At 42.8% G+C, this 288358-nt stretch overlaps 3 protein-coding genes and 2 long non-coding RNA genes across 10 annotated transcripts; 2 read left to right on the top strand and 3 right to left on the bottom strand.

Annotated features, from left to right (window-relative positions):
• Positions 1-31262: 31262 nt before the first annotated feature.
• On the bottom strand, positions 31263-54250 carry LOC138752386 (uncharacterized). 2 transcript variants are annotated; one of them, XR_011350589.1, is made up of 4 exons: positions 54216-54250; positions 49977-50018; positions 48836-48934; positions 31263-31599 (listed from the first exon to the last, which is right to left on the bottom strand). It is a non-coding gene; the product is annotated as an uncharacterized lncRNA (long non-coding RNA). The 2 variants fall into 2 exon arrangements; XR_011350588.1 differs by having other exon boundaries at positions 48836-48914.
• ccdc177 (coiled-coil domain containing 177) lies at positions 50584-52580 on the bottom strand. The gene has a single exon (XM_069915194.1). It carries the CDS (start codon positions 52578-52580, stop codon positions 50709-50711), a length of 1872 nt encoding a protein of 623 aa, XP_069771295.1. The 3' UTR covers positions 50584-50708.
• Positions 54251-95840: 41590 nt separating the features above from the next.
• Positions 95841-158648, top strand: LOC138753758 (sushi domain-containing protein 6-like). 2 transcript variants are annotated; one of them, XM_069917129.1, is made up of 6 exons: positions 95841-96073; positions 109912-110055; positions 140710-140907; positions 148203-148341; positions 150824-151239; positions 155766-158648. In XM_069917129.1, the coding sequence occupies exons 2-6, from the start codon at positions 109956-109958 to the stop codon at positions 155789-155791; spliced, it is 879 nt and encodes a 292-aa protein (XP_069773230.1). In that variant the 5' UTR covers positions 95841-96073; positions 109912-109955; the 3' UTR covers positions 155792-158648. The 2 variants fall into 2 exon arrangements, with proteins under 2 accessions (XP_069773230.1, XP_069773231.1); XM_069917130.1 differs by lacking the exon at positions 95841-96073 and adding an exon at positions 96675-96774.
• Positions 158649-161899: 3251 nt separating this feature from the next.
• Positions 161900-251366, bottom strand: bub1bb (BUB1 mitotic checkpoint serine/threonine kinase Bb). 4 transcript variants are annotated; one of them, XM_069917127.1, is made up of 24 exons: positions 251293-251366; positions 242153-242317; positions 239138-239197; positions 237353-237497; positions 235917-236113; positions 231538-231710; positions 230628-230812; positions 227447-227553; positions 225469-225692; positions 222916-223034; positions 221655-221881; positions 221157-221209; positions 219328-219465; positions 217491-217605; positions 216158-216257; positions 210944-211212; positions 208920-209083; positions 186806-186937; positions 181123-181223; positions 176836-176997; positions 175108-175250; positions 167108-167282; positions 163429-163535; positions 161900-162186 (listed from the first exon to the last, which is right to left on the bottom strand). In XM_069917127.1, the coding sequence occupies exons 2-24, from the start codon at positions 242284-242286 to the stop codon at positions 162003-162005; spliced, it is 3414 nt and encodes a 1137-aa protein (XP_069773228.1). In that variant the 5' UTR covers positions 242287-242317; positions 251293-251366; the 3' UTR covers positions 161900-162002. The 4 variants fall into 4 exon arrangements, with proteins under 4 accessions (XP_069773228.1, XP_069773229.1, XP_069773226.1 ...); XM_069917128.1 differs by lacking the exon at positions 251293-251366 and adding an exon at positions 247739-247760; XM_069917125.1 differs by lacking the exon at positions 251293-251366 and adding an exon at positions 247706-247733.
• Positions 251367-277032: 25666 nt separating this feature from the next.
• Positions 277033-278301, top strand: LOC138753756 (uncharacterized). The gene is made up of 2 exons (XR_011351407.1): positions 277033-277137; positions 278007-278301. It is a non-coding gene; the product is annotated as an uncharacterized lncRNA (long non-coding RNA).
• Positions 278302-288358: the final 10057 nt, after the last annotated feature.

Here is a 288358-nt window from a genome sequence, read left to right as displayed (position 1 = left end):
TCCACACAGGGAGCACCAGAGGTCAGGATTGAACCCTGGTCACTGAAGTTGCAAGGCAGCAGCAATACTAATCATGGCTGGGATCTAAAAGATGGGCTCCAGCCCCTAAGTCGATGCGTTAATGGTGGTGAAGGACCTAAATGATTATCAACTGGTGGCTCTGACATCCACCATCATGAAGTGATTTGAGAGGGTGGTCATAGCTCACATTAACTTCAGCTTCCAAGGCAGCATCGACCTACTCCAATTTGTATATCTCCGCAACAGCTCCCTGGCCTTGCACTCAATCTTGGAACAAGTGGACAACAAGGACTATTGCTCCACCTTCAACACAACAGTATCAAACAAATACCCCCCAGGCTCCATGACTTTGGCCTCAACACCCCCTCTGCAACTAAATCCACAACTTCCCATCCATCAGACTGCACTCAGTGAGGATTGGTGACCATCCTCAGCACGAGGGCTTCGTCAGACCGTGTACCAAGTCCTTGGCTAAAAGCACCATATCAGTGTGGCCAAATACTGTTCCTGGATGACATCACTGATGTAGGCAGGATCTCTTACGATGACAGATCAGAATATAGAAAGGAGATAGAGGGGCTATGTCTTGGCGCTAGGACAATATCTTCTCCCAAAATGTCAGCTAGATCAAGGGGGGTCATCATCAATTTCCAGGAGAGGGGAGGAGCTCACTCCCTGATCTTCATCAATGGTGTGGCATTGGAGATAGTGGACAGCTTTAACTTCCTAGAAATAAATATATCCAGTGACTAGCCCCAGTCCACACATCAATGCAATGGCCAAGAAAGTGCACCAGTCTCTCTTCATTTTAAGACTCTTTGGCACGTCACCTGCATCTCGCAATAACTTCTCCAGCATTGAAAGTGTCCTCTCAGGTGCATCACTGCATGTTAATGGCACTGTTCCATCCAAGACTTCATGAGGATTATGACTGTGGCTCAATCCCTTTAATTGGCAGCCAGCATATTAAAAGATTCATCCCACCCCACCTACACTCTCTTCATATACCCCCACCCCCCCCCCCCAACCCAACCCTGTTTGGGTAGGTTTATGACTGTGAGATCACACACCACCACATTCAAGGACAGTCTATTCCTACTGTTATCGGGCTTATGAATGAATCTCAGCTCATAAAATTGTTGCCTTTGCTCTGTACCAACCCATCTCTCACTGTAACTCTGGACTGTGTCTTACTCGCTGCACTGTTTGCAAAGTAAACTTTATCACTGCATCTTGGTATATGTGACAATAACCTTGAATTCAAATTATTCTTTAATTGATATAAAGGTAGGTCTCTTCCTTTGAAAAGGCACCAACAGATGAGCTACAAATGTCTAATTTGTCAGAAACCTCTAACTATGCATTTTAATTCCATTCACACGCATCAAGGCTGCTGAGTTTTGAAATCCTACCAGGTGCACTGTTCTCCCAGACGAATACAAAGCATACCTTTCTAGCTATTGAGATTAATTATGAAAGAAACTGCATTCAGCATTTTCTGTATGTATTCCCAGTAGCCAATGTTCACTGCCAGAGTTTGAAGTTAGAAAACTCCCACACATTGATCGTTTAATCATTGAAATTTGGGTCTATTGCACAGTCAGAAATTGAAAGTGTTGGATCCAAGTGGCCACATGAGTAATTCAAGATCAGGTACAAACCATAGAAGGTGATTTTGCATCTGGCTGTTGAGATTTTAAGAGGGCTCATGTTGAAAGGATGACTTGTTCTTCATCCAACCTGGCACAACAACATTTGGTTGACAGTGCAGGGAAACAATATATTTAAAAAAAGCATCTATCACACATCATCCAACCCCAGGACAAAGTAACCTCTGAGAGGCACCCCATCAACTATCTCATTCATTCCCTGTACCACCACCCACAGTGGCTGCAGGGTTCACCATCCACAAAATGCACTGCAGTCACTTGCCTAGCCTCCTCCCAAAACCTCTACCAAGAAGGGTGAGGGCAGCAAGTTCCCCTCCAAGTCGCACATAATGTCCACCTGGGGATCCCTCGGTGGCTGGATCAAAATCCTGACAACCCCTCCCCCATAGCACTGAAGGAGAAGCTTCACCAGGACTGTAGTGGTTCAAGAATGTGACTCATCTTCACCCTGTTAAGGATAGCAAAGGATGGGTGATAAATGCTGGCCTTGCCAGATTCTGAAAATGAATTAAATAAAGAACTACAACTTCCCATTAACCCTACAGTAGTAAGTTCCATCCTCTTGTTCTACCATATATACTTGTGCCATCGGCGATTCAATGTAATTTTTTTTGGCCCAAAAATTGAGTGTTTTTGTATGACCCGTGTAAAAGTCAACCCCACTACTTTTACCCTGACCACCCTCCCATCTGAGCTCCCAACGCACTGATAGCACACCCTCACCTTTGCCACCCACCCACTAGAGCTCCTGACTCCCCGGCTGCCCAAACACCTGACACCCCAGCCACAGATTTACCACTTGGACCCAGCCATCCGAGCTCCCGACACTTTAAGCAATGCAGGTATTTACGAGATCAAAAGTTTGACCCACATAAAAGTGGACCCCACCCACAATCTTTGGCCCAAAAAAATGGTCCAAAAATATTTGATGATTACACATAATTGTGAAACCCTGAACCGAGAGAATGCTTATCAACCCAGAGGCTCCAATAAGTGACAATAAAATGGAATGCCATTCCATTCTCAATGCTTCAACTTTACAAAGACAACGGTCCGTAAAAACAAATTAAATATTTAACAATATTTGGATAGATTTCCTTTCTAAAGCTATAAATTCTATTCTGAATTGATTTATTATCTAGGGCCATCGCCAATAATGGTGATTGTCCTCAAAATGTATGATGTAGATTATCTCAGGTCAATTGTCAATTAAAACAATCGTCTTTAATTCAAATTACAAGGGTAATTTTCTGGCTCAGTAATGTGGTCTGTTTCAGTTACTGAGTAACTCAAGCCTTATCTACAATTCAAGTCTCTCTACAATTTCAATCCAGGGTACACTTAGCTGCCTGCTGTTTATATATTAAGTGAATGTGAATGAGGCTGTGTACTTGAGCGCAGTCAATGTTCTGCATTGAATATTTCTTCCTTCTCTTGTTTATAGGTCTGAGCTCTCAGATAGGGAGGTGAAGTAGAGGTTCAGTGGTAAGGTGTTGGGAGACCATTGTATAGTTAGCAGAGGGTGCGCTTTTAAATATAAAAAAATTTATTCAGATGCTGGAGACAAAGAAAATGGCAAATCTCTCTGAAGTGAACCAGAGCAATAATTTTAGGGAATGATGAATTCAAGAGAGAAACACAAGAACTGAAGATGCTGAAATCTTGAGAGATTCAGCGGGTTGGGTGCATCCGTGGAGAGAAATAGACAGTTAAAGTGCTGCCTGATCCACTGAATCCCTCCAATTTTTCATTGTTTGCTACAGCTTTAAGAAATCCTGTTTCATAAAATAATCCAGCAGGGAAACAGGCCATTCAGCCCACAGTCAGTGCCAACCACCTGCCACACATTTTCATTAACCCCATTTTATTTTCCTCATTCCCCCCCCAGGATCTACCCCTCACCTACACACAAGGGGAAACTTACAGTGGCCCGTATGTCTTGAGAATGAGGGAAGGAAGCCACGTGGTCACTGTGAGAAAATGCAAACTCTGCACAGACAGTACCTGAGATCTGGATTGACCCTGGCCCTCTGGAGCTGAGAGGCAGTGGCTCTACCAGCTGCAATGGCCTGCAATGTCTTTGTCACCAGTTTCACCAGTTTCCAAAGCAAAATAGTACAAGATCATTGAAATACTCAATAAGGAAGTGGCAATGTAGATTGGATACCAGTAGTTAATTCCAATCTTGTTTAATGAAACAAAATCAACACAACTTGCTATTTAGAGGAAAGCTCATAGACCAGTTGCATGGGCCTCTTACAAATTAAATTTTCCTTCCTCTCCATGTCATTGTTGGGAGCCACATATTTTAATTTAATTTTTAATTTAGACATATGGCTTGATAATCAGCCCTTTTGGCCCTCAAGTCCATGCCACCTAATTATACCCAATTAACCTACAACCCCTCTGCATTCTGAACGGTGGGAGGAAACCGGAGCACCCGGAGGAAACCCACATGGGGAGTATGTACAAGCTCCTTACAGGCACCGCGGGGTTCATACCCCGGTCACTAGCGCTGTAACAGCAATGCGCTAACTGTGCCATTGAGAGAATAAACTTTAGAATTCCCTCCCTAACTTTCCTGCCATTCTACTGCTCCTGTATCCGTTTTTTTTAACATGTCTTTCGGCAAGTTTTTGGTCACCTTTCCTTCCATATTATTGAAGGTAATATAAATCCAAGTAAACATTTGTGATTAGTGTAGCTGTTGGAAAGAAACTGTTCTTGAGCTTAGAGGTGCCGATTGTCAGGCTTCTGTATCTTCTGCCAGATAGTAGCTGTGGGAAGAGTTTGTGACCAAGGTGATGGGGATCCTTATGGATGTTGGCTGCCTTCTTGAGGTATTCAAAGAATGGATCGTAAATGGCTACATTTATTGGCAGCAAAGTCTCTGAAAATAAATTAATGAAAATAGTGATGGATTCCTAAATCTTCCACAGAGTGAGCCACTTAAACTTCCTCCACAGCAAATAATAACCCTCTCCTGAGGACCCTCTACCTTAACGTTGCCCAAACAAACCTAGTGTATTGAAGGAAGAGAGTGCTATCTTTACTTTAGATCTTTGTGTTGGAGAATAAATAATTCACAGGTCTGGTGTTCCAACAGCTGGGATTTCCAACTCCTAAAGCTACTGCCTTGCCTGGGGTTTCCATTTCTGATTGCACCTTCCAGCAAGTTACATCACATGAAACTTTATCATTAATCAGTTTATTATCATACATATTATACAATGTACACCTGCCTGAAATTCTTGCTTGCCTCAGCTGAGCATGTACTTATGAAGAAAATCTATAATAGTAAACTAATTGAATTAAATTTAAAAAGACAATAAATACATAAGGTAAATATTCACAGTAATCCTCATGCTAAAAAACGTAACTTGCTCTAATGCAGACAGCCCATTTGTGCTGTCAGCAGATAGTGTAGCAGTTTGCACAATGCTATTACAGCACTAGTGGCCCGGGTTTGAATTGGCCACTTTCTGTCAGGAGCTTGCACATTCTCCCTGTAATCACATGGGTTTCCTCCTATGTTCCAAAGATGGACGAGGTTAGTACTCTAATTGTCACCTGGATATATTTGGATGGTGCAGGCTCGTGGGCCAGAAGGCCCTGTTATTGTACTCTATCCCTAAATTTAAAATTGTTAAAATCAAAATTAAATTTAAATTTATTATCTCCCTGCCCACCATTGATCTTCGGGCTGTGAGCTTTCTCTCATACCTGCCAGGATGAAACTCGAATGCCAATGACGACATTTATGGCTTTCAACCTCACCAAACTATTAATCAAATATGCAAAGGTGTTAGAGAAAAAAATAATCACTGAATTTTCTCGCAATCCCACGGATTTTTTTCTCTACATCACTCGTAAGATGTTCCATTGATCTTTTATTCTTGGTGGCACCAGGATGTTGCCATGGTGCCACAATTGGGTGGCTAGTGGCATTGCTTCCTCACTGCACCAACCAACCAGGGTTGATCCTAATCTCCAATGTCATCCATATAGAGCATTGCTTGCTCTCTCTGCCACCACATGAATTGCCCACAGGTAACTCCAGTTTGCACGCTCCCCTCCGTCCATCTTATCGCGCAGCATGGTTAGTGCAGTGGTGAGCACAGCACCAGTGACGTGCGTTCAAATCTGATGCTGTCTTTAAAGAGGTTATATGTTCTCCTCTTTCCCCTGGGTGCTCCCACCCTCCAGAAACAAACAGCATTGGTAGGTTAACTGGGCTGCATGGGTCTCAATGGCCATTATCGGCTTCCACCGTGTTGTGAATAAATTATTTTTTAAAATAAATGTAGTTTTTTTCTTGATTGACACGTTAAGTGGATACCTTAAATTACCTGGAGTGTAAATGAGCAATGGAAGTGGAAATGGGAAAGGCCAAAGGTCTCCAAAGTGCAGCAGAAAGAAGAATGGTCAAATGCAATATTTCTTAATATTCACAAACTACTTGTGCAATCAGATAAAGATTCACAGGAGAGAAGGTAATAGCTCAATAATTAGTGGCTTCAGTCAACTAATTGATTTTAAAATGGATTGTATGGCTGATTACCTTTTAGCAGGAGCTGACTCAAGAAAATTATATAAAAATTTATTCAAGGCTCAAATTAATGACTCAACTTTGGTCTGATGAAGGCAACCTGCTTCAAGCTGGAATTGTCCAGTCTTGGCTGGCGAGCAATTGTTGCTAGGAGACAAGCCGATAATGGATTTGAATAGGGTCAAGTGTTGTATGTAGGCCTCAAGTACTTTTTGCTCATTTATACATTCTGCTAGTCTGTTTGGGAATAGGACTGAATGTTTGGCGTATAAAAGCAGTGTGATTAGGAGGTATTTGAGTACATAAATAACTCATCTTCTCCTATATGTCAGGACCAAATCCACCATCCTATTACTTCTCCTTCTCAGCATACCTCCCCAGGTGCGTGGTCCTCATGTCCATCTCCATCCACATGCACTGCCTTTCCCACAACATCTTCCCATGTAAATGCAGGAGATTCACCACCTGCCTATTTTACTTCCCCCCCACCCCCACTCATTCCTTCTGTCCAGGGATCCAAGCCCTGCTACCAAGTGAAGAAGAGAATGATGACTTCCAATTCCACGGTCCTGCATTTACCACTCACAATATGGCCTCTTCCACACTGATTATCAGACAGTACTAATGTCGAGCTCCAGTTTCCTTTAAACTCCTCCCCTGAGTCTCTCGCCTTCCCTATCCCTGTTTTCTTGCCTTCTCTTTCCCTTTTCCCTTCCCTCTCCCTGTTTTCTTGCCTTCTCTTTCCCTTTTCCCTTCCCTCTCCATTCAGAGAGCTACCATCCTCCATCACTTCTCAGCTATTTTTCTCTTCTACCCTCCCACATGCATTAACATATTATATCTCACCTCTTAGCCTGTGCTCGCCCTGCTGACCCTTCCTTCCTCGTCTCCTCCCCCACCCCTCACCTTTTTATTTAGGCACCTGCCTACTTTTTACTCATACCTTGGTGAAGGGCTTTACCTTCCATAGACACTGCGTGACCTAATTTTCTCCAGCACGTTTGTGCAATGCACTACAGTTACAATGTCTGGAGACTTTCCTGTTTAACAGAGATTGGGTGACCACTTCATGCCTTTGGTCCACAACCAGACCACAAGTCTCAAGCCCATCCCGGTCCCATCTTTACATTTACCTATTCCCTGCATGAATAAATACAATATGTACAGGATTCTTTGATAACCCAGCATGTAAAATGTTCAGCAAAGGTAGGGTCAATGGGGAACAAATCAGAGGAGATAAAATATGCAAGGTTTTAAAACTTTATAACGAGACAGAGGTATTGCAGTCTCACCAAGAGACGAGATGGATCATGCTTTAACACTTCATCTGTCCATGGCACAACCACTCCCTCAACACAGAACAAAATGAAAGAAAGGGTTGCATTTAAATAGAATGAAAATACACAAATGCACAGGCCAGGCAGCATCTAGTCGAAGCAGTGAGTCAACATTTCAGGTCGGGACCCTTCGTCAAGATTGGTGAAAGAAAGGCATGTTCAGAGGTTTGATAAAGGGGGGGAGGGGGAGAGTAGTGATTGTCTACAGCAGAGGTTCCCAACCTTTTACTTTCCACTCGCATATCACTTTAAGGATTCCCAGTGTTCTGTGATTAGTAAGTGATTGCTTAAGGTGGTATGTGAGTGTGAAGGGAAGGTTGAGAATCACTGCTCTAAACCCAATTGTTAATAAAATATTTTGCTTGAGAAAAATTGTCATTGGCCCATTTCCTTTGGAGTTATGAAACTGTGCACATAACGAGTCAATTTGGAATGATTAAAACAGTGGTTTTCAAACTTTTTCTTTCCACCCACATCCCACCTTAAGCAATCCCTTATCAATCACAGAACACATGGCATAGGGAATACTTAAAGTGCTATGTGAGTGGAAAGTAAAAGGTTGGGAACCACTGGTCTACATCAATGGTTCTCAATCTTTTTCTTTCCACTCACATTACCATTTGAAGTAATCCCTTATGCCATCAGTGCTCTGTGATGAGAAAGGGATTACTTCAGGTGGGATGTGAGTGGGAAGAGAAGGTTGAGAATCACTGCTCTAGACCCAATTGTTTCTGAAATATTTTGCTTGAGAAAAATTGTCATTGGCTCATTTCCTTTGGAGTTATGAAACCATGCACATAATGAGTCAATGAGGTACGATTAAAACAGTGGTTTTCAAACTTTTTCTTTCCACCCGCATCCCACCTTAAGCAATCCCTGACTAATCACAGAGCCCCTATGGCATAGAGATTACTTAAAGTGGTGTGTGAGTGGAAAGAAAAAGGTTAAGAACCACTGGGCTGGATGGAGAGAATTGGGGGTGGGGGGGTGGAATCTGTGGTAGGCTAAAGGGAGAGAAGTATAATAGGAAGGAATGTATGGAGGGGAGGGGAGGAGGTAAGGAGAAATTGTGAGGGGAAAAGGAGAGGGGGAGGATGTGGTAAGATTTAAATAGTGCCTTTTATGGACATCCTTTGCAGGCAATGAATAGCTTTAAGGTACAATTTAAAAAATCAACAAATAATTTGAGCATAACACATGCACCAATGCAATATCAGCCAGTTCACCTATTTCTGAATTGTAAATTGAGGAGATCATTTGGGAGGGCTACTCGAGATTGTTCCCCTACTCTTCCCCTCTTGAGATGAGGTGAGACTCATGACTTAGAACCATAATAGTTTAAAACAAATTGGGGCATCTGATGTTTGGGAAATAAAAGGAGGTGGCAAAGGTGAGTTGGTTGTTGGGGATAATTAGGTCAAGTGAAACAGAAATGAGAGCATAGGGTAAGTAAAGTGAGGATGGACATTGACTGTAAGGAGCAGATAGATTTACAGAACAGGTGTCTAAAAAGAGGAAATTCTATAGAAAGGGGAGAGGGGAAAGTTGTCCAGATAGCCTTGTACACCATCTGAAATGACACATAAAGCTGTTCTACAAAGGACAGTGTTCAACTGTGTGTTGGGAGGAACCACTCATGCAAGGGATGGCTAAGACATGGCTTCAGAAAAAAAAAACCAGGGGTGGGAGTTTTGTATTGCACGGTTTACATGTTTAGTAAAGATAGTCACAGGAGGTTGGAGAAAACAGGAAGTGAGACAACATAATTGTATTGGTAAAATGGAACACAGCAAGAAGGATTAAAAAATGTACCCAGAAGGATCAAGATAATAAAGGATCATCACGCCAAGTGGTATAATCTGTAGGAAGAAGATGAAGAAAGGAGTATCCTGATAAATTAGATTTTTTTTTAAAAACCTACAAAAGGACAACCTTCTGTGATTTAAACACCCTCAATATTTATTGGACAGAAGAGACAGGGACAGAGAGAAGAAAAAAGTGGTTCCTCCAAAGTGCACAGGATCCTTCTGCAAACCAAGCTGTAAAGCATTCAACAAAGGAAGCTCCATTGTTGGATCTAGTCTCTGGGAATGGTTCAGAGGAGATAAGAAATGCAGATACAGGGGATGATTGAGCCAATAATAACTTTATATTGTTATTCAACAGTGGTTTAATGTGGTTGGAGAAGGTTGATAGTTGTAAGGAGGCTGGAAATAGACCTTGGGAAGATAATATGGTAAAGATATAACAATCAATAATGCAGACCAATAATGGGAAACTAAAATGACCTTTAGTGGAAAGCAGGAACAAACATTAAATGGAAAGGAATAAATTGCAGACAAGGAAAGAAAATAATTAACTACAATAACTAAATAAACAAAGAGTAGGGGAGATCATAATGAGAAAATACCAAAAGATCAGAGAGAAGTTAAGAAAACAAACCATTTATAAGGTTTTGGAGAACTGTGAAATCAAATTCTCCACAAAAACAAAGCAGTGAAACATTTTACAAATATGTGTGTTAAAATGAAGATTTAGATGGAAATAAGGACCATTTTTAAAAAAAACAAAAGGCAAGAATTCAAGTAACAATAGGAAGAAGACGGAAATATTCAGGGATATAAAACAGAAATGGATCGCTGAGACAAGAACAATACGTGCGTTAAGCTACTTTTCGAATACAGCTCAGCATTCAACACCACCATACCCTCAGTACTGGTCAACCAGCTTCAAAACTTGGGCCTCTGCAACTGGATCCATGACTCCCAATTCAGAAGACTTAAGTCAGCACAAATCGGAAACAAAGTCTCCTCTTCACTGACAATTAACATGGGTGAACCTCAAGGATGCGTACTTAGCCCGCAGCTCTATGTCCATGACTGTGTGGCCAGGCACAATTCAAATGCCATCTATAAATTTGCTGATGGCACCATAATCATCGGTAGAATCACAGACGGCAATGAGAAAGCAGACAGGTGTGAGACAGATCAGCTGGTTGAGTGGTGTCACAACAATCCTTACATTCAATGTTAGCAAAACTAAAGAACTGATTGTGGACTTCAAGAAGGGGAAATCTGGCGAACACCAACCAGGCCCCTTTGAGAGGCCTGCAGTGGAAAGAACTTCAAATTCCTGAGTGTCAATGTCTCTTAAATCTATACTGGGGCCTCCATGATGATGTAACCATGAAGAAGGCTCACCAGCACCTATACTTCATGAGGAGTATGAGGAGATTTGGTGTGTCACCAAAGACTCTTGCAAATTTCTACAGGTGTACAGTAGAGAGCCTTTGGACTGGTTGCATCACAGTGTGGTATGGACATCTCAATGCACAGGGTAGGAAAAGACTACAGGGAGTTGTAAACTTGGCTAGTAACACCATGGGCATCAGTCTTCACTCCATCCAGGACACCTAGAAGAGGCAGTGTCTCAAGAAATCAGCCTCAAGGACCTTCACCACCAAGGCTGTGCCTGCTTCACACAGCTGTCATCAGGAAGGAGGTACAGGAGCCTGAAGACGAACATAAAGCAGTTTTTTTTCCCTCTGCCATCAGATTTCTGAACAGACAATGAACCACAGAACACTCCCACACTTTCTCTTTTTGCACTAATTTATTAACTTTTTTTTAAAAAGTAATTTATCATAATATTTGTGCCTGTCACGCTGCCATAAAACAACAAATGTTGTGACATGTTCATGACAATAAATTCTGATGGATACAACCTTGGATAATATGGTTGAATTTCAAATGGGGGAAAAGGATATATCAATAAACTAATCAAGCGCGGGCAGGATGAACCATACCCAAACCTGATGAGATTGATTACGTCCATATATTTTGAAAGGATGGTGGAGAGGTTCAGAAAAAAATAATTGATCAGAAAAGGGAGCTGTGTCTCCTAACATAAGAACGAGAACTTAAGAAACAGAAGCTGGATTTGGCATTCAGTTCTCCCTACACCTGCTTTACTATTCAATAGGTTTAAAGCTGAACCTTCATCTCAACCACCCTCCCCCCACCCTTCTCCTTCACTATCTAAAAATGTTTCACTTAGCAATTGACACTCCACTACCCTCTCAAGTAGAAACCCCCCCTAAAGATTCACATCTCCTCTCTCACTGTATTTCTCTCACCCATTTCTGGGTGAAGAAATGTCCTTTCATCTTTATCCCAAGTAGACAGCCCTTCATTGTCAAGTCATATCAAGTCAAGTTATTTATTGTTCATACCATGCTCGCACAGTAAAATGAGATATTGTTTCTCCAAGACCATGGTACATATTTATATAAATGCAAGTTAGAATAGAAGTTAAACACTTTGAAACATTAAAATATTAAGACATACAATCAAAGTCCACGGTACACTATCCACATAAGTTCTGGGAATTCAAGAGCCTGATGGCTTGGGGGGAAATAAATGCTGCCCAATCTGGATATAAGGGCCCAAGTGCTGCAGTCCCTCCAACCAGATGGCAAAAGAGAGAACAGTTTACTTGAGGGGTGTATGGAGTTCTTCACAATGTTTATTGCCTTTCGCCTGCATCGAGTGTTGTAGACGTCCTTCATTGTAGGAAGAGAGCTCCCAATGATCTTTTCTGCTGACTTCACTGTCCACTGCAGGGTCTTGAGGCCCGAGGAGGTGCACAGTTGCACAGGATGCTCTCAATACATCCTCTGTAGAATGTAATGAGGATAGAGGGTGGGAGATGAACTTTCCTCAGCCTTCTCAGGAAGTAGAGACGCTGCTGGGCTTTCTTGACTATGAAACTGGTATTGAGGGAACCAGGTGAGATTCTCTACCAAGAGCACACCAGGGAACTTGATACTCTTGTCAACCTCAACCACATTTTGAGATTCTGACTACTGGTTCTAAGACCCCTGAGCCAACTCTATACTGCACCGAATGGGTGGTGTCTCTATTTAGGAATGGGGATAAAATATAGAAGCACAAAAACTGCAGTGGCTGGAAACTCGAGCTGACAAAGGAAAGCTGAGGGACTCGGCAGATCACAAAGCATCCATGGATAGAAATGGTCAGTCAGTGTTTCAAGCTGGGACTCTTTCCTGACCCTTGGTGTATTTTAGACCACAAGAGCAGAATTAGGCTGTTCAACTCAACGAGTTAGACTGCCATTCTGTCACGGCTGATTTACTCTCCTTCCTGTCACTGTCGATTCCCTTCCCAATCAAGAGTGTAGTGGAGGAGAGGTGCTTCTGCCCCAAGACTGAAACACAGGAATCAGTGCTAGGAACTTGGTTGTTTGTAAGAAACACCAATGATTTGGATGAGAAGGTAGGTGGTGGCTGATCTGCAAGTTTGCAGACAGCATGAAAATTGGTGATGGCAGAGAGGGTTGCCCAAGGAATCAGCAGGACACAGATCAGCCAAAATGTTGGACAGATGGAATTTAATTCAGACAAGTGTGAGGTAATACAATTTGGAATGTCAAACTCTGGTTTCACACAGAGAGTAAATGGCAGGGATAGCAAGAGCACTGATGTACAGGGGGACAATGGGAGCAGGTCAACAGCTCCCTGAAGGTGGTAACGTAGGTGTATAAGGGAAGTGAAAAGTGTTTGATATGCTTGCTGGAATGTCATGTTGCAGCTGCGTAAGGCAGTGCTTGGAGTATTGGGTACAGTTCTGGTCACTACAATACAGGAAGAATGTGGTAACAGTACAGAGCTTTACCAGGATGGTGCCTGGAACATGTATGTATCGGGAGAGATTGGATACACTGGTTTTATTCTCACTGGAAAGTGGGAGGCTGAGACGAGACCTTATAATATTATCGAGGCGTAGATAATCAGATACCTTCTTCCCAGGGCAGGGGAATCTAGAACAAGAAGGAACAGAATTACGGTGAGAGAGGAGATGTGTCAGAGAGATAGGCAGGACAGGTTTTACACAGAAGAGTCGTGAGTGAGCTTCCAGAAGGGTTGGTAGAGGCAGGTACGACTTTGTTTACTTAGATTTCCAGAAGGCGTTCACTAAGGTTCCGCATAAAAGATTTGCACAGTAAAATCCCCATTATCTGGCATCCAATCAACTGTAAACTCAAATTAACAGCAAAAAAAAATTAAGGAAATAAATAGATTGAAATAAATAAGAATAAATAAAGTTTTAAATAAAAGTTTATATAAATGCTTAAAATTATAAAAGTAAAAGTTCTCCATAGCAACATGCAATTCAGCCAGCGGAGCGCCCCGGTCGTGCCCCACCTGCAGCAACTGTTTGAATCAAGTTTCAATAAAGTTGTGTTTGAACAAAATGGAGGCACCCAGGATGACTCTCCAGAAGTTCTCCCTATCCCTGCCTCGTAAGTACTTGGGGGAGGGGAGTTTAATTACGATGTTGGCACGGATAGTGCAGCAGTTAGCACAACGCTATTACAGCGCTTGCGAATGAGGTTCCAATTTAAAGGCAGGTACGCTGAGGCCCTGTTTCATGGAGGTTCATCGGGTTGCACCCAGGGTCTGACTGGGTTCCTTGTGCGGAGGTGAGTTGGGTTGTCAGTGCGGGGAAGGTATGCCGAGGGCCTGACCAGGACACTTGTGTGAAAGTGAGTCAGGTTGTGCAAAGCCATGTCAGGATGCTAGCATGGAGTTGAGTCAGGCCTGATGGAATACTAGTGTGGAGATGAGTCAGATTGCACTGAGGGCCTGATTTGGACACCAGGATGAAGAGCTAGTTGATGCTGCTCACTGTGGGGCGAATCTCCCAAAGTGTCTCCCTATCCCTGCCCAGTAAGAGTCTACATCTTTATTAGTATTAGGTTTATTAGTTGGGCTTTATCTGTAAACCTGGAGGAGGGGAGGTTAATCATGATGGCGGCATGTTTAGCGTAACCACTAGTGCAACACTATTACAGTCTTTGAATTTAAATTTTGTAAGTTACTGGAATTACTTTGACCAGAAAATATATTTAAGACAAAGTTGGATATATTTTTACAAAATAGGAGAATTAAGGGATATGGGGGAAAAACAGGTAGGTGGAGACGAACCTACCATCAGGTCAGCAATTATTTCATTGAATGGAGGAGCAGGCTCGATATAGCCTACTCCTGCTCTCATTTCTTGTGTTCTCTTGTTCAATACTTAAATGATACTTAGGTGAATGCTTATATAGGAAAGATGAAGAGGGATATGAGCCTAATGTGGGCAAACAGCATGAGCAGATAAGCATTACAGATGGTATGAACGAGGTGGGATGAAAGACCTTCTGTGATGATTCTATGTACATGGTTCGACCTAAAAGGGGAGGTAGGCCTCTTCAGCCCGGTAAAGCAACCTGCATAGGAGAAGGTCACTCCGATATAAGACCTCGCTGCCACGTCCCAGCTTGCTTGGCCACGGCACGCGAACCATGGGTGTAAAGGATGGGGCCAGTACTGCGCATACTGCACTCCACCTAAAAGCTCCTTTGCGCAGGCCCGAGGACACGTCCACGTCCTCCCCCTCAAAAAACCCAACACCCAACCCCAACCAACCAATTTTCCCTTGCAACCGCTACAACCATGCCTACCTGTCCCGCATCGGACTTGTCAGTCACCAACGAGCCTGCAGCAGATGTGGACATACCCCTCCATAAATCTTCGTCCGCGAAGCCATGCCAAAGAAAAGAAAATGTACAAGTATGAAAAAATCATTCTTCTCTACTTCGCCGGATGTAGCAGGGCTTGAAACCAGAGCCATCAAAGGTGTAAGTGCCAGGAAATTAAACCAGTATGAGGCCAGATTATACTGAATCAATGACGTCATTTATGCAATGCCCACTTAAGATAGGAACCCACTTCTGCAGATTGTAATCCATATCTCATCCTATGAATTGGAAATTGAGAATTAACTAGACATCAAGATCATTGAATACACTCCAGCAGCTTTAAGAGTGGGAGAAGCCAGTGCGGAAAATCTTGTGGGCAGGATCATCGCTTAATGGTCTGTTGCCATCTCAATTAGTTTGGGGAAGAGACATGCCAGATCACACCCGTAATATCAGCTACAAAGATTATTTTATATCTGCACAGCAAGCACACAATATATCCAAAGCAATGAGGCTGATCCGCTGGGACAGCACTGATTGATGTTGGAAATAATGTCTACTGCCAGACAGATCCCACTCGCTCCTAATATTAAATGACGTTTGAAAAGTGCATTGATTAAACTTCCCAAGCAGAGCAATAATAAGCTTTGAAAAATAGCTCTGAGCATTATTGGGAATACAAGCTGCACTGTTTGGCCTGAAAGAGGGACACAAAAGCATTGACCAAGAGGACAATTACAAAGCTGAACATGGTGATGGGGAAGGGACAAGAATTCAAGATTAGGGAAAAGCACATTGCCACCCAGTGGAAAGTAACAATGAATTCACTCGTAAGCCTGAATGTTAGCTGTATGACCTGGACTGTGGTCTGCCATAGTAATGGGTTGGTGTGAGATAAAGACCGCTGAGAGAATACGATGCAGAGTCTCCAATGGGGCAGAGAATTCCAGAGATTCACTCTTCCCTCCCCCCCCCCCCACCTTTGACCCAACTGGTCCATGCCGACCACAGACTAACAAGTCCTAGTCCCATTTTCCTGCACTTAACCTACATAATCAGGAAGCCCGAGGATGTGGTAGAAGCAGATACAGTTACAACATTTAGACAGGTTCCTCTTTAGAGAGATATTTTTTTTCATATTGTAGGCCCTTGGAACGAGCTACCAGAGGGAGAAGCGGACACAAATGTAATGTTTAAAAGGCATTTAGGCATTTTCATGGATAAGAAAGCATTATATAGATTAAGTGCAGGAAAATGGGACTAGCACAGTTAGTCTGTGGTCAGCATGGACCAGTTGGGCCAAAGGACCTGTTTCTGCACTGTATTTATAGAGAAAGAGGAGCGGAGGTGGTGGTGAATATAGTCTGAAAGCTGCTTCAGAGGGGTGACATAGGCTCAATAGGTAGACTGGTATGCAGTGCTATGTTAGCAAGGGAAAGGAATCAGTCCCTTCACCATAGCACTGTAGCTAAGTTTCTCTCCTTTGGATGAGGCATCATATCTGTGACATTTTCAAGCTGTTTATAATTGAAAGCATAAATTGGAATACCTCAATCGAATGAGCTGTTGATGGATTGGCAGAATACAAGTCCATTCCTGTGGAATTATTTAGGTTCCTTGTGAAATGATGAATCACAATCTCTCCTGAGATTTTAACTACACACCAGCTCGTGAACCAAAGGGACATTTTGACAAACGTCAGTGTGATCTCCTGCCTCGACGTGTGCCGGTTGCAAATGTTCCATCTTAAAATTTTTAAAAAGCTTGACATCACAATTGCTTTTGCAATAAATTTTCTTTTAAGGCTGGCAACAGCTTCACCGATGCGGAAGCAAGCTGTAAACATCACACTGAGATGTTATCTAAGACAAAGGACATCGGGAAGGTTAGGAAGAGGTAGTGGAAGGAGACAAAAACCAATCACGTGGTCCAATGGAATTATGGCCTTTATATCAGGGTAAGCTGCAATAAACAAGCAAATATGATGCTTCTAATGTACAAATCTTCATCTGGAATACTGCGTTCACATTCAGCAATTTCAGGACACCCAATTCAGGAAGAATATATGGAACTCGGAGAAGTGTAGTTCAACATTTCTCCAAGATCCATATTTCCTTCCTGAGTTAGGTGTTGGAACTGGGATTCAACAGGTCTCTGAGGTCAAGAATGAATCCCGAAGGACCCTGGGCACTGAAGGCTTCTTCATCACGTCAGAGGTTTGGACCTGGGCTCAGGTTGCTGATGGTTTGAGCTGAACTGGAGTCTTGTGCGGCTGCAGGAGCACTGGAGGTGAATCCCATGGGCACTCATTGACTTAGATTTCAGATTTATTGCCAGGGTTTCCAATGTCAAGCTCCTGTGGAAGTAGAGGCACTGACATGTTTTCTTCGCGATGTCATTTGTGTGTTGGGTTCAGGAAAGATCCTCTGAGATGGTGACTCCCAAGAACTTAAATTTGCTCACCCTCTCCACCTCTGATCCCCCAAAGATCACTGGATCGTACACCTCTGGTTTTCCCTTCCTGAAGTCGATAATCATCTCCTTGGTTTTGGTGACATTGAGTGCGAGGTTGTTGCTGGAGTACCATCCAGCCAAGCTTTCAATCTGTCTCATTGCCCCTTTTTATACAACCCACTATGTGTCATCATCAGCGACTGAGGGAACTCACTTTTGCTTCTGTTTCTCTAATTGTAAGAGGCGCCGGACAAAGCTAATGGTGAATATTTGCCTGCCTTATGGCAGACTAAAGGCAATTTCATGTAATATTACATTTCTCTTTTATTACATGACAATAAATAGTATCTGATCTGAAATTTATTCTCAAGTGTTCCGAGGTACAGTGAGAAACTGTTTTGTGTTAAATCCAGCTAGCCAACTCATACAAAGTATAGCCATAAAATCAGTGCAGAGTCACAGAGAGATCGGTTAGCACAGAACAAGAGCAATATTATTGATCTTGTAGGCCTGGCACAGTTATTGGTCGATGGGAATAAGCAAGTTCTCAGGACTTAAATTGTTGGGATAACATCAATTATCAGGTTGCAGAAGCTTTCCCTCTATTTGCCCAAGTAATAAAGATTGAGGGGACAACATTAGCTCATCAGGGGGGTAGTACTTGTATCATTGTTATAGGTACCCACAGATGTGACGCTGACATTGAGAATGAGATGTTGTTGCCTGTGACAATAATCAATCCAGCAAGATGAAATTGGATACAGGCTACAAGGTCGCAGGAGGTGGGGAGGGTGGAGACTAATGGTGTGATTTAGAAGTGTTTGACAAACAAAATACAAAGATATTATTAGGTTGTGGTTAGAGCTGGAAGTAGAATCGGGAAACACTTTAACACATTGACCCAGTGGCAATCCGGAAATCTCAGAACAATTGGAACTTTGGAGACTCAGGGCAATACATTTTTGTTTGAGAATGTCCAAAGGGCTGTTGATACACGGTCCAGTGCCCCATCCTTGTGTGTGAAAACTTCTTGTGCCTGCAAATTGGCATCTGTTTTCCATAGAGTGGCAACACTTTAAAAAGTACTTTGTGGCAATGGGACCCTCTCAGGTTTGGAAAGTCCTTTTAAAAAGGGTAGCCTTTGCTTTTCTGAGTTCCTCTGCAGACACCCAACAGCAGTCACAGTTGGATGGGTAGAAAATGTTGAAATTACTTGGTTTAGCATTAAATATTAAATTGTATGCCATAAACATTTATCAACGAGTTTGCTTCCTGGTCGGTATAATTGCCTTTCAAAAAAAAATTAGATTTTTGAATATTATAGGATTTTTTGGAGTTATTCCTCACCAGCCCTCAGTGTGAATGATAGATCATCTCTAATAAATCTTTCTTACCTCCGTTTCACTGATTGCACAGAGATTTTCTTCCTGTGGCAGTTCACTCCACTCTGTCATCATTTGGACTTGCCAGGAAATAGATTCATATTACTCAAATCGCTCTGCTTTCTACACATGGAGTGGGAATTGTTCCACTCATAATGTAGAAACTGAATTCAGCGCCGATACTCTGTAAAGGAAGTGCAGCACTATCGATTAACCACATTAGACTGAGGGCCGTGATTAATAGGCTTTAATCACCTTAAGACATCAACACATCTCACGTGTTGCTGGCCTGGTTCCAAGGCAGGTACTGAGGGAGGTGTTTGGGCGTAACAGCCTTTGTAGGGATTTCTGAGGGGAGGAGTCACTGGTGCAGGGGGCAGGCCAGCCCATACAATACATTCATAGAAGCAATGTTAATAGCTAATTACTTCCACCACATGATGTTTCCTTGCTGTTGAGAACTGTTAAAATCCGCGCCGATCAATTAGCTCTGTGAGGCCACACACATTGCAATCTGAAGGGCTACGCGGACAATCCCCACATCGATGACTAAAAGCTAAAGGCCACATGTGCCGCATCCTACTGCGTGGACCCGTGTAAGTACAGTACTGGCGCTTAATACGATGCCTCTTCACTCCGACTCAGAAGGTTATGAATCCAGGAGCCACTCCAACATTCAAGCATAGAATTTGGGATGTCTCTCCTTAGATGGAAGGTTGAACAGCAAGGGGGGATAGTCTTCGGCTAAAACATTGTGCCATCCGATTTTCCCTTAGCCTCCTGACCAATATCGTTCCTTTAATTCGTTTCTCAGAAAATAGAGAGTTGACGTTTGCCACGCACAAAATTGGCTCAGACCTTCTGCAAGAATTGCCATACCTCAAAATTATCCCATGTATCTAATGTACTTTGGAATTTCTTTTGGTTGTGAAAGGAACTGAATAGAACTTTCTGTGTCACTGGAAGCTTTTTGAACTATGGATTATCATCAAATGACATTCAGTTTCATTGTTATTCATTTCAGGTAATGCATCTTGGCTCAATTTTGAGGTTTCATTTTTCTCACAAGGTAATAAAAACTAGCTGCGATTGATATCTAATCTTTCTCAGTATTTACATTTGGCCATGCATTCTTCTCATATCCTGCAGCGTCAGACACAGTGTAGAACTCCCAAGTGCTGATTGAAGCCCTTGCTGAAGCCATGATAGTGTAACACCTCCATCTAGTGGAAATTCAATGAAGTGAGGGTGTGAGAAGGATATGAGGGGGGCACCTGGAGAGAGTATTTGTTCACAATTTTTTTTAAGGATGTGTTTTTCTCAAAGACAGTACAACAATGATTCACTACACTGGTCCCAAGTGGGTTAGTAATAGATAAGTTGACATTGAGTAGACTAGACCTATATTCTCTCAAGTTTAGGCCGATGAAAGAAAGAAGCATTTCGGCCAGTCAAATTCTTAGGGAGCTCCATGAGAGAGGTACTGGGAAGATGCTTCCTCTGGCTGAGAAATGGCTTTGTTGCAGAATAAGGGGTAGGATGCTTAGGGCATCAATGATAAGAAATACACTTACGTAAAGGAGTATCTTTGGAATTATTTGCCCCCGAGATCTGTGAAGATTTGGCCGTCAGAGGTCGGTAAGTGTCAGTGTTAGTGAGAGTTGTGAGAATGGGAAGATAGTGCCTGGTATTTTACAATTTTAATTAATTTCTAGCAGCTTAAGTGTCCTATCTTTTTAATCATTTAATAATTTTTACCTTCTTTAATTAAACCCACTTGAAATGATTTGAAATGCCTCTGACAATCTAGGACATGTAAAAAGTTAATAAGGCTTTTAACAGCTGTGAATAGGCCATTGTGGCAACCTACAGGTAGGGCCTCAAGATCCTGATGCCTTGTCCCCACAATCACCTTGGAGGGATGGCCACTGTGTCAAGTCCTCCAGGTCATCGATCAAATGGGGCTACCAGAGGTAAGTATAGGTGCAGCATAAAGCTTGAGCTGTGTGTTTATAATGCATGTGCCCTGTCTGGCTGCATCATTGACTGTGTGGTAGCTGCAAAGTATTGAGTTGGAGGTCAATTTACAGAGGATCATTAAAATGGCCAAGAAGATCATTGGGGCTTTCATTTCCTCTATGACATTCACTGGGAGCATTGCTTAAATTTCAAGTTTAGACATACAACATGGTAACAGGCTATTTCGGCCCACAAGTCCATGCTACCTGATTTACACCCAATTAACCTGCAACCCTGACACATTTTGAATGGTGGAAGGAAACCGGAATCACCCCGGGGAAATCCCACGCAGACACGGGAAGAATGCACCAACTCCTTACAGACAACGCAGGGTTCGAACCCTGGCCCCTATCCCTGGTGCGGTAAAGGTGTTGCGTTAGTTGGTGAGGGGTTTAAAGAATTAGTGGGGATCTTTTCCATCCAGCACTATCTTTGAAGGTACAGCAGCATCCAAATCTGGATGGCAGGGCTTGGAAATAGCTTCTTACCGTGGGCTATGAGATTGATGAACAGTATCCTGTAGCCGAGTAAATAATTCCAAAATATTTATATGTGTTTATTTTCAATTATATCTTTATACATATTTATTTTAAGTTATATCTTTGTGTATATATGTCAATATTATGTACTGTGTATTATGTGTATATGCATGTGCACTGTGGCCTGGTTGTAGATGTACAGACAGATGATAATTAACTGGAACAACAGCAAAGGCAGAGCAAATGCTGTTTATGGCACTGTCATTGCATTCTTATTAATATATAATTTGTCTATGTATTTTGTGTCTTCCCACTTTGTAAACATATATGTGAACACACTTCATGCACCCATAAACACAAAAACTTGCATATGTAGACTAATACATGAGGATACACGAGCTTGAAAACACAAACCTTCAGATTCTAGGACACTTTTTTCCTGCAGTTATTAGACTCTTGAAGGGACCTCTCGAAACATTGGTAAAAGATGATGCCCTTGGGCCATTTTAACTGTTACTCCTCTCTATCCTGCTCTTACTTTGTAGCATTATTCTCTGCACTTTTTGACTTACGGTAACGCTAGCCCCCTGCATTTTTGTTTTATTATTGCACTACCTGCTGTACTTGAGAATAAGTTGACTTACCTGGATAGCACACTTCACTGCATTTTGATGGATAATTTAATACTCGCACGCATGCTTGAACACACATGCACTGGTGTGCGCACGGAGAGCCTTCAGAGGTTCACTCCGTGAACAGGACTCCCGAGTCAGATCAATCTCCTAGTTTATATCTGGCTCTGAGATTGTAGTAGGTCCATGGATTGGAAAACTTGCAATGTTTTGGCTTAACTGACCTGCTGTTCTGTAGCTTCTCACCAGTAATTGTTTGTAGGTTAACATCAAGAATTAATTAGGCACCACAATCTTTTTCTTTGTTTCAATCAGTTGATTGACATCGACGCTGGTGATATCACTTCCAGTTTATATCAAATGATCCCTTGGATTATGAACCTGGACAAATTTATTGTTGTCTCATTCTTGCTTTGTGACTATGACTCGATTAACTTTGCCTGAGGAGCCTTTTGTTTTTGCATACGCTTCAGTGGCTCTCATTACTCTCCTCTCTGCAAAACTGTAGGCAGACCAATTACTTTTGGCTCTTCCTACCCACTATCGACAGCTTTGCTGTTGACAGCTCCTGCTCTGCAACTTAAGATATTGCAGGCAAACCTTCTGTCAGCTCCTTGTAATATCACAGTAAACCAATAGAAATTCGATGCTCAAATTGTACTTACAAAGATCAAATGTTTTCTGTTGCCTATCAATCCAGTTCCACTTCTCATTCTTCTTAAGTTGGAGCAGCAGGGTAACCATGACCATCAGAATCTGGAGTAAAATAAAAAAATATTTAACTATTGCACATTTTGGTTTCTTGGTTCTTATTGCACCAAAAATCTTGTCTTTCAGTCAATTAAGTGTTCATGTTTCGCTTGAGATACCTCAACTCTGGCTGTGTGAAGCCATACTTGGACCATCTCAATGTCACATTGTGATTTGGTTTAATTTAATTTAGAGATACTGCTCAATGATAGGCCCTTCCAGTCCATGAGCCTGTGTTGCCCAAGTAGACCCAAGTGACCAGTGTCCCCTCTAAGCTATGCAAGCATGCACACACACAAACAGTCAGTGAGCGCACACACAAAGGAAATCATGGAGGGCATATTGGTGCACGTGTGTGCACGTGCAGTCTGTTTCGTGCAGGTGTGTGTGTGTGCACACGAAACATTGGTGCGTGCGTGCAGAGCCGAGAGGGAACACTGCATGTAACTAATTAACCGACCAACCATGTACATCTTTGGAATGTGGGAGGAAACTGGAGCCACATACAAGGCGGGGGGGGGGGGGGGGGGGCGAATCATACAAACTCCTTATAAACGGTGCCATATTTGAACCCAGTGTTGCACTAACTGCTATGCTCACCATGCCACCCCATGTTGGTGGAGATGTTTCTGTTCTTCCTTGAAGATATGGAGGTAATTCTCTGCACTGGACTGGAGATTGGAGCTTGGCCTCCAAACAGCCTGGTTTGAAAACTCAAGTGCCCAGTAACGCAAAAAGCTGCAGAAAGTGGGAGAGATAGCCAAGACTGTCATAGGCACCGAGCTCTCATCCATTGAAGGAATCATTGTGAGGCCTGTTGAGGGAGCCAACGGTGGTTTTAGTTGAAATCCTGCAACCGTGGGTCTGCGCCCAAGATGGTGGCACCTATTATTCGGCAGCAGCCATGAGGGGCTGTAGATTCCGGGGAAGTGAAGAACTGGAGCAGGGCACCAGAGGACAGTAAGATCATGCACCGTCTGAGAGGGAGAAGCAGAGGAGACGGCCCGTGGAGATGGTGACCCCCAGAGGCAAACCAATGAGAGGGCTCTGCAGCTGAGAGACCAGTGCATGAGGCGGGCTGCTGGAGACTGCTGTTAGAAAACTCATGCCGGGGCTGCAGACTGCTGGAGACTGGATCGAACTGGGCGGAGGGGTACCAGGTATCAGAACCAGGATGCAAGGTGGGGTCGAGGGCGCTGAAGGGTTCCTGACTATCGGAGGCTCAGATCTGAGGCTCAGTTGCCAATATTTTGGACTGGACTGTGGCTGCTGAAGCACTGGAGGTGAAGCCACAGACATTCGGTGACTCAGGGTTGGGGAGGAAGGTGGGGAGACTTCTTTTGCTTCTCTCTATCTGACTGTAAGAGGAGCTTAGACAATTCCTGCTGGTGGTGAATCTGTCCGTCTTGCAGCAGGCAAAAATAAATTTCATGTAAGATGACACTGTTTTATTACTATGACAATGGATTGAATCTTGAACATCATAAAAGACTCCCAGCACCCTGGTCACAACCTTTTATCACTGCTCCTATCAGGCAGTCAATACAGAAGGCTGAGGTCCAGCAACTCCAGGTTCAAGGACATTTGTTTTTTTTACCAGTTGCTATCAGGCTCTTGAACCTCCATGAAATATCCTAACTATAATGTGAATCCAAGACCACCAAAGATTTGTCTACAATATTAAAACAACATAGTTCTTGCACAACAGCAAGATATATAACCATAACCATCTAACCACTTACAGCACAGAACAGGCCCTACTTGTCCATGCCGTAGCAAATCCCCACCCTCCTAGTCCCACTGACCAGCACCCAGTCCATACCCCTCTAGTCCCCTCCTATCCATGTAACGATCCAGTCTTTCCTTAAATGTAACCAATGATCCTGCCTCGACCACATCTGCCGGAAGCTCATTCCACATCCCCACCACCCTCTGCGTAAAGAAATTTCCCCTCATGTTCCCCTTATAATTTTCCCCTTCAATCTTAAACCATGTCCTCTAGTTTGAATCTCCCCCTTTCTTAATTGAAAAAGCCTATCCACATTTACTCTGTCTGTCCCTTTTAAAATCTTAAACACCTCTATCAAGTCCCCTCTCAATCTTCTACGCTCCAGAGAAAAAAGCCCCAGTCTGCACAACCTTTCCCTGTAACTCAGACCCTGAAATCCTGTCAACATTCTCGTGAACCTTCTCTGCACTCTCTCTATGATTTTATGATTTTATCAGGGCAGAGATTTTGTTATGATTTTGTTCTCTCGTGCTAATTTATCTTTAACATTTGTTTTGAATTTAATGTACTTGTGCAGCTTTACAATGAATCTGTACATTACACTGATGTCTATGACAATAAACACTCATTATTATTACAAGCCTTATCTGCGCACTACAGCATGACTGCTAAGGTTCAGTTGATCTTGCTTACCCATGTCCGATTCTCCCTCTCACCTCTAACCAGCCTTTTATTCTGCTCCTGCACTTGACTTATAAAAAACCTGTAATTTCCTCCTTTTTTTTCCCATGCCTTCCTGAGTGACTCATTATCTTCAGTATCTTCACCACAGCCAAGTCATACTCTTGCATTGAAGATCAAGTTTCCATGGTCTCCCATTGGTGGTTTGGAGGTGTGCTCAATGTACGTGCAGTCTGAGCAGTGAATCTGGCTTATTGAAACGTTCCAACCTTAATGTTCAGCACCCTTGGCCTCGTCTTTAAAGCATTCTGTTATTTTGTTATGTCAACATTGGCCTGAGATCCACACACTAAGGTCTCACTACAGGTTTTTAATTGGTGCTCAGTGTCATTACCGGTTGGGTAGAGTTTGTGAATAGGACATGGATGAACTCATGTGCCTTCGATTTGCAATCAATTGAGTAGGGTTTGTCCTGCCTGGAAGGTTCGACATATAGATTAGGACAGTCAGAATTTTTCCGGTTTTCATCACAGACGAATATGTCTCACTTGCTGTTCCCTGACAGCCCAGACCAGTGTGTTGTGAACAATAGGGAACTGAGACCGCCAGCTCTCCAGCCCCGTTGCTTCGAGCCCAATGGTCAAGTATTCAGACAGGGTCGCAGGCTCCAGCACAGCCTCCTCTGAAGGTGCCTGATTCACTGCCACCACCAACCCCCACTGCCCCTTCCTCTGCCTTGTGGGGAGCATGAAATCAATAACCAAGGCAGAAGGGTTTGTGTAGAACAGGTGAAAGGAAAGTGTTGGTTGATGGTAAGAATGGGGAAAGGCGTTGCGCAGCTGGGCGATAAGGGGAGAGAGTGGATGGGAGTAGAGAGGAAACGTGCATCTGCAAGTGTGTGGAGGGTAGGAGGGACGAGGATCATAGAGCCACAGAAAGAGCCCCTTCGGCCCAACTCATCCATGCTGGCCAAATTGACTAAAGTAGGTAAAAAGACAATGCTGGAGAAACTCAGCAGGTCAAACAGTGTACTTTATATAGCAAAGATACAAAATCAATGATTTAGGCTTGAGCCCTTCATCAAGGTATGAGTGAAATGTAGGCAGGCAGTCAAGCCCGAAATGTTGGTTATGAATCTTTATGCCATTTGACTGCTGAATTTCTCCAGCATTGTCTGCAGGCTTTTGGTTTTACTCCTAAGGTAGACAGCATCTAAAGTTGGCTGACGTGGGTACAGCACAGTAACAGGCTCTTTCCAGCCCAGCACTGCCCAAATACACCCATGTGACCAATTAACCTACAAGCCCTAAATGTCTTTGGAATGTGGGAGGAAGCCGAGGCACCTGGAGGAAACCCACGCAATCATGGGTAGAACATACAAACTCCTTAAGGACTCCAACCCAGTACACTCGCGCTGTGACAGCATTGTGCTAACCACTCTACTATCCACGCCACCCACACTAACCATACTATCTAGATTTAGTCTCGATTTTATGGGGGGGGGCAGGTGGAGCAATACATTAGCAACCATGTGTAGCAATTTATGCTGCTGCCTCGCTGCTCTAGGATCACTCCTGAAGCCAGGTGTTGTCCCATGGAATGTCCCTGTGACCACCTAGGTATCCCCAGCCCCTCCAGTTGCCTCCCACCTCCCAAGAATGAGCTGGAAGGTTAACTGGCTGCAGGACATTTTCCATCGTGTGAAGTAAGTGGCCCAAAACATTACAAAACGGGAGTGTATAAGCATGAGTAATGGATTATACTATCCAGGGTCAAGGAAGGATTGGGAATGGGACTGAGCGAACAATGCTGCTGAGAATCAGTGTAGACTGATGGGAAGAATGGCCTCATAGATCATGGTAAAGAAGGAAGCAGGTGAATGTGACACTGTCATTACACTACTTGTGGCCCTGAATCCAGGAGGCAGTGCAGCCACCAGAACATTGGGCCAGGAAAACTGTGCCTCCAGTTTCACTCAGCCCGTCACCCATCAAATCCAATTACATCATCAAGAAAAGCAGGGAGCCGAGCAAGGGTACACCAGTCAACTGACCGTCAGGATCTGACCTCTTAGGGCATAGAGGCAGGAGGTTATAATTGACTGGATTTATTGTGGTTGCAGGAAATAATTTTGAGACCAGCACATCTGCCACGAAACAGTGGAGCAAGCGCTGCCAGAAGAATCGCTGCCTCAGAGCTCCAGCAAAACCGGTTCAATCCTGATCTCAGGTGCTCTGCATGTCCTCCCTCTGACTCCACCTGTTTCCTCCTCTTGTCCCAAGGACACCAGGATCTATAGATAACCGACCTATGCAAATTCTCCCCAGACCATAGGTGAGAGGGATAAACTGCTGCTGGAGGGGGGTGGTGGAGGAAGATTTGGCAGGGATGTGGGAAGAATAGGTTACAGTGCAATTCAGTGGGGAAAATGGGATTGCCCTGTGAGCTGGCATAGACCCAAAGGCCCTAATGATCTCCTTCTTTGTTGAAATAATAATAAAATAGTAACTAATTTTTGAACCACAGATGTCCATCTCTCTCTCCGCAGTCTCTGCCCTGATGCTCAAGATGGGTTTGGTACCCTGTTGTTGAGTTCTATGGCTCAGTAACTCCCTGGGATATCAGTCAAACTTGAGTTTTCCAGCAAAGCTCACTCTCTTCTATCACCCACAGTAAACTGTCTCCAAAACTGGGCTTAAAACATACTACTTAAGGCGCAGGAGTGATCTTCACCACTAAACGTTATTAAGCACCAGCGACCCAGGTTCAAATCCACTGCTGTCTGTCAGAATTTGTACGTTGATCCGGTGTCCATGTGGGTTTCCTCCGGGTGCTCCGATTTCCTTACACGCTCCAAAGGCATACTGGATTAGTTGGTTGATTGATCACGTGAGTGTATTTGGGTGGGACAGGCTCATGGGCCAAAAGGGCCCACAATTGTGCTGCATCTCTAAATTAATATAAACAGTAAACATGAAGGATACTAAAGATACAGGAGTGATCTTCGTACATCGACATTAAATGTGAAGGTTGCTACTGGACACCATCACATCCTCACCAATCACTCCAAAAGTGTGCACCATCTCTCCCTATCATCAGCTTCCAGCCTGATCTATCCCCTTCTATCTCAATCTCCCAAACAATTCCTGTCTTGTTTCGCTTTTGGCTGCCACACTCCCTCTCGACCAGTGGTTTCCAAACTGTCCCCCTAAACTCACACACCATCTTAAGTTATCCCTATAACATCGGTGCTCTGTGATTAGTAAGGGATTGCTTAAGGTGGTATGTGGGTGGAAAGAAAAAGTTTGAAAACCACTCTTTTAATCGTCCCCCATTGACTCGTTATGTGCATGGTTTCATAACTCCAAAGGAAATGGGCCAATGACAATTTTTCTCAAGCAAAGTATTTCAGTAACAATTGGGTCTAGAGCAGTGACTCTCAATCTTCCCTTCCCACTCACATACCACCTTGAGCAATCCCTTACTAATCAGAGCACCGATGGCAATAGGGAATACTTAAGATGGAATGTGAGTTTAGGGGGGGCAGTTTGAAAACCACTGATCTGGACCAACCATTCTCAACAAGGGGAAAAAGACCCCCCCCCAACCACCACCATCTCTGGGGGCCACAGTATATTTAAAGGTAGCCACAGATTGAAATCATTTTTAAAAAATTATGTAGTCTGTTGGACAGAGGCACGAAGGAAACCAACTAAACGTGACTGCTTCACAGGGAAAGGGCCCTATAATTTGAGCAGATCTTAAGGAGGCCATAACCAAAGGAAAGGTTGCAAATGGTTGATGTAGACCACTTCCCCTTGTTCTGAACTCTTCCTGTGTAATTCCCATCTCCTCAAACTCCAATTTTCCTGTCTACCTGCAATTTATTCGTTGGCCACATGAGGAGAAAACTCTTCACCCGATGGGTGGTGAACCTATCGAATTCTTTAATATGGCTCCCCCTCTACCTCAGTCAACTCAGCCCTCTCTCACATATCCTCCATTATCCACTCATCTGCACTGCCAAAACATGCAGCAAGACAGGCTTCCCTTGTCCTCACCTATCACCCCACCAGCCTCTGCATCCAATACATCATCCCCCGCCATTTCTGCTACCTACTACATGATCTCACCACCAGACACATCTTCCCTTCTTCTCCCCTCTCTGCCTTCTGGATGGACCGCTCTCTTCATGACTCCCTTGTCCACTCCACCTTTCCCCCCCAACCACCCTCTTGTCACCAGAGGAGGAGCTACATTTGCACCCACACCTCCTCCCTCACCACCATTCAGGGTCAAAACAGTCCTTCCAAGTGAAGCAACACTTCACTTGTGGATCTGCTGGGGTCATCTCTGCATTTGGTGCTTCTGTTGTGGTCTCTTGCAATGCCGGACTGAGACCACCTACAAATTGGACGAACAACACTTCACATTCCATCTGGGTTCTTCCAACCATTAACATTGACTCCTCCAGTTTCTATTAGCCTGCACCCCTCCCCCCCTCCCCCATCTTCCCCTATCCCCATTTCTCCTTTCCTCCTGATGTTTTTCCTTCCCTCTGTCTCCTTCCCTCCAGCTCTGAATTCACAGAGCCTACCCCTCCCCTGATCAACTCTTGCGATTCCTCTCCTGTCTTCCTATCCATGCCCAATTAACCCTGTTTGGCTATTGCTCAGTACTCCTCCTCCTCCTGCCCTTTCTTCCCTTCTTCCCAGCCATTTAATTCAGGCACCTGCCTGTTTTTTATTCATTCCTTGAAGAAGGGCTCAGGCCCAAAACCAACATCGATTTATATTTGACCTCCTATGGACATTGTGAGACCTATCGAGTTCCTCCAGCATTTCTGTGCTTTTACTACAATCACAGCATCTGCAGATGTTCATGTTTCACTGCCTGTAGAATTCTTTATCACAAAAGGTGGTGGTGGCCAGTCAGCACTTTTTGTTGATTCTTGTTTGGGAAAAATGAGAGGTGACCAGAAGTACATAAGAACAAGTGCAGTAGGAATCCGATTCACCAAGCTCTTGTCAATCTTCTCTTGACCTGATGCTCGACTTGACCTGAAGCTGGCTGCGAATTGTCTAATAACCAAATTTTATAAAATTATAGATTAGAGGTAGTAAGTTGTTTCCATTGATGGGAGAGACTAGAACTAGGGAGCATAGCTTCAAGATTCAGGGTAGTAGATTTAGGATGGAGATGAGGAAGAATTGCTTTTCCCTGAGTGGTAAATCTATGGAATTTTCTGCACATGGAAGCGATGGAGGCGACCTCAGTACACATATTTAATACAAGATTGGATAGATTTGTGCATAGTAGGGGAATTAAGGGATATGGGGAAAAGGCGAGCCTATCATCAGATCAGCCATGATCTCATTGAATGGTGGAGCAGGATTGACTGGCTGGATAGTCTACACCTGCTCATATATCTGAGGTTATGTCTCTTCATTGTGCGGGGTCAAGGGAGAGAACTCTCACCAGACTGTTTGTGCCAGCCTACGTGTCACAGTGAGGTTAGGGATTTGAGCCTTGCTCCAAAGATGTTACACTGAATATATCCTTTCCCAACTAACGCTAATGTACAATTACAGGATCCATGGAATTCTCTGGGGTGTTCTGGCCAGGATGCATCCTTCAACCAGCAGCTTTATCTGGACTTTGTCACACTTATTGTTTGTGGGATCTTCCTGTGCAGCCTTTACAACAGTGACTGTTTTGGAAAGTAAAAAAAAGTTAAATATTTTGGGTCATCCAGCACTTGTCAAAGGCATAAGAAAATAGGAGAGGGAGAAGACCACCTAGTCAATCAGGATTGGCTGCCCTACAGTACAATAATGATTATCACCTCCCAGGCCCCATCTTCTCTTCTGTGCCAGCAGCCCTCAATTTCCTTGAATTTTCAATAGTGTATCTACTGTACTTCCTCTCTGAACTCCCCCAACAATCCTGCCTCCACATCTTTTCGGGGAGGAGAATTCCAGAGATTTGGGGAAGAAGAAATGACTAACACTGAATTTTTATTTAAAAAGAGAAACAAATTTAATCCAGTCTCAAAATGGCATTTTGTCACTAAGTCAGTCCATCACATGGTAACTTCCACAACAAAAGCCTCAGTTGGCACTGAGGTTAACACACGTTGAAAGCCTAAAGGCACTGAAGAACCAAAAAAAAATGCAATAGGATTCTCCCAAATTGAAATTTGGCCAAATTCAGCACCTCCTGAAGAAAGCCTGTTCGATCACTAGCTCAGATACTGAAAACAAATCTTTCAACTTGGAAGAGCATCTTTCAACTAGCAGCTTCATCACATTACTGGTTGTGGACCTTGCCGTGCAGCCTTTACAACAGTGACTGCAAAGGAAAGTACAAAAAAAATTTGTTAAATATTTTGGGACTTCCAGATCGTGTTAAAGAAGAGGGCGCAGATCCTGTGGCACAGATACAATCTCAGCACAACCTCGGCCAAGGATTTGGCTGCAGTTTACCCCGAGGCCATCTATTCCAGACTTCTCCCACCCAGCTGCCCATTGACAATCAGCTTGTCTCCCTGCTCCATTACTTTTCTCATTTCAAGGAAGCTTAAGTCAAATGAGTGGCTGTAAAGATGTTCAGAACACAGAACCGTGAGTTAAATTAGTACTGGGCTTTCTGCAAGGTCTTGAAGGAACGTATTCTAATACATGCAATGTACAGTCTCTTGTGCAGCGACCCTACGGGACGTCCTGAAAGCCTCCCTGAAAAAGTGTAATATCACCACTGATCTTGGGGGTGGGTTCCCTGGCCGGTAACCACTCTGGACTCACTGCAATTCACTAACATCACAATCGCTTCACAGCAGATGCAATATCTGAATCACCTCAAACTGCAATTCATATATGCTCTTCATTGACTACAGCTCGGCCTTCAATACCATTATTCCCTCACTGCTGGTCAAGAAGCTACAAACTCTAGGCCTCTGTTCCCTACACTGCAACTGGACCCTTGACTTCCTCATTGGAAGACCACAGTCAGTATGAGTTGGAAACAACATCTCCTCCTCACTGATCATTAACACAGGCGCACCCCAAGGATGCGTGCTTAGCCCACTGTTTTACTTGTTATAAACCCATGACTGTGTGGCCAGGAACAATTCCAATGCCATCTACAGGTTTGTTGATGACACCACAGTTGTTGGCAGAATCACAAAAAGCAATGAGGAAGCGTACAGGAGGGAGACAGATCAGCTTGTTGAATAGTGTAACAACAACAACCTTGTACTCAACATCAGCAAAACCAAGGAGATGATTGTGGACTTCAGAAGGGAGCCAGGTGAACATGACCCAGTCCTCATCGAGGGCTCAGTAGTAGAGAGGGACAACAAGAACTTCAAATTCCTGCATGCCAACATCTCCGAGGATCTGTCCTGAAGCCTCCATGTTGATGCAGTCACAAAGGTTCGCCAGTGGCTATACTTTGTGAGATGTCTGAGACAGCTCGGTATGTCACTGAAGATTCTTGTAAAATTCTACAGGTGTACCGTGGAAAGCATTTTTTTAAATTTTATTTATTGGATCACGATGCATCTGTTAAAACATACAATTAATGACTAAAACTTTTTAAAAATACACAAAATGCATACATGATATTTTAAAACTAATCCCCTACAACGCCCCACCCCCTTTCCCTAACCCACCCTCCCCAACCCACCCTCCTCTAACCTACCCCAAAATTAAAAAAAGGAAAAAGAGGAGATCACATGACATCAAAATTCATCAGTTAATTACCATGGTTTGGAGCAACACCACTACTGTGCAGTGAGGGGATTTAATAATTCAACCCCATATAATCCAAATACAGGGACCAAGTTTTACAATTAAAAAAAATTATCATGTAAATTATATGTTATCTTTTCCAATGGAATACAAGACCTCAACTCCATATGCCATCTCTGGATACTCAAATCAGTCTCATTTTTCCAAGTAATTGCCGAACATTTTCTCGCCACAGCTAATGCCAATCTCAAAAATGCGATTTGAAATCTATTTAGTTTTAATTCTAAACCAATCCTCTTAATATTGCCCAACAAAAATACCAAAGCATCTAATGAAAATTTCACTTTCAAAATAACTTCTAAAAATTACTTAATTTTATTCCAAAAGGTTTTCACTGTTTCACATAACCAAGTAGAATGTAAAAAAGAGCCTACATCCTAATGACACGTAAAACATAAATCCGAAGAAATAAAATTATATTTCCTTAATTTTTCTGGAGTTAAATATAATTGATGAATAAAATTATAATGAACTAATCGATACCTTACATTTACAATTTTAGTCATACTATCCCTACATAAATTCATCCAATCATCCTGAGAAATAAGTATACCTAAATCTTTCTCCCATTTCAATCTAGATTTATGTATATCCGGCTTAAGCATTTTATTCTGTAGTAAAGCATACATCTCGGATACAAATCCCTCTTACCACCTCAGTAAGTAAAATTTCAAACTTAAACTATATAGAATGCCCACAATTATTCAGCTTTAATTTGATAAGAAAACAAGTGTATTTGAAGATGTACCATATTTCTCTTTTATTCTTTGAAAAGAAATAAAATATCCTGCTTTATTACTATCTTGCACCAATTTAATACCCTTTTGATCCCATAACCTCAAAAGTTGATTATTTAGTGTAAAGGGGAAAAGCTTATTTTGGTACAATGAAGTTTTACCTGAAATCTTACCTTGAGTACCTATGGCTTCATTTTTTACATACCATAAATCCATTAAGTGTTTCAAAACAGGTAAATTATAATTACTCAATAACAAAATTCCATCTATAAATAAACTGATCCATCTTCTTTTCACCAATTAAAGATAGTTCACTATTAGCCCACGTCAAAGGTTTATCTATTTCAAGCATCCTGTTAATAAATTTCAATTGTGCTGCATCATAATAATTTTGAAAATTAGTAAGTTGAAAAGCTTCTAATTTATATTTCCAAGTCAATTTCTGTAATGATACCCTTATCATTTTATCCTTCCATAAAAAAAATTCCTCACCAAGGCAATTAAATCCTTTTAAAAATTTTGAGGAATCTTACAAGGAATAGACCAAAAAATACTGAAGTCGAGGAAGAATATTCATTTTAATACATTTCAGCTAAAGGCATAATCTCACTCTTTCCCCAATTAATTTTATAACCTCATATCTCACCATACTGTTCCAATCTATCATATAAACTCCTCAAATAATTCTGAGGTTCTGTTAAATATATCAAAACATCATCTGCAAACAAATTAATTTTAAATTCATCAGATTTCACCTTAATACTTTAATTTTACTATCTTGTCTAATCACCTGAGCCAAAGGTTCAATAACTAATGCAAATAGAGCTGGTGACGAAGAACAGCCTTGTCTAGTCAATCTAGTCAACATAAAAGGTAAAGATAACTGTCCATTTGTCACAACTCTAGCAGTAGGACTTCTATATAAAGCCTTAATCCAACCAATAAAAAAGGGGCCAAATTTAAATTTCTCAAAAACTTTAAATAGAAAAACTCCACTCTACTCTATCAAAGGCCTTTTCTGCATCCAACAAAGTAGCCATTGGTAGGATGGATCCCTCCCGAGAAACACTAATTAAAGAAATCAACTTCACAATATTATCTGTTGAATTACAATTTTTAATAAAACCCGCCTGATTTGAATGAATTAAATCTGGTAAACATTTAGCCAACTTATTAGCTAGAACCTTCACCACAATTTTATAATCAACATTTAATAATGAAATTGGTCCTGCTTTCAATGGATCCCTATCTTTCTTAAGAATAACTGTAATAATTCCAAAAAAGAATCCAGAAAAGAATTAACCTCCGTCACCAGTTTCAATACTTACATCAATAAAGGAATTAATAAATCGTGAAATTCTTTATAAAATTCAGAAGTAAAGCCATCAACCACTGGAGACTTCCCTTTTGGGATAGATCAAAGTGCATCTATTACTTCTTTAGCAGTAAAAGAAGTATCCAAATCTTTAATATCCTTATCACTCAAAAAGGGTTTTAAAAATTATCAATTTATCCTCATCCCCACTACTTCAGAAATTTACAATTTTTCATAAAATTTACAGAACACATCATTAATATCATGAGGTTTATATGTAATCATTGATTCATGTCTGATGTTCTATTGTTCTAGAAGCTTGTTCTGTTTTTAACTGCCAAGCAAATACTTTGAGCTCTTTCCCCTAATTCATAATACCTTTGTCTAGTTCTCTGTAATAACTTCTCAAATTTACAAGTTTGTAATGAGTTATAATGCAACTTCATATTAGTTAAACATATTTTCTTAATTTCTGTTGAATTTTGCTGTAAATCCTTTTTTAAAATCTTCTCCAATTAACTTACATCAGCTACATGTTGTTTCTTAATTTTAGCAGTAAAACTAAAAATTTTCCCCCTCAAATATGCTTTTAAAGCATCCATAAAACAAATTTACTATTAACTGAATCCATATTTAATTTTTTTAAGAGCTGTATTTGATCTCTTATAAAATTACAAAATTCAACATTTTTCAACAACAAATTAAATCTCCATTAATATATGTTATCAATTCTCTCCAAACCAATGCATGTTTTTAATAACAAAGAATGATCAGATAAAATCCTACTCTTATATTCAGCCTTCAATGCCCGGCCTTGTAATTGTGCTGATACCAAAAATAAATCTATTCTAGAATAAGAATCATGTCGAAATGAATAAAACGAACAAATCTCCATATATCTACCAAATTTATATCTTTCATTAACAGCATCAATTGTCTAGCCATTCTAGTCCTAACTACTCATTATAGAGATTTATCAAATAATGGATCCAAACAACAATTAAAATCACCTCCTACCATAATTTTTTTCATATGCTTCATTTAAATTAACATAAATTTCTCATCTATATTAGAAGCATATACATTCATTAAAGTCCAAGACTCAGAATTTTTTTTACAATTAACAATCAAAAGTCTACCAACTGACTCAATAACTGATTTCAATTTAAAAGATAACTTTTTATTAATCAAAATAGCTACTCCTCTTACATTTGAATTAAACGAAGTCGGTATAACTTGTCCAACCAACCCAATCTCTTTTCATTTTCTGATGTTCCTTCTCAGTCAAATGTGTCTCTTGCAAAAAAGCAACTTCAACTTTCAATTTTTTAATATACACCAAATACACTTTTTCTCTTAATTGGATTATTAAGCCCATTAACATTAAAAGTAGAAAATTTAAATTAGCCATTGTTACAATTCACTTCAAAAACCACCTTACCACACAAGATGAAACTCCTCCCCATGCCAACCACACAAAAAGGACTAAATGATCTCCTCAAAAGAAAAAGAAAAGAAAACCCCATATTTCCATATAAAAAAAAGTACTGTGCTACAGTATTATCCACCTCAATTATACGGAAGTGACCAATGCCACAAAGTAGCCAATGACTTTGGAAGGATCAGTAGCCAAACCACCCTCCCCCCCACCCCCAAACAGACAAAAAAATAATATTCAACAAATCATTTCAGGTATATGTTTGCACCAGATCTCTATTAACTTGATCATCATCAATGTCAATATCAATCAACTGCTGAGATTCCTTCTTTCACCTTCCATTCATCCCATTCTGAACTGGAACAGACTGATGGAAAAAACTTTCTTGTCTTTTCATCTGTTTATTATCCAGTAGAGAATTAGCAAATGTAAGAGTTTCAGCGTCCTCACTAAAGAACTGAGATTGAAAGTCTCCATAAAAAACTTTAGGTATAGCATGATATTGAAAAGCAAATTTATATCCTTTCTTCCATAAAACAGCTTTAGCAGAATTAAATTCTTTACGACGTTGGCTCAAATCAGCATAAAAGAAAACTCTTATTATTCTTAACTACCAAAGAGTCTTGATTACTTCTCACATTTTGAACTGCAACTCTTAAAATCAATTCTCTATCTTGAGAGTGTAGACATCTAATCAGGATAGAACGTGGAGCTTGGCCAGGAAGAGGTCTCCTTCTTATCACTCTATGAGTTCTATCCAATTCCAAACCATTCGGAAAATATTCTTTCCCCAAAACTTCAGGGATCCACTTCTAAAAAAATTGAACCAGACCTTCAAAATCTTCTGGAAGACCAACAATTTTAACATTATTCCTTCAACTTTGATTCTCCAATGCATCAATTTTCTTCAATAAATCATTTCTCTGAATTTCCCAACCAGTAAATGAATCCTCCAACTGACCCATCTTTTCTTAACATTGTTCCACATCATTCTTACAGTCATGAAAATCCTCTTAAAGCTTCTTAACTTTATCTTGCACCTTATCCACCATTTTCACACACTTTGCCACATCCAACTTAATAGATGAAATCTCCCCCTTCATATCAGCAAGTTGTTCCTTCATAGATGAAAGACCTTGACCCATCTGAGTTTCCAAATTTTCTATCTGTTTAGATATATCAACTTGTGATGGTGGATCTGAATAATGAGGGTTAGATTTCAACTTTGTTGAAATCTGTTTAGATATGGGCCTACCCTTGTATATAACAGTCTCTTCCTCCTCCACACCTGGGTAAATTTCTTCATCTTTCAGACCCCCTCGAATGTCATCTTCTTCCTTCTCCATCGATGGTGATGGCATTTCAGCCCGACTGCGGGTTCAGATCCCTCCTCCCGTCAGCCCAGCATCACTGGGCCAAGAGAAATCGGGTCACCCACAGCCTGGGCTGCACATGACATAACTTCTTGCATTAACAGTTGCTCCTCCTGATCTGGAGGACATCGATGGGTGCTGGCGCTATCTTCCGCAGCGCTGTGTGAAGTCGGCACCAGAGTCGAATGGATCTTACCGAGGGACTACCGTTGCAGTCTTAGGTGAGGAAGAATCGACTCCAGAGGCTCCATTTCAACGGTAGGCCCAAACTCTTCTGTACTTGATAGCAGTTTAGAAGTTTTTTTTTTAACTGCTTGTGCTTTTGTTTTCCTCATATATATTCAATATTTTCTCAAAAAATGTAAAAACTTTAAAATCGGGTTTTTAATAGTTCTGCCAGGGGGAGGTGTTTCCCCACGTCTTCTCCCTACGCCATCAAACTACGACATCAAACTATGACCCCTCCCCACCCTGCCATGGAGAACACTCTGGCTGGTTGCATCACTGCCTGGTATGGAGGCACCAACTCTCAGAACAAGAATAAACTCCAGAGGGTTGTTAACTCGTCCTGCAACATCACAGGTACCAGACTTCACTCCATCAAGGGCATCTACATGAGGCGGTGTCTTAAAAAAAACAGTCTCTATCCTCAAATACCCCACCACCACCCAGGCCATGCCCTCTTCACTCTGCTACCATCGAGGAAAAGGTACAGGAGCCTAAATTCGAGCACTCAGTGGCACAAGGACAGCTTCTTCCCCGCTGCCATCAGATTCCTGAATAATCAATGAACCAGACACTGCCTTACTTTTTGTGCATTATAATTTTTTATAGTAATGTCATAAGATGGTCATAATATGAATGTTTGCACTAGGATGGTGCCGCAAAACCCCGAATTTCATGACTTGTAGCTGACAATAAATCCTGATCCTGATTCTGGAGATGGAGATGGGGATGGCACTGAGAACTGCAGGATTGATCATTGGAAGTGCATGGGAACCCTGCACGACAGGCAGAAAGAGCATGCCACCTCACCAACTATCACCTGCCCCATAAGGCACCTTCTGCCTTATTTGTGGTTTCCACACATACCTTGTCAAGACTCACAATCACCAGGCTCTGGCAAATAAACAGAAACACACATCCAACCCGCTGTGGGCCTGACCATCTTGGCTCTGGAAGTAATGGGCTGCTTGAATGCAGATGAACCTTTAGGTGGTCAATAGGGGGTGGGTTACAGATCCCTGGCCAGAATTTCTTTAAAATACCTTTATTGTTGTGTACTAATACACAAATTAGACAAAAAAGAAACGGCACTAGTATAGTCCGACTGCCCCAGTAGTAAGAGAAGTGAAAGAGCTCCATCAGAAACACCGTGTCTGTGGATTCACCTCCAGCCCTCTCACAGCCTCTGAATATAATCAGGAGCCCCTCTCACCAGTGGCCCAATAACTGGTTTTGATGAGCCAATCTCCAGCAGCCTGCTGTCTGGTGTGATTTGTTTAGTCACCAGTGTCTCTCAGCCTTTTCAAGTCCCTCAGTATCCAGCAGCCTTGATGGCTTCTTCAGTTCCCAGTCGCCAGCAGCCCACAGTCAGTATGGGCCCTCCAAGAAGTATGCTTCTGACATTATGCTGGAGGATCAGTTGCACCTCCACTGTTAAGACTCCTCACAGCAGTGGCTGCAGAAGGAGCTGGTCCCTTAATTAAACCCTGTCCCTCTTCCCAGTAAGTCTGCCCCTGCAGAGAAGGCCAATCCCACTCACTACAATATTTCTACAAGCTCTGTTATGGATACATTGAGGTCGCAATCCCTTTTTTTTTGTCAGAATATTGGATTAAGTCTCATCACACACTGCATACAATTGTATTAGAGGACAATACAATTTCTGTGCCCAGCCTGTTACTGCTTTCCTGAGATGCTTACAAAAGGGTCCTGAAGATCAATCTTCACGGAAATTCCTGGGTAAGCTGTAAAGGTTGGCCACGCTCCCTGTCCACAGGACAGATCCTAAGTAATGTCAGTAAAAGTTCTTGTATAGATGGTCCCTGACACACATCTGAGTTCCGTACTGACCAAATGTTGGATCTCAAGATGGTCAGCAAGTCAGACTCATGTTTCTCTGGGCTGACATGTGCTTAAACTGGAGCCCCGGCACTTCATCCACATCCCAGTCCACCTGGCACTGGAAAGATCCGTTGTCCACCACCACCGGCACATAGCCTGAACTCACCTCCCCCACCTTGAACACCGGGTCCGCCACCGCCTTTGTGTCACAAAACCAGAACACATTCGATGGCAGCGGAATCTCGGTGCCCTCCTGGCCTGTGGCCGTCGCCATCTTGGTCCATCAAAATAAACACCCCCTGGATCCCTGGGACCTGATGAACAATTTTTATATTTACATATATTTTTAGAAAAATTTATACATCGGTCGTATGTAAGGATACTTTGCTGATATGGACAAGGATGATTATTCTTCCTGAACATTTTTGGGTGTTTTTTATGGATTTTAGGCTGCAGATCACAAAAGTCACCTTAACATTTTCCTATCCCAAACTGTTTTTTTCAGATATAACCTATTTTTGTGATTCCCTGTCATATTTTAAGTCTACTTCAAGCAGAAAAAACCATGAAGTGCCACATTATCATTGAAAATTCATTTTCTGCATATGCAATTGGACTTCTTCCCTGCTGATCTTGGAGCAGTCAGTGACGAACATGGTGAAACCTGGACATTGCGACCATGGAAAAGCGGGGTTATCAGGGCAACTGGAATCCATCAATACTGGCCGACTATTGTTGGACACTGACACGAGAGGCATCAGATGCTGAGTACAAATGAAAATCAGTGGGAAAAGATTCTTAGGTCAGTTGAACTAAAGCAATGTTTCAGCATCATGCAAAAGTCAATAAAAATAATTTAATGTTTATCCAACTTCTTTCGTGATATGGCAAATTTGAAATTATCTTTGTGTTCAGCTTGGAGTTGTCAATCGTAATCCCCAATTTTTTTTCAGGAAGCAAATCTTTTGAAAAAAAATTGTTTTGGAAGTCACAGAATCCCAAGCATCCTAGAATGGACAGTATTGTAAGCATTTTTTTTTCAAATCGCTCACCTCTTTAGTCAGCCATAGTCAAAACCAATGTTTTAGTTGTGCTTTCTATTTCCCACCAGAAAAGATATTGCAAATATTTATTTTTAAATGCCTCCCATTGCTCCTCCATCTTCACCCCTTAGAACTCATGACAATGTACTGTGACCTTTCGACACATTGCTCCATCGTCAGATTCAGGTGAGTTAAAAACCCGAGGGCTCCTCTGTCATCTCTGCACCCACCTCCACCACTAACTGCTCCATTCCCACACCTTTTCCCTGACCCTGATGGAAGCCAGTCACTCTGTAGAACCAACTCAGCCAACTGAGTTAGAAAACCAACTGGAAATTGTCATAGAATACAACCAAGACCACGGCAACAAATCATTCAAGTGCACAGATGTTTACCTGATTTTCAAGTGTGGCCTTAGCCCTCCATGGATCTATGTCAAGGGACATCTCAAAGACTGTAAATCAGGAAGAGGAGGGAGTGCAGAGCATCCAGTGCCTAGGCATGGAAGAAAACTAGATCTTTCACTACAGGAGTCATCCAGCCTTACAGCACAGGACTATTGCCCCACCAACACACCCATTTACACTAATCCTTTTTTTTTAAATTAGGGACTCTGTGGACCAGGCAGCATCCATGGATAAAGGATCAATAAGGGGGTCCCAAGCCAAATCATTGGTTGACCTCTTCTCTGCATGGATACTGCCTCACCCACTGAGTTCCTCTAGACTTTCATCGCTTGCTCCAAAATATATCTATCACTTTCTTGAACATTTCAATGGACCACAGCCCACTGGGGAATAAAATGGCACATGCCCAACAAGCCCCTCTTTGTTCTTCCATTTTATTTCAGTGCTGTTTGTTAGACCTTGTTTTACATACATTTTCTGCCACATTTGCTTCATTACATTTTAGAACCATAGAACACAGTGGCCTATCTAGTCCATGCTGAACTATTATTCTGCCTAATCCCAATGATCTGGACCAAAGTCCTCACACCCCTCCCATCTATGTATCTATCCAAATGTTTCTTCAATGTCATAATTGAGCCAGCAGTCACTTCAGCTGCAGTTAATTCCACTCTCACCACTTTGCACAAAGAAGTTCCCCCTAATGTCTCCTTTCCCCCCTGCTAAACATCTCCCCTTTCACCCTTCATCCATGTCCTCTAGTTCTTATCTCAGTGGAAAAAGCCTGTTTGCATTTATTCTATCTATACCCTTCATAATTTTGTACACTATCTAACCTCCCCTCATTCTCTGATGCTCCAGGGAATAAAGTCTTCTGTAACTCAGTTCAAGTCCTGGCAACATCTTTGTAAATCTTCTCTGCACTCTTTCAATCTTATTTATATCTCTCCTGTAGATAGGTGACCAAAATTGTCTATAATACTCCAAATTTGGTCATACCAATATCTTCTTCATTGGTGACTAACTTCACCATAACATCCTAACTCCTGTACTCTGATTTATGATGAGAGCTGAGAGCTCTCTTTATGAGCTTTTAACATTTGTCTTTTGGGATCTGATCATTGCTGGCAGGATAGGTATTTAATGTCCATCCTCAATTGCCCGGAGAAGGTGATGAAGAGATTCCTTCTTGAACCACTGCAGCCTTTCTAATGACAGGTACACCATATAAAATATGACAGGGACACCATGCTGTCAACCAGGGAATTCCAGGATTTAGACCCTCTGATCATGAATAACCAATGAGACGCTTCCTGGTCAAGGTGGTGGGTGAACTGGAGGAGACCCTGCAGGCTGGAGTGCTCCCCTGTGCCACCCACCCGTCCTTCTCAACGGGAGATGTTTGCGGGTTTGTGTTGGGCCATCAGAAAAATAACTGCGGAGCACTTTGTAGACAAAATGCACTGCAGCCATGGTGTGCCAGTGGTTGAGAGAATGATATTTAGGATGGTGGATAGGCAACCAATCAAATGGCTGCTTTGACTTCTGGAAGGTGTCAAGATTGTTGGATACAAACCCTATCCAAGGAAGCCAGGTATTTAGGCACAAAGTACTTCAGGTCACGATCTCATGAAAATCAAATTTTCAAAAAGGAGACCAAAGGCTTCCCTGTGAAATCACAGCATGACTGTGATTGTCCAGATACAGAATGTTTCAGGTATATTGTAATGCATTGTGAACTGATTCTCTTCTATGTACCTGCAGGTTCCAAACACCTCTCATCACTACAATGCCTGCACCCCCAACCTTAGTGTGAGCCTGGGTTGTGCCTTGCTCAAAGATCGCTCCAAGGAGTTCAGACAGTGAAATTTGTCAGACAACCAGCAGACTATCTCTAATGTGCACGGGCTGTCAAGACTCTTCCTACCATCTGCTGGCAGTGATCCAGTTACAACTTGTGCATCACTCCTGCCTTGCAGGACAGGGAGAGCTGTGAGTCTGCAGAGACTTACTGCATCACCAAGCAAATGTGGGGCACAGCCTGCGATTTGGATGATCTGACCCTTCCACTGTGCTCACCTGGTCTTTCAAAACCCTTTTAGTATTGCGAAAACATCCATTATGTCATCTTCAACCTGCTGTTTACCAGAGAACAGTGCCTGAGCCATTTCAAACAGCTATTCCCTCACAATATTCTTCCCAATGTTTCATTGTCTTTACCATTGCCACTAAACCCTTTTTATGAGATCAAACTTGGGCACAATATATGGCCTATCCAAGCTCAACAGATTTGCTGCTTAATCACTCTGAACGCAGAACTGACACATTCAGAATAAACCAGATTCCCTGTTCTCTGATTGCGATGTCCTTGACCTGACTCCAGTCCAGAAATGGAAGTGGGTTTTTCATATCTCTTCATTGTTTGGGGATCTCTCAACAGTTTTGAAATAGCAGGCTCAGTAATTGTATTCTTAGCTCTATGGTTAAGGGGATGGGACTCACTTCAATAATTTGACTGTAGTCTCTCAAATGCCGTAATATAGGTAGTCCCTGACTTAGAACTGTTATGGGGACTGAAGGATCGGGTTTGGTCATAAGTCGGGGAATGGGGATACAAAATATGTACTCATACAGTAGTTTTAGTGCTTTTTTAAATTTTGAAGGTATGTACGGGGGGAACATAACTCATGTTGGATAGAAGTCGAGGACTACCTGTATTATGAAGCAAAGCCGTCTTTTGGAGGCTCTATCGATTAGTGAGACTACATACTACTACACCATAATTCCTTACAATATAAAGAAGTCCATTAATTCTATGTTGGCTAATAGAGCCATTCCACTTCCCACTAATTTTCCAAATAACCTATTCTTCCCACATTCCCATCAATACCTCCTAACTTTTAGCATTTTACCATTCTCCGACAATACCAGGGACACATTACTGTGGCTGATTATCTTAACATCCAGAGGAAACCTACACACTTACAGTGAAAACATGCAGATTCCACACAAAGGTCAGGATTAAGCCTGAATTATTGAAACTATACGAGAGCAGCTCCTTTACCAGCATAGTGAGCTAACCATTACTGTTAAAAGTTTAAGGCAAAACTTCTCCTCCCTTCTCTGATGTATGTAAGGGACCCTATATAATTCCAAAATGCAAGATGACCCCACTTGCATGTAGTTTTCCTTCAAAACCTCTGAGACTGATTTCCTTCCCATTATCTCATTGAAGTTTGTGAATGGCAGAGAATTTTTTTAATGTTAAATTTAGACATACAGCACGGTAACAGACCCTTTCGGCCCACAAACCCGATTGACCTACAACCCTGCTATGTTTTGAACAGTGGGAAGAAACCAGAGAAACCGGAGAAACCCAAGAAGACACAGGTGAACATACAAACTCCAGCGCCAGATTCAAACCCCAGTTGCTGGCGCTGTAACAGCGTTGCACAAACCGTTAAGCTAACTGTGCCACCAAGAAGATTTGTACAAATCTACATATGGTCTGAGGCTGGTACTGTTTGAAAATGACCCAGGTTGCTTCAGGCTCGGAAAACATGGGCTTGCTTTAGCTATGAAGAAGGGTGATGGAAAAGAGTGCAAGTTGCATTAAGATTGGTGCATTAGATGGCTAACAGAAATTACAGATTGGATTGAATGGAATTGATTTGGGTGCAAGACAGTTTGATGAGCTGGGAGTTAAAGATGGTCATCATGAAATAATGTGGTTAATGTCAATGAAGTTTAACTGAAAGTGAACAAAGCTGAAAAATGCACAAGGAAAGCATGTGTTGAGAAAATGGAAGTGAGGTCAATTGGAAGAGAAAAGCAAGCAGGATACATAGAGGTCAAATGCACATAGCTAAAGCAGAGGAGTTCAGGCATCTGGGGAGACTAGTAAAACTGATGAACAAAGAGAGTGAGAAATAAAGGTCAAATGGAAAAAGGGCAGATGTTACCAATCCTGCAGCATCAACCAATGCCTGAACCTGACATAAGGCTCACTGCATGAGCAGTGTCAGACCTGGAGCTTAGCACAACACCAGAGGTAAAGGCACTGTGATGGCTGACAAGTGAACATCATCAGACAATGATAAGAAATCTGGCCTTACAAGGGCAATAAATGATCCAAATAAACCTGCCATGGCATCCAAGGAGAATGAGAATGTCCTTCCATGGAGAGCAATGGAAATAGGGATGTAAGGCAGAAGATGCAACACACAAATGTGCTGGAGAAGCTCAGCCGTTCAGCCAATGCTCTCCCCTTGCTAGTACCTTTCCTGTAATTCCATGGGCTCTCATCTTGTTATGTGGCAAAGACCTTTTCAAAATCCAAATATACAGCATCCACTGCATCACCTTTGTCTGGTCTGCTCGTGGTTTCCTCAAAAAAAATTGCAGTAGGTTTGTCAGGCAAGATTTTCTCTGAAGGAAACCATGTTGACCTTGGCCTATCTTGTCATGCATCTCCAGGTACGCTGTAACTTTCTCCTCGAAAATCATCTCCAACAACTTCCCAACCAGCAAAGTTTGGTCTATCATTTCCTGCCTCCCTCCCTTTTTAAATAGTGGAGTGACCTTTGTAATTTTCCAGTCCTTTGGAACCATGCCAGAATCTATTGATTATTGGAAAATCATTACTAATGCCTCCACAATCTCTACAGCTATTACTTTCAAAACTTGAGGGTGCATTCTATTTGGTCCGGGAGAGGAACGAAGGGGGTGGGAAGCTGGAGAAAAGGAGACGGAGGGATAGGGAAAGAGAAAGACTCAGAAGAGGGGTTTAATGGATCTGTGCCCAAGCAGATTATAAAGTACTGTTCCTCATATTTGTGCGTAGCCTCAGTTTAGCAGGGCATGAGGCCATGGACAGAATTGTGGGTGTGGCAATAGTATGTGGAATTGAAATGGTTGCCCACTGGGAGGTCCTTGCTGTTGCTACGGACAGAGTGAATATGCTCAATGAAATGCTCTCTCAGTCTGCGTCCAATCTCACCAAAGTAGAGGAGGCCATATTGGGTGCAATAGATGCAGCAGATGACCCCTGCAGGTTCACAATTGTTGCTACACTTGGAAGAACTATTTAGGGCTCTGAATGATGGTGAAGGAGGTGTAGGCACAAGTGTAGAATGGGTTGGTACCAAGAGGGCGATTCATGAGGAGGGATGAGTGGATGAGGATCCCAACAGAAAATGGAAAGGGATGGGAATTGTTTGGTGGTAGGATCCCATTGTGGGTGGCGTAAATTATGAAGGACAATATATTGCATGCAGAGGGTGGTGGGGTGATAGGTGAGGACAAGCATCTTGGGGCAGAAGGGACCAGGGCAGATCTGTGGAAAATAGAGATGTAGGTAAGGGGTAAGTTGATAGAAGTAGAGGGGAAACGTTTTTTGATGAAGGACATCTTGGATGTTCTGGAATGGAAGACTTCATCCTGGGAGCAGAAGCAATGGAGATGGAGGAATTGCGAGAAATACTCCTGTCTATTTTTGCTGAGACCCTGATAAATAGCCCAGGCCAAAACATTGGTTCCCCTTTAGTTCCATGGATGCGACATGACCTTCTGAGTTTCTCCAGCATGTCTGTATATTGCACTTGACCCCAACATCTGTAAAATATCTAATTTAACTTGAAGGGTTTAAGTTGTCAAGACAAACTCAAAGAGATAATAAAGCTCCAATCTTCCAATAAGCAACTGCAAAAAATCAAGGAAAATAAAAAGAACATCCCCTTAATACAGTTAAGTAAAAAGGGAGGGAGAAAACAAAAATATTAACAATGTTATCCTGACCGTAACAACACATAACTTTGGCATAAATGGTTAACGAGCAACATGGAAGGTGAGGAATTTCACTTTCTCCAATGAAAGTTCCAATGATCTGGACCAACACAGTAATTTTAAAACTAAATTGATTTATAGAAGTAAAGTCTGGAACAAGCTGAGAGTTTATTGTAAATAATTGAAGAGCATTTTGGAGATGGTAGATAATTCAGCATTCAGTGCAGATTATGGAGGAAGTAATGAATGTTTTGAGTGGTTGATGGGTTTCCAATCAAGTGGGTGTCAAGGAATATCAGACAAGAGCAAAAGCAGCAAAGGTTAGGAAAAGGAATTCCGGAGATTAGCACTTAATCACCCGATGGCACATAGGTAATAGGCCAAAGGAATTCAGGATCAAAGCCAAATAGATAGAATTCCTGGAGATGAAGAGACAGGAGGTAAGAGAGAGGGTCAGGGGTGAAGCTATAGCCCCTTTACCACTGGCATTCCCAGTTAATTGGCCAGGCAGTGTCCTGAGAAAGGAAGTCCATTGTGCGTTTGCATTGGGCCACCCTTAACTGGGACACAAATTGTTTTTCCACTGAACACATTCATCCCCGGGGATTGGAGTGTTCTACCTTCAACTGGAAACAGGTGACTTTCTGCTGTCCCTTTTTCACTGGTTTTATCAGTCCGCTGGCATCAGCAAATGCTGAGGATATGAATAGGGATCAAGGTGGTTAATCCCCTGCGATAAATGATGTCATTTGACACCGGCATTCATGTAATGTTCCTTTTCCACTGGAATCTGTCCCAGTGAATTCCTGGGACAGGGTGCCAGTGGAAAAGGGCTATTGAAAGGAATTGAACTGGGTGAGCAAGCAACTATAGCCTGTGGATAATACATCAATGACATCTGTGAACTAAATGGTTCTTTAATGGTCAGGGCCCAATCAAGGACTTTGCTAGGAAAATGAAAGAAAAAATGTTTAAATTTTAGAAGAAAAAGAATAATTTTTGAATGAACAGAAGTGTACAAGAACCAAGATTTGTGAAGAAGACTATATAACCATTTTTGGATGCTTATACAATCTCAGCTGATAGGTACAAGCGTGGTCAACAAAACTTCAGTTGCACTCCAGTGCAAACCATCACATGGGCCACATGAAAATAAACATTCAAGGTCCACTTTCCTCAGATCCAAAGGCTGGATCCAAAGGGATCATCTAAAAATTAAAATGTCCTTCTCTATTTTTGACTTAGAACACTAAAAGCATAGAACAGGGCCTTCTTCAGCCCACTATGTTGTGCCAACACATATGCCTGCCAAAAAAACAAATTAAACCTTCCCTCGCTCATAACCTATTGTTCCAGTCGCACCACCACCCCTAGTAATTCATTCCAGGCACCCACAAATCTCTGTGTAAAAAAAACTTGCCCTGATATCTCCCCTAAACTTTCCTCCCTTCCCTTTGTACGGATGTTCTCTGGTGTTTGCTACTCCCACCCTGGGAAAAAGATGCTGGCTGTCTACCTTATCTATGCTTCTCATAATCTTGTCGGCCTCTATTCAATCACATCTCATCCTTCTTCACTCTAAAGAGAAAAGCTTTAGTTCTGCTAATCTTACCTCCTAAGATATATTTGCCAATCGAAGCAACTTCCTGGCCAATCTCCTCTTCACCCTCTCCATAGCTTTGACATTCTTCCTGTAACGAGGTGACTAGAACTGAACACAAAATTCCAAGTGTGGTCTCATCAGAGATTTATAGGACTGTAATATGGCCTCATGACTCCTGAACTCAATCCATTCCCCGACCCCCCCCCCCCCCCCCGCCCCCACTAATGAAGCCCAGCATACCATAGATTTCATGTGTACAAGTAGGATCGTAACCTGAAATATTTGGCTGGATAAGGGATGCAGGCTCATTGCTTTAGTTGGCCATGGTTCAGTCTGCTCTTGATTGTCTACACATCACCTTGCTCAACCTAGTTCAGAGGGAAATTATGATTTAACTGAGGCAAGGTTTTCTGGAGGATTTTAATAACAATCCAACAACTCCAGGCTCACATTTGTCTTAAACTGAGGGCAAGTATTGAATTTCAAAATTTTAAAACCATTTCCAAATTTGGGTATAAATCCCTAAGCTTGACTTTTGGAATGCTGCCCCAGCTACTACACTAACATTGGATGTCTTGCAAGAGAAATCTGAATAAATCAATGCCCACTTCTTAAGGTGTAAGAATGGGTAGTCAGCTCCACATATATTTATTCATGGTACACATAGTTGTGTGCTAATGTGATACCACAGTATTACAAAACTGTCCCATTTGCCTTTTCTTAATGCATATCATCACTCCAATAATATATCAGAGCGTAAATTCTTAATGAGAACGCTATCCTCATGTCATCAGCTCCACACGGTGGGGGGGGGGGGGGGGGAGAATATTAGAGGTTAGAACCTAGGTATGTGGGGAGAATTCACTCCCCAAAAGTACCAGGCATGTGTAATTTCTGTGAAGCAACCATATCTGCAATCCTGACTGGACAAAGGCCACCATTTTCATTACAAATAAAGAGACTTACCCTGAGGAAAACCCAAATCTTTCTTTCAGTATCTGACTCGGATATCCATTCCTGAGATAAGTTGGAACTCCCCCCTTCCCTGTACCTGAGTTTAGTTCGCTGTCCACTTGTGATCTAAACCAACCATTCAATGGATCTAACTGTATTACTTAGTACAGGATTACACCACTTTACAAATACTCACTTTATGCAATCTGGCTTTCACAAAGAAACCTGTGTTCGCTATCTGAAAGAAATTTGAAAGGATTTTTACTTTTACGAAAATAGCCATCAATAATAGTGAATGGGTCTTCACTTTACACCATTTCGGCTTACGAAAGGTTTCACCGGAATGCTTTACTTTCGTAAAGCAGGGTATACCTGTACATCCTTTCACCCTAAACATGAATCATCAAAATTTGTTTGCTCATTTTGCTTGATCAAAATCGAGGTAAACCAATCTGTTAAAGGCTCATCCACATCTCTGCAGTATGAATGAACCAGATTATGCCAAAGATATGACAATCCAGTGTTTAAATGGTAGTTATAAAGCTGAAAAAAGATTTACAGCAACTACGCTGTATAGGTTGGTCCTATTAGAAAGGAAATTGTTCATATGATGTACAATGGCAAATATTCCTTCCGTGCTCGAATTACACTTAATGCCCATTGAAAAAAATACAAGTTTGTGTACATTTGCCAAAGTTACAATGAAAATAAATTGACTGCCTTGTGACCTGTTCAAGGCAAGCATAAATGAAAACAACCATTTAATCAATTGCTCAAACTCTGTTGTGCTCTGTACACCCTTAAACAGCAAGCATTATTCACAAGGTATGCCACATGGACTACTGAATCTCCTAGAATATAAACAGGTTTTAAAAAAGGCATTGTTTGGATTAGTTCTCAAGAAATCCACAAAGGGGTCTTGCCTAGTCTACTTCCTGTCCAGGTGGGCATGTAGTTCTGCTTCAAGCACCATCTTGTCAAAAGTTCTTGTGTTTATTTCCACTCGCACTTTATCTCGGATTTGGAAAGAGGCTCTGGCCAGCGAACGCGAGTTCTCCAGTGCAATCTGTCTCTCTTTGAAGATCCTTTCACTCTTCTCCACCTTCTTTGCGATTGAGTGCTGTATCTCTCTCCGCTTGCACTCCTCATCTTCCTCCAGCTTGATCTTGTTGAGTCTGTGGATCCTTTCCTTCTCCGTCCTGCTCTCAACGGCCTTGCGAGATATCTGATTGATCTTCTCCTGGGCGACCTGTGCAGCGTGCTGAAGTTTCTTCTCGGCGGCTCGTGCCAGGCTCTCCAAATGCTCCTGATGCTCCTTCTCATGTTGCTCCGCCGCTATCCTCGCTCTTTGTATCTGCAGTTCTTCCCGAATGGCCCTCTCCTTCAGCTCCTGGTTCCTCTTCACCATCAGCTGCTCATAGGTTTCCTGAGACTTGGCCAGCTTCTTCTCCAGGGACTTCCTCAGCATCTTCCTCTCCATCGCCATCTCCTTGGCGATCTCCTTCAAGGCTGCTTCGTGCTTCAACCTTTCCACCATGTTGGTGATCTTTCTCTCCTGCAGTTGTCTTTCCTCCCTCGCCGCCTTCTTCTGCTTGGCCAGAGACAGTTTCTGATTCAGCAATTGGTCTTTGAGCTCGAGGCCCATCTTCACCTCCACTTCCTTGGCCCTCAGCTGCTCTTCCTGGTGCATCTTCCTCTCCTGAGCTTCCAGCTTAGCGTTCTCCAGTCTGCCCCGGCGCTGCTGATCCTGGCTGTCTGCCAGCAGTCTCCACTTCTCCTCCTGAAGCGCAGACTGCTGCAGCTTGTGGCTGACTGCCTCCTTCTGTTCCTGGCTCATTCTAGCACGCCGGGCCTCCAACCTGGATTCCCACATCCTCTGGCACTGCAGCAGCGCCGCCTGCCTCTCCCGCTCCTCCGCCTCCCTCCGCACTGCCTCCCTCCTTCGGCGCATCTCCCACTCCACGTGCGCCTGGTGGCTCTGGTGGCTCCTCAGGGCCTCCTCCTGGTGCTTGGCCAGCATGAGAGCGGCAATCTTCCGGTCCCTCTCGGACACCTCGCCGTGCCCCCCTCTCTTCACCTCCTTCGCCAGCCTGGCCACCTTCTTGGCGGTCTGCGGCGAGTGAGAGAGGTCCCCAAGGCTGAGGCTCTTCCCGATGACACAGGGTACGGTGGTCAGGTCCCTGCCTCTGGGGTTCACCTTCAGCCAAGCATTCTTGCCTTTGCAAGTGTCACCACTGAAGGAGGAGGATGCCCCCGAGTCGGACGAGGTGGCATTGGAGCTGGCATCCTTCTTTTTCTGCAAGGATTCCATGGAGTAGCTCCTGGACTTATTGAGATGCACGGCCCTTGTCTTTTTCGTGCCGGGGGCCGGGGAGGATGGCAGGCTGACCCTGAGCGGACCACAATTCCTCCTCCTCTCCAGCCGGATAATCCTTTCCCGTTCCTCCTTGCAATCCCGCAGCTTCCTCCTCCTCTCCTTCTCGTACACTTCATAGAGGCCGGTGGCCACCCTCATGGACCTGGCCGGGGCTTCCTTGGCGAACTCGTTGATGGACTTGTGCAGGAGTTCGACCGGCTTCACCCCGCACCTGGCACAAGCCTCCAGCGACCTGGGGCTGGTCAGCACGTAGCGGCTACCTTCGGCTTCGGCGCTGTTGAAGTTGTCCAGGTCCAGGCGCAGCAGCGGCGACTCCTGCCTCAGCGCCGCCGCGTCCAGCCCGCCTTTCCCCGCCGCCTCGCCGCCTCCCACCGCTCCGTCCGCCGCCGCCTCTCCGGCCCCGTTCCCTGCGGGCTCCACCATCCTCGCCCAGCCGTGCCGTGGAGCGGGATGGCCTCTTACATGGGACGAGCCTGCGGGTGGACCATCGCACGCGTCTCCTCCCTGATAATGTATTCATCGATTATATAACGTTCGCATCATGCGTAATGCAAAGAAGCGATTGCAACCTCGAAATGCACACAACTGCATTGCACTTCAGCGAATTCAACCATTCTCTCCGAGATGTCCGGACACCTACTGCATCTCTTGGCTCGCACCGCGCCCCGGCGGCTGATCAAATGGTGCAGGATCCTCCCCGATCGTTGCAATGCAACTCCACAAACCGGATAAATAAATCCTCGGGGCCGCAGGATGAGCTGAGGTGGGGTGGGGGGTGGGGATGCAATCGCTACCGGCATGGGAGACTGCGGCACAGAATCAGCCCCAGCTGGCTGCTTTTGTTCGTGGATGCTGGGTCGCGCTCCCAGTACCAGTCCCTGAGCTCTCGTCCGCCTCGTTAACCCTTCGCCTGCGGGTACCCCCTCCCCTTTCCGACGCTGATTGAGCTGGGGTGGGGGGGGTCCACCGGCTGCACTCCCGCCCCATCTCCCAACCATCCGTCTTCTCAAAACGTTCTTTCAGAGGGTGGTCCGGGGGAAGATTGATGAGCTGAGACGAGAGGTTGCAGTTACTGCATCTGGATTGGGGGGGGGTTGTGGTGGTGTAGTTGAAGGAAAGTTCTGATAGAAGGTTAAAATATTTTACAAGATAATCCGATAATCTCCATCTTTCTGGAGAGTTGGGGGCTCTTTCCATTGTTTAAGAGGGTCAGTGGTTAAAAACCCCACGAGCTATAAAGACAAAAGGCACTTTCAAGTGGTCAATTGTCCCGCTTGTAAAGCCTCATATTTTGGCAATTTGCGGCTGTCGGGAGGCCACGTGAATGTGCAGGAGGCGCCTCCAAGGCGAACTTTGTAACCCTCCTCCGAGAGGATAATCGCCGCAACACAGTGGCCTCCCCAACCATCTGAATGCAGCCGCCTAAAAGCGGCTACATTCGGGATGACAGTCAGCTGGCGAGAGCCTGACACCTCCTCTCCCATCTGCCCCTTCCCCCGGCGCAGGACGTCAGGGTAGGGGCAGCTGGCTGGGCTGTCAGCGCGGGGACTGAGCGGCCGGCGGGGGAGAACGGAGGCTGGCCGAAACAATGACGGTACCCGACTCGAGCGCCGTACTCACTCGCCGGCCGCCCCAGCCTCCTTCTCCCCCGCCGGCCGCCCCAGTCCCCTTCTCCCCCGCCGGCCGCCCCAGCCTCCTTCTCCCCCGCCGGCCGCCTCAGCCCCCTTCTCCCCCGCCGGGAGGGGGAGGGGGGCAGAGCGATGAGTGTGGGGGCATTCCACGGGGGATGTCCCCGCGCTGATAGCCTGCGCTGGCTGCCCCAGCTGACAGCCAGCCATCCTAATTTGACAGCCCAAGGGACAGGAACCGGAATGCACTCAGATGCGCATCCCGGTGCAGCTGTCCCTTCAGGTGGCCAGCGCTGCACTTTTAGCTCTGCCACCTGAACGGCAAATCAAAGGGCCGCTTTCTTAACGGAGACTCCACCTGAAGAAGCCTAAAGTGAAATAGGAACAATAGAAGGGAAATAAACTTCTCTGGATGGCAAATGGTTGAAACCTTTAGATGCAGTAGCGGCGGGGTTCTCTGTAGCCTTCATGGGGTGGGGGGGGGGGGGGGGGGGTAGTGGTGGTGGATAGATATGTCATAGAGGAGAATTTCCCTGACAACAAAGAAAAGGGCTGTGTGTTAAACTAGAGATTTTCTCAAGCAGGGAGCTGGCTTACTCATGATGGGCCAAACAGCCTCCTGTGCTGAGTGCCATTGTATGAAAGCCCTCTTCACTTTTCTACCCCCCCCCCCCATTCACTCTGCTTCACATTCACTCCTCCACCTCACCAGTGCTCAACACCTCATCTTAACCACTCCCTAAACCCTGGCCTTCACACCCCAGCTCATAACTTATCAGTCCCCCCGGCACCTAAATAGATCTGAAACCATCCCAGACATTCACCTCCCTGTTCCTCATACTCCCTCCCTTCAAATCCTTCCTTTTCCCTTCCGCTGTCTTCATTTCCCTCCATGAGTAGAACAGGGTCTCATATGTGTAGTCCCTTAAAGCTTGAAGGGAAGATAGAGGAGGACTGGTATTCCATTTTACAGTAAGACCCACTGATGCTGGTGAAGCAATGAGAGAGAAAACCCGGTACTGGAGTGATGCATAACCCAGTGGCCCGACCTAAAGGAAAGGTAAGGATGCCACAAAAAGTCTGCTGAACGCACTGTCCCTAAATGGTGCAAATGATGCACGGTTCATCAAGTCACATAACCTGGAAACAGGCCGTTCAACCAAGTGCATCCACACCAACCAGTGTGCACTCGTCTGTATTGATCCCCTCTCTCAGCACTTGACCTATGCCCTTCTGTGCCTAGGCAATTCAAGGGCTCATCTTGACACTCAAATGCTGTCAGAGTCTCAATACTCTGATGTGACGACTACTGGGGTAGGTCTCACAGCAAGGACAGTGAGTGCGGCCACAGAGGCTACTCCCACCGCGACTGTGATGGGAGGTGCCTGATTCCCAAACAGCTGCCAAGGATGGAGCAGCTCCTGGAATGGTGGGAAGTCTCAGTGAATATTTGTTCCTTTGCTTTCTGTGAATTTTTAAATACAAAAGCACATCAAAGATCTATCTGCCCGACTAACCCAACACATTTTTCCAATAAACCATGAATATTATGTATTCATTATTTTTCTTATATGCTTATTATCTTTTTTTCCTCTTTGTGGCATTTTAATTATGCTTGATGTTGCTAGTTTGTTTTATGTAACTGGCAAATTGCAGCAAGTCAGGATTTCCTTGCGTCTGTACATGACAATAAACTCATTCCTTCATAATAATGTGCCAAATTCTTACAGTGGTATTATTGAATTCTTATACAGATAGGAGTGACATGCAAATAACTGTTCCAATCTCCAGCGCAGAACCATATCCCCTCACCTTCCCCAATATCCACAAGTGACCCTCCCTTACTGTAATGAAAGATAAAGTTACCTCCAATAGTCTATTGATGGTCTGGCCTTCAGTGCACAGCTCAATATGATGAGACTGGTCTTTTCAGATCAGTCAGGAAAAATTCAAGATCTCATCAAAATTTATGCCAAGCATCAGCGTTGTGAACAACAATATTTTTTCAAAAGATTTACTTCCTGAAAAAAAATGGGGATTACAAATGACAACTTCAAGCTGAACACATTTCAGATTTGCTGTATCACATAAGAAGTTGGAGAAACATTAAATTCTTTTTTTATTGAATTTAGCAGGTTTAATCACATAATGATGCTGACACGTTATGCTTGTTCAACCAATCTAAAAATGATTTGCCGCTGATTTTTGTTTGTACTCAGCATCTGATGCCTCTCATGTCAGTGTCCAACAACAGTCAGCCAGCATTGATGGATTCCAGTTGCCCTGATACCGCTTTTCCACAGTCGCAATGTCCTGGTGAAACCTTTCACCCTGTTCATCACTGACTGCACCAAGATCAGCAGGGAAGAAGTCCGAGTGCGAATGCAGAAAGTGACTTTTCAATGACATGTTGGACTTCATGGTTTCATGAGCTTGAAGTAGACTTAAAACATGACAGGAAATCACAAAGGTAAGTTAAATTTAAAAAGCAGTACATGATAGGAAATTTAAAGATGATTTTTGTGATCAGCAGCCCAAAGTCTATAAAACACATCTAAAAGTGTTCAAGGAGCCAAATCTTCATTGTCCAATGCAATATACATCTTGAGACTCTCTATCACTCTTCCAAAACTGAAATATAAAATTTTGAACAGTATCAACTAGGCTCTGTAAATTACCCTTTGATGTGGGTGGATGATATGAGAAATCAATATAGCATTGAAGGCATGTTGCAGGGAAATTAGAAGGGGAATGGGACAAAGGGATTGCTCCCTTGGGAGTTGGCATGGATGCAGTGGGCCAAATTACCTCTTTTTCTGTGGTTAGAAGTGTAAGAAAATTATGTGAGGTCTAGAGTGGTTGAACAGAGTGGTCTGTAACTGGGGAATGTAGTTTTGAGTTAATTAGTAGGACAGAGGGCAGATGAGGAAATGAAAATGAGAAATGAGCAGTGGAGGAGTGGACATCTCTGAAACAGAAGTGGAGGTAGAATTGCTCATACATTTAAAAAGCTGTGACCTGCAGGATATAGGCCTAGAGTTGAGTAGTGGGATTAACTGAAAGTGCATGCTTGGCTGATTTGTAGGCCATAGGCTGAGTGGGAGAGAGAGAGAGAGAGAGAGAGAGGTGTGCTTCCAGGGATTGACAGATAGGTAAAGTTGAGAGTCCTTCCATTACCAGGCATTGAGGAGCTGAGACTTGAACCCCTTCAAGTAGCTGAGTGGCTATTCCTTAAGGTCGAGGATGATGGCCTTCATTCTGTTGATCCACAGAGCAAAGACACCGGTGAGAGTATTTGTTTAACGTGTATTTGATGTTTCACTTCAAGAAGCATACAATCCAAGATAAAAAAGGAAACATGGGAGAAATTATGTTCTGGAACGATGAGAAATACAACAAATACGAGGCTACGTATGATACAATATAATTGGTTACACAGACTATACATTACACCGCAAAAGTTAAATAAATGGGACCCAACAGTATCTGATAGATGTTTTCGGTGTAAAAAAGAAATGGGAACAACAATTCATGCAATCTGGACATATGAGAGAGTAGAAAAATTTTGGGATGATCTCAATCAGATATTAAATAAAATAACAGAAAACAATATACCAAAGAATCCAGAGATCTTTCTCCTAAGTAACATAAAAAACAAAGAATTTGGAATTGATTTGGAGGATGCACAAAAAAGATTTGTTAAGATAGCCCTAGCCGTAGCAAAAAAATGTATTATGTCAACCTGGAAATTGGAAGATAATTTGAGAATACAACAATGGTATATAGAAATGAATAAATGTATTCCATTAGAAAAAATAACATATAGTTTAAGAAATAATATTGAAATATTCGAACAAGTATGGGAGCCTTACATTAAATACAATAGCGAAAACCTACCGGGAACAAACATTACCTAAGTTGATGGAAGGAGAAGAAAAGAAAAGAATGGACTCAGTAGAATTTCTGGTGTATTTTTGTTGAATGACAACATTGACTGACTGGCTTAATGCAACCTAGATTGTATACCTAAAATGGATGAGAGGGGGGGGGTGGGGGGGTGGCATGGGAGGAGGGAGGGGGGGGGATAAAAAGTCACTGTATATGTGTGAAAAAGAAAAAGTGTATATCATGGCTAACGTGATTTATGGTGTGAAAAATAAAAAATTTAAAAAAAAAGAAGCATACAATCCTTCACAAATCAACCAACTAATTCCAATGGCATGGGAAACCAAGGCTATGGGAGCTGATGGATTTGTCACAGCCTTCGCCCGTCTTCACAGCCGTTGAGTTCGAAGTAACTTTATCCGCCTGTTCCACCGCTGAGGATTTGGTTGAATGGAAATGTATGGGTACGAATGGGAAGAGACTGAATGATTTTTTTTTGCCATACAGCATAGTAACAGGCCCTATCGGCCAACAAGCCTATGCCACCCAATTATACCCAATTCACCTAAACCGACAGTACATTTTTGAATGGGCGGAAATCTGAATACTCGGTGGAAACCCACGCAGATACGGTGAGAGTGTGCAAACTCCTTACAGATAGCACCAGATTCAAATCCAGTAGTAGTGGTGTGCCAAGCACGCCACCCTCTTGTATTCCTTTTGAAAATAATTTATGGTGAATAAAGTCTATTTTGGTAACAGCCTGCACACTTGAGACAATGCCACTGGATTCTTTTCCATCTTTCTGAGAGGACAGCAGGGACCCCACTTTAACAGAGCTTTCCCGCTGTGACCCGCCAAGTGTTGGCCTGGATTGCCTGCTCAGATCCCTGGAGGAGGACCTGAGTCCAAACCTTCAGAGATTAGAGTAATGAGCATCCCTTCACTGAGCATCATTCAGTTACCAAGGAGGATTTTGCACAGATGCGATCTTATTGATCGCTTATTGATATACAGACTTGGGAAGGGAGCATGGTGAAGGCCTCGTCAATATATATAATGTAAGCAGAGTTTTAACATGAGCAACATTCAGACCAGGTGTCCTTTACCTGACATTCATCTATTTCCAGCTGAAGGTAATTGTATCCTGGGGAAATAATGCTGCCCTCATTGATGTGGTGCTACTTTGAGTGAGTGCAGAATCAGGTTAACAGGTTCTTTGCCAGTGGAAGCAAAGCATTTACACCATTGCCTTGCCGTGCCCATCTCCATCTGGTTTATTCTGCACAATATCTAAAAAAGGAAAATGCATTTATATAATGTTTTGACTGTGGGAGGAACTGACATTGGTCCCAACCATCCCATGCTGTTTAATCAGAAAACAAATAACTTGTGGGAGCTTGGAGCTTAAGAGAACACTACAATTTGAGATGAGATGTAGCACGGAAACAAGCTGGAGGCATAGGTTTCGAACCAAAACCTAGAATAGGTTTTATTTGCTCCAGAGAGAGACTACTTGACCTGACCAATCCTCGTTAGCATATCTGGTCCACTTGAGCCCCATCTAAATTTATCAGCATGACCCTCTGATCTCTTCCTCATATTCTTGTTCAGCCTCCCCATCAGTGTATCCATATTACCTGCTTCAACCACTCTCAGTGGGTTCTGCATTCCTCCCGTTCCTTGGCATTGCTGATTGGATTTCTTTGGTGTTATTAATGGCATCTTTGTGTCTATTGGTGGCCAACTAATTTTGTTCTTCCCTCGTGCAGAAACATTCTCTTTGGCTCCATCATCTCAAAACATTACATTCAATCACCTCTCAGTTTCCTTTTCTCAAGACACCTCAGGGCACCTCAAAGCACTTCACAATCAGTGAAATTCCTCAACCAATTTTTGTACAAACCGTGATAATAGTTAGATGAACTGTTTCAAGGATAATGACGAGTTTATTGTCTCACACATGTTGCAGACAAACTGGTTCTTTTGTTTAAAAAAATGTCAATAGTATCCTTTAACTTCCTCCAGTACAGGAAGAGATAATAAATACAAAGGTTAAGCACAGCTGTAGCCACTCCCCGACAGAAAGACTTAGAGATCTACCAATAGATGGATTAATAAAAGTAATTCTATAAGGGGGTGGCTCCACAGCCTCTATGAACACTTACTGGAGGCGCTGACACCACATCCAGCCTCTCGCTCTCTTTTTTCTCCCTTTTCATTTTCTCTGTCTTTTCCTTTTTTGGGGGAGGGCTGGAAATGGGACAAACACCACATGTATGTAGATTGCTGGGAGATGCTGATATATTCGGCAACAGTCAGTGATGTCATCTCCTTGTTTATTGATGGAAAATGTTCAAAAAAAAGATGAGATAGATAATAAATATTTGCAATAGTATTTGGCGCAAAAAAAAGTGACGTTTCAGTAATGCAAAAAGGTCCTTTGGTGGTTCCAGGCAAGGCTGTGGTTGTGGTTCAAGTAATACGAGCCTGATAACTGGTCTTCAACCTCGGGGTGCACTTCAGGTTTCGCTACCTTCTGCCTGAAGGGAGCAGTGAGAAGTGCTTGTGACCAGGGTGATGGGGGAGATGACTCTATGAATATAAAGAAAGGTGTCTGTGTTTCCTGCTTATATGCTTGTGAATAAAGTTTATTTCTGAATTTTAAAATAACTGATACCAGTAGAATGAGTGTGTATGCATCAGGAGTGGACGAACAGACTGGGTTTCTTCCTACTTGCGACAAGAAGGTTGATAGAGGGATTTTTTTATTGAAATAAATGCAGAGAGAATATTTGCAGCTGCGGAGAACAGCTTGTCTAAAAGCCTTCAATATCAAACAGGTCACCAAGTGATTCAATGAAGTGGTCAGAAAAAAATATTAATTACCCAAAGATGGGTTAGAATTTGGTCGAAAAAAACCCCCACAGCAATGCTGGAGGAACTCAGAAGGCCTTGCAGCGTCCACAGGAGGTGAAGCTATCTAACCGACGTTTTGGGCCTGAACCTTTCCTCAAGGTGTCATCAAAAAGCAGGCAGGGAGCTTATATTAAAAAGCTGGTGAAAAGGGAGGAATGGGAGAGGAGTATAGATCAATAGGTAGTGTTAATTGTTAAGAGGACAGGAGAGAGGGGAAGGTGAGAATTGATAAGGGGAGGCCCGAAACTTTGGTAATATCTCTTTACCGAAATGTGCAAGACCTGCTGACTTCCTCCAGCATTTCTGTGCTTTATTACAAACACAGCATCGGCCAACTTTTGTTGATGCATATGGTATGGATATATGCTGGAAATCTCTGTTCCCAAGACCATCAGGCAGTGGTCAGCACAGAACCTCCTGCAGAGATGTTTGATGGATACTGTTGGGTGGTTCCCTGAGCAGGCTCTGCAGGTATTGTGGCGGGTTGCCTCATTGCCAGTGCTCACTAACGACATGGCACAAGGTGAGAGGAGCCTTCCTGTGTGGCAGAACTATCACCCACAATGCACATTGACCCTGAGGTGAGTGTGGTGGAGTGGGAAGAGTCGCCGGCTCTTTGCAGAATGCAGATTTGCCGAAGGTGTGTGGAGAAGGATGAATGGTTTATCCCCAGCAACAGCGTGATATATGGGCTCTTCCTGGGGATGCACGCAGAGACAGACATCCAGGTCTGCTGGAAGATCATAAACTCAAGACGCCCTTTGGTGTGACCAAAACTTGTTGGTCTTTCAGCACACCGAGATGTTGGGGAGGGAATGCTGCCGAGGCACATTTCAGGCTGCAGGAGTACATACTGAGAGAAACACTGAGGCTTGATGTAGCCAACACAAAGGTGCTGTGGGGAAGGAACCCAGTCTAGAGTCCTTACATTACTGGGCTCTGAAGGGCTGAGGCCTTGAGGAGGTGGGTGGGGGTGTGGGGTAACGATAAGGTGCCACAGTGCTGTAAATAGAGAATGAATGTAATTACGTACATTGATGGAAATGTATGTTTGTAACTCTAAGGATATGAAAAGACTTTGAATGGTCTGTTTTTGTAATCAGTTTATTGTGAATAAAGTTAATTTTTGGATAAAATATGTTTAAAGTCATTGGCAATGACAGGTTTTAACGTTCAGCTGCCTGCTCCACCCTACTCTCAAGTACAAGCCTTGAGTCCCATCCAAAGGGGGGAGGGGGAATGCCCAAAATATGTCCAGCAAAAATAATCCATTCTAGTTGTCTGACCCCAAAGCCTGCATCACAGAGGATAAAAATTAGAGTGGGAGTAGTCATGTTCTACAATGAGTTTTGTAGCCAAAGTGAAGCTGTGGGACATTCTCGATGTGTGGCTGAGAAAGCCAGCAAGGAATAATGGGACAGAAAAATAGTACACAGGAGCAATCAAATAGGATAAATGTTAATGGTCTACTCTATAATGTTTAGGGTGTTTGAGATTGATATTGCATATTGACAAAGGTAACGCCGCATTGTGGAGGGAGATGAAGTTAGGAAAAGTCATTAAAGCAATGAGTATGGTTAGACCAGACTGGAGAACTGAAGGAGGGATGGTGTCCAGTTCTAGTCTCAGTAGATGGGCTGTGTTGGGAGGTGCTGAAAGGTAGCAGCCTGATGGAAAGCATTGCTCGATTGAGCCATGTAACAAGGTTGGAAGGTAATGTGAGCGCAGTAAGCTTAAGCCTAGGGGCCCAGAAGGGAGGGGGGCCCTGAGAGCAAAAAAATGGTTTCATTGAGTGCACTCGTGAGTATTTTGGATGATATTTCAGTATTTTTGCTTTTTTTCATATCTGGAATATTACAAATATTATTTTGTTTTCTAAATTAGGCTCCAAACACACAAACATTTAGAATTAATGCTTTTAGGACTTCATACTGCAGTCGAGAGATTGTGTTTTCCATGACGACGTTATTACATCAAGAGTTGGCGTTAACATGCGCGAATACTGGTTAAAGACAGAATGCAAAGCCTGTGGAAGATAAATCCCAGTATCGTGAAATCTATAAAATATGATGGTAAACAGAAACGTTACTTTAATAAGTCCATGTTTTACCGCTCCCTTACAGATGGTCAGAAAATCAGGAGAAATTGGTTGTGCTGTTCTCCATGCACAGGTATGGCTTTCTGTTTTAACTGCAAAGTGTTTCCAATTGAAGTCCACACTTGATTACTCGACAATACCAGTCAGAAAGTGAATATATGAAAGCACTTCTGGAAAGGGTTGTTGCTACAATTAAATTTCTTGCTTATACATATAGTGCATTGTACAACAATATAAGTTACTTAATGTCACTTTATTCTATTTAATGAAGGGTGGGGCGGGGGTGGGCAAAGTCAGCGGGAGTCTTCCTAAAGGTCAGCCTAGGAGTCCGGGAGTGAGTGGCTCTTCATCTGACAGGAATGACCTGAAGTTCCTCCACCTTTGCAATATAATGGAGCACAGGGCATGATTGAGATAAAGATGTCTGGAACTCCAGACAGTAATTCCATGCTCAAACCTTTCTATGAGGTCATCCTGAGAAAAAGGGGAGTACTGAGTCATCACTTTGCATAAGTGGTACCAATACAGGGTCGGAAGTAAATCATGAAAATCTGTAGACACCCAGTTGAAATAAAAACATAAAATGTTGGAGAAACTCAGCTGGTCAAACAGTGTTCTTTATGTAGCAAAGGTAAAAGTATATTAATGTAGTATTATGTGACAAGAATGGAACCTTTAGCTTTAAAGGACTCTGTTAGACCAGCTGAGTTTCTCCAGCATTTTATGTTTTTACCAGTACAGGGTCTAACTTTTGTTTCATGGAACTTTTTATTCTCCCAGCCCAAACTGTGAGATCTGGGATGTGTCAGGTTTTCATGACACACTAAATGTTGTGGTAGCAGAGGGATTATAAGAGCAATTATGAAGCATGATTCAGTTGTGATATTTCATCCTGACTTGAGATAACAAGCAAATTAAGGAGGAGATCCCACTGGTAGGAGGAATGACTCATCCTGGTGGGATACTAGCAAGAGTATTGAAACGCGTCTTTGGATGAGAGCCCTGTCCTACGCTCTGGCTGTGACACAACTGCTCATTATAGTGGGTTGTTAATTGAAGACTGTGTCTGATCATGAAAACAGGGATGGGAGAGCTTGGCAGGATCTGCTAAAGAAGGTTAATAATATGGAAAACTTGGGTTAAATTGGGATGGTCAACAAACATAAATCTTTAATTTGTTTCATGACACTTCTCATCAGAGGAGACCTGACATATTGTGAACTGCAGCTGGAAAGTCTCTTAGCAATGACAATAATCTGAGAAACTCTATCGCATAGCTGACCCTCCTTTTGTAAGCTTCCCCACAAGCAAACAAAATAGATATTGATATATAGGATCAATTGTTTAATTTAACCTGGAGAATGCGAGAGCACATTAGGATATGATATTGAGCAGGTCAGGCTGCATTTGTCGACAGAAAAAGAGTTAATTGTAACCTGGAGCATGGGGCTATGATTGTCAGCAGATAGGCTGGTCTTGCAGATCTGAAGCACTCATTAGAGTCCGGATATTGAAAATGAGTTTATAGTGGAATGTACATAGGCACTAAGATTCTAACTTGCTACAGGTGATCAGGTGCTCTGTAAACATACTCACCGAAATTTAGAAACAAATGAAAGAGGGTCTGATAAAGGCATGAAATCATGAAAAGGCAGGTGAAACTAGAACTAGGGGATATACTCTCAAGACTTAGGATGGAGAGGAGGTGCAGTCGCTTTTCAGAGAGGGTAATAAATCTGTGAAATTCTCTGCCTCGGAAAGCAGTAGAGGCTGCCTCATTAAATACACATAAGCCACAGTTAGATAGAGTTTTGCAGAGTAGGGGAAATAAGGGTTATGGAAAAAAGGCAGGTAGGTGAGCCGAGTCCATGGCCAGATCAGCCACGATCGTATTAAATGGTGGAGCAGACTCGGGCCAGATGGCCGACTCCTGCCCCCATTTCATATGTTCTTAAGTAAACCCTAAATATACATACACAAGCTTAAGTAGAATCTCAGGCACGTGACAATCATATTAAATGTGCAAGTAATTTCATTGCTGATAAGAGGGCTCCAAGGTGGCTGGTTCTGTCTGTGGTTGCTATTTGCAAGTCTGCAGTGGATGGGGCGCAGGGGGTCAAAACTTGTTAACAGCATTTAGAATGCTGCTCTACTCACTTTTTCCTCCCTAAAAGCATTTTGTTGTGGAATCAGTTAGATGTAAACCATTCCTTTATCAGACAGTTCATGGCAAACAATTAAAGGAAAATGGCTTGTCTGCAGTCCTGGGTATGATGGGTGCAAAGAAAGGCCTGTGTGGTTCCATTAACATTTTTTTCCAATAAATCCATTATTTACAAAACAAAAACCATTCAAAGTCTCTTCCCACCCATAGTTTTGTATTCATCCATTTCTATGCAGTGTGCTTGCAATGCATCCAATACATCGTATCATTTACACCATTACCATCTACGTGGCATCTTATCATTTCTTCCCCCCTTTGTTGTTTGAGGGACTTCCCCTCTGTCTCAGCCCCCTCAATGCCCAGTAACAGAAGGACTTTGGTCCATGATTCATCCCCACAGTGGCTTGGCACTGGCTGTGTTGTCCTTCAGCATGTAGTCCTGCAGTCTGGAATGTGCCAGTCAGCAGTGTTTTCTCACTGACATCTTCATTTGCTGAAAGACAGACCAAAGGGTGTCTTCATTGAATTGATGATATCCCAGCAGTTCTTTATGTCTGGCTCTGTATGTGTCGTTGGGGGCAGTCCATAAATCAGAGAGCTGGTTCACAATAGACAACAAAATCCTTCTGAGTGTCTGGAGTTTGGCGCGAGCACCAGCTGAGGGAAGAGCTCACCCCTTATAGTGAGTGAAAGTAAAAATGTTATCGTAGCTCCCTTGAAGTGAGAAGGATCTGCATCACGCCATGAAACCCTCAGAGGAAAGCAAGGAGATGCATTGGATGCATTGCAAGCACACTGCATAGAAGCAAAACAGTTGACCATTCTTTGGAGCCCGAAGCAGGATGAGTCGTATGACACTTTCTCAAAGGCTCTGCAGTTGTAAGCAGCTCATAAGTCTCACAAATCTGAAGGACTCACTCACCCAAGACCAAATTAGTTGTGAAATCGAAATGTCCAGCCTGACCAGCTCCTATATAGGGCATAGTTGTAGCAGTTGTTCCCTCATGGTAGAGAACAGGCCAATTGGCACATCTAATCAATGTTCTACCTGAGCTACCTCCTGTATTGGAGAGAGTGGAGTGAAGAGCACTCCGAAGGGGGAGAGACTAGAATAAATGGGGGGGGGAGGGGTGTGAAGCCTAGACAGTTGATGTCTCGGTTGCAGTTAAAAATATAAATGTTCAGAGCAGGGAGAAGGCTGGAGGTGTCCAGGAGGAAGAAGAAGGTTTAAGGCAGAAGAAAGGGTTTGTAGTGGTGGGGGGGTGGGGGGTGGTTGAGAATCCTGGTTATATAAGTAGATATGAAGACAGAGCTGTCCCCTTTTACGATCTTTCTGTCTGCACCTCGGGAAAGAAACTCTCAACAGACAACTTCTGCAAACCAACCAACTCCCACAGCTACTTTGATGACACCTCTTCGTGCCCCGTACCCGGAAGGTTTCCATTCCTTTCTCTCAATTCCTCCGTCTCCATTGCATCTGCTCCCAGGATGAGGTCTTCCATGCCTGATCATCAGAGATGTCCTCCTTCTTTAAATAATGTAGCTTCCCCTCTACCATCATCAACTCAGCCCTCATCTGCATGTCTTTCTAGCCCTAACCCTAACCCGTACATCTTCCCTGGCCCCCTCTGACCCCACATGGAACACGGACAGGATTCCTCTTGTCCTTACCTACTATCCTACCAGCTTCTGCATCTCACACATCATCCTCCACTATTTCTGTCACGGTTCCAACACCAGACACATCTTCCTTTCTCCTCCCCTCTCCATCTTCAACAGGAATTGCTTCCTCCGTGACTCCCTCAACCACTCCTCCCTTCCCACCAATCCCCCTCTTGGTACCTACCCCTATGGGAAGTGTGGACTGCATTTCTGCCACACCTCCTCCCTCACCACCATTCAGGGCCCAAACTGTCCTTCCAAGTGAAGCAACTCTTCCCTTGTGGATCTGCAGAGGTCATCTACTACATCCACTGTTCCTGTTGGAGGGATTGGACGCAGACTGGGAGATCACTTTGTTGAGCACCTCAGCTCTGTCTGCCACAAAAGCGGGGATCTCCCACTGGCCATCCATTTCAATTCCCCGCCCCATTCCCTTGCTGACATGTCTGTCCATGGTCTCATGCATTGCCAGCCTGAGACCACCCATAAATTGGAAAAATAACACCTCATATTCCGTCTGGATACCCTCCACCCATTTGGCATTAATGTCGACTTCTCTGATTTCCATTAGGGCTCTCCAGACCTCCAATTTCCTTCTGTCTCTTTTCCTCCAGCTCTGTCTCCCCAGTTTTCCCCAGTTCTGCAGCCATCCCACCCTCCCACAATCATTTCTCACCTTCCCTCTCTCCTGGACTCCTCTCCATATCCAATTAACACCGTTTGCCTGCTGCTCTGTACTCCTCACCCATCCTTTCTTTCTGCCTGCCTGCATTTTACTCATACTATGATGAAGGGCTCAAGCCCAAAACATCTTTCCTCTTATGGACTCTACAAAACCTGTTAAGTTCCTTCAGCTTTTCTGTGTTTTTATTACAATCAGTGTCTTCAGACCTTTGTGTTTCCCTCCAGTGGAAGAAGAGTTTGCCATCATGGCATGTGCGGGATGAGTGAAGGAGAACAGAGGTGAGGCCTCTAGTGAGGACAGAATGCTCAGTCTCTGAGAGTGGAAAGTGAAAGGGGATAGTAAAAACCAGGCAGGAGTCAGAGTGGGGGTCAATGAGGCGGAGGATGTTGGGGAGGCGGATGTTGGGGAGGAGGATGGGGTGGATCAGGAGGTAAAGAGTTGAAAGGATCCAGAGGGGGGAGGAAGGGGGTGAGAGGGGCCAGGGTGACGGTTCAAGACAAGAGGGCGCTGGGGTCAGGGTGGGAGTTCGCGTCGGAGTCTTGGTCCTGTGGGCCGATGAGGCAAGGGTGGGAGTTCGTAATGGATGCTCTGTCCTGTAGGCCACTGGGGCTGATGTGCAGACCCACATTGGAGGTTGAGAATGTTGCAGTCATCAGGGAGGTGAGCTTTAGGTCCTTGATGGAGATGAGTATAGAGCTGGTGAATGAACGCATGGATCTGGCGGAGATGAAGTGCAGGAGAAGTTCGTGGTCTGGAAGAGGATGAGGTGTAGGACAAAGTGTAAGGAGACAGTAGCTTCCAAGCTTCTTCACATTGTAATCCCTGATCCATGATTACACTGGGTTACTAGACCTGTATGAGAACAGCAGGGAAATGAGGTATCGTGGATATAGGTGGAAAAGGACCAGATCAAGGCGGACAAAACAGAGTCGAGGTAAGAGCATACCAGTTTCGAAGGGGCAGGAGCAAGGGCCCAGACCCAAAACGTTGGTTATAAATCTTTACCTCCTGTGGATGCTGTGAGACCTGCTGAGTTCCTTCGGCATTTGTTTTAACAACAAGACTTGTTTGTCTGTAAGTTAATTATCACTGCAAATTGCCAAGATGGAAATATTGTTGCACTTTGTGAGATCCAATTTAAGAGTATCTTCTTAGGAGCGCAGATGTACAGAGGGTCCATGGGCGGAGACCTTATCTTCCAGAAACTAGGAGCAAATGTAGATGAGGTGGGAAGGAAGTAAACACACAAAAAAGCTGGAGGATCCCTGCAGCCCAGCAGGTTTGTGTTTTTTCTTCAACCAGAGCATCTGCAGACTTTCGTATTTCACTCTTAAGGTGGTAAAGAAGACATTTAACATACCTGCCTTCTTCGTCAGATGGGGCTACAACTATAAAAGTTGGGAAGTCACATTGCAGCTGTATAAAACTTCAGCTGGGACACATTTGGAATATTGTGCATAGTTCTAGTCACTGCATTTCATAGACTTATTGTGAGGGGGGATTATTTAGAGGAGATGTACAAGTTTGATTTTACAAAGATGCCTGGAATGGAAGGTGGAGAGGGTAAGCAAATTTAAATTCCTGAGAGGACCTTTCCTGGACCCAACGGACTAATGTCATCATGAAGAAGGCATGTCACCACTTCTACTTCCCCAGGAGTATGCTGAGGTTTGGTATGACATCAGTAAACTTTGTCAAACTTCTACAGATACAGTGGAAGTTGTGCTGACCGGCTGCATCACGGCCTGGTATATGGGAGCAGCAGCAATCCTCGAGGATCCACACCACCAAGGTCTGTTCATGCTGCTGCCATCAGGAAAGAGATATAGGTCCCACAAGACTCAGGAACAGCTGCTCCCCCTCCACCATCAGACTCCTCAACAACAAACTCAATCAGGAACTCATTTAAGGGACTCTTACTGTACACATTATTTATTACTGAATATTTATTATTTTTTCTGTGTTGCAAAGTTAGTTTGTTTACACTTATCTCTTTTGTATATGTATCTTTTCTTGAACTGAGTGAAACACAAAAGTCTGCAGACATTGTGATTGTAGTAAAAACACACTGAAATGCTGGAGGTATTCAATCGGTCTTTCAGCGTCCATAGGAGACAAAGATATATGGCCGACCTTTTGAGCCTGGACCCTTCATCAAGGAATAAGCAGAATGAGCCAAAAGCAGGAAATCTCAGAATTCAGACAGTTGCTGGCTGGAGGGAGGAATCCAGACCAACAAAAGGTATTCATTGGATATGATAAGGGGGAGGTGAGAATTTATTACTCTGCCTGGCACGCAGGAAAAATTAATCCCAGGGTTGTATGTGATGTCAAGTGTGCACTCTGACAATAAATTTGAACTTTGAACTGCCTGGAGAACTGGTCGAAGCAGATATGATAGCGGTTAAACAGACACATGAACAGGAAGGCAAATGGGGGGATGTAGAGTGGCAGATTAACTATTAGGCTGACTAGGCTGAAGCCTAGTAGCCCGGAAGGTAAGGCGGCCCATGCCCCAAGGCTTCAGTGCCTACTCAGTAAAAGGTAGGTACCTGGTCTCTACTTACTGCGCCTGTGCGGGTAAAGCTGGCGGTTACTGTGGGCCAGAGTTGTTGCCGTGCTGTTACTGGGGTGATGAGCATGGTGGTTTCTGGGAGTTGGCGGCATGAAGATTTACGGTGTCACCAGCATGTGTGCGAGATCCTCCACCTTCCCTCCAAACTATTAGATTTTTAACGTCCATTTCGGTCGGAGAGATGATTGGAAGTGGGGGTTGAAAGCAGCTCACCTTGCCCAGAGTGCCTGGAGGCAGACAGTTAAGTAATTAATGGCACTCTGGTGGGCGCTGCTGTGACTGGCTGAGAGGCCACTCACTTGGAGGATAAGTAGTTCAGTGCCTGCTGCCTGGTCGTGTCATGCTCGTTAGGATTCGTGGGGGCTCCTAAACTCTTCCTCATTATTCCAACACACTGGGCCCCAACAAGGCACTTGCTTTCCATACCAAGGGAATACCAATGGACAAAGGTCTGAAGGGTGGCCATTTCCAAATGTCCAAAATGGATAACATGAGGGCAGTGGTCCCTCTCTGTGCGCATGTGTGAAATCCTGCACGCACATGCAGACATGCACACAGCTCAAAGGGACCACTGCTTGCAGGGTCGGCATCAGAAAACTCAACGGGGTGGGCAGGGGGTAAAATGCTTACCTACCATGAACCTTGTGCATCGCCCTCATCTTAGACTGCTTTGATTAATATTGCTTTGCAATAACTGTAATAATGTTTACGTGGTTGCATCTGAAAATGCAGTTAACTTCTCTGTAAACCACCTCTGCGAATGCCTGACTAAATGGCTGCAACTTGCGCATGTGCCAGCAGGCACCCACGCATGCACACAAGAAGAAACATGGCCAACACACACCACATTTAGCAGGTAAGTGCCCTTTCTGCCCCTTTAATGTATCCTCCATTTGGGTGTAGGGCCCCAAAAGGAGATCAAATTAACGTTCAGCTCAAGATGGCGCCGTAGGGAGGACAGGGGGCTCAAAAACCAGACTGTCTAGCCTAAAACCAGATGTCTGACCACCCTATGTTATGTTCTCACTCTACAAGTGATCAACTCTCTTTGCAGTTCCCTATTCATTACCTTTAAATATCACCTACATTTTAACTCTGATGTTCTTCCACAGTTAATGTGGAACATTTTAAATATTCCACGCTATTCAGCATTTAGACAGTTCTGCCTACAACTTCTTGTAGGTTCCCCCCGCCCCCCCCCCCCCACCAAAATAATCCAAAAGTCACATTCCATTGGCTATTTGACTAGCGCAAGCTCTCCTTTAATTTATACCTCCTTGGCCCCTTGGGTTGCAGCAGGATGATGAACTGTTTGGGGTAGACGTTCAATGTCTAATCATCAGGACAGCCAAGTTTTGCAAAGGAAAAGATGAGTTGATTAGCATTCAAAAACTTGTAAACATGTATTTCTTGCCTGACAATGGATCAAACCCAGGTCTCTGGGGCTGTGTGGTAGCAATTCTACAAGCTGCGTCACTGTGTGTGTCACCCATTTTCCTGCTGTGTCTTGTGTATAAATACAAATACCTCAGGGTTTCCTTTCCAGTTTGTTTTATCTAAAATGTTCAACAATAACCCTTACCTGCGCTACCATAGAGTAGGAAACTTAGTATACCATAAATTACACATTCTTGCTGAAGGCATGATTACAGCCCTAAAGAACATTGCAAACGAAAACCAGATGGTCAGCTGAGACATTTCTTAAATTGGTCCTGACCAATATTGCAGGCAGTATGAATGTTCTGTGTCCTGAATGCCAGATAGCTGCAGCAAGCATACGCAACTGATTGCAAAGCAAAAAAAAATGACAAAATATTGGCTGAAATTCCTCTCCCATGATGATGTGTGGTCCCAGCACCTGTGCTAAACTTTTCAAACAGACTGAAAACTGGAAAGGATATCTTACAGCATTCATTTATTTAAAATACAATTTTTTCATTGGGACCCAGTCCGTGTCACCAAAGTAACAAGTGACTGCACAAATAACAAGATGACTAACTCTGTCCTCGACGAATATTTGCAGAATGACTATTCGTAGAAACATACATCAACAAGTTTTTTAAACTCAAGACCAAAGTTTCTCCATCAAAGCACCTCTGTTCTGTTGATGGTTAGCCATCGATCAACTCTATCAGACAAATTCGATGGAAGACATGCAATTGAAAAGGAAGATTGTTTTTATCACAGGTGTGATTCCCATGTTCCTTTTGTGTGTGTGTGTGTGTGTGTGTGTGTGTGTGTGTGTGTGTGTGTGTGTGTGTGTGTGTGTGTGTGTGTGTGTGTGTGTGTGTGTGTGTGTGTGTGTGTGTGAAAGAGAGAGTGGGTGTAAGGAAAAAAAGAAGCAGCCAGCTGCAATTAAGGATAAAAGTGTTGAAAGGAACATCTTGGCAAAATAATCTGAGTGGCTGATACACTGGTTTGTCCTGTCTAAAGTCATCTCAAGTTAGGGAATAATTTATGTTTAGAGTTAAAAGGGTAGCTCGGAGTGAAACTGCATGGCTGAATTTAAAGGGTTAATCCATCCAAGAATCACCATTCAAAAGTACAAGTAGAGTGCAATAATTTACAAAACCATATACTTTTGGTAATCTCATATAACACCAGATGTTATAGAATTTTGTGGTGATATATTTACCATTTATTTATGGTATTTGGTCGGCTTTTAATAAACCCTTTTAAAAGAGTTCTGAGTTGCACTGCTCTTGTGAGCCTTATCTGATTATTCCCAAATGGACAGGTTCAGACTAACTTCATGAAAAGAAACAGCTGTAGGATAAATCATCAACAAGGAAGTTTGCCTAGTTAGTCTGGATTCAATTCATGTTGACAAGGTCTCATCAGTGGCAAGATTAGATGACAACTGCTCCATCCCCAGCAGAGCTGTGTAAGCAAGCCGCCCATCAAAATGGTTAGGGTAGCAAATGCAACGCTGTTACAACGCTGCTGATCGGGACCGGGGTTTGAATCCCGCGTTATCCCTAAGGAGTTTGTGCATTCTCCCCATGTCTGCATGGATTTCCTCCGGGGACTCCGGTTTCCTTCCACCGTTCAAAACATACCGGGGGTTGAGAAGCATGGCCACATGGGCAGAAATGATATGTTACCATGCTGTATTTCTAAATTTAAATTTAAAATGTTCAACCTTCAACTCACCCAACCATTTCCACTGGCACCACACTATCAACGAAACACTGCTAGAGAGCAACCACCACACTGGGACTCTGCACCATCCAACATACAAGATGCAAAAGCAGCTTGGCACCTTTCAATCCACCTGGCAAGAGGGAGAACAGCAACAAATCTCTGAAAATCTGTTCTTCAACTGTTCAGAATTCCTTGTGGTTCTGCATTGGGCTTACCTGGACCCTGTTTCCAATGCACCCTTTAAACTCACTGGGGTCTTCTCCCATAAACCCTTTAATTTCAACTGAACCACACTCCCTTTAAATTCACCACTCCCATTCAAGCTCCTCGGAGCCCTGTTCCTACATTAAACTCATATAATTCCTGTCTCACACAATTCTTTTAAACTCAGCAGGTCCCTGTTTTCAATTGACCCTCAGGAGGTCATGGGGGCTCTGTTCCTTAAAATACACCACAGCCCTGTTTCCCATGCACTGTTTAAGCTTGTTGTCATTCCCTTTTCTCTACTCCAGTGGTCCTCAACCTTTTTCTTTCCACTCACATACCACTTAAGTAATTCCTATGCCATAGGTGCTCTGTGATTAGCAAGGGATTGCTTCCGGTGGTATGTAGGTGGAAAGAAAAAGTTTAATCGTACCTAATTGACTCATTATGTGCACGGTTTCATAACTCCAAAGGAAATAGACCAATGACCTTTTTTCTCAAGCAAAATATTTCAGTAACAATTCGATCCCACGCACATCCCACCTTAGGCAATCCCTTACTAATCACAGAGCACCGATGGCATAGGGATTACTCAAGGTGATATGTGCGTGGAAAGAAAAAGGCTGAGAACCATTGTTCTACTCCATTTGAAACACACCAGGGTCCCATTCCACACTCCCTTTAAACCTACAGAGGGCCCTGTTCCCCATGCTACTTTTAAATTTACTAGGTTTTATTTCAATCCTCCACTGAAAAATTTATATTACTGCTTTGTAATATCTTAAAAAGACTGAACTAAATGTGTGTTGGTGTCACATCCAAAAGTCCTGAGAGTGCTGGATTTCAGTCTTCTACCAGCAGCTCCATTACTCTGCCACAGGTCTTTTTGTTTATGTTCACATCCTACATTGGGATCATTTACTTCTGTGACTTGCCTATGCAAGTATCTCTCTAAATACTCTTTACATGCAGTGATCGATTCTTATTCCATCATTTCTGAGAGTATTGTGTCCCAGACATGAACCATTCTCTGAGTAAAAACCTACTCCTCAGCTCCTTTCCTCTCACCTTAAACCTACAGCCTTGTCTTTTATGACATTCCTGCCATTGGGAAAATATTTGGACTATCCACCCTATCTTCGGCTCTCATAATCTCTGATCGCCCCTCAGCCTCCTCACTTCAGTGAAACCAAGCCCAGCCTATCTGATTTCTCCCTGTAATTAGATCCCTGCTTCCATTGTGTTTACCGCATCAGCATCAAATTTCCTGCATGACCATGATAATCCTTGTCATTTGTGGACACAAGATCTTCAGAAGTGATTCCCTAGCTGTCTTGTTTTCCTTTTGACAATTCAATAGGTTTAACTTTCATATTCCTTCTGGCTGAGTCCACAAGATGGAAAACAAACAGTGTGTATGCAAGGATTTGGGGGGGGGGGGGGGAGGTGGGGGGGGCAGCGAGGAGTGGTTGTGACTGATTAACTTCCTTGTTTTCTACAGATGAGGTAAACCTATTGGTGGGAAGGTCACTTAGCCAGATTACATGTGAGACATCTTGCACTAAAATTAGAATGTGTGATTATCCAAGCAACATCCTAGAGAATCTTCTCTGCACTCTCTCCAGCATAATCACAAGTTTAAAACACTTCAGCCATGAGATCTGATGTTCTAGGGAATACAAGCCTTGTCCAAGCAATCACACCTTGTAACTTAACCCTTTTTATTTCAGTCTCTGATGAATCTGCAATATATCCATTGACAATGTGGTCTATCTTGAAGTGCAGTGCCCAGAAATAAACACAGCACACCAGATAGGGTCTAACCAGAGCTTTATATAATTATAGCATAAAATCCACTCAATTCTATTCCAAAATAACATAATCACTAAAGGTAACATGAAGGTAGATTTCCTTGCAAGCATTAAGTGCATGACATTTTCAAATATCCTATATTTATTTTATATTTTAATTAAAGCTACTTTCAACCCCCACTGTGAAACCTTCATTTTTTGGTTTTTTTAAAAATCCCTCCCGTTGTTCATTTGATGAGTTATCAAAACATGCCCTTTCCTTCAGAGGACTGAGAGAGGGCTGGTCATTGTGGTTCTGTCCTGTGGTGTCTCTGTGTGCACCAGAACACAACAGATGGGCAATGCAGTCTGCCATATGGTGGGAGGATGCCTGAGGGCATTCTCTGAAGCAAGCTGACCCTCAGCAAAATGGGTTCATCGGGCTTGCCACATCTTCACCCCTCCCCCTTCGATCTGCCCCCACCCTGGGAAGATGAGATGACCTGGGAAATGTTTATAGAGAATATGCTGTAAGGAGCCACGTTGAGAATGTGCTTACAGTTAACCAGGCAGATTTCCAAAAATAAAAGCAGCCTTTCTGCTGTTCACCCTGCCAACTACAGAGCAATCTTCATCAGAGCCTATAGTTCCCTCGTTATAACACTTTTCTACCTTTTCCTTGTCGAATCTTTATTTGCCGACTTTGCGATCCACATTTTATCTGCATGTGCATTCCTCACTATATTCCTACTCATTTAGATATCTGTCTGAGTTTTTAACACCACCCACTTCAAAATTGTATCTGTGGCTTTGCTATTAAATTGATTTGAATGAATCTCAGTACCCTGGTTTATTCTGTGCTTCCATGGTGATGAAGCGCATCAATATCCTGCATTGCCTTTAAGATTCAAAATTCCTTTATTGTCATGCAATAGTACAGAAAATATAATATAACACAACATTTCCTTCTGTATGCTGTAAGACAGATAATGTATCGCCATTAGTTTTGCCTGGCACCCCGACAGAAAGAGAGAAAGAGTAGCAAAAGAAAGTTCCCTTCAAAGACACGTTGGCTTGAGACGCACATGTATTCTTTTAAAACAATGAACCACCACGCGCACCACGTCATGACATAATGATGTCCCATGACGGTTCACTAGGCTTCTGGGAGTTGTAGTCTATCTATAGTACTGCTACATGACTCCCCCCCCCCCCCCACCAGAACCGGCACTATCACCTGGTCATTTGTTTTGGAGGTCGACCCCTGTGTCGGACTGCTGGCTGTTGAATAGTGGCAGTTTTGTCAACAGGGGCAGGTTTGAGTCTGTCAATTGTGAATGACAGAGGCTGCCCAGCAATGTCCAAGATACAGGTTGACCTTGTTCATCTTATCACCCTGTATGGCCCCTCAATATCCACGTGGACATGGTCAAAGTGGCGAGTTGTAGTGGTGCATTTGTATGCCAATGGATCTGCGTGAAGTCTTTCTTCAGTCCGTGCCAAACAAATCGGACTGAAATCAGATGAACGTTCATTCTGATGGATGGATGAGAAAGACCATGGACAGAATAAAAAATGCAACGTCTCCATGAAGCTTGAACCACTGGGAGGAGTCACATGATGGAGTAGTGGCCGGACGGTGAACTCCAGCCCTCTCCAGAAAAGTCAGAAAAAACAAAGCAAAACACAAAGGCACAGAAATAAAAATCAAAGTAAAGTGAATATAAAGGTGGGAAGAAGGTGGCAACGAAAAAAGAAAAGTCGAAACCAACGGTATGAAGAGAGGAAGAGAAGACAACGGAAGATGAAGGAAAAGGCCTTACCTGTTCGAAGAGGCCCGCGGTGGAGAGAGAAACCCGCTCCCTCAGGTCGGTAGAATATGGACTACAAAAATGGCTCGCTGAGCCAAGTAAAAGTGCGCAACCGCACATGAGCGACTCCTCGCGCATGCGCGATGCGCATGAAAAAAAAAACACCGACGGGAGGGGTGACCAGCTGGGGAGTCGATCTCCACAGCCGGCAACGACAGCTGCAGAACACCTGCAGCAAGAGGAGAACATAGAAGACAATGAAAACAAGAAAGAAGAGAAGAAAAGGGCAACAAAGAAACAACAGATGGCCAACCCAGAGGAAGAAGAAGAGGAAGAAGAAGAATACAGTGAAATAGAAGAAGAAGGGAAAGGCAAGATAAAGGATATACTTTCTCTTATTAAAGAATACATGGAGTCATTTAAAGAATGGCAAGCGCAAGAATTTAATGATTTAAGAAGAAGAATAAACAATACAGAAGAGAAAATGAATAAAATAGATATGACCTTATCAGAAATGGGAAAAAGAATGGACAAGGTGCAAGAACGAGAAGCAGCAGTAGAAATGGAAGTAGAGGACTTAAAAAAGAAATTAGAGGAATCTAATAAAAAAGTTAAAGAGACACAAGAACTGTTAGCTCAGAAAATAGATATAATGGAAAATTATAACAGAAGAAATAACATAAAGATAGTGGGCCTTAAGGAAGATGAAGAAGGCAAGAATATGAGAGAGTTTATAAAAGATTGGATCCCTAGGATCCTAGGATGTCCAGAACTACAGCAAGAAATGGAAATAGAAAGGGCACATAGAGCATTGGCCTTTAAACCACAATCACAACAAAAGCCAAGATCTGTTTTAGTAAAATTCCTAAGATATACTACAAGAGAAAAGGTACTGGAGAAAACAATGGAAAAAGTAAGAGAGGACAATAAGCCACTGGAGTACAAAGGGCAAAAAATCTTCATTTATCCAGATATAAGTTTTGAACTCCTGAAGAAGAGAAAGGAGTTCAATACAGCAAAGGCGATTTTATGGAAGAAAGGGTATAAATTTATACTAAAGCATCCAGCGGTATTGAAAATATTTATTCCAGGACAACAAAACAGACTATTCTCAGATCCAGAGGAAGCACGAAAATTTGCAGAACAATTACAAAATAGACTGAGAGATGAAGACGTGTAACGAGAGTACAAAAGACTGCAAACTAAAAAGACATAAGTTTTGAACTCCTGAAGAGGAGGAAGGAGTTCAAAACATCGTAAACGATCTTATGGAAAAAAAAACTATTCTTGGATCCAGAGGAAGCAAGGAAATTTGCAGAACAACTACAAAACAAACAGAGAGATGAAGACATGTAATAAGAGTAAAAATGACCACGATTTATATGTATGTGGGTAAAGAGGTATATGTGTGTATATGTATAATGTGCCTACATGAATGTATCCGTATTTAGAGGAAAATATAGATAGTATAGACAAGAATTAATAAGGGAAGGAACAGGAATAGAGGGAATAAGGAGGGAATTAAAAGAGTGACCTTTGTCACATATGAAAAGTGAAATCTTTTCTGGGGGGGGCTGGATGGGGGGGTGTTACGGTCACTGCAAAATCAGCTGACGCTTGCGAGTGAATTCGCAAATCCAAATGGAGAGGGGAGATGTGGTTGTCCGACAAGGGATAAAGGACAACTCAGGAGGGGAAGGGGGGATTGGGGCTAAAGAAGTTTTAAATAGAAGAATAAGGAAAATGTTTGATGCTTTAGGAATGTTGTCTTATAAAGGATTCAAAACAAGAAAACAGAAATGGATAAGAAGGAAAAGTAATGATGGAGAAACGGAAAGGGAAGATAAACAAAGTATAAAATGGCTACGTTGAACTATATGACTTTAAATATTAATGGAATACATAACCAAATTAAAAGGAAGAAACTGCTAAATTTACTGAAAAAAGAAAAAATTGATATAGCATTTGTGCAAGAAACACATTTAACTGAATTGGAGCATAAGAAATTAAAGAGAGATTGGGTAGGACACGTAACAGCAGCATCGTATAATTCAAAAGCAAGAGGAGTAGCTATATTAATTAGTAAAAATGTGCCATTTAAAATAGAAGAGGAAATAATAGATCCAGCAGGGAGATATGTAATGATAAAATGTCAGATATATTCGGAGTTTTGGAATCTACTCAATGTATATTCACCTAACGAAGAAGATCAAAAGTTTATGCAAGATATCTTTTTGAAGATAGCAGATACGCAAGGGAACATATTAATAGGAGGGGATTTCAACCTGAATTTGGATTCAAATATGGACAAAACTGGGAAAAAAATTAACAGAAAGAACAAAGTAACCAAATTTATAATTAAATCGATGGAAGAAATGCAACTTTTGGATATATGGAGGAAACAACACCCAAAGGAAAAGGAATATTCATATTACTCGGCTAGACATAAAACATACTCAAGAATAGACCTATTTTTGTTATCAGCTAGTTTGCAAGATAGAGTAAGAAAAACAGAATATAAAGCTAGAATACTATCGGACCATTCACCCTTAATATTGACAGTAAAGTTAGAGGACATCCTAAATATAGATGGAGATTAAACCCCATGTTACTTAAAAGGCAGGATTTTAGAGAATTTATTGAAAAACAAATTAAAATGTATTTTGAAATAAATACGGAATCAGTGGAAGATAAGTTTATACTATGGGATGCAATGAAAGCATTCATTAGAGGGCAAATAATAAGTTATGTAACCAAGATGAAGAAGGACTATAATCAGGAAACAGAGCAGTTAGAAAGGGAAATAGTAAATATAGAAAAAGAATTAGTAATGAAGGAAGATATTACTAAAAGAAGAGAATTGGCGGATAAAAAAATAAAATATGAAACACTACAAACATATAAGGTGGAGAAAAATATAATGAAGACAAAACAGAAATATTATGAACTAGGTGAAAAAACGCACAAAATCCTAGCATGGCAGCTTAAGACAGAACAAGCTAAGAAAATGGTATTGGCATCAAGGAAAAAAGACAAACAAATTACATATAATCCAAAAGAAATTAAGGAAAACTTTAGAGAATTCTATGAACAATTATACCGAACTGAAATCGAAGGGAAAGAAGGGAAAATAGATGAATTTCTGACTAAAATTGAACTACCAAAACTACAAATAGAGGAACAAAATAAATTAACAGAACCATTTGGAATAGTAGAAATACAAGAGATAATAAAAAAATTACCAAATAATAAGACACCAGGAGAGGATGGATTCCCAATAGAATTCTACAAAACATTTAAAGACTTATTAATTCCGCCCCTCCTTGAAGTAATCAACCAGATTGATGAAACACAAAGCTTACCAGATTCATGTAAAACAGCAATAATTACAGTAATACTAAAGAAAGGGAAAGATCCTCTCTCACCAGCGTCATATAGACCAATATCTTTACTTAACACAGATTATAAGATAATAGCTAAACTATTAGCAAACAGATTAGCAGAGCATGTACCGAAAATGGTAAATTTAGACCAAACTGGATTTATCAGAAAAAGACGCACAACAGACAATATTTGTAAATTTATTAACTTAATTCATGCAGTAGAAGGAAATAAAGCACCTACAGTAGCAGTTGCTTTAGACGCAGAGAAGGCCTTTGACAGAGTAGAATGGAATTATTTGTTCAAAGTATTGCAAAAATTCAGTTTACCGGAGAAGTATATTAATTGGATTAAAGCATTATATAAGGGACCGTTAGCGAAAGTGACAGTAAATGGACATGTATCAAAGCAATTTAACTTAAGCAGGTCAACACGGCAGTGATGCCCACTATCACCTTTATTGTTTGCGTTAGCTATAGAACCACTAGCAGAACTGATAAGAATAGATAATAATATAAAAGGAATAAAAATAAAAGACAAGGAATATAAAATCAGTTTATTTGCGGATGATGTTATAGTGTACTTAACAGAACCAGAACTATCAATAAAAGAATTATATAAGAAATTGAAGGAATATGGAGAAGTGTCGGGTTACAAGATAAACGTAAATAAAAGTGAAGCAATGCCTATGAATAATGCGGATTTCTCAAAATTTAAGAAGGAATCACCATTTAGATGGCAAATGCAAGCAATAAGATACCTAGGTGTACAAATAAACAAAAATCTCGGCCAACTATATAAACTATTATCCACTAATGAAAAAATTACAGGACGATTTAGAGCATTGGAAAGAGCTACCACTAACACTGATAGGAAGGATAAACTGTATTAAAATGAACATTTTTCCAAGGATATTATACTTATTTCAGGCATTGCCAATACAACTGACAGAGAAATTCTTCAAGGAGTTAAAGAAAATAATAAGGAAATTTTTATGGAGAGGGGGGAAACCGAGGATAGCACTAGATAAATTAACAGAATGGTATAAACAAGGAGGCTTACAACTGCCAAACTTTAAAAATTATTATAGAGCCACACAATTAAGGTACCTATCAGATTTTTATCAAACAAGGGAAAAGCCAGATTGGACGAGATTAGAATTAGATAAAATAGGGGAAAAGATACCTGAACACATATTATATAAATGGGATGAAAAATTGATACAACATAGAAATTCTCCAGTATTACGTCATCTCCTCAATATTTGGAAGAAGATTCATGTAGAAAGAAATAAAACAAATTATCAATTACAAAAACTAATATTGACGCAAAACAAGTTACTCCCTTTTACAATAGATAATCTTTCCTTTAGAGAATGGGAAAAAAAGGGATCAAAAGAATAGAAAATTGTTTTTCAGGAAATAGATTCTTATCCTTTGAACAAATGAAAGATAAGTACAATATAACTCAAGATACAGCGCTGGCATATTACCAATTGAGATCCTACTTGAAGGATAAATTAGGAAGCAGTTTGAGTTTGCCAGAGGCAAGTAACCTTGAATATGTGATTACAGATACAATGATAATCAAAAGATTTATAACAAATATGTATATTAAACTGCAAGAAAAGGAGAATGAGGAAACAAATGGTAAAACTAAACAAAAATGGGAACAAGATTTAAATATAAAGATAAAAAAGGAAACATGGGAGAAGTTATGCTCCGGAACGATGAGAAATACAATAAATACGAGGTTACGTATGATACAATATAACTGGATACACAGGCTATACATTACACCTCAAAAGTTAAATAAATGGGACCCAACAGTATCTGATAGATGTTTTCGATGTAAAAAAGAAATGGGAACAACAATTCATGCAATCTGGACATGTGAGAAAGTAAAAAAATTTGGGAAGATCTAAATCAGATATTAAATAAAATAACAGAAAACAATATACCAAAGAATCCAGAGATCTTCCTCCTAAGTAACATAAAAAACAAAGAATTTGGAATTGATTTGGAGGATGCACAAAAAAGATTTGTTAAGATAGCTCTAGCCGTAGCAAAAAAATGTATTATGTCAACCTGGAAATTGGAAGATAATTTGAAAATACAACAATGGTATATAGAAATGAATAAATGTATTCCATTAGAAAAAATAACATATAGTTTAAGAAATAATATTGAAATATTCGAACAAATATGGGAGCCTTACATTAAATACAATAGCGAAAACCTACCGGGGACAATCATTACCTAAGTTGATGGAAGGAGAAGGAAATGAAAAGAATGGACTCAGTAGAATTTCTGGTGTACTTTTGTTGAGTGACAACATTGTCTGACTGGTTTAATGTATCCTAGATTGTATACCTTAAATGGATGGGAGGGGGGGGGTGGTGGGAGGGGTGGGTTGGGAGGAGGGGGGGGGGAGAAAATGGCACTGTATATGTGTGAAAAGGAAAAGTGTGTACCATGGTTAATGTGATTTATGGTGTGAAAAATAAAAAATAAAAAAAAAAATGCTTGAACCACTGGCCGTGAATGTCCTGCTGACACGTCGCAAAAGAGCATGATTTGCACGTCCTTCCATTGTAAGTTGGTAATCGAGGTACGATATGACTCCATCTCACCATCTTGTGCTTGGGCAGTGGCGAGAGCTGTGTAGTCAATACCATGGTCGAGTGAATAGATTTGGCATTACCAGACAGCAGAATGAACAGAGGCTTCATAATGTGAGGTGCTGCAGGAAAGAATAGACGATAAAAATCAACCATGCCCAAGAATTCTTGCAGACCTTTGACAGTGGTTGGTCTGGGATATTCAGTAATGGCATCGATCTTGGAAGCCAGCAGAACCATGCCCTTATCGATGATTGTATGCCCCAGGAATTCTATGGACTGTTGTCTGAAAACATATTTATCTGGATTGATGATCAGTCCAAATTCTTGCAGACATCTAAAGAGCGTACGCAGATGTTCCATGTGCTCATCTTTAGTTTTGCTGGTGACTAATATGTTATCTAGATAAATGAAGATGTTGGCCATGCCATGCCCTACTGCATCCATAACTCGCTGAAAGGACTGAGCTGCATTTTTTAACTCAGAAGACATTCGTAAAAATTCAAACAATCTGAAAGGAGTAATTATTGCCATTTTCGGTATGTCGTCTAGTTCCACTGGCACCTGGTGATAGCCATGCACCAAATCCACTTTTCTAAAGATTTTTGCCACATGCAGATTCCCATTGAAAAATCTTGAATATGGGGAATAGGGTAGCAATCCGGTATAGTGGCGTCGATGAGCCGTCAATAATCTCCACAAGGTCTCCACCCTCTGGTGCGTTTTTGGACTAAATGTAATGGAGATGTCCATGGACTGTCGGACCCACAAATTATCCCCAGCTCTTCCATTTTGTGGAATTCTTGTTTAGCTAATTGCAGTTTCTCCGGAGGCAAGCAATGTGCCTTAGCATGAATGGGAGGACCCTTGGTAGAAATATGGTGAGTTATTCCATATTTCGCAGTGGGGGTTGAGAACTGCAGAGTTGTAATTTTGGGAAATTCTTCTACAAGTCTGGAGAACTTATCAACAGTCTTACACTGGGCTTCAAGGCATAGCACAGGACATGCGATTCTGCCAGGCAAATAATTTGAAAGGTGGTACTATCCACCAGCCAACATCCTTTTAAATCTACCATAAATGAATGAGCTCGAAGGAAATTGGCCCCGAGTAGCGGTCGTGACACTACTGCTATAATAAAAGGCCATGTGTAAATGTTCCCCTTGAACTGGTGCCATACGTGGGTTTGTTGGAACTATTGACTGCTGTGAGTTGAAGGTTAGGGGTAGGATAATGTGTATCAAAACCGGATGGTGGAAAAACCTCTGATCCTGTGTCCACCAAAAATTTACATGAGGATAGCTGATCCCAAACATATAGAAGACTCGTAGATTTTCAGCCATCCGTCGCAGCCATTAACAATAGTCAGACAGGGCGTTTCCCGAGAACGCACAGGGTGGCAGGCACCTATGTGCATTGACTCCCCAACACCGATAGTAAAAACACCAGGTGGAAGTGTTGACAGGCTGTCTGCCTGACTTGAAGCATTGCCTCTTTATAGAAGCTGGTGTGTTGAGAGCTTTGGGTTGGGAAGTAGTGTTAACAATGGAGGTGCTGGATGTGGACAGCTGTGATACAGTGAGCTTATCTGAAGGTCTTTTGGTATATTTTACCAGCCACAAGACGTCTGCCTGTACAGTCACTGCCATGGGGTCTTTGAAAGAACTCTGCGATAATAAGAGTCTAATGTCTTTGGGCATCCTCTCCAGGAAGAGCTGTTTGAATAATATATCTGGCTGTTAGCCGGATGCAAGGAACAGCATGTCATCCATTAGTTCGGATGGGGCACGATCACCCAACTCCTCCATGTGTAACAGGCTGGTGGGTGGAAGCCCTCTCACTGTGGGACATGCCGTAAATTCGCAGCAGAAGCAGTTTAAGAATGTCATACTTGCGCTCTCCAGGCTCTGGTGGATCGCGCAGGATGTAACCGACTTGCTTGGCAGTGGCTTGGTCCAAGACACTGATGAGGTGATAATAGTGAGTCATGTCCACCTCGATCTTCCTGAGGTGAAATTGTGCCTTAGCCTGTCGAAAACACAGCTCTGGTTTTGCCATCCAGAAGGCCGGTAGCTTAACAGCAACAGCTACAGTATCCATATGGTCCAAAAGTTTGTTTTTGGCCCATTGGGGTCACCAAATGTAGCCATTGAAAATGCAGTGGTGACTGATGAGCATGAAATAATGACACATGCAGTTGCAGGTAAATCAGAGCTTGTTGACTCGAGTCACGCGTATATTCTTTTAAAACACTGAACCACACACACCACATCATGACGTTACGCCTTCCTGCGCCGGTTCTCTAGACTTCTGGAAGTTGTAGTCTATCTATAGTGCCACTACAGCTCTTTCTTTTAAAATAGCTAAAAATTAATTCAATTACCTAAATGTTATTATTACTAAAAATTATATTAATTTGTTTAAAGAGAATTTTCTTACAATAATGAACTATGTTAGGAAGTCTTTAGCTCAGTGGTTTCCTCTCTTGATGTCTCTAATTGGACGAATTGATGTAATAAAGATGAATATCTTACCCATGTTTTTATATATTTTCCAAGCTGTTTCTGTTGTTTTTTCCAAAACTTTTTTTTTAATTCACTATCTTTATTATTTCCTCATATATTTGGAAAAATAAGTGTCCTCGTTTTCCTTCAAAACCTTAAAAAGAAAGGTACTTTGTCATTTTACTATTGGGCAGCTAATATTAGATGTTGTAGCAGCTGCTACACACAGAGAAACACACCACAGGATACAGTGGAGATTTTAGCTGAACTGTTTATTTGAATTTCGCGCGCGCCCTGTTAAGGCCAACGGGAATTCTGCCACGTGGCGGTGACGTCATCACATTGCCTGTGGCGCGAGTTGTGGCCTAAGCCATGAGGCAATCAGCAGGCCCTGACAGCTCCATCTTCCTGCAGCTGCCCTGCCAGTGCGGCGATACAAGCGGGGCCGGTTCGCTCACAGAGATGTGCGCCGCCACAATGTATCATTTTTTGGATTCATTATAAGAATAGAATGGATGCTTCTAATTGGATTATTTTAGAAATTAATTCTACTAAAAAATATACTCTTATTTCAATACTTGGAGCGTCATTACCTTTCTCTGCTTCCAAATTAATTATGCTAAGCATACTTTGAGAATTTGGTTCCAATTTAGAAATTTTTTTGGATATCATAGATTTTTATTTAATTTTTTTTCCCTACCTTTTGCACAAGATTCTGCTTTTCATGAATGGTTTAAGCTGGGTATCCAATCTTTTCTTATATAATGGTTTTTTTTTCTGTATATTCTTTTTTATATATTACCTTTGATTAATGGCTTCTGTTGTGTATTTCTGTAAAAATCCAATAAAATATTGAAAAAGAAAATAAAAGAATATTCTTTAGGGGGAGGGTGACCAGAGGTTGTGGTACCAATGACATCGGCAGGAGTAGGATAGATGTCCTGCAAAGTAAGTTTAGGGAGCTAGGAAAGAGGCTGAAGAGCAGGACCTCCAAGGTAGTAACCTTTGTGTTACTCCCAGTTCAACGAGCTAGGGAAGGGCAGAGCAAGAAGATAGTGCAGACTAATGTGTGGCTGAGGAGATGGTGCAGAGTGCAGGGTTTCAAGTTCTTGGATCATTGGAAACTTTTGCTTTGGAAGAGGTGACATGAATAACTGAGATATGTTTCACCTGAACTCTAGGGGAGCCAATATCCTGGCAGGGAGGTTTGCTGATGTCTTTGGGGAGGCAAGGTTTAAATTAGATTCAGAGGGTGGCGGTAACCAAAATGAACAAGAGGAAGGGATGTTTGGTGCACAGGTTTGTGTGGAAGGATAGGCAGATGGGGCAAAATTGCAGCCATGGGGATGCATTGCAAAGCAACAGGGACACAGAGTCAAATGTAACAAGTAATGGGCTAAAGGTTTTATAAGGTAGACAACCATGTAGAACAGCTACAGATTAGCAGGTATGATGTTGTGGCTAGCACCGAGTCGTTGCTAAAGGATGGATGTCATTGGGAGCTGAATGTCCCAAGATACACAATGTATCAAAAGGATAGGCAGGTGAACAGAGGCTCTGGTTGGTAAGGAACAGCATTAAATTATTATAAAATGGCAACATAGGATCAGAAGATATAGAATCATTGTGAGTCGAGTTAAGAAATGGCAAAGGTAAAATCCACTATTTGTTGCTATATATGGACCTCCGAACTGTAGCTGAGATGTGGACATCTGCCATTTGGTAGGAGACACTGCAGCATCCGGCCCTTGTGTCCAAAGTGGGCAACAGCTATTTCCCCCAAGCCATCACACTCTTGAACACCCAGAACATTTGGAGAATAGGGTAACATGAGCTGTTACTGTATAAATCTTAATATTTTAATGTGTTTAACTTCTATTCTAACTTATAACTTATAGCTATCTCACCTTTACCGTGGAAGCATTGCATTAACGATACCTAAAGGTGACGACAACAATTTGCAACAGCAGATAGAAAAGGTGTTTGAGAAGGGCAATGTTATGGGAGACATAGGTGATTTTAACGTGCAAGTAGATTGGCTTTTTAGAGCAGCTTGTTGATGAGACCATGAGGGGACCGGCTGTATTGGATTAGGTGATGTACAATGCTCCCAAGGTAATTAGAGAGCTTAGGTAAAGGAGCCAGCCATTAGGGGGCAGTAATCACAATATAATTGAGTTCAATTTGATGCTTAACAAGGAAAAATAAAATATGACATGTCAGTATTTCAGTGGAGTAAAGAGACTTGCAGAGGCATGAGAGAGGAAATGGCCAAAATAGATTGGAAGGGGGGGGGGAGTAGTAGGAAAGATGGCAGAGCAGCAATGGATGGAGTTTCTGCAAGAAATGGGGAAGGTGCAGGGTAAAACATACATAGAGGAGATACTCGAATGGAAAAATGTCACAGCTGCGCCTGACTAGGGAAGTCAAACCCAACGTGAAAGCAAAAGAGAGGACATACAAGGAAGCAAATATTAGTGGGAAGATGGAGGATTGGGAAGTTTTTAAAAACTTACAAAAGGAGACTATAAAATTCATATGGAGGGAAAAGATTAATTATGAAAGTCGACTAACAAATATTATCAAAGAGGATACTAAAAGTCTCTTCAAGTATATAAAGAATAAAAGAGAGGTGAGAGTAGATATAGGACCACTAGAAAAAGACGCTGGAGAAAAATAATGGGAGAGAAGGAGATGGCAGAGGAACTAAATGAGCATTTTACATCAGTCTTCACTATGGAAGACATTAGCAGTGTCCTGGGTGTCAAAGGGTGTCAGGGAAGGGACAGCAGTTGCTATTACAAGGTGTTCAGAAAGCTGAATGGTCTAAGGGTGGATAAGTCTCCGGGATGTTAGGTAAAAACATCATGAGCTGGGAATGTAGAGGGAGTCACCCAGTGCTGGGCCGTAACAAGATGCAGTTGTGACCTTGTACTCTCAAGATAAGAGTGGGGATGACAAATTGATGTGCAGGAGGCTAGCAGAGAGGGACAGCAACAGTTTATTCATTGGACAATGTCATGGTATGATAATTTACTAAGTACGTATCCTAAGGTATATAAAATACACCACTTGCTGATAACGGCAGAATGCGCCTTCTCCAACTAACACTGTTAGTTGCAAGTGTTACAATCCGGCAATAAAGAACAAAGAACCTTGATTTCGACTCAGTCTGGTGTTTGACTCACTCATTCATGAACAAAGCAGACCTAACAGGGACCAAATGGATTGAGCCTTTGGGTTCTAAAAGAGGTGGCGGTAGAAGCTGTGAAGACATTGATAATGATCTTTCAGGAATCAATAGATTCTGACATGGTCTCGTAGGACTGTAAAATCACAAATGTCACCCTACTATTCAAGAAAGGTGAGGGGGTGCAGCAGAAAGGAAATGATAGGCTAGTAGTGGTTGGGAAGATATTTGAGTCGATTGTCAAGATTGAGGTTACAGAGTACTTGGAGTCACATGATAGGATAGGCCAAAGCCAGCACGGTTTCCATAAGGGAAAATCTTGCTTGACAAGCCTATTGCAATTCTATGAGGAAGTGACAAGCAGGCTGAATAAGGGAGATTCAGTGGATGTTATTTATATAAATATTCAGAAGGCTTTTGACAAGGTGCAACATGTAAGGCTATTTAACACTATAAGAGCCCATGGTATAACAAGAAACATACTAAAGTGGGTAGAGCATTGGCTGATTGGCAGGAAGCAGAGTGTTGGAATACAAGGATCACGTTCAGATTGGCTGCCAGTTGCTAGTGGTGTTCCACAGAGTTTGATGTTGTGCCACATCTCTTTATGTTGGATATGAATAATTTGGATTAGGAATGAATGACTTTGTGACCAGGTTTGCACATGATACAATAGACGGATGAAGGAGCAGGTAGTGTAGTGTAAACAAAAAGGCTGCAGAAAGACAGACAGATTAGGAGAATGGGCAGAGAAGTGGCAAATATAACATAATGTCAGAAAGTGTATGGTCATGCACTTCGGTAGAAAAATAAACAAGCAGACTATTTTTTTAAATGGGGAGTAAATTGAAAGTACTCAGATATGAAATGATCTGGGAGTCCACATGACTATAAATTTGCATGTTAAAATGACTGTGAAAAAGGCAAATGCAATGCTGGTATCCATTTCATGAGGAATAGAAGCTAAGAGCAGGGATGAGATGTTGAGACTTTGTAAGGCACTGGTGGGACCTCATTTGGGGTATTGTCAGCAGTTTTGGTCTCCTGCTGTCATAGGAGAGGGTTCAAAGCAAGTTCTCTAAGATGATTCCAGGAACGAAAGGGTTATCGTATGAGGAGTGTTTGACAGCTCTTGGCCTATACGTTGGAACTTAGAAGAATGAGGGGGATCTCGTTGAAACATTTTGAATGTTGAAAGGACTGGACAGAGTGGATGTAGAAAGGCTGTTTCCCCCTGGGGGGAGAGTCTAGGAAAAGAGGGCATAGGAATTTCTTCAGTCAGATGGTGGTATATCTGAGGATGTACAGGCAGTTGTAGAGGCCAGGTCATTAGGTGCATTTAAGATAGAGATTGATATGTTCTTGATTAGCCAGGACATCAAAGGTTATGGGGAGAAGGCCGGGCTGTGATGCTGAGTGGGAAGATGGATCAACTCATGATTGAATGGTAAGTCGGACTCAATGGGCTGAATAGCCTATTTCTGCTCCTCTGTCTTATGGTCTTATGATTTGGGTCATAAACTCCATGGTGGCAGGATTTTAATTAAAAATACCACTGGTCCTTTAACAGGCCATTTAAAGCCTGTATGGAGCCATCAACATCAGGACCAGGCAGTTGAACCCTGTGGAGCAGCACTTTATAATACATTTGTGGTCCCACATCTCAAAAGTGATCCCTCGGCTGACTTGCTTTTCTCTTTACAACTCTACATCTTTGCTCTTTCGTCTTCTAGCTGAGTTGGAGAGATGGGAAACAGAGTGTGCAAGGGGTAGGCTTGATTGTTGCAACTGATTAACTTCCTTGGTTTCAAAAGATGCTTGTTGAGTAAACCTACTGGTGGGAAGATCATTTAACCACATTGTGTGTGAGGCATTTTGCACTAAGGTTTGCAAATTTGATGATAATAGTTTTGTTGTAATTAGGTCAGGAGCTAGAGTACTAATTTTGACTGGATTGGATTTGAACAGGACAAGACAACTGAGCCCTCTCTCAACTCCAAACCCTCGCCCAACATTTTATCCAAAAGGAGAGGCTCACCCTCAAGGTCTCACAGAAAGTGAATCCAGCACCCTGCAATGCACCTCACACTGCATCGGCTCACTGACTCATTTGGGGTGCAGAGTTTTTGAAAACAACCTCAAAGCTTCTGAGAGAAAGCATTTAAGAAAGTAGGTCTACTACTTAAGGTGATATGTGAGTGGGAAGAGAAGGTTGAGAATCACTGCTCCAGACCCGTTACTGAAATATTTTGCTTGAGAAAAATTGTCATTGGCCCATTTCCTTTGGAGTTATGAAACCGTGCAAATAACGAGTCAATGAGGGACGATTAAAACAGTGATTTTCAAACTTTTTCTTTCCACCCACATACCTCCTTAAGCAATCCCTTACTAATCACAGAGCACCTATGGCATAGGGAATACTTAAAGTGGTATGTGAGTGGAGAGAAAAAGGCTGAGAAGCTCTGCTTTACATCAAGACAATCCCAATCCCCTCTCTGATGCTGCTTGACCTGCTGAGTTCCTCCAGCAGATGGTTGTTGCCTCGTATCCCACCCAGCATCTTCAGTCTTTTGTTTCTCTAGGGAAATAGATTGGCGGTTTCATCATGGACAGAATGAGTGACAGGAAAAGAGCAACTGTGCAAAGTTACTTGCTGGACTAGGTGCTGGTACCAGGATTGTTGCTTTATTAAATGCACGTTAAAGAATAGGACTTGTATGTGCAGGGCATACTTCCTAAATTTTCAGATTACTCAAAACTTGGAGGGACAGCAAGCTGAGTTCAAGTTTATTGTCACATGTATCAAGATGGAGAGATAAAGTTTGTTTCACGACATCTCATTCTTTGTACAAGTGAAGCACAGTGAAGAAAGGCAGAGCTACAGAGAAGAGAGATCAGTTAATACAGAACAGCTGCAATATAATTTGGCTAGCTGATGTTCATTTAGGAGTCTGATATCAACAGGAAAGAAGCAATCATTGAATTGTAATCTCACACCCATAAATCTTCTTCCTGACAAAAGGGGTAGAAAAGAGTGTGGCTGGGGTGGGATGTCCTTTAATATGTTGGTTGCTTTCCCAAGGAAGTGAGTGGTATATATAGAATAGAGGTCTACATTCTTTTTGGAATGGAGAAAGATGAGAGATGACTTAATAGAGGTCTACAAGATTATGAGAGGCAAAGATTAGCACCCAGGGGAGGAGATCCAAACACGAGAGGTCATCTGTACAAAGTAAAGGGAGGAAAGTTTAGGGGAGACATCAGGGATAAGTTTTTTTTTGCATAAGAGTAGTGGGTGCCTGGAATGCACTCCCAAGAGTGGTGGTGGAGATTGGAACAATAGGGACATTTAAAAGATTCTTGGGCTGGTAAATGAATGCAAGAAAAATAGAGAGTTATGGATGTGAGGCAGGGAAGGTTTACTTTGTTGAGTAGGTTTATATTAGTTGGCACAACATAGTGGGCCCAAGGTCCTGTAATGTGCTATAATGTTCTATGTTCTATGAGTCACTAGAGGGGAAGGGAGCATCCATGATGGCCTGAGTCACGTTCACAACCCTCTGCAGTTTCATGCAGTTTGGGGAGGAGCACTTCTTGTATTGAGCACTGATAGGAATTTTTCAATAGTGCACCTGTGAGAGTTGTAAAGGGATGGAGAGAGGGACAGGCTGGCAGAATGGGCAGATATTTAATGTAGAGAAATGCAATGGGCTGAGGGATAGGTCAGGAGAAATAAACTGCAAGGCACAGTTTAAACATCATGGATAGAATGAGTGACAGGGATTGATATGGGATTCTTGCCTTTATATGAAGAAGTTTTGACTACAAGAGCAAGGGAATCAAAATCAATTTAATTGAACACTGGTTCAGCCACAAGCAGTAGCAGATTAACCATGAGGCTGCGTAGGCTGAAGCCTCGGGGCCCAGAAGGTAAGAGGGCCCGTCACAACCACCGTACATGAATATAACCACTTGTCAATATGGGCTCACATTAGTCCTGGGTCCATCCGTCAATCAAGGCTCGCGGTAGTACCATGTTCACCTGTCAATTAGTAGCAGAACTGATTGGTCCCATTTATCAATTTGGGCTCCACTGGTCCCAATGCTTCCTGTCAATCGATGCTCGCATTTGTACGTGCGCGCGAGTCTGAGGTCCGTCTCCTGCAGCAGACCTTGGCTCCTCCAGCGTCGCTCACAGGAGGTTTACTTTTTAAAAAAAAGACTCTCCCTTCTCCTGTGTTATTTTGTATCAGGATTGCTTTTTTAGAACTGATTTTATTTATCCTTTTGTAACTAACAAACTTTTCAAATTATTCAGGGCTAGCAGATGGCTTCTGTAAGTTAAAGTTTTGTTAGATTTTAATGAAGTTTTTCCTCCTCCTCCTCCAACTAAACACCAACTGGTGTATTCCCAGCACATAGCCGGCAGATAAATTTAGAATGTATGAGGGCATCACGCCCAAAGGCTAATAAATGGAACAATTTCACTTTATTCTATTCAATGAAGGGTGGGGGCCGTGGGGCAGGGAGGTCAAGCTCGGGGGGGGGGGGGGGGTGGTTGCTAAAGCTCAGCCTATGGCCCGGGTGGTAGCTAATCCGCCACTGGCCACAAGTGATGCATTGTACCTAAGCATCATAGAATGCATGTGAAGGCAGACAACAACAAAAAAATTACTTGAATACTTGAATAATCCTCCTTGCATAACCAGACTGGAGAAGCAAGGGAACCTGATTGATGTATTTAAAATCATGGAACATTTCAACAAGAGAAACTATTCCCATTGGCAATGGACTCAAGGCTCAGGGAACATGGAGTGAAGAACTTTGGTTAAATAAAAGGATCAAGAGTGTCATTCTGAACCTCTTTTTTTAATTGCACAGCATATCAAAAAGTCAAAGTCAAAGTTCCGATTTATAGTCAGAGTACATACATGATATCACATACAACCCTGAGATTCATTTTCCTGCGGGCAAGGCAGAATTTCTACTTATCGGTACTGCAAGAGAGAGAAATGTAAACAAGAAGGCAGTGCAAACAAACTATGAAATACAAAAAATAATGAATAATAATGAATGAATCTATGATTGATTTTGTTGTTTCTGAGTCTGATGGTGGAGGGGTAGCAACTCTTCCTGAACCTGGTGGTATGAGTCTGTGGCAACTACCCTTTCCTGATGGCAGCAGTGAGAACAGAACATGTCCTGGGCGGTGTGGATGCCTGATGATGGGTGCTGCTCTCTGACAGCAGCGTTCCATGTAGATTTCTTCGAGGGTGGCAAGAGTTTTGCCCGTGATGTCCTGGGTCCACTACCTTTTGCAGGGCTTTCCACTCAGAGACTTGGGTGCCCCCTTATGATGCAAGACACTTTCCATAACACACCTTTAGAAGTTTGCCAAGGTTTTTGATGTCATGTTGAACCTCGGCAAACTTGTGAGGAAGTAGAGGCGCTGACATGATGACATTCATGCGTTGGGTCCAGGAAAGGTCCTCTGAAATAATGATTCTCAGGAATTTAAATTTGCTTGCCCTCTCCTCCTCTGATCCCCCAATGGTCACTGGATCACACGCTTCTGGTTTTCCTCTCCTGATGTCTACAATCATCTCCTTGATTTTGGTGACATTGAGTGCGAGGCACACCGTTCATCCAAGTTTTCACTCTCCCCACCGTGTGTGACTCATCACCCCATTTTATACAATCCACTACTGTGGTATTGTCAGAAAATTTATTGTTGTGCTAACCCACATAGTTGTAGGTATAAAGTAAGTAGAGCAGGGGGCTAAGAACGCAACCTTAGGGCACTCCAGTACTGATGAAGATTGTGGAGATGTTCTTAGCCATCCTCATTGGTCTTCAAATCAAGGATCTAATTACAAAGTGGGGTGTTGAGGCCCAAGCCTTGGAGTTTGCTGCTCAGTTTTGAAACATATAGTAGTAGAGTTAGATTCAAAAGCAGTGTCGAAATGGTTGCTGAATAAGTCCAAATAAAATCAAACCTTCAAGAAGAAGGCAAGAGTGTGGAACTAGGTAACTACTGTTGCATTGAGCCATTGTGGATCAGATGAGCTAGATAGCCTCCTTCTGTGCTGAAACTGCATACACGTCTAAGTTAGAATAGGCTTCGTCCTGCATGTGAAATTGAAGACACTGCCTTTCCTTTGCTGCCTGCTTTTTGGTTTGTAGCCAAGAGATATGGGTAAAGTGTTGTTGATGTTAGTTTAGGTCACAGACTAATTGTCTGAGTCACCTTCCTGCTGCTGATTGTTATCTGGGAACACTGGTGGAAAATATGAGACCACTGGGATTTAAAGAAGGACGTAAATGCATTGGAAATGTTTCAGAGAAGATATACCAGACTAAAGCCTAGAATGGTTTACTTTTCTTATGAGGAAATATTGGACAGTCAAGACTTGTATCCACTGCAGTTTAGAAGAGTGAGTGGGGACTTGATTAAAACATGTGAGCAGTGAATCTGGAGAGAACATATCCTCTTCCAGGAGAATCTAGGACTAAGAGCTTCTGTTCATCTATAACCAGCCTACTTTGCTGGGTAGATCAGAGAGTCCTGGAAGTCACAACATTTTGCTTTTGTTTGTTTGCTCTCCAACTGCCTCAACTCAAAGCTTTTGTTCATTTTCTCTCTCTCTCTCTCTCTCTCAAACTGTCCCTATTAAACTGATCGCTTGACTTCAACTTATCTCCACAGCAATCCTGGTCTCATCCTTACAGAGACTGTTGCTTTGTCATAGAGCTGAATTGCATGAAAACAAGCCCTTCAGGCCAACTCGTTCATGCTGACCAAATTGCCTCTCTAAGCTGGCCCTATTTGCCAGTGTTTGCCCCAAATCCTTGCTGTCTATGTAACTGCTCAGTCGTTGTACCTGATCCTACGTGTGAAAAAGGTGGCTCCTCAACTCCCTTATCAACCTTTCCCTTAAAACTACACCCTCCAAGTTTAGTCTTCTCTACCCCGGGGAAAAGACCATGACTATTCATCTTATCTATGCTCCTCATAATTCTAAACATGTCGACAAGGTCACCACCTTTGTACACATCATAACACTAAAAGATGGTCTTCATCGATGTGCTCCCCAAACTCCTTGGAGCTTTAAACCAATTTCTTTTCTCCTTTTCCCAGTTCTGATAGAAGGTCACAGTCCTGGAACATTCACTCGGTTTCTCCTTCCCATCGATGCTGCCAGAGTTCCCAGAGTTCGTGTTGGGCTTCCAGCACGTTCTGGTTTGGCTTCAGAATTCCAGCCGCCAGTTTCAAAGAGAATCTCACTCCATGAAGCTTATTTTTTTTAAAAAAGGGCTTCTTCAAGGAAGCAGGGTTGCCCCTTTAAGACTGCGAATCCAAAACATGACCGATTTGACCCTGGTCCCTCATTGGTGGGAACTGTGACGAATGTAGTTGCTGAGAGATCCCTTTGAGGAGGAAGTGAGCGGCGAAGGTGGATACATTAGCGATCGGAAATACGGCCTCTGAGTTACGCTGGCGATCGGATACATTTTGGAATCCCGAGACACGACCTTCTTTCTCCGCGGGTAGATTTTTGATACACCACCCCTTTCCTGGGATACTGCTGCGCCTGGGATGGATACAATGTGATTGGCGACCTGATTGCCATTCAAGCGACCGCTTTCACTTTGGGAGTAAGTTTTTCTTCCAAAAAAAACGTTTTTCCTTTGTCACCTTCAGCTCGGGCCGGGGCTGTTGATCTTTCCGGGTTGCTGTTGCAGAGAAACAGGACGGGAGATGTAGGGAGTGACTTGAATTAAATAGTAGCCGTGTGATTCTTGTGATGGGTGCCCGTGGTGGTGCAACCCGGCCCGGTGATATTTAGTGGGTTTTTAACAATTGAAACTTTACATCTGTATTGTTTTCTAGCCCAGCAGTTTCTCCACGTTTACCCTTTACTACCAGACCCAATGAAGTCAACTGCAGGAAACCAAGCCACGTACCTTTGGGTACCTTTTACATAAGTGTGTGTGTGTTCTTTAAGTGGCTTAAAGCTCCGGGGGGGGGGGGGGGGGGGGGGGTGGGTGAAGGGGACTCGTTTTACTTGAAGTTTGCAACTGCAAGCGGAACCCATTCCTGGATCCAATTTCCCTTCGGTTTGGTAACAGCTCATACTGAACACAGACAGTCCGTCGGTCATTTGTGCGAGAGACTCCTTTGTTTTAACCCGTCCCTGGGCTTTTTTTTTCCTCCACGGGGGATATTAGGCAACATGTGCGGTAGACGAGCACAGTGGGGGCCTTGATCTGTCTGAGCAACTCTCCCCGGTCCAAAGGTCAGGACTTGTACTGACCCCAGCGTGTGCTATTCCGAACAGTTGGAGCATTATTTTAAGGTATCTATCCCCAAGTCAAGTTTTGGTTTGCGCCGAAGGAATCCAGGTTCGCCAATGAATTAGAGGGAGTTAACATTTAAAGATCTCGGGGCAAGATATTGGTCCTCCCGCAGCTTCCAAGGTGGACGACATGTGGACCGATGGTCCCATCCGAATAGGGCCAGATGGACCCATTCCGACTCGTGTGCGCTCACCAGGCGAATCCACAGCCGCTTTCCGGTTCGGGAGCGAAATTTAATGCAGAGATTCGCTCTGGATGAACTCTTCCATGGCTGAGATTCGCCGCGGTTGAACTCTAATGCATCTTGCATGAGCGAACCCCCATTGTTTGGTCGACGCCAGCTGTTGGTGGTCGACGCAGCAGTCACAAAGATGTGGGAGGAGGAAACCCCAGCACCTGGGGAAAGGCACAGGGAGATGTCAGCGGTCGGGATTGAACCCGGGGCGCTGAGGAGGCGACTCTTCTGGTTGCGCCACCGTGATGCCAAGGGTGTGAATTCACAGTCAGGATTGATTGTCCTGAACAGGTCATGAAATTCGGGGTTTGGGACAACATCATAGTCAACACTCATGTTACAAAATTACTATAGAAAAATAACAATAGCCCACTAAATGTAAGGCAGTGTTGGGGCTCATTGATCATTCAGGACTCTTATGGCAGCTGTCCTTGTGCCACAGTGCTGGGAGTCTTTGAGGATAGAGGTTGCTTTTTTAAGACACCGCCTCGTGTAGATGCCCTTGATGGAGTGAAGTCTGGTGCTTGCGATGTCACAGGGTGAGTTCACAGCCCTCTGGAGTTTATTCTTATCCTGAGAGTTGACCCCTCCATACCAGGCAGTGATGCAAATGGCCAGAATGTTCTCCATGGTACACCTGTAGAGGTTTACGAGAGTCTTCAGGAATCTCCTCAGGTACCTCACAAAGTATAGTTGTTGGCGAGCCTTCTTTGTGATTGCTTCAATGTGGAGACTCCAGGACAGATCCTCGAAGATGTTGATACTCAAGAAATTGAAGTTCTTAACTCTCTCCACTACTGAGTCCTTGATGAGGACTGGACCGTGTTTCCCTGACTTCCTCCTGAAGTCCACAATCATCTTCTTGGTTTTGCTGACATTGAGCACAAGGATGATGTTGTTACACAATTCAACGAGCTGATGTATCTCCTCCTTTACATTTCCTCATTATTGTTTGTAATTCTGCCAACAGCTGTTCACTGGTTTTCTTTTTGTCAGAATGTAATTTTTGTTCATATGAAGAGATGGGCTGTAAAAGCCAAGCTCTGTTACCAGTGCAGCAGCACTCATCCAGTGCTTTCATAGCCAGATTGGGTTTGAGACCATATTCAGCCTGTAATGTGACCAAAATCCTACAGCTGAAGCCACACGTAGGGTGGCTCCATGAGGTGTTCAGAGCAATTCAATCCAAGCAGATGCATTGACTTTTGCTGAGTCTACTTTTGCAGGATTTATGGAGGAGAGACACAAAATTAGATAACCACCATGTGTGGTATGTATTGGGGATTATGCAGTACCCCATGCTGACACAATACAACCTGACTGATCATTTAGCCCCATTGTGTACAGGGAATGCTTTGTCCAATGTTAGAGGAAGTATGAGGAAGGAAAAAGTGAATGTATTTTAGGCATGAAGGGATGACTTGGGAACTAAAAGGAAAAGAAAATAGTGGATAGACCTGTAGTTGCGTGCTATGGGTATTGATGGAGGTCAGGATTGAGTTTGTATCCATATAAACACCAACAGAAACTAGACTGAATAAGTAATCTCTTTTATTTATTATGTTTTCTGTTACTTCTAAATTATGGTCCAGTGAATAGTAGGAAAGGGTTGATGAAACAAGCAGTCAAGAGGAAGAAATAAGCATACATTAGATATAGAAAGCAGGAAACTGGAAGGGCTCATAAGAAGACTATGGGTGCCAGGAAGAATCTTAAGAAAGGTCTTGGGGCAGCTTGAAGGGGACATGAGAGACCTTGGCATGTAGGATTAAGGAGAACTCCAAGGTGTTCTATGTGTATATGAAGAACCGAAGGATGACAAGAATGAAGAGCGGGTGACTAAAGGATAAGGGAAGAATCATGTGCCTGGAGGCAGAAGAGGTTAGGGAGGTTCTACATGAACAGTTTGCTTCAGTATTCACAAGAGAAAAAGACCTTCATCAAGGTAAGGTTAGAATAAAACAGGCTTGTGTGCTGGACAGTTTAGAGATTAAGGAAGAGCAGGTGTTCGATCTTCTTAAAAACATTAAAATCGATGTCCCCGGGGATGGACGTGATATACCTCAGGTTGCTGTGGGAAGTGAGCTGGGGCAGTGGCTATGATCTTTGAGTCCTCTTTGACCACAGGGGAGGTGCCGGAGGATTGGAGAATGGCAAATGTAGTCCCCTTGTTTAAAAAAGGTAATAGGAAGAATCCTGGGAATTATAGACCCGTGAGTCTTACATCAGTGGTGTGTAAACTAATGGAGGGGATTCTTAAGGATAGGATCTATGAGGATTTAGAGAAGGACAATCTACTCATGGATAGTCAGCATGGCTTTGTGAGGAGAAGCTTGTGCCTCACGAGCCTAATTTGAGGAGATAACAAAAGAAATTGATAGGTAGGATGGTAGATGTGATCTACACGGATTTTAGTAAGGGATTTGGCAAGGTCATCTTTCTGACTCATTCAGAAAGTCACAAGGCATGGAACCTTGAGTGTGTTGATTTTAAAAAATTGGCTCGCCTGTAGAAAGCTGAGAGTAGTAGTGGAAATATTCTTCCTGGAGGTTGGTGACTAGTGCAGTTCCACAAGGATCTGTTCTGGGCCCCCCTGCTCTTTGTGATTTTTTATAAATGACTTAGATCAGTGGTTCTCAACCTTTTCTTTCCACTCATATGGCACTTTAAGTATTCCCTATGCCATACTAATCTTGTGATTAGTAAGGGATTGCTTAAGGTAGTATGTAAGTGGAAAGAAAAAGTTTGAAAACCACTGTTTTAGTTGTACCCAATTGACTTGTTATATGTATCGTTTCATAGCTGCAAAGGAAATGGGATAATGACAATTTTTCTCAAGCAAAGTATTTCAGGAACAATTGGGTCCAGAGCAGTCGTTCTCAACCTTCCCTTCCCACTCACATCCCACCTTAAGCAATCCCTTACTAATCACAGAGCACCGATGGCCTAGGGATTGCTTAAAGTGGGATGTGAATGGAAAGAAAAAGGTTAAGAACTACTGGCCAGATGAAGACATGGAAGGATGGGTCAGTAAGTTTGCGGTCGATACAGAGAAGTTGTGGATGGTGCTGAAAGTTGTCGTAGATTACAAAAAGATATTGACAAGATGCAGAGTTGAATGGAAAAGTGGCAATCCAGATAAATATGAGGTGATGCATTTTGGAAGGACAAGCCAGAAGGCTAAGTATAGGGTTAATGGTCAGTTACTTAAGAGTGTGGATGAACAGAGGGACTTTGGGGTCCAAATCCATACATTCCTCAAGGTCACTGTGCAGGTTGATAGGATAGTTAAGAAACCCCTATAGGATGTTGGGTTTCATTAATAGGGGGAATGAGTTCAAGAGTCAAGAGGTCATGATGCAACTTTACAAATCTCTGATAAGACTGCACTTAGTGTATTGTGTTCACTTCTGGTCACCTCATTATAGGAAGGATGTGGAAGCCATGGAGATGGTGCAGAGGAGATTTACCAGGGTGTTGCCTGGATTGAAAAATAAGACTTTTCCCTTTGGAGTGAAGAAGGATGAGAGGTTTTCAAGATTATGAGAGGCATAGATAGGGTGGACAGCCATTGCCTTTTTACCAGGGTAAGACTGGTAAACACTACAGAATATTTATAAATTGAAGGGAGGGAAATTTAGGGGAGACATTGGGTGCCTGGAATAGCTTACCAGGGTTGGTGGTGGAGGCTGAAATATTAGAGGCATTTAAGAGAATCTTAGGCACATGGATGAAGAAAAATAGTGTAATGGGGTCGGAAGGGTTTGATTCTATGGGTCCGCACAACATTGAGGGCTGAAGGACCTGTACTGTGTTGTAATGTTCTATGTCTGTGTAAGGAATTAATGACATGAGAGCAGGGATCCTAACAGACCATTTCCCTTTCCTACCTGGTGCAGCATATCCTGACATCTTTACTCAGCCTGAAACAATGTGGATACCTTTTACCAGCAAATGCCTATGGACATCATCAGTAGCAGTAATCCACCTGCAGCATGATTGGCATTGAGCAGTCTCAAACCTTTGCCCCTTGACAATCGTTGTGCACAGTCCTGCCCCATGGGGTAATCATCACTGAGCTCACAATGTGGGGGGATTAATTCTTTTTTTTTTCCTGTTTTTCTTTGTAACTGAAGGATCTTTCTAGTGAAGTGATACACATCCCTGTGAAATCTACTGGTATTGCAACAGCTGGTGTTGCAATTATATGTTGCTTGTATTATGTAGTTCTTGGACAGTCCATCTAATCAACCAATCTAAAAGAATGTTCCCATTTTAACACAAGGAGCTTCAGCTATGAGACAGTAATAAATGTCTGTCAATACTATCTTGCAGTCCTGGAGCAGATGGACGAGTCGGAGTGAAGTTTCATGACCATTGTTGTATTGAGACTTTCCAAAATGGGTAGAGTATGGCTTCGATACAAATTCATGTTTTGTACCAACTTTTATTTCTTCTCTCACAACATTTTGTCAATAGATTATACTTAAGTTAGTATCGTTGTGTCCGAGGCAAGTGTCAGTTGTGACTATCATGGATAGCTTTTGGCTACATTGGAGAGGGAGTTTCTTGTAGCAGTCTGGGCTAAATTGGGACCAAGCTTCCCTGGATGTGAGTATTGACTTGAACCCAATTAGCTTTAGGTTTGCCGTTACGTGTGCATTCTGATTTGAGTTGTAAGAATATAAGGAACTTCGGTGAATAATTAAAAAAAAAAATGGTGAACTGCCGGCGCTGAAGGCTTCCTCATTGTGTTGGAGGTTTGGACTCAGATTGCCAATGGTTTGAACTGAACTGGAGTCTTGTGTGGCTGTGGGAGCAACAGAGGCAAATTCATGGACACTCAGTGAATCTGAGGGGTCTCTCCTTTGCTTCGCTTTCTCTGCTTGTAAGGGGTGCCAGGCAATGCTAATGGCGAATCTTTGTCTTGTTATGACTTAGACCAGCAGCAATAGAAATTCACCAAGCCATTAGTATCTTCAAAACAATAATTTTTATTAATAACTATTAATAATATAACATTTCTTAACTCTAAACTTGACCCATGCATGTGTCAGATTACAGTTAAGGCACAATTCTGAAAAGTCCATTTCAAAGTTTAGTCTTAAAAGTCTTTTGTGTTTGAAACTCAAAATCTTTAAACCGTTGTTCAAAAGTAATTATGAAGTAGGTGAAGTGCCAAGTCATCAGACTTCTAAACACTCACAAATTCTTGTAGAGTTGCTTTCAGAGAAATGTTTCTTCATATGAATGATTTTTTTTCCACAATTCCTCTCTCTTGTGTGGAGGTTAGAGAACGTGATTTCCACAATGATTTCACAAACCCAGGCAAGGGTTTTAGATGAAATGGCTATTACAATGGCCACAGTAGCACTGCTCTCTTAACAAAGAAAGACCGATGAAGTGGCCATCTTTTCCAAAGCCACTTTGATTTTGTGTTTCTCTTTTGACAATATATATAAAAACCTTAAGATTAAAAATAGCATAATTCTGTAACAGTCTGCCATGTTAATATCCTGCAATATTCCATTTCTGTTTTACTATAAGATAATAAATAGTATCTGATCTGAATAAGCTGCAGTTTTTGAATATGTAGGTCACATTGAGTACCCTAAAATCTATCAATGAATGTTAAAACAGCTGTGGCTATTGTTGAAAGAAATTGAGTAATATATGCAGTAATTTTTTTTTAAACTTCCCTGCTGAAGCAGAATTTTGTCCTCATTGAAACTTGAAGATTGCAAAAGCAGAAAAGACTGTATGTCAATTGTAGTTTCTCCCTTCTTCCCCTTCCCCACCCCACCCCTCTCTCCCTCCCCCAATGTAGTAAACTTGACAGTCACTTGCTCTGCACAGCTGGATCTTGTTGTTATTTACTCAAAGATCTCCAAAATAAATCTAGGTCTGGACATTGGAGTGAATAGCCATGGGCACTGCCTTTTGAAAAATAGTGCCTTTCAAGTCCTTTAAATCCATCTGAGAGGGTAGCCAGGATTTCAGTTCAAGACCCCATGGGATTGGAGGTAACATGTACAGATGGTTGTCTGAAGGAAATAAAGTAAAGCAGCCTTTTTGAGGTTTCCTGATTTGGAAAAATAGTACCAATAGGGTGCCACATGACCCTTCTGACATTCACAATTCACATAAAGAACAAATTCAAAAGCCATGCAGTACACAGATGTGCTGGAGAAACTCAACAGGTCACACAGTGTTCATAGGAAGTAAACAGCAGTCGAGACATCAGTCTTGAGACCTTCATTAGAAGAACAAACCTTTGAATAGAAGCCTGGGGAAGGGAAGATTGAGAAGCTCAGGCTAATGGGTAAGAAGTATTAAATTTTAAATTTGGGCATACAGCATGGTAATGGGCCATTTCTACTCACGTGCCCATGCCGCCCAATTACATCCAATTAACTTGCACCTTGTGTCTCGAATAGTGGGAAGAAACTGGAGGCCCTGGAGGAAACCTATGCAGACATGGGGAGAATGTGGAGTAAAATTAATGGATACAGGTGGGGTAGAAGAGAAAGAAGTTGAGAAGTGATGGGGCGAGAGGGCAAAGGACAAGAAAGAAAGAAAAGGTGTGGGGAGCTGGAGGATGGGAGACAAGAGCGAGGGAAGGAAGAACAACAGGGAAGGGGCGTAACAAAAATTGGAGTAGTCAATATTCTTGGAGTTTGCCAAGACAGAATACAAGATGCCAATCCTCCAACTTGCAGGTGGCCTCAACTTGCCTGTACATGAGACCCTGGAAAGGTATGTTAGCATAGTAGTGGTTGTGGGATTGTTGGCCACAAGGAGATTATGTCCCGAATCCAAGTTTGGTGACGATGCAAAATGAGGCTGGAAAGTAAAGCTGAGAGGGCATTGCTGATAAAATGAGAGCTGGGAGATAAAATAAAACTTGGGAGACTTCATCGACGCTCTGCTGACAGGACTAAATCAGCTGCCCCGGTCTTGCCATTGCATGCTGCAGTGGGAACTGTAATCGCATCCTTGACTTTGGACTCAAGTGTGCACGCTGTAACTGAGCCAACATTGACAAATTGAAAGCAAACACTCTTTATACACCTTGTGATGCAATTTTTTTTTAAACAAATGTTTATTCAAATGACAACAACAGGACTAGACTATACAGAAATACATCTAAACATACTATTTTCATTGTAAAACATTCACGATAAGCGGTAAGTGAATACTACCCCCTCTCTTACATACAATGTGCAGATTCAGATTAAAATCTAGTTTTCACTATTGAGAGAACACTCAATCCCCTGGGGGCCCTCCGTTCCCAGAACTTGCCCACTCTCCCCCTCATGATGCTATTTCACATGTCTGTTGCAGTGCACAGAAGTGCTGGAGAAACTCAGCAGTTAATGACACAAACAGGAAGTAAAAGGCAATCAGTATTTAGGGCTTGAGCCCTTGCTCTGGAATCTGTATAAAAAGCTAATGGGAGGGGAGGTGTGAGAGAAGGGCAGGGAGAAGGGGAGGAGCACATGCTAACAGGTAAGAGGTAACCAGGGAATAGAGAGTAGAAGAGAAAGAAACAGAGAAGTAATGGCAGAGAGGGCTAAGGCCTCTCTGAGAAGGGAAGGGGTCAGAGAAGGGAAGGGGTTGGGGAGCTGGAGGAAAGGAAACAGAGGAGTAGGGCAAGAAAGACACTGGGAGAGTGGGCTAAAGGAAATAGGAGTTTATGTTGATGTCGTCTGGTTGGAGACTGCGAAGTCAAGGAGTTGCTCCTCCAATTTGTGGGTGGCCTCGATTTGGCGGTACACGAGGCCATGGACATGTGTGTCTGTATGGCAATGGTGTGTGGAATTAGAATGGTTGATCACTGGGAGGGAGGTCCTCGCTGTTGCAGTGGACTGAGCGAAGGTGCTCAATGAACTGATCTCCAGTCTACATCTAGTCTACCCAATGTTTAGGAGGCCACAACTGGATGCAGTTATTGACCCTTAAAGATTCACAAGTGAAGTGTCGCTTCACTTGGAAGGGCTGTTTGGGTCCCCGAATAGCATTCTGGGTCACCTGTATTAAGATGCAGTGGAAAATCTCAGATTTGGGTGCTACACGGGCATTGCCAAAGAAAAAGTGCTGGGGGAATATTTTTCTTTGGAAGAGAAAAACAGTTAATGTTTCTGGGTGATGAATTTCAAGCCAATCCCAGTCTTGGGTTCATGGGTCTGTGCATTCCAGAACCTGACTGAACATATTTACAATCAGAGTCTTTAATGCATAAACTGCTTCTTGGGGCTTCCTTGGAAAACAAACCAGGAACAGTTCTGATGAAGAATCATCATCCTGAAACCTAATGTTTCTTCGCTCACCACAAATGACCTGCTAAATATCTTCTGCTTTTCCTTCAGATTTTCAACAAAGTTTGTTGCTTTTTAACAGGGAATTTTGCATCTGGAATCAGCAGGAAAATTGAGCCTTTCTGCTGCTTCTGACCATGTCAAGAAAGAGTTCAGATTTTTCCTTGCCACCTTTCTGCTCTGTCCAGCTGTGTTTACGTCACACCTCTGATGCACATAAGTGTTGGGAGGTTGACATTGCATTTCATAGACCAGAGCACAAACTATAGGCTGCCAATCTGTGTAGGGTGCTGCACTGTCTTTAGGCTGAGATGTTTCTGAGAGCTCATTTCCATCCTTTCATCGGAGCTTAGGCATTGCAGTGGTAATGCAGTTCAGAGACAGAGGGGACGGCACATTGGAGCAGCCAGTTGAGCCGCTGTCTCGTCACGCCAGAGAGCAAGGTTCGGTCCTGATCTCCGGCACTTGCCTGTGGAGTTTGTTTGTTCTCTGTGCGACTGCATTTCTTCCAGGTGCCCCAGTTTCGTCTGACATTGTAACGTTGTGTGGGCTGGTTGGTTAAATGACTGTCGGTAAATGACTCTTTGTTTGTGGATGAGTGGTTGAAAAATGAAGGCGATTGGTGGAGAATAAAATGTGATTGATGCAAATGCATGGCCGATAGTTGACACATTGCATATTCCTGACTAAGGGCCCAGGCCTGAAATGTTGGTTACCCTTTAATTCCTTTGGATGCTGTGTGTCCTACTGAGTGTCTCCAACACATTTGTGTATTAGGTTTTGCAGATTTTATGATTAACTCTATATTACATATTTGTATTATTTTCCAATTTCTTTCCAAACTAGGGAGCCATTTAATCCTTTGAGTGTATTCCCAGCTAATAGAGCAATTTACTTTCCCCATTGGTTTTCCTGTAACCCATTCTCTCTCAGATGCGCATTAATTGCAACCTCATCCTTCCATCACACTCCTACACTGGGGCCAGTTTTCAATGGGAAATTAACCCCACCACCATTGGGAGATGGGAGGAAGAACGAGTACCTGGTTGGGGGTGGGGGGGGGAAATTCACGTCATCACAGGGAGAGCAAATCCATACAACACTGGAGGTAAAGGTAAGACATCTTTCTTCTTGGCCGAACATTTGGGTGGCACAGCAAGTTCACTATGTCTCAGTCTCTATCTCCCTCTCTCGCACCTCGGGTGCTCTTGTCAGGCTTGCACTCTCCTCCTGTGATCTTTCAGGTTTCCTCCACAGGTTGGCAGCTGCGAGTTGTCCACAGTGAGTAGGTGAGTGGTGGGGGAGCTGATAAAAATGCGTAGATAATAAACACCTGGTTTTAACATTCTTGTGAATGGATGATGATGTCTGAAAGATCTGTTTCCATGCTGTATCTCTCCATGACCATAAAATCAGTGAGTTGTCCCCAGTATAACAGCAGTACTTGGTAAATACTGAAAATCCATCACTTTCTGCTTCAACTTCAGACTTATCATTTTAGACCAGACGATTTAGGAGTACAATTAGGCCATTCAGCCCATCAAATCTGCTCCGCCATTCAAATGTGGCTGATGTATTATTCCTTTCAGCCTTCTCACATAATCTTTGATGATCTTATCAAGTACCCATCAACCACCACTTTAAATATACCCAATGATTGGGCCTGTACTGCTATCTATCTCTTTATAAAGATGGGTTCTTTTATTCTGAGGCTAGTGAAAATCAAGTATCTACAGAGCTTGTGGGGGGTGGGGGGGGGTGTGGGGTGGAGAGAAAGCAGTTAGTCTTTTTGAGTCAAAGTCCCTGCATCAGTTCTCTCGCCATGGATATTTGACATGATGAGTGCTTCTAGCCTTTTAGATCACAGCATCTACACCACTCTTCTCCAATGGTATTTAAGGTTAGTGATCTTTCTTCCAGAATCCTGGCCACTATCCCTAGGCCTCCTCGTCGCTGAGAAAGGGAAGATCGGTTTATAATGCCTTTGTTGCTTTTTGGATCAGTCTGCACGCTCTGACTTATATTACAATAGAAACTACACTATGAAGTGTACAGAATTAGTTGTAAAGTGCATTGGTTATGAAAGAGGCTGCACAAGCATGAATTTTTGCATTATTAGCATTGCCCAGTTTCGGGCGGGGGTGTAAATGTATCTGTTTTTGGTTTCTGTGCTGTCGAACAAAACAGGCATTTGAACTATTTGCCGGCTTGGCAGGTGAGGTTTCTTCTCAGTCAACTTTCTCTTCCTCTCTCTGTGGTAAGAGGTTGTTCAAAGCACGCGAGGGTTCAAATGTGGCAATTTTCTCTTCTCCCTGGTTAACAGGTGGATCTGCTGTTCTCATTTAGGCTTCACATCACAGCCTCCCACAGCCCAACATAATTAGAAAGTGTGGGGGAGATCCTGGCTTTTAGCATCCCTTCACGATTGCAGCCATTCAAGCAGTTGGCCTCTGCTGCTTCCAGCCTTTGTCTTTCTCTTCCTAGTATCAACAGCCATCAGGCTCTTAAACCTCCACATTATCACCCCAGCCTTAACACAACGACGGCCACCAAAGATCTATTTGCGCTACTGAAGCAACAATTTGGGTTTTTTTTTCCACGTCTGCCAACTACAGCATGGTCTCTCCACCAGCCACATCTTCCTTTCTCTACCCTGCCCACTCTTTGCAGGGATCAGCCTCTCTGAGACTCCCTCGTTCAGCACTTCCCCTTGCGATTGCGGGAAGTGCCAAACTTGTCCGTACATCATCTCCCTCAACTCCATTCAGGGCCATAAACGGACCTTCCAGGTGAGGCAGAGCTTGTCCAAACTGACCTACTGCATTTGGTGCATTCAGTGTAGCCTCCTCTCTATCGGTGAGACCAAACGCAGATTGATTGATTGCTTCGCTGAACACCCACACTCTGTTTGTGAGTCTAAGGCTGAACTTCCTGTAGCCGACCATTTGAACTCTGACCTTTTTTCCCACATTTATGTCTGTGGTGTTTTAAGAAAGCAGCCTCTATCTTCAAGGACCCTCACACCCAGGCCATGCCCTCTTCACACTTCTACCCTCAGGAGCCTGAAGACAAGCACCCAGTGGCACAAGGACAGCTTCTTCCCGGCTGCCATCAGGTTTCTGAATGGACAATGAACCACAGACACTTCTTCACTTTCTTTTTGCATTAACTTGTTTTTAAATGTAATTTTATAATAATATTTTCACCTGTGATGCTGCTGGAAAACAAATTTCACGACCTGCTCACGACACTAAATTCTGATTCCATTCATAGCTCCATCCCTTCTCAGGGTCAGTCAAAGCATAAACTTGAGCAACACAGCCTATTCCTTCTGGACAGCCTTAAACCTAATGGCTTGAATGTCAACTTCTCCAAATTTGGGTAACTCCCACCTCTATCTGGTTTCAATGTTTCCATCCCTTTTTACCTACTCGTGTTTTAACTTTTGCCTCTATCATTTCTTACTCCACGCCCATTTCCAGTGGTCACTCCCTCAACTTCTCTCTCCGCCTTTCTCACCTTCTATCCAATGCACTATCACCTCTCGGCCCATCAACCCAACTTCTTTCTCCGTTTACATACACTATTTCACCATCCTCTTATTTCCATCTCAATAAAGGGTTCTGACCCAAAATGTTAACAGACCAGTCCTACCCTTGTATGCTGGGTTCTTCCATCAATGCAGAAGACGAGATAACTATAATGGATCTAACGTTGCAGATTCCAGCATATGTGGCCTATTGTTTGTCACCGATCATGGTTTCTAGTTCCATTTCAGAGGAACCCCCCCCCTCACACCCCCCATCACAGCATGGCACAGGGATGTTCATTATTATCAGAGATGATTCATTAAATAGAGGCCCAATTTGCTCAGTCACCCCTCATTGAAAGGCATTACCATTATAGGACTATCTTGTGTGCAACATGGTTGCCACTTACAGGGCTAGAAGACCTTAGTTAGACTCAATTTGGACTATCATGTTCAGTTCTGGTTACCTCACTACAAGGAGGATGTGGACAAAGAGAAGATTTACAAGGATGCTGCCTGGATTGAACCTTGGGTTGAGTAAACATTCTTTTCTCCTTGGAACAATGGAGGATGAGAGCCGACCTGATAGAGGTGTACAAGATGATGATGAGAAAACATTGATTCTCTGGATGCCCAGAGACTATATCCCCAGGGGTGAAATGGTTGACAAGTTGGGGGTGGGGGGGGGGGGGAGCATAGTTTTCAGATGCTTGGGAGTAAGTACAAGTTTTTTTTAACACAGAGTGGTAAGTACATGGAATGTGCTGCCGGCAGCAGTGTTGGAGGCAGGTACAATAGGATTTGAGAGGCTAACGGGTACAAAGAACTGAGGAAAATGCAGTAGGGAAATTCTAGGCAGTTGTTAGAATAGGTTATTAGGTCAGCTCAACAAGGGGGAGAAGGGCATGTACTGTAGTGAAGATTTGTATCTTCTATCTTCACCTGCTTTGCACAATTACTTTAAAACAATGAGAGTTAGGACACAAATGCAAGTTTATCTTATTAGATTTACCTGTGTAGTGATCTTTTATTTTCTAATCCCTTTCTGACACAGGTTTGAAACGTTCGCAGGCGGGCTTTGGTCTCTTGGCTTGAAACATGTACAATGGGATGGTTGTGTGGAAGAGCCACAGGCAACACCGAATAATACTGCTGTTGGCGCTCCTCATTTGCATCTCCAAAGGATTAGCATCGAATGGTAGGTCTTGCCTTTCTGTGCCTTGGTGTGGAGTTCCATCCAGATGTGGTTTTCCAGATCTCAGGATGCTGGAATGAGAGCACTAACTTTGCAATATCCATTTTTTTTTAATTTTGATGGGCGAAATCAGATGACATATGGCATTGTTTAAGGAGATGCCAGGACATGTGACTGAAAGCTTGATCAGAGGGTGGGTTTCTTTTTAAACAGAGGGGTGGGGTTTCAGGCTCGGAATTCTAAAGGTGAGGGCCCCAGCTGTTGAAAGCAGCGGGAAACAAAAGTTCAGACAGAGTACAAGGATCTCTAGTGGTATAACATTGGGAGGGGTGATGCAGTCAAGAAATGATGAAGGGCCTTTCTTAACGTCCAGCTGAAGTTGGGCTGAGAGCTGGTATCTTAATTCACGTTCAAGTTTATTATCATCTGTTTGCACAGTTACAACCCAGTGAAAGTGTCTCCAGACCATGGTGCACACACAATAATAATAATAATCGCTTTAATAATCAAAATAAATGTATATAAATATTTGGGATGATTTACACAGTTACAGGATACTGTTCATCAGTCTCGCGACTGGTATTCTACAGCCTGGGGAAGTGCTGATTTTTATGCTCCTGTACCACCAGGATCGGAGTGGGTTAGAGATGCTGGGTGCTGGATGGAAAGGGTCTTCTAGAATTTCTTGAGCCCAATTTAGACACCGCTCCCAGTTAACGTCATCTATAGAGGAAAGGGAAACACCAGTGATCCTCTCTGGTTTAAGGATTCTTTCTATAGACTAGAGGTCTGATGCTTTGCAGCTACCATACCACACAATGACGCAGCCAAATGGGACACTCTCAAGTGTGCTCCTCTAAAAGGTTGTCAAAATGCTGGTGGCCTTTCCCTCCTTCAAAAGTGTAGGTGCTACAGTGCCTTCCTGACTAATGTGGAGGTATTGTGGGTCCAGGAACTTTATGCTCTTCTCTCTCTCTCTCTCTCTCTCTCTCTCTCTCTCTCTCTCTCTCTCTCTCTCTCTCTCTCTCTCTCTCTCTCTCTCTCTCTCTTCTCTACAACAGAACCGTTGATGTGTAGTAGAGAATGATTGACTTTCATCCTCCTGAAGTCTTCAATCATTTCCTTTCTCTCATCCCATGTTGAAACTCTGGTGGTTGTACTTGCACCATTGTAGAGGTGTCCTGTGACAATAGGTCAATGCCATTCCTTATAAATAAGGTAACTGCATTGGGTCCGTCTCTTAACACACTAAATACTGCAGCGCTTTAGTCATATGAACACAAATCTGTCCTTCATTGTATTCCTTCTCCAGGAGATCTGAACATGTTGCTGATTTAGACTGATCCCCATAATTAGAAGTGAGCTTTGTAGATTTTGTGATTCTCCCTCCTGTTGACCTCCATTTCTACCTCTTTCCCTCCTGTCCTATCTCTGTAGATCAACAATCCTGTGTTGATCATGTACTTGTAACCAAAATGCGTCAACTTTTGTCTGCCATAAAGGCACGTGAAAAGGAGCCACTAGCATTGCCTGGTGCCCCAACAGTAAGAGAAAGAGAAGCAAAAGAGAATCTCTTAGGAGACACAGAGTGTCCATGGATTCTTCTCCAGTGCTCACACAGCCTCTTGTTCGATCCTTTGGCAAGCCCGATCTCCCAGATCCGAGCCTCCGATACTATCAGGAGGCGGTCAACACCCGACGCCCCTCTGGGAGCTCCTCTTGCCCTCGGCACCCTCTTGAATCCAGGTCCTGTAACCTGGTTCCCACAAGCTGGCCTCCAGCAGCCCTTCAGCTGCTGAGCCCCTCGATGGTTCCCACAAGCTGGCCTCCAGCAGCCCTTCAGCTGCTGAGCCCCTCGATGGTTCACTAATGTGATTACCTTCCTTGCAGAGTTCTCTCCTAGGGTTCCCTTTTGATGGGGGAGGGGAGAGTGTTTACCCAGTCTGGTGCCCTGCGCTGGTTCACTGTTCCCTGGAGCCTGCCACTCTTTATGGTCCATTGTCAAACGTGGGCACTGCCATCTTGACCTCTGTGGTTTTCATAATGCTTTTTTTTTTAAAACTTCGTTGGTCCCTTCAACAGGCAGTTTAAAACCTGCAAGAGACTGACAGCATCATTTACCCTGTGGGAGAACAGTGTGTTCTGGCTCTCCTGGGTCTGCATCAGTAGCACTTTCAATTCCTTCTTTCCGTATGGGCCTGACCAGGTGGCTGACCCCTGTTCCTGTCTCTTTTGTTCCTTCTCTTGTTCTGATGTATTTCACTACCATGGTATATCATTTCAGACAAATGTCCTCTCTGGTGTTGGTCGTGCAGCACAGACTAGGGGTGTTCCATTAATCCCATTTATTTGAAGTTTTGATTTTAATTTGGAGATCCTGCACTGTAACTAGCTTTTCTAGCCCACAAGCCCATATGCCACCCAAGCTCACCAATTAACCTACAAACTTTGGATGTTTTGGAGGATGGGAGGAATCTGGAGCGCCCAGAAAAACCCCACGCAGATACGGGAAGAACTTGCAAACTCCTCGGAGACAGTGCCGGGTTACACACTGGCTCTGTGATAGCGTTGCGCTAAACTGGGCACTTTACTTTCCAGTGTTTCCCTCAACAACTCCATGTTCCGTCTGATTCTACCGCACGCCCACATAGTTAGAGCATTTACAATGTCCAAATAATTTCTCTAATTCTGCACTTGAGAACCGACAGAAGAGATGGGTTTGGCAGGAAGTCCTGGCTGATGCTTTGAAAGGCCACACTGCTGGGTTGAAATCCTGATAATCCAGGGTGCCAGCATATCTGGGAAAGAATGTAGGGGGTTTTATTAATCTGGGTTCACTAAGGGGGTGTGTGCAGCTCTGTAGAAATGGTTGGCCATCTCCATAGGCTGGTTGTGGCCTGTTGCAAATGAGGCTAGGACGCTCATTTCTGTATGCCCGTGGGTTGACCTGTTCACTCTGCTCCTGACACAAAGGCTTTCTCTCAGCCCAGTGTAAATATTCTGCACTCTGCAATGCAGGCATTGGGTTGCTTTGTTTTTATGCCGGGGGCGCTTCCTTGTTCCTACTTGTGAACTGATCTGCGTGTTGTACAGGACGCTAACACGCAGAGTGGGGGAAGGGGAGTGGCCTGGACCTTCAAGCTTACTCCACCCAACCCAATGCTGCTGCCAAACCGCATTTGCTGGTTTCATTAAAGTAAGATCTGCCCGATCAGCGCAGCCAAAACGCTGTAAATTGCTTCAGAGATCAGGCCCTGGTGGCTGTTGCTAGGAGACGCATTGAGCAATGAGCTGTGTTTATTGCTGCAAACCTCTTGCATTGCAATCTCTCTCCTCATCATAGCACCCTTCGGGCCACCTGCGGCTTATGTGCCGCATCGTGTGTGTCACGGTGCTGTCTGCTTACAGAGAGGCAGGTCGCATTAACACTCTGAAACAAGCCAAAGAGGTGGACGTGCATTGGTCGCTGTGGAGCACGGTTCTTGTGCACTCCCACCATCCTTGTCCTTGATCCCAGTTCCCTAAGACAGCTGGAAAATGGAAAGACTTTTTCTTTCACTTTAACTCTGGCAATTAAAATGCTTATTATTCTTTTTAAAAAAGGCCCCTCATTGTTCTCCTGCCGAGCCGTGTGCTTGCTGATTAATCTTCAGTTTCCTCTGGCTAGCTCTGTGGATGCAAGATATCCAAATCAGTGTTTAATTCCCAGTCGTTGGATTGTTGTGGTTTGTGACTGAGCAGTAACTGCAGACTTTGGCTTGGTCCTGCGTCAGGCCACCCCTTCAAAATGTCGCTGGGTGAATGACTAATCGTGGGAGGTGGTTAGCTCATGAGTATTCACTGTCCAGCTGGAATTTAGAAGAATCACTTGGATTTCTGTAGTGCCTTTCACAACATCAGCAAGTTTCAAAATCCTAAATACACTCATTCTTGTAATGTGGGAAATGTAGCAGGAAGCTACATCCACATGATGATCTTGGTTGAGGACCTTTTTTTCCCCCACACTTCTATTTTTGTCATGCTCTGAGTGAGAGGAGAGGAAACTGACCCTACCCCTTTATCCTCGCTCACTGTCAACTGCTGCCCAGTAGAGTCCAGCTCACTAAGATCGGTGCGCCCACAAGATGACCAACTGTTTAGCGTGAAAACCAATCCAGAGCGGTGATTGATGACATCGGTATGTTGGGTGAGCAGGCTTCCTTTAAAAATAGGTGCAGGAATTGCAATTGATTGGATGACCATTGACTGAATAAAGGAGGAGAGGAAGAAGATAGGGCTGTGGAGATGCAAGGAGTAGGGCAATTGGGAGGGATGGAATTGGTCTGCTGGGAGTCGGCATAGACTAGATGGACCTCTGTTTGCTTTTTTCTGATTCATCTGTGATGAATTGCTTAGATTTTATGATCATTTATAGAATCTGGGAGTTGCTGGAATCCAGCATTTATTGTCTATCCTCAGTTGAATTAAGAAGGTGGAGCTGCATTGAACTGTTACCTTCCTTTGAGGGAAGGTGCTGTCAAACATGGTTCCAGAAACAGGTGTGTTTTTTAACACAGCTGCTGTGTTCCAGGAAATTATTCCCAATTTCCCAGAATGCAGGCTGTGTAAAACGATCGGAACAGGAATAAGGATTCATTCCTGTTCCGGCATTTTTACCTCCTCGACCCCTAGTTATTTTAATGGATTCTTTGGCTTGGCTTCGCGGACCAAGATTTATGGAGGGGTAAATGTCCACGTCAGCTGCAGGCTCGTTTGTGGCTGACAAGTCCGATGCGGGACAGGCAGACACGGTGGCAGCGGTTGCAGGGGAAAATTTGTTGGTTGGGGTTGGGTGTTGGGTTTTTCCTCCTTTGTCTTTTGTCAGTGAGGTGGGCTCTGCAGTCTTCTTCAAAGGAGGTTGCTGCCCGCCAAACTGTGAGGCGCCAAGATGCACAGTTTGAGGCGATATCAGCCCACTGGCGGTGGTCAATGTGGCAGGCACCAAGAGATTTCATTCGGCAGTCCTTGTACCTCTTCTTTGGTGCACCTCTGACACGATGGCCAGTGGAGAGCTCGCCATACAACACGATCTTGGGAAGGCGATGGTCCTCCATTCTGGAGACGTGACCTACCCAGCACAGTTGAATCTTCAACAGCGTGGATTCGATGCTGTCGGCCTCTGCCATCTCGAGTACTTCGATGTTAGGGATGAAGTCGCTCCAATGAATGTTGAGGATGGAGCGGAGACAACGCTGGTGGAAGCGTTCTAGGAGCCGTAGGTGATGCCGGTAGAGGACCCATGATTCGAGCCGAACAGGAGTGTGGGTATGACAACGGCTCTGTATACGCTAATCTTTGTGAGGTTTTTCAGTTGGTTGTTTTTCCAGACTCTTTTGTGTAGTCTTCCAAAGGCGCTATTTGCCTTGGCGAGTCTGTTGTCTATCTCATTGTCGATCCTTGCATCTGATGAAACCTAGTGTCGCCGAGAATATTCTCCCAGAATCACAGTGCGGCTTTTGCACAAACAGAGGAACCACTGACATGGTCTTTGCCCTCAGACAACTCCAAGACAGATTACCTACGGTCTAAACTGAACTGCTGGTGATCTGTGAACAACGGGCTAATGAATAGGATGTTCTGCCTCCTTAAATACCGCGCTTCAGGTATTCTGTCCAAACACGCGGTGTGGTATGGATATTTGGAGTTTTGGTCATTCCTGTGTGAACGGCCACTCCCGGAAGATCGGGAGACGCTTCAGAACGGAAAAAAAAATCATGCAAGTTCGATGATTTTTTTTTAAAAAGCACACACCGATGATGAATTGCTTAGATTTTATAATCATTTGCAGTATCTGGGAGTTTCTGGCAACCCAGCACTTACTCCCCATCCCCAGTGACCTTTAAGAAGGTGGAGCTACACCTTGAACTGGTGCCTTCCATTGAGGGAAGGTGCCATCAAACATGGTTCCAGAAACGGGGGCGACCAGACCAGCGATTGTATATCCAGGGCTGAATCTGAAAGCCTCTTTGCCCCACCCCACCCTGCCTTGTCGACTAATACTTCTGTTCTTGAGGCAGAAAGATTAAGCCTGTGAGACTTGTTTCTATTTGTGTAGCTGTCCATTACACTAGTTGATTCAAAGGAAACTGACAAAACTGGTTCAGAACGGCTGTACATCCAAATAAACAGATTAAAATTGGAGGGTTGAGAATGAGGAAACAAGGTTGAGGATGATAGTTAAGCAAAAAAAAACTTGCAAAAGTTAGGGCTGAGACTGGGTGCAAGACATAAATGTATTGGAGAAACTCAGCAGTTTATGAATCATCCATAGGAAGTAGAAAGATGATAGATTTGAGGAAGAAGATCCAGAACAAGTTCTGGAAACAGATTAAAAAGTTACAAAAAGAATATTTGATGAATTTACATAGAAGAGTTTATGGAATGTATCGTGATGGGCTGACTGGCCTTTTCCTTTTGATGTTCACATCGTGGCCCTGGTTGTCAAGTAATGGAGCAGAGCCAGCATCCGTACAATTGGGAGCCATGTGTCACTCCCCCTTTTATCCTTGTCAACTCTCCTTTGCACTTCAGTCTCGATTTTTAAAAAGTCCTGATCTGGAATGTCAACTGGCCATTTCTCTCTTTTTACACAGCCGCTGCAGTCCAGCAAATTATTCCCATTTTCCCGGAAAGCATGCTGTTTAAAAAGTTTGGAACGGGAATGAGGGGGCCTTTCCCGTTCCGACATTTTAACTCCTAGACCCTGAACATCTGCAGTCTAAAGTGGACTGCAGGTATTCTGTGACCAATGGGCTAATGAATATGATGCATTGCCAGTATGCTATCTGAACTCGCGGGAAGAAACAGAGATTTGCAGCTTTGGTCATTCCTGTGTGAATGATCACTGCAGGATGTCAGGACCCACCACACCACATTGTTTCTTTTTGTGTGTATTTATAACTGTGTTCAAAAGGCATGTTAAATTTATTTGCACTGCCTTTTTTCCAAATTGTGCACTCCTGAGCATAACTAGCTGGGTAAAAGACAAATTTCTCCTTGTCTTGTTGGTTCTACCGTTAACCACCTCTCTGGTTCATTAAGTCACATGTTGTAATGGAAGATTTAAACCATGTTTTTTTACTTTTGCAGCCTTTGCTTCTCCAAGGCTAAGAACCTGCTTGTGTTTTAGAATCAGCAGACATAAGCTAAATTCCACAGAGGGGCCAGAGATGCAGTTATCTGACGAAAGGACATCTGTGTACCAAGAACACTTAATCTTCCTGCTTGTTTTGGTCACAGACTGTCAGAGGCCTAGCCTTGATGCAAAATAAACCATTATATTCAAAGTGATAAGCTGAAAATTATGCTATTCGATAGAAGCCTAGCATGCTAGCTTGCTCGCTTATCTTTCTTGCTGTGCTGGGAATAGGTGCTTGGGTAAGCAGTTTTTGGGTAATATAAGCCATGGTCCCGCTGCTGAAGTTTGAGACTCTCCGAGAAGTGGCAACATCTCAGCAGAAGAAGAACTTCTAGAGTCCAGCTAATGTCTCGGTCGGGGGAGGTGGAGAAGCTGCTACTGGCGCCCTGACAACCAACTCCAAGTGTGCGGTCGTTGCCTCGCTTTGGCAGTTGGGACCAGTCCAAGCATTGATAAGTATAGTTGAGAAGGGCTTGCATATTGTAGTTTGAAATCAGCTTTTGAATTCGTAATAACCATTTGTATAAACGGAACTGCTCTCGGTGTGTGTGTCTATTTTCTTTCGGTAGCCCAAACACTGTGACCAATCAAAAATGAACAAAGTGAGAGGTACAAGTTTACCCAGGACGCACATCAATGGAAAGTTTCTGCTTCCTCACTCTCTTTGAACCCTTAAATCTGAAACCCTTCGCGAAGTCTCTTTGAAACCTTTCAGTCTCTCAGTGGGAGTAATCAGCTTCAGTTGTCTTTCCAGATTACTGAAGTCCACAATGATACTGTAACTTAAACATTTCGGGCCAAGCAGTTCCACTTGAACGTAGTATATAACTGAGGGAACCCAAACCACATCAGGCAGTGATCAGACAATAGAACATTGGTGAATGTCAGCCAGGTCTTTCCACTCTAGTGGGTGGCATACAGTCCCATCTTGTAATCACGATTACTCTTCACTGAGTATGAGATTTTCTCTGTGGGATAAAGCACCTTGCTTGAAATTCAAGGTCTTGCCATTTCTAATTGTTGTGCTTTCAATAGTCTGGAGCTTAGAGGAGTGAGTGGGCACGTGATTGAGACATGCACGGTCCTGAGGGGTCTGCACAGGGTTGATGTCGAGAGGATGTTTCCTTGTGTTGGTTGAATCTGGAACTCGGGAGCCACTGTTTAAACGTCGGGGATTGTCCACACAAGATGGATACAAGTAGAAGTGAGCTGGCACAATTTTCCTCAAAGGGCAATGGAAGCAGACTGAATTTTTTTTTAAAGGCAGAGGCTTGATAAGCAAGGGATTTTGGTAGCATTCAGATCAGCCATGATCTGATCCAATATGGTGGAGGTGTTCACAGAGCAAAGGTATCAAGCAGGTTTTCTCTTTGATTAATATTACAGTAGCCCTTTTCACACTGACTAACCAGCAAATTGCCCATTCAGTGGACTGGATAAAAAGCCGTTTCTGCCGCTGTTAATCGGTTGTCTGTGTCCTTTCACATTCACCACCAGGCATGCCCAGGGAGAGAGATGCCTATCCTCCACCAGTGACATCTGAATGACACTTCAATCGATGGTGGTTCCACCCTCCCAGAGTTCTGTGTGACAGAGAAACTCCTCCATGAGTGCTCCATGCGTACAGCCTTTTCTCTGCCACGCGGAATTCTGGGAGGGCAGGTCCACTATCACGTGCTCTTCCTCTCTCTGTCTCCACAGTCTTTATATAATTGTGCGCCTGTGTTTTTTTGCCGCTACCACTTTCCCAAGGTCCTTTATAAATTTGTAAAGGTTTACATAGGTTGGCACAACAACAGGGGCTGAAGGGCTCATACTGTGCTGTACATAAAGTTTAACTATATTATAATTAGGCATAATTAATTTTGTTTAAATACAAGATCATAGTACATTGATCAGGATTTAGTGAATTTAATATAAAGTTTATATCTTTTTAAAATCTTTTGCCTCCTTCACGTTCTTGCACTCGCGCAAAAACATCATCAACGTGTCCCTGGGCTAATCGGCATGCAGGTCTCAGATGACCCCAGGGATGATGCACCCCACCTAGGCACTCCATCCCCGGGGTGATGTAACACCTGCAGCCTATTCGCGAGTGTTCACACTGGCCCTTTAATTGATATATTGGCTGTTATTACTAGGATAAGGTGCCAGTGTGAAAGGGGCTAGTGAAGGGTCATGTAATATCTTACCACAGGGTGGGACTTCTGCTCGTGCCAGAAGTAATGCCAGGATTTGCCCTGACTTTCATCAGCTGAGGCCATTGCAATGGGTCAAGTGAGTTGTCCAACAGGAACAGCAACTTCTGAGGACTCCAAGCTTCTGACTGAGAACTTGCCCGACAGTTAAAGCAAAGCGGTCACTGTGAGTGGGAGACCTTGGCTCTTGGGAGAAAAGCAAAGATTTCATTTCTTTATTTATTGGATCATTGTTGTAAATTTTAGCTGGGCCTGTGCTGTTTATAAGTGCTGAGGATTTTAAATCCTCATTATTCATTTATCATGCAATGTTTGTTAATGAATGCTTGTCAACACCTTCGGCCCAGGATTGAATGAGGGTTGTTCTGTCAGTCTCTCCATGCCAGGGTGACTTCTGTGCTTGGCTCATGCAGGAACACTGGGGAAGGTGGGCTGTAATTTCGGGACAACCAAAGACGCTTTGCTCTGGAAAAACGCAGCCCTAGTGCTGGAGAAGGCAGTCTGGTAGCAAGTGGTTCGAGGGAGAGTCAGGAGACTACCAAAATTAGGGCAAGAACCTGACAGTTGTGTTGGAGAAGCTTCAGCGGACGTCTGCAAAGTTGTGGGTTTGGGATGAGTCATAAACAAGAAACTGGTGTTCTTGACAGATACTGCAATACTTTGTGGTTGAGAAATGTTGATATGCAGACATATTCATTGGGCATGCCTCGTTCAGTTGAGGGTGGCTGAAATTAGTTAAACATTACGAAGTCGTCTTGCTGTATGGACAGGGGCATTTTGGAACTGTCCGGTGCCATCTTCTGCGAGGTGATTTGCTGATGGGCCACACAGCAAGTCACATCTTGAGAGGGGAAACCAAATTCAAATTGTCACAATCTTCTCCACAGTAAATACGGATGAGAAGTATTCATCCATCTCCTGTTGGTCCACACTGATCCTTAAGGTTAACCAGGGAGAGAATAGGTTTCATTTTCCTCTTAATATACTCGTAGCTTCTTCTTTACCAAATCTGTCATGGATATCATGCCACATTTCTGGCCCGTGTGCCTCATTATATAAACGCTGTAACCCATTGCAAGCTGTAGCTGTGTCTTCCCAACATAGTCCTTTCTCTAATACTCATCAGTATTGAAGGTGTGTGTAGCGCAGCGAGTGCCAGCCATCTCCAGGCCTCATGCCCGGTTACAGGTATATCCCGCTTTATGAAACTTGATCGTTCCTACAGAACCTTTTGTACGCAGAAATGGCTTAAAGTGAAGAAGCAAATACCATTGATTTCTATGGGAAAATATCCCAGACCCAAAAAATAACCCACCAAAATCCTAACATATAGTGAAGGCAGGAATGATATAATAAATATACAGCCTATATAAAGTAGAAATAATGTATGTACAATGTAGTTTCACTTGCAACAATCAGGAAGACAGTGAGTTTTAATAGCCCCGCCGGCTGCTTTTCCATAAAAGCAAAAATCCTTTCATAAAAGTCAACTGGTTTCTTCATAAAAGTAAATTTGCATAAAGCATGTATTCGTAAAGTGGGGTAGATCAGTACTTTTATTGGGAGCTTTGCCTGTATCCGCGACACCCACTTGACGCCTCCTTATCCCTCTCCCTCGTGTACTTATTTACAGTTCCCTAGCCTACACTGACCATTTCATGTGTGGTTGATCGTTATTGTAAAGCTCAAGATAGAGGTTCTTTATGGGACATTAATGATGAACTTGAATATTAGTTACTGAGTTTGGATTCTTCAACTAAAGACAATCTGTTCACCACAATTACTATTCCTTCCAGATTATAATTCCTTCCAGATTATAAGGTCTAATTTCTGGTATCTTTGCAACCTGGAGACCAAACTCTGAGGCATGGGTTTTATCCTTTAGCAGCCAGGACGCATTACACCACCAGCAGCACCTAGAGCTTGGAATTTCTTCATCAGACCTCGCTTTGCAGTCCTCGTTTAGAAATTCCTCCTTGGACAAAATATTGTCTCTCACTTGAATGTACTAGTTGAGCTGCTCGTTATTGCATCAGAATTTCATCTGATAATAATCTCATGAAACAACTTGCGGTGATGTTGGAGATGCTGAAAGCTGAGCTGCTTTTTAAACTTGTTCAAAAGCCATTGATCAAATTGCTTACACATTTAAACAACAAATACTGTTTTTGTTAAAGCATAGTAATTAATCGGTTACCCATGAAGAAAATAGGTGGTTGGGGTTTGTTTGCAGATGTGTCTTGTCTACATCTGCGCTGGAGCTGCAAGTTACTAAAGCAGCTTGTTCCAAACTTTTATTTAATTGAGTTTGTTTTACATGTTGTTTTACATGTGCACACATGCTCCGATCCTTCTCCCCCATCACTCTGAATTTGAAGCGTGTGGAATTATTGACAGCTGCCCCATGTGCTTTGCCCAAGGCACTGTTTTCCCTTTTATCCAAGCAAGTTTCAGAGGTGAGAATAGCAGGCTGCTGTGGGAAATGCTTGTGGCCAAATTAAGCCCATCTGTGTTCGACAAATCGCCTGGTTGGCAAAGATCAGGGATGTGTCACTGGTGAGGGTGCTTTGCCCTGGTCCAACTTCTCTGCATCACCAAATCAAGATCGGGTCAGGGGACCTTTTGAATAAATTATTGATGGACTGTACTGGTTGGGCTGCTCATCATTGTATCCAGGACATGCCCATGAATTGACAGTAGGTTGGGCTTCAAATCCTTCAGAGGTTGATGAACCCAGTGTCACTGGTATCCTGTCCTGCATAATTGGAGACCCAGTGAGATTCTATGTCACAATGGTTAAAATTCTGGACTCTTAATCCAGAGATTTGCATAACAATCCAGTGGCCGGAATTCTAACCCCATTCCCACAGCTGTGGAATTTTAATTAGCCTAATAATCTTGGATTTAACAAAGACCAGAAGCTCATTTTTAAAAACCTACTCTTTTCACTAATGTACTTCAAGGGGGAAATCTGGCCTGTTGTCTGGTCTGACTCCAGTCTGAGCTGGTGTTTTGTCTGCCTTCTGTAGCAGCAGAGCAAGTCATTCACTTGTGCTAGATTGGGAATAGACGAGCAGTGGTCAAGAAGGCGACTCTCCGTCATGTGCTCCGGGGAAGTTAGTGATGCAATGTCCTCTTCCTGGAAAATGAACAAGTTTTGCATCAAGGGGAATGCAATGTGGAAGAAAATTATTTCACAATGTTTTCCAGTCAGGACTGAACACATCAAATGATGATGCAGCTTTTGATGAGAGATGCAGCTTCGATCTGTCATGCCAGATATGTGGGCTAGACGTCTGTCTCTGTATGTGTGCCTGTCATCTGAATGGTCTGAGAGTATCTTTTTTCCTGTGACTGACACAATCTTCATCAGTTCCCTCTTTCTCAGTTTCTTTGTGAGATTCATTGCATTTGTGTGCACACATGTAAGACCCTGACACTGTTTGTGTGTATGTGTGAGAGATCACAAATTAACCCTTGCACTATCTTGTGTTCTTGCTCTCTCTATTCCTGCCCTTTCCCTCCCTCCCCCTCCCCCACACCCACTTTGTCAGAGAGTAGCTAGAGATGAAGGGAAGTCGGTGAAATTTTAGTTCCACAAACATTAAAAGAACTGCAGCGTTGCCAGGAAAGGACATTGAAACAGTCAGGCTCAGGCAGAGGGAAGTGAATGGTGCGGCGCAGAAGCTGATGCCAGCGGCAGGGTGACTACGAAATGAATGTGCCTGGTGTTGACAATGAGACCTGGTAAAGTGGAAATTTGGTTGGGCTGAGGAAGGGCATCCAGCAGCCCCTGGCAAGTGTGGACAGCACTGGTGATAGGTGCAGAACTTGTCCTAGTGTGCACCTCCTCCAAGCCGAGAGGGAAATCCTCTGCCTACACCCCTGGCCCCATTCACATGGGGTGGGCTGAATGGGGAAACTGACAATCAAAGTAGGGTGTTTTGTATACTAGAAGTTCATTTTTTTGCTCTTCACCATTTCTCAATGCACTGCCAAAAATGAAAGCTTTGAGGTTTTTTTTAAGCTCTGCCTTTCCAGTAAAGTATGGTTGAGTTGAATATCAATTGAACAAGAAAGAATTGGTGCTGAATTGCTGAACCAAGCCACTCTGCCAAGTCGATCATTCTGTCTCCAATCCCATTTAATTCCACCCAGATTCTCCCATCACCCACCTCCACTTGGGGCAGTTTGTAGTGGCCAATTAACCTGCCAATCTTTGGGGTATGGGGGTGCGGGGAAGCAGGGGTGCCTAGGGGAAACCCACACGGTCACAGAGCGACCATACCCTCCCAACTCCTAAGATCAGGGTCCGACATCTCTCGGCCGAACGTTAGGGCAGCTCAGTGGCTTGTCTTACTGCTGCCTTTCAGCTCCAGAGATCAGGGTTCAGGCCTGACCTCGGGTACTGCGGTGTGCCTGTATGTGCGCGTGTTAGATTTTTGCACACACCTTCTCCCTGTAATTCGGGTGGGTTTCTCCGGTTTTGTCCAGTTGGCATTGCAATTAGCGCAACACTGTTACAGTGCCAGCAATCGGACTGGTGTTCAAATCCTTCACTGGCTGAAAGGAGTTTGTATGTTCTCCCTTTGTCTGTATGGGTTTCCTCTGGGTGATCTGGTTTCAACCCACCCTTCAATACTTGGGAGGGGTGGTTGTAGGTAATTTGGGTGTAATTGGGAAGCGCAGGCTCATGGGCCGAAAGGGCCCGTTACCATGCTGTATGTCTGTACGAGCTTATGTATGTAACCTAAAGGGTTGATGGGTTAATTGACCAGTGTACGATGGCCCTTGGATATAGGTGAAGGGTGAATTTTGAGGGTGGGTGGGAGTTGATGGGAATGTGTGTGGGGGAATAAATAGCAAAAGTAGACAAAAATGTAGGGTTGGTGTAAATGGGTGGTGGATGGTCAGTATAGAATTGGTGGGATGAAGGGCCTGTTTCCATGCTATATATTTCTATGACAATGAATCAAAAGCTTCAGACATGTGTCATTAAGGAAGAGTGGTGGAAGCTCTTCCCACCCTCCTGATCCAATGTGGTACCTGTATTTCCTTGCCATGTGCAAACTGGTTGTTGTGTTTACTAATGTGCCAGACTCACATTGGATATCCTCTGATCTTTAATTGGCAGGGAGGAGTGTGATTTTTTTTTTTCGCTTCCCCCCTCCCCCTTTGGATTAATATCTCAGTCCAAGTCCTTGATCCTTAAGTCCTTGTCTGCATGAGCATTTTCAGCCTTGTTTAAAAAGCAGCCAAGATTTAGTGTTGATTCCAACAGAAACTAGATAGCTCTGTGCCCAGGAAATGAGCTCATCCTTCTATCTATGTAGGAGAGCAGGAACCCATCACTGGTTAAACTGGACAGAGTACTGTGTGCAGTTCTGGTCACTGAGCTTTAGCACTGTCCTCGCAGGGCTGATGAAGCACACTCCAGATATCAAGCTCAACCGCTGGAAGGGGCGGGGGTGTGGGAGTCAACTCAGCCGCTGGTTCTGCCAGGCCAACAGAGGAGGGGTCTTTGCAAGGCTTGGTCAAGAGTGTGGCTCAGAACCAGCTGCTTCCTGTTGGAGGTGAGGAAGGTGACAGCCACCAGGAAAGAGGGCTGGTGTATCAGGGTCCTGCTGCAGCTGCTGCAAGGATGTGGCTTTGTCTCTTCTCACTGGTGTGAAGCTCAGGTTCTGGCTTCCCTCAGCTTTGGTGCTTATGAATTTGATGACAAAACTGAAGAGATTTTTTTTTCCCCTGTCCCAAATTGATTGACGCAGAATGAGTCTACCTCCCACCTTGCTCAAGGGACTGCATAATGAAAGAACTTGAATCAGTAATGCATTCATCTTTGACCTTTGGCATACAGAATTCTGAATCGACAGAACTTGAGTAAACTTAAAGATGTTCTCTTTCCTGCTTTAAAAATGTCATTTGTTAATGAATAATCTTTGTTTTTCATATTTAAAAAAAAGAATAGATATTTCAGATATATTTAAAGTTAGCTTACATTTCAGTGTCAAGGAACTGATGTCAGAAGTGCAGGAGCGAGACCCTTTGGTGTATCCAGGGAGCTCTAAAGATGGCAGTCCCATTTCTGTAGATGCTCTTGCACACTCAGGGATACTGAAAGAATTCACTGCCAGAGGGTGTTGAAATGGGACAGTTCTGGATAAGGTAGAGTCATCGAGCACTACAGCGCTGAAATAGGCGCTTTGATCCATCTATTCTATGCTGAACTGTTATTCTTCGGTCCCACTGACCTGAATGAATCCTACCATAGCCATCCATACCCCTCCCATCTCAGTAGCTATCCAAATTTTTCTTAAATGTCAAAATTGAGCCCACATTCACAAATTCAGCTGGCAGCTCGTTCCACACTCTCACCACACTCTGCCTAAAGAAATTTCCCCCTAATGTTCCCTTTAAACATTTTACCTACCTCTCTTAACCAAAGAACTCTAGTTCTCGTCTCACTAAACCTCAGTGGGAAAAGCCTGCTTACATTATTGTAGTGCATCAGTGTAGTGTCGGATCAGGAACAGAGCAGCCAATTTCTGTTTGGTCAGCTGTAGCTCTGTCAATGGGATGGGACAGCTCATACAGCTGATGCCTCGCAGCTGCAGTGACCTGGCTTCAACCCTGACCCTGTGTGGACCTTGTACATTTCCCCAGTGTGCTTCGGCTCCCTCCCACATCCAAGAGACATGAGGGTCAGTAAATTAATTGACTACTGAACATTGCCCACAATGTGTGTAGAATCTTGGGTGGGGGGGGGGGGGTGGGGGAGGTTTTGGTGGGAAGATTAGTGTAAAATTTGGAGCTTAATGTTCAATGCAGTGAGGGAGGAAATAGCAATAGTGGACAATTTTTAAACAATGTGGGGAAAATTGGTAGCGCTGTAGCACACAATTTATAAAAACTGGGGGGATGTGCCCCCCAGTGCCCTGACGTCACCGGTAGAAGGTAGAACCATGTGAAAGGGGCTTGTGTTTCAGTTCTTTGAAGGGTCTTCCACCTTAAAAGACCCAAAACAAACATTGTGTCCCACAAAATTGGCCGTTCAGTATCCTGAGATAGGAAAGGGGGTTTGGCTTTTCACACTTGACCACTCCATCTGGGACACTGAAACCTTTCTCACTTGCAAGGAGCCATCCCCAGGGTTAGGACTGTTCAACCTTCTACAGGTGATGTCATGAAGCTTTGAGAGATGGTGGACCTTCATGGAGCATTCATGGAGGGGTTTCTCTGTCGCACGGCATTCCAGGAAGTCGGGTCCACCATTGTTTTTCCCATGGTCTTTATAAATTGTGCGCTACAGCGCTACCAATTTTCCCACGCTGTTTAAAAATTTGTCTGCTTTTGCTATTTATTCCCTCTCACTTTCCCTCCCCCACTGCAACTTTCCAACAGCAAAGTTTATACCTTCATTTTAATCTTTTCTTCCTGCACTCACGCAAAAACTTGGGTCATTTCAATCCCACAATGCAATTACCCGTTTCACACTTGCCTGATTGCAACGCCAGCATCTGCAGACACCGGGGATTGTACTAGGGGTCGAGGCCGTCAATCCCCCAGTGTGAGATGATGTCATCTGATGCCGGCGTTGAGCTGATTTTGCTTTCACACTGGACACTTTAAAGGCTGATTGGCGGTTAATTCCTGGGATCACTTGTGAGTGTGAAAGGGGCTAATGACTTTTTAAATGTTTAAAAAGATGCAGCCTCACCTGCTATTTCTAGCATCTCCTGTATTTATTATACATTTCCAGCCTCTGCAGTTTTTCTTTTGACTTTCACTCACTGTTACAACACCAGCAACCTGTCTGTAAGGAGTTTGTATGTTTTCCTTGTGTCTGCATGGGTTTTCCCAGATGCTTCAGTTTTCTCCCATACTCCAAAATGTACAGGGTTGTAGGTTAATTTGGGTGAAATTTGATGGCACTGTTTTAAATGGCCAGAATTGGTGTCTACTGAATTGTAAATAAATAAAAAAATTAAACTATTATGGTCCAGGTCTGTCCTGCTCTCTTTGTTGGATCTTTTGTCTTTATTCGAGAGAGCAGACTGGATGACCTGTATCGCAACATCCCCAACAGTTCAGCACTCCCTGAGCATCGCACTGGGATGCTGGCCCAGAATTGGTGTGCAGTCGCCAGAGCCGGCCTTTCAACCCCTGAACTGCTTGCACGGGTGCGGGAGTGAGATTGTACTGAAGGAGCTGTGAACTGTGACTACATTCTGTATCAGCTGACTGCAGGTTAACTAACAATTAACAGATTTGAGTTGGATGCAGCCTTCCTCCAGATAAATGCTTATTGATGAACCGGGATGATATACACAGCCCCACCAAGACCACCCACAGATTAGAATAACAGCACATTATTTTCTGTCTGGGGATCTCCAGCCAGATGGCATTAACATTGGCTTTTCTGGTTTCTGCTAACCTGCTTCCTCTTGCCCGCCCCCCCCCCCCCCCCCCTGACCCTGACAACCCTTCCCCTTTGCAGTTCTCCTTTCCCTTCTATTCTCCTCCCCTTGTTCACTGCTCTCCTCTCTCCTTTCTCCATCTATCCCCTCCTGCCCTGTGACCCACCCTTCTCCCCCCCACTTTTGTTCAGATGCCTGCTGAGATTTTCCCTTATCTTGATGAAGGGCTCAAGCTGGAAATGTTGGTTACATTTTATTTTACCTTTGCTACATAAAGGACACTGCTTGACCTGCTGAGTTTCTCCAACTTTGTGTTTTTGGTGATGCCTTTCAGCCAGCTTCTGGTGTGCAAGCAATAAGCTGCAGAAGGAGCTCGGCAGGTCCCGCAACATCCGTGGATAGAAATATCTTCCCTGGGAGCAAGAAGAGATGGAAATGATGAAACCAGATAAAGGTGGGGTGGGGAGAGAGGAGTGTTATCTTATACACCAGCAGGAATATTATGTGTTGTTCCTCAGGTTTATGTTTGGCCTCACCCTGGTAATGGACGAGGCCAAGGGCAGATGTGGGAATGGTGAGAGGGAATTGAAATGGCTGGCTAATGGGAGCTCCAGTTTAGACCCACAAAAAGGTGAAATATTTAAAGAAAACTTTGCATGGAATTTCTTCTCACAGATGAGAGGATGGAATGCCCCATGAGCTGAAGTGGTGAAAGTGGGCTCAATTTTGACATTTTAAGAAAAATTTGGATAGTTACATAGATGGCTCTTCCTGTGTCTATGTGGGTTTTCCCAGGGGCTCCGGTTTCCTCCCACTGTTCAAAACGTATCGGTGGTGTAGGTCAGTTGGGTGTAATTGGGCAGCATGGGCTTGTGGGCCAAAAGGGCCTGTTACCACGCTGTATGTCCAAGTTTAAAATTTATAGTTGAGGCACACACCCCCTCGGTGATGGTTTGAGGTGTTGGGGGGTGTGGTTTAAAACTTCGGGCAATGGATACATTGGTGAAAAGCAAAAGCAACCAAAATTTCACCCCGAGAGTCCAGGCAATTTCTCAGGAAAGCCCCCATTTTATGTTTGTTTGAGCAACTGGGAAGGAGATTAAACTTCCTTGTATTCCTTCTTGTTTCTCACCCACAGCATCTTGATGGGCTGTTTCTCAACGGCATCTTCGTGTGGACTTTTGTGTGATGTGATTCTTGTGAGAGATTTTGTTTAAATCCAATGTTGAAGATTGGTCTTGAAATTGGCTATCATTCCCTTTTCTGCTTTTCGTGGACTTTCAAATCAAGCCTGTGGCGTGACAGTCATAACTGTGTGCTATGACCCAGGGCTGTCAATACTGGATGCAAGTGGCTGGAGCTGGGAACAGGAGCTCCACAATTTGTGTGTTTCTCCAACACTCATTTTTCTTCTGCCTGCAGGGGTGGCCATATTTTTAATTTCGACATACAGGATAGTAACAGGCCATTTCAGCCCACGAGAGCGTGGTGGAGGTTAATTGGGTGGCTTTTACGAGAAACTTCCTGGACTCTCGGGGTGAAATTCTGGTTCCTTTTGCTTTTCTCTCAGAGGAAGTGCAACAGAATAATAGGGAAACTGGAGAGAAAAGCAAAAAGAGAATTTATTTGTATGTAATTGCCATTCAAGAAGTTTATCCAGCAAATAGGGTTCAATGAGTTTGAATAAAACTGTCTGAACAGGATGCATAGTGTCATGTTGCACAATCCTCCTGGCAATGGACGAATTAAAGGGTGATATAAAAGAGATGATTAAAATATCTTGAAAGCTTCAATAAGATATTCTCTATTTGGAAGTCCAGAATAAGGTCTGTTGGAGCCAAGCTATTGAATAATGCCAGAAAAGTTTTCAATGAGTCATGGAACCTTTGGACTCTCTCCAACAAGTTGTGGGGTAGGGATCAAAACTGAAATTGATAAAGTTTGTTGGAGAAAGGTTGATTCAATTGCTTGATGAGACAGTCTCAAGGGCTCTTATTGTTTCTGGTAAACCAGAAAATCTGCAGATGCTGTGGTTTAGTGTAGTGTACAAAAGTGTTGGAGAAACTCAGCAGATCGCGCAGAATCTACAGGAAGCAAAAGTTGGCCAACGCTTTGGGCCTTAGCCCCTTTTCAGCAGCATCAGAATGAAAAGGTGAAGAGTGGAAGGGAGAGGAACATAGACTAAAAGGTAAGTAGATACAGGTGAGAAGGTACAAAGAGAAATGAGCTGAGAAGGGGGCAGAGAGCTAAGAACGATAGCTCTCTGATAGGGAAGGGAAGTGGGGAGCTGGGCAAAGGGAGATCGACTGGGGCGGACGGAGGTTAACAGAAACCGGAGAAGGTGTTATTGATGCCACATGGTTGAAGAGTGCGGAGATGGAATATGAGGTGTGGTTCCTCCAATTTGTGGGTGTCCCCAACACTGCAGTACGTGAGGCAATAGGACAGACGTGGCAGTGGGGTGTGGAACTGAAGTGGTTGGCCACCGGCAGGTCCTTGCTGTTGTAGAGGGCAGAGCTGTTTCATTATCTGTAGTGTTCTGAATAAGGTAGTCATGAGTTTAACTATGCAGCCAAAATGCGTGAAGAGATAAGGAAGGGTATGATTTGACTTGAAGATGCTTCAGAAACAAGGAGACAAGGAATTGCTTTCAAACCAGGTCATCTGTTGCTCTTGGAAGGTCCACCAACTTATTGCATCTTGTCAAGTGAGGTTTTACCCAGGTAAAATTGGAAGGGGCATGTTACAACTGGTTGGGTAACAGAAATTCACCCTCTGATAGTTTGCAAACCATGCAAAAATTTGAGAGGGAATAAAAGATGTTCTCGTGAAATTTGGGCATTTTAAAAACAAGGTGAATTAACACTCATTTTATTTTCAATCTGCATTTCATGATGCGCAGATTTGCATTATGAAATATTACGAAACAGTACATCATGTGGGAAACTACCCCTCCCCACCACACCATGAGAAAATAGTGAATAAGGAAATAACAGAGACACTAAAAATAATTAGTATCTGTATTAATTGTTGAAGACTGAAATGTTATTTCTGAAGTAATGGTGAATTTGAGGTTAAAAAGATGATGCCCTGCAAGTGATGGCCCAAAACAAAGGCTTTGCATGAGAAAAATACACTACTTGGGTGTCGAGTTGTGACAATAGCAACCAGAGGCACAATTCTGAAAGAGGTACAGAAGCAGATGGTTCAAGGCTCCATGTGCGTGTCATTGATCGTGGCAGGGCGGGCTGAGAAAGTGGCTTAGAATGATATGGTTTACAAGCCTTTATAAGTCGGGGCTTTGACCTGAAACTTTAGCTCTGTTTCTCTTCCCACAGATGGGGTCTCAGCTGCTGAGCACATATTTTGTTCCATTCTCTGATTTTTTTTTTCATTGCTACAGCACTGATCCCAGACTCTGGAACTCCCTCCCTCGTGCATTTCCTTACTAAAGCAGGAGAGAAGAACTTTTATTATATGCCTCAAGAAATCCCAGACTCGTACGATTAAGCCACCATTGAAAGGGAGCCACAGCTGCGAAGTGGGAAACACAGCAGCTACTATGCACCCACCAAGCTCGTGCAAGAAAACCAACGCGATCGTGATCAGATCATCCATTTTGAGTGATGTTGGCTCAGTTTAAGGAAAAACTAGTGAGGCACACAAGAAATTCCAACTCTTCGAAATTTATGCCGTGAGATTTTACTTAACATCAGAGATGTTTAAGATCTTGAAGGCAATTCTACCAATAGCTCAGCACCCCCTTTGCCCTGGAGCTGCAAGGCCTTTGGCCCATCTTGTCCATGCTGACCAAGCTAGTCCCATTTGCCTGTGATCAACTGGTATCCCTCTAAACCTTTCCCCTATGGTTACCTGTCTGAATGTCTTTTAAATGTTGAAAAATTTTCCCACTTCTACCACCTCCTCTGGCAGCTTATTCCGTGTACCCACCATCGTGTGAAAAATATGCTCCCCTGTTTCCTTTTAAACTTTTCCCATCGCGCCTTAACCTATGCCATCAGCTACCAGCCTCTTCTATAACTTCCTTTGTTGCACTAATCAGGGACTGCTCCAACCTCACAGGGGTGGCTGCACTATTGCTAAGGCACTTTTTTTTTGCACGTGGATGATTGAATATTATTTTGTTTTTTTTTTTGCTTTTTTTTGCCTCTTAATTCAATTAAGTATGCGATTGTGGTTTTTATAGTTTTTACTTTACAAAGTACCTTGTCAGCTGCAGCAAGTAAGAATTTTGGTGCATTGTACAATATACATGATAATGAACACAATCGTTCTCTTTGGTGTTGGATTCCTCGTCACTGGGTGTAAAGACTGTGACTCTTTACCTTTTCTGAATCCTTTCATGATAATTTGTGCTCCAGGGGAAGTAAAGGTCTCCTGATGGATTTCAGATTCATTCAATAATACACAAAATGTATCAACGTTTGGCTGCCGCAAAGAGGTGCTGCTAGTATTGCCTGATGACCCTTCTCCAACTATAAGAGAAACAGAAGCAAAAGCAGTACCTGAGCGTCTGTGGATTCGCTTCCAGCGCTCCCATTGCCTCTGCAGTTTCCTGGTCGATCCTTCGGCAAACCCGAGCTCCCAGATATGAACTACCGAAGCTGTCAGCTCCCAAGGCCTCTTGGTAACACCCCCACTTGCCATCAGCACCCATGAGCCAGTCTCCAGGCAGCCTGTGTGGGTCCTTCAACCGCTGAGCCCTCATTGGTATGCTGACGTGGTCTCCTTCCCTGCAGGGTCATCACCGAGGTTCAAGCTTGCAAGTCCCGGTAATGTGGGCCTTTTCTGCATCCTTTACAGCAGCCTGGAATTTTTTTTTCGTCCAAGGATCTACTTTCTGGTCAAGTTGTGTGTCCCAAGACCTGCACTAATGATTCCTTGTGGCTCTGTGCCCCATTTAGTGTAATCCTCTTCCTGTGAAGCGCCTGAACGCATTTTGATTAGAAGTGCCATTTAGAACCATGTTTTAGAACAATAAAGCAGGCCATTCAGCCCTTCTAGTCTGTGCAACTAATCCTAGTGACCTGCACCCATTGCATAACCCTCCAGACCTCTCCCGTCCATGTATCTATCCAATTTATTCTTAAAACTTGAGATCAAATCTGCATTCACCACATCAGAGGGCAGCTCATTCCACACTCCCACCATTCTCTGAGAACTTTCCCCTATTGTTCCCCCTAAATTAATGTAGATCAGTGTGCAAGTGGCCATGATTAGATTGATGTTCTTTATCCCTAGACAGGTTTATCATATTTTTTAAAAAATTTAGACCTACAGTATGGTAACAGGCCATTTTGGCCCTCAAGTCCCTGCTGCCAAATTTACACCCAATTAACCTACACCCCCGGTACGTTTTGAATGGTGGTAGGAAACCAGGGCCCCCAGAGAAAACCCATGTAGAGACAGGGAGAGCATACAGACAGCACGGGATTCGAACACTGGTCTGGTCCCGATCACTGGTGTGTAGCACTAACTGCATTGCGAATCTTGCCCCTCTGAAAACTTGGGGCAATAGGGGGAGGGGGTGGCAAGAGAAAGAAAGGTGCAAACGTCAGCTGCTGACCACTTTGACCTGAAGGCCTGGAGTTTCCCGCCAGGGATGGCGGTGGGTGGGTGCAGACATGGGAGATACTGTAGAGGGAGGGAATCTCTTTCATTGGAGGTTTGAGCCGACTTATTGCATAGGTCACCTATCGTCCTTGGGAAACTGCAGCCCCCCCCCCCCCCCCCCACCACTCCCCTTCAACTGGATCCTTTTCTCAGCAGCTGCAACTGGGACTGTTGATTGGAGTCATTGTCCCTTTGTCACCTCACCGAGGAGAAAGAAAATCCTGGTGGAGCAGTGTAAGTGATCACCTTCTCAGTGGCTGTCCATACAAAGGCCCAATTGTACTTGCATGGTACAGTAATCCTGCTATCTTGTTCACATTCATTCAAAGGGTTAGTGGAATCATTAGTTGGGAAAGTGGAAATTCACAAAATTAATGCCCCTTGTGCAGCATACTAAACACTTTGCTTTCAGGTTATCTCTGGCAACAGCACATTCCATGATACCTTACCCTCAGCATTTCTGTGATTGTATGAAGTGCTATACTTGAGGCAGGTTCCACAGTCCATATGCTACATCTTGATGAGATTTTTGAACCAAGCCTTTCCTCGGTGGCTGTGCTAACAAGCAGGGTGTTGGTGTATTGCACAGTATTTTTCCTTCAACCAACATGGCTAAAACAGTTTACCTGGTCTTTGTCATAGTGCTTGGATGTCCTTGTGACCATGCTTCAAGATTGTCTTTGGAGTTATAATGGACTGTTCTGAAGTCTTGCTTTGTTCCCGTCTCAACTGTATCCTTTCTATGGTTAGTTTTCTCCTCGTCTTCCATTTATAATTTTTCCAGCGCCATTTTCTAGTGGTCTTGTTTCTACTTTCACCTCTCTTTCACTTTTTATAGACTTAAAGAAGCTTTTTGTATCCTCTGATATTATTTGATACTTCATCTTTTCCCTCCTTATGAGTTTTAGTTTAGTTACCTTCTGCAATTTTTTAAAAACTTCCTAGTCCCCTATCTTCTCACTCATTTTTGCTTCCGTGTAGGCCCTTTCTTTTGCTTTCACATTGGATTTGACTTCCCTTGTCAGCCACAGTTGTGGCATTTTTCCATTTGAATATTTCCTCTTTTTTGGTATATTCAGAAACCCCTGGTATCCAGCATCTACTGGGATTGGTAGATGCTGGATAAGTGTATTTTCCAGTTGCTTGATACTTACTCTTGCAATTCCTAACTAATACACCTACATTAAGAATAAACAGTTTAAAAAAAAAAGTACTCTACTGTACTTACACTGAACAAAAGTAAACACAAAAGTCTGTAGACAATGGTTGAAGTAAAAATGCAAAGCTGCAGAAACTCAGCAGGTCAGTCAGTGTATTTGATACAGCAAAGATAAAGGTACATAACCAGTGTTCCATTCAACAAGATATGGAAAAATGTTGGCAGGTGCCTGAACAAAATGGAGGGGGGTGGGTGCAAGGAGGAGAAGCAGGGTCCTAAAGGCAGGGGTTAATAGTCGATAAGGGATGGCTCTGAAAGGAGAGGGAAGTGGTGGAGGGGGAAGAGCTGGGCGAAAGAAGACAAAGGGCAAGAGAAGGGAGGAAGAATGGAGAGTAGGTTGCCAGAAGCCAGTCTTTGGCTTGGCTTCGCGGACGAAGATTTATGGAGGGGGTAAAAAGTCCACGTCAGCTGCAGGCTCGTTTGTGGCTGACCAGTCCGATGCGGGACAGGCAGACACGATTGCAGCGGTTGCAAGGGAAAATTGGTTGGTTGGGGTTGGGTGTTGGGTTTTTCCTCCTTTGCCTTTTGTCAGTGAGGTGGGCTCTGCGGTCTTCTTCAAAGGAGGCTGCTGCCCGCCAAACTGTGAGGCGCCAAGATGCACGGTTTGAGGCGTTATCAGCCCACTGGCGGTGGTCAATGTGGCAGGCACCAAGAGATTTCTTTAGGCAGTCCTTGTACCTTTTCTTTGGTGCACCTCTGTCACGGTGGCCAGTGGAGAGCTCGCCATATAATACGATCTTGGGAAGGCGATGGTCCTCCATTCTGGAGACGTGACCCATCCAGCGCAGCTGGATCTTCAGCAGCGTGGACTCGATGCTGTCGACCTCTGCCATCTCGAGTACCTCGATGTTAGGGGTGTGAGCACTCCAATGGATGTTGAGGATGGAGCGGAGACAACGCTGGTGGAAGCGTTCTAGGAGCCGTAGGTGGTGCCGGTAGAGGACCCATGATTCGGAGCCGAACAGGAGTGTGGGTATGACAACGGCTCTGTATACGCTTATCTTTGTGAGGTTTTTCAGTTGGTTGTTTTTCCAGACTCTTTTGTGTAGTCTTCCAAAGGCGCTATTTGCCTTGGCGAGTCTGTTGTCTATCTCATTGTCGATCCTTGCATCTGATGAAATGGTGCAGCCGAGATAGGTAAACTGGTTGACCGTTTTGAGTTTTGTGTGCCCGATGGAGATGTGGGGGGGCTGGTAGTCATGGTGGGGAGCTGGCTGATGGAGGACCTCAGTTTTCTTCAGGCTGACTTCCAGGCCAAACATTTTGGCAGTTTCCGCAAAGCAAAGCAGGCTGGCGGCAAAACTCTGCATGCCAAACTGCATGAGTTTTTCAAGCTTTGTTGGGACCAAGGTAAACTGCCTCAGGATCTTCGTGATGCCACCATCATCACCCTGTACAAAAACAAAGGCGAGAAATCAGACTGCTCAAACTACAGGGGAATCACGTTGCTCTCCATTGCAGGCAAAATCTTCGCTAGGATTCTACTAAATAGAATAATACCTAGTGTCGCCGAGAATATTCTCCCAGAATCACAGTGCGGCTTTCGCGCAAACAGAGGAACCACTGACATGGTCTTTGCCCTCAGACAGCTCCAAGAAAAGTGCAGAGAACAAAACAAAGGACTCTACATCACCTTTGTTGACCTCACCAAAGCCTTCGACACCGTGAGCAGGAAAGGGCTTTGGCAAATACTAGAGCGCATCGGATGTCCCCCAAAGTTCCTCAACATGATTATCCAACTGCACGAAAACCAACAAGGTCGGGTCAGATACAGCAATGAGCTCTCTGAACCCTTCTCCATTAACAATGGCGTGAAGCAAGGCTGTGTTCTCGCACCAACCCTCTTTTCAATCTTCTTCAGCATGATGCTGAACCAAGCCATGAAAGACCCCAACAATGAAGACGCTGTTTTCATCCGGTACCGCACGGATGGCAGTCTCTTCAATCTGAGGCGCCTGCAAGCTCACACCAAGACACAAGAGAAACTTGTCCGTGAACTACTCTTTGCAGATGATGCCGCTTTAGTTGCCCATTCAGAGCCAGCTCTTCAGCGCTTGACGTCCTGCTTTGCCAGAAGCCAGTGAAGTTGATATTAATGCCACCCGGTTGGAGAGAGCCCAAATGTGTATATCTGCGGGAGTGATTTACTGCATCTTGTCCTTCGTTTTTGGCCGTCTGTACATTGGAGAGACTGGGAGATCATGTGTGTAACAATTTATTTGTCTTTCCTCTGTGTCTCCATCACTCTATATCTGTGTTTCTCTTTACCTTGTGTGTGTGTGTGTGTGTGTGTGTGTGTGTGTGTGTGTGTGTGTGTGTGTGTGTGTGTGTGTGTGTGTGTGTGTGTGTGTGTGTGTGTGTGCATGCGTTCTGTATGTATCTGTCCATATGCCTATCCCATTCCTGTGTGTTGTGTGCTTATTCCTTTCGTCTGAGGAATATCCATCTCTATCTGTCCTGTTTTCTATCTGTAAAACCTTTAATAACATTTCTATTTGTATCTATCTTGTGCCACTCCTCTGATGCTCAGTTCTGTCAGAAACACTGGGTGGGGAGGCGGGGGGGTGGGGAGGCGGGGGGGTGGGGAGGCGGGGGGGTGGGGAGGCGGGGGGGTGGGGAGGCGGGGGGGTGGGGAGGCGGGGGGGTGGGGAGGCGGGGGGGTGGGGGGCTCAACATTTAACCTAGCTATGTCCCATGCATTGTTTTATCTCGATGCCTCTAACAATGGGCAATGTCATACGTGAACAGGAATGTGGCAGCTGTCCAGTGGACTTTCAGCGATGTTGTTTTCTGCTTTAGCAGTGAGCTAGTGTCTGATTGAAAAGCAAGGCCTTGTATTTTGCAGGGCCTGTCTTGTCATGGATCACCCAGGAGCAGTTGACAGCTAATGAGGTATTTCTGGAGTGTAATTATAGCAGTAATGAGAGGTCTGACGTTCAGAGTTGGGAAGGAATTTCTTCAGATTTCAGATGTATTGTCAGAATATATACATAGCATCAGATACAACCCTGAGGTTCCTTTCTCCTGTGGGCGCGGCAGAATTACCACTAATTAGTCGTGCAAAAAATAAACTGCACAGCGTAAGACATGTAAATGAAGAACTGTAAACAGATAGCAGGAAAGTGGCACTGATATAAATGATCAGTTGTGAACTGACAAGGGTATGAGGGGCTGTTGCTCCTATTGCACCATGGGACCTTTTACATCAGTCTCCAAGGGCACCTTCTCAGTGCTGAGCAGGGTCTGGCTTTTCTAGTCTAGCCTCTGGCAGCAGACCTCTTCCTCACAGCCTTCAGCTGTGAGGGAATTCACTAACTCCAGCCTGGCAGACACTGAACAGGCAATACTCTGGCAGCAATCAGAGGTGCTCCTGAGATTCATGGAGGCTTAGAGGGTTAACGCTGGGATGAAACTCTGTGATAGAAACTTACAGATGGAGATTATTCAGCCCATCGTGTTTCTGCAAGCATGTATAGCACTGAAACGTGCTCGTTCAGTCCATCTCGATGCTTGTCGACGTAAATCCTATTTGTCAGCATTAGATCAATATCTGCCATGTCTTTCCTGTCTCAGCACTTTCAAATATTGTCATCTAATGTTTACTATCTCCTCTGACAGCTCGTTCCAGATATTCACCATCTCCTGCATGAAAAACTTTTCCCTTAGATCTAATTTAAATTTCTCCCCTCTCCCTGTAGATCTGGGCTTTCCAGTATGAGAGTTCAATGCCTTGGAGAAAAAATACGATCTTACCCTGTCAATACCCCACCTCATTCTATAAACGTCAGCTGATGTTTCAGTGAGAATAAACCCTGCCTATCCAATCCCTCCTTATAATTACAACCCACATTCCCTTTGCCCCTGTTGCTCTGGCTACCTTCAGAGTGGTGAAGGCTACAGACTCCCACTCAACCCAACAGGAGCTGGATTAAGGCCAGTGGCAGAGCTTTAAATGGGAGCTCGGGCATTGGAGCCTGCATCAATTAGTGATCTCATTGTTCGGCGCTGGCTGTCCCGTGCCTGAGGTGTAGTTTTTGCCCAGTTCCAAATGACAGTCTGTTCCAAGAGTCTCTGAAGTCTGGTGGCCGTTACCATGGAAATAGCTTGGGCAGATGCTAACTGCAGTAAGGTAGACATTGCTTTTGTTTTTTCCTGATCTCAGAATGCTCCAAACACTGCCAACAGTGTACTGTGGGAAATTAAGCAGCCAGTTAGTGCACAGCAAGATCCCACCAATGAGTCACGTGATGTGGTACTGATAATTTCTTTTGCTGGAGGTTTATAAATATTGGGTATGATAGGGGATGGGGAAAAGTTCTCTTCCTAAAAATTGTGTAATGGGATGTGTTGTGTTCATTGCAGGGTGAAACTGCACATCTGACACTCCTGCAGGACTGCCCCAGTGTGTCAGGCCTAGAGTACAACCCTCACAATTCCATTGGATCTTGCAGTCTCCTGACTCAGAGGCATTCGTGCACACAATCGGGACACTGATTGCAGCCTTCTGTCAGCCTGCGGAAAGCCCTGTGATGGGAAAGGGGGTCCTGGGGATATTGTGTTGGAAGTTTTACCTTGCTCTCCTGGAGCCAGTGATTCTTGGGAGTCTTATGGTGCTGACCAGCAAAGCTTGCTCTGGGGAATCTCACCCTCACTTCCGAACGACAGCCCAGGAGCCTGTCCGGTGGTGAGCGGAGTGCGACTCGCAAAGTGATTCAGCAGAGAAACGGATTGCTTTGCCATGCTCCCACTTACAAACATTCTAGACTATTCCCTTCCCCTTACCCTTTCTTATCAACTTCACTCAGATGGAACCACTCATTGGGGCAATTGACTGGCCAGTTAACTAAACCATCCACATGGCTCTGGGTGATGGGAAGAAACTGGAGCATCTGGAAATGGGGGGGGGAAAGAATAAGGGGGAAGAGGTGAGTCATTGCTCGTCAGATGTGAATCTGATAGATCATGTGTCCAGTATGGGACAGACCTTCTGCTGCCCAGAGACCATGGGCCTCCATGCTCTTCTCTAGAGGAATGGAAAACTCACAAGAGCCAGATGAAGCCACAGAAATGGATACAGATACACCATCCAAAAGGCATTTGAACAGATATGTAGATATCTGAGCCCTGGGGGCTCTGGTCAGAGAGAGTGAAAAGAGGATCTGGGAGTAGGCAAGGTTTCAGGGAGATGGTGTCATAGTTAAGACAACTACGTGTGGTGGTGGGGGGGGGTGCAAACTGGGGGGCGATGGGCCCAGAGGTTTGTAGGGGCGATGATAATGAGGGCCTCCGTGGTATAAACCTAAAGTCTCAGGTTGGGGGAGGAGCAGTGTAGCCCATGAGTCAGGACCATGGCAGCGTGGACCACGGTCCAGCTCCAAGAGTGAGGAAGGTCATCTTGTGAGCAGTCCGGCCTTTCAGCCTGCACGTGGTACAGCAGTTATTTTGTGTTTTTTATTTAGATATACAGCATGTTAACAGGCCCTATCAGCCCATGAGCCCAAGTGCTGCCTAAATATACCAATTAACCAAAAACCCCTTATGCTTTGTAGGGTGGGAGGAGACCAGAGCCACCAGAAGAAACCTGGACAGGTCACAGGGAGAACATATAAGCTCCTTACAGACAGCGCCAGATTTGAACCTCGGTCGCTGGTGCTGTAATAATGTTGCACTAAGTGCTGCACGAATCGTGCCACCAAAACACAGCAGAGAATGCAGATGTACCGAGAGCGATCATCTGATGTGGAGCAGAGCCAGCATCATTTTACTTGTGAGGTTCTGTCAGGAGTCTGATAGCGGTGGGAAAGTAACTGTCCTTGAATCTGGTGGTGTGTGATCTCGCACTTGGGAATCCTCTCCCTGATTTGGGGGGGTGGGGGGGTGATGGTGGGGCGTATGTTATGGTCTGAGCTTCGTTCAGTGCACCAACCTTATAACTCCTCTCTCAAAGAGCCGTTGGTGAATCCTCATCCTCCCCCGATATCAACGTCTGATCTTTGTCTTCTTTCTTTCCAGACAACTGCCTGCATCCATTTCAGCCGGAAAATGGGGGTTTCACTTGCCACCCGTTGCCTTGCAACAACTTTGCGGCCAACACAGTCATTGAGTACTTCTGCCATGAGGGCTACACACTGAAGGGAGACTACAAGTACCTGACCTGTGAGAATGGAGTGTGGGGACCTGCCATGGAAGTCAGCTGCAGACTAAATCCAGGTCAGTGTCTGACGTCCTGGCAACGTCCTCGATTCAACTTGCGATCATGCCAAAACTTCCTCATGCCTTGATGTCCACAGTCCTAAACGTCGAGGACACAAGGTTTCTGATTTTTTTTTTCTATCCCCATGCTTCCTTTCCACTCACTGGTAACCTGCTTTCTGCCAATTCAACGGCTTCCATCTTCCCGCGCTGTCTTGCCATTTACCAGCACCCCAATCCCCACATTCTCTTCCATTCCCAGGGGCCCATTTTCCCCAAACGTTTGAAGCATAAGAAATAGGAGCAGGATTCAGCCTGTAGAGCCCACCTTAGTAATTTAATAAGATCTTGGCTGATCTGGCCATGGACTCCGCTCCACCTACCTGCATAACCCTAAATTCCCCTACCATGCCAAAGTCTAACTGCGTTTAAAATATGTTTAACGAGGCAGTCTCGACGGCTTCCTTCGGCAGGGAATTCACTACTCTCTGGGAAAAACTGTTCCTCCTCATCTCCATCCTAATCTGCTCCTCCCCCTCCCCACCCCAAATTTTGAGAATCTGTCCCCTAGTTCTGACCTCACCTGCCAGTGGAAACTATCTTCCTGCCTCTGTCTTATCTCCGCTTTCCTGGTTCCACCGCCCATGCTCCATTGAACCTTGTTCTCTTTCCCAAGTTACTTGGAGACTTGCCCAGTTTATGACTCCACTATAGCATCTGGAACAAATAAAGTGCATTGAACGTGTACCTCTCCTCAGGGTGCACCCCACCTCTTATGCTTTCAAGTTTGTAAAGGAATCCAGTTTACTCATCCCTGGGTTAGTTGGGAGAGGGGCTCACCGAATGCTCTCTGAGTGTTCAAACTCACGAGATGGGAGTTGAAACTTCAGGTTAAAAGCCCACGCAGCACTTCCTCAATATTATACACAAGGATGATAAACCTGGATAATGTTATTGGATGCCAAGAATATTTGCTCTTGGGGGTGAGGTGGGGAAGGGGTGCTGTCAATGAAGGGTCTGGGGATCTCCTTGCACCAATACAGCAGGCTGCCTTCCAAGGCCTGCCTTGGGATGATGAGAAGCCAAACATATTGGTGTAGGGTTAAAGCGGTATAAGGCCAGCCCATTTGTAGATATTACTGAACCAGTTATTTTTCCTGGTTTGCCAATAAAATAGAACTCCAATAATTGGGGACTTTGCCACTACCTAACCATGTTACACTGAAGTATAATAAGTTTTCCAGAGGACCCACTGAGGTTAAAATCCACAGGCACTCTGGACCCCAACTCTGGCCACACACCTTCCTATATCCCTGACCCCTGGTGGTGTGGATATCCAACCCTGGCTCTGGACCCTCAGTCCAGGTCTTAGCCCCAGCCGTGCTCCAGACTCCAACCCTGACTCTGCACCCTCCTTACATTCTGGATTAATGTGCAAGCCCAATCCAAGGCCATCAAGGATCTCCGTACAATCAGATGCCAGGTTATCAAGAGTTCTAATGCACTTGCCCTTTTATTTTCATAAAGGCTTTAATCTGAGCCTTGAGATGACTTGCTTCACTGCTGCCCTCCTAGTTAAGAACTTGGTTTAACCTTTCAGCCATCTTTCCCAGTTAACTGACCAGGCCTATATGCACGTTTTCTGATCATACGTTAGCTATCCTGCCTTTGTGTTAATCATTTATTTGTAATCAGGTGAAAATCTCATTGAGATTTACAAGTGATAAGTGGTCATGCAAGCAAAGCCTACGACTAATATCAAAGGTCACAGGGATGATTTGGTGCAGATAATCGCTCAGCCCTTCTTTGCTCATCTTGCAAACTCTGACTGGATGAGTCTGAGTAAAATTGGCAGCTGTACAGTCCCACAGAGATTTGTATTCCCCCCACTCATTCCCTGTCTTTGGATGCACAATTGAAGTAAAACATGATGCTAGAGAAACTCAGCTGGTCAAACGCTGTACAGTATAGCAAAGATAAAGATACTTAACCAACGTTTTGGGCTTAGCTCCTTCATCAAGATATAGAAAAATGTCAGTAGACGTCCAAACCAAAAAAAAACAGTTTAGAGTCAAGTGGGCAAATTGAAATGGGCCCAGATTTTCCCGTTACAGTTGCGGCATCGCAAGCACTGACAATTTGGGATCTAGTGGAACTTGCTCTCCATTCTGACTTGCCCCTGAGTTGGTGGTGGTGGAGATCCATTTTTAGAACCAATGCTATTGGGACAGGGTTCTGGTCTTTGGACCCGGTGCTGATGAGGGCAGTGCTCAGCTGGGAGAGGAACCTGCGGGTTCCCATGAACTCTTCCCTACCCTTGTCCTCCTCACTTCTCCAATGGTTTTCCAGAGGACCCAAGCACATTTATTTTGTGTTTTTATATGTCATGCAGCATCTAAATAAGTTTTTCAAGACCCATTGAGTTTAAAATTCAGAAGCAGGCCACAAACCTACCCATATCCCTGATCCTGGTGTTCCAGATCCCAAGCCCTGCTCCAGACCCACAGGTTTGGAAGGTGAAGTTGGAATAGATTGGGTGAGGAACTTCAATAGATGATATCCACTGTATTCACCGAGTGCCCATGATGGAGGGAGGTTCAGGGTTCAAATTTATTGTCAGAGTACATACATGACTTCACATGCAATCCTGAAATTCTTTTTCCTGCTGGCCAGGAAGAATTTCTAATTATCAGGTACTGTTAACTGTACTCAAGATGAACAAAATGTATACATACGAGAGAAATATAAACAAACTGTGCGAATACTGAAAAATAAATATTCAGTAATAAATAATGAGCAAAGTAAGAGTCTTTAAATGAGTCTCTTCACAAATTTGTTGTTCAAGAGTGTGATGGTAAACAGAAACCTCTTGGTATTAGTCCTCTCTCCTGATGGCAGCAGCGAGAACAGATCATGTCCTGGTGGTGTGGATCCTTGATGATTGCAGCTGCTCTCTGATGGCAATGTTCCTGTAGATTTTCTCAATGGGGAGTTTTGCCTGTGATGTACTGGGATCTGTCCACTCCCTTTTGCAGGGCTTTCTGCACAGAGGTATTGGTGCACCCCTACCAAGCCGTGATGCAGCCAGTCAGCGCACCTATGGGAATTTACCATGGTTTTTGACGTCATACCAAACCTCCGCAGACTCCTGAAGAAGTAGTGGTGCTGACATGCTTTCTTCACAATGGCATCAGTAAAGGTCCTCTGAGATGGTTACCCACAGGAATTTAAATTTGCTCACCCTCTTCACCTCAAATCCCCCAATGATCACTGGATCGTACACCTCTGGTTTTCCCTTCCTGAAGCCTACAATCAGTTCCTTGGTTTTGGTGACATTGAGTATGTAGTTGTTGTTCGTACACCATTCTGCCAAGTTTTCAATCTCCCTCCTGTATGCTGACACATCGCCCCTTTTAATGCAGCCCAGTACTGTGGTATCGTCAGCAAATTTGTAGTTGGCGTCATTGTCATACCAAGCTGCACTGTCATAAGTGTAAAGTGAGTAGAGCAGGGGGCTAAGAACACAGCCCTGTGGTGCTCCCGTACTGATGGCAATAGTGGGAAGAGATGCTTTTGCCAACCTGCACTGACTGGGATCTGGGGGTGAGGAAATGCAGGATCCAATTGCACTCTGGGGTATCGGGCCCAGGTCGGTTTTGAGATGTTGGATGCCAAACTGTAGTCATTAAAGAGCATCCTGACATATGCACCTTTGCATCCATCCAAATGTTCCAGGGTTTTCTATAGAGCCAGTAAGGCATCGGCTGTAGACTGATGGTAAGCAAATTGGAATGGATCCACGTCACTGCTCAGACAGGAGCTGATAGATTTCAACACCAGCCTCTCAAAACACTTCACTGTGGATGTGAGTGCCACTGGTCACTAGTCATTTAGGCAGGTTATCTCACTCTTTTTTGAACATTTTATTTAAAATTTTAAAACCATAATACAGCAAATTAATGAAACGATTAGTACATAATATGTAATGTTAGTAAATGTACATGGTGTATAACCCAAAGAGAAACAAAAACCCCACGATCCCACCCTTAATCAATGTAACCCTGCCCCCCTCTTACATACCTGATTCCACCCCTAAACTACCATCTATCTACCCACCTCCTTCCCCCTCCCCCAATAGCTTTGTGATAAGGTAAAAACCTTTCTGGATACAATTTAAGGAACCTTTACAATAAAGTTAAACTTCCAGTGCACCCATCAATATTTTTGTTAAGTAATATTAAAAAGATTTGTTTGGAATTAAGATTAAGTAAATTTCAAATAGCATTTTTGAGATTAACAGTAGTGAGAAAATATATTGCCATTACTTGGAAAAATGATAATCAATTTGAATTTACATAGAAGACAGACAGAATTGAGATCTTGTATACCATTGGGAAAAAAAAATAACAACATATAATTTATGAGATAATTCTCTTTTTTTATTGGAAAGTTAGGAGCCCTTATTTGGACGACATGGGTTTAAAATTTGGAATACTTCAACCTTGTTGTAGTGGAAGCACCTCAGTCCACGGTCATTGTCTATGCTATTGTAGTTTGCATCTCCTTTTTTCTTTTCTTTTTTTAATCTCACTCCTCTTGGGCACAGGTACGATTGAGGCCTGTTTGAAACAGGTGGGTACCACACTCTAGCAGAGTGAGATGTTGACGATATCTGTGAATTCACTGGCCAGTTGGGTGACACAGCTTTTCAGTACTCAGCTGGGTACTCTCTCTGGACCAGGTGCTTTCCTTGGATTCACTCGACTGAAGGCAGATCACACGTCCTCCTCCGATAGTGACAGTAGAGGATTATCTGGGGACATGGAGGCGTGCAGTGGTTCTTCCTTGTCCTGCTGATCAAATCAGGTGTAGAAGGCATTAAGCTCATCTGGGAGTGAAGCTTTGCTGTCTCCTACTGCACTAGATTTGGTTTTGTGGTAGGTTATGTCATTTTGGCCTTGCCACAGCTGTAGGGTATCCTTTATTATTTCCATACTTGTCTCTCAATCATACACTGGGAGTGAAACAAACTGACTGCTTTTTGCTGGGTGATGTTGTCGAGTCATACAGTGTAGGAACAACCCCTTCAGCCAATCATCATGAACTGTGTATACGAACCCCATTCACCAGCACTAAATCCCTACCTTTCTACACCATGATATTAAAGTGCTTTGGCTAAATGATTCTACAATGTTGTGAGAGACTCTCCCTCCATCACTCACTCAGGCAGTGAGTTCCAGATTATTCAGAACACCCTCTGGGTGAACAATTCCTCCACTCCTCAGATCCCCTGCAGGTCTTGTATCCCTTACCCTAAAGCTATGCCCTCTGGTTTTAGACAGTTTAATGTCCTGCCTCAGTCTCTCCAGCATTTTCTGTTTTCATTTCAGAAACCTGAATTCCACCCTGACCTCTAAAGCTGTGCAGAGTTTGAACACTCTCCCTCTGATCGCGTGGATTTCCTCCAGGCACTCTGGCCGCCCTCAACGCCCAAAGATGCGCGGGTTGGGAGATTAAATTGACCACTAAAAATGTCCCTGCAGTGGGTGTCGCAGGGTATACAGGTTATCACAGATTATAAATCATTTGGTACAGCACCTGTTTCTAGCTGTGACCCCCCCCCCCCTCAAAATTCTCTGAGGAGCTTGATTATTTTATGCTCATTTCAATCAAGAAATAATTACGGCCATTTCCAGGTGGATCTTTTACCGAATGAAATACCTCCCTCACTTTCTATTACGGATGGATGGGCCATCCTTCGTAAGGTGAATGTTCAGAAGGCAGCCAGTCCGGATGGCGTTCCCGGTCGAGCGCTTAGAGCTTGGGCAGAGCGGTTGGCAGAGGTTTTTAAATGGATATTTTTAATATCTTTGGCCAGTGCTGTTGTTTCAACCAGTTTTAAGTCTGCTATAAACGTGCCTGTGCCAAAGCGCTCTACCGCCATGAGTCTGAATGACGACCGTCCTGTTGCACTTACTCCCATCATCTCAAAGGGTTTGAAGAGGTTGGCTTTATCTCATCTGAAATCTTGTTTGCCTGCCGCTATGGATCAATATCAATTCGCCTACCGTGCTAATAGGTCGACAGAAGATGCCATTTCAACAGTGCTACACTCTACCATGACTCACCTGGATAGACCAAACTTTTATGTAAGATTACTATTTATTGATTATAGTTTGTCTTTCAACACTGTTGTACCATCAAAACCATACCATTTATTCGTATGGTATCAGCTCATCCTTTTGTAATTGGATTTTGCATTTCCTTACTAACGGACCCCAGTCTATTAGGTGGGGCAATATTCTCTCCTCCAGTATCTCCTTGAATGCCAGAATGCCCCAGGGTTGCTTGCTGAGCCTCCTTTTGTATTCCATCTTTACCTCTGACTGTGTTCCCATGTACAACCCAATTATAAAGTTCGCAGATGACACCACGGTGGTCGGCCTGATCACAGGGGACAATGAAACGGCCTATAGGGGTGAGGTTCAACACCTAGCCTTGTGATGTGCTGAGAACCATTTGTAACTCAATACCCAGAAGACAAAAGAGATCATTGTGGATCTTAGACGGACGGGAAGCAGCACGCATGGCCCGATTTACATTGGTGGAGCGGACACAGAGCTTCAAACTCTGGGGGTCCATATGTCTGATGATCTCACTTGGTCTTTGAATCAAAAAAAGGCACTACAACGTCCCTTTTTTTTGAGATGTAGGAAGAAGTTACACCTCCGTCCTAGAATACTACTGGATTTCTATAGATGTACTTTTGAGAGCGTGCTGACATCCAGTATTTCGTCAAGGTTTGGGAATTTTTCTGCACAGGAAAGGAAGGCACAAAACTGCCCAATGATTGTTAGAATCCAATTGCCTACCATCAAATCTATCGATTGGGGATGATGTTTGGACAGGGTGAGGAATATCATACCCTAACCATGAACTATTTGCTCTCCGACCATCGGGCAGATGTTATAGAAGCCTTCGCTTAAGAACTACCAGACTTAAAAGTTTTTTTTTTCATGAAGCTGTGATAATGTTAAATATCAATACACGGCATTGAGAGGTGCTGCACTTATATTTTAGATTCAATAATTTTTTTAACAATTTATTTTAGAATATTGTGGACTTATGGTTTATTGTGTGCTTTTTATTGTATGTGTTTATTGTATTGCATTCTATTTTCTATTCCGGTCGATGCTAATGTTTAATTGGCTGGTGTACCAGCATTGGATCATATCATAGCTGCTGAGTATTACCACCTGAGCGAAAGACACTGATGAGGTATTTTTTTCCTGTGTTTAACTTATGGCATTTAGATAAAAAGACAGGGGAAAGCATTGGAGTGCCAACACTATCGATCGTGGCATCTACTGCCAGTTCCGTTGCCCTGATCCTCCTCTTGGTCGTTTTATTTGTTTTGCTGCAACCAAAGCTGAAGTCATTTCACCAAAGCAGGCAAGTGAAGAGTAGTGCGGGTGAAATTAGATGGGGGAGGGGGCGAGCAGAATGAGCAGGATAGTGCGTGGGGGAGAGGGGAGAATGTGGGATGCTGGGGAGATGGGGGCAGTTTTTGGGGGAGGGGAATGTGGGAACATTAGGGGAGAGTGTGGGGGAGAGGGGAGAGTGTGGGGGAGAGGGGAGAGTGTGGGGGAGAGGGGAGGGAGTGTGGGGGAGAGGGGAGAGTGTGGGGGAGAGGGGAGAGGGTGGGGGAGAGGGTGGGGGAGAGGGTGGGGGAGAGGGTGGGGGAGAGGGTGGGGGAGAGGGTGGGGGAGAGGGTGGGGGAGAGGGTGGGGGAGAGGGTGGGGGAGAGGGTGGGGGAGAGGGTGGGGGAGAGGGTGGGGGAGAGGGTGGGGGAGAGGGTGGGGGAGAGGGTGGGGGAGAGGGTGGGGGAGAGGGTGGGGGAGAGGGTGGGGGAGAGGGTGGGGGAGAGGGTGGGGGAGAGGGTGGGGGAGAGGGTGGGGGAGAGGGTGGGGGAGAGGGTGGGGGAGAGGGTGGGGGAGAGGGTGGGGGAGAGGGTGGGGGAGAGGGTGGGGGAGAGGGTGGGGGAGAGGGTGGGGGAGAGGGTGGGGAGAGGGTGGGGGAGAGGGTGGGGGAGAGGGTGGGGGAGAGGGTGGGGGAGAGGGTGGGGGAGAGGGTGGGGGAGAGGGTGGGGGAGAGGGTGGGGGAGAGGGTGGGGGAGAGGGTGGGGGAGAGGGTGGGGGAGAGGGTGGGGGAGAGGGTGGGGGAGAGGGTGGGGGAGAGGGTGGGGGAGAGGGTGGGGGAGAGGGTGGGGGAGAGGGTGGGGGAGAGGGTGGGGGAGAGGGTGGGGGAGAGGGTGGGGGAGAGGGTGGGGGAGAGGGTGGGGGAGAGGGTGGGGGAGAGGGTGGGGGAGAGGGTGGGGGAGAGGGTGGGGGAGAGGGTGGGGGAGAGGGTGGGGGAGAGGGTGGGGGAGAGGGTGGGGGAGAGGGTGGGGGAGAGGGTGGGGGAGAGGGTGGGGGAGAGGGTGGGGGAGAGGGTGGGGGAGAGGGTGGGGGAGAGGGTGGGGGAGAGGGTGGGGGAGAGGGTGGGGGAGAGGGTGGGGGAGAGGGTGGGGGAGAGGGTGGGGGAGAGGGTGGGGGAGAGGGTGGGGGAGAGGGTGGGGGAGAGGGTGGGGGAGAGGGTGGGGGAGAGGGTGGGGGAGAGGGTGGGGGAGAGGGTGGGGGAGAGGGTGGGGGAGAGGGTGGGGGAGAGGGTGGGGGAGAGGGTGGGGGAGAGGGTGGGGGAGAGGGTGGGGGAGAGGGTGGGGGAGAGGGTGGGGGAGAGGGTGGGGGAGAGGGTGGGGGAGAGGGTGGGGGAGAGGGTGGGGGAGAGGGTGGGGGAGAGGGTGGGGGAGAGGGTGGGGGAGAGGGTGGGGGAGAGGGTGGGGGAGAGGGTGGGGGAGAGGGTGGGGGAGAGGGTGGGGGAGAGGGTGGGGGAGAGGGTGGGGGAGAGGGTGGGGGAGAGGGTGGGGAGAGGGTGGGGGAGAGGGTGGGGGAGAGGGTGGGGGAGAGGGTGGGGGAGAGGGTGGGGGAGAGGGTGGGGGAGAGGGTGGGGGAGAGGGTGGGGGAGAGGGTGGGGGAGAGGGTGGGGGAGAGGGTGGGGGAGAGGGTGGGGGAGAGGGTGGGGGAGAGGGTGGGGGAGAGGGTGGGGGAGAGGGTGGGGGAGAGGGTGGGGGAGAGGGTGGGGGAGAGGGTGGGGGAGAGGGTGGGGGAGAGGGTGGGGGAGAGGGTGGGGGAGAGGGTGGGGGAGAGGGTGGGGGAGAGGGTGGGGGAGAGGGTGGGGGAGAGGGTGGGGGAGAGGGTGGGGGAGAGGGTGGGGGAGAGGGTGGGGGAGAGGGTGGGGGAGAGGGTGGGGGAGAGGGTGGGGGAGAGGGTGGGGGAGAGGGTGGGGGAGAGGGTGGGGGAGAGGGTGGGGGAGAGGGTGGGGGAGAGGGTGGGGGAGAGGGTGGGGGAGAGGGTGGGGGAGAGGGTGGGGGAGAGGGTGGGGGAGAGGGTGGGGGAGAGGGTGGGGGAGAGGGTGGGGGAGAGGGTGGGGGAGAGGGTGGGGGAGAGGGTGGGGGAGAGGGTGGGGGAGAGGGTGGGGGAGAGGGTGGGGGGAGAGGGTGGGGGAGAGGGTGGGGGAGAGGGTGGGGGAGAGGGTGGGGGAGAGGGTGGGGGAGAGGAGAGACTGGAATGCTCAGGGGAGAGGGCAGAGGGTGGGATGCTGGGGTGGGAGAGGGTGGGGCGCTGTGGGGGAAGAGGGTGGGATAGTGGAAGAGACGGGAGAGTGGGATGCTGCAGGGAGGCACGAGAGGGGAAAATGGGAGCAAGGTAATGGAGTGGGATGTTGCAAATCCTTGGGGTTGCGTATTTAGTCCCTTGGGTGAGGAAATGTAATTGATCTTGGTCATAAATCCAGCCTGAACGTGGCAATGACCTAAGGACTGTACTTGTGTTGGCAGGCGAGATCAGGGAGTGTCCGGGAACCAAGTATCCATCGTGGTGGACGGAGTTCCTGTCACGCTACCTTCGTATGAAGAAGCTGTGTACGGCAGCTCAGGAGCTGCCATTGCTCCATCTAGCTCTCGTGTCCAGATCGTGCTCGCAGAGGGGCCAGACGCGGGAGCGCAGGGACTGGGGGAGGCCATTCACCGCCCTGGAGGTGTAGACAACTGTCTGGGGAGTCCCGGGGAGAGCGAGGCCCGAGCCAGCACCAGCCGTTCAGAGACTGTTCTGATTCACCACCCGGCCCCCTCCTCCCCTGTGCACTCCCACGTCTCTCCCCTGAGGCTGTCGCCATCTACAGACAGTCAGGACTCGGAGAACAGTGACGTTCAGAGTCTCCTATCTCTCACCTCCCCTGCAGGATCTACTGACGGTGAGAGGGGCCTTCATGTCTGGCCATTGAAAAATGGTTATCAGGGAGATCCAATGTTAACAGTCCCAACTGCAATACTTATTTCACGCATCATTATTTGTATAATGTTATGTGTACTGAAATACAGAGAGAAAGTTTTTATCTTTGTGCAGAACAGCTGGTTATCCCTTAGCACAGCAATAAAATCACAGGACAGTGTGCTGTTATGAAGAGAGATCAGTATAGAGCAGAGCAAGGGTAACATTATTTTACCTGTGTGAGGTTCATTCAAGAATCTGATAACAGCAGGAAAGAAACTGTCCTTGCATCTGTAGTGCGAGATCTCGCACTCTTCTTCACAACAGGAAGAAGTAGAGAACTTGACGAGGGTGGAAATGTTGACTGCTTTTCCAAAGCAGCAGAAAGTGTCGATGGGGTCGAACTGGGGAGAGGGTGTGTGACGATTTGAGCTGCATTCCCAGCTCCCTGCAGTTTCTGGCGGCCTTGGCCAGAGTAGTTCCCATACCACACAGTGATTCATCCTGTCAGGAGTGTTCAGAGATGTGCCTGTAGAAGTTGGAGAGGGACACAGGTGATAGGCTTGGCCCTTTTATCTGCCTTTTAACTGCTTCACTTACCTGTGTGAACACGATGAAACCGTGAGGGCCTAGGGGAGTGTTCATTTTCATCTCTGTTCTTGTCCTCCAAGGAAGGTCATATCAGAGCCGATGGGAAACCAACTGGCTCCAGTGTAAAAGGCTCTCCCGCCTTCCTGAAACGCCAATGCTGTAATGCTGCAGGTCCCACCTCCTTTTGCATCTGGATGCCGGGTCCCTCTGTAAAGGTCGCACTGAGACTGCTTTGTTTTGGTTCAGAGTGAACACTCCAATCAGACCTGACCCGGTTTTAAACATGGGTTGTTGACACACCAATTTAGTGGAATCACTGTGTAAAAGGGATACATGTTACATCTGCCTACTATCTACTGTAAGGTGCTTCTCTCTAAGGGGAGATGAGAAAAAGCCCAGATTATGCTGAAAGAAGCATCTTGAAGGAAGGGAAAGATTTTGGGAGGGATTTCAAGAGCTTCTCAGCAAAAGTGGAAGTCTTGTGTGATGAAATAAATTCCGACTGGTAAGTGCACATCGGACCAGTCTATGCTTCTTCCTCCTTCACCCCCCACCCCCACCACTTTGTTTATTCAGGCCTCCTCCGTCTGTTTTTTCTTCTACCTGACGAAGGGATCAGGCCCAAGGCATTGGTTAGCCATCGAGTCCTGCGGACCTGATGAGTTTCCCCAGTACTTCTGTGTTTTGCATGCGGCCAGAACTGGTGGTCTGCCTCATTCATAAAGGATTGCAAAATGCTGTCTGCTGTTGATTGGGATCTCCTGTCCGGTCAGAGCAATGGGTGAGCAACGGCTAAACACAGCTCTCACCAATCTCCCGCTGCCTTGAAACTGCCAACCTATGCCATCCCACCCCAGTCACACTGTTTGCTCCCCTCCTAGAGAGAAGGAGCACAAATTTGAACACACAAACCTCCAGATTCAAAGGCAGTTCCTTTCCTGTTGTTATCAGACTTTTGAGTGGACCTCTCATTGGTAAAATCTACTTTTCTCTATCCCCTGCACTTTGTTTTTTTGTAACCCTATTCCCTGCACTCTTTCACCTACATCCTGCACTTAATTATTGCTCCCTGCTGTAAGTATGGGTTGACTTGCCTGGATAGCATACAAAACAAAGCTTTTCACTGCATCTTGGTATATAGAGTAATAAACAATTAAATTCAATTTGGGCTTCATCGAGATAAGGTCTGGATGAACTGGGTGCTGCTGTGAAACCTGAAAATCTGCAGATGCTGTGACTGTAGTAAGAACACAGAACTGTTGGAGGAACTCAGCAGGTCCTGCAACATCCATAGGAGGTAAAGGTGTATAACCAATGCTTTGGGCCTGAGCCCTTCTTCAAGGTATGAGTAAAACGCAGGCAAGCACCTGAATTAAAAGGCTGTAGAGAAGGAAAGAAAGGGAGAAGTACAGACCAATAGACAAATAATTCACTTCACCTGTACATCCACAGGGCCTTTTTACTGCATCCAGTGCTCCCTTTGTGGTATTCTCTACATCAGAGATCACTTCACTCAGCACCTCTGCTTCCTTTGCAACCACAGTGACCTTCCAATGGCCAACCATTTCAATTCTGGGTCACACTCCGCACTCACATGTCTGTCCATGGCTTGTGTACCGTCCCACCCTGACCACCCACAGATTGGAGGAATAATTTTCCCGTCTGGGCACCCTCCAGTCACATGGCATGAACATTGACTTTACTGCTTTCCATTACACCTGCTTGCCTTTTCTTCCCCCTCCCTCACACAGCCCTACCATCCCTCTGACCCCTCATTGCTGCTGTCCCCTCTCTCTCCACCTTGCCACAGCCCTTCCCCTCCTCCTATTCTGGCATTTCCTTATACCTTGATAAAGGGCTCAAGCCTGAAACGTCGGTTCTGTATCTTTACTACATAAAGGTCACTGTTTGACCTGCTGAGCTTCTCCAGCATTTTATGTTTTTACTGGTGTTAATTGGATATGGAGAGGACAGGAGAGAGGAAAGGTGAGAATTGATGGGGGGTGGGGTGGGGGGAGTGTTGTCTCTGAATGCAGAGCTGGGGGAAAGGAATAGATGGGGGGGGGGTGTAGCTAACAGAAAATGAAGTTGATGTTAATGCCATCTGGATGGAAGGTGCCCACAAGGAATATGAGGTGTTCTTCCAATTTGCAGGTGGTCTCAGTCTATCAGTGCAGGAGTCCATGGACAGCCATGTTGGAATTGAAATGGGTTGCCTCTGGGAGATTGCCGCTATTGTGGTGGACAGAGCCGAGGTGCTCTAACAAAATGATTTTACCCCAATCTGTGCTACGTCTCCGATGTAGAGGAGGCTACTGGGAGCAGCGGATGCAGTACTGAGCACATCACCTTCCACTGCTCTCAGCTCGATCAGTTTCAATCTACCCTTGGTGCTGCCATCTAGTGTGCTAATCTGCCTCTGCACCCAACTTCTCAAGCTCTCAAATTGCATACAGGTGCTTTACGAATACTCACTATATGAAAATTCACTTTGAATTTGAATGGGTTTTCACTTTTATGAAAATAGTAGTGAATGGATCTTTGCTTTATGTCATTTCAGCTTAAGAAAGGTTTTGTAGGAGTGCTCTAATTTCGTAATGCGGGGTATACCCGTAATTGCTAAGAGAGTGAACACTTTGGCATTGCTTAAATTGCTCCCACATTGGTTCAAAAGCTGTCTCTATGTTGTTTGAACACTCCCATGAAAAATGCGCACTTTAGATGCAAAATATAATATGCTGTTTGAGTTCGATGTGGAATCAAGCCCCTTCCATGTGCTCCCAGAGAAAGGAAGTAACTTGGAAGTAACTGCAGTATCGATGGGTCTTTTGAATTGTTTGGGGGGTCTTAGTACAGTCTCTTTGACCTTTAGAATATTGTACTTCCTTCCTCAGCAAGTACTGAGGACTGGGGTTAATTCCTGCCTCCTTGATCTGCTCACTTTTTGTTTTTCTTACTTCCCTTTTTGCTCCCCCTCCCAGTGACATATCTCGGCGTGCCAATGATCCTTTGGTATCTGCTCCAATCCAGCCCCCACCTCACCCCCACCACTCCCTAAGGTGGGTCCATTCCCTGATCGCACATGCATCTTTGTTGATATCCATGACATTCTCTTCCTCCAGCCCACCACCCTCTTCCTCAGCTTGCTTCACTCACACAATTGTTTGGAACATTATTACATTTGTGCCTTTGCCAAAATCTTGCTATATTGCAGCTGAACACACCCCAGTGGGCTGGAGACAGGCTGTGTGACCTTTAGTAAGATGCCCACCTATATTGCAACAGCCTCATAACACTGATCATACCTTTAGGATGTGGGAAGAAACCAGAGCACTTGAGGAAAGCCCATAAGGTCATGGCGAGAATTTATAAACGTCACATAGCCGGCAGCAGAGTCAAACCTCAGCAGTAATCTCTGCCGTACTGTTGACCTGTCCTTGTGCCATTGACACGCTTTGAACAGTTGTCATGACACTGGATTTAAGGGCTAATTCTCTCAGCTGTGGAACTGCAGCCAGCAGGACCAGCAGAATTTATCAGCAATCAAGCCATGGTGCTTTTAAAACAATACCAGAGTATATTCTGAAACAAAATGACAATGAAGGATGTAATGGATATCAGGACAGGTAGCTAAAAACATATTAAAAGGTTGGTCTTTATGGGGAAAGAGTTGAAGGTACAAAATTGAATGGAAGGAGACCTGGATCTCAGGAACACAACACAACTGCCGATACAATCTCCAAAGATCAGAATTGGAGGAGGGCGGAGATCTTTGGTGTTGGAGCAATAGCATGAGGAAGGCTACCCTTTCAACACCTGGGTGATGATGGACTATGGGGATGCTATAAAGCTTATGAATGACCAGTTTACCCGTGAACCGTTTCCTCTTCACTCATCCTCTGTTCTCTTTTCTTTCAGATATTCCACTGCTCAAGGATGCTTAAGATGCTCAGTGTGAAGTAAATTGCTCAGCTTCCTCTTCAGTACTTGATACTCCATCTCCATTTGACACACTCTTATTTCAAGACACTTATCAGGGGCATCACTTACTGCCTGGTGATGTCTCATATGACAGGGATGTGATATCAGCACGTTCTGCACTGGGCGTATTTTGGCAGTAGAATTAATCAGTGTGAATTAGAGACTGCATTCAGTCGTGCTGATTAAGTCTAGGTGAGGTGGCTGGGTAGCTATTGATGGGTAATCCTTCTGTTTGAAATGCTAGTTTTGGATTTGAGATTCTGCAGAGGGTGATTGTGTAATATGTGCATTTTGACCACACTTCCTGGTTTGGTCCTCAGTGACATTTTTGTGACGACTTGCCAACCTCCAGTCACTAGGGCAGGAGTAACAGACAAGGTGTTGGAGAAATCAGCAGGTCACGTAGCATCCATAGGAAGTAAAGAGTCTGAGCCCTTCATCGAGTCTAGGCAGAAGCAGCATTAGATCATTCGGCTCCATGAGTGTGCTTGAGATCATGACCGATTCTGTATCTAGTCCCGTTTGCTGCACAATTTTCCCTTTAACCCTTTATTCCCATATCCAAAATTGTATCATTTCTGGACTTGGACCTGAGTATTGAGTGCATGAATATCCATAGCCTTCAGGGGTAGAGAATTCCAAAGACATCTAAGTCATTTTTCCATGCCTTGAACCAGAAATAGTCAAACCTTTTCCTAGACAATACCTAATTCAGTTTCAATGCACTCTTCTCTCATTCTATTATAACAATTAATTAATCAGCACTTTTCTTTCTTGGATCTACATCCCCGAACTAGACAGTACTCTTAAATGCCCTGTATATTTGCATAATCTTTATAGTTGTACTCCAACTGCCTTGTAATAGGGGGGCATCAATTTCAACTCCTGCTGTAACTGCACATCACCTTTGTGAATTTCATGAACTTGCATGTCAATGTCTTCTATCCATTTGCTAACTTCTCACCATTTAAAAAATACTCTGGTTTCCTATTTTGTTACCAAAGTGAACAGCTTCAATTTTTCTCATATTGTATACCCACGAAAAGGCTGTCCTCAGATGAGATCAAATATTAAGTGAATGAGAAACATCTTCCTTGTGAGGGATAGTGTGGAGATGGGGTGAACAATGGGTGCTGAACACATTTTGCACATTCCAAATGCCCTTTCCCTTGACTCAATTTGGCCTTGTAAAAGCAGACTTGGCATTTCAGCAGACTCCTCAGTACTCAACTGGGACCAGGAAAGCTTGCATGGCTGCTGGTTGTTCAGAGACAAGTGCTGTATCTCCTGCTGTTGCAGGGGAAAGTGTGAGGAATCAGGTGGGGTAACTGGAGTGGGATGAGTGGACCAGGGAGGGAATGGACCCTGCAGAGGCAGGAAGGGAAGCTGTGCTTGGTGGTGGAATCCCATTGCAGCTCATGGCAACACCACCCACTTGCTTCTGCTTCACCCCACACCAAATCTGAAATCCATAACCTGATTTCCACCCCCCCCCCCCCCCCCCCCCGCCATTCCAAATGCCTGCAATCTCTGGTGGATTATCAAATACTACTGGATAGTCTTTGTCTTCTGCGTTGTAAAAAAAAAAGGGAAAGTGGGAGCCTGTATATTTAATCTCTTAGCCTTGCTGATTTGAATGGTGTGTGCATGTTTCACTTGCATTAGCCTTCACTTTAGATGAAGGGCTCAGAAATTTGGGATCCCTGGTTATGAATCAATACTAATGAGAACAGCATAGGTATATCACTATTTTAAAATAATGGCCTGAACAAAACATTAACACTTCAAATAATTTTACCCATGAATCTTCACAGGAGAGTTACCAAACTTAGATCTTTCTAATATGGCATGGAGCTATAAAAAACACTATGGGAGAGGGACACTGGGGAAGAGATTCTGGAAACAGGAATGATTAGGAAAATACATGATGGAAATGTGAGTTACTGCTTGCTCAAATGTCTGGCTGAGGACCACCAGGTCCACACTTGGGGGAGGAAAAATAGGGACACTCTTCCACAGCTCTTGCTTTTAAAGCAGATGCTTGCTCTGAAGTCTCCTCCGCAGTCAGTGACTTTTTGAACATCAACAGGTACCCACTAATTTGTAGCAGAGAATACATTTACCTCCATTGGTCCATCCCAATATCTATCCTGCATGTAAGTGACCCTGCCAACCATCTAATTCTAATCTTTTCTCCATTATATCTATGATCCTTCTCAACTATGTCTATGGTTATTAATGTCACATTTTCACTGGGAAGCAATGTACCTATATTTCATCCACAGCTGGTGATATCAAACCTGCAGCAGAATTTAATGGAAGCCAGGTGTTCCCATCTTCTTAGCCTTGACGTTTGAGTGGCTTTGTGTGCTTGTGCCAAGTTGTTGTGTGAATGCGCATCCAAATATTATTCCTGGAGTAACCTGCTTTTTATTTTGTAACACACCTGTACCTTGGGCCTTTGGCTCAGAAAGAGGGCATCGAGCAGAATTTACTGTTTCTTTTGTAAATGAAACATTCTACAGCATTCACCAGATGACGATGCCATTGTACACTGGGAGAGGTGGTGCTACTCCTGATACAGAAACAAGGGCCCTGTTTCTTGGAACTTGTCTGTAAGTACAAGTGTGTGGTTCTTGGGAAAGTATTGGGGTCACATAACCTGTCCATCTTTGGCTTTTGCTTTAAGGTTGCTTCGGAATCCTGTATATTGCAATGGGTGTCAAAATAGTATTTTAATATTTGTACAAAGTTAATTTAAATTTAATTGTACTATGTATATAACTGCATTTCTAAATAAATTTACTCTAAGTGAAATAATGATAAGCAGCATTTTTTTTAAATTAACTCTTCTGAATGTTGGAGTATCCAATTACAATGAATTTAGCTCATCCTGGAACCCCAAGTCCTTAACCAGAAACCAAGATCAATGCAGAACTGGGTCCACTATAGTTCAGTATTGCTCTGGGCACACAAGGAAACCCAGCAGGCAGCACATGAATAATCTTTGAATGAGGCTAGTGAGGACAGAAATGAAGCAGGGTTAAAGAGCCTTTCCCACCTTTTATTTCACTTTTGTTTATTGCTCTTTCTCCTTGACATCCATGTTTTCACAGCATAATATTTAAAACCTTTCATCAGAACTGGAAGATTATTAGTTGGTCGGTCAGATATACAGCACAGAGACCAGTACTTCAGCCCAACTCATCCATCCCAACCAAGTTGCTCCGATTAAGAGCTCGTCCAATTTTTGTGAGTTGGGTCCAAATGTCTTAAGTGTCATGACACAGTATACATGGCTAATGTGTAGTTTGCAGCCTTAGTTGATGGAAGCATAGAATCTTGTATAGATGATTAAAGCTAGGTATTATCCACCTTTTGAGCACTGTGAACGCATCGAAGCCGGATTCAGGTTGGGGGTCTGATCTTACCCACCTTTAATCCACAAAGGTAGGTAGTGTCAGAGGTGAAGCAGGGCTGTACTACACGTCCTGCCTCTTTTGCTTCGGGAAGCTGGCTTGCCGTCTAAAAGAACCCACTGACCTGGCTTTTGTCTGTTCTGTGAACAGGCAAGTTTGGTTTCCATAGATGGGTTGTGGCTTTTCAGTGTAAAAAGGGCTTTAGAAAATAGGTGTTGGAGGCCTTTGAGCCACACTCTCCATCAATACAATCATGGCTGATCATGCAATCTCTTTCTCTCCATAACCCTTGATTGCTTTAGCCACAAGGGCCTCATCCAATTCCTTTTACTGAGTGAAGTAGTTTCTCATCTCAGTCCTACATGGCTTCCCTCATCCTTATATTGTGGACCCCCCCCGCCTCCCCGTTCTGGACTTTGCCTACATCAGGAACATCCTTCCTGCTTCTAACCTGTCTAGAATTTTGTACATCTCTATATCTCATTCTTCTAAATGAGTATAAACCCTAGTCTATCCATTCTTTCTTTCTTTCAAATGTTCCTCCTGCCATCCATCTAGTGGACTCAGATTTATTGTCAGAGTAGATACGACGTCACATACAACCCTGAGATTCCTTTTCGAATGACCTCCCTCAATAGCAAAAATGGCCTTCCTTAGATTAGGCCAAAACTGCACACAAAACTCAAGGTCAGGCCTTGCCAAGGCCCTCTTCAACTGCAGCAAGTTCTACCTGCTTCTATATTCAAAGCCTCTTATTATAAGTTTGCTTTCTTCACTGCCTGCTATACCTGCATTAAATTTTCAATGTCTAATGCAGTGTTTCTCAACCAGGGTTCCCCGAGAAACAGTAATTTGTTTAATTTTATATTCTGAATTTTATTATACACCAATGGCATATTGTTGGAAAATCCTTGGTTATTACAATGAAGGAAAATCCAAGGAAAATCCTTGGTTATTACAATGAAGTCTCATAAGCGAGCAGTTATGACTTACAAAAAAAAGGTCATTTTTTTCCTTAAACAAGTTATCTGATAAAAATGTTACCACGTGAACTACGATAAAAATGAGATAGATATTAATAATATATAATTTTTATGCAGGGCTTCCCTGAGTCATGAATACTATTTCTAGGGTCTAATGTATTGTGACACTCTGATCTTGTTACACCTCCCATTTTGCCAATCAAACATTTTTAAATACTCATGGTCTTTTTAGAACCAAGACAGTACAGTGGCTCTTTTAGCCCTTTTTTACTTTTGCTACTACTTCCATTCTAATGTCTCCCCAAATATATTCCCACCATTACTTTCCCCCCCCCCCACCCCGCCACAGCACTAGCAAACACCCCTCCCAGGATATCATTTCCAACCCAAACCAGGTGCAGACAATCTATTCTGAACTGATCCCACCACCAATGATCCAGGAATCTGAATCACCTCCAAAGCAGCTCAGACCACTTTTTCATCCCAACTGGCAATTAGATATACAATCCTGAAATTGCGACCTTTTTAAATTTGCTCCCCAAATTCAGCCTGTAGGACCTCATCCTTCACAAAACTTAGTTCGAATCCCACACTGTCTGTAAGGAGTTTGTACATTGTCTGCGCAAGTTCTCTCTGGGGGCTCCAGTTTCCTCCCACCATTCAAAATGTACCAAGGGTATAGGTTAATGGGGTGTAAGTTAGGCAGCATGGACTCATAGGCTGAAATGGCCTGTTACCTGGCACCTACCTGCATGCACTGTGACAACTTGCTCTTTATCCTCCCTACAGCCATACCAGAGAGAACATACCTTTTGTAGCCACAGAGCCGCCAATCTGTCTACTGACCACTATCACTCTGCGCGACTTCAACACCCCTGCACAGTTGACCTGGCTTTTGCTGCGAGACCCTTGATAGTTCATCCCAACAATATCCAAAGTGGTATACCTGTTTGAGGAAAATAGCTACAGAGGAACACTGCACTACTTGCTGACACTATTCTCCTATTAGTTTCAGCTGTCTGCACCTTGCACGTGAGTGTGAGAAACATCCCTACAACTTCTGTCAATTAACTGTCTCCCAGAAAATGCAGGTGTCCAACTTCAGTTTATTGCAGTTTGTCAGGAACTGCACTCAGACACACTTCTCAAAGGTGTAGTCACTAGAATCACTGAAGTTTCCCTGATAATCCACATCCTGCACATTACAGCTCTGATCACCATCCTGGTAACATTGCCTGAAAATGGACAATATTTTTTGTTACCTGACCCTTTCAGCCTGCTTGGTCCCTCTGCACTTAGCTCCAATCACCGTCACTCCCAAAACAGCCACTCTGTTACACCTACTCTCCTTTTGTTGGCTATTCTGCCTCCCAGAGTCAATCGTGACCCAGCTCTCTTTCAAATGGCTTCTGCTGCTTGGTGAATGCGCCACCTCTACTCGCCGCTTGCTTGGAATCTTCACAGTTCATACTGCACCCAGCTTAGTGTCATCTGCAAACTCAAATGTTACATACAATTCATCCAGTTCTTTAATATACATTGTAAATAGCTGGGATCCCAGCACAGTCCCAGCATAATTATATGCAGGCTAAAGGAGTACTGTTGGAAACAGTTGATTACAAAAAAAAATCTCTGCTGGAAGTGACCTTTAGTTAAAAAAGGAATGCAATTTATTGAAAAAACTTTTAATTAAAAGTTAATTTTGATGGAAATAACAAACATTTACACAAGTTTTATTCAGTAACAAAATAGCATTTAATTTTAAAAATTACTCATTCATTTGAAGCAAGTATGTTTTCGATGATTAAAATCCCCCTCAGAATCTCAGAATTGCCTTCAATAGCTTCTCTCATTGTTTGTCTCAAGCTATTCAGTGTCAGGATTGAGGGTTCATTTCCTGCATTTAGAATCTTTTCAAAGAAAATGCTCCATTCCTTCATGAACAGGAACTCCAGTCTGAAGAATTAAAAAGTTAACAATTAAATATTTCACAGACTAAAAAACACATCTAGCCAATAAAACACTCAGGATGCAGTCACCATTGTAATGCAGGGGAATTTTCATTCAACTGGCAAGGTCATATTTCAACATCAAGATGGTGCTCCCTTACTACTGTTCCAAGTCTGGATTACACACTCAAGGATCTGGATTGGCTGAAACATTCCACCTGCCAACTCAAAATGAGAATTGCCCACATTTCTCATTTTAAATGACTGGTACATTTAAGCAGAACCAGGAACTTTATCAACCTCTATAGCAGGGGTGGCTAAATGTTTTTAGTTGTGGGCCACATAGAAAAATACAAGGAGTCAGGTCAAACTATTAAACTCAGCAGTTTTCACCTCTGTGCTCACATATTACAGTTGGCATTTCTGTCTGCTGCTCTTTAAATGAATACAATAAAACTCATTCAAAAAGCAGTGCAAAATATAAAACCAGGTGCAAAATAAGAAGGGACAAGGCACCCAACATGTCTCAATTCTCAGTGAATACAGTTCATGGCCCAAGTGTCCACATTCATGATTATGATGTAATGTGTAAATCTGTAGATAAGGTATTAAAGTTAATAGATTCCTTGCAAATCAAACAAACACACTTCCTCTTGGCTTCTGTGAAAAAGTATTCATTTTTCCACCATATCCGAAATTTTTAGCATTTCCTTGCTTTTTTCCAACTTTTTGGTTCTGCCGTGTTTAATTAACCAAACTTTTTTATTAAACTGAGGTAAATGTTTTCATTGATTAGTAAGATTGCAACAGTTGGTTTTGCAGTTATTCAAAATGGCAACATCAAGTGTTGAAACTAAGTGCAATGGAAGCCTCTTAGTTATTCAAAATGTCAGTGATATCTGGTGCTGAAACCAAGAATTGCAATGTACATACAGTGCAATTAATTGTTAGAGACCATGTTCTAATAGGCCAAATTCTATTTTATTTTGAAAATTCACCCTGGATCACTAAAAATTGACAACGGGCCACAGTTGGCCACACCTGCTCTATACGAGCAGCATTCCTACTTATTAACATACTACAGTGGCAAAGACAGATTTAAACTTTATAAAAGTGAAGAATCAGGTTAATATTGATCCCTGATAAATGACACAAAAAGGTTTTTTGTGATGCAGCAGCGAGTTGCAGTATAAAAATGTGAAGGAAAATGTTATGCTCCTTTAAGAAAACAGAAAATCACTGAAAATACCTGTAAGATGTTGGACTGAGAATCCACAAAGAACCTTTCTTAAAAGCATCTAGATGCCCTCCAAAAAGCAGAACATGTACAGTGTCTGCAATCCCAAGGAGATCAATCTGCAACAGCCAAAGAAGATTACAAAATTAGACCACATTTAATTGTCAAATGTTCCTCGTGGCATATTTTCTACTTGCATCATTGACACAAAAAAAATTGAAGATGAACTATTTTAGTCTATTTCACTTCACTTTGGGCAGCATGGTGAGTATAGCAGTTAGCGCAACCCAGCTTTGAACCTGGCAATGTCTTTAAGGAGTTTGTACATTCTCCCCATGTCTGCGTGGGCTTCCTCCGGTTTCCTCCCATCCTTCAAAAAATACAAGGTTTGTAAGTTGGCTGGAGTATTTGGACAACACTGGCTCATAGACCGGAAGGACCTAATACCATGTTGTATGTCTAAATTTAAATATTAATGTTGCAAAATCATCCTCATTCTCAATGGAAATCTAGATATTTAGTATCACCTCACAAGTCAATCACAAAATGCATCATCGATAGAACTAATTTGGTTTTAAGACAATTACATGTACTTTACACCAAGAATAATGGAATAGTTAGATTGGATAATGAACAGAGAGGCCAGAGGGACAAGGCAGGTCAGGCAGCATCTGTAGAGAGAAATGGTCAAGGTTTCAGGATGGGAGTCTCTAAAACTAAAGTGGGGAGAGGAAATTTAAAGCGACTATTCTCAACAGGAGCCATACAGCTCCCCGAAGCCACAGCATATTTAAGGGGAGGCCACAGTCTGAAATAATAAAATATTTTTTTAATGTACTCAGTGGGATGTTGAGGGGGGGTGGGAGAAATGAAAACAGTGTGGTTGCCCAAGATTGGAAAACTCACTTCTCATGCTGTTGGGTTGAAGGCTGTCCAGGAGGAATGATGGATTGCACCTTGAGTTTATGTTTAGCATTATTCTGGCAATGAGCGAGGCAAAGGGTAAACAGTATGTGCATGAATGGAAAGAGAAAATTAAATGGCTAGCAACTAGGAGTTCCAGCTTCATCCCCAGAGACATTGGTGCTTGGTGAAGCAGTTGCCCAGTCTGCATTGGGTATCAACAATATAGATGCCAGAGTACCCTGAATGCAGCAAATTTATTTGGATGAGATACATGTCTAACTCTGCCTCACCTGGAAGGTCTGTTTGTGGTCCTCAATCAAGGATGTGGGGGGGAGAATGGGCAGATCAGGGAGTCACAAAGAGACAATGTTCCCCTGAAGGGTTGGGGAAAGATGTGGCCATTAGAAAGATCTCATTGAAGGTGCTGGAAGATTTAGAGAATGAAGTTGGTGGAAGAGCAACAGTGCATGGAACAGAGGAAATGGAGGCAAGAGCTTTCATCAATGGGAGTAGCAGGGAAACTGCGTTTCTTGAAAGAACATTTTGGATATTCCATGGAAGCATTTAGCTCTTCTCCGCAACAAAATAAATTGCTGACTGGTCAGGGAGCCATTTATAGGAACAATTAATCACCTGTAGAACGTTAGGAAATGTCTAATTCCAAAAGTACGCATTACCAATGACAATTAAGGCAGCAAAGCAGTCACAATTATCAAAAATACCTGCATTGAAGATTCTCATTTACAAATAACTGCACTGAAACACAGGTACACAATCCTTTATCCGGACATCTGAAATCCAGAAAGCTCCAAAATCTGGCAAGTGGGGACTGGCGGTTGAGGGAGGCGGCCAAGGGACCGACAATCAGGGGTGATGTCTGGGCGGCTGAGGGACCACAGTAAGGGGAGATGGCCAAGGGACCGCTGTTGGGGGAGGCGGCTGGGCGACTGGAAGGGGTGGGGGTGGATATGGCAGCACATTTCCGGTGGGCTTTCCGAAATCCAGAAAATTCCGAAATTCGGAACACACTGTCCCCCAAGGGTTCCGGATAAAGGATCGTGTACCTGTATTAAAAGTTCAAATTCACTGTGCAAATAGGAGCACTTCCTTTTTAGAGGGGCTGTGTTCCTCAAAAACCTGCAGTATCACAATTTTCCAGTATCAACCTTCAAAAATTGACAAATATTTGTTTCTTTCACATTGTTTATTCAGTTTTCTTTACCCAATCCGATTCTGTTGGAGCACATTTTTAATTCAGTGTCTTAAATTTCTTTTGCCAGTGACAAAATCTATGGGGGCAAATTTCTGTTACTGGAATAGCTGGTCATGGATCATTTATTCCAATAAATATTTAGCCACAATCAGATTCGCAAATATGCCATTATACTGCACATACAGTTCTAGGCCTGGAGCTGAACTATTGCTAAATTCTAATACCCTAACCACAAATTCTTAAGTTACTAATTTTATCAACGTGGTCACTTGGATTATAATAGTAGCTCCCCTCTCAAAGTCTGATCAGCTGAGGATATAAAAGCTTAATGATCTATGTGGCATGGATCCGGTATCATGACCATTTTGAAACAAATCCCATGTCTTTAAAGATGAAATTGAGCTTCTTTTGTGAAGCTTGTTGGTGAAATTAAAAGGTAGGAAACTTTTACAGATGCATTATTAAGAGTATCCTGTCAGGATATATCACTGAATGATCAGGAACTGGATCACCCAAGACAACAAGAAACTGCAGTGGCAAATGCAGCTCAGAACATCACAGAAACCTGTTAATTCCATCTATACTTTCTGCTGTCTTGGAAAAGCAACCGTAATACTAAAAGACTCTTCGCACCCCACCCACACACATTTGTCCATCTTTCTGTTGGAAAGATTCATGACTATTGAATCATGCACCATCAGATTCAAAGTTCCTTCCATATTTTCATCTTTGCTCCTATCACTCTTGAATGGACTTCACATTTAATTAATGTTGCCCTCGCTCTGTTCTAACTGGTTTCTGTAACTTTAAACACGACTATTTTATTTGCTGTCGATCTGTGGGTCGACTTACTGAATGTGATGGGAAACAAACCTTCCACCTTGCTGCACATGACAATAAACCTCACTCCTGACAGTTCCCTCCATTTCATAGGAACGTAGATATCTCCAGCAAAGGCAGTGTAACTCAACCTCAAACGAGCAGGTGAAAGATTGAACCAATAGCCAAGGTTTTTGGGCAAGAAGTTCCAGATTTTTTGCAACTTTCATCACCGAAAGGAAAGTCTCAAATTTATAACCCGTGTTGATTAAGGATGTGAAAAAACATTGCAGTCTGTATACAAAGGTTCAACAAAACCACTTCACCCCCTCCCAATTTTACCAGAAGTTGAACTCTTGAATAGGAATAGCATTTGACTACTTACAACCTACCAGTTTTCTGCCTTCTTTGCCATTATTCTCCCCCTCCCCCACACATATCCAATTTCTATTTGTGAATGTCCTTTAGTACCGTTCTGGGGAGAAGTGGCTGCCTTATGATATGCCATCATGGAAAATGGACTGAGGAATAACAGGGGCAGAAACAGAAAAGGTTTAAAGACAGTGGTGAAGTCCACAAATGGAAAAGCATCATTTGGAGTTCAAATACAGATATAATCTTAGCTGTGGCAAGAAAGATTGAAAGACCTTCAGCGGAACCAATTAGAAACACAATCTTTCCACAGATGCTGAGCATTTCCTTACATTTAGTAAGCAGTTTTGCATCATGGGTCAATTCTGTGTGGCAGCTTACCTGGTAGGCACTGGTGCACTCCAAAGGAAGCTGCTTATTGGGTATTGAATGAACTGTAGGAAAGCCTGTAAATGAGGAAACATCAGCCTGCAGCCTCATGTCCAGACTGTATGCAAAGTCCATGAGCTTTACTGAATTGTCACCATTTGGACACATGGGGGTACGAGTATTTATCCTACAGGGGTAAACAGATTAAACAGATCAGTCTTCAAAACAAAATAGGTGAATCCAATACACTGCAGCCCATATGGGAAATCCTAAAGCATTTTGTGTTGGTTGCCTAGAACACTCTGTGTAGTGAGAAGCGTCCTTTGCCTCACGCTCGCAGTGCTATGTGTGTTTTGGTTTGGGGGATTTTGGTGCATTGGCAATTCTACAATATTGAACTTTCACTTTATTCTTCTCTTGACTGTGGCATGGAAGTGTGAGTACAAACGAAGCATTACTGGTCCCTTCCAGGACCAACCTGAAGATCTGTCTGCACTGCAATCAATTTTTTTTGCCTTTTGGCAATTAAAAAAAAGCTGCACAGTTGGAGGCCCTGACAGTACTGTCTGGAGGGCTGAAAGCAAGATACCTGGAGATCCTCAAAAGCATGGCCCTTACAGAAGCAAAAGGCAATTTTGCCTGTTTATGTAACTGGGGAAGAGTGGACTCGAAGGGCCGATATGGCCTGCTTCAGCGCTGTAAATGGTTATATGAAGAAACAAGATTTGACAAATTAGCTGTGCATTTTCTCCACTTTAAGAAATGATAATGAGCTTGCCGTATACATCGCATAACGTACACATGCATCAAATTTCTTACTTGCTGGAGTTGATCAAGCATTTGTAAAAAAAACCCACCAATAGTAAACATTTTAAAAGATAATTAATACATTGGCAAAATAATAAATATACTCAATAATCCTAGTGCAATATTCAATATCCCAAGTGCACTCATCAAAAACAGGATTGTAGAATATTATAATTTACTGTATTTTGCTGCATAACCAGCAGACATTGAAAATCTTGGGTAAAACAAGTTTACTACAGTTATCCTGTTACCTGGAATTCAAGCAACTGTCAAAAAAAAAGTAAATAATTAACTTGATTGAATAAAAGTTTAAATAAACTTCCATAATTAAATATTCACTGAAGTAACACATAAACCTTTGGTGAAGATGGGAGCAAATATTCAGCCAGTGGAATGTATTGGTTCTACTTTGCTAGTAGCAGTTGCTTAAATAAAATTGTTTGAATAAAACAGAGTCATCCAGGATGAAGAGCTTTGCATGTAGCAGCTGTTTAAATAAATTTGTGTTTGAATAAAATGGCAATGATGACCGATGCTGCTTGCCATTGGGGTGACTCTCAAAGTGTCTCCTCATCCCGGATTAGTCTTTATGTCTTTATCTTTATTAGCATATTGTTATGTATATTCATGGCCAGTGGGGGGGGGGGGGGGAATTGTGGGCCATGACTCCCAAATGAGGTATCTTGGACCTCCCCCACCCACCTGCAGGACAAGTCTTTGGCACAAAACTAATTAATTTATATTTATCATATTAAAAGTTACCTTTTTGCTAAATGAAAAAACAAAAATAAGAAAATTACATATGCACGTGAAATCAGAAAGGAGTTGCATTAGTAAATTATTTAGATCTCCAACAGGCAACAGGATCCTGATGATGCATTATATGCATTTCGCCACCCATTTCTAACAGGTTTTTTTATAGACCATTATTTTATTTAATCTCTACATTTCAGCCAGTAAAATACTGTAGTTAAGCAGATATGTTAAAGTTTAACTGAATAATGATGGTGATTTCATTAAAATGACATCCCTTCTGATATATTTCAGTGGTTCTACTGGTTTCTCAACATCTTCTGTTTTATCCATATGGATTGCTTAGCACCCTCCCATGCACCCCCACCCCCCAAGGGCCCCACCTTACAGTCACATGCTTTTTTTAAAATAAATTTTATTTTTAAATTTAGAACCACACAAATAAAGCACATAATGAAAAATAATTCAAATCAATAAAAACATGTGGCACATAAAAAAATCAAAAACCTCCCTACCTATACCAGCCTTTTATAAGAAAGCGACACGAGTCCTTCAAGAGAAGTGCCTATTACTTAAAAGTTTCTTATATTATACTGAGGAGAAAGGGAATGTCAGAGCCTCATTTAAATATTAACATCCATATTTTGTAAATTAGGGCTCCTGATCTTCCAAAATATATAATATTTGTCTTAAATTATAAGTAATTTTCTCAAGTAGTATACAACTCTGAACTTCAGCATGCCATCTTTCTATACCTAGATCTGTGTCAGACTTCCAAGTTATGGCAATACATTTTATTGCTATTGCTAAATCAATTTGAATGAACTTCTTTTGATACATATTCAATTTCAGCTTAGGTTAAATATTTTTAATATTACTCAATAAAAATAACACTGGATCCTGTGGGAATTTAATACCCAATATTCATTCCAATAATTTACACATACCTAACCAAAAATAACCAACTTTAGGACACTGCCAAGTAGAATGCAAAAATGAACCAATTTCCTGTCCACATCTAAAATATAAATCTGAAAGAGTCAGATTCAATTTTTTTAAATCTATATGGAGTTAAATATAACTGATGAATAAAATTATATTGTACCATTCTATTTCTCACATTTGTTGTACTTTTCATATTTTCTCTACATATCCCAATCCAATCTTGTTCATCATTTGCTTATTCAAATTTACTTCCCATCTTTGTCTTGAATTATGAAGCTCTATTTTCTGGGCTTTCTTTTATATTAACCTATACATCATAGAAATAAATTTCTTTATACTTCCATTACATAACAATAATTCAAATTCCGTCTCTACTGGAAATAACTGCTCTTGGCGATAATTTTCACATAAAAATTTCACAACTTGATAGTAACAAAATCAAGTATTTTCAGGTATCTTGAACTTCTCCTTCATTCTATTAAAAGAAATAAATTTTCCTGCTTCAAAAACATCTAATTCCTGACCCTGCCAAATCTTTAAAAATTTTTCCCGTGGAAAACGGTATCAATCTATTTTGAAATAATGGTGTTTGTCCAGACAATAAACCTCCTCCCCAAATTTCTTTATCAACTGTATTCCAAAGCTCAACTAAATGCTTCAATATGGGAGTTTCTCTATTCACAACTTTAAATTTCATTTATAAATAAAATCGTGTGGGTTTAGTTCCCCCTATTTTACCAAGTTCTATACATACCCAAGCTGGAATTTTATTTAAATCATATATTACATTAACAAATCGCAGCTGGGAAGCTTCATAATAATTCACAAAATTAGGGAGCTGCAAACATCCTAAATCGTAATTCCAAGTTAATTTATCCACATTTCTAGCAGGTTGAACAGGAAGTGAATCTAATGTCAGCTGGCTCCAGGCAACAGCACCTGTGCATTTGTCACAGGTCCTGCAATTTTTTCGTCTGCTCACCCATTCTGGGATTATGCATTTCATGGAGAGGATGGTGGGATTGGGTCACCTTGGTGGATTTGTAGCTTCTTTTGCCACCCCCTCCAAAAAAGACAGGTGACATTATGGATGATCCCTGGAGCTTGCAGACAGCTGCATCGAGTCCTCAAGGCACGCGTTTCGATTGTGACGATGGTTTGCGGCAGATTTACCTGTTTGAAGAATATCAATGGGGGGGGGGGTGGGGGGAAGTGTGACAGCACACCTGACTGAGAAGGTCCAAGGCAGGTAAAGCACCACCCGCACCACTGAGTGAGTTCTCGAATGGAAGCTTGTGTCCTATCCTCCCTTTCCTCCTAAACCCCATGGTTACCCTAATGACCCCTGATTAGATATCTTCTGACGTCGACCCAGAGTATATTAGTAAGGCTTATTCTGTAAACTTGGGGGAGGTGGGGTTTAATTTTGATTTTATTGTTCATCTTTTGGGTTGCTCCGTGGAGGGGGAGTACCTACAGATGAAGCAACAGTTAAATATTTTCAACAAATGTGACTGAAAATAAAGTAAAATACTTTAAGGCACACATGTCAAACTCTGGCCCGCAGGCCAAATCAAGATCATTTCAAAAATGTATTAGAGGTGGCCCGCTGGCCGCCGCGCCAGTATAGCGCATGCACAGTAATACAACAAATCCCAGAATGCATTGGCGTCAGCCCGCTAATCGCCCCCACCTCCTCTGTTTACGTTGCAGGGTCTCACTGTGGACTCTGGTTTTGGGGCCGCTTCCCAGTGCCTGGAACCGGAGGCCTCGGGCCTGACCTCGCCAGGACCGTTGCCCACTCCCACTCCCCCTCCCTGCCGCAGGCCGACCCGCGACTCACGGTGACGGGGCCGCTGATCCGCCGAGATGCCGCCCCGCAGCGAGAGCCGATGCCCCCGCACTGTCGTTGTCCAACCCGATCGCCCGCAAACCCCGCCCTCCCGCACACAGGCCTGAGTAAGGATTATGAACTTTAATCTCAGGATAAAATGATCTTCCAATAGTTTCATGTCACAGTGATAAATATATTCCTGGTTAAAAATGGTCCTGCACCTGGATACAAGCTCATTAGGCATAAAACTTGAAAAGTGTGTAAATCAAAGGATATCTGTACCAATGGAAAAAGGGCATGGCAAATAACTGTGCTAGAGTTCATGCCCACAATCAGTCACCCATTTGATTGTTTCAGGAATCATGTTATTCTCCCACATTCTCAATAGCCCTCAGATTTTACTATTCGACAGCACACTAGCAACATTTGACAAATCCTCTACAGAGAAATATTATTTATTGAATATTTTATTTCTCATTTGTTAATGCTTCTGGAAAGAGTTTATCCAAAACTATTATTAAACATTTTTTTTTAATAAGAAAAGGTTTAACATTACATATGTTGAAAGAAGAGAAAACATGCAGACGTTGTTGAAAATTTTCAATAAATATTTAGTTCGGCCCTCGACTTAGTCCAAGTTTTTAATTTTGGCCCTCCGTGAATTTGAGTTTGACACCCCTGCTTTAAGGTTTATGTAACTGAAGTTTGTTCAATGTAAGTACAGTATAGTATTTTCATAGGTGCTTGATACTAGGGGTTTTACTGTTTGACAGTTGGCTATTATCAATGTTCTTACAAAAACATATACAACTCAGCAGCAGACAGCAGCAATTTTAATGATCAGTTTCCTACAGGCTGAAGCAGCCATCTGCTTAAAAAAAAGCCAGTCATCCTGTGTTGAAGACTGTAGTGATGGGCCTAAACGACACCGCTGGCTCTGACACTTTCCATCTTGTAGTGCTTTGAGAGGTTGTTTGTCATTGCTCACATTATCTCCATCCTACAATTCACCTACTGCCATAACAGATCCATGGCAGAAGCCAGTTTTCTGGCTTTATATTCAACCTTGGAATACGTAGACAACAAGGACACCACGTCAGATTATCGATTGATAGTAGGTGCACCTTCAACACAACAGTATCAAATAAATTCATGCCCAAATTCAGTGACCTTGGACTTAACAACCCTCAGTACAATTCCTACCCCGCAGTCCACATCAGTAAAGACCAGTAACAGCATCTTCTCCACGATCATCCTTAACACCTGGGCTCCACAAGGCTAAGTATCCAGTCCCTGACTCTATTTCCTGTACATTCACAGTTGTGACCAAACAATGCAATTACATCTCAATCTATAAATACGCACATTACCAACAGGATTTCAAACTATGAAATGGAGTACAAGGGGGATAAAGAGACTAGTGCCTTAATGCTATTACAACCTATCCTTGAATGTCAGCAAATCTGAGGAGCTGATTACAGATTCTCAGAAGAAGAATGGGAATGGCAGTGAAACAGAGATTGCTTCAAGTTTCAAGGAGTACAGCATCTTGTTCTGATTTACCCACATCAACAAAGTGGCCAAGAAAGTACATCAATGCCTCCATATCCTCAGAAGTCCAAGTAATTTGGCATGTCACCTGCACCCTCAACAACATCTGCAGATGAACCATTGAATGCATTCCATCAAATTGCATCATGCATTTTGGGAATTGGCACACCCTCGACCACAATAAACTAGAGTGTTGTGCACGGTTTGGGTTAATAAAGTGATTTTTTTAAATCTTAAAAAGATATAGATTGTGGGGATTTAGTTTAGGTACACTTGACAAATAGACATTAACATATCACAAAAGACATCTCATTTAAAATGCAAGAGCTATGCCTAAGGTGGAACCTACAAGTCTACAGTGACTTTGCTTTGGACAATGCTTTGGAGAAGGACTTCACAAGTAGGTATTAATTGGACTGATGTGGAATAAATGGACTATTGTCTATAAAGTAACAGATGTCCAGGCTCAGAAACTGATTCAGATGCCAGTGATCCAAGTCTAACTGAAGTTTGCTGTTCTAAGAGGAGTCATGTGGGTTTTGCAAACAGAGAGAGGATAAACAAACGTGATTCTCTTTGGAGAGAGAGGGAGAGAAGTCAGTTTACAGCAGGGGTTAGTGTTGGAGGCTGCAAGTTTTGCACTCCTGTTATAAGACTCCATTTGAAGTTCAGAGTTCAGCCTATTCCAAATCCTTGTAGTCAATTACAAGGGGTTGTGGCTGGTTAACGTGTTTCTCTTGAAATAGGGGAAAAAATAATTCTCTGTGGTAACCTGAAAGAGGTAATCTTTTGGAAACCCATGAGGGGGAAAGTTTTTTTTTCGGCAAGACACTGAAGTGGCTGATTAATGAGATCTGTTTGTGTGTGTTCAACAAAGATCTCTCTCTGAAACCAACAAAGACCTTCCTTTGCAGTAGCAATTTAAGTTAAATCACCAGAGCCTGGTGAAGATCATACATGTTAAATTCTGTGCACAGTATGAAAGTTGCCTGATACCAGTGAACATGGAGAAGTGAAAAATGAATAATTGAACAGAACTTTCCTGAACACACATACACACACACACACATTACATACACATGTGCTTAGATACAAGGGGGTTAAGTTAATATTAAGTTAAATATTGATCTTATTATTATGCACAAAGAAAATTAAAAATGTTTTTGTTTAAGTAACCATTATCTAGGTGAATTTCTGTTGCTGCTGGATTTTGGAGTCCCCTGGGCTCATAACAAAAAAGAATCAGGCCATCTACAACTTCCTCTGGCTTGGAGAAGAAGCCAACATATTAAAACTCCTCCCACTCTCTTAATCATTCCTGTCATTAAGAAAATGATTCACAAATGTAAGATCATGCACCATCAAATTCAAGAACAAATTCTTCCCTGCTAGACTCTTGAATGAGCCTCACAAAGGTAAAATCATGCAATCTTTGCACTTCTGTATCGTCTTACTTGCTGAACTACATAGTGTACAGCCAGCTGGATGGTTTGCAAAACAAACCACAACTGCGCCTCGGTTCATGGGACAATAAACTGGAACCTGAGGTGTTCTAATCAGTTAGATATTATAATTAAAAGCACGTTAGTCTCAACTGTGGCAATCTTCCCGAAGCCAATTTCAGCTTCTGGTGTTTAATAGAAATCCCCAGGGTGGACAAACAAGATTCTCCCCAACATTTAATGCCAAAAAAAAGACAAGAGACTGCAGATGCTGGAAAACTGGCTAAAAAAAAACAATCAGTAAGAGGAACAATGGGTCTAGTGGAGGGATGAAAAAAAATGGTCGACAATTCTGGACAGGGCTGTTTAGAGCAGAGGGTGATCAATATGAAGGGTTTGAAAGAAGTCCTGGTCTCCTCCTCCTCCTGATGCCACTTGATTTTCTCCAGCAGAATGTTTATGATCCCACTCTCTGTAACAAGTTCTTCCAAAGTAATTCAGAACAGATAAAGGTAGACTAGACTGCGGTCTATTCTTGGTTTATAGAACCAATCTCTTGTCACATCATTTTAGATTGAAAGATTGGGCACAGTCCAAGAGATGCAAGTCCAAAAATTGAACTTCTCGTTTCACAATACAACAATGGTTTTGAGAAGAATAATTATTCTACCAAAACTAACCAGGGTCCCAGGAAGAGAGTTTCAGGTGATATGCCTCCATGTACAATTTCAGCAGTGTGCAGCTGTTCCACCAAGTCCAGAAGGTTAAGGGTTCGATACACAATAAGCACTTCTGGTACAGATTCCCACATCAGAAATTGATCCTATGAAAAGGGAGAAAACAAAAGTCACCAGTCATTGGAGATATTTAACCATTATTTCTTGAAATACTATTTCGGGTACATTACCTTCATTCAAGAAACAATTCATCGGGTGACGTTTGCACAAATAATTTCCTATCAAGAAGCATCACTTTAGCATTTAATGCATGGTCATTTTGAAATCAACCCTTCAAAATGACAATCAGTAATAAATCTTACCCTTTTAATGTGGCACTATTGTTTATTCCATAGAATGTAGATCAGGAAGTTTTGTCATTAACTGGAATGTAAGACAGAGACACAAGAAAGAGCAGATGCTGGAATATGAAGCAAAAACAAAAAACTGCTGGAGGAACTCAGGATTGATGCGGGTCTTATGAAACGTTGCCCTTTCCACTGCCTCCATAGATGCTGTCTGACCTGCTGAGTTTCTTCAGCAGTTTGTTTTGTTTGGGAAGAAATTGGGACCTGGTTGCACAGATCTGGCAACCCTGGTTTCTTCCTTAAATTGCTATTCTTCAGGCTAGATCTAAATAAAATGTCAGCAAGCTGTTTTAATTACCATTTACAGAACTTTGACGCATCCTGCAGAATATATCCAAAACCACTTTATGAAGAAGGTCAATATGGCAATAGCTCTTTATGACCCATGACATCACTTTAAAGGAATTATGCATCTGTATTCTCAGATTCCTCTGTTCTACCAACTTCACAGTTCCCTACCAGTATGAGGGACTGGGCACTGTTAATTTATGCAGCATGGAGGGCCATGCAGCAGGTGCACGTCAATGGGATTAGGCAGAACACTTTGGCACAGACTAGATAGGTTGAAGGGCCTGTTTGAAAGCTGCAGTGCTAAATGATCGATGGCTGGCTGCGCATAAAGCTGATAGCTTTATGTTCATCCTTCCATAAATTGTCAAACAAAAAAATTACCTAGTCCTCAATTGAAGAGTAAAGCTGCAAAATAACCACATCCAGGATAATGCAAGGTTCAACTTATTCAAAATACAAAGTTAACAGCCAATTTTCTGTAAATTACAATTCTTCCCTCTTTGCTAAACACCTTCTATATAATGCCCACTCTAACACCCTGCCATCCCACCAGAAAAAAATGGGAATTAAGCAAAATTATATTAAAGATAATGATGCTATGGAACATTATTTTCTAAAAATTGGGATCTGCATATACGAATCAGAGATTACAGAGATGGTCAGAAAAAGCAGGTAGAGGCAAAAAACAAACAAGGTGGGGGGACAAAAGATTATTCAATCCATCTAGGCACCCAGCCCCTTCTCTCCTCCCCCCCCCCCGCCCCCCACCAAAGGGGCTGAAGTCACTTGTTGCAAGTAATATGATTAAGCAGCATATTGGCCACAAGAGATATAAAAGGCTGAATTAACAAAGGAAGCACAAATGGGAAGCAAGGGAAAGACGGTCTATAGGATATGAGGCCATTGAGCACATCATTTAATTGCCATCTCATTCCAAATCCTTCATGACATGGTCCTTCTCTAGTTATCCCAATGTAAAAGTGAGTCCAGTTCCTCATGATGCGTTTTCTCCCTTGAAATTTGCATATCTTACTTTAAGTGTTTCACTGTTTTCGTCCTGATCCACAGTCACACAACCATTGTCGAACAAGTAGCAGCTCAGATTTTTGCTGAAATACTTATTAAACTCTGAGCCAAGACGCATTTTGAGCTGTTGATTGATATAGAAGTCCCAGGGCACTCTATGTGAATATACCTGTTTGAAACAAAATATTTAGAGCCCAGAATGTATGGAGAGTAAGAATTCAAAGTTGTCCAAAAACTTACATACATTTGTAATTTTCTATTCCATCATCTAATCCATTCCTAGGCCCCGATTTGAAAAAAATTCCTTTTCAAAGCTCTTTGATTCAAGATGGGGTGGAGGATGTGCATTGAGAGTCGAAAGTACAGCAGTTACCTGCTACCACTTAGGTTCAATCCCAACCTGTGTGGAATTTGCATATTATCCCTGTGACCATAACCCAAAAATGTGCAGATTGATGGGTAATTCAGCCACTGCAAATTGCATCTAGAGACTAATCAAGCAGCAGAATCTGGGTTTTGAGAATGTAGATTTAAGATAGGATTGGTGTAATAAGCAGTTGAAGGTCAGTATGCACTCAACGGGCTAAAGAGCCTGTCTGTGGTGCATCTCCATGACTGTACACCTCATCCTTTAACGCACCTCATCCTTTAACGCACCTCATCCTTTAACGCACCTCATCCTTTAACGCACCTCATCCTTTAACGCACCTCATCCTTTAACGCACCTCATCCTTTAACGCACCTCATCCTTTAACGCACCTCATCCTTTAACGCACCTCATCCTTTAACGCACCTCATCCTTTAACGCACCTCATCCTTTAACGCACCTCATCCTTTAACGCACCTCATCCTTTAACGCACCTCATCCTTTAACGCACCTCATCCTTTAACGCACCTCATCCTTTAACGCACCTCATCCTTTAACGCACCTCATCCTTTAACGCACCTCATCCTTTAACGCACCTCATCCTTTGACGCACCTCATCCTTTGACGCACCTCATCCTTTGACGCACCTCATCCTTTGACGCACCTCATCCTTTGACGCACCTCATCCTTTGACGCACCTCATCCTTTGACGCACCTCATCCTTTGACGCACCTCATCCTTTGACGCACCTCATCCTTTGACGCACCTCATCCTTTGACGCACCTCATCCTTTGACGCACCTCATCCTTTGACGCACCTCATCCTTTGACGCACCTCATCCTTTGACGCACCTCATCCTTTGACGCACCTCATCCTTTGACGCACCTCATCCTTTGACGCACCTCATCCTTTGACGCACCTCATCCTTTGACGCACCTCATCCTTTGACGCACCTCATCCTTTGACGCACCTCATCCTTTGACGCACCTCATCCTTTGACGCACCTCATCCTTTGACGCACCTCATCCTTTGACGCACCTCATCCTTTGACGCACCTCATCCTTTGACGCACCTCATCCTTTGACGCACCTCATCCTTTGACGCACCTCATCCTTTGACGCACCTCATCCTTTGACGCACCTCATCCTTTGACGCACCTCATCCTTTGACGCACCTCATCCTTTGACGCACCTCATCCTTTGACGCACCTCATCCTTTGACGCACCTCATCCTTTGACGCACCTCATCCTTTGACGCACCTCATCCTTTGACGCACCTCATCCTTTGACGCACCTCATCCTTTGACGCACCTCATCCTTTAACGCACCTCATCCTTTAACGCACCTCATCCTTTAACGCACCTCATCCTTTAACGCACCTCATCCTTTAACGCACCTCATCCTTTAACGCACCTCATCCTTTAACGCACCTCATCCTTTAACGCACCTCATCCTTTAACGCACCTCATCCTTTAACGCACCTCATCCTTTAACGCACCTCATCCTTTAACGCACCTCATCCTTTAACGCACCTCATCCTTTAACGCACCTCATCCTTTAACGCACCTCATCCTTTAACGCACCTCATCCTTTAACGCACCTCATCCTTTAACGCATCTCATCCTTTAACACACCTCATCCTTTAACACACCTCATCCTTTAACACCTCATCCTTTGTAATGGAAGATTCTAACTGTGTTGTTTTTTACTTTGCAGCTTTTGCTTCTGCAAGGCTGAGAAACTGCTTGTTTTTAGAATCAGCAGACATAAGCTAAAGTCCACCGAGGGGCCAGAGATGCAGTTATCTGATGAAAGGACATCTACGTACCAAGAACATTTAATGTTCCTGCTTGTTTTGGTCACAGACTGTCAGAGGCCTAGCCTTGATGCAAAATAAACCACTGTATTCAAAGTGATAAGCTGAAAATTATGTTATTCGATAGAAGCCTAGCATGCTAGCTTGCTCGCTTATCTTTCTTGCTGTGCTGGGAATAGGTGCTTGGGTAAGCAGTTTTTGGGTAATATAAGCCATGGTCCCGCTGCTGAAGTTTGAGACTCTCCGGGAGGTGGCAACATTTCTAAGCAAGAAGAAGAACTTCTAGAGTCCAGCCAACGTCCCAGTCGGGGGAGGTGGAGAAGCTGCTACTGGCGCCCTGACAACCTACTATAAGTGTGCAGTCGTTGCCTCACTTCGGCATTTGGGACCAGTCCAAGTGTTGATAAGTATAGTTGGGAAGGGCTTGCATATTGTAGTGTGAAATCAGCTTTTGAATTTGTAATAAACATTTGTATAATCTGAACTGCTCTCGGTGTGTGTGTCTATTTTCTTTCGGTAGCTCAAACACTGTGACCAATCAAAAACGAACAAAGTGAGAGGTACAAGTTTACCCAAGACATCCTTTAACACACCTCATCCTTTAACACCGCCTCACAATAATACTTTCAATAAAAAAAGCAAAGCTTTTACAGTACCAGCGATCAGGACGGGGGTTTGAATCCTGCACTGTATATAAGGAGTTTGTATTGTTACGAGTCCAGAGGACCCCAAAACGCAGTAGCAACAGATATGTATCACGACAAAGGTTGCTTTAATTATCTTTGAATATGAAAATAGAATCAAACTTTAACTTATCTCTATTGACTCACTTAACCCCCTTCTAATTCTAAGCGCGTGTGTGTAAGTTCAGCAAAGTTCTTTGGTTCACAGTCCAATCTCACTGGTTGCAGGCAATTCTTGTAGTGTGCACAGAAGTTAACATTAATAAAGTTCACCAGGCTTTGGTGCTTAACAGGTAAATGGTTACCACTCAGAAGGGTTCTTGTTGGTTTTCAGAGTTTTTCTTGATCCAGAACATCCACAACTGATTTATTTTTAATCAGCCACTCCCTTTAGGGTTCTCCAGATGATGACCTCTTTCTCTCAGGTCACCACAGAAATGTTACAAAAATCTTGCTACCCATGGTGCAAAAGCTGATGCTTACCTCAGCAATCTACTACTTCCTCTGCAAGATCTTACTTGTCCACAAGAAACTTTATAATTCCAGTCCGTACATTTGCCTCCGTGACATCTAATGACCTTTGGAATTTTGAAATATTGTATTCCATCTAATATCCTCCCAACAATCGTCAACAAGCCCCCTCTTGTCAATCTGCTCTTCACCCTATTTTTGTTTCCTCTACCTTTGAAAAGTGCTTACAAGACTTTCCTTTATGAAATGTTACTGAAAAGTGAAGCAATGCTTTGCCTCGACAAGTTTGGTTTCAGCTGATCCACAGAAAAAGTATCCTGAAGCAACACAAGAAAAATTTTAAATGATCGTCAAGTTATAGGGAGAGACAGGTCGAGTTAGTCCGAATCAGGTTCCAGGCAAAAGAATCTCCCTGACCTTTTAGAACTATTTGTTGTACAATGAAAATGTTAAATGTATATAGGAAATAATTGAACATTTCATTACAGAATGCTGATTTAAAGGCAGTTGTTGTTAGCAAAGTGTTTATTTTCCTGGTTTGTATAATAAGCAATTATATTAAAGATGCTTTCAGCTGATGAATAATTGTCAGTATAATGTGAAATAATATTCAGAACTTATAAAATTACAGAAGCATTACATGTCAGGTGATAGGAATTTCTTCAGTCCGCAATACACGAGTCAATTTTAGCAAAGGAGCACCACTTTGCAATATGCATATCCCAAAACACAGGAAAACTAATGCAAAGTAGATAAAAGTTGGCTTTAAATAAAAATGTAGGTTGATGTTGTTTGCAAATACTTCCCAAAATGGGAATGCCATTGTTTAATTTGCTTTTAATCTATCAAGAGCAGACATCAGATGTGCATGTCTTTTTATAAGATTGCAAAGGGTCTGAAACTACATTAAAATAATGTTCCGAATCAAGTCTCATTACATCACTGGAGGGCAACCTACCTTTATAATAGCTTTAGATGTGGTTAGACTTGTATCCGATCCATAGAATACCTGGCACTCTTCATGTTCTACTACTTGTTTAATGATAAATGTTTCTGAGCCTATAGAAAAACAAATGAATTTATGACTACACAATATTTCAAATCCCATCAAGTTTTTCAAGTGCTGTCACTGTTGTAGACAAAGCCGTCAATTTGCACACAGCAAGAGCTCCAAGAATAAAATCAATTACAGATCACTCTAAATAGATAGTAAGGAGATGGGGATCTATAATATCACAAAATGAAAACTGCACAACAAAATATTTCATAGCCGTTCAGCACAGAAAACAGCCCTCTCATCTCATCATTTCCACTTGCCAGCCTTGGCAATTCAAATGCTCATCCAGATACTGAATGTTGTAAACACTTGCTTCTGACACCAACTCAGGCAGGGAATTCTAGATTCCAACCACCTTTACAGGTTTCCCCAATCCCTAAACCTATGCCCTCTGGTTTTAGACACCTCGTCTATGGAGAAAGTGTCCTACTATCTATCCTTTTTGCTCCTCATTTATGTCTACTTCCATCAGGTACCTGTGCAGTTTACTCCACTCATGGAAAAACAAAGACAACTCATTCCTGACCACATCCTGGGAAATTTTCTTTGTGCCTTCTCTAGTGAATCAGGTCCTTTCTAGGGTGTGGTGACCAAGTCAAAGGGCAGATACTGCCTTTGACCAATACTGATAAGCAAAGTGACATATTAACAATTTGCTTTCACTGGGGAAAAAAAAAATAGGATATTTGAGCGAGAATACAAATCACTTGAGTTGTGGAAATGGATTCCAGAGCAACATTCTAAAACAATTTAATTACATACTTGTAGGGAGAAAAAAACTGCAGGGCCAATAGGAAAGAGGAATGCAGAATTCATTCCCAGATAGCTTTCCCAAAAAAGCCATGGTGCCCTTTGGCATATGACATCATGACAATCAATGATCTCTAGTTGATTTCTACCTACTTCCAAGGAACTTCTTGAGATGGAGTCAAAGACTTTAGCAAATTCAAACAGGGTTGTGTAGAGTGTTGTTCCCTGGATTTTTGTTTAAGTTATTGCACTGAAGACCATGACTATATTCTGCCTCAAAAGTTTGATTAAATTCATTCGATAATTTGGCAAACAGCTATTCAATTTGCTGGTAGGAGAGGAGGAACCCAATGCTAAACACTGGCAGAAAGTAAAATATTCTATCTACCATATTTGGACTTCTCTATGTTTGTTGAAAGTGATTGCATTTAGTGTTTGTCGGGTTGTATTTGTTCCTTTGGATAAAAGCACATCTGCCAATCCAGGAATGATTTACTTTTGTCAATAATTAGATGTTCGATCCGTTGCCATTCTCATTAAATCTGTCATTGTTGTTCTTGGTAAAGAAGCCAAGTCTCTTCATATGTGTTAATTATGATGTTCAGAGTAGCTCAAATGCAGTGGATACATGACAGTTCTTGTTGACTGGGAAATCACCAGACTATATATACAAAGCACTGGCTGAGAAGAGTTACCTTTGCAGGGTCCTTGAGTTTCACCACCACCACTCCCACAGAAAAAAATTCTGCTAATGGTGATGTTGCTGGAGCAGATTATTGGAGATAAGTGACTTAAGCAGTCAGCCCAGCAGTCACACCACAGACCTTAACACTGCATCAATTAGACTACAAGTTTATTTTGAGTGCCAGATGTTAGTACTGTGGGAATAGGGAAAGGTAGGGATATCATCATGAGATTGTGGTCGTGCTGATATGCAGTGAATGAAAACAACACACTGAGTCAAGCAGGGTCTGGTTGAACTATTTACTGTTTGAATTAGTATGCACTTAAGTATCTGCTCCCAGCAACCCTCATGCTTTGTGGGGTGGAAGTGACGTCAGCCTTTGGGCCAAGGTCTGCCCCACACTCAGAGCCCTCTCGGTTGCTGCTAGCTGTGGACTCACCAGCAACTGCTGGAGCCAGTTCGCTTGCCACATGGGCGAGTCGCCACACAGCACCTCTCTCCTCCCCCCCAGAACTGGCAATAGGAGGTGCAGAGACCACAACCTGCACACAGTCAGTTCTTTTAGGTGGCTAGCCTTATTGCCATTGGGGTGGCACCGCAACCAGCCCTTCAAGGCCTAGGTGCACCAGTCTGACGGTCAATGTTAAAAGTCTCTTCACGACCACCAACGTCGAGAACGCAGGTCGTCTCATTATGGCACACCACCTTGTAGGGTCCTTCGTATGGCCACTGCTGGGGTGGTCTGTGTATGATGAGAAAAACACCAAGTCTCAGAAGTGGTGTCATCCCTTGTTGTGGATGGTACAGGCTTTGCTGCTGGGGTGTGGGAGGGCGGGGCTTTCAGCCATGATGCAGCTAATTTCGAATGTGGCTCCACCATTTTGTTTGGTGCACTGTATGGGCAGCCACCCTGCACGGGTCTCTGAAATCTTCATCTCCTAGCAGAAGGCAGATGCCTCTGGCATTTCCATCAAGAAAATCTGTTCAAAAAGCAGGCAAGGCTTATGGCCATCTGCCAGTGCTAGCACGTCACTCATCAGGGCTGATGCACACAGTTGCCCAGGCCATTCATATGCAGTAACCGCGTAGTCCGATCATAGCAGGTGAAGCCAAATGTTTGGATTAACAAGGCCTTGAGTGCTCCGTACTTGTCTGTGCCGAGGGCTGATGCAGAAAGTCGATAAGATGGCCCACTGTCTCCTGGTTGAGGGCACCCACCTGGTGGCATCTAAGACAACTTGCCTGACCTGGAACTGCTTGCTCGAACCAGACCAGGGGTTGCGTGGTCCAGAAGGTTGACAGTTTAAGGGAAACTGCATTCTGTAGAGCTGAGTCATTCATGCAGAGCCCAAATGCTGTTGGACCTTTGGGGTCACCAATGACGTCGCATTGATACGCAACGAGTGAAAGCATCACACTGATTAGAGCAGGGTCCAGTTCAACTGTTAACTGTTTGAATTAGGATGTAATTAAGTACCTGCTCCCAACAACCCCTGCACTTTGCAGGGCAGAAGTGACCCACTTCTTGGCCGTGGTCTGCCCCGCACTCAGAGCCCTCCTGGTTGCCATTGGCTATGGACTCACCTGAACTGCTGGAGCCAGTTCTCTTGCTGCGTGGGTGAGACACCACAAGGTTATGCATTTTTTATTCGTTGAAAGTGGAGATAATAACAAGTCTGTTCTCCATGGATTTTATCAGGAGGAAGGAGCCTTCCCTTCTTCCTCTGAGCACATCATACTTCACCACATGATCGCATCTTCTCCCACCCTGATGTTGAAGGAACTTGGGATACAGACCAAGGTTTCCTTTCCAGTAACTTTGCACCATTAATGTCTTGGACTTGTGCATAGGTCACAAGATTGTAGTATGCAATGATTTCAGATTTATTGTTAAGAGTACATACATGACATCACATACAACCCTGAGATTCTTTTTCTGTGGGTAAGGCAAAAAACTGTACACAGCGTATACATGTAAACAAATAAAGAACTGTAAACAGATAACATATGTAAACATACCAACTGTGCAATACAGAATTTTTTAAAAAACTCAATAAAGTGCACAAGAGTCCTTAAATGAGTCCCTGATTGAGTTTATTGTTGAGGAGTCTGATGATGGAGGGGTCGCAGCTGTTCCTGAATCTGGTGGTGTGGATCTTGTGGCACCTAGACCTCTTTCCTGATGGTAGCAGCAAGAACAGAGTGTGAACTGAGTGGTGTGGATCCTTGATGATTGCTGCTGTTCTTCGACAGTAGAGAGGGTTTTGCCTCTGATGTTCTGGGCCGTGTCCACTACTTATTGCAGGGGTTTACGCTCATGGGTAATGGGGTCGCAATACCAGACCGTGACGCAGTCAGTCAGCCCACTTTCCACCACACATATCTAGAAATTTGCCACAATTCTGCAAACTCCTGAGGAAGGAGAGGTGCTGACGTGCTTTCTTCACGAGGCCTTTAGTGTGTTCAGACCAGGAAAGATCCTCCGAGATATCGACTCCCAAGAAGTTAAATTTGCTCACCCTTTCCACCTCTGATCTCCCAATGATCACTGGATTGTACATCTCTGGCTTTCCCTTCCTGAAGTCAACAACATAGTTTTGGTGACATTGAGTGGTTGGTGCACCATTCAGCCAAATTTTCAATCTCCCTCCTATATACTGACATCACTTTTTTTTTAAAATCAACCCACTGCAGTGGCATCGTCAGCAAATTTATTAACTAAGCCCACACAGTCATAGGTGTAAAGTGAGTAGAGCAGGGGCTAAGAACGCAGCCCTGTGGTGCTTCGGTGCTGATGGAGATTGTGGAGATGTTCTCACCAATCCTCTGATTGTGGTCTGGAGGTGAGAAAATTCATGATCCAATCATACAGTGGGGTGTTGAGCTCCAGGTCTTGGAGTTTGATCAGTTTTGAGGGAATGATGGTGTTAAATGCCAAACAGTAGCCAATAATTATAGTCCAGGTGTTCCAGGACTTTGTGTCATCAGTGAAATGGCATCTGCCATAGGCGAACTGGAACGCATCCATGTCACCCTTCAGATGTCACCGAGTTGGTTCCCTATGATCAACAACCCAAGATAACAATGCTCACAACTTCCACAGAGGGCCTTGCTGAAATGGTGGACTAGTTCATTCTTTAATGGTGAAGCTCACTCAAATGAAGGCAACACTCCATTTTTAGTTTGCTCCTTTAGGTGTAGCCATTAAGTAGTTCTTTAAACTGGCCCATCACTTACCTACTGTGCCTTATTCCAAATAGCATTTCAGAGCTGAGTTTATGTCATTTGTTAGAAATATCAATGACATTGTGAAATAGAAGTTGTCGTGCAGGATTTCTTTTTATGTGGGGGTAGCTGTTAGCCTCATCTATCATAGACTTTGCTGCTTGGAATTTTAAGCTTATGATGCCTTCATTCAGCAAGTGCACTGCCATAAAATACAAGCTCTTAGCTATTGTCTCTAACTCCTTACTTCTCATTCATCTCATCTGCACTTTGTTAGGTCTGCTTTGTTCATGAATGAGTGAGACAAACACCAGGCTGAGTCGAAATCAGGGTTCTTTGTTCTTTATTACCGGATTGTAACACTTGCGACTAACCATGTTAGTCGGAGAATGCATTCTGCCGTTATCAGCAAAATGGTGATTTTTTATACCCTTGGATATGTGCTTAGAACATCATCATATCATTACTTGTCCAATGACTAAAACTGTTGCTATCCTTTCCCTGCTAGCTTCCTGCCTCTCAATCCATCAATGTCTCTCTTATCTTGTAAGTACAAGGATGCATTCACATCTTGTTACAGCCCTGCACATTCCCATCTCATGATGTTTTACCTAACAGGAGTACAAGGACACCTCCCCTTCTTGTTACAGCCCTGTACAGGGTAACTCCTTACACATTCCCATCTCATGATGTTTTACCTTACAACTTTTAGGCACAAACACATTGAACACTTGGTACCGTTTATTTGCAATGTGTACTGAAGAAGTTCAACAAATTGAATACACCCAGTCTTTGCCCAGCATCAACCAAAAGCTTCATTCCAGTCAGCTTGGACCCATTGCATCAAGTTATCTCTTCTTACCTGTGTTTCTCCAAAAATACACCATCAAACGATTAAAACATGAAAAGAGCAAGCAAGGTTACCCAGATTGAGCTCACGTCCAACTTCAAAGGTAGGCACCAGGCCTTTCTGAACATGGAACTCTTGGAGTTGACTTAATGGAATTTCAAGGGACAACAAAAGTTGTTTCCGTACTTCTATATCCCATGGATTATCTAAAAAAAATCAAACGTTCAACAGTTGAAAAAGACATTCCATTCAGCATACGAAAGAAAGAATTCATAGACGTTGTGCAGGATACGCTGAATACATAATTTACGTTTTGAGGACAAACTGCACATTTTGCCATTGTGTAATTTAACATAAATTATGTTTACTCATTCTAACTTTGTTTACAAGTCTACCAGTATGTAGATGACAGTTATTTTAATTTTTGTTCTAATTCATTGATTTTTCAGGTCCTGAACTATGCTAGCATTTATTGCTGGCTTTTTGAACAGCTAGAGGTGAAGGAGATATTATTGGGCAGATTTGGACAGAACAACATTTCCAAATTGTGATTTAAAGGGGAAACTGCACTGCAGGGAGATGATCTCGTTTACCTACTATCCTCGCCCACCTTGGTGGAAGATTGGGAAGGTACAGACAGTAATTGCACAACATTTTCATGCACTGTGGATACCAGAGGCAAATGATGCAGGAAATGAATGTTTAGAGTGGTGAATCAAGTACAAGGTAAGCAATCTGCTTCGACAAAGAGGAGGTCAAACATTCAAATTGGTCTTTTGTGAAAATTTTGGTCAAGATTTAGTATTATCGGCAGAAACAGAAGTAGAATTATTATCAAGTAATCGGGATGTAAAGAAATTTATTTCAGAGATGTATAAATTATAACAAAAGGCAGCTCAAAACGGAGTTCACAGATCAAGACATAAATGGGAAATAGATTTAAATAAGTAAATAGATGGATTCAGATATGTAGAGAGAGAGTATGAAAAGTACAATAAATGGGAGATGAGTTAGTTCAATATAATTTTATCATCAGTTATATTTAACACCACACAAGTTATATAATATGCATTATATTTATTCAGATTTATGTTTTAGAGGTGAACAAGAAGTGGATACTTTCTGCATTCGACTTAGCAGTGTTCCACAATTAAACCTTTTGGCTTGATTTGGGTAATTTATTAGAACGAATAACTGGAGTAAGATTCCTACAGAATCCAGTTGTTATTTTTACTGGGAGACATTAGAGGAATTAAACCCAAATTAAAACAATACATATCAAGTTAAATTTGTTAAAATTGCTTTGATAATAACTAGAAAATGTATTGCTATAACTTGGAAATTGTATATTGATTTGGGAATGGATAAATGGCATGCAGAGTTCAGAGTTGTATTCCACTTGAGAAAATTACTTCCAATTTAAGAGATAAATATACTTTTTGTGAAATACGGAGCCCATACTTACAAATTGTTGGTATTAAAGTTTAAATAAATCTTGAACACTCCTTTCTCCTATTGGCCTCTATGTATGTAAAAGTATCAGAAAGTGAAGTGCTCCTGTGGTGGTTTTTTGGGTTTGTAGGGGGAATTTAGGTTTTCTTTCTCTTTTTTTTGTTTTTGTTTATATATAAAATACCACATTTTAAGTTTGAAATATTGTGATACGTTTGTTTAGTGGTTTTATATTAAATAAAAGATTTTATCATCTCTGCCAAGAACAAGTTTATGCAATAATTTTAGTCCAAACAAAACACTAAATAACACCACTAAAAATGACAAAAACAGATGTTTGAAGTAAAAGCATGACAACTCGTTAAATTCTATACATTTTCAGTGTCCAAAATGACTTTCAGATCAGTCATTTTTTCTCTCTCCAAAAGTATCCCAACATGTGAAGGCTATCTCTACAGCTGAAATAAAGTTACCTTATTGCTCCAAAAAAAGTCATCCAGTCATGAAGATTATACCATTATCATTCAGATTATCTAGTGGATGGCAGAAAATCTTTGTAATCTTTTTTTTTAAATTTTTTATTTTTCACACCATAAATCACAATAGCCATGATATACACTTTTTCTTTTCCACACATTTACAGTGACTTTTTCTCCCCCCCCCCCCCTCCCTCCTCCCAAGCTACCCCCCCCCCCCCTCATCCATTTTAGGTATACAATCTAGGTTGCATTAATTCAGTCAGACAATGTTGTCATTCAACAAAAATACACCAGAAATTCTACTGAGTCCATTCTTTTCTTTTCTTCTCCTTCCATCAACTTAGGTAATGTTTGTTCCCGGTAGGTTTTCGCTATTGTATTTAATGTAAGGCTCCCATACTTGTTCGAATATTTCAATATTATTTCTTAAACTATATGTTATTTTTTCTAATGGAATACATTTATTCATTTCTATATACCATTGTTGTATTTTCAAATTATCTTCCAATTTCCAGGTTGACATAATACATTTTTTTGCTACAGCTAGGGCTATCTTGACAAATCTTTTTTGTGCATCTTCCAAGTCAATTCCAAATTCTTTATTTTTTATGTTACTTAGGAGAAAGATCTCTGGATTCTTTGGTATATTGTTTTCTGTTATTTTATTTAATATCTGATTGAGATCATCCCAAAATTTTTCTACTCTCTCACATGTCCAGATTGCATGAATTGTTGTTCCCCTTTCTTTTTTACATCGAAAACATCTATCAGATACTGTTGGGTCCCATTTATTTAACTTTTGCGGTGTAATGTATAGTCTGTGTAACCAATTATATTGTATCATACGCAGCCTCGTATTTATTGTATTTCTCATCGTTCCAGAACATAATTTCTCCCATGTTTCCTTTTTTATCTTTATATTTAAATCTTGTTCCCATTTTTGTTTAGTTTTACCATTTGTTTCCTCATTCTCCTTTTCTTGCAGTTTGATATACATATTTGTTATAAATCTTTTGATTAACATTGTATCTGTAATCACATATTCAAGGTTACTTCCCTCTGGTAAACTCAACTTGCTTCCTAATTTATCTTTCAAGTAGGATCTCAGTTGGTAATATGCCAGCGCTGTATCTCCAGTTATATTGTACTTATCTCTCATTTGTTCAAAGGATAAGAATCTACTTCCTGAAAAACAATTTTCTATTCTTTTAATCCCTTTTTTTTTCCATTTTCTAAAGGAAAGGTTGTCTATTGTAAAAGGGAGTAGCTTATTTTGTGTCAATATTAGTTTTGGTATTTGATAATTTATTTTATTTCTGTCTACATGAATCTTCTTCCATATATTGAGGAGATGGTGTAATACTGGAGAAGTTCTATGTTGTACCAATTTTTCGTCCCATTTATATAATATGTGTTCAGGTATCTTTTCCCCTATTTTATCTAATTCTAGTCTCGTCCAGTCTGGTTTTTCCCTTGTTTGATAAAAATCTGATAGGTACCTTAATTGTGCGGCTCTATAATAATTTTTGAAGTTTGGCAATTGTAAGCCTCCTTGTTTATACCATTCTGTTAATTTATCTAGTGTTATCCTCGGTTTCCCCCCTCTCCATAAAAATCTCCTTATTATTTTCTTTAACTCTTTGAAGAATTTTTCTGTCAGTTGTATTGGCAATGCCTGAAATAAGTATAGTATCCTTGGAAAAATGTTCATTTTAATACAGTTTATCCTTCCTATCAGTGTTAGTGGTAGCTCTTTCCAATGCTCTAAATCGTCCTGTAATTTTTTCATTAGTGGATTGTAATTGAGTTTATATAATTGGCCTAGATTTTTGTTTATTTGCACACCTAGGTATCTTATTGCCTGCATTTGCCATCTGAATGGGGATTCCTCCTTAAATTTTGAGAAATCCGCGTTATTCATAGGCATTGCTTCACTTTTATTTACGTTTATCTTGTATCCCGACACTTCTCCATATTCCTTCAATTTCTTATATAGTTATTTTATTGATAGTTCTGGTTCTGTTAAGTACACTATCACATCATCCGCAAATAGACTGATTTTATATTCCCTGTCTTTTATTTTTATTCCTTTTATATTATTATCTATTCTTATCGATTCTGCTAGTGGTTCTATAGCTAGCGCAAACAATAATGGTGATAGTGGGCATCCCTGCCGCGTTGACCTGCTTAAGTTAAATTGCTTTGATACATGTCCATTTACTGTCACTTTCGCTAACGGTCCCTCATATAATGCTTTAATCCAATTAATATACTTCTCCGGTAAACTGAATTTTTGCAATACTTTGAACAAGTAATTCCATTCTACTCTGTCGAAGGCCTTCTCTGCGTCTAAAGCAACTGCTACTGCCGGTGCTTTATTTCCTTCTACTGCATGAATTAAGTTAATAAATTTACAAATATTGTCTGTTGTGCGTCTTTTTTTGATAAATCCAGTTTGGTCTAAATTTACCATTTTCGGTACCTGCTCTGCTAATCTGTTTGCTAATAGTTTAGCTATTATCTTATAATCTGTGTTTAGCAGAGATATTGGTCTATATGACGCTGGTGAGAGTGGATCTTTCCCTTGTTTTAGTATCACTGTAATTATTGCTGTTTTACATGAATCTGGTAAGTTTTGTGTCTCATCAATCTGGTTGATTACATCCAGGAGGGGCGGTATTATTAGATCTTTAAATGTTTTGTAGAATTCTATTGGGAGTCCATCCTCTCCTGGAGTCTTATTATTTGGTAAATTTTTCATTATCTCTTGTATTTCTACTGTTCCAAATGGTTCTGTTAATTTATTTTGTTCCTCTATTTGTAGTTTTGGTAGTTCAATTTTAGTCAAAAATTCATCTATTTTCCCTTCTTTCCCTTCGTTTTCAGTTCGGTATAATTGTTCATAGAATTCTCTGAAGTTTTCCTTAATTTCTTTTGGATTATATGTAATTTGTTTGTCTTTTTTCCTTGTTGCCAATACCATTTTCTTAGTTTGCTCTGTCTTAAGCTGCCATGCTAAGATTTTGTGTGTTTTTTCACCTAGTTCATAATATTTCTGTTTTGTCTTCATTATATTCTTCTCCACCTTATATGTTTGTAATGTTTCATATTTTATTTTTTTATCCGCCAATTCTCTTATTTTGGTTGTATCTTCCTTTATTGCTAATTTTTTTTCTATGTTTATTATTTCCCTTTCCAACTGCTCTGTTTCCTGATTATAGTCCTTCTTCATCTTGGTTGCATAACTTATTATTTGTCCTCTAATGAATGCTTTCATTGCGTCCCATAGTATAAACTTATCTTCCACTGATTCCGTATTTACTTCAAAGTACATTTTTAATTGTTTTTCAATAAATTATCTAAAATCCTGTCTTTTAAGTAGCATGGGGTTTAATCTCCATCTATACATTCTTGGAGGGATGTCCTCTAGCTCTATTGCCAATAACAGGGGTGAGTGGTCCGATAATAGTCTAGCTTTATATTCCGTTTTCCTAACTCTCCCTTGAATGTGGGCTGATAACAGGAATAGGTCTATCCTTGAGTATGTTTTATGTCTAGTCGAGTAGTATGAGTATTCCTTTTCTTTTGGGTTTTGTTTCCTCCATATGTCCACAAGTTTCATTTCTTGCATTGATTTAATTATAAATTTGGTTACTTTGTTCTTCCTGTTAATTTTTTTCCCCATTTTATCCATATTTGGATCCAAATTCAGATTGAAATCCCCTCCTATTAGTATGTTCCCTTGCGTATTAGCTACCTTCAAAAAGATATCTTGCATAAACTTTTGATCTTCTTCGTTAGGTGAATATATATAAAGTAGATTCCAAAGCTCCGAATATATCTGACATTTTATCATAACATATCTCCCTGCTGGATCTATTATTTCCTCTTCTATTTTAAATGGCACATTTTTGCTAATTAATATAGCCACTCCTCTTGCTTTTGAATTATACGATGCTGCTGTTACATGTCCTACCCAATCTCTCTTTAATTTCTTGTGCTCCAATTCAGTTAAGTGTGTTTCTTGGACAAATGCTATATCTATTTTTTCCTTTTTCAGTAAATTTAGTAGTTTCTTCCTTTTAATTTGGTTATGTATTCCATTAATATTTAGAGTCATATAGTTCAGCGTAGCCATTTTATATTTTGTTTATCTTCTCTTTCCGTTTTTCCATCATTACCTTTCCTCCTTTTCCATTTCTGTTTTCTTATTTTCAACTCTTTACCAGACAACATTCCTACAACATCCAACATTTTCCTTATTCTCCTATTTCTATCTTCTTTATCCCCAATCTCCCCTTCCCCTCCTGAGTTGTCCTTTATCCCTTGTCGGACAACCACATCTCCCCTCTCCATTTGGATTTGCGAATCCACTCGCAAGCGTCAACTGATTTTGCAGTGACCGCTCTTTTCCCCCACCCAGCCCCCCCCAGAAAAGATTTCACTTTTTATATGTCACAAAGGTCACTCTTTTAATTCCCTCCTTATTCTCTCTATTCCATTACCTTCCCTTCTTAATTCTTGTCTATACTATCTATGTTTTCCTCTAATTACAGATACTTTCACGTATGCCCATTGTCTCTATTCACTCTTATACCTCTTTACCCGCATACATATCAATCGTGGTCATTTTTACCCTCATTACCCGTCTTCATCCCTCAGTCTATTTTTGTCTTTACCCACATACATATCAATCGTGATCATTTTTGCTCTCATTACCCGTCTTCATCCTTCAGTCTATTTTTGTAATTGTTCTGCAAATTTTCGTGCTTCTTCTGGATCCGAGAACAGTCTGTTTTGTTGTCCTGGAATAAATATTTTCAATACCGCAGGATGCTTCAGTGTAAATTTATATCCTTTCTTCCATAAAATCGCTTTTGCTGTATTGAACTCTTTTCTCTTCTTTAGGAGTTCAAAGCTTATATCTGGATAAATGAAGATTTTTTGCCCTTTATACTCCAGTGGTTTGTTGCCCTCTCTTACTTTTTCCATTGTCTTCTCCAGTACCTTTTCTCTTGTAGTATATCTTAGGAATTTTACTACAATAGATCTTGGTTTTTGTTGTGGTTGTGGTTTAGGGGCCAATGCTCTATGTGCCCTTTCTATTTCCATTTCTTGCTGTAGTTCTGGACATCCTAGGGCCTTAGGGATCCATTCTTTTATAAACTCCCTCATATTCTTGCCTTCTTCATCTTCCTTAAGGCCCACTATCTTTATGTTATTTCTTCTGTTATAATTTTCCATTATATCTATTTTTTGGGCTAGTAATTCTTGTGTCTCTTTAGTTTTTTTATTAGATTCCTCCAATTTCTTTTTTAAGTCTTCTACCTCCATTTCTGCTGCTATTGCCCGTTCTTCCATCTTGTCCTTTTTTTCCCCCATTTCTGTTAAGGTCATATCCATTTTATTTATTTTCTTTTCTGTGTTGTTTATTCTTCTTCTTAAATCATTGAATTCCTGTGTTTGCCATTCTTTAAATGACTCCATGTATCCTCTAACAAGAGCAAGTATATCCTTTACCTTGCCTTTCCCTTTATCTATTTCACTGTATTCTTCCTCTTCTTCTTCCTCTGGGTTGGCCATCTGTTGTTTCTTTGATGCCCTTTCCTCCTCTTCTTTCTTGTTTCCATTGTCTTCTGTGGTCTCTTCTTGCTGCAGGTGTTCTGCAGCTGTCGTTGCCGGCTGTGGAGATCGACTCCCCAGCTGGTCCCCCCTCCCATCGGTGCTCCTCGCGCATGCGCGGTTGCGCACTTTTACTCGGCTCTGTGAGCCATTGTTGTAGTTCTTTTTCTACCGACCTGAGGTAGTGGGGTCCTCTCTCCACAGCGGGCCTCTTCGGACAGGTAAGGCCTTCACCTTTTTCCTCCATTGTCTTCTCTTCTTTCCGTTGATTTTGATTTTTCTCCTTTTGTCTCCATCTTCTTTCCACCTTTATACTCACTTTTCTTTAACTTGTATTTCTGTGCCTTTGTATTTTCTCTTGTTTTTCCCGACTTTTCTGGAGAGGGCTGGAGTTCACCGTCCGGCCACTACTCCATCACGTGACTCCTCAAATCTTTGTAATCTTAAGGGACAAATCACACACCGCAGGATACCAGTCACACAATATTTATGTCTGATCCAGTTGAATTTCTGGTCAATAGTGACCCCAGGATTTTGGGACATCTTTTGTTGAAGATGGCCACTGCCTGTCAATTTTGTGGCAAAAATGTCAAGAAGCCAGCTCACTATTATCCCCTCAGCAGGACTGGAGGGTTTGAGATATAGGAGAGGTTAAATAGATTCTTTATTCCTAGATCATAGGAGCCAGAGAAGATACAAAATCATGAGACATGGATAAAAGGAATGCTCACAGTCTTTCCCTCAGGGAAAGTTAAGACAGTAAATCTTAAAGAGGGACCTGATGGGCTACACTTCCCACTCAGAGGAAATTACAGAAGTGGGTACAATTTCAACATTCAAAGGACATTTGGACAGATAATTCCAAATCTTCCAGCACGATCACATTAGTACCCAACATTGAGGTCTTTATTTTTTTGTAATCTAAATTTTATTACAATAGTTACATACATCACATCTTTCCAATTACTTGCTGCATTTTTAATTTTATAAATTTTACAGTAAGACATACAGCTCAGTAACAGGCACTTTTGGCCCTCGAGCCAGTGCCACCCTGGTACATATTATATAACTTGTGTGGTGTTAAATATAACTTACAGTCCTGGTACATTTTTGAATAGTGGGAGGAAACTAGCACCCAGCAAAAACCCATGCAGATGTGGGAGAATGCTTCATTTGGAAAGTGCAACAAGTGTTATAGTGGCACTAATAGAAAAGCTATTTAATAGTCTTGTGGCGACTATTATCCATGAAAAAGCCACTCGGAGGCTAAGTAGTGTTCTAACTCATGAAATTCAGACATGGCAAAAAATAAATCAATGTATCAGAATAAAGGTAGTGATATCTCCTAAAGTGCCCTTGACCAAGAACAAATTAAAACCAGTGACTCTGGATAAGATCCTGGACACCTGGTGCCAGAAGGGGATCAGGTGTATCGAGAATTGTTATGGACAGGGGCAGCTCATGTCATTTGAACAGCTAAGGAATAAATATGATTTGTTAAATAAAACTTTCCATCTTCAGCTAAGATATTTCTTAAGGGATAATTTGGGACCATCTATGGCCCTGACCATGTATAGTGACATGGAGATTCTATTTCTAAAGGGGAATACACACAAGTTCATCTATATGATGCATTTCCTATTCCAAAGTGAGGGCCCAAAACTGGTCTTACACAAAGGAAAGGTGAGAGACAGACAATCCACGAGCGGTGCTGGTCAGACTTGTGTCTGGATAGCATGACAACTGTTAATAATTCCAGATACAGGTTGGTGCAATGCAATTTCCTGCATCAACTGTACTTCACACCACAAAAATTACATAAAACTGAATCAGAAATCTTGGAAATGTGCTTTAGGTTTGGAGTGGAGATTGGAACTTTATCCATTCAACCTGCCTGTGTACAAAGGTGCGATCCTTCTGGGAGGACCTGGGAGCATTCTGAAAATAATGTGGATTTTCCACAGGATCTGGAATTGTACCTTCTGGGAAACGTTCATGAGTTTTAAACTGTCCAGATACCAAATTCGGTTTGTGAAGGTCGCCTTGTCGGTGGCCAGGAAGTGGAATACAGAAATGCAGAGTTGTAATCCCCTGGAGAAAATCAAGTACAATTTAAGGAGGAAATATGGCACATTCATTGAGGTGTGGCAGCCTTTACCTGAAACAATGGTACGCAGATATAATTATACCCCTACTGAATAAAGGAATTGCAACAACCCTTAAGAGTTTGTGACTTGACCAATAATTGGTTCTTAGTATTTGTTTAATTTGTATAATCCTTTCTTTGTTGTATTAGGGTATGGGAGGAAGGGGAGAGGGGTATAGGGAAAATAGACTGTATGTTATATACTATTGTTGCTTATTATTGTTTGGATTTGTACAAGTCTGAAAAATCAAAAATAATATTCAAAGAAAAGTAGGTTCTTAACTGTGATGCATTAGAACAAATTCATAGTGAAGTCCATACGAGTTTTTAAACTGTTTATTGATGCACACAAGGCCACGTAACACAGTCAGTGTTAACAGTAAGAGTCAAGAGAAAATATCAGAGGCCAACTTGCTCTCCTTATCTCTATCCTGCCACGTCGATCAACACTGGCTAACTCTTCCTCAACCCCGCAAAATCCCGGTGCATGCGCTAACACCCAAGTGAATAGTGCATGCTCACTAGAAGAAACCGAACGCGTGCAGCTTCAGGATCCCAGGTCACTGCTGATGCCGGCAGTCAAACCAACAACAATAAACAATGTGCCTTTGGCTTTTACACATGCCGCTAATTATTACCTTTCAAATAATAATTACCCAACTACAAATAACAATCAAATACAGTAAATCCTAATATTGTATATGCTGGAAATACAAAGAGCATGTCACAAGGATAATATCAAAATAATTATGGGAGATTTTTACATAACAGGGGATTGGGAAGAACAGGAAATTACTAGATCCCAGGAGAGTTTGCAGAAAACCCAAGAGATGACTTTTTTTTGAACAGATTGTTGAGAAGCCCACCAGGGCATCTGCAGTTCTGAATTGGGTCATGTGCAATGAACCTGAGGTCATTTGGGAGTTAAAGGTCGTAGAACCTCTAGGGAGCAGTGATTAGAACATGGTTGAATTTAATTTAAAATTTGAAAAGGAACAAATGTTGTCAGGTGCATTAATTTTTCAATGGAATAAAGGAAATTGCGGTGGTATGAGAAAGGAACGGGCTCAAGTTTAACAAAAGAGGCGAAGGCTAAGATAAAAAGCAAAAGGGAGGATAGGGGGTCACAGTCTTAAAATTAAAAGTTATCCATTTAAAATGGAGATGAGGAAGAACTTCTTTCGTCAGAGGATTGTGGATCTGTGGAACTCACTGCTACATACAGTGGTGGAGACTAGATCGTTAGGAGAATTTACACAAGATATTGATAAGTATCTAATTAGTAAGGGTATCAAAGGATTATGGAGAAAAGGCTGGAAATTGGAACTAGGTGTGAGCATAGTTCATCTTAATTTAGAGTCACAGAACAGACTCAATGGGCCCAGTGGCCTGCTTCTGTTCCTTTATCTTGAGATTTTTTTCCATAAGGCCAGAGGTTACTACAGGTGCTTATCCCTTCATCTGTAATTCCAAAAATCTCAAAAAAAAGAACATTTTTTCATGGATGTTATGTGCTCACCAAAAATGACCCAATGCAACCCATACTCAACTCATGCTTGAAAATCCCATGTTAGTCCCCGCCATTAGTGGAACACGAGGAAATATTATTTTATAGGCGTCACCGGGGAAAATAAAGAGTCCAGCATCCCCGACATCCAGCACCGCCGCAACCAACCCTGATGTCCAGCACCGCCACCCCCTCCCCTTACCCAGTGGCACCACCCCCTCCCCTTACCCAGCGCCATGTCTTTGTTTTGTGCGAATCTATACTGACACCATTTTAACTCAAAAATGATCCAAAAATTGAAAAGTGTCTGGTCAAGGATTTTAGATAAAAGGTTAGGCACCTGTAGCACATAGCCTTGAAAAGGCTACCACTCTGGACCAGTAAAGTCTGTAGTGTGTGTAGTGGGCATGGGGCAACATCCAAAAAAAACCACAAAATAAGGTTAGTTTTAGGCTTGTCGAAGTTCTTGTCTCCTGTCGAAGGCAGACTTTGTTGATATCTCTGATCAGAAAGCTTATTTTGTCTTGATCTGATCATGATGTACAAGTCCCTTTTTGTCCAAAATTGTCTCAACAACTTTTCCAGTTAGCCAGGAGTTGTCAGGTGCTGAATCGTCCATGATAATCACGATGCCTCCTTGTGTGAAGTTGTGTCTGATGTTAGACCTTTTCAGTCGTTCCTGCAGTTGGGGGAAGATATTCTTTAATCCATCTTTTCCAGAACAAAAGAAAGCAAGCATGTGAAGAAAGCACCTCAATGCCTCTACTTCCTCAGGAGATTGTGAAGGTTTGGTATGACATCAGAAATCAAGGCAAATTTCTATAGAGGTGTGGTGAAAAGTGAGCTGACTGGCTGCATCATGGTCTGGAATAGAAACACCAACCCCTGAGCATAAAGCCCTCCAAACGGTAGTGGACACAGCCCAGGACATCACAGGTAAAACCCTCCCCACTATCAAGTACACCTACAGGGAGCATTGCTGTTGGAGAGCAGCAGTAATCATCAAAGACCCTCACTACCCAGTACATGCTCTGTTCTCACTGATGCCATCAGGAAAGAGCTATAGGTGTGTGATAGTACAGACTTATCACCAATGTATATAGTTACAGTATCTAGAGTATGTAATGACTGTGCTTACAGCGATTGGCTGAGAGCTTAGCCACACCTACTGTCTGGGCCTTAAAGGGTTGTGTCCCTAGCCAGGTCGGATCATTCCGGACTGATCGGCCACCTGTGAAGAGCTCCTGTCTTTTGCTAATAAAAGCCTTGGTTTGGATCAATAAGTCTTTGGTTCTTTCAACGAGCTCTACAATTTTATTACCAAAAGACAGGAGCTCTTCACAGGTGGCCAATCAGTCCGGAATGATCCGACCTGGCTAGGGACACAACCCTTTAAGGCCCAGACAGTAGGTGTGGCTAAGCTCTCAGCCAATCGCTGTAAGCACAGTCATTACATACTCTAGATACAGTAACTATATACATTGGTGATAGGTCTGTACTATCACAAGGTGTCACAAGACTCGCACCACCAAGTTCAGGAAAAGCTGCTACCCCTCCACCAGACTCAGACTCATTTAAGACTCTCACTTGTGTACTTTATTGATTTTCTTTTTTTCTCTCTGTATTGCAGTTGTTTATATCAGCTATCAGTTTACAAGTTTTACACTGTGTACATTTTTTGCACTTCAACAATTAATGGTAATTCTGCCATGCCTGGAGTAATAAAAGAATCTCAGGGTTGTATGATTATATACTGAACTTGCCTTCACCTGCAACAAGCTTATACGTCTTCCTTCTGAAACTGCATCGATGGCAATCTTAAGGAGCAGAAGGTGTTTCGGGGCACGTGCTTCAAGGTCTTTTGGATCAGTAGAAGCCTTGGTGATTGGACATCTATGAGGATAACTTCAGCTTCATTAAAAAAACTTTGTGAAGACCTTCCACATCAAGACTTTGCACATTTAGGATGGAAATGAGATCCTTTCCCAGATCTTTCCCGTACACCTCCATTGGTGTGAACCAGCAGGGGAATGGAAGATCAAAGTGATTTTCTTATGAAGCAGTGTATTATGGATTTAACCCTGATTCCAGCTTTCAATTGCCTCCCTCAAGTCATGCTAAGATCCCACAAAATTGGGAGTTCTTTCACTTGATAACATCCGGCTGTAAAGCGCCAAAAGGCATTGATGAAAGAATCTGTGTCAAGTGATGACGCATTTTCGTGTGAATTGCTCTTACAGCAAAATACACCATAGCACTTCCACGCTTCACTCCAAAGGGTCCAAAATAATCAACTCCAAGATATGTGAAGGGAGATTCATCAGGAGAGACTATATCCAGGGACAAAATGCAATTTACTGTTGTCCAGGAATAGATTTATACACCAACAATTTTTCTGTTTAACAGTGTCCAGAAATACAATATTTTTGGTGTAGTCTGGATAACATATGGTTGCAACCATCATGACCTACCTCTTCATTAACATGTTGAAGAATTATATCAGAAATGTGAAAATATGGCATTCCTGCTCTGCTAAGTCGCCCACCAACTCTTCATACATCATTTCCCAGAATAAGGATGAGTTTACAAAAGTGGCTAGTCCTCTTAACATTCATTCCTTTTCTCAGACTTGAGATTTCATCTGCAAATCTCTTCTGGCAAAAGCAGATTATCTCCATTTCAGCATTAGCCATTTCTTCAACTGTGAGAGCATGGTTTTCCTGAGTCTCAAGATTTCCTGTCTCCTTTTGTGGCAGATCTTTCTGATGTGTTATCTGGATGAAACTGAGCAAGAATGCTTGCTTGTTTCCTCTTTCTATCATGATACAGAAGCAGTCCTTTAGGACTGAGCATCCATGCTACTGCCTTTCAAACAAGTCCAGGATAAGAAAAAATGGATTAAGCCAGTTATTAGATCCACTGTTTCAGATATTCTCCTGATTTCAGAGTCCTTTGGTGAGATTTCTTCCTCTCCATCAGGATTTTGAGACCACTCTTCCTGAAGCTGAAGAAGAAACTGAGGCCTGGACACCCATATTTCTTTCAAATCTCATGAAGCTAACTCTGCAGGATTGTTAACTGTGTTAATGTATCTCCGCTGTAGTGCACGCAAGACTGTAATTTCAACAACTCTGTTGGCCACGGAAGTTCGTAACCTTGTGGTCTTATTGTTGATGTATTTGAGTGCAAAATATGGAGTCTGTTGGTTCCATCTGCAGCCCTTTTCTCCACACTGTTTTCATTCTGCTCAACATAGTGGCAGCAGTTAACTTAATTTGGGGGATAGTGGCTGGCTTTAATGAAGCCACTCTTGCTTTTCCCCATCACAAACCCACATGCCTAACCATGGTTATTATGCAGTTACAGGTATCTAATAGTTCTGTAGCTGTCCTCACGTGTATGTGCAAAATGATGCAGTAGAGTAGATGTCACTATTCCAAAGTTTGTGGGTTTGAAGCATTTGTCAAACTTGAAGTCTTCCAGCTTATGAAGATCCTGAATCCAACATGTCCATTCCTGTACAATGGAGTCTGGTATCGTATCATCCTAATCAATTATTTTCCAACACAAATTTTGCAGTATAGATTTAAAAATATGGATGGAATTACCAATAACATTAATATGGCAGGTGAATTGTATTAAAATGAATATTTTTCCTAGAATTCAATACTTATTTCAAGCATTATCAATTCAGGTACCTGAAATTTTTTTTTTTTTTTTTTGGTGATTAAATAAGAATATTAAGGAGTTTTTAAATGGAGAGAGAAAAAAATTGGCAAGGAGAAGTATGGAAAACTTGACATGGAAAAAAGATAAAGGAGGTTTGAGATTACCAAATTTTGGGTAGATATTGAGATGAATAATATAGGTGAATAAAGTCCAGACCAAATATTGTATAAATGGAACTATGAAATTTTTAAAGGTAGAAAAGTACCAATTTTAAAACATTGGCTTTGAATATGGAATGGGATACATGTGGAAAGAGGTACAAGGACTTATCAGTTGGCTCAATTGACTTTAAAACAGAATTAATTTCTTCCATTTACAATAAAAAATTTTATTCGACAATTGGTATGAAAAAAGTATACAGAAAATAAGATTGTTTAGAGGTTCAATTTTTATGACATTTGATCAATTAAAGAAGAAATATTGGATATTACAAAATACAATATTTGTATATTATCAATTACAATCATATTTGAAGAAAATAGGAATGGACTAGAGACTTCCGGAGCATAGTCAATTTGAATATGTTATAGCATACCTTTATTATTCAAAGATTTATAACTACTATGTATAATAAATTACAAGAAATAAACAAAAGATTTGTATAAAGCTCAACTGAAGTGGGAACAGGATTTAAATATACAAATTCAAGAAGAAATATGAATGAAACTATGTAGAGATAGTGCAACTAATACAATCAATGTCAGATATCAAATTGTTCAATTTTTATTTCTTATATCAAATGTATTACACACTCTACAAGTTGAATAAATTTAACCAAAATTTTTCTACTCAATGATCTATATGTAATAAAAAAAAGATGTTGGTAATTTTATTGCATTCAGTATGGTTTTGTGAAGAGAGATTTCTGGAAAGAATTGTGTTATGTTAGAGAAGATATTAAAAGTGAAGGTTAAATTAGATCCAAGAATTTTTTTTGTTGGGTAATATATATGAAGACATTAAGTTGGAAATAGATAAATATAACAGTAGTAGCAAGTCTGTAGCTAAAACATGGAAAATAATGTAAAAATAGAAGAATGGTTTAACGAATGAAATATTATCTCCCATTAGAAAACATTACTTTAATATGAGAGATGGTGATAATGTCAAATTTGGGAGTCATATGAGATTTATGAATATAGACTAATCCAGACCTTCTAATTCAATCCCCTCCTGAAAATATGGTACTTTCATCAAGAAATGTATTATGGTATTATTAATGTGGTTATTAATTATTACAATGAATGTGTTCTTTTTTTCCTATCTGCAAGGGTAAGGGATGGTGGGAGGTGGGTGAAAATTGAATATTATTCAGTATCTATTATGTAATGATATTGCAAATTAATTTGAAATGTATGAAAGAATAATAAATAAAACTTTCACAAATCTTGCAGGATCTTCTTGGCAGTCAGGACTTCTGGTGCCAATATTTCTAAGGGATCACATCAAACTGACCATTGAAAGAATCCCCCTTCTTGTGAGGGGTCGGTATTTCAAGATTTTGAATTTAAAAATGTCAGACCATTGCACATCTGACACCATCTCCACAGGAAGGTTGTCATGGTCCAAATTCAGATTATTAATTTCCTTTACTCTGTTCCAGGTATTGGAGTCAACACATTATGACTGTTACTTATCTACTTGGTAAATACAAAGCCTCCCTTGAAACAAATTGCTCATAGCTCATCATCTTCTGAAGCAGAGGAAGCGAGGCAATCATCCCCATAGAAATTGTTCACAATGGTGCTTACAGCTTGAGCACTAAACTGTTTCATATTGTCCTCGGCACATTTCCTAAGGGGAAAGTTCTCACAATTTGGAGATGTTATTCTATATTCCACCATATTCTGACCGTAGTCTCCAACAGGCCACCAGAGGAACCGTAACAAGTCACAGTCTTCATTTGGTACTTTCACTTGGTGGAACATTGCTTCAAAGTCTGCAGTTATGACAATAGGTTCTTTATGGAATCTAGCCAAGACTCCTATAAATGCACTGGTCAGGTCTGGTCCCTGTAAGAGTTGAGAATTTAGTGAAACTCCCTGAAATGTTGCTCCACAAATACCACTCAAAGTTTTTTTTTGTGAATGCAAAACCCCATGGTGTGGTAGATATCATTTTCTTCCATCATCATGTTCCAAGACACCATCTCAGACTTTCTCTGTATAACCTTTGGATATTATGTCAGACATGAAGTTGGTGCAGTCCACATGAAAGGAAGAATCCCTCTTGAATCTTCTCTTTAGGTTAAATGTATGTTGTTGGCAACACTTCTATTGTCAGGCACACACATTTCTTTCCTTTAAAGGCAGTCCAATGTAATAATGGCCATCAACTTGCTTGATAGATTTTGAGACTAAATCCAAGAACTGCTCATCTTCTCTTGAAGGGTCTTGATCATTACTGAGGCACTCAGGAAAGTCAGTCCTGAACTGCTGTTCCCACAGCTCATCATTTCACAACTGAAATCCTGTTGACATGTTGCTAATTGCTCCTGAGCATTATTTTTTTTCTCCTAATGATCCACTAATCACCCAATCAAGCATGGTTTTGACAGCTTAAAGACCATCTCCCCCACTCCTTATTACATCTAGTGGCTCAGATGTACCAAAGGCTCTGGAACCAATCAGCAAATCTCAAAGCTAATTTCAGGTAGATGAATATTCCTCAGAAGAGACCATCAATCAATTTTGTTTTGATGTGGGATGTTTTCTTTGTGCACAGGCATAGTTTTCTGAATGTATATGCCTGGGAGATCACAACAAAAGAATAAATAAAGAAAAAAACTGCTGTCCAGTGACCTCTAATCTGAATACTGTTTTAATGACCTTCCTTTGACCCATAGTTCTTAATAGAATCCTTGACCTTCTTACCTGAAGAAGCTTATTCATTAGCCCCCTGTGCAAAATGATGCAGTGCTACCTGGGTCAAGAAATGGACAAGGAGGCACTGTTGAATTCTCCTTCATGGCCTTGACTTGTACAGGCACTATTGAGAGTTTCCAGTTATCCTTACTGGCCCCACTAAGGCCACTTGTCAAAACAGAAGCTACAGCATGGTTTTCAGCTGCTTCCTTTATTTCTATTTGCTCCTTTTCCATTCCCTTCTTTCTTTGGTAGATATGCAGCATTCTGGGATGCTTTAAACCAATATGTTGCAGCTGAGTGGCTTCCTCCAGTTTTTGCTGATGTGTCCTTTACACAGACAGCCAAAGTATACTCCATTTTCATTTAGGAAAGTGATTTTCTTACAATTTGCCTTCTTTTCAACTGTGGACACATCTCCAAAGCATGTCCACCTCCACAGAACCAATAGCTCTTCATAGCAGGCAAACTCTCCTTTTCCTTAGTTCCCTTATAATTTTCCTTATCTGTGACTGTCACAGTGGTGGCAAAGATGCTTCCTTTTATTCTTGGAAGAGGCTGAGACTAGGACCTCCTTGCATCTTTGCTCAATGTTGGAGTGTCTTTGACATCCCCAAAGACCAGATCTGTTGCAGTCTTCACACCTTTTGAGGAAATCCACCATATCCTTAAAGGGAGCTCTTTTATTGTGTTTTTCCTGGAAATCAGAGCAAAGTTCTCCACATATCCCTCAGCCGGTAGAGCAACTTCCTTCTGATGACGAACATATTAGCAGACACGTCAAACTCATGTAGTTGACATTCCATCTTCTGAGAGTGTATATGCTTGTAAAGCCTGTTGCAAATGTTTGAAAATGTAGACATACAGCACTGCAACAGGCCAATTCAGTCCTAGGAGTCTGTGTCACCCAATTTACATCCCATTAACCAACACCCTTTTATTGATGACCATGAAAGAGCCAAATGCTTCTGTAGTAAGGACTTAGCCCCACTGAATTCTCTGTCTGAAGCCATATGTAGGCAACTCATTACAAGTTTCCTTGGCGTACTGTTCCAAACAGAGACAATCATTGGGGCTTTTATTCTTTCAATACTGTGTTCAAAGGATTAAATGAATCCTTGGTACTGAAGCAGGTCATCATCAAAAACTTGAATCTCCTTCTTGGCCATGGAAGAGAGACACTGTAGCTGGATTAATAATGCAGTGATTTAATTTTGCCTTTCCACAACTGAGAATACATTGCTCTGTTCAATGTTGTTTGAAGCAGGTAATGTAGCTGGAGATGCCACATGTGCATGTTCACCCTGATTTCAGATACTTGACTGGGAAGTCAAGGGAGCTGTGACAAGAGATTGGATTTGAGCTACAGCTATCTGCTGTTGTTATTGGTAACACCATGCTTGGGAGAATTTGTCCATGTGTATGCATGACTTGTAACTGTAGTACAAAAAGATCTGTCTCAACATTAAGTGTTTTATTTTCCTGTTGTCCTTTAAACAAAATATGACTCTATATCATCAGACACTTCATACAAGTTACTTTGAACACCTGAGGCTCCTAGTACTTTCACTTTCGCCATAGTGGTAGCAATGTTTGCTGGCTGCTCCTCTTTCCTCCTTGGCTGCTCTTCCAAGGGAATATTTATCCTTGAGCAATTTTTGTCATACAACAAGAGGAGCCATTTCAGCCTCAGACTTTATGCATGCAGATGTTGGACTGGAAAGTTTGGAGTTTGATCCAGAAGAACTTTGTTTGCTTCCCCTGCTTCCAACATTTGACACACTGTCCCCTGGTTGTATTTCATCCTGCATGTCAGATGTTGCCTTAATATTTGACTCTTTCGCCAGTTTGAATTGTACATCCTTTGGAATTTCATCCTCTTCACCACCATTTTGTGACACACCTTCAGCCATTTCCAAGTTGCTACTATTAAATTCAGCCAACGTCTTCTGCAGTCATTTTACAGGGTCTTTATTCCCATCAACCAAAGCCACCTCTTCTTCTATTGCCTGTTTCAGCCTCACAATGAGAATGCTTTTGACACCACTAATTTCTTGGTTCCACCGCATCAGTTCTGATTTTGACCTATGACCCTCAAGTCTGTCATACACCAGTTCTCAGCAATGGCAGCTATTTTACGCATCTCCCACTTACCATCTGCCAAGCTTGAGCACCAAGCATGAACACAAGCCTCAAATTAACAGTCCCTAATGGACAAGCAGCAGCACATCCAAACTGTGTTCAAACTTGCAACAAATACACAAAAGGAACGTGATGTGCTGCTGTAAATGAGCATCAGCCAATAATATCACTGTGATTCGAGGCAAACGTCTTTACCAGCGTGTATATAGAATATTCTGCTCTAGGGTTAGAACCCCTGGATCCCTCTGTGACCATTGCTCAGACCAATGGACGCAATTGCTGTCAGCGGCCTGCACTCGGCATTTCCAATATGGCTGCCATATTATTTTCCATATCGCTCCAAACCAATGAGGGGAAACAGTACAAATGTTCCAATAATGTCCATTTGATCTAAAGCTCCAAGATTCAAGGCATCCATGCAGTTCTCTCATGGATGCAGCTATTTTCTGTGGACCAAAATGTAGTGACTACTATCTATGAAAAAGCTGCTTGTTAGATCAAATTCATAGCAAAGTCCAGATGAATTTTTAACTGTTTATTAATGAACACAAAAGGACTCAATGTGACATATAACATCCGTGAAAACGGTAACAGTCATCAGAAAATATTGGAGCCCAAATCACCCTCCTAGTTTCTATCCCGCATGTCAAAGTTGGATAACTACTCCTCAACCCTGCAAAACCCCCACGCCTGCGGCAATAACCAAAAGTGAATAGCACGTGTGCACTGGAAGAAACAGAATGCTGCCGACGCCAGCAGCCAAACCAACAACACATCTTTGGCTCTTTCAAGTCTGAAAGGCTGCCAACTCAAATTCTTAAGCACAACAGATTATTGAAGCTTTATTCTACAATGCTTTTTTTTTTTAAAATCTACCAAAATATAAACTTCATTTATTTTTGTGCCTCATTATTACCATTCATGCCCTGCAATTACACATCCTGAACCATATTTCTTGCATTAGATTAATTGCTCCTTTCTAGCATGGATAGACTATCCATCAAACACTACTGAAGGACTTGTAACCGTCATCATCATGAGGGCCACGACTAATGGAACTAAAGGCAGATCAGCTGCCAGGTTCTGATCAACAAATAGGTAGACATGAAGCAAAGCTGATGGAATCAAATCAATGTGATAAAAGATCCACACCAGAAACATTGACTGACCATTTCTACCCATGGATGCAGTTTGACTCAAGATCTGCCAGAAATTTTTCATTTTGACTACACTCAACAGTTTCAAAACTCCCAAATTCTAACCTCGAGGAGGTAGATAGCAGGATCATAGGAATGCCACCACCCGAGGGCTGTTCTAAGTGCCATCCTTTATTTATTGACTGGCCTTGATCATTATTGGGTGCAAATCCTGGAGCATAGGATACTTCTACCAGAGCAGCTGTAATGGTTCAAAGGGGCAGCTCAACATTACGTTCAAGGACAACTCATGCAAGTTCTCCCTGTGATCATGTTGCCTTATCGGCCAATATCCAATAATTGAACAAATAGAAACTTTCAAAAATAAATAACATACAATGCTAAAACATAATTGGAAAAGAAAATTTAATATGCATCACCAACACTGTGCACAATATACAAAAATGCTGGAGAAACTCAGCAAGAAGACCTGCTTTTTGCTCATACCTTAACCAAAGGCTCAGACTGGAAAAGTTGTTTAAGCATCTTTTCTATAAGGAATGCTAAGTGCCTTGCTGAGTTTCTCTAACACTTGTGTATTCAACTACAATCACAATACATGCAGGATTTTTTGCTCAACTCCATTCCGCAGATTTTTTTTTTTTTTTTTTTAAATGCAGGTTCTGTTCAGATTCAGCAGTCTGAATTAATTCACCAGGGTGGCACGGTTAGCACTGGAGTTTGCGCAATGCTGTTACAGTGCCAGCGATTGGGACTGCAGTGGGGGTGGGGGGTCGAATCCTGTGTTTTAAGGAGTTTGTACATTCTCCACGTGTCAGCACGAGTTTCCATGGGGGGGGGGGAAATCAGATTTCCTCCCACCCTTCAAAAACTTACTGGGGAGTTGTCAGTTAATTGGGCAGAATGGGCTCATAGGCCAAAAGGGCCTGTTACCATGCTGTATATCTAGATTTTAATTTTTATTTTATATAAATAGTTTCAGGGTGAAAAATCCCTCATTAATGACAACCTCAAGGTTAATCCTGCTCTGGACAATTGGCTATAGGTCACCCAAATAGCTCAAGATTTATAACAGAAAGCAAGGCCATACCCGAGCTGGAGTTTATGTTGAAGGCTTCAGAAGAATTCACCTGACCTGGCTCAGATTTTTCAAAGACATTCATAGGACAATGTCCACCCACTGAAGTGGAGGAGCCAGAAGAAGAGGTAGTAGTAGCAGAAGACAGACCATCTTCATTTGCTTCTTGAATTGGACTGTTGCACAAACATATTCAAACATTATAACTTAAAACAATATCAAATAAACTGTGCTACAGCATCAAGAATTTTCATTTCTCTATATTCTTAAACTTAATATTCAGTCAAAAAATTACTTAATTTGAATCATTAGCAATAAAATAATCATCGAGAGTAAAGGGTAGGCAACCAGATAGCAAGTTCCAATGATAATCAACAATTAGAATATCCTTAATACTGTGATCTACTTCACTCAGTACCTTTATGCTCAATAGTTCCTGACAACAAGAAGCTGGTGAGCAAATAAAGGGTTATGATCCATTGCTGGGAGGGACCAGATGAGTTAATAATGGAACCATTAACTCATCAATTGTGATTGATCAGACAGACTAGCTTCTTATTTCCCCACCAACCTTGAACAATTAGAATGTGGTTAATTTTTTTTTTTAAAAATCAATAACATTGAATGTGAAAATGAACTGCAGATGCTAGTATATGGACCAAAAAACTGCTGGAGGAACTCAGTGGATTGAGCAAAATCAGTGAAGGTAAAGGGATGGTTGAGATTTCAGGTCAAGAACATGCATCATGGAGTTTATCGGGTAGAGACCTACATATGGGACATTGTAGCCTGCTATTTTTCTTGTGATATACACATGCTCAGACTTAAATGGAGGTACAGCAATTAAAATTGTACAAGTATCAGCATTTGCATGATCGATAGCGAGTAATAAAGTTCAGGCTCCTGGAAGCCATCAGTGGACTTGTCAGACGGGCAAATTTAATTTCAATTTTTGAAGGATAAATATAAAAAAAGGAATACATAATAAAAAGTGAAGATACCAAGAAATTTAGCAGGAAATAGAGCAGTGAAGTATATTAAAGATGGTTAAAGGAGCAGAGCAGATAGATGCCTTCATTGGAGAAGGTATAGAATACTGAGTCAAGGTGATCATGTTAGAATTACATGAACCACCAGTTAAGTCATAACTGAAGCACAATGTTTACTTATCACCGTACTTCAAGAAGATTGTCATAACACAAGAGGGGAAAGAGAATGCGATCTGCACTGGAGAATGGAAAAAGATCAACTAGTCTGGGGTGATTCTTTTTTGATCAAAAGACAATTGTAATAGACAAGACAAACAAGAACATTGGAACATATTTAAGTTATTTGGCGGAAGTCCAAAAATTCAAACTGAACAGGGATTGGAGGGGTCTGGATTTCCAGATTCTCAAGCAGTACTTTTAAAATTCTAATTTAAGAAGGAATAAAGGGATGAACAGGTGAACTTTGATAATTATTCATTCACAAATACAATAGGGTTCATTTATCAAAACAAGCAGTTTAAAAAAAAAATAAAGTGGTTGCTTGTTGCAACTGTGCATTGGTGGTGCTTAATCATGCATGTGCACATACACAAGTCCACTAAATTTAAAAAGTTTTGAAATGTCAGGATTTATGGCCTCTGGAATGTTGGACTTCTACTCTACTTTTATTTTACCCAAGCCATATGGTAGCAGATGGACAAATGCCTGCCACAATCCAATGCAACAGAATCAGAGTTGTACAGGAGAGCTGACGAATATATCAGTTTCAGCCTGCATGAACAGGAATGATTAACCCTTGTGCTTTGCATTTCAATAAGAGCTCCTGGGAGCTTTGTACACTGAATACATAGATCTATTGCATAATAGTCAAATGGAATATATTAATGGCACTCAGCCAAAAAAATATTTCATTTGAATGCGTGTAAAACAAGATTCAGACAAGTTTAAATACATTTTAAACGCAAGCTCAATAAGTCCTTCAGTGATAGCATTAATTGGTCAAGCTTATAGCATTGATGAAATTTACTGGAGAGAGCAAATGTTTACCTCAATACTTTCAAATCCAGAGGTTGGTCACGCATGGATTCCTTGAAAAGTGATAATGAACTTAGACCATTTTTAGTGGATTCACAGCTCCATTTGACTGACTTATTCTGGTCATCATTCAGAGGATTTTGGTGGAATGGTGTGGAGACAAGTTGAGCTCCTCTTGTGAAGTCACATGTGTTTTCAGGAAATGGGCCAAGTGTTTTGTTTGAGTAGTCATTGCTCTCAAAGTGGCATTCATTTATGGGTACAAACTCATCCAAATAATCCTTTAAAAAAGATCAGATGCAGATTTAGACACATGCCAAGATACTACAAATACACTAAGAATCTTTCAAATCTCATTGGTTAAACAGCTAATGCTAAACCATAGCCAGAGGAAAATCCAGATATTCATCACAAGGTGTGGATGAGTATGTCCCCACTGTAAAAGTGAAAACCTTGTGTTTTTGATTTGTTAATTTCCTGCCTATCCTTTAAGAAAAACTGTTGTTTGTGGTGTTGACTATATCTACTAAATTGTTCCCCATCAAGAAACTTTGGATGAACAGTGAAATCCAGAACATGCTGAAAGCCAGATCAGAGACAGTCAGAGATTGAGAACACTACATATGGCACAGGTATGACCAATAAAAAGTAATCTCCCCAGCAAAGTCAAGATTCCAGATAAGAATGGAAACCACAGAGAATACCCCACAGCTGTGGTAGGGCCTAAGTGATATAACCTGTACAAAAACAAATCCAATGTAGTAGAAGACAGCAAAGCTTCACTTCCTGATGAGCTCAATGCCTGATGCCCAATTTAATCTTCAGAGCAAGGAAGAATCATTGTGCAGTCCCATATCCCCTGTTGATCCTCTACTGTCAGTATCAGAGAATGATGTGCAACTTGCTTCCAGGAGTGAATCCAAAGGAAAGCATCTGATCCAGACAGGAGCATTGAACACTGAAACCTGTGCTGATCAGCTCAATAATGTATTGGCGGATTGTTACAACAGACCAGCAGCAATAGAAATTCACCAAGACAATATGTTCAAAACAATTTTTATTAATAACTACTAATAATACACATGTATAGTAGGATTAAGGTTAGAGTGGAGTAAGATTTTGTGTGTGGCAAATTCCAAACCATAATAATTCTAGAGATGATTTTAAAGTTCAGTCTCAGAAACCTGGTATTGAAACTCAGTCTTCGCAAACTCTTGTAGATTTGCTTTCAGAGGAATATTTCTTCATACAAATGACATTTTGTGGTAGTTTCAGAACCTGCATTTCACATGATGATTTCAGACTCAGACACGAGTCAATCGAAGTAACCATTATAATGGTCATGACTCAGAAAAAAGAACGATCTTGCTTGGCTTTACCCAGAATTGGGTCAGTCACAAGTGGCTATTACAATAGCCACAGCATCATTGCTCTCCCTGGAGAAGGAGAAGCAACAACAGTGTCCCTCTCTCAGAATTTTCCAACTTCAGATGAAACTGATGCAATATTAAAGATGCCTTCTTGCTGTCATAATCACATGACGTCATTGCTGATTTTGTTTGACATTCCTCTCTTCCAAAGGTTTACGAGCCAATGTCTCAGATTTGTCTGCACAGGCCATTGAAGTCTGTGTGTTTTAAAAACACCATTGTAGTTTCAATGGAGAATCATTTCTGACTTTTATGGTTGTTTATACAGTTTTAACTGAACAATGAATTAGCAGTCATCTCACAAAATTGTGTGTGTGTGTGTGTGTGTGTGTGTGTGTGTGTGTGTGTGTGTGTGTGTGTGTGTGTGTGTGTGTGTGTGTGTGTGTGTGTGTGTGTCCGTCCACAGTCTTTCCTGAAAATAAATATATATATATATATTTATTTAAACTACACATTCATAATAGCACAACTCTGTCACATCTGACTCCGGCAGGGTATGCTACCCACCTGTTTCAAACAGGCCTCAATCATACTGGTGCCCAAGAAGAATGTGGTAACCTTCATACAATGGCAAATCGCATCCATCATATTTTGAATAGCTCACGTTGAAGCATATCAGATCCCGTCTGAGCAGTGACTTGGATCAGTTCCAATTTACCTACCACACCAACAGGTCTATGGAAGATGCCATCTCATGGTTCCACACAAAACCCTGGAACACCTGGACAGCAAAGACTCGTACATTAAGATGCCCTTTATTGATCAGTTTGGCATTTAACATCATCCCCTTAAAACTACATGTAATAATCGATGGCATGCAAGAGTCAACCCCCTCTTATTTTTTTTTACCCCATCTGCCCACCAAAGCTCTCAATACCCCATCCACAGACTCTCACCTGAGCCTGCCCACCCGAGTTCCCAATGCCCTGAATGCAGATTCACCACCGTCCAAATTTGAAGACGCAGGTCTCAATACTGCAGTGTAATTTGATCACCTTCAGGTCACAATCAGTTCAGATTGGCAAGAACATCTCCACAATCTCCATCAGTACTGGAGCACCACAGAGCTGTGTACTTTGTGCTTTCCTCTACTCACTTTATACCTATGACTGTGTGGCTCGATAATGACAACAATACCATCTACAAATTTGCTGACAATATCATTGAGGTGGGTTATATAAATGGGGCAATGAGTCAGCATTGAAAACAAGGCTGAATTATGCACCACCAACAACCTTGCACTCAATATCACCAAAACCAATGAACTGATTGTGGAGTTTAGGAAGAGCAAACCAGAGGTGTATGATCCAGTGAACATTTTGTTGGGGGGGGGGGTAAGAGAGGGTGAGGAGTTACTGGGAGTTTACCATTTTAGAAGACTTTTCCTGGACCAAACACACTAATGTCATCATGAAGAAAGCATGTCAGTGTCTCTACTGCTAGCTTGTGGAGGTTTGGTATGACATGGAAAATCTTGGCAAACTTCGACAGACGAGTAGTGAAAAGTGACCAACTGCATAACAGTCTGGTATGGAGGCACCAATTAATCTGAACTTTGAAAATACCATCATTATATTTAGTAGATTGAACATTTCAGTTTCTGAAATGAACCAAGACCAAGTCCTGGTAGCAGTAATGCACTGCAAATTCACAAACTATAATAATTAGCAACTCAAGATTTTGAAAAATTTAGAACAGTTAGTTTCCAAATATCCAAAAAGCTTGGATGTTTTTCAGTTAACTGGATTTTTCAGATATCTATTAAATAGCTTGAAGCAGTCCAGTACCATTAGCAGAATACTTGCATCAGCAGTTAAACAGCAACAAAAAAAAGTTTTTTCAGCATGAAATAATGTTTACAAGATAAATGCAGCAACAAACATTAGAAATTCTCCTTGAAAGCTTTTTCCAAAATTTCCTCCAATGTTATCTGCCTCATTGACAATGGTGTTTTGTCTTAACAGTCTGTTTTTGATTCTATACTCTGGCATGATTTGTTGTTATGAATGCATGTTGCTCTAGTGAATCACATGTGTTCACAATGTCATCTTCAGGCACTTTGCAGTGTTAACCAGGTCCTCCTCCTCCTCCTCCTCTTCGCACTCACCTTGATACAGAACGATTTCAGCTATTTCACCATCGATGTTAGAAACTTCAATATTCTCTTCTTCCAGCTTGCTGATGGACTCAACGTATATTTTTTTGCATATGTAAGAAAGTCAGACATTTTTTCCCCTCACCATAGTCTTCGTTATCAATTGCAGGCCAGCAATTGTACCAGGCATGAACAACTGTGTCTTTAGTTACTTTGTTCCAAGCGTTGGCAGCAGCATAAATACCATCCTTTATGGTAAACTCCTTTTGGAAACCTGCCACACCCAAACCTCTGTTCATTGCTGACAGCAAGTTGTTCAAGTGTTTTGATATTCACTCTTCATTGATCCAAGGATACCTTGGTCACAGACAATTAAAATACTGATTTTGAACTTGTTAAATTCCCCTCACTTTTTGCCTTGAAAAAACTTTCTTCGGTGCAATTCTTGTTACTTTTTGGGTATTGTAGTGTGTTGAAACATTTAGCGTACCCATTTTGCTTGAGTAAGATGCAAATTTAGGGAAAACCAAATAGTTATACAGTTATACGTTATATAGTTATACATCCAAGCTCCATTCTGACCAACTGGTTGGATTTCAAAATGGACGCATCTAAGCATGGGATGTATCCCTATGCTATCAATCCCCACTGCCCTGCGCTCTCCCAACAACCCACTATCATTCCCCACTGTACCTGTACAGCATTCTTTTATCCTGAGAACTGAGAGAAATACTGTGATGTTCACAATGCCGGGATAACATCTGATGGTCACTATTGTATCCGTGCAGCTGTTAGCACCAGTGGATATACAACCAAGTGCAATTTTTATTTACATATATATTTTTCATATGTATGGATGATTGCAAGTTACATAGGTTGTAAAAAGGGGAGCGGCTGTTGTGACAGCGTATATAGAAATGTTTTTGTGAGATAAATTAGGAAAGGATTGTTAGAGTAGGTCACAGAAACAGATCTTATTTGAAATACTGGAGACTGGCTTCTCACACCTTTTTGAAAGAGCTTTGAAGAGTGCTCAAGAGACATCACTAATGGATTATTGTTTATCAAGGCATCAGATGAAAAAGCAGGCTGGAGCTGCTACTGTCTGAAAGGAGAATTTGCTGTTGTAAGAGGGTCATATGGTTTTATAAGCAGAGAGAGTCAAACAGGCTTTCTCTCAGTCTCAGAGAGAGAGAATGAGAAGCAGAGATAGTGTCAGCCAGCAGAAGTTGCTGGGATTGAAACAGGTCCAGCTGGCAAGCTTTTGGAAGACAGCTTGATCAAAGCCCTTGTGCTTTATGCAAGACGAGAGGACTGGCTGTCTAATGTTTCACAGAGTAAGAGAAACAGAAAGGAACTCTGAAAGAAAGAGGTTATCATCTGGAGAATCCTGAAGGGGCAAGTTTCATCAGCAAGACACTGAGGTGACTAATCGAGGTACATCAGTTGTGGATGTCCTGGAACAACACATCCCTCTCTGAAAACCAACAAGAGCTTTCCTGAGTGTTAACAATTTACCGTTTGAGCACCAAAGCCTGGTGAACAAAGTTTGATTCTCTTTTCATGTTTAAAAATAATTAAAAGCAACTTTTGTTTAAGTAACCATTTGTCTTGGTGAATATCTATTGCTGCTGGGTTTATGGTCCTCTGGGCTCATAACTCTATTAATTTTTAATATGTTAAATTTTAAAGATCACTTACACATTCACTAGCACAGGTCCCTTCAGTTTGAATGTGCTTACAAGGTATGAGGATTTCAGAAAGTGGCAGCGGTCTGGTCCTCAAGGAGTCAGCTGGTAGCCTTTAAGCAAAAGTGAAATCAGAGTCCTCAAAATAGTTTTGAAATATAGGTAACAATTTAAATTGCTACAATCAGATCTCTTATTTTAATGAAGAACCAAACAATCAAGATCTTGAAGCAGACAAATTATAAAGGAACTTTTCCAATGGTTAAATGTACCCAAAAGATTAGATACAAGACTTGTGCCAAGTACATTAATCTCAACCAGTACACTAATAGACATAAATTTGACCTTGAGTAACTTGGACAGAGTTAGAACATGGAACATTTCAGGCACTTTGGCCCCAATGTTATACAAACCCATGTAAACCTGCTCCACATCAATCCTCTCCATTTTTCTAGCACCTATATGTCTATCCAGAAGTCTTTTAAATGTCCCTATTATATTCCACCGTAATGGCTATGCCCCACAATCTTGTCTCTTTAATCACCTCTCATCTTGTCATACCAAAGAGAAAAACCTGAGCTCACTTCGCCTTTCTTCACTTGTTCTACAAATCTAGGCAGCACTCTGGTCAATCTCCTTTGCACCCTTTCTAAAGCTCAGGATAAAGATGCCCATATCCAGAACTTCACATAAACAACTGTCCATCTCTACTGAACAAGGTAGTTATAAAGATTACAAAAACATGCACTCAGGATACACAAATAGCAGTTAGTTCAACACCTTTACCACAATCAGGACCAGACCTGGGTTAAATTACCACGGTGTCTGCATGGGTTTTCTCTGGGGACTCCTGTTTCCTCACACCCTTCATTTCTGAACACCTTATTACAGGAAGGATATAGATACTTTGGAGCAGATATCCAATAGGCACATGAATGCAAGAAGGTTATAGGTGTGTAGGGAAAAATTAGATTACAATTTACAAAGGTTGGCCCAAGGGCTGAAGGGGCTGTTTTATGCTTTTAATGTTCTATTCTATGAATTTTCAATTTTTATATTCTTTATAACCATCTTATCTGGTACAGTTGTTTTTGTAAAGTTCTAAATGTCTACCATCTTTATCCATCCCTCTAACAAAGTTACGAGAAGTCAAATTAGTGTCTCTCTACTTGTGTATTGATCGAGATTAACTGAGTTGGCCATCTTTGCTACCTCTGATCTGGCAAATTCAACCATTGAAGAAATTCCTTTAATATTTTGTCCAATCATTTCTTCAGCACTTCCAATCGTTTGGTTCTTCAATAAGAGGAGAGATCTGACGTTAATAATTTTCTGCAGGAACTTACTTGTTCTCCTGGTCTTCATCTGCATTCTCAAAAATTTTAAAAGGTATTTGAGCAGGCAACAACCCAGAGAATGAAGGCATCTGCTTTGGGACCAAACTTGGATCATTTCTGTCAGCTACGAAGAGAAATAGGACTTAACTACATCTGTTGAAAAAAAATTACTGTACATTTGCTATGTTAGAGGTAGCTTGCTGAGACCATTTCCTGAGAAATATTTTGTCAGAGGCAAAATTTTGTTTAATTATCATGACACAGCAACTGATAAAAATAAAGTTGACAACTTCCCTATTTAGTTGAAGTCTTAGTTAAACCCCCCACCCCCCAGATTACTTAGAAATCCTGATGTTAGCTCACCAGGCAATATTTCTTGTGCTCAATTTAGTTTACTACAGTCCCATTTTCCCCATGCTCTAAACTCATTTGAACACCTGAGGGGAAAGTACTATATTGATTGGAAATATTGTAGTAGTACAACATGAAAAACATTTAAATGTCCCAGAGTATTAACAGGATTAAAATTCAGTAGCCCACAATATTCACCAGTTGAGCACAAACGTACCACGACTGCCAAGTTAAGGGCTTACTACTGTAATCAAATCTAAGACACTATAAAAAGTCCTTAACGAACACTCACCATACAACTTTAAAATCAGGCAGCTGTGTTAAACTGGTTTAGATTCCAAAAGACAAGAACTCCAAATCTGAAAGATTTTGTTTCTACACACCCCCATGAAATCCATACAAAAATATTTTACAATGAAATTTTAGCTAATGTTAAACTGAAAGGAAATTTTAATATTTCTGCTCAGGTGATCAGTGGGAAAAAATATAAAAACTGAAACTTTACAAGACATTGATCTTATTTGGAGGATTGGACTTCCTTTCCAAGAATAGATAAAATGGCTTTAGAGGGGATTCAGAGGAGGTTTATGAGAATAAACCCAGAGACAGAGGGATTAATGTACAATGGCCATTTGGAGGCAGTGAGCCCATACTCACTGAAGATTAGGAGTACAAGGGAGGTATCTTGTTGAAATGTACTGAGTATTAAAAGGGCTAGAATGAATGGGCCAGAGGTTTCATTCCAGAGGACTTATCATAGCATCCATTGCACCTTTTGTGGCATTCTCTACATTGGAGATTGTGAACAGAGTGAAGGAGCTGAGCGAAGCAATCACAGTGACCTCCCAGTGGGTCAATTCTGGATCATATTCCAGTACTCACATGGCTGTCCTTAGCCTTGTGTACTGTCCCACCCAGACCGCCTGCAGATTGGAGGAACAACACCCTATTTTCCAGATGGGAAACCTCCAGCCTCATGGTATGAGCATTGACTTTACTGCTTTCCATTAAACCAGCTTGCCTTTTCTTCCCCCTCTCCCTTTCCTGTCCTTCCACCCACCAGCCCTACGATCCCCCCTTCCTCTCATTGCAGCTGCTCCCTCCTTTCTCCACCCATCTCCTGTCTTGCCACCCCCCCCCCCCCAGCCTTTTGTTCGGATGCACTGGCATTTTCTCATACTTTGATGAAGGGCTCAAGCCTGAAACATCAGTCATGTATCCTTGCCTTTGCAACATAAAGGACACTGATTTGCTGAGCTTCTCCAGCATTTTGCGTTTTTAGTTAGCCATGATTTGAAGGGCAGAATCGATTCAATGGACCTAATGGCCTAATTCTGTTCCCATGTCTTGTGTTCTTGTATTCTAATGTTAATTTAGGTCAGAACAGGTAGTGCAGAAAAAAAAAGCAAGAATTTTGATATTCCAATTCAATGGTACTGATTAGAAATCCAAGGCAGAAGATTACCAAAAAACAGTCCACGTTCTGAATTCTTACCATTCTTCATAAACAGAGCTTCGTACGCTAGGTCATTTTTATTACAGACTCTAGACAGAGTACCCAGATTCTCAGGCTTATTTTCATCATCCATTTGTGAACAAGCAACAGGCATATGGAACAGATTATTCATGACATCTGCAATAAAAATGTAGAAGCAGATCAGATATTTAGTCTTTTCACATTCAAATAAACTTTCAATATGATTATAGCCAAATAGGCTGGATTACATAGAAATGAGCATTTGGTGCCATTAAGACACCAAAGTAATAGGGAAGCTGTAAATCTAAGATTTTAAAACATGAAGAAGGAATTGGAGAGTGGGCACTTTTTTTGATAGCACCCTTCACAGCATGCTTCCACTGACCAGTCTTAGGAGGGCATTTAATCCATAGACACCAAAGTAAGATCCAACAAAATTGGCTGGATTATATTGACATTACTCCTACTCAAAAGTTGGAAGTGGGAGTACATGTTGTAGACTACAATTCATCGACAAATTCTGTACCTTTTCTAAAATGTTTGGTTGACCATTTTCCTTGCAACTCCCATCTATTAAACAAACAGCAAATTCAATGAAGAATTATTGGTCAGATGATACAGATTAATAGTAGATCAAAACTATCAATGCTTTCTGCACTCAGCCTATGCCCAATGAGGATACTGCAGTAAAGAACGTGAAGCATGAACATTATCATTTCAAAACGTAATGTTTAATAGATGCACCAACAAAATACAAACAGCATTTATATTCTGGAACTCAAGGAAACAACATTAATGTGGGGACCACATTAGATCTGGTTTGTTTGCCAGACATTCAATCTGCAGCCACTACTTGGAAATCTTTTCCAATGAGCAATCTGACCTACTGCATTCAAAAAATGATCAGCAAGGCAAGAGCAGGATCTATAATCATAAACAGAACAGGGGCACATCCTGAGGCTCCACCACAAGCAAATCTTGATAGCAAAAAACAATTTGTTTTTTTTTTAAATATATAGAGTGCTTCCGATAGCTTAAGGCATTTCAAAAGTTTTAAATTAGAATTGACAACATCTTACAAGGACTGCCTAAAGAAAGTTCTTGGTGCCTGCCCCATTGACCACCGCCAGTGGGCTGATATCGCCTCAAACCGTGCATCTTGGCGCCTCACAGTTCGGCGGGCAGCAACCTTCTTTGAAGAAGGCGGCAGAGCCCACCTCACTGTCAAAAGACAAAGGAGGAAAAACCCAACACCCAACCCCAACCAACCAATTTTCCCTTGCAACCGCTGCAACCGTGTATGCCTGTCCCGCATCGGACTTGTCAGCCACAAACGAGCCTGCAGCTGACGTGGACTTTACCCCTCCATAAATCTTCGTCCGTGAAGCCAAGCCAAAGCGAGAAGAAAATACTAACAATTTAAAAATAAAATAACTTGATACTGAAAGCAAAGTCAATCACTGGGACTAAACTCAATGGAGAGTTCAGCATTTGATCGCCAGGTCACTTCTGACTGACCACAAGGAGATCTGAAGTAAACAGAGCTGCCAGCAACTTGAAAACGTCAATTTGATTCTGCCTATTATTTCCATAATTCAATCAGCATCTATTTTTTTTTACTGGACCTATAGCATTAACTATCAATGTGCAAACTATTGCAGAAAGAACTTTGAATAGCTAACCACAATTAAGTGTAAATAAATTGCCTAATTAATTCCAGACCAGAGAACCTTGCAAGCATCAAATCAACAGTTAAATCAGATGAAAGGGGTGGTGCAGTTTAAATTCAGGAAAACAGCTTGCTTAAAGTTTGTAAACAAAAATGTGACAAAATAATTCACATATACCTGCATCACATGAAAGATTCAGATTCTTCAGTGTCATTTCATCTTGATTTGACCTGTCAGAGGCAGGAGTAAGTCAACAATCAAACAAGTGGTCAAACAACATTGGAGCAAAAGTACCTCCTCCAAAAAGATCAGTATCTAAATGTAGCACTGAAGAGTTGAAAAGTTAACCTGCATTCATAATTCTACACATGGCTGCTCAGAAATTAACCCTTAGTGTTCACAAATCATTATTCAAAAATATGAGACAAGGAATAAAATTCAATTTAATCCATTATGAAAAATTCCCACGTGTTTCTTGACACATGTTCAAATGTTTTGTGATGTAGACAGTTTTTTAATATTTAAAAAAGCAGAACAATCCCTTGCCCTCTCCTGAATGTTGGGGTTGACTGCAGTCGCCATAAACATAGGCTCAAAGCAATCTCCTAAATTCTGTTATTCATTTGCATTGGCTTCCAATTATATAACTAATTTTAGCATTAAAATTGTACTTACACATCTTTCCAAGAATCTTTAACTTTTATTTCTGTGGCGTTCAACTGTGCGCCAAGTTCCCAGGCTGCAGTCCCGGATTGTGCAACGTTATCACCAGCTTGGTTCTGAAAATTAGGATGAAGACTTGCAGAGCAAGAAAAATCAGCATTTTTATCTGTGCAGGATTCGGACTGTGCAGTTAAAACGCATAGATTTCTGGGCAACTGGGTTTGAATATCCAATTCATCCTTTGAAGAAAAGCAAACATACTCATTTTAAATAAGACATTTACACAATTATTCTGGACTGATGGTTGTATTTCATTATAAAATGTCAGCTAAATTCCCCACCACCAAAAAATTACTGTCCCATATAATGATGTAAATTTTAATTAATTGTTCAAGTATTCTAGTATCAAAACAATCCAAAAATTCATTTGGCCAACCTCCCCATACCATTATCAGTGATGAAGACAGACTCTCAGTACACCTCGCTCTCAGTAATGCTGCCCATATCTAAAACCTGTCTACTTCCAACCATTCCATTTTGTCATTTGGGAAGATTGCCTGGCAACCCAAAACCTTAGCTTATAATCAAGGTGTACTTTTATTCAGCAAGTGATAAAAATACCCAATGTTCTTAATATTCAAGTTATGAACAGAATACTCAAGTCACAACTATTAAAATAGTAATGTCCAGTTGAAAGAAGTGATTTTCAAATGAGAAAATTAAATCTCTCTCTCATTTGACATTAAGCAATTTCATTTCATTTACTGGAGATTGACTGATGGATTACCAACATCTGTGGATAGGGATTTTCAAACAACTTTCTACCCATGGCATTGACAAATGATTTTTAATATAAAATGGATCATTCATTTGGGATCAATGAAATATTGCATGTTCCAAACATACTAATAAATGCACAAGATGACAAAAGTGAAAAATGAGTATTGATGGATAAAGTGGCTTCTAATAAGCTTTCTTTATTCAAACCAAAACAAAAATCTTGATTCAATTCAGAGTTTGATGCATGATGCTCCCATCTCTCCCCTTCTTTTAAAAGTAGAGGGGCACAAGTCAGAAAAGAATCACTGCAGAGAAATAAAAATTGTCAAATCCAAAACTTGGCTTGATAAAATGGTATAATCTTCTGTAAATGTAAGTTTGACAAAATCAGGTGAAGTGTTAAATCAATACATTTAAATGTAATGTACAGGTAGTTTCCCCTCTGATCACAAAAGGCAAACCAAAAAAATTATTCTTATTACAGTGGACAAACCTGTTGTGCTTCAAGTTTGATATATTCTTGCTTTTCCTTTATAGCCATTTTTGTCTTACAGATTAATTGTTCCATTTCTTCACTTTCCTTTTTTAATTTCAACAACTTTTGCTCCTGCTCTGAAAACAAAAACAAAGAGTTGGCAAGAAAATAGCTATGATTGTGGGATTTAGTGAATTACAATGAAGATTGCCAGCAAATGGATGGCTAGTAATTCTTTCACTGTTCACCAATCATACTGCCCAGCATTTTGCACAATCAAAAGAACTGCTCACATTAATCATCCGAGACACTAAGTGTGCTATGTCTAGTTATGTATCTGCATGTTTTGCACTAAGGACTGGAGAAGAGTTTTGTCAGGTTGTACTTGGGCAATTAGATGATAATAAACTTGAAAGGTAGTGCTGTGCAGTGGACCGATTTATCCCATTGGGATAAATGGCTCGCTTTCTGAGTGGCAGGCGGTGACCAGTGGGGTACCACAGGGATCTGTACTGGGACCCCAGCTGTTCACAATTTACATTAATGATCTGGTGAGGGGATTGGATGTAATATCTCCAAATTTGCAGATGACACTAAGCTAGGAGGGGTTGTGTGCACAGAAGAGGGGGTCAGGAAGCTCCAGTGTGATTTGGATAAATTGAGGGACTGGGCAGATATATGGCAAATGCACTACAATGTGGATAAATGTGATGTTATCCACTTTAGTAATACAAACCGGAGGGCAGATTACTATTTGAATGGCTATAGATTAAGAGATGGGGAAGTGCAGAGAGACCTTGGGGTACTTGTACATCAGTCTCTGAAGGAGAGCATGCAGGTACAGCAGGCAGTTAAAAAGGCAAATGGTATGTTGGCCTTCATATGAAGAGGGCTTGAGCATAGGAACAAGGATACCTTACTGCAGCTGTACAGGGCCTTGGTGAGACCACACCTGGAGTATTGTGTGCAGTTTTGGTCACCTTATCTAAGGAAGGATGTTCTTGCAATGGAGGGAGTGCAGAGGTGATTCACCAGGCTGATACCTGGAATGGCAGGAATGACTTATGAGGAAAGATTGCGCAAATTGGGATTGTACTCCCTGGAGTTTAGAAGATTGAGAGGGGATCTCATAGAGACATATAAAATTCTGGCAGGACTGGACAGAATGGATGCAGATGGGATGTTTCCAATGATGGGAAAATCCAGAACCCGGGGCCATGGTTTGAGGATAATAGGCAAACCATTTAGGACCGAGATAAGGAGGAATTTCTTTACCCAGAGGGTGGTGAATCTATGGAATTCATTGCCACAGAGGGCAGTAGAGGCAGGTTCATTAAATATATTTAAGAGGGAATTAGATATATTTCTTCAGTATAAGGGTATTAAAGGTTACGGAGAGAAGGCGGGGACGGGGTACTGAACTTTAAGATCAGCCATGATCTCGTTGAATGGCGGAGCAGGCTCGAAGGGTCGAATGACCTACTCCTGCTCCTATCTTCTATGTTTAGTTCTTCCTATAACATGTTGGAGGTGCATGTGAAACTGAGCCTCAAATGGAAGGGGGAGGAGCAGGGACAAGTGTGCTTGGGTGGGGATTTAAAAAATTAAGGAACCATTCAGAGAGAGAGCAGTCCCCTTGAAAACCCAAAAAAGTTGTCATTTTGTGCATTTATTAACGTTTGGAACACGCAATCTTTCATTGATCCCAAATGAATGATCCATTTTTATTGGAAATTATTATTTTGCCCTGGTTTCTCTTAATTCAGGCAAGTCATTTGTAACTTGTTCACTACAGTATTTCTTTACTTCGAGCTGTGGCAAGAATACAGAATTTTATGTATTTCCTCCAGATTTATCCCCTTCCCACTGCATGTTTTTGTGATGTGGTGCATGTTTGCAGTGGGATCAAGTTGTAGCTAATGGAAATAGTGCTGAACGTATGTGTAAGCTGATGGAATAAAAGGCAAGGATGGTCTCTGCTGAGGTCAGCCAACAGGGATCTCACAGCTTTTCCCTAGTGCTGACCCTATGATGGTTTCCACACCCTTCTCTGTCCATTTAACCATAAACTACCTGCAAACCTTCATCTTCCCCCCTCCCACCACATTCTTTCCCAAGGCCCTTCCTCTGAGCCAATGCTTGGCCCAAACTCCAGTTGCTGCCATATCCCCACCATCTCCTCTCATTGACATGCCCCTCTCATTGCTGTGCCCAAGGCACAGGCCTCGAACCCCTGCGTTTGCACAAGCAGCACCTAGCCTGCCATGCCATTGAACTCCTCTTCTGCCAACTCTGCACCCATTTCTTTATTAAGAATTAAACAGGCATATTTTTTAAAGATTATAATTGGTCTACTTTAGTTTTAATTAACCCAATTTAACTTCCCCAGTGACTTAGCTGGGATTTGTACTCATCTGTCATTAATTTCAACATCTGAATTCACAAAGAGCCACTATATTATCATTCTCTTATTTTTGAGATTAAGGATCAAATTATTATATGAAATAAGTCATGAAAATTGTTAATTTTCTGACAAGCATTCAGCAAATTCACAAAAGGAAAACAAAATACCTTCATTTGCAGATTTATATTTCTTTTTTAGTTCCTCTGCTCTAAGTTCTTCAAAAGAGAACTCGCGAAGTCCAGCATATACCCTATCCTTTGAATACATGGATATCACTGTTTTTTCCTCTTTACAGTTTTGTATCTGCACTCTAGTCAATGGATTTGCTTCTTTGCTGGGTTTCCGTGCACTTAAGACTGGGGTGAACAAGGGCTCAATCTTCCGAGGGGTCCTGCAATAAATCAAGCGTTAAGGATAATATTTGCATTTCAACCTATGGCAATACATTTTTAAAATGGCTTTCCTTGGACAACTACATTCCATAATTGAAAAAAAAATCACAAAAGAATAATGTTTTGTTTACAAATATTCTTTCCATAGAAAAGAAGTCACATCCAAGAATGGATGCATAAACTGGTGAAGTTAAAAGACAATTCAGGCACTGCGGAATCAACTTGTAAAAAGTGTAAAGATACTACTCAATTTTCTAACCTTGGCTGCCAAAATAAATTTAAAATATTAAAACTCTAATCTTTCTAGTTGGCTGCAAGTTGGTGGTGGTATTTCAGAGGTTGATGTTGGGGCCACTTCTTTTTATGTTGCCTATTAATGATTTAACAAATGGCTTTATACCAAGTTTGAAGATATTAATGAAGGTAGGCGGAGGAGCAGGTAGTGTTGAAGAAACCGGAAAGCTCTAGAAAGACTGAGACAGATTAAGAGAATGGCAGAGAAGTGGAAAATGGAATACCGTGTCAGAAAGTGAATGCTTGAGGACAAGGATTTGATGTTGAGGCTTTATAAGGCACTGGTGAGAAGCCATGGAGTATTATGAGCAGTTTTGGGCTCCTCATTTAAGAAAGGATGTGTTGACATTAGAGAGGATTCAGAGTAAGTTAACAAGGATGATTCCAGAAATGAAAGGTTTATCAGACGAGAAATGCTTGAAGATCTTTGGTCTATACTCATTGGAATTTAAGAGAATGGAAGGGGGAGGTGGGCTGCAAAATCTCAGACATTTCAAATGTTGAAAGACATGGGCAGACTAGATGTAGAAAGGTTGTTCCTATGGTGGGAGAGTCTAGGACAAGAGGGCACAACTTCAGGATCGAAGTGCGTCCAATTAGACCAGAATTATTTTTAGTCAGAGTGGTAAATTTGTGGAATTGGTTGCCACAGGCAGTTGTAGAGGCCAAGTCATTGGGTATTTTTAAGACAGATATTGATAAGTACTTGATTAGCCAATGTATCAAATGAAATGAGAAGGCTGGGTAGTGAGGCCAAGTGGGAAGATGGGATCAACTCATGATTTAATGGAGAGGCAGACTCAATGGGCTGAATGGCCTATTTCTGCTTCTATGTCTTATGGTCTTTCATGTTAGAAAAAGTACCAAAATAAAAAGAACTACCAGAAATTAGAAGACTCCAATTTTAATTTATTTCCTCCTCTCTCAAAGCAGAGTGCTCCTAGATTAGGTATCATATAATCATGGTCAGTCCAATTACCTTCAAACATTCAGTGAAATAAAATGCCAACTGTTTTTCTCTCTACTAATGCCCAACTAAATGAATATATAGTCATTTTAGATATTTAGCATCAAAAATATTGTTTCTCGTAAACTATTCTTAACCTCAAGAAAGGATCTTTATCCCCAATGGTGTCAATTATACTTTTAAAATTGAACCCAGACAAGGGTTGTAGCTCAAATCTTGGAGTGGCATGGTGAGAATAGCATTAGCACAACACTATTACAATGCCAGCGACCCTGGTTCAAATCCAGCACTACATGTAAGGAGTTTTTATATTTTTTGTGTGTCTGTGTGAATTTCCTCAAGGTGCTCCAGTTTTCTCCCACCCTCTTAAAAAAGGTTCAGGAATTTTAGGCTAATTGGTGTATTTGGGTGGCATGGGCCTGTGGGCCAAAAGGACATCTCCAAATTTAAAGAATACTGATCTTAAAATGATATTCATTCACTTGTACATACATGGTTTCCACGTGAGCAGATTCCTCTTCATAAAGCTTAAAGTCAGGTTTACTGGCTGACAAGGCTGCAGAAAAGGGAACTGATTGCATACTGGAATGTCGGGACATCTAATAGAAGAACAAAAAAAAATTAAATACTTTTAAAATCAACTCTTTGCTCTTCCACAATTGGGATGTCAAAGTAAAGGAATCTTTGGAATGACCATTTAATGCAAGAATTATGACCAAAAAACTTTGGCCACAGTATTTTTTCCACACACTGCACAATAGCACCATGGTTCAGTTAGCAGAGCTGTTCCCTCACAGCTCAGAAACCCATGCTCTTAAGTACTTTGAGATCCTGATGATGAAAAGTGTTGTTATCTTTTTCATTTCAGCAGGCTGACAAGACATTTAAAGAGATACAAGATAATATGCAGGCAAGTTACACTAGTTTAGGTTGACAATCTGGTCAGCATCGACAAGTTGAGGTTGAAAGGCCAGTTTATGTTCTTTAAATCTAGGACTAAAGCAAATTTAACTTTGCAATCTGGTAATGAATGTTGAAAATTAGGAAACTAAACATAGTGAGAGAGAGAATAGGATCGGGGTGAACCCGAGAAGTGAAAGGTGACTGGATTTAGTTGAAAAGCAAAATTGAGAAATTTTTAAAAATTACATTTTAAACAAAGTAAAAAAAAAATGAAATTTACTTCAAGAAAATCATCCAATAAAACTCCCAAAATGTGAGCTTACTATTGCAAAGTTTAAGAGAAAAGAAATTGGATGGATATATCAATAGGTTGAGAGACAAATTCCAAACGCAGGCAGGTGGGACTCGTCTGGGTGTGACAGTTCAGTTGGTGTGGGCAAATTGGGCTGAAGGGCAATATTCAAACTAATTTTTAAAAAAGTCAACTGTTATCTAAAGTTTTTTTTAAACCAAAAAGAAACTTGTTAGAAGTAGGAAACATGAACACCCTTGGCAAACATTTATCTAGTTTTTAATATTACACCATTTCCAATATGTAGACATGATTTTAGGAAGGTAAAACTAGAGGTGTGCAATTCCGTGATCATTGGTGTGGGGGTGGAGGGGAAAAGAGATCAGATGGAGAGAATGAGCAAATTTAAATTCCCGGAAGTCACCATCTCAGAGGACCTTTCTAGAACCCAACATACTAACATCAATATAAAGAAAGCATGTCAGCACCTCTACTTCCTCAGGAGTTTGGAACATTGAAAACTATTGTAAACTTCTACAGGTGTGTCGTGGAAAATGTGTTGACTGACTGCATCGCAGCCTGGTATGGGGCCACCAACACCTCTGAGCAGAAAGCCCTGCAAAAGGCAGTCAACACAGACCTGTACCAAAACAAAACTCTCCCCGCCATTGAGAAAATCTTCATGCAACGCTGCCATCCATGAGCACCAGAAATCACCAAGGATCCACAGCACACAGGACATACTTTGTTCTCATTGCTGGCATTAGGAAAGAGGAATAAGTGCCACCAGACTCCAAAACAACCAACTCAGACTCATTCAAGTACTCTTACTTGCACATTAATTAGATTTTTTTTGTACAGGTATTACAGTTTGCTCTATTTATTTCTTCATTTACACTTCTCTTTTGTATATGCATCTTTTCTTGAGTACAGTTTTTGCACCATCAAAAAGTAGAAATTCTGCATTGTTTGAAGGAAAAAAATTTAAGGATGTAGGTGATGTTATGTACACTAGCAATCAATCCGAACTTTAAATAATTGAGTCAATTTGGAGACTCTCCACAATGGACTCAAAGATTAAATGCATTCAATAATGAAGATGGATTTTTTTTTTAATTAAAGATGGCAAAAGTGAACTATTAGAGAACTAAAGTATATTATGTACACATATCAAAGTTCCACAAAAAAGCCGAATTAATTTGCTTTGAAGGGCTTAAAGGAATGATGGCAAACATACTTGAACTTCTTGGTGTTCTATATTAAATACTGTTGTTTTTATTTAAAATGATACAATATTCTTTGAACAGGAAAAATAGCATTTGTATTCAGTAGTATGTAGCTGACAATGCAGTTTACCTCAATATAAAAATGAAGTGCTAAACTATTATTTTGCACTAAAAAAAATGGGTCCTCAACTCTGTCCTTGGCTAGGATTCTAGAATGCTGTTAAACCACAGGGCAATCAATAGCCCCTTTCGCACTTGCATCCTACTAACTTGGCAATTCAGTATCCTGTGAATGGAATGGGGGTTTCACTTTACACATTTGACCTCTCCTAAATGGGACACTTGCAAGGAGCCATTCCTGTTCTATCTTCTACTGGTTACGTCATGATGCATCAAGCATTGGTGGATCTGCCCTAAATCCTGATCAATATATTATAATCTTATATTTGAACAAAATTAATCATGCAAAATTATAACATAATTAAGCTTTTTGTACAGCTCAGTGAGCCCTTCAGCCCCTGTTGTTATTATGCTGACCTACATAAACCTTTATAAGGGATCATGGGAAAGTGCGAGCAATAAATAGCAACAACAGACCATTTTTGAACAGGGTGGGAAAGTTGGTAACACTATAGTGTACAATTTATAAATACCGTGGGGGGAAAGCGATGGCGGACCTGCCCTCCCAGAATTTCATGCGGCATAAGGGCTATATACCCAGTTGCAAGCATGGAGCATTCATAGAGGGGGATGCTCTACCACACAGCATTCTGGGAAGTCAGGCCCGCCATTGCTCCCACCACGGTCTTTAAATTCTGGGCTTATAGCACTACCAATTTTCCCACATTGTTTAAAATTTGTCTGCTCTTGCTATTTATTTCCTCTCTCTCCCACTGCGACTTTCCCATGGCAAAGTTCATACTTTCATTTTAATCTTTCTTTCTGAACTCGCACAAAAGTTTGGGTCATTTCAATCACACAATGCAATTACCCGTTTCACACTTGCCTGATTGCAACACCGGTGTCTGCAGACGCCAGTGATTGCACTAGGGGTCAAGGCTGTAGATCCTTGGCATGAGATGATGTCATTTGATGCCAGTGTTCAGCTGATTTTGCTTTCACAGCAGGCACTTTAAAGGCCGATTGGCGGTTAATTCCTGGGATCATTTGCAAGTGTGAAAGGGGATAATGTAATTACCAATTCAAAAACAATATCCAACCACATCCTCATTCACTTCATTAAAATACATACCCCTGAAGTATTCCAACGGGCTGGTTTGATTTCATTCTCTTTAGCAGATGTTGAAGGAAGTTTGGTCTGGTGCCCCTCTGAGAACCTCAGATGGTCTGCAGACTCATTGCACAATTGGTTTTCATTGAAGACTTCAAAAGTGCCTTGCTCCCGAATGGAAACCACATGTCGTCTCTGGCTTTGTGCTAAAAAGTAAACAACTTCGTCCACACACTATGCAAACCAAGTTCCAGCAGAGCATGCACTTTTAATCAGCTAAGTTTCTCTGCATCGAGTCACTATGCTTCGTACAAAGGAGACAGATTTTAACAGCAACAGATTCAAGGGTTGTACTAAACTTTTAGCGTTTTAGCCTTTGCTAGAATACGGAGATCAATCCGGAATTTCAGCACTATTTGTGGTCACATGGATTTTCCTTGAATGCTTCAGTTTCTTCCCACATCTCAATGGTGGGTGGGAATTTGTTGGTTAATTGGTCACTCAAAATGCAGGCTCGTTGCAGTTGGCTTTTATTGGTAGAATTTGAGCCAGTGAATAGGGAATAAAATTAGAGAACAAGTGAGAGCTCAATGATCAGCACAAACTTAGAAGGGTGAAGGACCCATGTTGTACACCTCATAACCCAAGCCACAGCAACAAGGACATTCCTCAAAACTAGGAAACAAAGCATGTTGGGATATAACTACAAATGACAGGATAAAGAAAAAATATATCCATTTTTACTGCAACTTACAGCTTTCAGATATAATAATGCAAGTGTTAAAATTATTTCCAGCTCCACATCAGGTCTATCAACCAGCTCAAAACATCAGAGGCCAAATTTAGGCACTTGATCCACATCCTGCACCCATGTAGGAATTTGGCAATAACAGTACTTGTATTGCAGTTCTACTCAGCAGAAAAAACTTACATCCCAGAGAACTTCCAATCCTGTTGACTGGTGCCAAGACCTTCTTTGGCCCACAGCGTTTAAGATCACCAAGAGTAGTTCTTTGGGGCTGAATGGGCTCAGCAACTAATTCTTCATTGGTTCCTTCATTTATGGAGTCCACAACTTGCTTAAATATTCGTGACTGAAAGCATCTTAGATTGAAAAAATGCAAAATGAAGACAGGCAAAAAATTTGTAATTTCCTTAAATTTGGATTTCAATGAGGAAGGGGAGTGGGGGAACCAAAAAAAATGAAACAAAGTTATAAATGTTTAAAAATTAGAGATACACCATGGTAACAGGCCATTTCGGCCCATGAGTCCTTGCTACCCAATTATCTGAGCAGTAGGAGGAAAAGTACTGAAATCTATAAACTGAGTGTTAACTGGACACTTAAAAATATCATAGGCTGATTCAACGCTGATTTATGAAAAGGAAATACTATTAGCAAATAGTATAGATAAGGAAGAATAAGATGTGCTACATTTACTTTCAGATCTTTGATAAGATGCCACAAGGTTATTTTTAAAAATTCTTATTGCGAGAATGTAAGTTTTAAAGTAGTGACCAAAATAAGAAAGCAGAGCATTTAAGGTATGTTTTGATAATTCAGCAAAGTTAAAGCTGATTACAAAGAACAACAACATCTCCATATTTGTCAGTGAAAGACTGATAACCATCGGATGATTTTGATTAACGAACCCCAAGGGAATTCTAGGACACATGTACTTGTATGAAGCAGTCTGCTGGAAAGTTCTGGAAAAACTGAAAATTTATCTATATAAATACACAACCTGTGAGCCATGAAACAGACTTTCTTGGGGTGAGATTAGCTTCTTGATGTAGCATTTCTTGCAGCAACTAAGTTCTTATTCTTTGCAAAGTGATTAAAAATGTGCATTTTTCCAGCTGTGCTCGTGTTCATTTTAAAGCACTTCAGGTCCACCTCAACAATTGTGACAAAACAGGAATAAGTAGTCAAAAGACCCATTGCTGTTTATGTTCTCTCCAATTTGTTATCAGTGACAAAACAGCAAAGTGTGCCAACTCATTGAAATCATACCACAAATGGTTATTTAAATCAACATGGACACCTGTAATTTATTCCTATTTTGTGTACGAAAAATTTTAATAAGACTATTCCATGACAGTAGGAAAGAACTTCACAATTTTGAAGTAGTTGTACTTAAACTAAAAGCAGCTTGTGGTGAATGACACCAGAAACCCAGGAAAAGTGATGCTGCCTATGCACTGGCTCTCGACTCACTGGCAAATGAATGTGATGTCAGGGTAGTCAATGTGCAACAACACCGCAATGCCTTGAAGGTGAATGCTTTAGCCAATGGGATGGACTCCAGTTACCTCCGACAGAGGCTGCTGGAGACGGAGCCCTTAACCTAGCCCTTAACCTAGCCAAATCACAGAAGTGCCATGCGTTCCAATGAAATCCTAGAAACCGAAAAGGAAACATCCAGGAGTGCTGGAACCCCGAAGGAAAGAAAAAGGCAAACTCCTGAAAAATGCTCCTTCTGTGATAATACCTGGCATTCCAGACAGAAGTGCCTGGCTCAATTTGCTACCTGCAGCTATTGTGGGAAACTCGGCCACTTTGCTAAAGCGTGCAAGGCAAAAAGTACTCCCACTGATAAGAAGAAAAGCACCAAGAAAATGCATGCTGGAGCTGAAGGAATGGAAGACAACTGTGAAAAGGGGGGAATCTTCAGACGAGCAGGCTGAATCAACTTCAAGTGACGGCGAGGTAAGATCCCGTGATAGCTCAATTGACTCCAAAGCTTGGGGGATGTTACAGACTGGAACGGTCGACTATAAAGGGGGAGGTGAATGGTGAGACTCTTGATTGTCTAATAGACTCGGGGAGTGCTGACAGCTACATCCACAGAGCCTTAAATTTGCGGAGATATCCAGCAAACTGAATAGAATGTAGAGCCTCAGGCAGCACCTCCTGCCACTGGGTTACAGGGTAACCATGTGTTTTTTTTTTAAAAAAAGATTAAGTCTTCCAGATTGTAACATTTGCCCTTTCAACCTGCCCATTGCCCTGCGGGTTTTAGCTCGTGGTACGGCTTGTGGCAATTCCTTTTCATAGCAGGGCTCACTGCAGTTCAGCACTCATGAATGCTGAGCCTCTATCGGTATGAACGTAATTGGGAAAACCAAAAATGATAAAAATTCTGTCAAGTGACTTAATAACAAATGCTGACAAGATGTCAGGGTATCGCAAAGGAAACCTGGAATATTCGTCAATTACAGTAAGGAAATATACATTTTTGTTGTTGGAAGGGAACAGCCCTTTAAAATCTAAGCTAATCCTCTCAAAAGGTCAGGTTGCCTTGATGAGAGTGGCCTCTGCAGCTTTGAAGTATTGCAGTTTACATTCTGCCATTCTTCAATGGCAGGATGTTTAAGTTCAGGTCTGCGTAACATGCCAGAGAAGAATGCCACAGGTCTGCCCTTTTGATTAAGGGTTCCTGCCAAGGCACAATCTGAGGCATCAGTTTCCACCTGGAATGGGACATCCTCGTCAATGGACGAGAGTACAGCTTTGGCAATATCAGCTTTAATTCTCTCAAAACCCTTCAAGGCCATTGGAGAAAGAGGAAAAGATTTAGTGTCAAACAGAGGGAGTGCCTTTGTGGCGTAGTCCCGAACCCATCTGCAGTAGTAGGAAAAGAATCCCATACACCTTTTAAGGGCTTTTGCACTTGTCCTGTACAGTTTTTGTAAGTTCACTACAAGCCATCGATATCCAAAGGAATTGCCACCAGCTGCACCACGAGCTACAATGGGCTAGTTGAAAGGGCTAATGCTACAGTCTGGAAGACTGTTAATCTTGCTTTAAAAACTTATGGTTACCCTGTAACCCGGTGGCAGGAGGTGTTGCCTGAGGCACTACATTCTATTCGGTCTTTATTGTTGTCTGCAACAAATCAAACACCTCCTAGGAAATCAGGAACTGTGATGGACTGGCCAGCCTGTTTATCTGAGCCTGGAACCGTGCTGCTGAAGAGCCATGCTCGGGCACGCAAAACAGGCCCCCTAGTCCAACCAGTTCAGCGACTGCATACTAACCCCAACTACACTCATGTTAGATTCCCAGACGGGAGTACTGACACTGTACCCCTAAGAGATCTGGCCTTGCCTGGTTGGCCCCTTCCTCGCACCCAGAGTGAGCCTGAGAGGTTGGACTCGCCCCCCCAGCTTGTGACCCCCTAGTCAGCTTTCAGATGGCCATGCTGAGGCTCCACTGCCTCACACTGGCAATTCTGGAGCAGGTCCAGAAGTCATTCCTTCCCACACTACTGACCCAGGACCTGTACCAGTTCCCAAGGTTGCAAAGGAGCCACCTGTTTTGAGACGAAGCACCAGAATTCATAAACAACCTGATAGGCTGACATATTCATAGAACATCTCATTATATTTCAATTGCTTGCTAGATACTGGCATATTTTGGCTGTTAGAGTATCTCAAGGCCAAACATGGTATCCATGTATCGCTTGCTTCAGTCTTTCCTAGCAGCTGTCCTTTTGATTTTAACCCTTCTTCTGCTTGGGGTGGGGGGGGAAAGACTGTGGTGAATGTCTGTCAAGCTGCCTGTCTCTCCCCTCTGGCGAGCCTTGCTGTTCTAACATTGGCTGTGCATCATCTCTACTGTTAAGGACACTCCCCTTGGATAAAACTGTATATGCATCTATTGTCTTTCATTATTGTACCATGAGTTTCTGCTAATAAAAGCCATGATTATTGTTTGACCACATCGTCTTTGTCTACTTCATCACCTGGCACTTCACAGCTACATCTGCTGACTACTTTAAAGAATCAAAAGTGACTAATTTTGACTAAAGATCATGTCCAAGAGTTGAAAAGACTCAGGAAATTTGGCGCATCCCCCGAGGTGTCTTAACAAATGCAGTTTGGCACAAAAACTGCTTCACCCAAGTCTGCAAGAAACTGAAGGGAGTTATGAATGCAAATCAGAGCATCACAGGGAAAACCCCACCCCCACAAACTTGCATATACCTCCCGTCTTGGGAAAGCTGCCATCATCACAGGACATGGTCATACTCTCCCTCCTGAAAGGCAGAGGTAATAAACTTAAAAAAAGTACACAAACCTCCAGATTGAAGAACAGTTGCTTAAATTAACCTGGATAAAAGACAATGCCCTTCGTTTTAAAAATATTTTTCATGTACTCTGCATTTCCTGCTTTATTATTGCACATTCTGCTGTACCCAATTACAAGTTACCTTACCTGGATAACATGCAAAACAAAGTTTTTTTACTAGCACAATTCAATCAATTTAATTTTCAAGCCCAAGATGCACAACAATAAGCAGATACCTGTGATGATGCTGCAGTTTCTCAAGAGGTTCAGCCCGGAGCTGAATTCCTTCTTGCAATATGGCCTCTGCCTTTCTGTGGTTACCTAGGATCTCGTATCGTTCGGCCCAGGCAATGTAAAAAGCAGCATGTAATTCACCAATTCCTTTGCTCTTCAAGAAATCAAAAACTTCCAGTGGATCACTACAGTGGTCAACCTAGAAGAGATTAATTTTAGTTGTAAAAGTCAAGAAATTAATTTTGTAATAGGAAATCAACCATTGTATAAATAATCAATAAACCAATGATACACATAGCTAAGGAAGATCTTATGACACTTGACCACCTTTCAGTCAAGGCCATGTAGGCTGCATACAATTCTCATTTTATGACCACTCCTTTGCTCTGTAAAATGTGGCACAATCCCTTCAATTATTTTCAAAGATAATTCTGAATATTTCACAATGGGCATTGCTCCAATACTTAAACCTTAACACCATCCAGGTAAGTCCTCTTTATTGATGCCCCATTGACCACCTGGATCTTCACTCCATCCACTATTAGTATATGGCAACTGCAGTATCCACCATCTTCAAAATGCAACAGTGACATACACTGGGAACCCTAATGGCACATCCCAAACTTGGGGAGGACAAGAGCTGCAAGCACATGGAAACATCATGTGGAACTCCCCTCCACATTAATCATTTTGATTTAGGAATTATACTACAGTTGGAGTGAAACACTGGATCTCACTGCCTAATGGCACCAGAGCTTTGGCAGCAATCCTGTTAACAGAGAGCCAGCAGGGACAGGTATCAAATACTGGCCTTGCTCATGGCATCCATAAATTTAGAAAGATAACTATAAAGGAGCAATACCTTTGGCATAAGTAGCAAAGGTTCCCTGATTGTTGAAGTGATCTATGGTAAAATGGCATTTAAAATTAAATAGAAAAACTTGGTCATTGTCCACACTCTGATTCAAACTTCACACATTTCATATATTAGAGGATTAGTAGTACATAATGGCCACTAAACCCCCAAGTCACTGCCAACATGAGCATCGGCAAGGAGAAAAATTTAAGGATTAGGTCAATTCAAAAGCAACTCGATCTGAGTAAATTTACATTAAAATTAAACCCAAGAAATAAAAGATCAATCCCAATTATCCCTATGGCTGCTGACATGCAATATGAATTGTCACAATTTTTCACCTGACCATCTCCATCTAAAGACACTTTTTCCACATCTCAATCTGAAATTACTGATCTCCATCACACGATTCAATTCTGACTTCTCCAATCTAACTAAACATCCTTAAACTCACCTTTAGCATCATCCCTCATACACCAAATATTACCAACTCTCATTTGCTGATCACAAGAGCAAACAATATTCATTACTGGTGTAAAAAGGACAGATTTTAAAACATAGGACTGTAACAAATGCACTTACAAACTTTAACCAGTGACTAAGGTACCGTGGATCTCTGTAGTATCGGTTATTCCTTAGGAAGAGTTCCAAACTTCTCTCCAAGAGTGCTGAGAGATTACTATCTGTTCCACCATGTGGAAACATCTGTTCAGTCCATTTAATATACCTGTTTCAATAAAAATAAACCAATATTATTCAGTGCAATAAAAGACATCAGTGTATCAGCAGATCAGATTTACACAAAATGCTTTCAGACAAATCATTTGATTCATTAGGCTCTTCTTTGGTAGAATTATCCACAGTCTTTTAACTTTTTTGTCCTCCTTCCAAGTACAAAATTTCAGTGTGGAGAAAGTAGTGATAAATAATTCAAGAACATTTCATGGGAACACCAATCACAACTTGATATCTTCAAGAAAATGTTTTGCCCATCACAAGTCCATGCTCCTTGGTTGCTAACCTATCTGGTAAGATATTTCTTCAAGAACAACTAGAGGTACTTGATTATTTTAACACCTAAATCAGATTACGCCTGCTCAAGAACATCAAACAATAGAGCACAGTACAGATCGTTCGGCCTTTGATGTTGTGCCCACCCATATATTCTTTCCTAAATAAGTAATAAACTCTCCATACCCCATAACCCTCTATTTTTTTTTTCATCCATGTCTCTAAGTCTTTTAAATGCCCCCATTGTTTCAACCTCCTCCATCATCCCCGGCAAAGCATTCCAGGCACCCACAACTGTGTGTATATATAAAAAATAAAAACTTACCTCAATGTCTCCCCTAAACTTCCCTCCCTTAACTTTGTACACATGTTCCCTGGTGTTTGCTGATCCTGCCCTGGAAACAGGTTCTGGCAGTCCACCCTACCTATGCCTCTCAATCTTGTAGACCTCTATCAAGTTTCCTCTCATCTTTCTACACTCTAAAGAGAAAAATCCCAGCTCTGCTAACCTTGCCTCATAAGATCGGTTTTCCAATCCAGGCAGGATCCTGGTACATCTCCTCTGCACCCTCTCCAGAGCTTCCACATCCTTCCAAGTGTAGTCTTACCAGAGATTTGTAGAGTTGCAACATGACTTCTCTACTGAACTCAATCTCCCCATTAATGAAGCCCAGCATCCCATAAGCCTTCTTAACTATCCTATCAACCTATGTGGCGACCTTATATATGTATGGATTTGCACCCCAATGTCCCCTGTTCATCCACAAGTAACTGACCATTAACCCTGTACCCAGCCTTCTAGTTTGCCTTTTCAAAATGCATCATCTCACACTTGTCTGGATTGAAATCCATCTGCCACTTTTCTGCCTAACTCTGCATCCTGTCGATATCTTATTGTAATCTTCGACAACCTTCAGTTCCATCCACAAACTTACTGATCCATCCATCCACCTCTTCGTCCAAGCCATTTATAAAAATTACAAAGAGCAGGGGTCCCAGAACAAATCCTTGCAGCACTCCACTAGTCACCGACCTCCAGGCAAAATACTTTCCTTCTACTACTACTCTCTGCTTTCTTTCTACAAGCAGATTTTTTACCCACACATTCAAGGTTCCATTGATCCTCTACCTCATGACTTTGTGGATGGGGGTTTACTTCCATAACTAAGTTTACACCAAATACCTTTTATTCAGGCTAAAATGTGTCTAGGTTGCTTTCAGCCAAACCAAGTGGTTTTGTACACATTTCCTCACCCTCCTCACTTGCTATTCCAGAATAAACAATCTTAATGTTGATTTCATAGATTTTTCTAGCTGAAATAAACCAAGCATAAAAACAAGATTAAATCTACTTACCTATCCCAAACATCTAGAGGGTCATTACCAGAATAAAAACGGATTTCTGCTTCAAAGGCCCTGAAAAAAAAACCCAGCTTGAGCCATATAGCATTAGCTTAGTGGTGCTAATATACATGCTAATATCAATGGATAACATTAAAAAGTTCAGTAATGGCAACTGCAAAGTTATGCAACATCAGATAATGAAAACTATTTTTTGCAGAGGGATATCAAAGCTTTTAAGGCAGTCATACCCACTTTCCAGAGCAGGAGATAAGTAGTGTTATAATATAGCTGAAGAAAATATTTCAAATCCACAAATTACACCACCAAAGAGAAATTTGGAAACATCTCCGAACTTGTGTTATATGCTATTCAGACTTGGCAATGCATTTGAAAGTAAACTTAATCCAAGTACAGGATCATGCACACGTTTAGAAAAAGAACTTTACAGATGCTTTAATAAAAAATTCAAATTTAAATCTTATAAATAAAATAACTGCAACAATGAAATGTGGATTGATACCTAAAAAATTACAGCCCATTTATCATTAAACACATTTGAACATAAGCATTCTTCAAGTAAGCTAATCGTCAATTAGTTACATAATGTGAAAATACATTAATTGGACTGTCGTTAATCAAAACACCACTTCTTTGAAGCAACATTCATTTCCATCGCAGAATAACTTGAAAATTATTACTTTTTTCATAATAATATGCATCTCAAAAAACATACTTCAAGACTAGGCTGGTGGCCAAAAAAAGGCAGCACATCTCAAAAATTGATGTACAAGCACAGTAAAATCCCCATTATCTGCCACCAGCATGGTTCACAGGTGCAGGAAATGCAGATTTTCCAGTTGACTGAAGCTCACTTTTACAATGCCTAACTAATACATTACAAATACACAATATAAAAGACAAAAAGAGTGCAAAATGTAAAGTAACATGAAAAATCAGTACTGTAGTCTTTAATTATGTCAAGTTCACTTTAATCACTTTAAATTTAAACCTGAGTCACTGGCAATGTAACAGCGGTGCACTAACCACTACGCCAACCATGCTGCTAACATACTAACCTTTCTACCCCCCCCAACCAAGTTTACAAGAAAAGCCTTACTAATATACTGAATATTAATAAAGATAAACTAGACAGAGACATTAGGAAGAGTCGTCCCAGCGGCATCGATCAGTTCTTCACCCGGTCAGACCCTCAGCATAACCCAATTCATCTCCAGGTCAGTGTCCCAGTTAGACCCTTGGCGCACCTGCCTTTAAATTTGAACACCACTCACTGGTGCTGTAACATGGTTGCACTAGCCACTACACTAACTGTACTGTCATTATAATTAACCCCCCACCACCCAGATTTACAGATAAAGCCTTACTAATAAAGACTGTTACCAGGCGGGGATAGGGAGACATTTTAGGAGAGATGACCCAGCAGTGAGCATCCCGAGTGCCCCCATTTTATTCAAATACAACTTTATTGAAACAGCTGCTGCAGGTGGGGCATGTCTTGGGTGCTCCGCTGGCTAAATGGTTGCTTCAGAGAACATTTAGTTTTACAATGTTAAACTTTATTTAAAACATTATTTATTTCACTTTTTTATTTCTTCATTTTTTTTGTCAGTTGATTGAGTGCCAGATAATGGGGGAATTTTACTGTAATGGTGTTCACCCTAATCAAACTACACACATTCTGGTTTAGTATAATGAAATTTATATGTACCTCTCCTTATGAGCAGACAGACTCAAATATTGTAAATCTTTGTAATAAGATAACTAAACTAACTTGTGTGGTTACTAATTTCAGGGCAGATTATATATTTTTAACTGCCATGAATGAGTTTACATTAACATCATATTTCAATCTTTTCAAGTTTACAATATACAAAACTTTTTTTTCAAAACTTTAAACTGCTTGTGGGTCAAGATTGGTGTAACCATTTCCCAAGTGAAGCAGAGGGACCAAACAATAGCTTGTAAACTGCGAGGTGTTATGGAATGGGTTAATAAAATTATGATAAAATGCATCTTTAAAAAGGTATAGATTGTGGGGGTTTAGTTTAGGTCACACTTCACAAACAAACATCTCATTTGGAATGCAAAAATCTGTGCAGGTGTAGCCTTCATGTCTGCCATTGACTTTACAGAAACCATGAAGAGTGCCTGTGAAGACTTTACAAGTAGATGTTAATTGGACTGATGAGGTAGAATTGAAGTGGACTATTGTCTTTAAAGAAACAGTATGTGTGAACAGATGTCCAGGTTCAGAAACTGATTAATCTGAGAGAGAGAGACAGTCAGTTTACTGCAGCAGTTGGTGTTGAAGACTGCAAGTTTCGCAGACCTGCTGCAAGACCCCATTTCAAGATGGGTTTTGAGTTCTGCCTATTCTAAAGCCTTGTAGTCAATTACAAGAGGCTTTGGCTGGTTATTGCGTGCTCTCCTGAAATGGGGGGGGGAAAAAAGAACTCTTTGTGGTAATCTGGAAAAGATTATCTTTTTGAAAAACCCACAAAGAGGGCAAGTTTCTTCAGTAAGACACTGAAGTGGCTCTGAAGGAGATCAGTTTGTGTGTGTCTCTCTGAGACCAACAAGACTTCCTGAGCGGTAACAATTTAAAGCACAAGAGCTTAGTGAAGATCATAATTGTTAAATTCTGTGCACTGTATGGAAAATTGCCAATACCAATGAACTTGGAGAAATGAAAAGTAAATGACTGAATAATGAAACAGATCTTTCCTGAACACACATTACTTACATGTGCACTTAGAATTAGAAGGGGGTTAAGTTTATAGTAGTAAGTTAAATATTGATTATTATGTGTGAAGAAAATGAAAAACATTCTTTGTTTAAGTAACCATTGCCTTGGTGAATTTCTGTTGCTGCTGGATTTTGGAGTCGTCTCGGCTCGTAACAGAGGTCAGAGTCACTTGAGGCCTATGAAAAAAGTCAAATGCCAAAATGCTATCACGGGAAGTATACAGTAGACATTCCTGCAAGATGTCAAACTGGAGTACTCACAACTTCTGTTCTTGGATACTGATCTGACTGATGCCTTCATGCTGTGCAAGTACACCTTTAAGCGTGCCCACATCTCTGCCTTGCTTCAAAGGCTGAACATTCTCCTTACTCAGCTCCCAATCTGCTTCTGCCATTCTGAGAGTCACAACTTTCACAAGCAGACCCCTGCAAAGGAAGAAAGAGCATCCTCAAATGCCATCCATGCATGCACAGGCCTAAGACAACATTTACAAAGCACCTGCACAGAATGCATGTCCAGGCATGCTTGGAGTGACCAAATCAGTTTGTTTTGTGGACTTAAAATATGACAGGAAACTTAAAAAAAGGTGACAGTAAAGGTATGCGATTGCAACATTTTAAGGTGATTTTAGTGATCAGCAGCCCAAAAATTCACAAAATACACCCAAAAGTATTCAGGAAGCAAATTCTTCACTGCCCAGTGTAATCAGGGAGTCTCAAGGCTTCTCCAGTTTACAGATGCCCAGCCCATGAACACTAATATACATTAACAAGCTTTCATAAATATTAAATTCAAAGAAGAATATTTTTGGGGAAAAATGCAATGAGTCATCATTGCCTCTTAAGAACACAGCCAATCAATAGGCCTTTTCACACATCAGTGAAAAAGTGGATAAATCAGGCAATTTGACTCATTACTTACCCAGGAATCCCACGACGTGAAAAGGTCAGACTGGGCTCTGAGACCTAGGTAGGGAGTACTCTCAGAGCCTGACCAATTTACCTGCCAATCACCTTATGGCAGTATGAAACAACAAATGACTGACCGGGAAGGCTTAGTTACGTCAGCGCCTGTGTGCGTCACTTAGGTGATTAAAATAAAGAATTATGCCACAGATACACGTGCAACATGCCAACACTGTCTGATGTTGCAAAGTTCAAACCTGTAGAAGTGGAAGTCAACTGGTAGTGAGCAGGCAGCCATATATTAAAAAAATTAAGAACAAGGTAATTTAGCTCCACTATTCAAAAAAATCTGATATTTTCTCACATTTTCCTCCCCCCCCCTCAACAAAACTGTATATCCCTTGATTGCTTTAACATCCAAAAATGTAAATGATACCCATCTTTAATATTCAAAGTCTATATACTGCATAGATTCACTGCCCCTGGTTAAAAGAATTCCTTTCATCTCAATCCTAAATGGTCAGTGCCTTTTTGAGATGATGACCCCATGTTTTTGACAACTTAAAAACATTCTCATCAAACCCTGCAAGAAAATGGTGCATTCCAACAAAATCAACCCTTATTTTTTCTGAACTCTAGAGCACAGATATGGTTTGTTTAATTGCTTCTCTCAAAACAAAATTCCTCCCATGCTCCCACTACCCTACAAGAATAAATCTGGTACACCTTTTTGTACTTTTTACAAGTACGTTTTTCATTAGCTCAGGAAACAATATGTGGACAATAGTGCCCAGTCTCACAACACCCCTATGTAATTCCATCAAGACTCCTTACAATAAAAATCAAAATACCGGCTGATTGCTTGCTGTCACCTGCACACTTATGTGATTCATATAATGCACACCCAGGCCCTTCTGAATACTACATTTTGATCTAGTTTTTTTTTAAACTATATTTTCTAGCAAAATAGACAACTTCAAAATTATATTCCACCTGCTGTGTCATTGCCCACTAATTTTCTCTGTCTTTTTAAGTCATACAGCACATAAATAGAGCCTTTGCTTCACCAAGAACACATTGGTCATCAAGAACCCACTATATTGTTCACCTATCAATTCTCCCAGATTTTACTGTTCACCTATTTATCAAGGGCAATTTACAGCAGCCAATTAAGATCTCAACCCATGCCTTTGAAAATATGAACCAGAAAATCTGCAGATGCTGAGGTTTAATGCAATACACAAAAATGCTGGAAAAACTCAGCAATAATGTCTCTGGAGGAAACTGCAGCACTGGTAATGTGTAGTTAATGAGAAATGAAGGGGAGGATAAAATGAAATTATAGTAGGGTTTGTACAAATGGGTGCTTGACAGTCAAAGAGAATTAGCAAACTTCATTCACACAAACTCAGGTCAAGATTCAATTTATTGTCATAGTAATAAAAGTGTCATATTACATGAAATTTCTTTTTGCCTGCTGCAAGGCAGACAGATTTGCCACCGGCAGAAATTGCCTAAGCCCCTCTTGCAGTTCGACTTGTAGTCAGTCATAATTAAACCCAGGTCACCGGAGCTGCAAAGCAGCAACTCCACAGCTGCACCAGTTTATACCTTCCTAAAGCTTCTGTTCATTCTCCACACATTTTGTTGATACAAAGGTGGGTACCAAAATTGGAAATATGTCAGATAATGAACAAGTGGGTTCCAGCTCTAATCCCAACATGAATTAACCTGCAAACATCCCAATTTAAAAGTGACCTGTTTATCCTTGATTTGCTTCCTATCTGCAAACTTATCCTTACCACTATACTACCCTCAATACTGCATGTTCCAATTTTGTTTGATAACCGTGTTACATGAAAAAAAAATACAAATTTATTCCCTTATTGATTCCATTAGTTACAACAGCAAAAAAAAAATCTCAGCTGATGCAGAGCCACTGCCTGAAACATTGATAACCCTTTACCTCCACAAATGCAATCGAGCAGCTTTCTTCCACCAGTTAATTTTGGCCAATTGATCTGGGCAATTGTACCAAACTTGCTCACCCAAATGAGCATTATGCTATTTTGGAAGTGACATTGAAGAAACAATTTCAGCCCAGTCGCATCTAACACACACATGTGGAGACACAAGACTGAACATATTGGAATCTAAAGAAAAAAAAATGCTAGAGGAATCAAATCAGGGAGGAAAATAGTCAACATGTCAGGTCAAAACCCTTCTTCAGGACACAAACCTCAAAGTAAATACTCTGCCAAATATGCACTTCCTGAATCAGAGCTGCTGATTGATTACTTATCTGATAACCTATTATAATCAAAGATAAGGAGGTGAGAAAAAAACACTATTCTTTTGCTGGGTCAAATTCTGTTAATCCAAGTATTGTAGATTAAACAACAATTGCTAGAGGAACATAGTGGGTCGAGCAACATGAATGGAAGGCAATAGTCATGTTAATGTAAGGAGTCAATAACACTGGAAACATTCAGAGGGGATTCATGAAATGGTGGCCACCAATTGTATCCATTTTCTTAAAATGAATGCTCTCAGGCCTGTTTCTTTGGCTTGGCTTCGCGGACAAAGATTTATGGAGGGGGTAATAGTCCACGTCAGCTGCAGGCTCGATTGTGGCTGACAAGTCATATGCGGGACAGGCAGACACGGTTGCAGGGGAAAATTGGTTGGTTGGGGTTGGGTGTGGGGTTTTTCCTCCTTTGCCTTTTGTCAGTGAGGTGGGCTCTGCGGTCTTCTTCAAAGGAGGTTGCTGCCCGCCAAACTGTGAGGCGCCAAGAGGCACGGTTTGAGGCGATATCAGCCCACTGGCGGTGGTCAATGTGGCAGGCACCAAGAGATTTCTTTAGGCAGTCCTTGTACCTCTTCTTTGGTGCACCTCTGTCACGGTGGCCAGTGGAGAGCTCGCCATATAACACGATCTTGGGAAGGCGATGGTCCTCCATTCTGGAGACGTGACCCACCCAGCACAGATGGATCTTCAGCAGCGTGGACTCGATGCTGTCAGCCTCTGCCATCTCGAGTACTTCGATGTTAGGGATGAAGTCGCTCCAATGAATTTTGAGGATGAAGCGGAGACAACGCTGGTGGAAGCGTTCTAGGAGCCATAGGTGATGCCGGTAGAGGACCCATGATTCGGAGCCGAACAGGAAAATGCCAGATTCCAACTTTGTTTACTTTAGAGACATTGGTGTTGTAGTATTACCCTATATTTTCTAGAGATGCTGCATGACCTGCTGAGTTTCTCTAGCACCTTCGTGTATTGCACAAGTCCTAGCTCATCAGGATTCTCTTTGGAAATTACTTAGGCTGCTACAAGAAGAATTTAGGTGCACCTGCACATTGCATTTTAATTTATCAAGGTTAAGTCAAATTTATTGTCATCTGATTGCACAAGTACAACCCAAAACAGCGTTCTCCAGTCCTTAGTGCAACTAGTATTCATATGTACAAATAAATATAATTTTGTAAATAGGAGAGTCTCAGATAGAGTGAGCAGTTCCTTTGGTTGTTCATCATTCACAACACTGCCCATGGGAAAAAGCTGTTTCACAGTATGGTGGTGCTGGCTCTGATATTCCTGTATCTCTTCCCCAATGGGAACAGTTGAAAGATGCTGTGTGCAGGATGGTAGGGGTCCTCCATGATTTTGCGCACCCTCTTTAGACAACGATCACAGGTCGACGGGGGGAGGGGGGGGGGGAAGGGAGACTCCAGTGATCCTTTCTGCCACGCTTATGGTCCTGTGGATACATTTCTCTGCAGCAACTGTACCACACTGGATGCAGCCGGCCAGGACACTCTTGGTGGAGCTCCTGAAGAAGGTTGACCGGATGGTAGCCAGTAGCCTTGCACGTTTCAGTCTTCTCTAACAAATGAGAAGTCCAACAAAAAGAACATAGCCTGTCCAGGTCAGTAGCAGAACATCAAGCGTAGTCATACTGAGCACCGTTGCACCTTAGGGCTAGTGCCACTCGTATTATTTCCATCAGAAGGAGGGAGAAGTGACACTAGTGGACCCTGGTACTCCAATCCATCATGCATGCACCAGCTGGGACTTGTGTATCCAAGCAAGAAACATGGCCGTGCACAGCCAATGGACCGCGAGACACTGCATTCAACACAAGTGCCTCCTTTCTCTTTTCCCCCACCCCTCCACCCCCAACCTTTGCTGGGAGAGTTCTCTCACGTTAGCCCTGCATGTCCTCCATTTTGGAAATGGCCACCCAACTCAGGGACATGTGCTCAGCCTGCTGCTGTTCATGATATGGACTCAACTGCACCTCCAGATTCAGCTCCAACGGTGTCAACAGGTTTGTAGATGATGCATCTTTAGTTGGCCTCATCAACAATGAGGAGGCGAGAGTAACAACCAATGTCTCAATGTGAACAAGACTTCAGAGGGACCAGGGGCAACCACCCTGCACTATAATAGTTCAATAGCAGGGAGTACCAAGTTCTCTGGAGTTCACTTAACCAACTACCGACCTGGACAGACTATGGGTTTTTTTGTTAGAAATCCCAAAATCCAGTTACAGAGAGGGGTATTTACTCCCATTAAGAACAGTTTCTCCACCAGCCTCTGGAGAATGATCACATTAAATGCCAAGTTGAAGTCAATGAACAGCAGTTTGGCGTACGAGGCATTGTTCTCCAGATGGGTCAGGATGGAATGAAGGGACAAGACTACAACATCATCTGTGAAATGGTTTCTTCTATAGACGAATTGAAATGGGTGCAACGTCACTGGGAGGAGCACTTCGATGCTTTCCATCACCAGATGCACAAAACATTTCATAATGGTGGAAGTCAGTGCCACAGGGCAGTAATCATAGCCCTGAGTGAGCCCCTTTCACACCCCAACCCTCCTAGGAAGCAGGTAAACTTCAGTACCCAGTTAGCCCTTCACACTGGACCATGATTTACCTGGTTCATCTGGATCTCTTGGATCTAGGAGGGGGGGGGGGCCCACCTCCACCAGTGACATCACAAGTGGCATATTATGTACTCACAGGGGAATTAAATCATAACACAAACAACGCACATAAGCTCAATGTATAAAAACCATGGGAAAAATCTACCACAGTGGGCTTCAAATGATTCAATTTAGGACAAACCCTCAGACCAGCTTAACAATAGAGTATAACTATTTACATAGCATTACATTGTATTAGGTATCATTAGTAATCTTGAGTTGAATTAAAGCACAGCTCCACCAGCCACACCAACTGCAGTTATATTCCACACCAGCCACAGTCGGAAATATACCTGTGTTTTATATCATCTCAAGATTATTTATAATACTATCAGACTGACACAAGCACAAATGTTAATCTGAGTAGACCATTCACACCATCAGTGATTAACGAGTTAACTCAGCCAGGCTCTGATACTTTCTCTCCACCTCCAAGAGTTAGAGCTCAGTACATTTTTACCCGCCCTTAGTAGGACCTTTTCACACTGCCCGCTACAGATCCACTAAATTGGCCGGATCAACTCATTTTACTTGGCAGTATGAATGAGGACTGTTATGGTCACCCCTTGGGTTACCAGGATAGTGGGGTGGGTGGGTAGGGGGGGGCGACCGCTGCAGCAGCCAAGGTGGGGGGAGGCGACCGCTGCAGCAGCCAAGGTGGGGGGAGGCGACCGCTGCAGCAGCCAAGGTGGGGGGAGGCGACCGCTGCAGCAGCCAAGGTGGGGGGAGGCGACCGCTGCAGCAGCCAAGGTGGGGGGAGGCGACCGCTGCAGCAGCCAAGGTGGGGGGAGGCGACCGCTGCAGCAGCCAAGGTGGGGGGAGGCGACCGCTGCAGCAGCCAAGGTGGGGGGGGGCGGCGACCGCTGCAGCAGCCAAGGTGGGGGGGGGGCGACCGCTGCAGCAGCCAGGGTGGGGGGGGCGACCGCTGCAGCAGCCAGGGTGGGGGGGGGCGGCGACCGCTGCAGCAGCCAGGGTGGGGGGGGGGGCGGCGACCGCTGCAGCAGCCAGGTTGGGGGGGGGCGACCGCTGCAGCAGCCAAGGTGGGGTGGGGGGGCGACCGCTGCAGCAGCCAAGGTGGGGTGGGGGGGCGACCGCTGCAGCAGCCAAGGTGGGGTGGGGGGGGCGACCGCTGCAGCAGCCAAGGTGGGGTGGGGGGGCGACCGCTGCAGCAGCCAAGGTGGGGTGGGGGGGGCGACCGCTGCAGCAGCCAAGGTGGGGTGGGGGGGCGACCGCTGCAGCAGCCAAGGTGGGGTGGGGGGGCGACCGCTGCAGCAGCCAAGGTGGGGTGGGGGGGCGACCGCTGCAGCAGCCAAGGTGGGGTGGGGGGGCGACCGCTGCAGCAGCCAAGGTGGGGTGGGGGGGCGACCGCTGCAGCAGCCAAGGTGGGGTGGGGGGGCGACCGCTGCAGCAGCCAAGGTGGGGTGGGGGGGCGACCGCTGCAGCAGCCAAGGTGGGGTGGGGGGGCGACCGCTGCAGCAGCCAAGGTGGGGTGGGGGGGGCGACCGCTGCAGCAGCCAAGGTGGGGTGGGGGGGCGACCGCTGCAGCAGCCAAGGTGGGGTGGGGGGGCGACCGCTGCAGCAGCCAAGGTGGGGTGGGGGGGCGACCGCTGCAGCAGCCAAGGTGGGGTGGGGGGGCGACCGCTGCAGCAGCCAAGGTGGGGTGGGGGGGCGACCGCTGCAGCAGCCAAGGTGGGGTGGGGGGGCGACCGCTGCAGCAGCCAAGGTGGGGTGGGGGGGCGACCGCTGCAGCAGCCAAGGTGGGGTGGGGGGGCGACCGCTGCAGCAGCCAAGGTGGGGTGGGGGGGCGACCGCTGCAGCAGCCAAGGTGGGGTGGGGGGGCGACCGCTGCAGCAGCCAAGGTGGGGTGGGGGGGCGACCGCTGCAGCAGCCAAGGTGGGGTGGGGGGGCGACCGCTGCAGCAGCCAAGGTGGGGTGGGGGGGCGACCGCTGCAGCAGCCAAGGTGGGGTGGGGGGGCGACCGCTGCAGCAGCCAAGGTGGGGTGGGGGGGCGACCGCTGCAGCAGCCAAGGTGGGGTGGGGGGGCGACCGCTGCAGCAGCCAAGGTGGGGTGGGGGGGCGACCGCTGCAGCAGCCAAGGTGGGGTGGGGGGGCGACCGCTGCAGCAGCCAAGGTGGGGTGGGGGGGCGACCGCTGCAGCAGCCAAGGTGGGGTGGGGGGGGCGACCGCTGCAGCAGCCAAGGTGGGGTGGGGGGGGCGACCGCTGCAGCAGCCAAGGTGGGGTGGGGGGGGCGACCGCTGCAGCAGCCAAGGTGGGGTGGGGGGGCGACCGCTGCAGCAGCCAAGGTGGGGTGGGGGGGGCGACCGCTGCAGCAGCCAAGGTGGGGTGGGGGGGCGACCGCTGCAGCAGCCAAGGTGGGGTGGGGGGGGACCGCTGCAGCAGCCAAGGTGGGGTGGGGGGGGACCGCTGCAGCAGCCAAGGTGGGGTGGGGGGGGACCGCTGCAGCAGCCAAGGTGGGGGGGGGCGACCGCTGCAGCAGCCAAGGTGGGGGGGGCGACCGCTGCAGCAGCCAAGGTGGGGGGGGCGACCGCTGCAGCAGCCAAGGTGGGGGGGGCGACCGCTGCAGCAGCCAAGGTGGGGGGGCCGACCGCTGCAGCAGCCAAGGTGGGGGGGGGCGACCGCTGCAGCAGCCAAGGTGGGGGGGGCGACCGCTGCAGCAGCCAAGGTGGGGTGGGGGGGGACCGCTGCAGCAGCCAAGGTGGGGGGGGGCGACCGCTGCAGCAGCCAAGGTGGGGGGGGCGACCGCTGCAGCAGCCAAGGTGGGGGGGGGCGACCGCTGCAGCAGCCAAGGTGGGGGGGGGCGACCGCTGCAGCAGCCAAGGTGGGGGGGGCGACCGCTGCAGCAGCCAAGGTGGGGGGGGGCGACCGCTGCAGCAGCCAAGGTGGGGGGGGCGACCGCTGCAGCAGCCAAGGTGGGGGGGGCGACCGCTGCAGCAGCCAAGGTGGGGGGGCGACCGCTGCAGCAGCCAAGGTGGGGGGGCGACCGCTGCAGCAGCCAAGGTGGGGGGGGCGACCGCTGCAGCAGCCAAGGTGGGGGGGGCGACCGCTGCAGCAGCCAAGGTGGGGGGGGCGACCGCTGCAGCAGCCAAGGTGGGGGGGGCGACCGCTGCAGCAGCCAAGGTGGGGGGGGCGACCGCTGCAGCAGCCAAGGTGGGGGGGGGCGACCGCTGCAGCAGCCAAGGTGGGGGGGGGGGGCGACCGCTGCAGCAGCCAAGGTGGGGGGGGGCGACCGCTGCAGCAGCCAAGGTGGGGGGGCGACCGCTGCAGCAGCCAAGGTGGGGGGGGGGGGCGACCAGATCCGTGATCCATGGGACATTAAACTCGCACATACAAAGGACGAGAGAAATCAACGGAAGGCCCGACGACCTGAAGAGATTGGAGGGGGGGGGGGAGGGGGACTGGATTAATTATCACTCGCGAAGCCCTCTCTCCTTTCGCCCAGTTAGGATACAGGTCCAAGCGGCGGCGGCGGCCGCCGACACTTACCCGGGGAGAAGCTGCTCCCTCGACTCACGCAGAACGGACCACCTGCCCGCATTTGAATTCAAACCGCCGGCTTCCTATCCTCCTCTCTCATTGGTTCCCGACGTGAGCGCTTAGCCAATTGGAAACCTCCCCAACAAACAGTCACCGCAGCCGGGAGGGAGGGAGGGAGGCAAACGACGCGATCGCCTTCCACAGCCGGCATTATATCTGATGGGAACAGTCTTTCCGCCGAAAGGTTTGGGAGTAATGGTTTAAATTCCGGCATCGACCTTCTGGGTTGGTTCGAGGGCGAGGTCGCGGTCGCCTCGCGCCAAGTCGTCGGCTCGGTGTGGTTTCCGAGCTACTGATCTGGGAGTTGGTGGACGAGCAGGTACTTCTCCCCGTCGAGTGGCGCTTGTCAGGGAACGAGTCGGAGTTGAGCGAACACCTTCAAAAGACAAATCTCAACTGTGATTCAGATGGTGACAGTTCTCCCCCCCCCCCCCCCCCTCCCCTCCCCAGGAAGTGCTATTATGTCTCATTACAGTCCAGTGCTTTGAATATCATTCTGTGCTGAGGTGCCGTCTTGTGGATCAAGGTTCGGTTTTGATGGTTGAGGAAAAAGTTATGCCTCAACTGCAACTGCAACGGTTTCACGGGCTTATTTGCTCTTCTTGGAAGCTTGAATGGGTGGGCAAAATGACTCGTGTGCTTCCTGAGTTTTATGACATTGACTGTACTGTGTTGGCTAGAAACACCTTTTGGAGCACCCCAAGGTTGTGAAAAACACCGAACAAATGGATTGTGTCAACGTGGTTTGGAGTTTACAGCCGGACGCAAGAGGACATTGAGAGCACAATCTGTCAAGAAATGGAACTGTTCCACTGATGATGCTCTAACCTATCCCTCCACTCTGTCCTGACCCACCTGGAGATAACACCTTGTATGTCTGGCTTCATGGACGTTCACTCACTTCAGCTTGCATTTAATACTACTGTAGCTATGGCTCTGCGGAGCCTATAAGCACAGGAGAAGTTATAACCGAATGCATGTTAACTCAGACAGAATGACACAAATCCCTGCTTTATTGGGCTCACAGTCCTGCTTTTATTCTCAAACTGAGGGGCGTGGGCAAAACCCCTTCAGTACTGAATGGTGCTTTACTTGATAGGCCAGTTAGACTCCTTTAGTTGGAGGGCAGTGTTGAGGGTCTCGTGCAGCCTGCTGGATCGTCGCATTCGTCCTTCATTTTGTGAAGCACCCTGAAGGGACTGCAAGGGGCCGTCACCCTATCATTCCTCAGAGGCTGGTGGAGAAACTGTCCTCACCAGAATGCATCGCCCCTTTGCATAACTGCATTCTGGTGTTCCTAACAGAAAGACCGCAGTCTGTCAAGGTCGGCAGCAGAACATCATGCTGAGAAATGGCGCACCTCAGGGCTATGTGCTCAGCCCGCTCCTGTTCACGCTACTGACCCACGACTGCATCTCCAGATCTAGCTCCAACAGTGTCATCAAGTTTGCAGATGACATGACAGTTGTTGGCCTCATCACCAACAATGATGAGTCACCCTACAAAAAAGAACTGGAAAATATTGTGGAATGGTGCGAGAATAACAAACTAAGTCTCAACATTAACAAGACAAAGGAAATGAATGTGAACTTCAGGAGGACCAGGGACAACCATCTTCCACTACACATTAATAGCTAGGTAGAGTGGAGAGTACCAAGTTCTTTGGAGTCCGCTTACAAACATCTTCTCACTTGTCAGGAAGGCGCAAAAGCAACTGCACTCCCTGTCCAGACTGAAGCGGGCAAGGCTACCGGCCACCAGCTATCAACATTCTACAGGAATTCTATTGAGAGCATCCTGGCTGGCTGCATCACAGTGTGATATGGTTGCTGTGGAAAATTGGATCGGAGGTCAATCTCACAGGACCATAAGAGTGGCAGAGAGAATCTCTGGGGTCTCCCTCCCCCACCACCCTTATTCCCCAAATTGAAATGATTTATCATTGTTTGAAGAGGGCTTGCAAAATCATTGAGGACCCCTTCCACCCTGCACACAGCATCTTTCAGCTGCTCCTGTTGGGAAGGAGATACAGGAGTATCAGTACCAGAACCACCAGGCTAAGAAACAGGTTTTTCCCATAGCAGTGAGACTGCTAAATGAATGTATTAATTGTGTACACAAACCATCTGAGACTCTACTATTTATTAAACAATATTTTTTATATATTCATAAATACAGCATATGCATCATTTGTATTATGTTTTGGTGTGTGCTTGTTTTTGCACTGAGGATCGGAGAACATTGGGTTGTACTTGTACAATCGGATGATAATAAACTTGATTTGACTAAAGGTCCTGGAACTATGACTATGTGTTCCTGACTGTCCACATTGACTGCATCCAATGCTGTTGATGAACCTGAGGTGGAAGGATGGTATTGCAGTTAACTCTGCAGCCTAAGAGCTCCAGGGTCCCAAGTTTTAATGAAGGAGTGGAACTGAGAGGATTGCTTTGCTGAAAGTCAGCAAGAAACAATGGGCTGAATGTCCTAGTTTTATGTTGCTCAGCCTGGTAATTTGTTGATTTAATTGCTTTTCCCAAAAAGCTAAATGCTATTTGAAAGTTCACCTCTCTACTTCATCCAAATCTCTCATTTAAAACATTTATTAATGGTCCTGGTTCAGTAAGAAGTTTCATTTTTTAAAAATATGATAAATACAAATCAGAGAAAATTTTTTAGGGGTGTTGGGAAAGAATACATGATTGGTAGGAGTTGCATAGTTGTTTCAAAGAGGTGGCAAATCCTGATGGACAGAAAGGCTTTCTAAGTACAGGCATACTCCGCTTTATGAATACTCATTTTACGAAAATTCACTTTTACAAAGAAACCTGTGTTCGCTAAAGAAATTTGAATGTGTTTTGGCTTTTATGAAAATAGACTCCAATAGTAGTGAATGGGTCTTTGCTTTATGCCATTTTGACTTACAAAAGGTTTCATACGAGCGCTCTATTTTTGTAAAGCTGGGTATACCTCAACATTTTTCTCATTGCTATGAATTTCTTCTGAGGGTTTTAATGAGTTGCTATTTCATTCAAACAAGAGTTTTTCTGTTATAAAAAGCATTGTTGTATCAATTTTACTTAAATAAAGAATATATTGCCAAATGTTTGTGAGATACTAATGATTGCTGGTTTGATGATAATGACCATACTTTATGTTCCCCTTTATGTTATGCTTCTATATGCACTGCCTGAAGACAAAAGGGTAAAACACAATTCGGATATTGAGGTAAACCTCAATAGACACAGGGATATTTTACTTTATTTTTCAAAGAAATGTAACTTCATTTGACAGGTTCATTTGTTTGTGGGAAAGGAGGAACTGTGAATCTTTTTTGTCATAATGAACACCTTTGCATTACAAATGAAATTATTTGGAACTAGTTCACATTGAGCCATAATTTCCTATTGCAATAATGAAGAAGCTAATGACGCCAGTTGCTTTTAATATGCGCAAGCAACCTAACAACATCACACAATGGGGAAGTTATGGCGCTCACCACCCACACAAAAGGTGAACTGGGTCACGGGATCGTGGGCAAGTCCATGGCAAATCTGACTGTGAGCACTCTGGGTGCTGGGCAAGCCCACAGCCTGGCAGCTGATGTCACAAAGGTCCCAGGAGCCACAAATGTCATCAGGTTCCAAGGGATTTAAGTGCATGTGAGAATTCTATTAAAGTCACTTAGTTCAACTCACTTTCGACTCTCCGTGGTCTTTCACTCATTGTGTGCCCAGTGCGACTACATTGGTGACCCCAGTGGTTCAAATGGCATTTGGACTCAACAATGACTGACCCAAGTATGCAGAATGCACTTTCACTGAAATTCCCGACTTTCTGGACCTTGCAGCCGCAGATCTGGTTTGAACAGGCTGAAGCCCGATTCCAGGTCAGGCAAATCATCGGGGATGCCACAAAGTACTACTATGTGGTTGGTTCACTCAACCAGGAAATAGTAGACTGCATCATCGACTTCCTACACCAGCCACCAGTTGTTGATAGTTATGAAACAATCAAGGCGCTCCTGAGTCATACTTTTGGCCACTCACTGTGAGCACACAGTACAGTTGCTCCACATGGACGGTCTAGGTGACTGTGCACTATCAGCCTTAATGAACGAGATGGTGGTGCTAGCATTCAACCAGATGCCAGAGAAAATCTGTCTCCTCGTCGCTGACAATGATTTCAATGACCCACACAAAGTAGTGCCCATGCAGATATCCTGTGGCACATCAAGCAGCATGGTGGGGCCTCCATCGACCAAGTTGCTGCATCACACCCTAAGGCCCAGGCCTTCCCAATGCCACCAATGAAGCTGGTGAGGCCTGCAGCAGGGAGCGACCCCAATTCAGACTATTGGTGTTTTTACCACCAAAAGTGGGGTTCAGGAGCCCACCATTGCTGCCCACCCTGTCCTTTTCCAGGAAACACTGGGCTCATCCAACACTAATGGCTACTGCAGCTGGTTTCCGTGATAGCCTCCTTTACTTATGCGACCGACACTTCGGGCGAAAGTTCCTCATAGGCACAGGGGTGGAAGTTTACATCTTTACCACCGCCCCCAAGCCACGACACACGCACTATGAAGTCTGTATCAGTGCTCTCCGCTGCCAACAACAGCACTATTTGCAGGTATGGCACACGAACCATCCCACTACAGTTTGGTTCCAGGCATTTCACCCGGTCGTTTATACTGGCAGCAGTGTCACAGCCTTTATTGGGTGCAAATTTCTTTCGGGTGCAATTCCTCCTAGTAGACCTCAAAGTACAGCACCTAGTGAATGGCAAGATCTTCCAGACCTTCTCACTTGGTGAAACCAAGTTACTGGCCCCACACCTGGACTCTAGGACTTTGTCAGGCAACAAATTTGCCAGAGAACCACCGGAGTTCCCGAACATTATTATCAGAAGCCCATAAGCATAGTGTACAGCGCCACATTCCCACTCAATGACCACCACTACGTGTCCGGGCACACAGGCTCCCACCCATCAAACTCCACCTCGCCAAGGAAGAGTTCAGGAAAATTGAGGAGATGGGGATCATCTGGTGCTCAGAAAACCCGTGGGCCTCTCCACTACACATGGTGCCCTCATCAGCTGGAAGATGAAGGCCATGCAGCGACTATAGAAGAATCAATGATGCCACCACATTCAAGACCTTGCGGCCAATTTGCATGGGGTACGCACTTTGTCCAAGGTCGACCTGGTCCGCAGAAATCACCAGATTCCCGATGACCCCAAGATGGCCCTTGACACCCCGTTCAGCCTATTTGAGTTCTTGCCTTTTGAAATCAAAAACTCGGCACAGATGTTCCAGCGGCTCATGGGCTCAGTGGGGCATGGCTTGGACCTGGATGATCACCAGCCGCTCACACCAAGAGCATTTGACGCACCTGCGCCAACTCTGCCACGGTCTGAGTGAATATGGTCTGGCAATCAACCCTGTGAAGTGTCAGTTCGGGCTGTTGGCCATTGATTTCCTTTGGCACCACATCAACCGGCATGGAACAGTTCCCTTGCCAGCAAAACTCGAGGCCATATGCCAGTTTTCTAGGTCCAGTACAGTCAAGGGCCTACAGGAGTTCGTAGGCATGATCAACTTTTACTACTTTTGTGCGCTATTAGAATCAGACACACACAAGGTTGACTGTGTGGTGAATGTCTGCCAAGCTGCCTGTCTCCCCCCCTCTGGCGAGCCTTGCTGTACTAACATCGGCTGTGCATTATCTCTACTGTTAAGGACACTTCCCTTGGATATAACTGTATATGCATCTATTGTCTTTCATTACTGTACCATGAGTTTCTGCTAATAAAAGCCATGATTATTGTTTGACCACATCATCTTTGTTTACTTCATCAACTGGCACTTCAGACTGTACAACAGGCTTTAATCCACAAAGATTTCCACAGAGGCAGGCTGGCTGTAGCTGCAGTAACTCTGAGAGACTTCGGAGGCCGGCTTACATCCCGGAGGGTGATTGACACCCAACCAGGTGGGGCTTGATCCATTCAGGTCAACTGATTGACAACCGGCCAGCTGTAGTTCTGTCCCCTTTACTCTCCTGCAGGTAAAGAGGATTCCTCCTGCAGTAGTCCAGTGGTGTACCACCACAACTACCGATTCCTACTGTCATTGGCCCGAATCATGCGACCCTTGTTCAGCCTGATGTTCGGCAAGGTCAAAGAAATCACCTGGGACCAGAGTCAGCAGTGGCTTTCAAGCAGGCCAAGGATGCCCTTGCAAATGCCACCCACCTGGTACATCCATGGTTGATGCTTCTAACTCATCATTTAGCAGCATGCTGGAACAACTAATTGAGTGTCAGTGGGAACTACTCGCATTCTTCATCCGCCACCTGTGACCCCGGAGCTGAAATACAGCACCTTTGACAGGAAGCTACTAGCCCTCTACCTCGCCATCTGGCACTTTCCATATTTCTTGGAGGGGCAGGAGTTCACAGTCTTCTCACAGACCACAAACCCCCTCACCTTCACATTTACCAAAGTGTTGGATCCACGTTTGGCACAGCAGCAACACCACATGTCATACATCTCTGAGTATACCACCACCATCAAACACATCTCTGGGAGAAATGACGTCGTGGCTGACACACTATCTTGATCCTCCATCCACTTGGTGCATTCCCTTTCCCAAGGATTGGACTATGCCACCTACCACACTGCAGCAACTTGAGGACATCCCATCAGCCCAATAGTCTGCAAGCTCCTCTGACGTGTCCACTGGCCAACCCCGGCCCATTGTTCTAGCCACTTGGAGGTGTCACGTTTTTGATGCACTACCTGGTTTAGCCCACCCATCCATTTGGGCAACCATCCAACTGGTGGCAGATAGATTTGCTGAAGCAGGTTGGGCACTGGACCACGACATGCATATATTCCCAGAACTCCAAAGTCCCAAGGCACGTGAAAGCCCCTCTTCGTCCCTTCCAGCTGACGCACAGAAGATTTGAGCACGTCCATGTGGACATTGTTGGTTCGCTGCTGGTCTCCTGGGGGGCAAGGTACCTGTACACTATGGTCGACAGGTTCACCAGGTGGCCAGAAACCATACTGCTCACTCAAACATCCATGGAGTTCTGCGCCATAACCCTCGTTGCAAGCTGGGTTGCATGTTTTGGCTGCCTGCCAACATCACCTCAGACAGGTGCGAGGGGTGGAGGTCACAGTTCATGTCCAGCCTATGGTCGGCACTGGCACAGCTACTTCAGACCCAGCTGCACCACACCACGGCTTACCATCTGCAGTCCAACTGTCTGGTAGAGCGTTTCCACTGGTACCTGGTCGGCCCTGATGGTGCACCTCCGAAGCCTGGATTGGGTGGATGAGTTCCCATGGGTGCTTCTTGGCATCTGCACAGCTCTCAAAGAAGCCTTAGCCATGTCTTTGGCAGAGTTGGGAACGGCGCCTCACTGATGGTTCCAAGCGAGTTAGTGCCAGCGGCCCATGGTACAGAAGACACCCGCAGCAGTGCTCACATTAGAGAGAAGGTAGGAACACTGACTCCTGTCCCAACCTCGTGCTAGAGCCCAAAACTTTCCTTTGTCCCCAAGGACCTCCAGGACTGCGACTATGTCTTCATCAGCAGGAGCATGCACTTGGCTTCACTCCAGCAGTTGTACAAGGGCCCATACAAGGTTGTGCATCAGAATTGAACCACATGCATCCTGGACGTGACTAGTCATGAGGAGACCTTCAACATTGACTGCCTCAAGCTGGCGCACCTAGACCTGGAAAACCTTGTGTCTGCCACCCCCATGCCGACTAAGTCAGCCATCCAAGAGGTGTTGGCCACACCTCCTAACGCTGGTTCTAGCTGGGGAGGGGGTTATGTCCACTGGCCAACCCCGGCTCACCACGCCACAAGAGAACCATCTCATGGAGTCACAGGCAAGTCCGTGGCAGATCTAGCTGTGAGAGCTCTTGGTGCGAAGCAAGCCCACAGCTTGGTGGCTGACGTTATAAAGTTCCCGGGAGTCACAAACATCATCAGGTTCCAAGGGATTTGAGCATGTGCGAGAGTTCTATTAAAGTTAGTTGGTTCAACTCAGTTTTGACTCTGCGTGGTTCTCTTGCTCACTGCATGCCTAGTGCATCTCCAATGTTGTTATTTAAATTCACCTGTCTTGAAGTTCCTCTCTGAATTCCTTTGCAAAAGTAGCTGGACTCTTTGAATTACTGCCTAACTAAATGAAAAATCTGAAGCTGCTGGATTTGGGTGGTAATGATAGGATGTGCTCATTACTGCTAAAAACAATCTTTCTACATATTAACTATAAGGTGTCTCATTGTTTCACATTTTAGTCATTGGAATTTTTAAAATATGCCAAGTTTTGAAGAAAATTATCTTCCTTTTTGCCTCTTTGCTTTCAAAGGTTAGTTTTTATAGCACAAACAGTGACTCGTGATGCTCCACAGAGATCTGTTCTGGGACCACTGCTAGAGTCATGACAGCATGGAAACAGCCCCTTTGGCCCAACTTGTGATTTTCATAAATGACATGGATGAAGAAGTGAAGGCATGGATCAATAGTGCAGATGATGCAAAGGATGGAGGTTGTGTAGGATATGGAATTGGGCAGAAAAGTGACAGACAAAGTTCATTCTGGGTAAGTGTGAGGTGATGCACTTTGGAAAGTTGAACTTGAAGGCAGAGTACGTAGTTAATGGGAGATTCTTAACAGGGTGGAGGAATAGGGGGATTTTGGGGTCCAAGCCAACAGATCCCTCAAAGTTTGCACACAAGTTGATTGGGTGGTTAAAAAGGTGTATGATGTGTGAAAGTTCATTAATTAGGAAATTGAGGGATTGAGTTCAAGAGTCAAGAGGTAAGGTCTCAGCTTTATAAAACTCTGGTTAGATCACACTTGGAGTATCACGTTCAGTTCTGGTTGCCTCATTATAAGAAAGATGTAGAAACTTTAGAAGGTGCAGAGGAAATTTACAAGGATGTTACCTGGATCAGAGAGCATTTCTCTTGAAGTAAAGTTGACCGAATTAGGCTTTTCTCTTTAGAACAATGAAGTTCAAGTTGAATCATTATCTGATTATCCAGTAAAACCCGACAAGTCATGAAATTCGGTGTTTTGTGACAGCATCATAGTGCAAACATACATATTATAACCATCTAATGACATTACTATTAAAAATTATAGTGCACAAAAAGTAAGGTAGTGTCTTTGGTTCATTGATTATTCAGGAATCTGATGACAGCGGGGAAGAAGCTGTCCTTGTGCCAGTGAGTGCTCATCTTTAGGCTCCTGTTCCTTTTCCCCAATGGAAGCTGAGTAGCAACCAGCCAGAATGCTCTCCACCGAACACTGTAGAAGTTTACGAGAGTCTTCAGTGACACATTGAACTGCCTCAGACACCCCACAAAGTATAGCCGCTGGTGAGCCTTCTTTATGATTGCATCAACGTTGAAGCTATTGGGCAGATCCTCATAGATGTTGACACCAATGAATTTGAAGTTCTTGACCCTCTCCACTACTGAGCCCTTGATGAAAACTGGGTTGTGTTACCCTGACTTCCTCCTGAAGTCCACAATCATCTCCTTGGTATGCTGATGTCCAGCACGTTTATTGTCATTACACCATTCAACGAGCTGATATATCTCCCTCCTGTATGCTTCCTCATTGCCATTTGTGATTCTGCCGACAACTTTGATGTCATCGACAAACTTGTAGATGGCATTGGAATTGTGTCTGGCCACACAGTCATGGGTGTATAATGAGTAGAGCAGTGGGCTAAACATGCATCCTTGGGGAGTCCCTGTGTTGATGATCAGAGAGGAGGATACGTTTCCAATTCGTACTGATTGTCATAAAGTCAAGGATCCAGATGTGGGGGGTGGGGGGGGTGGAGGGTACAGAGGCCCAGAGTTTGTAACTTCTTGACCAGCACTGAGGGAATAATGGTATTAAAGGCCAAGCTGTAGTCTATCAAGAGCAGCCGTATGTATGAATTGTTGTTTTTGAGGTGATCCAGAGCTGAGCGGAGAGGCCACGATATTGCATCTGCTGTGGATCATTTATGTCGATAGGCGAATTGCAGTGGGTCCAGATCTTTACTTAGGTACATGTAATTCTGGCCATGACCAGCATCTCTAGGCATTTCATCACAGTAGAAGTTAATGCTACTGGGCGGTAGTCGTTGAGGCAGCCCACACTACTCTTCTTGGGTACTGGAATGAATGATGCCCTTTTGAAACTGGTGGGAATCTTTGACTGCCACAGTGAGAGGGTAAAAATGTCTATGAACACTCCAGCTAGTTGGTTGGCACAGATTTTCAGTACCCTGCCAGGTACATCATCAGGGCCTGACACCTTGTGAGGGTTCATCCTCTTGAATGATGTTCTGATGTCACCCTCAGAAACAGATATTGCAGGGTCCTTAGCCTTTTCAGGGATTCTTGAAGACATTGTTTGGTTCTTCTTTTCAAAGTGGATATAAAAGATGTTCAGCTCATTGGATAGTGAAACATTGCATATTTCTATAGTGTTCACCTTTGCTCTGTAGGCTGTAATGGCCTGCACTCCCAACCATAGCTGGTGTGTATCTGTGTCTGTCTCTAGCTTCCTCCAGAATTGTCACTTGGCTTCGAAGATGGCCTTTTGCAGGTCGTACCTGGACTTCTTGTAAAGATCTCTCTTGTTCTCTCCCTCAGTAAGTTGCATATTCTCTGATTCATCCAGGGGTTCTGGATGGGGAACACCCAGTATTTACGCATAGGCACACACTCATCCATGCAAGTCTTGATGAAGTCAGTGACTCCTGTTGCATATTCATTCAAGTCTAAGGATGAATTCTTGAATATGTTCCAGTCCACCGATTCAAATCAGTCCTTCAGACCCTCCTCCGCCTCCCTCGAACACACCTTCACCATCTTCACCAATGTTGCTGAGGTCTTCAGTCTCTGCTTGTACACCAGGGGAAGAAGTACAGCCGGGTGATCAGACTTGCGTAAGTGCGGTCATGGTACGGCTTGGTCAGCATTCTTCATGGTGCTCTAGCAATGGTTGAGTGTGTTGGTTCCCCTGGTCTCGCATGTGACATGTTGGTGGTAGTTTGTCAGAGACTTCTTCAGGTTGGCCTGATTGAAGTCTCCCACAATGATCTGGAAGGCATCCAAATGAGGCATCTCGTGGCCGTTCTTCACAGTGCTCAGTCCCTCCAGTGCCAGCCTGACTTTAGCCTGAGGTGGAATGTACACTGCGACTAGGATGATGGCGGTGAACTCCCTCGGCAGGTAGAATGGGTGACAGTTTTTCACCTGATATTCCAGGTTGGGGAAACAGGACTGTGACATGACCGTCACATCTGTGAACCATGATGAACTGATGATGAAACAAACATCGCCTCCCCTGGTTTTTACAGATGCCGGTGTTCAATCAGTGCGATGGAGGGTGTAGACCTTGGGCTACAGCGCCGTGTCCGGAATGTCCACTTTTGCCATGTTTCTGTAAAAACATGCACATCATGCAGCTCTCCCTGATGACTCTCCGATGTGGCAGTCTGCCTTGGAGTTTGTTCTCCAAGGATTGTACATTGGCCAGGAGGATGGTAGAGAGTGAAAGCCTCAGATCCCAGCATCTCAGCTTGACCTGTAGCCATCCTTTGCATCCACGTGGTTGGGTCTTCTTTACCTGGCTCGTGGGTTAGAGATGAGGAAGACCTGTTTTTTTAAGCCGCCCCCCAGAAAGTAATGAATCTGTGGAATTCTCTACTCAAGGAAACAGTAGAGGCCCACCTCATTTAAATATATTTAAAGCGCAGTTGGACAGATTTTTGCGAGTGGGGAATTGAGGGCTATGGCAAAGGAGCAGCTAAGTGGAGAGGAGTCCAAAGCCAGATCAGCCACAGTCTTAATAAATGGCAGACTGGCTCAATGGACCAAATAGCCTATCTGCGCTCCTATTTCTTGTGTTGAGCGATTCCTTCCAGCAGAAGGGACAGAAACATTAAGTCCAGCATCTCTAAGTTCAAGAACAGTTTTTATCCAATTGCTCTCAGGCTCTTGAATCTTCCCATTCTACCTTTGGGACTATTAATAGTCCAAGCCCACCAAAAGATCTGTTTCACATTTGAAACATCATTTTTTTTCTTGTGAATATATCATCTATTTTTAATCTCTTTTTCTGTCTTGGCAAATAGAGGTGGCACGATTAGTGCAGCAGTTAACACAATACAATTACTGTGCCAGTGACCTTGGTTCGAATCTGATGGTCTCTGTAAAGAGTTTGTACTGCATGGGATTCCTCTGGGTGCTTAGGTTGACAACTACATTTCAAAAATCTAAGGAGCCTGTAGGTTAATTGGTGTATTTGGGCAGCACGGACACAATGGGCTGTATTACCATGCTTTATTAAATTAAAATGAAATATTGTTGTCCTTTAATGTATATTATGCTAGAACATACTATCTTATGTACCTGTGTGGCTGCAGCAAGTAAGAATTTGGTACATTTGTACATTGAAGTTGTGTATGTGACAAAGCTCTCATTATTTATTAATAGCCTTGTATTGGGTCTCCAGTGAGATTTATCTCTTTTGACCTTCCACACAAAGCATCACCTCACACAACCAGTCTCTGAATTACTTGACACTATATTTCTTAACGATCCAGGTACTCCAGACCCCCAGTGGTCTTAACTCACCCATCACCCACCTCTACTGATCTTATGCTATCAACTATATTTTTAGATGTGTACTAACTGGTAATCAGTCGAGATTCTAGTCTAGACTATTGTAATTGATTAGCTCAGCAGAGTTTTATACCTGATGTTTTTTTCTTTGACGGCAGAGCAAGTTTTTGATTCCTTTTAGTGCCCACCTTGGAATGTGTGCTTCAAGTTTTTTTCATTGCAACAAAATTTGCCTTCAAAAATATAAGCAGTGAATATACTCTTTATATCCTGAGGCTGAGAAGGGCATTAAAATATCATGTAGTTTTATTTTTTTTTATATTCTAAGGTAGTTTTATCTTGTAGGGGAGTGTGAGGGGTGAAAGCCTTTTCAAAGAATCATTCAAAGTTCAGATTTATTGTCAGTGTACATACATGACTTCCTGAAGTTCTTTTTCCTGTGGGTGAGGCAGAATTAGCACTTATTGGTAGAGCAAAAAAATGTACACAAGAAGCTACGTATACGTAAACAAATACCAGTAAAGAAATTTAAACAAACTGTGCAATACAGGGAGAAGAAAATACAATAAAATGCAAAAGTAAGAGTCCTTAATTGAGTCTCTGATTGAATTTGTTGTTGTTGAGGAGTCTGAGTTTGTTGTTCTGCAGGGGTAGCAGTTATTCTAGAATCAGGTGGTGTGAGTCAGAGTCTTGTGGCACCTCAACTTCTTTCCTGATGGCAGCAGTAAGAACAGAGCATGTACTGGGTGGGGTGGATCCTTGATGATTGTTGCTTCTCTCCTTTGGCAGTGTTCCCTGTAAATAATCTCGATAATGGGAAGGGTTTGCCTGTGATTTCCTGGGCTGTGTCCACTATCTTTTGCAGGTATTGGTGTCCCCATATCAGACCGTGATGCAGCCGGTGAGCACACTTTACACCACACATCTGTAGAAATTTGCCAGGGTTTCTGATGTCATACCAAACCTACACAAACTCCTGAGGAAATAAAGGCGCTGAAATGCTTTCTTCTTGAGGCCATTTGTGTGTTGAGTCCCAGAAAAGATCTTCTGATATAATTAATCCCAAGAACTTAAATTTCCTCATTCTCTCCTCCTCTGATTCCCCCAGTGATCATTGGATCATACACCTCTGGTTTTCCCTTCCTGAAGTCAATATTCAGCTCCTTGGTTTTGTGATATTGAGTGTGTTTTTGTTTTTGTTGATGCACCCTCCTGTATGCTGACTCATCGCCCCTTTTATATAACCCACTACTGCGGTAACGTCAATGAATTTGTAAATAGTACTGTCGTACCAAGCCACACAATCAGAGGTGTAAAGCAAGTAGAGCAGAGGGTGAGTGTTCCGTACTGATAGTGATTGTGGAGGAGATGTTCTTCCCATTCCTCAATGATTGGATTCTGAAGGTGAGGAAATCCTGGATCCAATTGCACAGTGGCGTATTAAGCTCCAGGTCTTGGAGCTCGCTGATCAATTTTGAGGGGATGATGGTGTTAAATGCCAAACTGTAGTTGATAAAGAGCATCTTGATATATATATCTTTACTTTCCAGGAATTTCAGGGCTTAGTGCAGAGCCAGTGAGCTGACATCCAATGTAGACCTGTTGCTATGGTAGGCAAATTGGAACAGATCCATGTCGCTGCTTAGACAGGAGCTGATATGCTTCAAGACCAGCCTTTAAAAACACTTCATCACTGTTGATGTGAGTGACACTGGTTGATAGTCAGTTAGGCAGGTTACCACACTCTTCTTGGACACCAGTACAATTGAGGCCAGTTTGAAACAGGTGGGTATCACACCCTGCTGGAATGAGAGGTTGAAATTATCGGATGTAGATAGGACTATAGGATTCGAGTGGAGAAGATGGGTAGCCAAGTGTATGTCAGTCTCGTAAAAACACAGAGATGCTGGAGAAACTCAGCTGGTCTCACAGCAGAAAAACACAGAGATGTTGGACACATAGGTGTCCTCCTGTGGATGCTGCGAGGCTGGCTGCGCTCCTCCAGCATCTCTGTGTTTTTACTACAATCGCAGCTTCTGCAGAATTTCATGTTTCAGTCGTATTTCGGTCTTGGACTTGCAATTCACATTGCTTTCTGAAGTCCATTATAGTTGCTGGAGTTTCCTAGTTTTAAATAGGTTTTACAAGTACCCTATGCTATTCATGTTCCCCCAATAATCAGATGATGGTTAGTGACCTCTCATCTTTGCTGATGAGCAGAAGCTCTAAACTACTCTGCAGGGGGCAGTATTAACTAGAACAAAATCACTTTTTGCATTTGCCTAAAACTGATCTATTTCCTTCAATACTGGGTCCAGTAGGGAGCAGCATTAAACTGCTTGCACTTTCACAGAACAGAATTGCCACCTGCAACTCCTCCAGTGGAAAATGGAAGCGAGGTGGAAAATGACTTCTGTGTCTGGTCAGAGTATTTATGCAATTTGATAGCACCGTTTAAGTTACTGCTGTTCAGCAGGCTTAGACCTCATGCACAATGGGCCAAATCTGCACTCTCTCACAGAGCCAGTACACAGCTGCTGTTAGAGATACTTGCACTATTAGTTTTAGATCATTTGGCCACTATTGTTATGGTCCAGGATTTTTTTAACTCCTTCACTTCTATTGATTGTTAGAATGGACATGGGCCTGCAGCTGTACTATATGTCTGACTATCAAGTATTCATCTATAGTAATTCCATTGGCCAGCTTTAGAAAGTTCAGCACTTGAGTTCAATCTCTTCATGTGTTGCACCAATATCCTGATATGTTTTACTATGTTGGCTGCTTTTCCAAAGTATTAGAAGTTATGGGTGGATTTGATAGAGGGGAGCGGCATATGTGTGATGGCCTGAGCCACTTGCAACCCTCTCCAATTCTTGGGATGAGCAATTCTGGTGATGAGAAACATGAAAGTCTGCAGATGCTGTGATTGTTGTAAACACACAAAAATGCTGGAGGAACTCAGCAGGTCTCGCAGCTTCTATAGAGGATAAAGTATATCAGGCTCGAAACGTTGGTTGTATAGTTTTACCTTCAGAGGATGCTTTCAGGGGTGCACCTGCAGAATTTGTTATGGGATGCTGGTAACAGTCTTCTGAAGAGGTGGAGGCAATGATCTGCTTTCTTTTTTTTTCGAAACTTTATTTATTAATTTTAACATATGAAGGAAGTAAGTAATTCACATACAGAAAAAATACAAAATAAAGTAATACAAGTACAAAGTAACATAGTTAATACAATACCAATCTCGGCATCTCCCCCTAACAACTAAAAACTAAGACTAAAAAAAAACTATTTTTAACCCCTAAACCCCACCCCTCCCCACCCCCACGATAAAGAGTGAAGAATTAATACTATTAGTATGATTTAAAAAAATAAAAAATATATATCTTAAAAAAAAGATCAATATATATTGATTAAATCAATGCGGAAGGAATGGTGAAGGAAACAAAGGATAGATAATGAAAGCAAAAGATTGCAGTTAAACAATTAAAACGTATAAATGTCAGTGCATGGAAAGTACCACAGCGCCTTTACTTCCTCAGGAATCTGAAGAGGGTTGGTATGTCATCGGAAACCTTGGCAAACTTCTACCCATGTATGGTGGTAAGTGGGCTGACCAGCTGCATCACAGCCTGGTACGGGGCACCAATATCCTACAGAAGGTAGTGGACTCAGCGCAGTTTGTATCAGGCAAAACTCTCCACACCATCGAGAATCTGTACATGGAACGTTGCTGTCTAAGAGCAGCATCAATTATTAAGGATCTGTACCACCCAGGACATGCATGCTCTATTCTTGCTGCTGCGATCAAGAAGGAGGTACAGATGCCACAGGACCATGCCACCACATTGAAGAATAGTTACTACCCCCTCAACTATCTGATTCTTGAACAATACTCTCATTAAGACACTCATTTCAAGTTACATTTTGCTCATTATGTATTACTGTATATTTATACTTGCATCTGCTTTTGGACAATCTGTTTACAATTTTTTCTTTCTTTATGTACAGTTTGGTTATTGGTAGAGACATTACTAAGCCTGTCCCATAGAAAAAAGATTCTCAGAGTTATATGTGATGTGAATAAATTAAAAAATCTAAAAATGCTCCAAGTACTCAGCATGATAGCAAATTCTGTTTTTATTTCTTATTTCCGCATCAGCAGTTTTGTTTTTATTTTTAGTTATTGCTACTTCACTTTCAGGAATGACAACTCTGAAGATGTTCTGTGTTCTCCACTGCGATTTGTTTACCCCTGTCTGTTTTGCCATGTTCAATCACCCCCCCCCCCACCTTCTCTGTTACCTGAATTAAGTTGTTTTCTCTCTACCAGTTCCATTGAAGTGACTTGAACCCAAAATGTTAACTCTTATCATAAACGCTGCCTGATCTGCTGAGCGTGCCTTGCATTTTTTGTTTCTAATTTCAGATTTCCAGCATCTACAGTCTTTTGATTTTCATTTACTTTTGAATTCACTGCCATGTCTCTTCCAGGAATATCAGCCTCGAGGACATTCACTTCTCATATCCGGTGCGACCTGCTGAGTACTTGTGATGTTTTCAAATTTTATTGAAGGGCAGGTATTGTTATTGTTTAAAATATATGAAACAGAATATCAGGTATCCTATTTAAATTGTTGGAGGTGCATTTTATGCACTTGGGAACCTGCAGTAAGTAAGATGTTCAACGCACCTGTACATTGTACTTGTGTACAGTATATGACACATTTTTCAATCAGTGAAAATTGGGATTCAAATCTAGCTGACCCATTCAATGTATTGAAGGAATTCTGTGATGCTAGAGACACGGTCTTGTAAATGAGGTTTTAAACTGAAAGCCTGTCTGATCATTTGGGTGGATATAGAGGATTCCACAGTGCTCCCTTAAAGTAAAATCAGGCAGTTTCCCACTGTACCTTTGCCAATATTAATTTTTCAGCAATATCATTGGAACTACTTTTCTGGTCAACAATTCATCTTTGATTGTGGGACTTGTCTGTACAAACTGGCTACTGTGATTTCTGGAAATACTTATGGATCAGGCAACATCAATGGAGAAAGGGTCAGAGGTAACACTTTGGATCAAAGGTAATGCTTTGGGTCAGATATCTCCCAATGAAAGATCATTGATCTGAAATGTTGACCCTTTTTTTCTCTCTCCATAGATCCTACCTGACCTGCCAAATGATTCTGGATTTACTGTTTTCAATTCAGATTTTTTAGCATCTGCACACATTTGCTTTTTGACTACACTTACAAGTCATAAAGTAATTTGGGATGTTCTAGGAATATAACACAAGGCCCAGGAAGATGAAGAAATGGTTGTCTGTGTTACTTGATGTGAACAATAGTTGTTGCTTTAACGTTGTTACTCCTTTAAAAAGTGGGTCATGTCATTAAATGTGCTCTGGGCTGCAACAATGTTTACAGAAAGTTTCAGGGGCAATCTGTGAATAACTCTTGAATAAACAAAGGTATTATTTGAGCACTTTGTGTTTCCCATGTATTGCTCAGCAGGCTAAGAGCTAAATTAAACACGTGAGGATTATGTGGTGAAGAATCACAGTCAATAAAAGTAATTAAGTTGTCTAGGTTCTTGAGTGATGACATGACTACATTGATAGAGAGTATGTCTGAGAACCTCACGGTTACTTGAGGTCCAGACTTGAGCAGGAAGGAAAAAAATAATTGTGCCAACAAGATGTTTTCATAAATAAAAAGCAAGCCTTGTAATTGTTAAAGTTGAACACAAGACAAAATGGCTGTCCACTCCCAAAGCATGATAAGAGAAATCTCAGTAGTTAAGACAAAATGTCAGATTCCTTCCATTTCTACATTATACACCATAGTTGAAATAGAGACTAAGGGCAAAAGTAGTTGGGACAAAGCCTCATGCAAACAAAAGAAGGTGATGCTGATAGTGGAATGGGATCAACTTCTTGTGTAATTTTGGAAACCTATTTGTACCCCATAAATTGATAACTTAAGAATGGAGACACAGAAGAGTCTGCAAAGTGTCCCATTTAAATTCATTACCTTCATTTCTTTGCTGCTCATGAGAGCTCCAACTGGAACTCTGTATGCAAAGGGTTAACATCAAGTTGGTGATTCTGGGCACATCTCGATGTTCTGCTGACCCCAGCTCATACAAAGGGCAGGCTACAGCTGGGAATTAGGTTTCAGGCCCAGGGGCAGGACATGTGTAGACAGACAGAGAAAACAATGCAAGCCTTGTAATTCATTTTTTTCATTAATCATTAGGAGACCCACTGTCGCTAAAAATAACACAGCAGAATTTTCAGTTTATTCTGACAAACACAGTTAACCCCATCAATTCTGTCGGAGGTAACTTGTACCAAGCCCGTTCTTTGCCTGCGGTTCTTCCAGTTGAGCCACACCTCATTTCAAATTTCTCTTCCTTATTAACACATCTGGGCACCTCCAATTTTCCTGTGTTTAGCATCTCTAAAATTAATCACTCCACCATTGGCAGTTATGCTTTCAACTCACAAGGTGTTAAGCATCGGAATTCCCCTCCAAACTCTTATAAAAACCTACATTTTGATCATTTTCCCAAATATATTCTGATATATTTAGACTGTTTTCTTTTGGGTGATAAATCTTCTGAAAAGTACCTCGGAGTGCTAAGACTGTGTTAAATGCACCATACAATTACAAGTTGCTAGACTTGTTATTTCTGTTCTGTAATATTTTAACATGCTGCTCATTATTCTTCTCTCCTTCTTGGCTAGCCTCCCATCTTACTTCCTGAACAAATTTTAGCTCTTCCAAAACACTGCTGCCTATATCCCAACTTTTCCAAAGTTTACAACATCTTTTGAAAATCTCACCCTCTTATTTTAAACCCTCGCTGAAAGTGGCCTTATTGCATGCTTGCCGTCATTGAGTACAAGAACAATGAAGTCATGATTTCAGTCCATGGCTCCCCCTTAAATGAGATATGTCCCCTGTTGAGAATGGCTGGATTAGAGGATATGATAAGGAGAGGTTGGGCAAATTTAGTTTGTTTTCTCTGCAGCATCAGAGGCTGAAGGGAGCTTTGATATAACTTGTACCAGAGGACATGCATTTCAGGTCAGGGTTGGGGGGGGGGTGGTGGGAAGGGTTTAAAGAAGATGTGTGGAGCAAGATTTTTTTAACAGTCAGATTTATTGCCAGAGTACATACATGACATCACATACAACCCTGAGATTCTTTTTACTGCAGTTACAGCAGAATTATCACAATTTGGTGGTGCAAAAAAAATAAACGGTACACAGCGTAAACATGAAAAAAACTGTAAAGAGATAATGAATGTAAACAAACTGCAATACAGGCACAACAAAAGAAAAGTAATAAAATGCACAAGTAAGAGTCCTTAAATGAGACTGATTGAGTTTGTCATTGAGGAGTTTGATGGTGGAGGGGTTGCAGCTGTTCCTGACCCTGGTGGTGCGAGTCTTGGGCACCTAGACCTCCTTCCTGATGGCAGTAGCGAGACCTGAGCATGTGCTGGGTGATGTGGGTCTTTGATGATTGCTGCTCCCCTCTGACAATAGTAGGGAGAATTTTGCCTGTGATGTTCTGAGCTGTATCCAATACCTTTTGGAGGGCTTTATGCTCAGGGGTTTATCAGACCGTGATGCAGTCAGTAGATACCTCTGTAGAAATTGGCCAGGGTTTTTGGTGTCATACCAAATCTCCGCAAACTCCTGAGGAAGTAGAGGTGCTGACGTGCTTTCTTCACGATGCCATTGGTGTGATGGGTCCAGGAAAGAACCTCTGAGATAGTGACTCCAAATACTTATGCTCATCCTCTCCACCTCTGATTCCCCCCAATGATCACTGGATTGTAAACCTCTGGCTTTCCTCTCCTAAAGTCAACAATCAGCTCCTTAGTTTTGATGACCTTGAGTGCAAGGTTGCTGTTGGTGCACCATTTAGCCAAGTTTTCAATCTCCATCCTGTACACTGACTCCCTTCCTTTACACAACCCACCACCATGATATTGTCGGCAAATTTGTAGATGGAGTGTAGAAGGATGAGAGGAGAATTGATAGAGGTCTACAAGATAGGGTGGACAGCCAGCACCTGTTTCCCAGGGCAAGATCAGCAAACACCAGAAGACATACGTACAAAGTTAAGGGAGGGAAGTTTAGGGGAGACATCAGGGAGACGCAGTCATAGGTCTAAAGAGCAGGGGGCTAAGAACACAGCCCTGTGGTGCTCCGGTATTGATGGAGTTTGTGGAGGAGAAGTTCTTACAAAACTTCACTGATGGTGGTCTGGAGGTGAGGAAATCCATGATCCAATTACACAGTGGAGTGTTAACTACCAGTGGGGTGTTAACTAGCAGTGGGGTGTTAACTACCAGAGTGGTAGGTGTATGAAGCAGGCTGGGTAGGGAATGGAAAAAAATGGATAATGTGTAAGCATAAGAAATTTAATTTGGCATTTTCTTCAGTGCAGACATTGTGGTCTGAATGGCTATGCTATACTATTCTATGTTCCACTGCTTCAGTCCTTCCTCCCTCCCTCCCTCTTCAACCTAGTTGAGACACACTGCCCTGTAATCTCCATATTGTTCCAATTCTTTTCTCACATGGTAGCTAATACTAAGTGGCAGCTGTACCTCCACCTGTCAGGATCATGCTTTTGAACTTTGCCACCCATTAAACCATCAAATCCAAATCATAAATCTTCTACTTTAGATGCCTCTTGGTCTCTACTTTTGGTCATCTACTTCCATTTCCATTTTGTGACTTAATGCCAAATGATGTTCTTTGGATCACCTTGGAGTGTTGTACATGATCAGCAATATTTTGTGAACAGAAGTTATTTGTGTTGAAACCTTATTCTGCAAGCTGCCAGTTGTTCTCCAGTGCTAAATTTAATGGGCAATTTAGGAGATGAATGAAGGAAATCCAAGTGGGACCCACCCAGTCCTTTTTACCCAGTCATCCTTGCAATCCCAGTTTCCAGCAGAAATTCCAGGTATGTGCATTGTTATTTTGCTCTCTACAATGCCCTCCATTATAGAACATAGAAAAATACAGCACAGTTCAGGCCCTTCGGCCCTCGATGATGTGCCCACCCATATATTCCCTAAAAAATGTACTAAATCCTCCCTACCCCATAACCCTCTATTTTTCTTTCATCCCTGGGTCTGTCTAAGAGTCTCTTAACTGCCTCCCCAGCAAGGCATTCCAGGCACGCACAAGTCTCTGTGTGATTTAAAATATAATTATCCCTGATGTCTCCCCTAAACTTCCCTCCCTTAACTTTGTACGTATGTCTTCTGGTGTTTGCTGATCTTGCCCTGGGAAACAGGTGCTGACTGTCCACCCTATCTTGTAGACCTCTATCAATTCTCCTCTCATCCTTCTACACTCCAAAGAGAAAAGTCCCAGCTGTGCTAACCTTGCCTCATAGAACTTGCTTCCCAATCCAGGCACCCTCTCCAGGGCTTCCACATCCTTTCTATAATGTGATGACCAATATTGAACATGATACTTCAAGTGTGGTATTACCAAAGATTTGTAGAGTTCCAACATGACCTCTCTACACCTGAATTCAATCCCCCTATTAATGAACCCAGCATCCCATAGACCACACATGTCAAACTCTGGCCCGCGGGCCAAATTTGGCCCGCGATATAATTATATTTGGCCCGCAAGATCATTTCAAAAATGTATTAGAGGTGGCCGCCCTGCAGCGAGAGCCGATGCTGTTTTTTGGTAATGTCACCCCCACCATCCTCCCCCTTCATTGCACATCCTTCCCCATTGTAACACGAGAAATTGTAACACGAGAAGTCTGTCGATGTCATCAGCTGGCAAGCCGGTTGGAAGGCTCCCCGCACAACCAGTCACTTCTCCCACCTGTCGAGCGGTGCGGCGGATTGGCGAGCGCCTGTGATTTCCTGTCGGCGAGACGGGCATGGCAGGCTGCGCACGGCCCCCGGGCCGTGCGAGCCCCGCGCGATTGTAACCAGACGGCCCTTCCACAGCACAAGCGCACTTCTCCTGGTCACCACGGCCTTCAGCGCTTGCACCCGCGCGGACCCCAGGGACGGCTGGTTCGGCCCTGCACGTGAAGAGAGAGATAGTGGCTGTCCGCAAAGGCTGATCGGCAGTGTGCTGGGCCTGAGTGGGTGGGTAAGCAGGGGTGGGCAGAGGGTGTAGGTGAGGAGTAATGGGCAGGGGAAGTTATGATGGTGCAAGGGGCAGTTAGAGGGAGGGATGAGTAGAAGGAGGGGTGGATAGGGAAGAGGTAAAAGGGGAGGGGCAGGGCGAGTAGGGGAGGGGTGATTAGAGGGTGAGAGATGGGTAGAGGGAGGAACAGATTGAGGGGAGAGGCAGTAGAGGGGCGTGTATAGGATGGGATGGGTAGAGGCAGAGCAAGTGGAGTGAGGGGTGAGTAGAGGTTGGGTAAAGGACTGGTCAGGTAGAGGGATGGTGGGTCGAGGGTGAATAGCGGCCTAGAGCCTGAGGAGTGAGCAGGAAATGCTGAGTCCTGATGCAGGCCAAAATGGACACAGCCTGTGAATGCTGACTACATCTCCACAAGGACCAAATATGTTTCCCTCAGGTCAAGCAAAGGGTGAACTTGAGCTACCTACTCCTGATCTGTAACATTATCCTCCTAAAGTTATATCCTAAAGTTTAACATTACATTTGTTGAAAGAAGAGAAAACATGCAGATGTTGTTGAAAATTTTCAATAAATATTTAGTTCGGCCCTCGACTTATTCCAAGTTTTTAATTTTAGCCCTCCGTGAATTTGAGTTTGACACCCTTGCCATAGACCTTCTTAACTATCCTTTCAACCTGTGCGGCAACCTTGAGGCATGTATGGATTTGCACCCCAAGGTCCCTCTGTTCATCCACACTCTTAAGTAACTGACCATTAACCCTGTACTCAAGCTTCTGGGTTGTCCTTCCAAAATGCATCACTTCACACTTATCTGGATTGAAATCCATCTGCCACTTTTCTGCCAAACTTGGCATCCTATCTATATCCTCTTATAACCTTTGACAACCTTCAGCTCCATCCACAACTCGTCCAATCTTCATGCCATCTGTATATACTTCCACCTCTTCACCCAGGTCATTTATAAAATCACAAAGAGCAGGGGTCCCAGAAAGATGCCTGTCACCGACCTCCAGGCAGAATACATTCCTTCCACTACTACTCTCTGCTTTCTTCCTACAAGCCAATTTTTTATTCACACAGCCAAGGTTCCACTGATCCCTTGCCTTATAACTTTCTGGATGAGTCTCCCTCTCATTGGGGACCTTGTCAAATGCCTCGCTAAAGTCCATGTAGACCACATCTACCGGCCTACCCTCATCAATTTCTTTTGTTACCTCCTCAAAAAACTAATTTAGACTCATGAGGCATGACCTTCGCGTCACAAAGCCATGCTGACTATCCTTGAGTAGACTGTACTTCTCCAAAGGCTCATAGATCCTATCCTTAAGAATCTTCTTCTTTAGTTTACACACCACTGATGTAAGATTCACCAGTCTATAATTCCTATAATTCTACTTATTACCTTTTTTAAACAAGGGTACTACATTTGCCACTCTCCAATCCTCTGGCACCTCCCCTGTGTCCAAAGAGGATTCAAAGATCATAGCTACTGCCCCAGCTATCTCTTCTCTCACTTTCTAAGGCATCCTGGGGTATATCACTTCCAGCCCCAGGGACTTATCAATCTTGATGTTTTTAAGAAGATCCAACACTTCCACTTCCTTAATCTCCACATTGTCCAGCACACTGGCCTGTTCAATTTCCACCTCACCATGATCAAGGTCCTTTTCTCGTGAATACTGATGCAAAGTATTCATTTAGGACCACCTCTGCCTCCATTATCCTTTAGCTACCCCAACCTTCATCTTCATCATCCTTCTGTTCTTCACATACGCATAGAACGCCTTGCAATTCTCCTTAATTCCACATGCCAAGGCCGCTATGCCCCCTTCAAGGTCTCCTAAGTCCTTTCTTAAGCTCCTTCCTGACTACCATATACTTCTCATGAGCCCTTCCTGTTTCCTGCTTCCTATATGCTTCCTTCTTCCTCTTGACTAGTAGCCTGATGTTTTGTCTGTCACTGCTCCTTTTTCCTCCTATCTTTTCCATGTCCCAATGGGACAAACCTATCTTGAATCCTGCACAAGTGGTCCCTAAACTTCCTCCATGTTATTTCTGTGCTTTCACCCTTAAACATCTGTTTCAAATTTATTTGCGCTAGTTCCTGCCTCGTTCCTTCATAATTAGGTCTTCCCCAATTAAGCACTTTCCCAGTTTGACTGTTCATATCTTTTTCCATAGCTATGTTGAAGCTAAAGGAGTCATGGTCACTCTCACCAAAATGCTACCCCACCGAGAGGTCTGCTACCTGACCAAGTTCCTTTACCAGAACCGGATCCAGTATGGCCTCTCATCTAGTCAGCTGGTTCACATGCTGTGTCAGGAATCCTTCTTGTACGCACTTGACAAATTCAGCCCCATCTATCCCTCTTGCAGTTAGAAGGTGCCAGTCAATATTAGGGAAGTTGAAATCACCCATAACTACAACCCTGTATTTCCCACACCATTCCAAAATCTGCCTGCTTATCTACTATTTGGGGGCCTATGGACCACTTCCAGCACAATGATAGCTCCCTTCCTATTTATGACTTCCACCCACGCCGACTCAGTGGACACTCCCTCTCCAGCGTCCTCCCCTTCTATAGCCATGATACTATTCCTGACCAGTAATACTACTTTTCCCCCTCCTCCAACCTTTTCTACATCGAATCCTATTCTTTTTAAAACACCTAAACCCAGGTACAAATCTACTTTTTTCCTTTATTTGCCCCTGTGCTCCACAGTTTTAAATTTGTAATTAAACAATTCACATGTAATTAAAGTGCACATTCCAGATTTTATTTTAGTTTAATCATGTAGAAATCACAGCACTTTTTATACAAAAGGTAGTCCCTCATTTCAGGGCATCATAATATTTGGGACATCACAATGGTATTAAAGTAGTCATGTTTAGTACTTTGTTGTCTATCCCTTGCATGCAATGACTGCTTGAAGTCTGTGATTCATCGACATCACCAGGTGCTGAGTATCTTCTCAGGTGATCCTCTGCCAGGCCTCTACTGCAGCCATCTTCAGCTCTTGCTTGTTTCGGGGGCTTGTTCCATTAAGTTTTCTCTTTAGCATATGGAAGGCATACTCAATTGGATTTTGAATGAGTGACTGATTTGGCCATTCAAGAATTTTCCAGTTTTTACCTTGGAAAAATTCCTTTGTTGCTTTAGCAGTATTTTCAGGATCATTGTCTTGCTGTAGGATGAAGCACTGACCAATGAGTTTGGAGGCATTTGCTTGAACTTGACCAGTTAAGATGTTTCTGAACTCCTCAGAATTAATTTTACTCCTGTCGTCAGCATTTGCATTATCATTGAAGATATGTATACATGCCATGCATGTCTAGGCCATAACACCCCACCACCATATTTCACAAATCAGGTGGTGTGCTTTGGATAATGGGCAGTTCCTTTACACCTCCAAACTTTATTCTTGCCATCATAACCTAGAACAGGTTCATCTTAGTCTAATCTGTCCACAAGACCTTTTTCCAGAATTCTGTAGGCTCTTTTAAATGCTTCTTGGCAAACTGCAATCTGACCAGTGTGTTTCTATGGTGAACTAGTGATTTTCATCTTGCAGTATAGCCTCTGTATTTATTTTCATGAAGTCTTCTGTGGACAGTAGTCATTGACACATCCTCACCTGCCTCCTGAAGAGCGTTTCTGATCTGTTGGGGGTTTTTTTTCATTATGATGAAAATTCTTCTGTTATCAGCAGTGAAGGTCTTCCTTGGCCCTTGTGATTATTGAGCTCACCAGTTCACTCTTTCTTCTTAATGATGCTCCAAACTGTTGATTTTGGTAATCCTAAGGTTTTGGCAATGTCTCTGACTGTTTTGTTCTTGTTTTTCAGCCTCATAATGGATTCTTTGACTTCCATTGGTCCAACTCTCATCCTCATTGAAAAATGGCAACTACAAACTCCAAAGGTGATCAAAAGCTTAGAAGCAAGCCAAGCTCTCTTATACCTGCACCAATGAAGCAATTAAAAATATAGTACCTGAGTAATCACCTGTGAAGCCAAATGTCCCAAACATTATGGTGCCCTAAAATCGGGGAACTATGTATAAAAAGTGCTGTAATTCCTACATAGTCAAATCAAAATGTAAACAAATAACCTTGAATAAAATCTGGTATGTGCACTTTAATCACATGTGAATTGTATGATGACAAATTTAAAACTGGAGCACTGGGGCAAAAAAAGGAAAAAAATGTCTTTGTCCCAAACTTTATGGGACACTGTATATCTGGGAGCTTTTGCTTTTGAAGTGTTTTCATTGTTGGAAACATGCTTTATGCATAGGAAGTTTCTGGAAATAACTTGATCATCTGATGTTCTGTTTTTGTAAGATCCCTTAAGGATAGTTAGTCTCAACATCCAGAAAAGCCTCATTTTTGAGTTTGGTTAATAGTTAAAGTAGTGGAAGTGTTGGTTTTCAACTTGCAACTTTCTAAGGTCACAGAACAATCCCTAAAATTTCAGAATGGCAAGTATCCTCCCATATAAAAAAAGGTAAGGAGAAAATGGAATGACAGGTCATTCAGCTAGACAACAGTAGCATTAAAATGTTCCAGTTGGTTCTGAAGGTCTCACTTAAGAGATTAACGTGCAAAATTAAAGCACATGGGATGGAGAGATAAGATACCGACATTAATTGAAAGCTAGTTAACAGACAGGAAATGGAGAGGAGAAATAAATGGGTGTTTTTCAGGATGGTGCAGGAAATGAGTAGTGGGGTAATAAAAAAAGGACTAGCTGGAGGGTTCACAGACATTTTCAACCTCTCATCACTGCAGTCAGGGGTTCCCACCTGCTTCAAAAGGGCATCAATAATCCTGGTACCCAAGAAGAGTAGCATGGGCTACCTCAATAACTATTGCCCAGTAGCACTAACTTGCTTTGAAAGGCTGGTCATAGCAGATTTAACATGTACCCATCATCACAATCGCTCCAGAGCAGATGCAATATTGCTGGCTCTCTACTCAGATGTGGATCACCTCGAAAATAGCAATTCATACAAACGGCTGCTCTTCATCAACTACAGCTTGTCCTTCAATACCATTATTCCCTCAGTGCTGGTTAAGAAGCTACAAACTCTAGGCCTCAGTATCCCCCCACCCCACTCCCCACAACTGGATACTTAATTTTCTCTTCAGAAGGCCACAGTCAGTACGAATTAGAAGCAACATCTCCTCCTCACTGCTCATCAGCACAGGTGCACACCAAGGATGCGTGCTCAGCCCTCTGTTCTACTCATTATATACCCACGACTGTGTGGCCAGGCACAATTCCAATGCTATCTACAAGTTTGCTGTTAACACCACAGTTGTCGGCAGAATCACAAACAGCAATGAAGAAGCGTACAGGAGGGAGATAGATCGGCTCCTTGAATGGTGGAATGACAACAAACTTGTGCTCAACATCAGCAAAACCAAGGAGATGATTGTGGACCAGAAGGAAGTCAGGGGAACATGTTCCAGTCCTTGTCAAGGGCTCAATAGTGGAGAGGGTCAAGAACATCAAATTCCTGGGTGTCAACCTCTCTGAGGATCTGAACTGGAGCCTCCACATTGATGTAATCACAAAGAAGGCTTGCCAGCAGCTATACTTTGTGAGATGTCTGAGGAGATTGAGTATGTCACCGTAGATTCTAATAAACCTCTATAGGTGTACCATGGAGAACATTCTGACCAGTTGTATCACTGCCTGGTATGGAAGTGCCAACTCTCGGGACAAGAATAAACTCAAGAGGGTTGTAAACTCGGCCTGCAACATCACAGGCACCAGACTTCACTACGTCAAGGACATCTACATGAGGCAGTATCTTAAAAAAGGCAGCCTCTACCCTCAAAGGCCCCCACCACCCAGGCCATGCCCTCTTCACTCTGCTACCATCAGGGAAAAGGTAGAAGAGCCTAAAGATGAGCACATAATGGCTTCTTCCCCACCACCATCAGATTCCTGAATAATCCCTGAACCAAAGACACGGCCTTACTTTTTGTGCAGTACTATTTTTATTTTTTATAGTAATATTGTAAGATGGTTTTAATATAAATGATTTTCTGCTGAAAAACACCAAATTTCATGACTTGTTCATGTCAATAAAAAACATTCTGATTCTGAGATAGAACCAAGAATGGCTTGTTGGCTATTTTGAGCTCTTCATCGAGAAAGCACCAATCATCATAGATTCCAGCATTTTTACCTGTCCCCTCCTTTAAAGATCAGTGATGTATATTTTTAAAATATAGTGTAATATCCAGCAAATAATTTTCAGATAGCAAGGCCCTAGAAAGTAATGTGAGAGGGGTGCAGTACTGCCGGAGCTCACTGCAGTGCAGCTCCGGCACCTCATGGGGTGGCTCCAGGCACCTCCTGGGGAGGCTCTGCCACCTACTTGTTGCTGTTTTTTGGTGAGCTCCAGCTCCTAAAAAATTAGCACTGCACCCCTGGTGACTGAAATTGATTGAAGTATAAATATGGACCAGGGTTACAGGGATTGATTGCTGAATTAAAATAATTCCATGAGATAATTTATGTATAGCCAAATGGACAGGTCTCAGTTTCTCCCCTGAAGTCTGTCTCTGACAGTGCAGCACAGTGAGCCAGCCTCGGCTTTGTGCTCGTTTCTGGAGCGGAACTTGAACAAACATCCTTTTAACTAAGAGGTGAAAGAGAAGCCATTGAGCAATGTCTGCATTTGTCGTGGCAACTAACAAAGATAATTGTGATGGTGACTCCATTTTTGTGATCGAGCCATTCCTTTATCTTTTGAGCTCTTGAGTCTGCACAACTCATTGGAACAGGCCCAGGGAGGATGGTACCAATTGAACAAAGCAGCAGGACCAGCACTTCCTTTTGATGTTGATTGTTCAAAGCAGTTCTATTTTATCGTTTTCGCTCTCTCAATCTCTCAAAATTAGGATGCCTGGTTGAAATGCCTGCTCTTCTTGCTCTGGCCTGGAAGTTACAGTAAGGAATTTGCTCATGGGGTTTAATTCTGCCCACCCTGACATTCGAACAGTGTTTTTGGGTAACAGTTGCAGAGCTATCTGATCCATATCATAGAGAGTATGCAAAGGCTAAAAAAGAATATACCTTTCATTGACATTCCTCCTCTCTTTCCTGTCACCATATTTAACTAAGAATAAAATTTGCACTTGATGTTGTCTATTTATTGTCCCAGACTTTCCCGTGGATGTTGACTAAAATGTTTAGCCTTCTGTTCAAATCCCCAAACTACTTAGTCCCTCATATTGTGTGCTCCTCCACTTTTGGCCTCTTGGGAAATACCACTTTCCATTTCCAATTTTGGCAGCTCTACTTTCTCTTATCAAAGCCCAAGATCCACATTAGTTTCCCATAAATCTGTTACCTCTCTCTCACCCTCTGAAAACTTGCTTCTTTGATTAAGTCTGTCCTAACATCTTCATCTTTGATTTAAAGTTCATTTTTGTTTTTTTACTCTTAAAAATAGAAGTTGTTCTGGTCGCTTCCATGCAATTATTTCTGATAAGTGCAAGGTTATATACATCATTTGGTGATGCCATAAGCTGTGAATCAGGGATTTTATAGCAGCATTTAATTCTGCAGAGCGGAATTTTGTATGATCATTCTATTCCACATTTTTTTTGTTACCTGGTACTTGTTGCCTCCTTTCGACTATTTTCTCAATTGGAATCATTTGAGTTTGTACTTGACACAGAAATGCTGGAGGAACTTGCAATCTTCATAGGAGGTAAAGATATATTACTGGTATTTTGGGCCTGAGCCCTTCTATTTGTAGTTGCCTTTCTGGGACCATATAAATGTACAATTGTACAGATTGCATGGTTTATTGGCATCAAATACTGACAAGCCACTCCATGAGAACAAAGACATTGATCTGCTTCATTTTCCAAAAGGGGCAGTCCTTCTGAATTGTAATTGATTATAATTCATCTGACCACAAAAGTTATCCATCAGCTGAAAAGTAGAATATGGCAATTCAGAGAATGTCCTGGTGAGCCTGCCTCGGGATGGTCTGAGATTTGTCCTAGTAAGACTACACCTGGTGAAATTATATCAGTAGGGTCCAGGTTTCTGTCTCCATTGTTTGCAGCTAGAAGGTCTGCACCAAGTGAGACTGTTTCTGGTTGGATAGTGGCTTCCGAAGCTTTTCTTTTTGTTTTATTGACAGCAGGGGGGTTGCAGGATTGAAACGATCCTGCTCATAGTAGTTATAGGAGGGTCTGAAGAATCTGTTGAGATTGTATCTGTATTGTAAGACAACACTTATCCTTTTTCTAGTTTTTTGTGTGCCAATAGTTCAGTGAGCCATCCTGGACTGGTTGGCATGACAGGAAATTTTCACAATCTAATTTAAAGAAAAATATTCCTGATTGGAATTATTTTACCTATATGGTTTTGAGGTTTGTTCGTCATTAGTGATGTACTCCAGGAAAGTGAGAAAGAAAAATATGCTTGTTTTAATTATTCATAATACAGACGTCCCTGGCTAGTCGGTCAATTTATTGCCCTCTCCCAAAAATGGCTGAGAGTCCCATTGTTAAACCACTACAGTCCATGCAGTGTTGGCACTCCCAGCATGCTCACCATTCCATAATTTTGACCCACCATGTGTGAGGGGAAAAAAGTTGGAGTAATTGTATGACAAGGAGAGGGGCATGGAGAGAGGTTTCCCAAGCCCTTGCAGTTCTGGATATTGAAAGTCAAAATTTCAGAGTGTTGTGGATGCATTCCATCACAAGTGGGAATATTTGCTGATGGTTGCACAATGTTCAATTTTACTTAGCAAATTGAAGTAGCTCATACACAAGCCTAAATTAGTTCAAGCATGGGCTATTGCCCCAAGTAATAATTTCATCAGAAAGGCCAGGGTAATGGTCATCTCCAATAAGTGAGAATCTACAACTTATCCATGGCATTCAATGACATTACCATCAGCTAGCTACTCTGGGGGGTGGGGCAAAGGAAGAGATGTATACAGAATGGTGCTAAATGATAAGAGGACAGTAATTGTGATGCCTTTATTAACGGGAAACAGGGATGTCAGGTAATTAGAGACTGGTGGCTCTAACTTCAATAGTACATAACTTACTGGAATAAAAGTTCTGTGGGTCATGATTAATCGTTTGTAGTCAGCAGGGTTTTGTTAAATGGAGATTCTATCTGATAATATATGATAGGATGGCCAATCCTTGGCTCGTGAGCCACATGTGGCACTTTGACGTGTAATGTGCGGTTCACGGCAATACCTTACATGCCATTTAGTGTTAGTGGGGGTGGCTTGCGATCGAGTGATTGGTACGGCTCTCAAACATGTGAAGTTTATGGTATGTGGCTCTTATGTTAAGCAAGTTTGGCCACCCCTGATATATAAGATGTAGAACTGGAGGAAATAAGGTTGATATAAACTGCATGGACTTTAGTACAGTCTCTGATAAGGTCTTGCATGGGAGTTTAATATAAAAGGTAAGAACCCTTGTGATGCTGGGGAATTTGGCAAATTGAATCTAAAACTGGCATAGTGAACGGAGGCAGAGGGTGATGGTCAAGGGTTAGTTTGCAGTTGTAAGCGTCTGATGTGTGGTGTAACATAGAGATCAATGTTGCAACCTTGCTGATTGTTTCATTGACATTTTGGATGTGAACTTGGGTATGATTTAGTAAATTCACAGATTGCCCTCTTTGTTGTGGAAATGGGAAAACCAATGTCAGATGGAACTCAATTCTGAAAATGTGAGGTAATGTATTCTGGGAGGAGTAATATAAAATATTCATAATGAATGGTATGGCACTGAGAATATTGAGGAATATAGTGCTATAGTGTATATAAGATGATTTTTTTAAAAATCTTGCAGACTATTTGTCTTCAATGGCCACAGCTCTGAGGTTATAGTTATGGTTCAATAATATGAAATATTAGTTCAGAGTATTATGTTCATTTCTGGTTACTACAAGTTAGAAAGGAAATTATTGCATTGGAAAGGGGATTCACCAGGGTCGGTGTCAGAACAAGTCTTATTGGGGGAGGCATTAGGGTGACCGCGGGGTTGGGGGATGGGAGGCACAAGCTGACTTTTGAAGACTCACTCCGAGGTGGGGGAGTGGTGGGAGTGGGTCACATACCTGGCATGAACCTCCTCCATGCACTGCGTGCCACGGTCACACTTCCCCCTCCCTCCAACATAACAAATGTGCATGCTTGTATCACATGGAGACTAGGAACACTAGTGCTGTGGGTGTGGTGGGGGGCACAATGACTCATTTTGGGGGAAATGCCTGTGAATTCCTCCCCCTTGGCGCCAGTCGTGGAATTCACCAGGACATTGCATGGAAGGGAACATTTCAGGTAATTTGGGAGACTGGATTGAATACATTAGTATTCCTTGCAGCAGTGAAGGTTGAGTGATATTTCATTGAGGGTAGATAATGAGAAGCTTTTCCCCTTGGCAGAAGTATCTACAAGCAAACTACATAGTTTTACTGGAAATTAAAGGAGGTTTAGAAAGAATCTGAAAAATAATTTTTTTTTCAAACAGAATACATTAGTAGAGAGGGTGATGGAAGCATTTGTTCTCACATCATTGAAGAAGTATTCAGATGAAATCTTGAAACAACATATCACAGAAAGCTATAGCTCAGTGCTGGAAAATTTGATTAATTTTGATAAGTACAGGATCTGGAATGACACTGTGGACGTGCCCTGTTACTGTGCTGTACCACCATCAGAGCAGCTCAGAGGGTAGGTATTTTGTAGTGTGTGACTCACTTCCTGATTCGTTGAAGTATTACTGCCATCTGCAAGGCGTGTGTCAGCAATAAAGAATACTCCACTTGCATGATAAGTGTAGTTTAACAATGCCAGAAATCTTTTATCCTTGCAGGACAATGCAGTCAGCTCTATCAGGATAAAATCCTCACACCAACCAAAATATTCACCCTCCATTCCATGAGTGGTCCCTGGTTGTAGTACGTAGCAACTCATCAAGCCTTCTTGCAATGACCCCTAACCTTTGCCATCTAGAAAGTGAAGCATAGCATGGAAACACTGCCATTTAAAGTTTCCCTTTAACTGGAAGTGTCACCAATTCATCATCATTTGATCGAAATTCTGGAACTCCTTATTCTAATCAATTAGCACTTCCTTACCACTGCCCCATCAAATAGTGTGATGCTCCTTCCATTGCTGTCACTCTATCAGTGCCACAAATCTCAGAATTTCTCCTCCCAACAGTGTACCTCTGCCTCAACACTGCCTCTCTGCCAATGCGGCAATCCTTCAGTATTGCTTCTCCAACAGTGTGCCCCTCCAACAATATGGAAATAGCTCACCATTGCTTTCTTGAATGTATTTATGTCTGGAAATAATTCTAACCATATTATCATGTCCATATCCCATGATTCAGTTTAAAAAAGACACCTTTCAATATGGAGAATACAGGTTTCCCCAATATCAAAAAGTAGAGCGTTCCTAAAAAAACTTCGTAAGGTGAAATGGCCTAAAGTGAAGAAGCAATTATAATTAATTTATATGGGAAAAATTTTTGACCGTTCCCAAACCCAAAAAATAACCTACAAATAACACATAAAATCTACTAGCAGAACCAGTAGTAACCTCGGCAGCTTTCAAGATTCTTTCTCTCTGCATGTAAATAGTACAAATGGTGGATGCAGGCAATTTAGACACATGCATAATGTCTTTATTTCGTTCACTACGATTGAAACACTTATCTGCGTCCATTTTCACATGAAGTGTAACATCTTATGAGCTCTCAGGCTTTTCTAATACCTTAGGACACATCTTGCCAACAGATGCATAAAATAAATTGAGATAAAGCACAGATGCTCACAGACACGGTGGCTTGATGCTAAGTGTAGTTCCCAGGGAAGGAACTTGGTGGTGCCACTCTCGCTGCTCAGGTGCGTGATGCCTCCATAATGGCTCGCTGCAAAATAACCGTTGAATACTATCTCGCTCTTTGCCTTTTGTTGTAAAAGTGAAAATCCTCTTTGGATTTCTTTCGGTTAGTGAAAACAGGTACTAATGTAGGTCTTTTGTAATAGCAAAGTGGCATAAAGCGAACTTTCTAAAAGTGGGGGCTACCTGTATTTTTCATTTGCTAATAAAACCTTTAATAGATGTTTTAAGAAAAATATTATTTTGCAAAAGAATTTAGTTTTAAAACATCTGAGTCCAGTTAATCTATATCTGCAGAAGAATTTCTTGCAAATAGCTCAATTAAACTAGTCCTGCCTTAAACTCTAAGAATAAATTTCTGATCCTTTGGGGGTTAATCTGATTGCTGCACTTCCCAGATTCTGTGAGGAGGCATCCATTCCCAAGGGAATATGAAGTCCGCCCTCTGCCCTGTGGGCTTGGAGCTGTGTTTACACAGCTGAAATGTTGCTCATTCAGCTGGCTGTCAAATGGTCTATTGTTTCCCTGTGTTGGAGCAGGGGTTGAAGTACTATTGGCTGTGATTCAGTGTAATTCTATCAGTTGCATTGCTCCACATTGTCAGATTTCGGGCAGAGCAACTGAAAGTAGATTGATCTGTTGAGATGTTTTCCCAAAATCAGATATAACTACAGTATTAGGGTTCCAGCGCACTCTATTAAATGTGTAAATCTGGAGACTGAAAAACAGGTCAAGTAGTAGTGTACGTGATAGGTTAGGGGGAGGGGATAGTGCTGTTAGGGTGTACAATAGGTGGGTTTCTTGTGTTGCAGCTCCTTGTAAATTTTGATGACTCAAATTAAGTGGATTTTACTACCATCTTAGTTACAGCCACTGCTCTTGATTCTGCGTCTTCTTTGACAGTCCCTTGGGATTGAGGATGATTTGCTTCTACTCCAATTTTATAGGTTCTGAGGTGGCTAATGAGGTCATTCTGGGAACTGGAGGCACTTATCACAAATGTGGCTGTAGGTGCTTGATGGAGTGTGTGAATGGTATTTTGTGAGAGGTGTACAATTTCTGATACTTATGCAGGGGTTTCTATGTACTCTTGGTGTTTGTTCCAAGGGTCTCAATGCCGACCTACTCCTGTGTTCCTTCCCCAATTTAAGCAGTCATGTATCATGAACTGCCAAAAGTCACTGAGAATGTTTTACATTTTCAAGAAGACGTCGCAATATCTTTGAATATTTTCCTCTGATATTAAATGTGCATTTGTGAGCTCAGCAATGATGATGGCATAATCAATTCAATGTTCTGATGTAGGTTCTGGACTAATTTGGCACCTCCAAACCTTTGTGTATCTTCTGTGACTAATCATTCTTGTCAATTTTCATCCAGCATTTCCATCCAGTATTTACATTAACTGCCTAATATTGATGCACAATGTCATCAAATGAAAAATTATCAGGCTATTAACATTATGATATGTGAGAGGAGTAAAACATGAAAGTCTGCAGACACTGTGATTGAAGTTAAAACACAATGCTGGAGAAACACAGCTGGTCAAACAGTTTATGTAGCAAAGATATATAAGTAACATTTCGGTCTTGAGCCCTTCACAAATTATGGTTTGTGAGACCTTGCTGTGCCACAATCTCTTCGCACTGCTACCTTCGGGCAGAAGGTATAGAAACCTGAAGACTTCTAGATTTAAGAGCACTTTCTTTCCAACTCTACCAGGCCCTTAAACCTCCTCTTGTTATATTAATCAGAGACCGCTTTGAAATTACAAAGGAACTGTCTACAGTACACCTTAGCTATGTAACTTTACTTGCACTAGGATAAATGTGAAAAACTATCTTCTATATTTTGTATGTATTGTCTCTTTTTAAATCAATTAAATATACTACTGTTTTTAAAGTAATTTTGTAGTTTTTTTTCCTCTATCTTTTCAGCTGCAGGAAGCAAAATATTTTGGTCTTGTGTACATTGTTCATTTGACAATAAACTCATCATTGAACATATTAGTTTGTGCAATTTTTACATTACACATAAAAGTACATCATTGGCAAGAATGAGCTTTAAATATTTTGAAGTTGTGAAGGCTACTTTATAAGAAGTAAGATTCTCTTTTACTATTGTGAGCAGGGATTCTAAATGAACTTGCCGATTCCATTCTTGCAGTTACACCTAAATGATCTTCCATGGAAAAGTTGTTCCTCATCTAACCTTTTAATTTGATTCAGTCTTAATTCCATGCATCCCTTTGCATTTTAAAATGGCTGTGAAGAGCTTTGTA

Source organism: Narcine bancroftii, chromosome 2 (assembly GCF_036971445.1).
Source record: "Narcine bancroftii isolate sNarBan1 chromosome 2, sNarBan1.hap1, whole genome shotgun sequence".
Classification (NCBI taxonomy): domain Eukaryota; kingdom Metazoa; phylum Chordata; class Chondrichthyes; order Torpediniformes; family Narcinidae; genus Narcine; species Narcine bancroftii.
This window is presented reverse-complemented; position numbering and strand designations above follow the sequence as displayed.

What these genes read in the sequence shown, in the direction of transcription:
- ccdc177 (XM_069915194.1), bottom strand. Translation starts at nt 52,580, where the DNA reads ATGGTGGAGCCCGCAGGGAACGGGGCCGGAGAGGCGGCGGCGGACGGA.
- LOC138753758 (XM_069917129.1), top strand. Translation starts at nt 109,956, where the DNA reads ATGTACAATGGGATGGTTGTGTGGAAGAGCCACAGGCAACACCGAATA. An exon ending in CAGCTGCAGACTAAATCCAG is followed by an intron (nt 140,908 to 148,202) that starts GTCAGTGTCTGA and finishes TATGGCATTTAG; the next exon opens with ATAAAAAGACAGGGGAAAGC. An exon ending in AAGTCATTTCACCAAAGCAG is followed by an intron (nt 148,342 to 150,823) that starts GCAAGTGAAGAG and finishes TTGTGTTGGCAG; the next exon opens with GCGAGATCAGGGAGTGTCCG.
- bub1bb (XM_069917125.1), bottom strand. Translation starts at nt 247,731, where the DNA reads ATGGTCCAGTGTGAAGGGCTAACTGG. An exon ending in CCCGTTGGAATACTTCAGGG is followed by an intron (nt 227,554 to 230,627) that starts GTATGTATTTTA and finishes TTCTTCTATTAG; the next exon opens with ATGTCCCGACATTCCAGTAT. An exon ending in TCTGCTCACGTGGAAACCAT is followed by an intron (nt 225,693 to 227,446) that starts GTATGTACAAGT and finishes GATTTATTGCAG; the next exon opens with GACCCCTCGGAAGATTGAGC.